We start from the raw sequence: 240,253 nt of genomic DNA on the forward strand, positions 1-240,253 counted from the left end.
TACTGTAACATTATTTTCCGTGAATGCTTACTGAGTAAGTCTTGAGTGAATGGACTGCTGCTATGTTTTGCAGCCATTTTCCATACACCCAGTCACATGAACATTGCCCAAAGCCATAAGAGCTATCAGCACATGAGCCACCACTAAGGTGACTATTCACAACCCCCCCCTCTCCATCTTCAACTCTTACTCTCTCTATCTTGTCCTCTTTCACCCTCTCTTCTTGTGCCTCAGGCTTTCATTCCATGAATGTCACACAGTGTCTCCGCCTGGATAAAATTTGGCTTTTGGGATCCATGGCTGATGTCAGCCTTGCAGATTTCAGAACGCTCAAAGCTAAAGATATGATCTGACCAACCTCTTGTCCAGTAGAGTGGTCACATCTGCTAACAGCCAGGTTGGCAGGACCACAATAAACTGTTTGTGATGTTCTGAGATATCAACCACTGAAGTCGTGTCCCCTAAAGTCACCTTAAACTTCAATATTTTAAATTCTGCCGAATGAAGCGTCATCCAGCATCTGCCATTTTTGCATAAATTCAGTCATGGTCAACTTTCTCTATGGCACTACTTATCGCATGTTGCCCAATCAACCTTCAAGACGCCGTTTCTGGTCACATGGGAATCAAGAAGTAATTGTGTTTTCATAAACAATGGTGAGTGCGATTCAGAGGTTGCATTATGTCTGTAAAATAAATGTTTTACTTCACCGAACTTTAGGTTTAGAGTATACTGTATGAAATATGTATTGCAGTTGACTGTATTACATAATAAACTCACCTTTGCCGCCACTCTATGGATTTCATCTGAAACTGGAGCTCAAACATTCACATATGTTCAACAATGCTTCTAGCTTTGGCTACTGGGGCAGTGGTTTGAATTTCGGTGGGCACAGACAAATTTCAACAGCAGAATTTCAACCTACTATTTGCCATTTACACACTTACGCGTTTCTCACTTCCAGGGGTGGCCGTCGCAGAGTAAACTCACTTCCATTAACAACAATAACACCTACCAGTCAAACAATAGCAAGTTCTGCTGGTTTAAAAATCGTCATACAAATTAAATAGTGCTGAAATGTGTGAACTTACTTTATGCTAAGTTAATTAAATATCTAATTAAGCACATCCATTATGGATAATGTGAGTGAATCCAGCATATTTACTGAGATATGCAAGCTACCAGAGCTTTTGGCCAAATCTAACTACACCGGTAACAATAATTCATGAATTCTTTGTTATTTCATTCTCCGTGTCTGTTTGGGTCGGCTCTGCATTATCTCAAGAAGGGCCGTAGCTAATGGGGTGAAAGGTGGTAACAATTCTAAGGGCCCACAGGTCTAGGGGGGCCCACAAGGAATTTTAAACTGTATATATATTTTTTTTATATATGAAAGGGGCCCAGATCAATATAAAGTCTGGGGGGCCAGAATTACTTGATACAGCACTGATCGCAAATGAAAACAGCATGTTGTATGACATGTGGAGAAAATCAACAGCAGCCAGCTCCCCTCTCTCACACACTTGTATAGCTCCTCACACCCTGGACGCTTTCATAAACATGGACACTTCTGCCATCTCTCTCTCCAAAATTTCATCTCATCATAAAATTGAGTGCGATAAAGTTCATGTTTGACATTCGGGGAAAATACCAACCTTACATAGCGTAGCACTTTCATTTCAAAATAAGATATTTTTTCATAGAAATTTTACTATCCCTATAAATACAAGATGGAACCATGGCTGTGAATAATATCCCTTTTGTGAGACTATTTTTAAGTTTTGAGAGATGTATGTATCTAATGTTCTTACTCTTCCTGCAATGGCTCTAATGGCTGCTCATCATCATCATCATCTTAAAATATGTAAATCTGCTCTGTAATATCCTATGTAATGCTTGGGCCACTTTGTACACATTAATACTGGTATAGTTAGTTTTAAATGCATTTTTATTGCATAGTTCCTTACTGCTCTGTGCTGCTCAGTTACTGGGAATGCGGGTTAATGTACATTGTGTATATCATTTAAATTTGTCCAATGAGTCCATGTAAACTCAAAAGATTTCGTGGCCTGAAAAGATTATAAATAATTTCTCTATATATTATATTGTGAATTGTTTGAAAACAGACCATACAGAAGAGGTAAGAAGGGTGTTCTTCAAGACATAATGACAAAAATACGACATTTGTACATATTACAAATGTATACTAAAGTAATAGCGGCAAACCAACCTGATCTCACGAGAATTTGTCACAATAGTAGGAGCTATTCGTATCAATTCATACTTTTAACTTGAGTTAACTTGTACGAAATGGTATGATTTATATACCCACCAATGAGAGATGCCTCCCTCATATCCTTGTAGTTCCGATGTGGTGTTTTTTCCATGTTAAACAGCTTTTCTTAATTTTAACCCCTAACCAAAACCCCATACCTAAACCTAATCATATAGTGTAACACCTTACCAACCCAGAACTTAAACATAATTAATGTTAAAAGGCCTTAAGTGTAAAATGAAAAAAGTGACAATTTTGGGCTCCGAACGAGTGTTTGTGAAGTGTGTGTGATTGAGGTATAGGTCATACGTTTTCGTCCAAATGAAGTTTTACGACTTGGTTTGAAATCGCCACCTCTTAGTCTCATGACAATTCATCAGAATACTATGTTGGCTCAAACCCAGGGCTGGACTGGTAATGTTCCCATGTGGGCCGATGCTCTTTGGGGTCAATCAGGGGCAGACTGGCCATTGGGAGAACCGAGCGTGCCAGCGGATCGGCCGCGAAATGGGCTGAATATATTTATATATTTATATTTATGCATTTGGCATACACTTTTATCCAAAGCGACTTACAGAGCCCTTATTACAGGGACAATCCCCCTGGAGCAACCTGGAGTTAAGTGCCTTGCTCAAGGACACAATGGTGGTAGCTATGGGGTTTGAACCAGTGTCCTTCTGATTACCAGATTACATGTTATGTGCTTAGACCACTACACCACCACCACCAATGGGCCACCACCAATGGGCCGCGATAAGCTAAAATGTGCCACCGCATTATGCAGAATGGACCACAAAACAGCGCTGCGATATGTAGAAAAGGACAGCGAACACCGCCATTTGCCATGTAAAATCCCAGGCCGATTTCTCTTCCCAGTCCAGCCCTGTGCAAACCCATAGCAGAAGCAGCTATCCCTGAGGTGATGTAATTTCGCATTCTTGTGAAAAAGTCCTATTGCTGAATTCATAATGCGATCAGTCTGAATAAAACACTTATGTCAAATATATAATCTTTGTGTTTGATTTCCTTCATGTGGCATTTGATAAAAACAAACAAACATGGAATACTTTCCACAGATATTCCTTGTGTAAAAGACCATCTGAAGATTTTAAAATACTACTTGCTTAATCTTGCGTAATGCAATAGCATCTGAAACTGAAAACTATTGATTTTAAATGATGTTGCATCCAAGCTGCTAGGTGTCAGTGTAAGTCAATTATGACACAAAGACAAAAGCTACTGCGTACACCTTTAAATATGCTATTTGGAACTCATTCTAACACTCTGTAATATACTCTCTCTCTCTGTCACTCTCTGGTATCGGTGACCTCTTCAGCAGCTTTGGGGCTAATTAGCACATGCTAGCAATTATCAAACACAAACGAAACATATGTGCTAATATGGACTATTGCCACTGGAAAGGGACCAGTCTGAGAGAATCCCCCTCTCATCTTCTGTAATAAATGACTGTTTTGAGAATGCCAAGTGTTTCATCACTGCTGTCATGGCTAAAGAGCCTGTCAGATTGGTGTTCATTTGGGAGTGATTAGTTTGTTTGTAAAAATGGAGATGGGTTGTGTGCTTGGGCTTTATATATATGTTTTTTTCTAGATAAAAGGTTATGTTGAGCTACCATGGCACAGTTATTGTATACAGTATGAAAGAGTAGATACAAACCAGAGTACAGTAGATTCATGTGTCATTTGGTCTACTTTTTTTTGTCTTCTTTTTCTCCCCAATTTGGAATGCCCAATTCCCAATGCATTCTAAGTCCTCGTGGTGACGTAGGGACTCGCCCCAATCCGGGTGACGAACCTCTGTTGCCTCTGCTTCTGAGACCGTCAACCCGTGCATCTTATCACGTGTCTTGTTGAGTGTGTTACCACGGAGACATAACACGTGTGGAAGCTTCACGCCATCCACTGCGGCATCCACGCACAACTCACCATGCGTCCCACCGAGAGCGAACCACATTATTGCGACCATGAGGAGGTTACCCCAGGTGACTCTACCCTCCCTAGCAACCGGGATAATTTGGTTGCTTAGGAGACCTGGCTGGAGTCACTCAGCACACCCTGGGATTCTAACTCGCAAGCTCCAGGTGTTGTAGTCAGCCTCTTTACTCGCTGAGCTACACAGGCCCCCCATTTGGTCTACTCTTTGAAACATTCTATCGTCTTCTCTCTTGTCCAGTTTACTCTCACCAACAGTGTTTACAATAGTCTCTAAACTCTTTAGAGCAGCTATCCATGTAAGGTCTGAAAGGCCATCACTGACAGACTGTGTATCTGGACTATTCATCTCCCTGTCCACTGCTTCTTTCCTTACAAAGCGTGATGGGAGCCTGCAGTTTGTTATGACTCTGGCTTATTCCTGTGAGACCGTCTGGCCCCCTGCAAGGGTCATCCCTCTTGATGCCATGCGTGTCATCGCTTCTCAGTGAAACAGGCGAAAATGATGGACCTGATACATATGAAATAGAGCTTCATACATATGCATGCGATTTAGGCTGGGGCGGGGGTTGGACCATACAGAGTGGGAAATTTCTTGCAGGCCAGACGCAGGGATGAAGCTATTTTATTATGCATGAGGGCCTGGTGTCATGGCATTAGGCCACTCCTCAAAATGCATGATTATCTGCATGGTATCTTTAATAACAGAATGGCTTGTGTCATTTTTCATGTGTGATAGACTGTGTTCTTTGACTCGGCATTGGGAAAAACACAAAACGGCGCACAAAATGTAAGTGGATTGCTTTGGTAATATTTTTGAGCATATCTATATTGAAACTGATGTTTCCAACCATCCATATTTTTTATAGCACAACATTCCCATAAAAAAGAAAAATTACAAAAAAGATCACTTTTATATCTTCACTTTAAAAAAATTGTTTCTCTTTTACAATCTCTCTGTCCAAGTATGCATGACACAATGCGTAATGTAATATTTGAAGGAATGACGCCAGCTGAGGAAGTGTTAAATGCACAATGCCAAGGCCAATGTGGTCCGATTAACCTGTTGGATGAAGCTGTGCTACAATCGCATTATCTAGGTCTGTGAGTCCAACGTTGGAAAAATTGGACTGGTACAATTTCAGTTTTCGTGACATTTAAAAATTGATTCTGTATTTTGTCTGACTGAAGTCAAACTTTTTAAGTGTAAACAATTCACTGAATGTTTCAAACTGTGATTGGCCCATATACTAAAGTTTGCAATTATAGGTTGGAGATTTCATTATGAACTCATCTCAGTTAAAATTTCTCAACAAATTTTCCAAATTTCCAGAAAAAGACCAGATTTTTGGAGCTATGCTATCCACATTAATTTAACATTAAATACAAACATCAAAATGTTATTTTAAACTTCCAAGGACGTGCTCTACTACACAAACACCTCATCATCTCAAACTGGTTGTCCGCTTTTCAAGCATGATGGGGGAAGAGCAGAATAACATGATGGTGTGTCTGTTGTCTGTATTAGCTTTGCTGCAGTCCCAGGGGGAGCTCTGCAGCTTCAATCAGTGTTAGGGCTTCTGGGTTCAAGTTCAAGTCGAGAGCTAGCGAAACATGGCTCACCACCCACGGGTAGTACACAGCTCTGCACTGGAAGGCCATGAACTCTGCTCAAAGCAATCAGCCCAGTATTCCATTCTCAGGTTTTACATTTAGGTGTTGGGGGGGAAGGTTGGGGCTGCTGCATTTTGAATACCTCTACATAGATTTCCAGGCTGTAATCATGGTAATGATGTGTGTGTGATTCCAACTCTCAGCTCTTTTCAATACACCTATCTGATTTCTTCTACCCCAGTAATAGTTTCAAATCCCATTCAAACTTGATAGTTCATGCAATTCTTTGTGCTGAGAGAATAGATTAAAGAGAAGACCAAAATGAAGACCTGGCCATCCTGAAACGAGAGTGGACTTTGCACATTGCACAATGAATATTAAACCCATTGTAATGGGAGAAAAAGAGAATTGTGTCACACATATATATTTGTGAAGAAAGCATGAATGTAAATGAAAAGACAGACAGCATAACTCATTACATTTAACATTTACCGATAAATTGACTTTAAAGGAATAATTCACCCCAAAAAATAAAAGGTTGTCATCATTTACTCACCCCACTGAATCATAATCAGTCATGTGAGTAAATGTGATAATGTATAAATTTCAATTTCTTAGCAAATTTCCATTAAATAAGATTTCCAAGTAAGTGAGCGGAGTAATTTTAAACAAAATTAAATTAGTAAAACTTATGTATTGCAATTTATTAGTTAATTAGATATAAATTACATTTTGTTAATGATTACAACTTTTTTTTAATGTAAATTTGTTTTGCATAATTCTCAAAAACATGCTTAAAGGGATAGTTCACCCAATAATACTAATTCTCTCATCATTAACTCACCCTCATGCCATTATCGATGTGTATGACCTTCTTCTGATAAACACAAACAAAGAGTTTTAAAAGAAAATCTCAGCTCTGTAGGTCCATACAATGCAAGTGAATGTAATCAGACCTTCATAGCTCCAAAAATCACATAAAGTGAAAAGAATAAGTGTAGATTTAGAGTAAATAAAAGGACATAAACTTTGATCTGTTTCTCACCTACACCTATTGATATTGCCTATTGATTGTTATGGGGCTGATATTGCTTCTGAAGATATAGATTTTTAAAGCTACAAATGTCTGATCACCTTTCACTTGCATTGTATGGACCTACAGAGCTAAAATATTCTTCTAAACTCTTTGTTTGTGTTCTGCTGAAGAACAAAGTCAAGCACATCTGGGATGGCATAAGGGTGAGTAAATAATGAGAATTTTCATTTTTGGGTGAAAAACATATCTTTACATATCTTTTGTGAGAATGGTTGTTACCGCTAATGACTTTAAACCTGGCATGAAAGTCCTGAGGCACCATTGACTGAACATTGAATTGAACACTACTGATTTTTTGTTTGTGAACTAATCTGTGCATTTGTAATTAATCTTTCAGATGAGAAAACAAATTGTTCTTCTTTAATTACATACACTGACTCCCTTTCGAAGCAAATTATTTGATCTGCATGCAGATTTGAATAAAGAAAAATTCGACTTATTTTAGTCGTGAACTACTCTGTGCATTTGGCTCAGTGACTCGCTCAAAACACATAAAGGACGCACAATAGGTGCCACTTACTGGCACAAAGGCAGACTTGGCATAAATAGTCTGAACGAATCAGTGAATGAATTTTCATCCCAGCTCAAATCTTCAGTTTTTGGCAAAAATATTTGTGCATGATGTTGCCTCTCAATTGTGTAACCGTCTTACAATTAATAACCTAAATTTCACAGTACTAAAACGGCTTTGGTCAAAGTTACCAATGACTTGTTGATGGCTTCTGATTCTGGAGCAACTTCCATTCTCATCCTTCTTTATCTTCGATACTCTTGATCATGTCTGTTACTTAACAATCTTGAAAGAGTTTTTGGTGTGTCGGGGACAGTTTTAAACTGGTTTAAATCCTATTTTACTGACTGTTCCCAGTTTATTTATATGGGTGGTTGCAGGTCTTACATAAGTTCTGTACTCAATGGTGTTCCTCAGGGCTCAGTTTTAGGCCCTTTACTTTTCAATATTAATTTATTTCCACTTGGGCATCTGCTGCGGCCTCCATTATCACTTTTATGCTGACGATACCCAAATCTATCTACACTCAAAATCTGGTGAAGATTTTGATGTTTGTTTTCTTTCTGACTGTAAATAAAAACATTGACGGATAATCATTTTCTTTGCCTGAATTCGTAAAACCGAAGTTATGCTTATAGGTTCCCATCATCAAATTCTCAAATCTGGTTCATTGTCTCTTTTTGTTTATGGCTCTGTTTTGGAGACGCAAAATAAAATGAGGAAATTTGGAGTCATTTTTGATACAAGTCTTACATTTGATTATTTTGTACAGAGTACTGTTAAAGCATTGTTTTTCACCTCAGAAATATAGCAAGGTTGCACCCTATTCTAAATTTCTCTGTAGCTGAAAAGCTGATAAATTAATTTGTTGTCTCTCGGAAAGATTATTGTAACGCCCTTTTAGCCGGAGTTTCTAAATCCTCACTCAATAAGCTCCAATATGTACAAAACTCTGCCGCCAGGATCCTGACTGGGACCAGGACATGCAATCATATTACTCCTGTGTTGGAGTCCTTGCACTGGCTCCTGGTCAGTTTCCATGTCGATTTAAAATTTATGATGCTGACATACAAAGCATTACATAGCTTGACTCCTCATTATTTATCTGCATTGTTAATCCCTTGCACCCCAATTTGCAGACAGCGCTCCTCACAGTCTAATTTGTTGACTGTTCCACAAGCCTCCTTAAAATGTATAGGTGATAATGCTTTTTGTGTCTATGCTCCTACCCTTTGGAACTCTCTTCCTCTAGAACTTAGGGAAGCTCAGACTTATGATATTTTTAAAGCTCAATTTAAGACATAATTTTTTAACCAATTTTTTCTTGCTGGTGTCTACTTTTATTTTATTGAGCTATGTACTGCTTATTTTGTGTACAGCGCTTTGAGAAGCTGCTTTTAAAAGCGCTCTATAAAATAAAGTTTATTATTATTATTCTTTGATGGTGATTTGTTTTGTCCTTTTTGGAGCTTGGAAATGTTAATCACCATCACTTTTCTTTTATAGAAAAGAGCAGCACTGGAATTCTGCCTAACATCTCGTTTGTGAGTAAATAACTAGAACTAGAACTTTCATTTTTGGGTGAACTGTTTTTTATTCCTGGAAATGTCAGACATCTTGGGCCTCCTTTATGTATTATTTAGTTCTTTCTGATGACTAAAACTGCTGTTTTGCTTGACGCTCTTCACCAGATTAGTCTTCCTCACTGATATGTCCTGTGGGAGCCATTTTCCCTCCATTTGATGGAAAACAAAAAGACATGTGTCAGGCCGCAAACATCTCAATGACATTCTGCAGAACAGCACCTTTTACCTAAGAGAACCTCTCATCTGAGGGAACGTGGCAAGGATTTGTGCACTGGGGAAAAATTGCATGACTTGCCATTAGCTGCTGCCTTTGCTGATCTGAGACCAGCTTCTGGTGGATCACAGGCACCGGCCAACCTCATGACCTAACGTGTTTGCATGCTTTAAAGAAATGTGCCAGAAAGATTTTGAGATGAGACAGGACAGGTTTGGAGGCATTCTCGTGATGGAGATACTGAGAGAAAGCGATTGGACGTCGGTACATTGCAGACGTGAATTCGGCAAAGACCACAAATGGCCTCATATCCCTTTATGATAATATAAATATAGAATAAAAGATACAGAATAAGCAATAACAAAAGGTGAGCAGCTTTGAACTTATAGAGTGCTCCGACCACAGACTTTTCCAGTGCCATTGGTTTCCAGAACTACTTTTTCCACTCATTTTCTCCATAGAGACTTAAAAAATATTGTTTTTTAATAAAGTGTTTAAAGCCATGAACGAAATCAATGAAATCAGAGATTAAAAACAGCATTAATAACTTTGATTTGAAGCAAAAAAATCATATGGAAATCAGAACAAGACTGTGTATTGTCCAATCATCATGCATTGCAAATGATGTAATTGAATCAAAAACAATGTCTCAATATAAAACTATGGACTATTATTAAACTATTATAAATATTAAGTTATTGATTATAAATAAAAAAACAACATATCACTTTTATCGCACTATATACAAATGTATTTAGCACTTTTAGTTTGAGAAAAGCGCATAACAAATAAAATGTATTATTATTATTAGAAAAATATTAGTGTTTGGATTTTTGCTAGAAATTGTTCTTCCTGGCCAATAGGAGGCATATGCATGAAGAATGCGAATCACCAAAAACACAAGAAGAATGTGCAGGTTAAAGTGGAGATTGACTGAGCAAGGAGGAGAATTTATAGTAAAAATGGACTTAAATATTGATCTTTTTCTCACCCACATCTATAATATCACTTCTGAGGATGTTGATTTAACCATCTTATGGTTTACTTTTATGCTGACTTATTTCATTTGTGGAGCTTCAATATTTTGGAACGCATTCACTTGCATTATATGGACCAAAAGAGATATTCTTTTAAAAATCTTCATTTGTGTTCTGCTGAAGAGAGAAAGTCATACACATCCGGGATGGCATAAAGGTGAGTAAATGATAAGAGAATTTTCATTTTTGGGTGAATTATTCCTTTAAACACAATAGAGTACAACTGTTCCACCCCATTTTTTTAGCAGTCTTGGTTCCGAAAGTATTTTTCCCATTTGTTTTTTCCATTGAGAAATATTAACTGAGCTGAGTTCATAATGAAATCTCCAACCTTTAATCGCAAACTTTAGTATATGGGCCAATCTGGGCACAGTTTGAGACATTCAGTGCGTTGTTTACACTTGTTTTCTCTTTCCCTGCTTGTTTCTGTTCCATCTCATGTCATGGCTCCGCCCCCTCGTTTCTCTGATCTTCCGTTAATTTGCTTCACCTGCCCCTCTCGTTTGCCTGCCTGATTTGTCCCTCTTTATATTTCCCTTGTGCGCTCTCCTGTGCTGGATTCTTCCTCTTGTTTAAGTCTGTTTTATTTCTCGTGTTTGGTCCTTGTTGGTTTTGTATTTCAGTTTATTAGATCTCTGTTCTAAAATGTATTTCCTGACCCATGACTTATACAAATTGTAATTATTTTTAAACTATATTTATTTATCTTCTTTATATAATGTATGTACATCAGTGTTGGTTTTAAATGTTTTTTTTAATGTTTTTTTATTTACTTTATTTTAATTATATATTTTTTTTCCTTCAACTGTCACCTGTCCCCAGAATGAAAAATGTGCAACTTATATCAATGTTAAATTAACGATCTGGTACAATTTCGCCGTGATGCCATCTGACCAGCTATATGGGAGAAATTGCATCCCGTATTGATTCGATATAGATGCAATGTGTTTTGATGTTATGGGGCTTGTTCGTTCTCTTCCGATTGAGTTTGCTGAATTTTAGGGGCTTCATGATGTGAGCCAATCTTAACAGTGGGCATTTACATTGAAGTTTTAAAGAGGCGTTTAGGCATAAATCTGTTACTTGCGTAGGAACACTTTACATCAGTTGTGATTCGGCACTGCTCTACTAGTAGATGAATCCCATGGTTTGAGGATTCTGAGATTACCTGCAGAGCAGAGTCATGATGTGCTATTTTAATGTTACTATTATGTTATTCCTTTAAAAATGTATAACTGATATATTACTTTGAGGAAGATAAACAACACTCTTAATTATATTTTAATATGATAAAGCATTTTATCCACTACACAATACATGATGTTTGTACTGTAATGCACATATCAATTTAAGTGGTGAAATTCGTGAAATGGCTGATATGAGTCCAAGTGAAGACACTTAATTTTATAGTTGGGGGGTTGCTGGCTGATGCCTTGACCAGCTAGGTTTAGGGTTAAATATGGGACAAATCGCGTTCGATACATGGGTTTTTTATGTACTCATTCAGTAATGAACTTTTGTTAATTGTAAAAAAAACTCTTACATAGTGCAGCTTTAAAGTTCAAGTCCATCCTGAGATTTGGGTCTGTTACTGGAGGTATATCTTTTATATTCATTCCTTTGACAAGGCAATCTCATGTAGCTCTGGAATGAAATAAAGGAGAGCGAATGAAAACATTTAAAACTCCATTTTCATTTTTGGGTGAATGAACTCTTTTACCATTTGACACCTAATTCTTTATAACTCAATAAAAGGACAAAATAGATGTCGGACTGAAAGATTTAGATATGTGCAATTTACCAGTAAACCTTAGGCTTACCGCACAGAGTAATTACATTGTAAGTATCAGCCTTATCCTCAAAGCAATTGTGCCTACACTCACTCTGTATTACCCTTAAAATTGATGATAAAAGGGGTGAAGTTCACACTACATCTCCTTATGGGTCTGAAGGACTGAAAATAGTTATTGTAGCCCTGAATATTTAACACTCAAATGCTTTTATGATATCTTACGAAATATGCCATCTTTTTACTTGACCTCACCTTGTTATGTTCATCTGCCACCTCTCCATTTCATTCTCACCTTCTCTCGCGCTTCAGATCACAGCGTTAAGCACTGCAGATTTCATCCCCATCAATTGATTTGTGAATACTCATGTGCAGGGATCGATGCTTTATCAGATGGAGTGATAGGGTTGTGCTCCCTCTCTGCCTAACCTGTTAAAGAAAAGCGGGCAGCAATCTCTGTTTTTAAACTCTTCGCTTGGTAAGACTGGAATAAGAGAGTGTTGAAGAGGAGGAGGTCATTGTGGTTGTGGGCTTCTTGGTCTTTGGAGTGATGATTTGCTGCTCCAATGGTTTTAGTCCCATCTGCATTCAATTACAGCCGGACTAAAGGTTCCGTCCTTCACCCGTTGACACCTCCATTCCCGCAGTAATATAACCAACCTTGCAAATGCATTACTCACCTCTGCTTTTGCATAAGAAATAGGCCCACAAGTGTTGCTTTATAAATGTTCTACTGAATTTACAACCTTGCTAGCACTCAAATGAACGTTTCTCATGGGTTGTGGACTGTGATGGGGAATAATTACATACAGGGCCATATTAAGGTGCTCCGAGGCCCCAGGGCTTAACGTTTTGCTGGGCCTCTGTCAGCCATCATGTAATGTGCTAGAGAACTCAATTAGTTTGTCCAAGGTAATAATCAAACCAGTTCTTTAAAGCTGTCCTGTCTTTCTCTTATGGAGCATTCCAAAGTCACAAATTGCTTTTATTAAATGTTGACTCAGTAAATTGGTGTTTTTAAGCTTTAAACATATATTAGTTGTATTTAGTATAAAATATACTGGAGATGATTGATCATGATGTTCGTTTTCATTAATAAGCATTTCAGTGTAAATCATCGTCTGTAGCTAAAAAAAAAGGACCTAAAAGTATCATAAAAGTAGTCCTTGTGACTCATGTGTCACACTCAGTTATGTTAATTAGGGTGTTTTCTACTTTTATTAGTTGTATTCGGTATAAAACATTCTGAAATCCACTGATTTTCATGACGTTTATATTTGTTAAAGGGATAGTTCACCCAAAAATGAATATTCTCTCATATTCTAACCCTCATGCCATCCCAGATGTGTGACTTTCTTTCTTCTACTGAACACAAAGATTTAAAAAAACGATCCCAGCTCTGTAGGTCCATACAATGCAAGTGAATGGTGGGGAGAACTTTGAAGGAACAAAAAGTATATAAAGTCAGCATAAAAGTAATCCATATGACTCAAGTGGTTAAATCCATGCCTTCAGAAGCTATATGATAGGTGTGGGAGAGAAACAGATCAATATTTAAGTCATTTTTTACATTAAATCTCAACTTTAACTTTCACTTCCACATTCTTTTATTTTGGTGATTCGCATTATTTGTGCATATTGCATCCTACTGGGCAGGGAGAAGAAATAATAGTAAAAAAGGAGTTAAATATGGATCTGTTTCTCACCCACACCCACAACTATTATGCGCGCACAGTCAAATGGAGTATACATTGATAGGCTCGCATTCGACTGTATGTAGACGATAAGCGTTTGCGGAAAAACCTAAATATATTGTGGGCTTCATGTATATTGTATTCACAATATACACTCACCTAAAGGATTATTAGGAACACCTGTTCAATTTCTCATTAATGCAATTATCTAATCAACCAATCACATGGCAGTTGCTTCAATGCATTTAGGGGTGTGGTCCTGGTCAAGACAATCTCCTGAACTCCAAACTGAATGTCAGAATGGGAAAGAAAGGTGATTTAAGCAATTTTGAGCGTGGCATGGTTGTTGGTGCCAGACGGGCCGGTCTGAGTATTTCACAATCTTCTCAGTTACTGGGATATTCACGCACAACCATTTCTAGGGTTTACAAAGAATGGTGTGAAAATGGAAAAACATCCAGTATGTGGCAGTCCTGTGGGCAAAAATGCCTTGTTGATGCTAGAGGTCAGAGGAGAATGGGCCGACCGATTCAAGCTGATAGAAGAGCAACTTTGCCTGAAATAACCACTCGTTACAACCGAGGTATGCAGCTAAGCATTTGTGAAGCCACAACATGCACAACCTTGAGGCGGATGAGCTACAACAGCAGAAGACCCCACCGGGTACCACTCATCTCCACTACAAATAGGAAAAAGAGGCTACAATTTGCAAGAGCTCACCAAAATTGGACAGTTGAAGACTATAAAAATGTTGCCTGGTCATATGAGTCTCGATTTCTGTTGAGACATTCAGATGGTAGAGTCAGAATTTGGCGTAAACAGAATGAGAACATGGATCCATCATGCCTTGTTACCACTGTGCAGGCTGGTGGTGGTGGTGTAATGGTCTGGGGGATGTTTTCTTGGCACACTTTAGGCCCCTTAGTGCCAATTGGGCATCATTTAAATGCCACGGCCTACCTGAGCATTGTTTCTGACCATGTCCATCCCTTTATGGCCACCATGTACCCATCCTCTGATGGCTACTTCCAGCAGGATAATGCACCATGTCACAAAGATCGAATCATTTCAAATTGGTTTCTTGAACATGACAATGAGTTCACTGTACTAAAATTTTTATTGGTATACAAATACTGAAACTGATTGATTTTCATCATGTTCATTTTTGTTAATAGTAATATTTTAGTGTAACTCTTGACGTCTGTTGCTAAAAAACTCCCCAAAAGTATCATAAATGTTGTCCATGTGACTCATGCGTCATATTCCAAGTCTTCTTAAGAACGTACGTTGTTTAGTGCTAAAACATATTAAGAACGAATGTCAAGATTTTCACCGAAAAATAATTTCAATTTCGGGTTGTTTCTCACAAAACATATTGTATGTCAGAAAACGTGGAATATGATGCACGCATCGCATGGACTACTTTTCTGATAAATCTGGGCACCTTTTTAGGCTTTAAAGTGAGTCACTGTCCACTGCCATTGTATTGAAAAGATGGACCGGAATATTCATTATATTCATATCTCTTTCGCAGAGAGATATCATACAGATTTGGACCCACATTAAGGTGTGTTAATTATGACAGAATTGGGTAAACCAAGAATCAATGAAATTCCTTACTATACCCATCCCTGTTCCTCAATGCACTCAGTGTACCATTTATGATATTCTCATTATCATTGTGGCCAAGTGATCTCCAGATTATCTTTATCCCTTTGAAAAGAATTAGGAATGAATAAAGTCTTTGAGCCTTTCTGCATCACAATAGGATTTTTCTGAGGGGCTGGTTAGCTCAGCAAGTAAAGACGCTGACTACCACACCTGGAGTGGCAAGTTCGAATCCAGGGCGTGCTGAGTGACTCCAGTCAGGCTTCCTAAGCAACCAATTGGCCTGGTTGATAGGGTGGGTAGAGTCACACTTGGGTTAACCTCCTCGTGGTCACTATAATGTGGTTCTAGCTTTCGGTGGAACGCATGGTGAGTTGTGCTTGGATGCCGTGGAGAATAGCATGAAGCCTTCACATGAGCTCATGCATCAACAAACCATGTGATAAGATGTGCAGATTGACTGTCTTCAGCAACTGAGCTGAAGTTGGCAACTGAGAATTGTCCTCCGCCACCCGGATTGAGGCGAGCCACTGCACCACCATGATCTAGAGCGCATTGGGAAATGGGCACCCCCCCCCTCAAAGAACAATACACCAAAGAGGAGCAGTGGGTCAATTGAAGCGTCATAATGATCTATTGTAGGTGGACTTATTGTCATCTCTGCCTATGCTTATGTTAAAGTCTCATGCATATACTTGGAAGGGCACAGCACGTGTAAGACATCAGTCCAGGTCATTCGGTGAGCTGGGACTCCTCTGTGACCTTGGTCAGGAGTGACATCTATTTTCCGGCTGATCGCACACATCTTTGCAAACTGTGTTCAGCTGAGGCTAATTTGTTTTTATGCAAGTTTTTCAGCAAGACCATAAAAAGCGGGTATACGGCTACTTTCCGGGCAGGACACCTCCCCCTGTTTGACAGCTACAGATATAGCCGATGAAAGATGCGTCTTTGCTGGAGTTCAAGTATTGGAGGAACCTCTGGATTAAGTGGATAGGATATGCTTGGAGCATATGTTAAAAATAAGTGTAGAGTGTTTATTACACATGTGATTTGAAAACTATTTACTGTTTTGAATCGGTTTATGTTGCATTAAAGGATTTAGACTGTGGAATTAACTCAGTGAAACCCATATCACATAAGAAGAGACTACTGGTTCCTCGTTGCAGACACACATACACACACCTACACTGAGATAACACAGCCCTGTCACTCACCCGCGATGCAGATATGGAGATATCATCAGTCAGCGGTGGAGATGGGAAAGGCCAGAGGCGTGACCAGCAGCCAGATTGTTTGATGAAATGATGAAAGCGATTCAAAGTGAGGCAGATTTCATAGTAACAATCTTATATATAAAAAAAAAATGAAAAAGTGGATGGTGATTTATACAGTCAACCTTCAAAAATTACTAAAAAGGACCATAAAATTCCAAACACCCATCTGTGCTATTTTTTGACACTTTTACAGTGATGGTTGACCTTTTTGGAACTTGCAGTGTAAATCACCATCCACATCTGTTGTATGGAAAACAGAATCTCGGACATTCTACCAAACATCACCTTTTTGGTTTCACAGCAAAACGTTGGAATAATCGTATTTATGCGTTAAGCGCACAAGAACGACAGCACAAAGTCATAATTACGAGAGGGAAACAGGATTATCTTGGGGGCTTGTCAATTTAAGAATCATGGCGGAAGCAATTTGTTCTTGGTAACTAATGGATTTTGACTGTGCAGTTTAATTTGTTGGTTCTTTTGGACTAAACTCACTTCGCAACGCACAATCACATCATATTTACGAATTCTGACCTTGTAAGTAGGAAGTTCCCAGGAGAACACACCATACTGTTTTTGCATTTTCTCTACGTTTTAGTCTCCCATTAACACGTAAGCAGCATTTTAGGTCACTAAAACCTTTTGAAAACGCCTACAAAAGTTTTAACTTTTCAGAACAATGTTTTCCATGTTTCTCTGGTTCTCAATGATTGGCATGTGGTCGAATTTGACAAGCAGGAATTTTTACAGTGTAGTTGTTTGATGTCAGGAAAAAAGGAAGTTCAATATGCAGGCATGTTGTTGTTGTGTTTTTTTTTGTGTTTTTGTTTTTTACAAAAAAGCTTTAAGGTACAATGTCTCCAAATCCTGGCCTGCCTTGGCTATGAAAGCGTTTTTGTGTTGTCATATGGATAAAGAGATATTCTAAACTCGATTGGTTTGGACAGGACTTTATTTTTTTTTAAATTACGGAATTTATTTTTCAGAAATATCCATATACGTGTGGACAAACCCTGCTGAAAATACCAGCATTGCTGGTCACCAACTTATGTTGTGTGTTATGAACGCAGGAGAAGGCAGACGAGGAGTGGGGATCTAGATGCAGCTTTATTGAAAATGATCAAGACAAACGACTGGAACAAACAAAACATCCACGATGGGAGAACAAAACATAAACACAAAAAACATTCAGAACACAGGCTGGGGAAACATCCACGGAGGGCAAAGGTAACAATAACAAACACATTCAAGAATCTACATTCAAACATCCACATTCAGAAGATCTACATTCAACGATCGACAATGACTGGAGAACAAACAGGGTTTAAATACACAAACACAATAATGACTAAATGACATGCAGGTGAGAACGATGAAGTGCATGGGCAGTGATGAGGGCAGGGAATTATGGGAATTGTAGTTTGTGACTATTGACTAGTGAAACACGGGGCAGACAACAAGGGATCGTGACATAACCCCCCCTCTAAGGAGCGGATTCCAGACGCTCCTAAAAAAAAAAGAGAAAAAATACCCCAAAAAAAAAAAAAAAAACGAAATCATCCAAGGAGTGAGGAGGGGGGCACAAGGAGTGAGAAGAAGGGGCAAACAGACAGTCCAAGGGGGCACAAAGGGCAAGCAGGCAGTCCACGGGGGCACAAGGGGCAGACAGGCAGTCCAAGGGGGCACAGAGGGCAAGGAATTATGGGAATTGTAGTTTGTGACAATTGACATTGTGTTTGTGTGCTGGTGTCAACACCATTAACCAGCTTCCACTGAGAGAACATGCTGGTCAGCCAACTTCACAAGCTAGGATTTGCTTGTGAAATGCATGGCTATGCTGGTCCACCAGCTAGACCAGCACCAAACTAGCACTAACCAGCATTAACCAGCCTAGACCAGTATTAAAATTGCATGCTGGTTAAGCTCGTCTTTTTAACTGGAATGCCTGAGAGTAGTCTGCAACTTCTGAAATGTTTAGAAAACTCCAAACATCACCTTTCGTTCCATATCAAAGGGAGGCTATATTGCTAAAGCTTACATTCTGCTAAATTTTTGAACATGCTAGTATGACATAGACCTCATATTAAAGAAATAAAATAATTCTTCTTCTGTATATAGATTTTCAGATGTTTTGGCCCATTCACACCGAATGCACTTTTGTGTTCGACTGCACTTTTTTCACATAGTTTTTCTATGTAAACATGCGCTTCACATGCGATGTTTTTTCATCATTTCGAGCAGGAACGCCAAATTTTTATATGGCATGTCTTGTAAAAAAAGGGTGCCAAAGACACCGGCTTTCTGTTATACTGTATGCGTTGTGCTGCATCTTGATTTTTTTGTGTGTGCGTAAGAACATGTTTGGTCTAAACGGTGCCTTTGAGGACTGTTTGACATTGTAAACTGTTTCAAGATGTCTTACAACTATAAATTGTAATTTTACCCTGAAATATCATTGGTTTGAAATGCATTATTGAGACAAATAATATGGCCTCATACAGTGGAAAATTGCTTTTAAAGGGCTACTGAGGTATTTGTCAAATTGCTAGCTGACATTTTACATTGGTAGGAGGACATATCCTAAAGGTAGGACACACAGTGATAATTCTGTCCCCTCCCACAGGGACCATTTTCACGCATGTGATCATCTGATGCATCGGCCCATGTGGGGCAGCTGAGAGTCCAGACGGAACACGGCTGTGTGTGTGTGTGTGTGTGTGTGTGTGTGTGTGATTCTCATTCTAGTGGACTGAGACTGGACGTCTAGACGACATTTGTGTCCTGTATTGCCAGGGGTGATGGCTTTATGCAAATGCACCAGTGTCAGCGTCATCCAGGGCTCTGGTCATGTGACTCAGGGCTGTCACAATTGGAAAATGAATGATGCCTTTCAGGGTTTTTCATGTCAGTTTGCCTGGGATGTTCTGTAACCATGGGAGGAACATATGTCATCAGTTTTATATATATTATGCATGATAGATAGTATCAGGATGTCAGGTTATGTGACAGGGTGTTGTATAACCTGAAAGGGGTTTATTTTGTGATGAGGATCAGCTGACTGAGCGTTATCCACAATGTATAGCCATCGTACATGGCTATCTACAAAATAAATGAATGACTTCACTTGAAATAATGATTTGAGTTGAAATAATTTTATTATGTGAATAGAAATGAGAAGATAGAGACAATTCATCATAAATAAATATTACATGGCTCTCTGGAATAATTGATTCCGATTGGTCCATCATACATATTTGAATGCAGATTGCTGAGATAAACCTATTAGAATCAATTATTAGTTGTTGTGTATGAACCACAATAGATGCTGGTGTATTTAATATATGAGTATTTACTATATATATATATATATATATATATATATATATATATATATATATATATATATATATATATAAAAATCACAGGATTGCTTTTGCCTCTCCTCTGCATTTCTTTAGTCTTTCTGTTTCTCATTTTCTGTCTCTCTCTCTTTCTTACTAGGCAAGACTGATGACCGTTTGTCCCCTGAGGTGCCCTAGAATGGGGCTTTTTGTATAAAAAAAAAATACAGGGAGAGAGAGGGAAAACTCTGGCTGGATAAATGGAGTTCAAAGTAGATGACCTAGTGGCTTGTCTTATGATTGTGGGGGCTTCTTTCTAAAAATCCCTCTACCCCAGCCCTCTATCTGTTACATTGGCTGAGTTTGGAATGGCATACTACCCATACTACTCTTACTACTTCTACCATATGGCAGAAATAGTATGAGTAATATGGTAGTATGCAGTTCTGAACTCAGTCATTGAGTCACATGATACACTCGTGGCAGGATGTCCAGAGGTCCACATATGACCTTTGACCTCTGGTATGTGATAAAGCTGCTCTGGCTGGTGCCTGAAGGTAGAGAGGAAAAATAACAGAGCAGGTTCAATGGGTTTATTTTTAAAACAAACAAGGCATGGCAACCAAACGGTCAAGGTTTGACCAGTTAGACTTCAGTAGTAAGTCCTTCTGGTACATAGATGCAGTAACTACACATTTCTGCTCTCAAAAAGTCTGCTTCACAATTAATGGATCAGATCTGAAAGAGAAAACTCACAACAGAAGTGGAAAGTTTAGACTAATGTCTGCTATAGTGGTACTGAGTGCAACGCATACTTGTATTGTATTATACATTTCTCTCAGACACATTTCGGAAAGCAACAATGCACAAAATCGAGCTTGCATAGCTAGAAGCATCTAAGTTCATGTGCTTGTGTAGAAATTGTATAGGCACCATAAGTCTGCCCTGTTGGAGGGGTGAGGACTCTATGTGGCTCTAACACGGCCACTCCTGGATGACATGGAAGAATAACAGCACTGGCCAGCATGTGACCTCTCTGTGAGCACTGTGTGTTTATGTGTGAGTTACTGGTTGTGTATGTGTGAGTGTGTGTTGACAGATTGTGTAGATAAGGAACAGTGTTCTCCTGTCAGAGAGAGAGAGAGAGAGAGAGAGAGAGAGAGAGAGAGAGAGAGAGAGAGAGAGAAACCAGAGGTCCTGTCATGTTTTGGGGATGTGCATTTAGAGAGGAGAAATAAGGATGAATCTGTGGGTTTCACATGTTCCAGAGTCAACCCTGCTGAAAAGATCAGCTTAGGCCAGTGTGAATATCCATGCTGGTCCAAGCTGGTTTATATTGTTTACACTGCAAAAGTAATTTACTTGTATGCTTTCTAGTAAAAATATCCAAACATCCCTAAAACATGATACATTATTAGTTCACCATTAGTTCATTATTTACTCACCCTCATGCCATATGGAAAAAGTTATCCATATGATTCCAGTGGTTAAATCTATGTCTTCAGAATTGATATTATAGGTGTGGGTGAGAAACAGATCAATATTTAAATTTTTAATATAATTTTTATTTTGTTTACTATATATTCTCCTCCCTGCCCAGTAGATGGCGATATGCACAAATAATGTGAATCACCAAAAACAAAAGAAGAAGAAATCTTAGGAGAGAAGAGTGCTTGAAATTGGAGATTTATAGTTAAAAAAATATCTTAAATAGTGATAAATTTCTCACCCACATCTTTCATGTTTTTAACCACTGGGATCATATGGATTACTTTAATGTTGTGATATTCTTCTAAAAATCATCCTTTGTGTTCAGCAGAAGACAGAAAGTCAAACACATCTGGGATGGCATGAGGGTGAGTAAATGATGAGATCATTTCATTTTGGATGAACTATCCCTTCAACTTGAGTGGCAAAATGACACAAGCCTTGTTTTCATAGAATTATAAAAAAAAAAAAAAAAAAAATGGGTAATAAGAAGTCCTAAACAGCTGATCGTCTGGATACTGTTTGGGAATATTCAGACACCTGACACACCTCTGTGGGAGGCGTTTAGTGGGGCATTTGAATTTGAGGATGCTACATGTAAAACCCTAACTAATGTGACATTAAAATGTGTTATTAATGACTCTATACCTCATTCTATGAGTAGAATTCACATGAGGTCAGTAAAAGAAGGTGTTTTAACCACTTGATGATGATTTCAAGTAATATATATGCAGTAGAAAATGTTTAATTTGTCTTGTTTAGATTCGGAATTCATGACGCTAATGCGCTAACATGCTACACAACATAATATGCGCCAGTTACAATGTGTTATTGTAATTTATTACGTCACTGATACTACTGCAAAGATAGGTTCATAAAAGAGCGTTAATATTCAGAAAACAGACAGAAAAAAAATCGCCCAGATGAGCTGTTGCAAACCACTGAATCGAATGCAAAAACCCCATCATTTTGGCCAGATTTTGTTCTAAATTACATCATAACCATTCTATTTTTGATTTTGTGTGAAGTATATCTGGACTTTAACATTATTGCGCTTTGTGGAAAGAACATGCTTTTGGTTGCTATTTGCACTTAGGGCAAAAAGCGTTTGCCTAAAGAAAAACATTGGTTTCGAAAAACACGATGAAAGAATTTTCATTTTTGTGTGAAATTCAAAGAAATATGGTACATCCACAAGTGATGATTTCCTACCCAATGAGGAAAGTAACTTTCTCTCTTCTACAGAGCATCAAACTAAATTACTATTCCAGCTCGGCTCTGTCACTTCTGTCGTCTGAGCCTTCCTGTGTCTTTTATGTTGATAGAATCCCATTAAGTTTTCTGAGGTAAAAGATTTTATATCAACTCACATTTTCAACATCCTTGAACATGACACATCTGAGTGTGAGACCTTTCAACCCTGTCAAGTACTGTGTTCTCTAACTGTGTTTATGCCCAGAGTTTCAAACAAAGGGAAAACCTTGCTCAGAACATGCTCCCCTCTCTTCTAAGGATTAGACCTTCCGGCCCATCAGTTCTGCGTCTGCATTTGAGTTTCTGCTCGCATTCAGCTTCATTGTAAACATGCAGGGACGGCTAGGAGTGAGTGGCATTATAATTGTTAGCCCTTTTCTATAGCCCCTGTTTATATACAACATGTTTTATACGCAGAAACAGAATTGGTCATGACCCCCCAGGTGTCCTATCTTGAAATGCGTTTCTCCCAGGTCCTTCTGTCCCACTTCAGGCTCTCTGGTGGTGACCGCTCGTGACCCCTCGCCCGCCTGCTGTATGGGTGAAAGTGGTCGTACCAATAAAGACCTTGGGCACTAATAGACTAACCTCTACTTTCTCTGTGGCACACCTACAAAACAGACCATGGCCTCGCATACAAACCCCCACCTATTCAAATTTAATAGAGGCTTTTCAGAGTATTCTTCTGTTCCCCCTTTCTCTTCACTCTTCCCTCCTGCTCTCTCCTTCGCCTTGTAACCTAAAGAGCTCCTCTAATACTGTCCAGCTGCTATAATGTGTCTGAATTCAGATATCTTGCCAGGATTATTGGCTGGATCCATTTGCCTTGCTGTGAGTGCCACTCGAAAGCTGTGCACGCACACCCGGGACCCACACATCCATTTCGCCATTGTCCTTCCATATGAATGCTCTTTGGTGGCCGATAATTATTCCTGTGCCTTTGACACAGCGATCCACAGGCAGTCCGTATTCACTGGGTAATTTGCCTGTCCTCCTCATTCATAGGGAAGGTACAAATTATCCCTTTTCCATAAGCGGCATTCCATTCTCACCCTCTGGCACACTGCCACCAGGGAGGCAGAGGATGAGAAAGAGATGTGAAAGAGCAAAATGGATTGGGATGGATTTTTCCACTTATATTTCTCCCATTTCTCTCTCTCTGTCTTGCCTTTTCTGCTATGAAGACCAGAATCACTGGTGACCAGTATATACAATGTGTTTTTGGATGATGGTATCCTCTACTATCTTAATAATCAGCATGACTACCTTTGTCAAACAGCTTAACCACCTAGGTTTTGCTAGTCAATAGTAGATACATTTATTATACAGTGTTAATCTCGTCAGCTAAATGACTCAATGAAAATGTTAATTGCCGATGGGTATTTTGATTTTGTCAATGATTATGTAGACGAGACAAAAAAGAAAGTGTATGACAAAAAATACTTGCTTTCGTGGTGTTTTATCAAGTTGATAAAAATACACCACACTTCCTTCTGTGCTGACAGTGTTTCCCAACCCTGTCATGGCCAGCCCAATCTCTAGACCTGAACCCCATTGAAAACTTCTGGAATGTGATCAAGAGGAAGATGGAAGTCATCCAAACAAGCTGAACTGCTTGAATTTTTGCGCCAGGAGTTGCATAAAGTCACCCAACAGCAATGTGAATGCCAAAACGCATGAAAGCTGTGATTGAAAATCAGGGTTATTCCACCAAATCTTGATTTCTGAACTCTTGCTAGGTTAAAACATTAGTATTGTGTTGTTTAAAAATGAATATGAACTTGTTTTCTTAACACGCCATCTGTTGAGGTGTATTCCAGAAAGCAGGTTAAGCAACTTTCCCGGATAAGTTTACTCAAAGTGCATAACCTCAACTTTCGGTTCCAAAAACTGAAGTCCTCCACACTCTTCATTGTAAAGAAAGGGCTTTATGTATTTTATTTTGAGCCTGTCTAATAAATAATTTTAGTTAATAATGTTAATTTAATGAACATATCTATATATACAACTATAATAGTACCAACATTCAGTCAATGAATATTCATATTATTTAAAACATTCCATAGTATCAATATGCAGGTAATGTCTGCCAATTAAAAGCAATTTATCACTCATTCTTTTTCTTCACTAACTAGATAATATGTGATAATTTCACAGACCACAAATATAGCATAGAGGTTAGAGATTTGATTCCTTATCACTTTAATTCATGTACTGTACATATAAATGCACACATTTCCAGACTTGTTCATTGTATTCCCTTTATTATCTGAAAATGTAAATGAGACATCCTGTAATTTAGAGTAACCTACAGTGCCATCCTTTAGCTGGTGGTCAAGTGATTCAATGAAAAGATGTACAGCATCTTTTGTATGCTCAGCCTCCTCTACTCCATTAGAAGCTATATATGGTCCTTCTCTAAATTACTTGTTTAATCTGCCTTTCAATATGGACTTTTACAGTTTCCTTTACAACTAGGAAGCGATTCGTTACTTTTCTCTAATATTGAGATCATGAACATCTATAATGTGTAATCAGACACATGATCTTCAGTTAAAACAGCATAATTATATTCAGTACCATGTTGAAGGTAGATGGACCCTCTACATGAGACTGCACAGTCATTTCCTTTTAGTGGACAAGACAACAAACAAGTTTTATTGCCATACTAAATAAGAAAATGACATAATGGTCACATAACTCTGTCATGCATGTCCTACTGATAAACATTACATTCAATATATGAAAAACGATGACAATTATGGGAGATCCTACAACTGAAAATTGTCTATTAATGCAATGATACCATCAGTAACTGTAGGAAATTAAATGTGATATGATTCTGAGTTTTTAGAAACCCCAATGTTAAACTGGGTACTTCAAATGGTTTAAAAAAATAAAGGAAATACATTCAGTTCACATGACACAAAGTAAATATTATTAGCATGGACAGAACATGGTAAATACCAGTACAATTTATCTTAAAATAAAATGTATAGTAAACCAATAGACTGTTATTATAATATTAATAGAATATGAATGTTTTTTTGTTTTGTTTTTTCTCCAATTTTCTCCCCAATTTGGAATGCCCAATTCCCAATGCGCTCTAAGTCCTCGTTGTGGCGTAGTGACTCACCTCAATCAGGGTGGCGGAGGATGAATCTCAGTTGCCTCCGCGTCTGAGACTGTCAATCTGTGCATTTTATCATGTGGCTTGTTGAGCGCGTTAATGCGGATACATGGCACGTGTGGAAGCTTCACACTATTCTCTGTGGCATCCACGCACATTTCACCATGCTTTCCACTGAGAGCCGAGAACCACATTATAGCAATCACAAGGCGGTTACCCCATGTGACTACTCTCCCTAGCAACCGGGCCAATTTGGTTGTTTAGGAGACCTGGCTGGATCCACTCAGCATGTCCTGGATTGGAACTCGCAACTCCAGTGGTGGTAGTCAGCGTCTTTACTTGCTAAGCTACCCAGGCCCCCCATAGAATATGAATGTTAATCTCCCCACGCTTCCTGTAGCATTTGCCATAGATGTGGCTGTATTGTCATGCACTTCTCACGCGCCTTACAGTCTAGCTGATCCAACAAAAGCTCAATGGGGTTAAGATCCGTAACACTCTTTTCCAATCATCTGTTTTCCAATGTCTGTGTTTCTTTGTCCACTCTAAAATTTTCTTTTTGTTTTTCTGTTTCAAAAGTGGCTTTTTCTTTGCAATTCTTCCCATAAGGCCTGCACCCCTGAGTCTTCTCTTTACTGTTGTACATGAAACTGGTGTTGACCGGGTAGAATTCAATGAAGCTGTCAGCTGAGGACATGTGAGGCGTCTATTTCTCAAACTAGAGACTGATGTACTTATCCTCTTGTTTAGTTGTACATCTGGCCTTCCACATCTCTTTCTGTCCCTGTTAGAGCCAGTTGTCCTTTGTCTTTTCAGACTGTAGTGTAAACCTTTGTATGAAATTTTCAGTTTTTTTTTTTTTGGGCAATTTCAAGCATTGTATAGCCTTCATTCCTCAACACAATGATTCACTGAAGAGTTTCTAGAAAAAGCTGTTTCTTTTTTGCCATTTTTTACCTTAAGACAGGCCAGTCTATTGCATACTGTGGCAACTCAAAAACAAACACAAAGACAATGTTTAGCTTCATTTAACAAACCAAATAGCTTTCAACTATGTTTGATATAATGGCGTGATTTTCTAGTACCCAATTAGCAATTTAGCATGATTACTCGAGGATAAGGTGCTGGAGTGATGGCTGCTGGAAATGGGGCCTGTCAAGATTTTGAAGAATTCTGTATTGAAATATTACATTATTGTGGTAGACGAATTAAGCATTGATTAGACAATACAAAAAGTGGCTTTAGAAGTTAATTTATTCTAATTAATTATCCCTCTGTGCTAATTATAATTTGTTGGTTTATGTTCATATGCATCAGACGGATGCTTTTGGAGCATCTTATTTGTATTCAGCAAACATAAACTCTGTGTTTCCAGGATGCTGTGACAAGTTAAAAGTAGTTGAAACAAAAAAAGTGGCGTTTCCTGTTTTAATAATTGCTCTAAATTAATGTGTTAAATCGACTGCCCTTATAATATTAATAAAATATTATCAACAGGTCTCCTGCTACTCACCCCTTGTGAAAATCATGGCTATGTTGGTCCTAGACCAGCATGGACATTTTTACTGGTTTAAGCTTATCTTTCAGTAGGGTTGCCAACTGCAGTCCATTCGTTCCACAAACCCCAGCTCATAGGTTTATTATGGATTGGGCCAATGGGGCCAGTGCCCAGGGGCTCCACAGCTGTCAGCTTATACAAGGCCCCCTCAATAGGGCCCTGTGACTATGAGGGCCCTCAGCCCGCTTATTGGACCCTTTTACCTTCCTGATTCTAATTATACAATTTTTTTAATTTTCTGACTATTATTTCATACTTTAGGCTTTATAGGGTTAAGCTTAATGCTTTGTATGAAAAGTGCTGTTGAACAAAAACATTTATTATACTATTCATTGCTATAACTGCATTTCTCCCCAATATTACAAAAAATAACGACTTAGATGCTAGGAAAAAGAACATATTAATATTAAATTTGTTGTGGTACAAAAATACTGACCTAGAAATGTCTGAAAGTTTAAAGTAGTTTTAAATGTTTGAAGTTTGAACTTTGTACAGGTCTTACAGTAAGAGAAAGAAAGAAAAAAAGAGAGCATCTTAAAGCAGATTAAAGGGCTTTTGTGTAAGTTTTGACCATAGAAGTTTGAAAATCATGAACATTCAAAAACACTCTTAGATCATTTAAAAATGCTGTTAATATAATCTACTCTAAGGGATTTTGGCTTACATGATGCCTTAACAGGGCTTTTCAATGGGAGAATAATAATGGTACCCAAGATGTAGGGTTATTGCAAACAGAATTTACAATATAATGACCAAATGACCACTATTTTTGAGCCCCACACCTTTTAGCCCTTTAAAACAATCACAATGGAAGGTACATTTTTGGTAGGAAATAGGGTATAGGTATGATCACATAAATGGAACACACCCCATCATTCAGAGTTACAAAAGATATAGCAGTGTGAGCCAGAACTGTCTGAACTCTTTGCCAAGTTTCACCAAACCCATATATACATGTTGTAGGAGTCTATTTGTTAAATACTTTATATTTAAAGTGTTTGATGAAGTCAAAACATGTCATAATGTATTATTGCCCCTTTAAATATATGCATGTTTACACATTTATTACACATTGTATGCCTAATTTGTAGTATTTATAAGTCTTTACCTTGAGATTACATATAACAAACATTAAAATGGTATTGTCTCTTTAAGAACAGTGGCTGTTCAGCAAACCTGTTTTGGTTGAGTTGTTTCTTTACCATGACCGTGCTGTATGTTTGAGTTAGTCTTACTGTAAATAACAGAATGGCTATTAAAAGAGACTTAAATCAATGAAAATTGATTGCGTGGATATCAACATTGAAAGATAATTGGACCGGGGGACCCTAAAAAAAATTGGCCCTGGGGCCCTTGCTTGTCATAATCGCCCCTGCACAGACTTCTACATCCTATTACTCTCTGTATGCAAATGTGATACTTTTATGTTAAAATTTACATTTTATTGCATGGCTTTCCCCTATTCCGTTCGTTGAGTCCAGTGGAGGAGGGTCAGGTTGTTGCAGAATATGTATGCATATGTGCCGACCTCTAATATATTGAGATATATGCTCCATGCATGGCATTAGCAAGATAAGGGCACTCCTCCACCTTCAGACAGGCCCATCCATCAGAGTGTCCTGCTCCACTGCTTTGCATGCGGCACCAGGATTTATGGGATACCCTTCCAAGATTACGACTAAATTGCAGGAATGTTGGGAGACATGATATTATTCAAAACTACTGATTATAACAGTAGCCATTACATATGGACACCTGATCACACTGTCACCTTGTGATTTCCTGTTCCAAATGATGGAAAGGCAGAATCTGTGAACCACCTCACTGTGTCGCTTTTGATTTGTATTCAGCTTCGTCTCAAAATAATATTCTGTTATATATAAGAGCATACTACATACAGTATATATGCATATACTGCAATCATTCTTATCCTGTAGCTGTTTAAGATATTGCTGTAATCTGCCATCTGTGTTATTAGAAACACTGGCTCTTTCCAAAACCTTGTAAAATATCTATGTAGGCAGCATTTCAAGACATTATAAGTCGCACTTGCAACACAACATTTTAAGAATAAATTATTCTAAGACACCATCTTTTGGCCAAAGGCAGCATCAGAAAGCAATCCTGTAATGCACTGCGCCAAGCTCAGTGGAAAACAAATCAATCAAGATGGCAGATGAAATGAGAGAAATGTTGATTGTAAATGTAATTAATTACGAAACATAATTAAAATAATGCAACATATCAATAAAAATAGTTCAGCCTAATTAAACTAATAGCCTAATTGACTATTTTCCCAACATGTGTACTATGCATTTTTATGTTTTTTATGGAGTTTTATGGTGTTGTCTTAGCAACATGCTAACAGCTTACTCTATTGAAATCAATTGTGAGTTGTTTCCCATGTGCACTTCACAGGAGGAGCACTTTAGATTTAGCACTTTATCAAACAGCCGTGGCCAAATGTATTGGCAGTGACATAGATTTTGTGTTTTGCAAAGTTTGCTGCTTCATTATTTGTAGATTATTTTTCACATGTTTCTATGGTATACTGGAAAACAATAAGCATTTCATATGTTTTAAAGGCTTTTACTGGCAAAAACATTCAATATATGCAGAGTCAATATTTACAGTGTTGCCCTTGTTCTTCATAACCTCTGCAATTCGCTCTGGCATGCTGGATCTCAGCTTCTGGGCCAAATCCTGACTGATGGCGATCCATTCTTGCCTTATTAGTGCACGGAATTGATCACAATTTGTGGGCTTCTGCTTGTTGAACCTCTTTCCTTGAAGTCCATGATGATCCAGTAAATTATTCTTTCAGGTGCAATATTCTTTGTAGCAATTTCCTTGGATGTGAGGCCACTTTGATGCAAAGCGATGATGGCTGCAAGTCTTTCTTTAGAGGCCATTGCTAAAAAGAACACAATGATTGGAAGCACGTCTTCCCTCTTTTATAGCAATCAGTCTGCTCTTATAATCCAATCAGAATGATGGAGTGACTTCACCTGACTAGTACTCGTTCACACTTTCCCAGGTGCTGCTGATATGATTAGTGAAATTATGTTAACTGGTAATTTTGTGCCAGGGCAAAAAAACAGTGAAATTTTGGATTTTGTGATAAAAGTAAATTTTTTTGGCCAATGAAGCTTTTTGCAATTATTTAAAATGCATCTGATCACTCTGTGCAATAATCTAGAAACAATGTGAATAAACACCACAACAACTGAAGCAGAAAACTTTGCGAAACACAAAATTTATGTCACAGCCAATACTTTTAGCCATGGCTGAGCATGTTGCGGTGGTGGAGATGGGGTCTTGTTAATCCTGTTAGCTTAAAGGGATGGTTCACCCAAAAATGAAAATTCTCCCATCATTTACTCACCCTCATGGCACCCCAGATATGCATGACATTCTTTCTTCTGCTGAACACAAACAAAGATTTTTAGGTCCATACAATGCAAGTGAATGGTGGCTAGAACTTTAAAGGTTCAAAAAGCACATGAAGGCAGCTTGGACTCCAGTGGTTAAATCCATATCTCCAGAAGCGATATGATAGGTGTTTGTGAGAAACAGAACAAAATTTAAGCCCATTTTACTATAAATCTCCCCTTTAACTTTCACAATCTTATTTTGTTTTTCTTGATTAGAATGCTTTGTGCATATCGCCACTTCCTGGGCAGGGAGGAGAATTTATAGTAAAAAAGTATTTAAATATTGATCTGTTTTAATTTTATGCTGCCTTTATGTGCTTTTTGGACTTTCAAAGTTCTGGCCAGCATTCACCTGCATTGTATGGAGCTGCAGAGTTGGAATATTCTTCTAAAAAAAATCTAAGTTTGTTTTCTGAAGAAGAAAAAAAGCCATTCACATTTGGGATGGCATGATGGTGAGTAAATGATAAGAGGATTTTCATTTTTTGTATGAACGGTCGCTTTAAAATCATCGCTAGATCATGTTTGGCCTTATATCTGCCACAGAGGTTACACTTTGGAATACTGTTAGAAATAACTGTTTGTGATCTGAGTTTGTGTGGTTCCTTCATGAAAAGTTCAAAACTAACAACAGCAGCTCCGGGGCAATTGGGTCTTATTAGAGCAGATATGATGATCGTGATCCTTAAAATATCATGAGTTACAGTACATCAAATACTGTGTTTGCACTGATCCTAAAGAAAACAAAAAGAAGCCCAAATAAGCAATAATGTTTTGGTTTCGACACCACAAATAGCACTTTTGGGGCATTTTCAGCTCAATTTGAATGAAGCACCCATTTCTTGGATGCCAAACCCTGAAGCTCCACTGTCAGGTGTGTTTGTAAACAGTAGCTTAATCTATTTGCATGATTCACAGAAATGCTTTCTATATAGAGTGTACCAAATCAGTCTCTTATGAGGTTCCAGTACAGTTAGGATGTAACTCTAGAAGGCAGCTCCCTGTGTTGGTAGTAGACAGCAAGGGAGCTCAAGTTTTTGGGACAAAGCCACTACTTCATGGCAGTTACCACCTTAGAAAATGAGGGGGGCACATTCCACCAATATTCAGTTTATTGGTTAAACAATACAGGCCTTTCAATGGTTGATCCTTAAATTGTTATGTTTTTCAACCCCCAGCCTTGAACATTTGGTTACATGCAATGCAAGATGAGAGAGCTAACTTTCCACGCAACATGTCAAGATCAACGGCGTCTTTGAGATCATCCAGGCCCATACAGAATGAATCTTAGGTCAGGCAAACTTCAAACAGGCATGAACAATGATGAAGTTCATTACAAGTAGCCCCCAGAAACGACCTGATTTCAATCCGCCCCGGCAAGTTCAATTGGCCTACATGAGTGCACCACACAATGGTGGCAGTTGATTATACTACTATGCTTAGTTTATTTAATGCCCAAAACAGGAGATAATTTAAAAAATCTAGGTCAACTAATCAAGCCCTTTTTTTCCATATCCAACCCCTCCCCACCTCACTCTGGTTATATATTCATTTCCTTTCTTAAATATCTCTTATTTTACCCAGCGATTGCCGGAAAGTGGTGCGTTTGACACACTTAGCACCAGTGAGTCAAAGAGGCATTTGCAGCCTGTGATTAGCATAGCCGCGAGCGCTAAGTCCCTTTAGAAACCGACATTACGATGGAGGCCACAGCTGCACCATCTTATACATACTGAAAAACAGCCCTGGGAGGCTCAATGTAAGTGCCCCAAAATTACTGTGCTCTCATCAGTAAGTGAGGAAGTTAGATTGGGTTATATAGTCTATATGTTAGACTGGGTTTGTACATAGATCTGGTTCATGATCATCTTGTCCGCAATGTAGCTGGTAAGTTAGAAATGGTAATAAAAAATATGTTCAATGAGTATTTGTTTTGTTTTTTAGAAAAACTATGGAAAACAATAAATTTACTTGAAAAACAAAATGGTCTATTTTATCAGTTTATTTATTTATTAATGCAGTGAGTGACTACCACATTGTACAATGTAATTCACTTCCAAAAATTCTGGAAGTGACAGCATTTACAGTAAAAATACTCTTACGTAAATTGTCAGCAAAACTGTGAAACAGCGAAATTCAAGACACTTATCCCAATTCCAAGCATCTTTGTGAACGAACAAATAGTGTTTTTCAGTATTTTATTAAACTGTTTGTCCAAGCTGTCCATTTGTGGGTGGTACATGCTTGTCTGAATCAATGCCTTGATCAGTGAGGATTTCTTTCAGAATCCCCACTTGGGAGATGATTCTGAAGAGTGCCTCCGGAACACTACGTGCTAAACTATGTGTTGTGTAGAAGCACTGCTTTTGGATTTCACGTTGGATAGTCCACCAGAACAAACACAAAGCGATGTCCACATACCGTCCACTCTAATGGCCCGAGGTCCATGCCAATTTTCTCGAAGGGTGCCTCGATCAAAGGAAGCCGATGGAAGGGTGCTCTTGTGGTGGTTGGCGGATTCACCTGTTGACATTCATGACAAGCCACACACCACATGTGGACATCTGTGAATGCCCGGCCAATAAAAACGGGCCATTCGACGGTTTAGTGTTTTTCTCACCCTAAGTAACCCACCATCGGATTATAATGAGCCTTCTGGAATAACATTTCCCGACAGCCCTTCGATATCAACAATTGGGTTGTATACAACCGATACAACCAATCATTTATAATAGAAAAAGCCGGAAGTGCGAGTGCAATGTCTGGTTGGAGACGTTGACCATCAATCACATTCACTTGGTCGAAGGCGTGCCTAAGGGTTTTGTCTCGCGTCTGCTCCAGAGGGATATCCCCTGCAGGGAATCCTCTAAGGGCTGCGGAAGCCGAGACTCCCTCCTCCCTTAAGTCATCTTGCCGTGGAGCTAATGTAGATGGCCCTGGCTCCGCTTCCCCAGCCCCAAATCGCAAACTACACACCAAAGGGCTTTGCTACAAGACCCATCCACACAAATTTCCCTCAATAAAGTGGTAAAAGGCAGCCAATTCATACCCAAGATTAGCAGAAGTGCCGCCTCGATACCATGCTTTGGTCCCCGAAATTGAACCATCTGGGTCACGACAAGATGGAGGTTTGGTTGCAAACCGAATCCACCAAGGCCTGCTATGTACCCCACTTAATACTCACAGGTATGTGTTACATTTCTGCTTGATCGGAGGCGGCCTGTGCAGCATCGAGAACCTGAACCAATGTTCCTACTTCCATCACCGTGATTTGGTCCTGGAAATGCCTGGTCTCTCCCCAGCTCCAACAAACCAGCCAAGACTTCCTGCCCAATTTGCAGTGACATATTCACCTACCTTGGAGTCAGAGCGGAGAGGGACAGGGGAAACCGGCAGGTTGTGTAATCTCAGAAGTGATCCCGGTGTAATCCCGGTGATGCAGTTTGGGGGGTGGACTCCCTGTTTCCGGGGAGGAAGAATAGGAGAAGAGGAAGGGGTGGAGAGAGAGTGAGGGAAAACTGGAGAGAGAGAAGAAAAAAAGGATCTAGGGGCTCACTGGCTCCCGAATATGCTGCTTAATGGTCCTCTGCCAGCTGGATGTCCATTTGGAGCAACACCGGGTAGTGGACCTGGACCCACTCTGCCATTCCTCTCGGAAGCCGAGCAATAAAGAGTTCCAGGAAAGCATCTGGAACATATGCCAGGCGGTCGTGGGATCCCGGGTCGCAGCGGCAGCTCCCTCCTGGGGTAGCAAGCTCCAGAGCACCCTCCTGTCCTCCGCTTGGGCCTGGAGGAGCACCATAAACTGCAGCTCCTGTTCCTTGCACAGCTAATGGAGGGCCTAAAGCTGCAACTGGTGGATGCTGACGAGGGTCTTAAACATTTCCTTCAGAGGTGAGGCCTTCATGGCGCCGTTCTTCCTCCTTCAATTCCCGGGTTTCGACACCAGTGTAACAATGTTCATTATGGGATGCAAGGAAGGTGAAATTCAACTCAAAAGGTAATTTATTTTACAACACAAAACTGGCTTTCAGTGGATTGTCAATACACGCTCTTACTGCAATGACAAACAGCTGTAAGAGACAATCATTGCCAGGTTATGATCCTTTCCTATCCTTCTCATCTCCTGATCTCGCTCTTCATTCACATGTCGGCACTCAACCACGCCCTCACCAATACAACGTCTCTTGAAGTGCATTTATTACATTCAGATGTATTGTTCTGAGAATTTGTAGATATTTTTTTTACTAGAAAACAAGTAGAAAAGTCACATTAATACTTCTTAAGAACACACTTCGTTTTTTTTAAGTGTGCGACTACCACATTCTACAAACAAATTCACATTCAAAAATTCAGGAAGTGACAGCATTTACAGTAAAATTACTCAAATGGTCGTATTGAATTTAATGGGACAATTTGCTTAAAGGTTTTATGAACAATTACACAGACTTTTGTTTTTCTCGTGTTGCATTAACAAGGTCCAATGTCTACTGACCTGAACTGAGCGACAAGTTATTGACATTATTAAAAGCCTTTTTTACTGGGTATTTTTGTTTTGTTTTCTAGTAAAAATATCAAAACATTCTTAAAATAAGATACAGTTAATTGTTAATATATAATACATTTAAAAGATATTTAGAAAACTAACAAAATTTTGGCCTATCGAGTAAGAAAAAAAAAAATCTTGATTCAAAGAGAAACCAGTTTATTTGGCAGATCAAATGTTGTTAGACTCCTCTGAAAACAAGACTTAATATCTCATGCCATTGTACTTCTCAAGTCATCTTTTTGTTTTAAGGACATTTTGATATTTTTACTGGAAAATAAGACAAATATACACCATAAGAAAATGATTTGCAGTGTGGGAACCGACCACCTCACATCCATTAAATGTTATTTGCTAGTGAATTTCAAATTTGCCTTAGGTCATATAGTCAGGACCACTACGTGTCCTCTCACGAGGCTGAACAAAACCTAAGAGAGCATTTTAAAGTTCAATGGCAGCAGTGCCTTCAACCGCATCCCCCCTCATAGGACTTAGCCCTTTGTTCTCCCAAACCTTCTCCAATCAATAACATAGAACAGACCCAGACATCTTTATTCCAAGGAAGCTTAGAGAGCAGAGGCCCCCTTTCTTCCTCTCAGCATGTTGCAGAGCGGAGCAATGTTTTCGCTTTCTTCTGCTAATCTCGTCTTATTCACACGGAAGCTTTATGTGAAGAGTCTGTCAGGCCCCTAAACCCCTGACTCCTATAACACACCTTTCTGTTTGAACTTAAGATTATGACACCAAATGTATCTTTCGATGTACGAGTGTTCTTGTGATTCTTAAATGACAAACGTGTCAATAAAATCTTGCCTGATTATGAAATATCTAAACCTTTTTTGATGTAGGTATAATTAACCTTACTGTTACGAATGAGGCAGCGAAGGCAGACGAAGGTTGAGGATCCAAATGCAGTTATCTTTATTGACTAGAATACAGGCAAAACACAAAGGAAAGCCCACAATGGGGAAACAAAACTAAAACTAAAACTAAAACTAAAACTAAAACTAAAACTAAAACTAAAACTAAAACTAAAACTAAAACTAAAACTAAAACTAAAACTAAAACTAAAACTAAAACTAAAACAATAGGGCAGGAGGACACATACCAGGCTACAACATACAACGATCGACAAGGAGTGAACAAGAAACAGGGCTTAAATACTCAAGGACAGGATAATACAAATGATAAACAGGTGTGAACAATGACACAAAATGGCAGTGATGACAGCAGGTGGATTGTGGGAAATGTAGTTCAGACAAAGACAAGTAAAACCAGGGCAGACAACAAGGGAATCGTGACACTTACAATAAAGTAATATTGTCTACTAATATTTAATTATGACTATTTTCCACATTAAAAATAAATAAATGGTGAAGTCATCAAAACTATGCAATGGAATTATGGGAATCATGTAGTGTCCAGATTTGTTCATGGTTACAGCTCTATTGAAAGGAGTTTCTGTGTATGCTGGACACTTTTTTGACTGCTTTTTCCTTACTTTCTGGTCTAAGTCATCCATTTATTCTGTTATCCATTAAAAAAAGTTTTGTAAAGGAATTCATACATAGGCTCAAATGATATACATCAACACAAATATCTTCAAGCATTTAAGCATGAGATCAAATGGTTTTTTAGGTCATGAAAAACAAAAATGATGTTCAGTGTGTATAACATTTTGACTAGTAGTGTACCATGCTACTGTTTGATCATAATGTGTTATCTAATGTTAACACAACATTTAACATTAAAAGTATATTAGTAAATTAAGAGATTACTTTTAACCAATATTAAAACTGCTGTGAAAGTATTTTTAATATTAAGAAAGTTAAATAATATTTTTGACGTTCATTTGTTGATGTCACCACTTGAAGCTCATTTATAGGTTAACACTTTTTTTCAGTCCACTGCGTTAAATCATTTTCACATATACAAACATATTTTAAGACCACGATGGTAGTTTCCAAAAAGCATGTTATTACCATGTTTTTTTTCATGCTAGATTTTTATGCATATGTCATGGTCCTTTTTGGTAAGGGCATTAAAGATCATTGTCTGCCATCATGATGCACTTTTTAATAGAAACCAGTACGAAAGTGTAGGATTTGCAGCAGAGATGCTCCCATTGTGGATTCCTCCGGATGGGCTCTCACAGACGGGCTCCTCCATGTCTTTGTGTCTGGTTTGGTGCATGAATAGGGGCTTAGACATGGCCCGAAGCCCTGCACCTTTTCTCCGCATTGATGGGGAATACATTATTCATCTGCTTTAAGACTCATCAGACGGGTGTAAGCCCTGACCACGTCGCGCTCTCTGGGCCACGGACACAATAGTCCCTCCATCCACCCCTGTGCTCATTCATTAACCCCCTCACTCATTCACTCACTGCCTTTCTCTGTTCACCCCATCACACAGCAGAGATGAAAGTGGTCTTTCCCATTATTGATTATTTGACCAAGCTCTGCTGGCATGGAATTATTGGCGGGTGAGCATGTGCTTAATGAGATTTTAGTGATGGATTGGCAAGGTTTAGTTGTTTTGAATCTCAGTTTTGAAAGCTTTGCTTCACTTATGATTACAAGAGAATAATGATTAATTAATGTTTTTTGTCAATTTGCAGATGAGCTGATGACTGCATAAATGCATAAATCATTTAAAGGTGATGTGTGTCATTTTTTCAAAGCATTTTGTCTTATCCAAGTTTAATGTACAGAGACTAACTTAAAGTATGTAGTTATTCAACAACACTGATTTCCCCAAAAGCGTTAACATTGTGGTTCTATGGCTCTTTATACATTGCTCTGTTGTATGAGTTGCCTGACATCGCAACATTGACTCAACCAATGCCGTAAGCTTGGGTCGGTACAGCCTGTTGTTTCCACCATTGGCAGACAGTGGAGTGTTTGGGAAACCTGTTTCAAAATGCCATGGAAATGGCCAACTTAATGTTTTAAAGACAACATAGACCGAATTCACTTTCTTAATAAATGCTACAGGTCTTATTGTTCATGATTCATCAGTGGACATTATTCTACAAATATTTTCCTTAAAGATGTAATAACTTTTTCGACCCCTGAAAAGACTTTTCTGTTGGCATAATCAAGGCTGCATGGGTAGTGAGAAATAATATTAACCAACCATTCACAATCCAGTCAAATCCTTATGGATAAATGAAGTCCCATTCTTTCTTAGTAAATCAGAAATGCCACGTTGCATTGTGCAAATGCCTTTTCATGTTGCCTTTTTAGAGCAAGAAATTGAAATGAGAATTTTGTGTACTCCTAAATGTTGATAAAATCCCATTTTAGCAGAGATACAAATGTAAAATTTTGATCCTTTCTCTACCAGGAAAATGGATAAAAATTGTATTACTGATGCTATACTTCACAGATTTTTGTCAAATTAAATGCTTTCTAGAATGAGAATTTCCTTCCTCTGCAACTGACCAGCATGTAGAATCATGGTTGTGAAAAATAAAAATCTATGGGCATTCTAAAAAACAAGGGATAAGCCTTTCAATATTGTAATGATTCAGAGTCATCAGCTGACTGAGAATCCATGTGTTGATGTACAGGTATATTGGAAAGTGAAGATGTAATTGTAATCCTTCAATCCTTAAATCGTCATCTTAGTCCCGGCAATGTCCATACAATTCGTGAAAGCTTTCAAGCAGGCAGGCAAATCCAAACCAAAAGACCAAAAGCATAAGTCGAGGGTAAACAGGGAAAGCAATCAAAACCATAACAGACAAATTGTGGAAATAACACTTAGTAAGGCAGCAAGGGAACTAGCAACACTTTGGAACACTTTGCACAAATTCGGGATTATGAGTGGAAAGCCTTGACTTTCCGAATAAAAGAATCATGGCTGAAGCTAATTGTTATTGGTAATAATTCAGTTTTACTTGAAGATTTTGACTGTGCAGTTTAGTTTATATGCATTGTTTGTATCGTTAATGAAGAATTATAAATATATATATATATATATATATATATATATATATATATATATATATATATATATATATATATATATATAATATACTATGTGGCCTCACAAGAATGATACAATAGTCTATCTATTGTATAAAGCAATAATTAGACCCCTAATGCGTGGCTTTGCTGCTCATTCTATTGCATTGGTGCTAAAAAAACGAAATAAAGAAATATGAAATTACAAAACAGGTCCATTCTCTCTGAGTATCAGTTGAACACAAGTGATCTTCCCTATGCCCTACTCACTACGAAGGACAGAGCTCTTAATGTGGGTACTCTGAATTGAGCATGGCATCCCCTTCAGAAAGTGCCTTTCAAGGAGCAAAAATGCTGTTTGGAAAACACCCTGTTTATCCATGTAATGCAGGAAGTGGTCACAGTTCAATAGACAGAGATGTGACCGATACTGAAACTGAAAACAGCAAGGAAGTGATCATGTGGGGATTACTTTGGCTGATGATGTGTTAAAGCACAGATAAGGATTGAAACATCCTCCACTGAGGTGCTTCAATTGTCATTGGGTCATGTAGCAGCAGTGGGTAAAGGGACAAGGAGATACTGTAAATGTGGTAGAGTGCACAAATATGGGAAAATGTTAAACTGAAGTGCATGTCGGACTGGCAGACATTTCCATAAAATGCAAAGTAATGTACACTGGGGGCCAAAAGTTTGCAATTATGTACAGATTTTGCTCTTATGGAAAGAAAGTGTTTTTTATTCATCAAAGTGGCATTCAAGTGATCACAATGTATAGTCAGGTCATTAATAACGTGAAAAATTACTATTACAATATCAAAAACATTTTCAGATCTTCTTAAACTACTTCAAAGTGTTCTCATCAAAAAATCCTCCATGAGCAGCAATGACAGCATTGCAGATCCTTGACATTCCAGCTGTCAGTATGTCCAGGTACTCGGGTGACATTTCACGCCACACTTCCTGTCTTGTCGAGCACTTCTCATGCACCTTACAGTCTAGCTGATCCCACAAAAGCTCAATGAGGTTAAGATCCATAACACTCTTTTCCAGTTATCTGTTGTCCAATGTCTGTGTTTCTTTGGCCACTCTAACCTTTTCTTTTTGTTTTTCTGTTTCAAAAGTGGCTTTTTCTTGCAATTCTTCCCATAAGGCATGCACCCCTGAGTATCTCTTTACTGTTTTACATGAAACGTTTGGTTACGTATGTAACCTCCGTTCCCCGAGGGAGGGAACGACATGTTGTGTCGGAGAAGCGACACTAGGGGTCTCTCTTGAGCGCCGATATTCACCTCTGACCTATTGAAAAGGGCCAATGAGAGTTGGCAGTCAGTATTTGCATACCCGCCCGCATCACGGGTATTTAAGCGGGGCAAATCACGGGAGTTCATTCAGGATTTTTCTGAGGAGCCGGAAATGGTCCGGCCACAACAGTGGCTCGGTTCAGCGACATGGCGGAGGAAAGACACAACGTGTCGTTCCCTCCCTCGGGGAACGGAGGTTACATACGTAACCAAACGTTCCCCTTCTGTCGCTCTCTCTACGTTGTGTCGGAGAAGCGACACTAGGGGACCCATTCCAATCTTGCCATGTGCTGAACCGTGTACGTGAACTGCCGATACAGATGCGGGCAGGGATTCATCCAGTGCCGCGCATCATCTGTACCTGGCTGCACGTACCCTTCCCCAATGCCCCATACGAACATCGGGATCCTTCTAGTTACCCTGAGAGGGGAACAAGGCGATGTTTGCCAACATGGGAACATCTTTTCTCTCTATGTTTCTTGCATAGAGCAATCACGGCCGGGGCCCTTACACGCATATAGGGAAGGGGGTCTTACCCAGACCCTGCGGAGACCACACCTGCCCTTTTTCTTGGGGAGGAAAAGTGGTAGACACGTCACATGGCTGTCTTAGGGCTCGTGTGGAAAGTATGGTGCGGTGGTAGATCCAGCCTCGAAAGGGGGGAGTTGCTACAGCACGGCGACCATGGAAATACACACAGGGGGAGTCCGAGCAGGAGGCCTTACATATGGCGCACCTATACCAGTACAGGGTAGCCATCAGGGTACCCGCAGTGGCTTGGGTCGGCAAGTTCCTCCGCTGAACCGCGGACCCGGAGGGCTGGGGAGGAATCGACCAGGGTCCCGACTCGGAGTGAGGCGCCCTGGGAAAAAAGGCGCACTACTTAACCTTGACGTCAGGAAAAGGGCGCTGGGCGCAAGCGATCCACCCGGCCGGTCAGTCTACATGTTACCGAGTTCTTACGGGCTCGGACCTGACAAAACACGAGGCGCTAACCGACTCAACGCGGAGGTTGTAAAACCTTGCGAAGGTGTTGGGTGTTGCCCAACCCGCGGCTCTACAGATGTCTGCTAGGGAGGTGCCCTTGGCCAGTGCCCACGAGGACGCAACACCCCTTGTTGAGTGAGATCGGACCCGCAAGGGTAGGGGCACGGCCTGGGTGTGATAAGCCAGTGTGATGGTGTCAACAACCCAGTGGGCGAGCCTCTGTTTGGAGACGGCATTCCCTTTCTGCTGTCCCCCAAAGCAGACAAAGAGCTGCTCAGAGCATCTGGTGCTCTGTGTGCAGTCCAGGTAAATGTGCAGGGCACGCACTGGACATAGCAACGAAAGGGCTGGGTCTGCCTCCTCCCGGGGCAGCACTTGCAGGTTCATTACCTGATCTCGGACTGGTGTGGTAGGAACCTTGGGCACATAGCCCGGTCACGGTCTTAGGATCACAGACGTATCTGCCGGACCGAACTCCAGGCAAGTGTCGCTGACAGAGAACGCTTGCAGGTCCCCGACCCTCTTGATAGAGGCGAGCGCAATCAGCAGGGCCGTCTTAAGAGAGAGGGCCCTGAGTCCAATTGATTCAAGCGGCTCGAAGGGGGTCTCTGGAGTCCTGCCAAGACTACCAAGAGATCCCAGGAGGGAACTAGGCCTGGCCGGGAGGGATTCAACCTCCGGGCGCCTCTCAGGAACCTGAGGATCAGGTCGTGCTTACCCAAAGACTTGCCGTCTACAGGATCGTGGTGGGCGGCAATGGCGGCAACATACACCTTGAGGGTGGATGGGGACAGCCTCCTGTCCAGCCTCTCCTGTAGGAACAGGAGCACTGACTTGATCGCGCATCTCTGCGGGTCTTCAGTTCGGGAAGAACACCAATCTGCGAACAAACGCCACTTTAGGGCGTAAAGGTGCCTGGTAGAGGGGGCTCTGGTATGGTTGATTGTATTCACAACGGTCGCCGGTAAGCCGGCTAGCTCTTCCGCATCCCGTCCAGGGACCAGACGTGGAGGTTCCAGAAGTCTGGGCGCGGGTGCCAGAGCATGCCCCGTCCCTGAGAGAGGAGGTCCTTTCTCAGGGGAATTCGCCAGGGAGGAGCTGTCGCGAGAAGCCTGAGTTCCGAGAACCAAGTCCGAGTGGGCCAGTAGGGGGCCACTAGCGTGACTTGCTCCTCGTCCTCCCTGACCTTGCACAGCACCGGTGCAAGAAGGCTCACTGGGGGAAATGCGTACTTGCGCAGCCCCGAGGGCCAGCTGTGTGCCAGCGAACTGTCCCGAGGGGAGCCTCTGTTAGGGCGTACCAGAGCGGGCAGTGGGAGGTTTCCTGGGAGGCGAACAGGTCTACCTGGGCCTTGCCAAACCAGTCCCAAATCAGCTGGACCGACTGGGGGTGAAGCCTCCACTCCCCGCCGGGCAGGTGTTGTCGTGGTAGCGCGTCCGCTACGATGTTGAGCTTGCCGGGGATGTGAGTGGCACGCAGCGACTTGAGTCGCTGCTGGCTCCATAGGAGGAGACGGCGGGCGAGTTGTGACATGTGGCGGGAGCGTACGCCGCCTTGGCGATTTATGTACGCCACCACCATGGTGCTGTCCGATCTCACAAGGTCGTGTTTGTCCCGAACTAACGGGAGGAACTTCCTGAGAGAAAGAAGGACGGTCAGCAACTCCAGGCAGTTGATGTGCCAATGCAGCGGGGCCCCTTTCCAATGGCCCGCTGCTGCGTGCCCGCTGCACACGGCACCCCACCCGGACCGGGAGGCGTCGGTTGTGACCAGAACGCGTCGGGACACCTGCTGCAGGGGCACTCCTGCCCGTAAAAAGCAGAGGTCTGTCCAGGGTCGGAGTGTTTTGAGGCAGGCGGGGGTGATCCTTACCCGATGCGTGCCGTGGTGCCATGCTTGTCTCGGGACTCGAGTATGGAGCCAGTGCTGGAGTGGTCTCATATGCATCAACCCCAGTGGCGCGACCGCCGCGGAGGACGCCATATGCCCCAGGAGCCTCTGGAAAAGTTTTAGAGGGACCACTGTGCCTGGCTTGAAGGAAGCCAGGCAGTCCAGCACCGACTGAGCACGCTCGCTCGTGAGACAGAACTGTTGGGCGAAGTCCTCGACGGTGTCGCCGAAAAGGCCAGTCTGAGAGACAGGTGCGTCCAGGAGGCGGTTCTTGTCGGCCTCACGCATCTCGACCAGACTGAGCCAAAGATGGCGTTCCTGGACCACTAGGGTGGCCATCGCCTGTCCGAGTGCCTGCGCTGTGGCCTTCGTCGCTCTCAGGGCGAGGTCGGTCGCTGAGCGCAGTTCCTGCAGCACATCAGGATTAGGTCCACCCCTGTGCATGTTTCTGAGTGCTTTGGCCTGGTGGACTTGCAGGAGGGCCATCGCATGCAGGGCGGGGGCAGCACGTCCAGCCGCACTGTAGGCCTTCGCGTTGAGCGAGGATGTTGTCCTACATGGCTTGGATGGGAGTACGGGGCGGCCACGCCAGGAGGTAGGACTACCGGGGCATAGATGGTACGCAACTGCCCTATCGACCTGGGGAATCACCCCGTATCCATGGCGCTCTCCGCCGTCGATGGTGGTGCGAGTGGAGCGGGTGGCACCTAGACGGGCGGAGAGCGGGGCTCTCCACGTAGACGTCAGCTCGTCATGCACCTCCGGGAAAAACGGGACCGAGGGGATGCGAGGTCACGAACGGCGCGCTGCCCCCAGGAACCAGTCATCCAACCGTAAAGGCTGTGGGAAGGATGGAGGGTTCCAATCCAACCCCACACTTACGGCGGCCCGGGAAAGCATATCAGACATCTGAACGTCGGCCTCAGCCTGGGCCTGCTGGCCCGAAGGCGGCAGTCCAGGGGAGTCCTCGGCATCAAACATCACACTCTCCAATGCAGCGGCGAGCTCATCTGCTTCGGGCTCGGGAGGATAGACAGCCGGGCCGTGAGGTGAGCCGCTATCGCCGCGAGCGTCGACGGGGACCAGCAAGCGTGTCAGGGAACTGGAGGTTCGCGGGGGGCTACCCGGCGAAACCGCACCCGCTGCCGCCCCCAAATCGCCCCCAGCGCCAACCGCATCGTCCTCAATCCCGTGGGAAGAAGGAGCAATGCGGGTGCATCTGTTGAAAGCAAAGCCGCGACCGCAACGTGGTCATGGTCATGTTCTCGCAGTGAGAACATGAACCATCCACAAACGCCGTCTCGGTGTGATCGCGGCCCAAACACACGAGACAGCGCCTGTGGCCGTCTGAAGCGGAGAGCACTCTACCGCATCCAGGAACAACACAGGGGCGGAAGGGCGTCTTGAAAAAGACGCGTTCTGAAAAGAAAGTTCAACGCCGATGTGTTTTGCTCTTTTAGAGAAATTACTCTTTTAATAGGAATTTACTCTTTTAATACACAGTGTGTGTGTGTGTGTGTCTGCGCTGTCGAAGCCCTCAGGGGCAACAATGCACGCCGTGCAATGTAAAGGAGAAAGCCGCTGTTGTGCGCCGTCAAGATCCAACAGCATGCAGATCGTCAGAGGAAACAGGAACGTTTTAATGTGGTGTGTAACTCGCAGCAAACTGCAGACAGACCATCGGCTCCGAAGAAATTTTCTGACTAAACTTCCGTATTTGCCCCGCTTAAATACCCGTATGCGGGGGCGGGGTATGCAAATACTGACTGCCAACTCTCATTGGCCCTTTTCAATAAGTCAGAGGTGAATATCGTCGCTCAAGTGAGACCCCTAGTGTCGCTTCTCTGACACAACGTGGAGAGAGCGACAGAAGGGGAACTGGTGTTGAGTAGGTAGAATTCAATGAAGCTGTCAGCTGAGGACATGTGAGAGGTGTCTATTTCTCAAACTAGAGACTCTGATGTACTTATCCTCTTGTTTAGTTGTACATCTGGCCTTCCACATCTCTTTCTGTCCTTGTTAGAGCCAGTTGTCCTTTGTCTTTTCAGACTGTAGTGTACACCTTTGTATAAAATCTTTAGGTTTTTTGGGGGGCAATTTCAAGCATTGTATAGCATTCATTCCTCATTACAATGATTGACTGACAAGTTTCTAGAGAAAGCTGTTTCTTTTTTTGCCATTTTTGACCTTATAATGACCTTAAGACATGCCAGTTTATTGCCTACTATGGCAACTGAATACAAACACAAAGACAATGTTAAGCTTCATTTAATGACCCAAATAGCTTTCAGCAGTGTTTGATATAATGGCAAGTGATTCTCTAGTACCAAATTTGCAATTTAACATGATTAATCAAGGATAAGGTGTTGGAGTGATGTCTGCTGGAAATGGGGCCTGTCAAGATTTGATAAAAAATTACTTTATTCAAATAGTGATGGTGCTGTTTTTTACATCAGTAATGTCCTGACTATACTTTGTGATCAGTTGAATGCCACTTAGTTGAATTAAAGTACCAATTTCCTTCCAAAATAGCAAAATCTGTACATTATTCTAAACGTTTGGCCGCCAGTGTATATACTGCTTCCGAAATTCATGTACCCTGAAATCGCCCCATAATGCCATCTCCCATCAGACATCTTTGCATCAATTCAAACATGTCTGTGTGGTGCTACTAAAAGAGTGCTGCACATCTATGTGACATGATTTATGGCCCCTTTGAAACCAGGAAGTAATCATGTTCGCATAAAAGAATGGTGAGTGTGATTCAAAGGTTGAATTTTTGCTCCATAATTACACTTTTACTAAACTTATGGTTAAATTTACAGTTAGGGTGTGGGTTAGGAACAGTGTTAAGGAAATATGCATTCCTGTTCTATTACGTCATTTATAACTAAAAATACAATACAACTTGCTTTTGGTGCCACCATGTGCACATCTCACCTCAACATTTCCATCTTCAGCCATTTCCATAAGCACAGACCGATTTCAGCAGCAGAACTTTTGACACCCTGTTGCCAAATTAAGTGACCAGTCTGGTCTTATTCATTAACCACCCACCATCCACTTTAAAGCTGAAGTATGTAACTTTTTTGGTATTAAAATACTTTCTTTCAGATTAATATAACTTTAGAAAATTCCCATATTTATTGACCTGTCTTGAGAGAAACAATAACTTTGTTTTTACTAATGGAGTAAGTTGGGGGCAGGACTCTCTGTTTGTTTGATTAATGATAGACGAGGAGGTATTTTCAAAAAGTTGTTTTGGAAACAATGTTAATTCCGTTAGGTGGGGCTAGTGGTGCAGAAATGACATACGTCAGCTTTTACCAGGCACAATCTGCACTGGTTTAGCACTTCACCATGAGTATTTAATAGTAAAGTGTTCCAGATTGTGTTAGTCTTCTGCATCCCCTATGACCTAGCACTCAGAATTGGTTTGCAAGATGAGAAATTGTGGCATGTTAATTTAGTTCAGCACTGTTTCTCTGTATTTGTGCCATTACTTGATTTGGATTATTCCTTTTAGTGAATAGGTTGCTTAAAACTTAAAAAAATAAAAAAATAAATGCAAGTAAATTACACTATCAACAGAATGCAAATCCTTCTTAGTAGATTCCCTCCAAAATTATGTGGCTTACATGTGAAAAAATGTGAATGAGATTTTGTGAGAATATATAAAGCATCTTGCTTCAATATAAGCAAGTTTTTATTTTTTACAATTTTCCCCCCTGTATCAAAGAAGATATCAACATAAGATCAGAAGCTCTTCGTCTAAATGTGATTTGAATTCTGATTGAAAAATTGATTCTTGCCCTCACGCTATTTTCTCCCTTTATTAGCACTCTGGATAAAAGGCTCTCATTAGTGTTATTCCCTTCCAGCATTGTTAGTCTCCCAGGGTAGCAACAAAGGTCTTTTTCCAGGCCCAGGTTGAGCAGAAGAAAGAGGCGGTTATTTCTGAGCTGTGTTCTCTTCAAACATTCTTGGGCTCGGGTGGAAAAAGATGAAAGAAATTGACGCAACCTTGAAGATCAGCACAATTTGTTGAGCTGCAAGTTACTCCACATCCAAGGCAGTTTGAACCATCTCTACAGAACAAAATTAACAACTATACACAGTTCCAGACAGACAGATAGATTATTCAGACCCCCTAATTTTTGTCACATTTTATTATGTTGCAGCCTTATGCTAAAAAACTTTCAATTATTTATTATTTTCACAACAATCTACACTCCATACCCTATAGTGACAAAGGAAAAAAATCAGATTTTTAATAATTTTGCAAATGTATTAAAACAAAAACTGTAAATTCACATTGACGAAAGTATTCTGACCCTTATCCCAGTACTTAGTTGAAGCACCTTTGTCAGCAATTACAGCCTCAAGTCTTTTTGGGTATGATACGACAAGCTTTGCACACATGGATTTGGGGATTTTGTGCCATTCATTTACATTTATGCATTTGGCAGATGCTTTTATCCAAAGCAACTTACAGAGCCCTTATTACAGGGACAATCCCCCTGGAGCAACCTGGAGTTAAGTGCCTTGCTCAAGGACACAATGGTGGTGGCTGTGGGGATCGAACCAGCGACCTTCTGATTACCAGTTATGTAGTTTAGACCACTACACCACCACTCCAGAGATGTTTGATTGGGTTAAAGTCAGGGCTCTGGCTGAGCCACTCAAGGACATTCACAGAGTTGTTCCAAAGCCACACTTGCATTGTCTTGGCTGTATGCTTATGGTCATTGTCCTGTTGAAAGGTGAACCTTCGGTCCAGTCTAAGGTCCTGAGTGCTCTGGACCAGGTTTGCATTAAGGATGTCTCTGTATTTTGCTTCATTCAGCTTTCCTTCAACCCTGACCAGTCCCCAATCCCTGCCGCTGAAAAATACCCCCACAGCATTGTGCTACCACCACTATGCTTCAAAGTTGGGATGGTATTGCGCTGGTGATGAGTGGTGCCTGGTTTCTTCCAGACATGTCGCTTGGAATTGAGGCCAAACAGTTCAATTTTCACTTCATCAGACCAGCGAATCTTGTTTCTCACAGTCTGAGAGTCCTTTAGGTGCTTTTTGATGTGTCTTGCACTGAGAAGAGGTTTCCATCTGGCCACTCTGCGATAAAGCCCAGATCGGTGGAGTGATGTAGTGATGGTTGTCCTTCTGCAAGTTTCTCCCATCTCCACACATGATCTCTGAAGCTCAACCAGTGACCATAGGGTTCTTGATCACCTCTCTTACCAATGCCCTTCTCCACTGATTTCTCAGTTTGGCCGGCAGCCAGCTGTCTGAAAAGTCCTGGTTGTTCCAAACTTTTTCCATTTACGACTTATGGAGGCCACTGTGCTCTTGGGAACTTTCAGTGCAGCTGAAATAGCTTTGTAAACCTTCCCAGACTGATGAATTTCAATCACCTTTTTCCTTATTATTTCTGGAATTTCTTTTGACCTTGTGGGGTGAGACCTTTTAGCCAACTTCATACTGCTGGGAAAATTATATTTAGGTGGTGATTTGATTGAACAGGCCTAGCAGTAATCAGGCCTGTGTGTGTCTAGGCCAACCTAACCCCATTATGAATGCAGTTTCATAGATTTTGGGATTTAGTAACTAAGGGGGTAAATACTTTTTCAAACATGCCTAGTTGGTATTGGATAACACTTTTGCTTCAATAAATAACATTATCAGTCAAAAACTATATTTTGTGTTTACTCAGATTGCATTTGCTTTATCTTAGATTTCGTTTGAATTTTTGGAGCAATTTAGTATGAGATATACACAAAAATATAAGAAATCAGGAGGGGGGCAAATACATTTTCACAGCACTGTAGCTAGATAGATAGATAAAATTTGTTATTTTCCTCTCTCTCTATATATTTTATAAAGTGCAGGATTTGATTTATTGCTTTATTATGCTGTTTTAAATTGTCATCCATCTAATTTCCCTTTGCAAAACCAGATACACAGAGAAATAAACGCACCACCAATTAAACTTACCTTCATCTACAATTCAGACACTTTATTCTCCTTATGAATTATTGAGAGACATAAGCTGCAATAGATTTTCATACCGCAGACATCAGTGTTAATAATGTTTTTGTCAGTGGTGCCTGCGAGCGTGCTCGGATTAATACCACCTCAACCTGCTATTGAATCCATTTGGAGGTTGAGCAGCTAATTTGATTTGATATAGTTTTAATAAAGATTTTTGGTGATTTGATATATTGTTTCAGGCAATCTATGTAATTTTACAGTTATTACAGCCACTTATAGGAGAGCTTTGATAGTGGTGGTTGGCCCTCCAGTGCTCTGAATACATTAGCTGACTGAAAGAGAATCACAGCAGAAGGCACTCGACAGATGCTCCATTTCGCAAATTATACGTGCTAATATTGGCAATTTAAGGAAGTGTTAGCTTTCATTTCATTCTCTGTAGATTCATCAATTGACAGCGATACAATGAGCATGTTTACATGCATGTCCTTCCATCGATTATGCTTTAAAAAACAGACAGCATATAAGGTCTTGTTAACGCATTAATTGATTTTTCTTTAGTGGGGTAAGTTCATAAACGGTATAAGCATAAACTGATCAACACAGGAATATTTTTGCACATTACCCTGATTTTACGTTGCATGTAAACACAATGTGTGCAAGTGTTGTGTGCATGCCTGTTTACTATTTGATGTCAAAAGCGGAGAATAATCAAATGATTTAAAATCTTATGTAAAGGTTGATTTTCCAAAAAGTATGAACACTGTGGCTTTTTTCTTCATTCCAACTTGACAGACACAGCAACACTGACACAACCAATGGCATTCGGGGTGTGACTCTGTTTACCAACCAATGGCAAATGGGTGAATGTGTGAATGTTCTGGAACATTTTTGAAAACTTTCATTATTTTTACTAATCTGTTTGGCGATGGATTTAGTGCAGAACACATATCACCTTTAAAGTATCTCTGCAATGGCTAAAAAAAATATTATTTTGCCAGCTTACTACACAAAACGAGAACCAACATATCCAGTTTTATGTACAGTATACAATAAATGTGACTGTGTTGTTTAGCAAGCTAGTAATTAGGCACAGCAGTAATTAACAAGACATTAGGAGCTGTAGCTGTTAGTCTGTGTTTTTTTTCTCATTTTTTTGTGAGTCAGAGGTGGACACAACAGGGTTACAGAGTCCAACAAACTCCAAATCCCTGCTGACACACTAATGGCATTAACTTCCTCTCCAAACTATGTTGAGCAGCCCAGGTTTCCTAGTAATAGTCAACATAGTGATTTAACCAAAATCATAATAATAACACCTTTATTGCATTTTGGAGCACACCAGGGTAAAACTCTTACATATATACATATATATATATATATGTATATATATATATATATATATATATATATATATATATATATATATATATTGACAGCCAAAAGTTTGGAATAATGTACAAATGTAGCTGTTTTGGAAGGAAATTGGTACTTTAATTCACCAAAGTGGCATTCAAATGATCACAATGTATATTTAGGACATTACTGATGTAAAAAACAGCACCATCACTATTTGAAAAGTCTTTTTTGATCAAATCTAGACAGGCTTCATTTCCAGCAATCATTACCCCAACACCTTATCCTTGAGTAATCATGCTAAATTGCTAATTTGGTACTAGAGACATCACTTGCCATTATATCAAACACTGCTGAAAGCTGATTGGTTTGTTAAATGAAGCTTAACATTGTCTTTGTGTTTGTTTCTGAGGTGCCAGTGTATGCAATAGACTGGCATGTCTTAAGGTCAATATTAGCTCAAAAATTTAAAAAAAGAAAAAGCTTTCCCTAGAAACTTGTCAATAAATCATTGTTTTGAGGAAAGAATGCTATATAATGCTTGAAATTGCCAAAAAAAAAAAAAAAAAAAACACAAAGGTGTACACTACAGTCTGAAAAGACAAAGGACAACTGGCTCTAACAAGGACAGAAAGAGATGTGGAAGACCAGATGTAAATCTAAACAAGAGTAAAGTACACCAGAGTCTCTAGTTTGAGAAATAGACACCTCGCATGTCCTCAGCTGACAGCTTCATTGAATTCTACCTGCTCAACACCAGTTTCATGTACAACAGTAAAGAAGACTCAGAATTGAAGAACTGAATAAAGAATTGCACAGAAAAAGCCACTTTTGAAACAGAAAAACAAAAGGTAAAGGTTAGAGTGGGCAAAGAATCACAGACATTGGACAACAGATAATTGGAAAAGAGTGTTATGGATCTTAACCCCATTGAGCTTTTGTGGGATCAGCTAGACTGTAAGGTGCATGAGAAGTGCCCGACAAGACAGCCACATCTATGGCAAGTGCTACAGGAAGTGTGGGGTGAAATGTCACCTGAGTATCTGGACAATCTGACAGCTAGAATACCAAGGATCTGCAAAGCTGTCAATGCTGCATGTGGAGGATTTTTTGATGAGAAACCTTTGAAGTAATTTAAGAAGTTCTGAAAATTTTTTTGTTCTTCAAATTGAAATAGTAATTTTTACGTTATTAATGTCCTGACTATACATTGTGATCAGTTGGATGCCACTTTGGTGTATAAAAGTACCAATTTCAATCCATAAGAGCAAAATATGTACATTATTCCAAAGTTTTGGATGCCAGTTTGTATATATATACAGTATATATATCATGCATGATAAAGGTTCACTCAATATTTATTAATTTATTTGCTAATTGCTAAATCTTTAAACAGAAAGTAATAGTAGAATATTATTCTTAAACATATTTTGGGATCCCACGACCAGCCAAATGTTATCTCAATAATCCCCTTTAATTGGACACTTTCTTTTGCAAAATAAATGAATCATGGCTGAATCATTGCATAGACAATGTTTATAATTGTAACTTCTGTTCTTGCATATGTCAGCGCAACATAAAAACAAATTTTACTGCGTGCACCTTTAATGCATTTTAACACACATTGTGGTCAAATTATATATTTTATAGTTATCGTAACCACAGATGTAATATATTCTAATAATATAATACAATAAAATCCATATTTATGTCTTTAATGACAATTAAAAGATATCTATGCAAATTTGGTTTTCAAATGTATTTATTTATTACGAGTTTTGACAAAAACAATGTAATGCACTGGCCATCGGTCCACATTCTTCCAATTACAAGAAAATATACCTTTGTATTCTGTCATCAAAATGTGTTTCTGTGTTTCATTAATTTTCCGCCTCTGAAATGACTTTCTTTTTTGGTTGACATCACGAAGCCCTTTTACTTTTCAGCCCCACCCCTAGCTTCATTCAGGTATGTAAATCCCACTTTTTATGATACAATCAATTCCCAATGGATAAAACCCTGTCCAGTACCACATTTCTATTTGTACATATCCTGTTTTACTTGAAAATACATCACATTATGGAAGTCAAATCTGAGTTTAATGTTGACTTTAATAGAAAAATGTATTGCATGTATTACATCTCATCCATATTCCTTTTTCATTACATTAGCCTAAGACATATTTCTGCATATTACACGCTTGTTTACATTTCTTAGCAATTTTATGCATTAATGGAATACAAATGAAGCTATTTTCTTACCCATGTATGCTCTCATTTTTTTTTTATTGCAAGTTTGAGGTCAAGAGTCACAATGTAGAACAATTATTGAGGTCACGGTTCATCAGTTTACAAGAGTGAATACAGAGGTCTTTGAACTCATACATGGCAGGGAATAATTATACATGCTGGTGTTTCAGTAAAAGCCGATACTCAGTAAATGTTTTCTCAATTTTTGAATTTTGAAGAAGAAATCAAATGAGAAAGCACATATAGTTAATTTCTGTTCTATCGATTAATTATGGAAATGGTGCATGCATTGCTAATTTCTTCAAGATGTTGAGCAGAACCCTGATGTGTCAAGGAGTCAAATGTTTGCTGGGAGCATCGCTTGAGTCAAGGAGATCCACTGAGATGTCCCACCAAGTTCAAATGTCCTGCAGGCATGAATCAATGACCAGATGAGCATTCACTTTGATTATTAATAGTTCCATGGGTGCACTTTGCAGTTAAATATGCAGGAAATATTCTTATGAAGAGACTGGCGAAGAAGTAGACATTTTGCAGAACATTTTGAAAGTGATATAGCCTTGAAAGTCCATGGAAGACCTGCAACATATTGTGCACCATAAAAATGAGAGGAGTCTGGGGCTACATTTTACTCTAGTAAATATTTCTAAGTGTGGGTTTATTTTTGAAAATCAGTTTCTGTATAGCCACATATCTTGAAGTCTTTTCTACAAAAAAATCTATGAACATTCCCACAGTTATTGCCCATATAAAAGAGATACAGTTCAACATGAGTACATGTTGGCCAATAGAGGGGCATGTTGTCACACTATATGGGCTATATCTTCTCCCAACTTGACATTTATGTGTAGTAATATTCTCCTACATTATATAGTTGACCCTTGCCTGAATGTGTATATGCCAGTGTGATTTTATTGGGGTTTTATTTACTTGTTTATCCAACAGCTACAGCCAAAATAGGATGGCAGTGTAAACCTTGTAGTTAAAACTGTGTGACCCCCAACATAAGTTGTTCAATCCTGCTACATTCGTCCCTTGTGTGTCAAATACTAATTTGTGACAACATGTTAACGCTAGTTAAATGAACTGCAATTATGTACGCCCCAAGGAATCACAAAATGAACCAGATTACCATATTCCATTCCATTAACTGTACCTCTATCCTTAAAGATTTCCCTCATTACAGCTTCCACAGTCCAAAAATTAAAACAACTGTAAAATGTTTACCGCAATTGGGTACAAGTCCTACAAAATGTTGAGATATGGTTGAAAAAAGAAAACTTAAGACTTTTAATTTTTTACCCTATTCGTCAACCTGTTACCATCACATATTATTTTCTATTTTTAAAGTATTAAATTAATCCACGAAAAATTATGTTTGTCATAATAACATCATCAACTTTTTAAGAAGTAAAAAGTCTCCTATTTTGTACTACATTGTCATATGTAGTTTTATGTTTGCTGGTGACAACCATAAAATGTCAACCCTGTTACCATGAATAGTATAGTCAATCATTAAAAATGATTCATTAAAAAGTTAACATTTTTACAGTACCAGCATAATATGCATCTTTCTAAGATTGTAGTTTAACAACTCTGATCACAAGGCTTGTATTGTCAAATGAAATTGTTCAACTGTCAACCCTGTTACCTTTCTGAAGGCATAATTACAGTCGCCTATGTCGCAACATATTTTAAAATGTATGAATTTAGATTGAGATGGTACAATGTAATTTTTAACTCTAACACATTATTTGTCTGATAGAATGTCAATGTCAGATTACTTCAAAAATAAGCTTATCAAACTGTAAAAGGCAAAAAAAAAAAAAATAAAATAAAAATAAATAAAAGAAGAAGAAAAATGAGGCTTGTTTCACATTGTAGAATAACCCCAAAATTATGAATGAACATATGTTAGTGTTGAAAAGTTGGAAATACAAATTGTTTAGAAAATGTTTAGGATATGTTGTATTCGTCAAATAGAATATGTTGTACACAACAATTGGAGCAGGGTTTACTTAAAAAAAATAATAAAAAACTTGTAAACAATTTCCATGCAGAAATTGCTAGTAAATATTATTATCAGACCATATTTTAAAGTAAAGACTACACACAATTCTTTGCGGCTTTAATTATAAATTCTCAAGTGTAAGTGTTTTTTTTTTTTCATCTCACTCCTGTCTCTCTCTCTCTCTCACTGCCACTCCGTGTTGGCCTTTTCCCTCTCGTTTAAATTTTACAGTTTTTTGGGGGGGGTACTACACTGTTACAGGAAGTTCCACCCCTTGTCCCCTCCCTCATCCAGGTAGAGGTCGCCAGGCCGGTTCTTGCTTCGTCCTTTCCATTGAACTGCTTTACAGTAACAATCAACAGATAATATTTATTATATTATTGGGTAATTTTGAGTTGAAAATTTACTTCAGACACAAAATCAACAATAAAAATCAAACTTACAAATAGTGAAACAAACAAGATCGTTTTACTAAAGAGTGGTGGTGGTGTAGTGGTCTAAAGCACATAACTGGTAATCTGGTAATCAGAAGGATGCTGGTTCGAGCCCCACAGCCACCACCATTGTGTCCTTGAGCAAGGCACTTAACTCCAGGTTGCTCCAGGGGGATTGTCCCTGTAATAAGTGCACTGTAAGTCGCTTTGGATAAAAGCATCTGCCAAATGCATAAATGTAAATGTAAATTTACCTTTGAAATGTACTGAAAATAGCAATTAAATACGACAAGGTTTTCTACTTTAGGATTGGTACATGATTACACATTGTAAAGATAACAAACAATCATAAATAATATTTACTTATAAGAAAGAGCATTATTTTTACTAGTATAAACGGAGCATTTACTCAAGTTCATGCATAAACTAACATTTTCAATGTAGAAAGTACATAATTTTTTTCTGCTATGTTAACTTCACCACAAAAAAAACTAACATTATCTAACATGGATTTAGTGGAATTCAGTGGAAACGGGAGAACACTTAGGCTGCCGTCTTAGAGTCTATTGCTGTCTTTTCTTTTGCAGCTACGGGATAGAACTTTGCCAAGAGGGAGCACAATGCTGATGAGGTATTAGGGTCATGTCAGTCCTGGATTATAGGGGGATTTTACCTTTACAAACATTCTCTAGCTCTAATTTAACTATACCTTGTGGGACTTTAGAAATACAGAGAAATGTGAGAAACAGATATGTTTGGAAGAGGAAAATGAAGGACAACGCCACCCAAAACATTTCCTTGTGAATGGTGGCCAAATCTTTGACAGTCCAAAAATGAAATAAAGGCAGCATAAAAGTAATCTATTTGACAGTGGTTTATTCCGTGTCTCCATAGGCTATCTAATCAATTTTGGGTGAGAACAGACCAAAATAAAACTCTTTTCTTTTTCAGTTCCTGGGTTTCCATAAAAATGTTTCGCATTTAAAAACAAATTGAATTCCTGAAAAATTGGACTAAAGAAAATGCAAAACATTGCACGTTTCCATGAACTGTAAATGTGCATTATCTTGAGGGAGCCGCCTTTATGTCATGGAGCAGCTGAACGACCTCTTTGCTTCGAGGAAAGTTGTACTTGCTATAATGAAGAAATTGTACATTGTGTTATTAAATGCTGACAGAAGGCTTCACAGAATAAGTGCAATAGCTCACATAATGAGGGCTCAAATGGCTATTCCCATTCACGACAGCCTCCATATACATGGGAGCGCCATGCTCAAAACAGTGGATTGTGAGGACCCAATGTAACGACAATATATGTGTGAAGCAATTTCAACTAACAAGGGCTACGTCTGAAGAATTTTGTGCCATGTCTGGGCCTTTCATTAAGCCAGTCATGTCAAGCTCTCTCGCACACCTATACCGTCCGACGAGCACGTTGCCATCGTGCTTTACAAATGGTCATGACATGTCATCGTTCATGAGAGTGAGCCGTTTCCATCACTTTAATGTGCATGTTAACAAATGTGAAACTCTAGAAAATCCAACTCCTCCTAGCACATTACAATTTATGCAAATTTTGTTTGGAGTTTATTCATATATATCAAGCGTTTCCATTCAGGATATCTTATGCACATTGAAAAAAAATAGTTGGATGGAAACACAACTACTGCACATCTTGTGACGGGAATCTCTAGGCACAATCATGATTTTAAGCTCGATTACACTTCCTAGTGCTTGACACATGTGCAGAGTGCTAGATGGTGCTATAGGAAGTGTAATCGAGCTTGAAATCATGATAGCCAAGGAGACTGCTGATGTCAAGGTTTATTGGAGTTCATTTTGGCCTGTTCTTAACCATAATCGATCAGATCTCTTCAGATGACATGGATTAAAACACTGGAGTCATATGGATTACCTCTATGCTGTCTTTATCTGCTTTTTGGAGCTTAATTGTATTTTACAGTATTTCAAGTAAAAGTCTTGTAATATTTGATCAAAATGTAATAACTTGCCTCTAAAATGACTTTCCTTTTCAGGTGACATCACAAATCCCTCTTACTTTTTCAACCCTTACCTTGATCCACCTCGATTCTGGTATATAACGCTCACTTTTAATGATCCAGTCAATTCATTTTTCTGCATTCAATGTTTTTTCTCGGTGAATATCTTGTTTTACAAAATGGTTGCAAATGGCTTTTCATGTAGCATATCATGTTTAAATATATCTTTATATAGTTGAGTTATGATTTATCAGCTGCATAGACTTAAAGTTTAGTTCACATTTGAGTGGTGTACTGTTAATATTCTCAGCAGTTTGGCAGGGTTTAAGTGTGTCTATAATGAGAGTGATGCTGGCCTAGAGGCTTTCTCTCCAATAAAAGACAAGGGAAACGGAGAGCATAGCGACTGACAGCTTTGGAAAGGAACTTAGGGCTAACTCCTTTGAGCTCTCAGCCAGAACTGGGTCAGAGTTCAAAGGATCTGCTCTCTGCTGGATCATTAACATCTAAAAAAAAAAACAGCCCAGGCTTCTTCAACTGCTTTTCCTCACCCTGAACTCTGGAACAAAAAGTTGAAGAAAAGGAGAAGAAATTAATAAGGTCTGATGCAGGAAGAGTCGTACAGTGTCAGCTTTTACCTGTCTGTACTTGCTGTGTTTATTTTTTATACTCCCTAACAAGTGCAATGAATGTTTCTTTAGTGTCATTCAAAGTTTTCTGAGACACTTTGTAATCACAGTTTTTTTAAAGAAGGGCTCAATAATGTTCGGAGAGCAACATACTCCAGTACAATTGGTAAAAGAATAAAGAGGCATCCAGTGGTTGATTTGTCATCAAAACATTTACTTGTCAATGACATCCAATAAAGGTGATTAGAAATCTGGCCCGTCCAGTCACGGTGAGGCAATAAGGAAGAAGTAGGATAGATACAATTAATTTCTAAACGCCAGAAGAGTAAAATGTGGGCAAAATCTGCCCAACTTTGTGCTGTTTTTGGCTGTGAATATACAGTACCTACAGCCCTGCATATTATTCTGAAGAATCCATTAGAAATGTTTTCAGTTTCAGTCTGATACTATAAGATTGAGTGGCACATTTCAGCACTGATTGTTTATGTTTGTGTCACAATGCAATGATGGGATTGAATTTGACAGCAAAGCACTGCATCTCATATCAGATGCACAGTAGCTAAAAAATTGCCTGTTTCATTCTTTAATTCTAGAAAGTGGAAATTGTTTTGGGTACAATAAACTAACATTATAAGAGGACTTCTGGTCAAAAAAAAAAAAAAAAAGACCCAATGTATGATATGAAGTAACTTTTTATCCTGACCTCCAAGAAGTAGTCAAAATGAAGGTCATGTCCACACTAATCTATTATTGTTTGAAAACGCCTTGATTTTGCTATGTATATGCCTCTCATCCACTCTAAAATGGCACTTTCCTCTACCGAAAATGGAGACTTTTTCTAAATGCATACTTTGGAAAACGAGGTTTCAAACCTAAGCTAATTAGTGTAGATATGGCCTAAAACTACATGGTTGTGGTTGATAATATGCTTTCAAATAATAACACATTCTGTTTCATTCTGTCTGAAATATACACTTATTTATTTTGTGTGTGTGTGTGTGCTGAAGTAGCTATAACATAAAGGATTATGTACTTTCTACATAGAATAAGTTAAAGCATGAACTTGAAAATATTGAGTAAATTCTACATTTTTACTCAATTCAAGCATGTAAAAATAAATGCTCTAGCTTATAAGTAAATATTATTTATTGTTTTTTATCTTTACAATGCATCATAATGTTTCAAACCTAAAGTAGAAAAACATGTCATGTTTTTTTCCAATTTGAGTCATTTTCACAGGTAAACAAAGTACATTTTACTTAAAGGGGTCATGTCATGAGGAATCAAATTTTCCTTGATACTTTGTCATAAAAGAGGTCTTTCTACTATAAAAACATACTGAAAAATTTCAGAACTGAAAAACTTCTACTTCCTTGACTACCCTACGTCACTAGGGGTACATTAATTCATGGCCACCTCTACAGCTCAAAAGCACGCCTACTTCTACATCAAAAATAATGGCCCCTCCCACTGATGCTTCAGTTTGTAAACTAAGAGAGGAGGACAAACAATACCTACTGTGGCCTAACTATTCCTGAACACCAAAGGGGACCCATCTGGACTATTTCAAATTATTTTTGTATTTAAACATGCACAGACAGACATATCTCGATACATATCTCAGGCTGCTTTTAAAAGGTGCAGTGTCAAGTTACAACTCTGAAGAGGAGAATCCATTCTCTGTCATTCAGCTGTTGCCTCTTGCTGTTGTGAGCACAAACACATCATGGACACTCTCTTTTGCCCACCTGTGCTATTTTTAATTGTTGGTGTATTAAAACATGTGCTTTGACCATTTAGATGCGTTTCCAGCGATGTGCATTTCACTGCAGGATGATACTGGAAACTGGTTGGGTGTGCATCTAGATTACACCATGCTTTGGACTGTTTTTGTGTGCATGGTGATGTGTCTTTAGTGTATTTCAGCATAGATTGCATGTTTTTTTGGTGATCAGTATGGATTACTTGTGAACCAGTCATTAAACGATTAAAGCTTTGCAAAGGAACTGTTATTGAAGGATGGGGCAGATAAAAACACTCGGACCCAATGCAAAACAGTAAGTAAACAGTTCCATTCATGAATATTTCAAATGTCATGACTGTTTGGTAGTTTATGGTGCTGACACAAACATTCTAAATCGTTTATTAGTTTTTTTGTCAGTAGTAGTTGCAGTGCAAAATGGAATGGGATATCTATTTACTATCGGCGCAACTCGCCGCAATGTATGCTTCCATGGTAGACAGCATAATTGATTATAATGGGTTCTATTGCATTTGAGGTTCCAGAGCAGACAGGGTGTGCGTGTTAACAGTTGTGCTTGAGATGAACAGTTTAATATATTCAGATGCAATGTGTTGGATGTATGTGTGGTGATGTGGGCATGGCCAAATGACATCAGTGGAGAGCAAGGCCGGGAGAGGAATAGTGGCACCTGTGGGAAATCACCTCTAACAGCTGTTCTGTGTTGCAATGAGAGCTGGAGGTGGTTAAAAGGGAAGTCCAGACCGCCGGAGGAGGAAGAGGGATATGCACGCCCGCTTCCTCCTTCATCGAGAGAGAGAGAGTTACACACACAAGTGGACTGTGTGTGTGTGATAATTTGTACTGAAAAGCCAGTAGTGTGTGTGTGTTACACTAAAAAGTGAAAATTATCATTTATTACAAAATTATAACTGTTTTAATGACATTTTTTTACTAACATTATTGGTGGACCTCAGGAAGATAATAAATATATAGAAAAGAGCATTTCATGTCCCCTTTAACTTTTCGAAGCTGGTGATCCCTGCATGCACCGGGCTTGAATATTTACTGAGCTTGCATGGTTGCACTGTTTACAAATGTATTTACAAAATTTTTGTAGTTGATTTTTTTATGTTTGGTAAGTTCTTGTTTTGTGAAGTCTGAAGTTACTACTTTTCATAAAACCAAAAATGTATCTGTTGATTGTTACCGTCATTATGTTTTGTGAACCAAGTATTGAGATCAGTGTGTGTGTGTGTGTGTGTAATCAGTCCTACCGAGCAGAATTGGAACCGGGGTCACCAGCATGGGAAGCAGACATGGTAACAAGGAGGCTAAAGGCTACAGTCTCTAGTGTCAGTCACTAGTGCGCCTCATGAGGCCAGGGGAGTGAGGTGTACACACTAAACAGCTACCCATCAGCTGGCTACCGTTACACTCACCCCCCCAAACCTCACTCCCATCCGGGTCACGGCACCACTGTAACCGGTCCAGCTCGAACCTCTTTGAGCGGGATTCGAACCAACATCTCCGGCACGGGAAGCAGGCATGCTAATAAGGAGGCTAAAGGCTACAGCCTCTAGCGTCAGTCGCTATTGTGCCTCTAGAGGCCAGGGGAGTGAGGTTTACACACTACACAGCTACCTACCAGCTGGCTACACTTACACTCACCCCCCTAAACCTCACTCCCATTCTGGTTATGTATGTGTTTATTAGTAAAGTTCAAAATGTGTTAAAATAAAAAATTGTAAGTTTAAATGTATGTACATCAGATTTATTAGTAAAAGATACTGTATTAACTGAAATGTTGAAGTTACATTTTCACAATATTATGTCATGAAGTTTATTTTTATACACATACACATTTTATTCTTAATTTTATACCATTAAAATGTATTTAGAAAAACTGCATGTTAAACTTGAGAAAAAAACTTTTTTTTTCCATGTAGAGAGATAAAGAGAGAGTCTGGTTTTTCAAAATGTATCATACATCACATCAACATTGGGAGGAAATTGTGGGCTTGTTTTTTTAAAAACAAAGACAAAGACAATCCAGATCATTATTACTCAAAGATGCAGTTGAGATCAGATCTGGTCATGCCAATATCTATTTCCGCCATCAATTCTGAGATTTTCTGAGCCAAACATTACGTTGGTATCGCTATCTATCATTATTTGATATTTAATGTCTTTCATATGTCTAAAAACTGAAAGCTGCCATTAGAAAGGAGCCTCGGTTTGGTTGAGTTTGATTGAAGATGGTATTTACTGTGCCAGAGCATGTGTTTTCTGTCCAGGTTTCTCCCCCCAAACATTCAAATGCAGCACACTTTGAAATCTGGTGGCTATTATTAAACATTTTGCAGAATTTTTCCACTTTCATTGCATTTACGGAATCAAGTAAATTACACCTTCCCAGGCTGTGTAGCAAATTTGTGAGTAGGTGATTTGAAATGGTCATCTATATTACATCGTCTAGAAAGTCAAGAATGGCACTTTACAGATGTGCATTTTGGTCAGCTAGTTTAAACCTGGTGTTTCCAGCAAACAACAAATTCTTTGAAGTGGTTATATTACCTGATTTATTTTATTTCCATGAAGTCAACTAGTAATCTTATCATAATTTACAATATTCTAGTTGTAATTTAGTTTTAATGACCATTTTCTACCCCGTCTCTGACTCATAGAATTATACAGTATGGGCCATTTTATGCTACTGTACATTCAGGACTTTACAAAGCTTCCATAATTACTGCTGAAATACTGTCACACTATCTGTTGAGGTCCTTGTTTAATGATAAATTAAAAATCCACTCTTTTCCAACACTAGGAGCCACAAATGGCACATTTGGTGGACTTTTCCCAAGAATTAGATAAGAATATCTTATTCTTATCGTTAGTTAAATATTAACCAGAATAAAAGCATCTTCTTCTTCTGGTGTTTAGGAATAATAGGCTGTGTCTTGTTTGGAAGACCGCATGCTAGTTAGGATGTGTCCTTTGAAGGCTGCAGTATACAGAGCGTCCTCCTTTAAACAAGTCTCGTTTAAACAACATGGTTTCTATGACAGCACATCACTCTTTAACAAGCGCGAGCACTTTATTTTATTTATACATGAATGTAATTGTACATCTTATATATTCTGCACCCATCTACTGAGGTACTTCAACTTGGGAATTAACATTGTGCTCATTGTGTTTGAACATCATATATAAGGGCAAATTGGCGTAATTTTTTTTAGACTTTTCCGTTGAAGCAAAGCATTGTGGGTTGTGAGTGCCCACGAAGGATACACCTCATGCATCCTCCGAATTTCCATGAAAGAAGGTCGCATTTGAAGAGCCCTACTCGCTTTCCTGAAAGGAGACAGCCTCGATGATGTATGCGGCTGACAAATACGACCTCCGCAGGACGTAGCCTTCCAAACGAGACACAGCCATAGTATCTGTACTACTTCCTTCTTATTATCTCACTGTGACTGGGTGGGCAAAGTTGTAAAATACATGCATCTGTGGGATCAGGGGCACATGCAGGATTTCATCTGAGGGTACGCATAGAAATCTGCCAAATAAACCTTATTTTTTTGGCAAAAAACAACACCAAATCGTTCAATTCTGGTGACTTTGAGATAAGCATTTGCTTTATTATCTTGAGTATGAGTAGGATTCATGTAACTATTTGCTAATGCATTTCTTCCTGTTACCGTTCAGACAGACACATTTTCACACAAAAACACTAAACGCTTTGTCTCAAGATTTTGAGATCTTTGAGCATTTTTAATCAGTTGAAAGCTTTCTTTTAACTTAACACAGCAACTAAAAATGCAGTGCTCCTGTGAGAGATGCTAAAAACTGTGAAATGTGATGCAGTTGTCAAAAGATATCAATCTAGCGAATGTTTACATGGAAAATGATTGAAAAACAGCGCCTTGTTCACATGACACAGCACAAGCTGAAGTTACCTCTCAAAAAGACAGACTTTTGTCACTTTTTGTTGATTGTAGTCAAGTTTTCACTGTATTTAGCGCTGTTTGTTCTCCGTGTTCGTAAATATCCTTATACTGTTTTACTGTGTGAGAAACTGCTCCATATGATTCAGTAAGACAGCACTCCGAATTGTACTGAATCACGAATCGATTCAGACCATTTTGCATGAGTGTTTGGCCAATTCAATGAAAAGAACAGACTCAAAAGAATTACTCGTTCGCAAAATGGGCATTGCTAGTTCTTTTAAACAGCCAACAGAAACATGGGACATATGATTGATGAAATATTCTGAAAGTAAATATTTCTCATGTCAGTCGGAGCACTCATGGTATGCACAGTGCATATGGCCGTACAGCTGCAGGCGCTACTGTGTGAGATGACACAAAATCACAGATTTCGGTAGGAGCCATTTTTGCAGCTTAGTTTCAATAAATTGTCTTTAACTAGATTTATTGACTTTAAGTACCATGTACTTAAGCATTTGATACAATGCACATACGTTTTGTTGCATTATATTTACCTTTAATGTACCTGCATTTAATGACATCTAATTACACTGTTAACCTTGCCCCAATCCTAAACCTAACCCTAATCTAAACCCTAAATTTACCTGTACCTTAACGTCAGTAGCATCTAATGTGAATCTTGTGAAAATTTTGCAGAACAACATGTAGTTACACAATAAATACATTGTATATGATGTATTTTTATGCAAGTACACAGTACAGCTGTGGCCAAAAGTATTGGCAATGACATAAATGTTGTGTTTCGCAAAGTTTTCTGCTTCATTTGTTGTGGTGTTGATTCACATTGTTTCTAGATTAGTGCAATGATCAGATGCATTTTAAATAATTATATAAAAGCTTAATTGGCCAAAAAAATTAACTTTATCACTAAAACCCAAATTTAATTGTTTTTTGGCCCTGGCAAAAAAATTACCAGCTAACATAATTTTACTAATCATATCAGCAGCACCTTGGAAAGTGTGAACGAATACTAGTCAGGTGAAATCACTCTATCATTCTGATTGCTATAAAAGAGGGAAAAAGTGCTTCCAATCATTGTGTTCTTGTTAGCAATGGTTACCTCTAAAGAAAGACTTGCAGCCATCATTGCTTTGCATCAAAATGGCCTCACATGCAAGGAAATTGCTGCAAAGAATATTGTACCTGAAAGAAGCATTTACTGGATCATCAAGGACTTCAAGGAGAGAGGTTCAACTGCAGTGAAGAAGGCTTCAGGACATCTCAGAGTGTCCAGCAGGCACCAGAACATCTCCTGAGGAATCAGCTACAGAATCGTGTCACCAACAGTGCAGAGCTTGCTCAATATTGGCAGCAGGTTGGTGTGAGTGCATTTGCATGCACAGTGAGGTGAAGACTTTTGGACAATGGCCTGGTGTCAAGAAGGGCAGCAAAGAAGCCCCTTCTCTCCAAGAAAAACATCATGGACAGACTGAAATTCTGTAGGAAGTACAAGGATTTGACAGCAGTAGACTGGTGCAAAGTTATTTTATCTGATGAAGCCCCCTTCGTCCGGAGACGAAAAGGTGAACACTACCATGAGTCCTGTGTCGTGCCAACAGTGAAGCATCCTGAGACCATCCATGTGTGGGGTTACTTTTCATCTAAGGGAGTGGGCTCTCTCACAATTCTGCCCAAAAACACTGCCATGAATTAAGAATGGTATCAAAACATCCTGCAAGAGCAACTTCTCCCAACGATCCAGGAGCAATTTGGTGATGATCCGTGCATTTTCCATCATGATGGAGCACCATGTCACAAGGCAAGATTAATAATGATGTGGTTAGGAGATCATTACATTGAAATTTTGGATCCGTGGTAGAGAACCTGTGGTCAATCCTAAAAAGGTGAGTGGACAAGCAGAAGCCCACAAATTGTGATAAACTCAGAGCACTAATAAGGCAAGTATGGATCGCCATCAGTCAGGATTTGGCCCAGAAGCTGATATCTAGCATGCCAGAACGAATTGCAGAGGTTATGAAGAACAAGGGCAACACTGTAAATATTGACTCTGCATATATTGAATGTTTTTGCCAATAAAAGCCTTTAAAACGTATGAAACGCTTATCATTGTTTTCCAGTGTACCATAGAAACAAGTGAAAAAATGATCTACAAATACTGAAGTACTTTTGCAAACTTTGCAAAACACAAAATGTATTTCACTGCCAATACTTTTGGCCATGGCTGTAGACTTCTAAAATTAAGTGGGACCCTAAATTTGTTTGTTTTCATAGTACATTCTAAAACATGATTTGTCAGGTAACCTAAAAATGAACAACTAAATTAACTGATTTGTTTAAGTCAAAAATGTGAATTAATCTGACTAAATCAAACTGACAAATTTGGTTACACCAGCGAACATAATTTTTTATTGGTTAGATCCAGCAGAAAAATTATTTGACCTCTTTTGAGGGACTGTGAGACTACCAGATGTCCATTGTAGCTCTTGGTCTGCAATTCCTTATAATTTTATTCCTAATCTCTACTGTAAGATCACATCCTAAAACAAGCAGTCTGTATCCATAGTTTGAATGTGAAAGTCTCCCTGATGTGTTTGTTTAGCTTGATGGCCTCTTCCTCTGGAGAGAAGTGGATCACTTCACAGTCTACACCAACATCAATGATCCATTTAATCCCAGCTCACAGCTAAACCAACAGTGTTCAGCTTTTCACTTCAGCAACCAGCACTGAACAGAACCTAGTCTCGCCATGCAAGACTTTTGACTATCAGCTTAATGTTTGTCTACTTTGCAGCTTATTCTGGTAAACAAAATTACAAAATTAAATCTGACAGATATGCAAACTTAGTTTCATGTAAATCTCTAATAGACAAAGTGTAACAAAGTAATAGCTTATTCAAATTATGCCACAAGAGCCACCGAAAGGTTGTACAGACAACCTCAAAGAATTTAGCGTTTAATTTTAGGTATTTCTTTATTAAAACATGTATTGTGCCTAGCCAACCCTGTTATTTTCAAAATGCTTCGAGGTTGAACGTTGTGGGGTTGAAGTTCAGTGCAAAAATGGCCTTAACTTGCAGATATTATCGCTGTCACAAACGCCCACGAATGCGCCTCCTCGATCGGCCACCGGAGATCCTATTCACCTGAGTTCTAATTACCCACATACCGGGCTTAATTAATCCACAGCTGATCCCCATTCATCTCCCTCTATTTAAGCTACACGCAGTCACACACTCACTTGCGAAGTCTTGTTTGTTCCGGCTACACTACTGAGCGTTCTACTACCATTCCTGTTTGATTATCTGCCTACTGACCTTGCTTTCCCTGTTGACTACGATTGATTACTGCCTGCCTACCTGAACCTTGCCTGTCTCTTCGTGATTGCCCTTTGCTGCCTGCCCTGACATCCTGCTTCCCTCACAACGCTCCTACTCTGCCTACATTTGCCCTGATTCCCCATTGCCTGACCATTGCCTGCATATATTCTGTGAGTTTCAATAAAACACTGCTTATGGATCCCAGCCTACCTGAGTCTTTGTTACAGAAGACTTCGCCAAACATCGATCCAGCGGTGATATCACGTATGGCTGAAGAGCTCACCACCCAAGCGAATGAGCTATCTGCACAACACCATCAACTCGGCCGTCTGACAACCGCCGTGGATGAAATTATGCGGGCTGTACAAGCTCTCAGTCAGCCAGCACCGGCGCTCACCGCGCCTCCAGCCAGCCCAGCGGCCGATGCCGTTCCTCACTACCAACCGATCACCGGCTCTCGCCTCGCACATCCCGAGAAGTTTGATGGTATGCCCTCGAAGTGCAAAGGCTTCTTCATGCAGTGCACGGTCTTCCTCTCTCAACAACCGGCGCTTTACCCCACCGACGAGAGCAAGATTCTCTTCGTGTGTTCAGTGCTCACGGGCAGAGCTCTTGACTGGGCTAACGTGATCTGGTCCAACCAGGGTTTCGCCCAAACGACCCTCGAATCCTTCATGGACAGCCTGAAAACCGTCTTTGACCACCCCGAGAGCGGTAAGAGCCCAGGCGAACAGCTGCTAGCCCTGCGTCAGGGAAATCGCACAGCAGCGGATTACGCACTTTCCTTCCGCACCCTCGCCACACAGACCGGCTGGCCAGAAAGCCTCCTCAAACTCCACTTCCGACAGGGTCTGAATACCGATTTGCAGTCCGAACTGGCCTGTCGTGATGAAGGAATCTCCCTCGATCAATTCGTCACGCTGGCGATCCACATCAACAATCTCATCCGCTCCAGATGCCCAAGCCGGTGGGCAGCACCGGCACCTCCGACTCGTCCGATCCACGAGGAATCCGAACCCATGCAGGTCGGACGGACACATCTGACGCAGGAGGAGAAGGAACGCCGTCTCTCACAACCTCCGCCTCTACTGCGGTCTAACGGGGCATCAACGCGCTAGCTGCCCGAGACGCCCATCACAATCCAGGGTGAGTCATCCATCTGCCTCAGCTCTCACTGTTTCTTGTCTTGAAGTACCCGTTAAACTCACTCACATCACTATTAATCTCACCACTCATGCTATGATTGACTCGGGAGCGGCGGGCAACTTCATTGATGAGTCACTGTGCAGACGTACTAACATCCCACTGATCTCGTGTACTCCTCCCTTGGCAGTGGCGGCGTTAGACGGGCGCCCCCTGGGGACCAGTCGCGTGTGCTACACCACCACCGACGTGATTCTGCAGGTGGGGGCGCTGCACACCGAGACCACATGGTTCTTTGTCATTCATTCACCCCACAACCCAGTTATTCTCGGCCATCCCTGGTTACGAAAACATAACCCACAAATCTCCTGGCAGGATCATCAAATCACACAATGGGGCACCGACTGCATGACAAAATGCCTGAAATCCATCACGCCTACCACTGTAGGTTCAACCAGAATTTCGACAGCGCCTCACGCCTCATCCCCGATACCCACAGAATACGCTGACCTAAGCGTAGCCTTCAGCAAAACCAAGGCAGCCCAGCTCCCGCATCATCGCGCGCACGATTGCGCCATCGAGCTCATCCCTGGCTCATCACCGCCCAAGGGCTGCATCTTCCCCCTATCGGAACCTGAATCCCACGCCATGAAGACATACATAGAGGAGGAGCTCGCCAAGGGGTTCATTCGGCCGTCCACTTCTCCAGCCGCGGCCGGTTTCTTCTTCGTGGGTAAGAAAGATGGATCCCTTCGACCCTGTATTGATTACCGCGGTCTCAACGATGTTACCGTGAAATTCCGCTACCCGCTTCCCTTGATTCCGGCAGCCCTCGAGCAACTGCGGTCCGCCAAGATCTATACCAAGCTGGACTTGCGCTGCGCCTACAACCTGATCCGTATCCGAGAGGGGGACGAGTGGAAAACTGCCTTCTCCACCACTAACGGCCACTACGAATATCTGGTGATGCCGTTCGGCCTGTCCAATAGCCCCTCCGTCTTTCAGTCTTATATCAACGACATCTTCCGAGACATGCTTAACCAGTGCGTCATCATCTACATCGACGACATACTGATATACTCCAACTCCCTTGCAGAGCACATCATGCAGGTCAGAGCTGTACTAAGATGGCTAGCAGAACACCAACTCTATGCCAAGGCAGAAAAATGTGAGTTCCACTTGACCACTGTGGCTTTTCTGGGGTACATCATCAGCCCACAGGGGGTAGCCATGGATGAGAACAAGGTGCGGGCTGTCCAAAACTGGCCACAACCCAACACAGTGAAGGAACTCCAAAGATTCTTAGGATTCTCTAACTTCTACAGCCGCTTTGTCAGGAATTTCAGCACTGTCGCCTCGCCTCTCACTGCTATGGTGAAGGGGGGACAAACCAAGCTTCACTGGTCCACCAATGCACTCCGGGCATTCGACCAGCTCAAAGAACGCTTCACTTCAGCCCCCAACCTACATCATCCCAACCCAGCCCTCCCGTTCGTGGTGGAGGTAGACGCATCCAGCTCCGGTATTGGTGCCATTCTCTCCCAATGCCAGGGCAACCCTCTCAAATTGTTCCCCTGCGCATTCTACTCCCGCAAACTCTCGCCCGCGGAGCAGAACTATGATGTAGGCAACCGCGAACTCCTGGCGATGAAAGCCGCACTGGAGGAGTGGCGACATTGGCTAGAAGGAGCTCGACACCCCTTCCAAGTCTTCACTGACCACCGCAACTTGGAGTACTTGCGCTCTGCCAAGAGGCTCAATCCTCGACAGGCCCGCTGGGCGCTGTTCTTCACATGCTTTCACTTTTCCATCTCTTATCTCCCGGGGTCAAAGAATATCAAGGCAGATTCACTTTCCCACCAACACGATGCCACGCCCCTGAGCTCCAGTACTGAACCCATCATCCTGTCCACTTTGATTCTGGCCCCAATCTAATGGGATATCATGGCGGACATCGCCCAGGCCCAGGCGATCAATCCATCTCCACCCGAGTGTCCGCTCAACCGGACATTTGTTCCACCCAACCTCCGTGAAAGGGTAATTCTCTGGGTCCACGATGCCACGAGTTCCGGGCACCCCGGCATTTTTACTACCATACGCCTTCTACAAAACCGTTTCTGGTGGGACACCTTACAAGAGGACGCCACTGACTTCGTGAACGGGTGTGCCGCCTGCAACACGGTCAAAACCCCGAAGCAACCACCCGCTGGTCTCCTTCAACCTCTTCCCATACCTCACCGTCCCTGGTCACATATTGCCGTGGACTTCATCATCGACCTACCGGTCTCCCGAGGCCACACCACCATCTTAACCATCGTTGACCGCTTCTCTAAGGCATGTCGCCTTATTCCATTGCCCAAGCTCCCCACGGCCCTCGAAACCGCTGAACTTCTTCTCCACTGGGTGTTCCGCTGCTATGGCCTACCTGAGGATATTGTCTCGGACCGCGGACCCCAGTTCACCTCCAGGGTATGGCGAGCTTTCTTCCATCTACTTGACGTCAACGTCAGTCTCACCTTGGGGTACCACCCTCAGTCAAACGGGCAGACGGAACGGCTCAACCAAGAAATCACCAAGTTTCTCCGCACCTACTGCCACCACAACCAGTCTGATTGGAGCCGCTTCCTCCCTTGGGCCGAGTACGCTCAGAACTCCCTCTTGAAACCTTCGACCAACCTAACCCCGTTCCAGTGCATCCTGGGGTATGCACTCCTCTGTTCCCCTGGTCTGGCGAGCCATCGGAGGTCCCGGCGGTCAACGACTGGCTCCATCGCAGCGAAGCGGTATGGGACCAAGCACACGTCCATCTCCAGCGGGCTGTGGATCGAACCAAGAGACAGGCGGATCGTCGCCGCCGTCCAGGCCCTGCCTACTCTCCGGGTCAGTGGGTTTGGCTCTCCACCAAGGACCTACGCCTATGTCTCCCCTGCAAAAAGCTCAGTCCCAGGTATGTGGGTCCCTTCAAAATCATTAAACAGATCAACGCTGTGTCTTACCGCCTTCAACTGCCCACTAACTACCGCATCTCTCCCACCTTCCATGTCTCACTACTCAAACCCGCCGGTGGCCCGAGGTCAGAGGAGGAGGTAGCGAACCCCGGCCCCCCCCCTCACCGTGGGCGGCGAAGAGGCATTCCTGGTACGAGCACTGCTGGACTCCAGACGTCAACGGGGTCAGATCCAGTACCTAGTGGATTGGGAGGGGTACGGTCCTGAGGAGAGGTCCTGGGTCGGAACCGAGGACATCCTCGACCCCAACCTCATCTCAGAATTTCACAGAGCCTACCCAGAGAAACCGGCCCTCCGCCCTCGGGGTCGACCACGGCGTTGATCAGGTCCTCGCTTCAGGAGCCGCTCACAGGGGGGGGGCTCTGTCACAAACGCCCACGAAGACGCCTCCTCGATCGGCCACCGGAGATCCGATTCACCTGAGTTCTAATTACTCACATACCGGGCTTAATTAATCCACAGCTGATCCCCATTCATCTCCCTCTATTTAAGCTACACGCATTCACACACTCACTGCGAAGTCTTGTTTGTTCCGGCTACACTACTGAGCGTTCTACTACCATTCCTGTTTGATTATCTGCCTACTGACCTTGCTTTCCCTGTTGACTACGATTGATTACTGCCTGCCTACCTGAACCTTGCCTGTCTCTTCGTGATTGCCCATTGCTGCCTGCCCTGACATCCTGCTTCCCTCACAACGCTCCTACTCTGCCTACGTTTGCCCTGATTCCCCATTGCCTGACCATTGCCTGCATATATTCTGTGAGTTTCAATAAAACACTGCTTATGGATCCCAGCCTACCTGAGTCTTTGTTACAATCGCACCACACAGTCCACATTTTTGGACTTTGTACAATGATTAAAAACATTAATAAAAAAATATATAAAAAATTATATAGAAATACTGATAGTCAGTGCTAGTCAGAATTACCAAACCATTATTTTTAAAAGGGAAAATGTCACAGCATAACAGGTTTAAACTAGAGATGTCCCGATACCTTTTTTATTTTATTTTTATTTTTATAGAACATAGGAGTACTGGTACTTTATTTTAGGTACTCGCCGATACCAAGTCCAATACCTGTTTATTTTATTTTATTTTATTTTATTTTTTAATGAATTCCATATCAACAGTTTATTAAAATTTTATCATTAAAATGGTGTTTAAATGAATGAATTAATTAAAACTTTAATCAAATGAAAGTATAATTAATTTTCGAAATAGTATTGTATTATTTTTGTGCTGCATAACAGACCATAACAGATGTGAGATATTGCTTAAATATAATACATTTACTATTGATTTATTATTAGTAGTAGTATTAGTATTACAGTGAATATTACAGAACTATTCAGTAGTGACCTGTTCCTGATGGTGTTTCCCGTGTTTGAGTCAAGGAGCTTTAAAAATTATGAGTATTTTGTGTCTTTATGTTTGCATAACACCGGCTCCACACATTCACAAGCACTCACATCTGAAGCACTGCATATGCAAACTGTATATCTCATTAAATCGCAGCTGTTACTGTTAAATTATCTCACTAGGACATAACGTGAGTTTAATTAGTACTCTGACTTTTTTTGGAATCTGAGCATTTTTACTATCACAAGTACAAGTACATGATACGAGGTATCAGAAACAAGTCCAATACCAGTATCGGTATCAGGACATCCCTAGGTTAAACAGAAAATGCACTACAAATTTTGCATTTAAAGAAGAAAAAAAACAACAATTATTATAATTTATTTTTTTAAGGCATGATATTATAATTTAAATTAAAGCAGGATAAGGTTAGGTAACTAACACTACTATTACTATTACTATTGCAACTGTTGCACTGTGAATATGATACACATAGTGAAAGATAAATAAAAAATAGAGCAGAAACAAAAGCTGAACTGTTTCAAAAAATGAAAGAAGCAAAAATTACACATATTTCCATGAACATACAAGAACCACACACACACATACACACACACGCACATAATATAAAAAGTCTACACACTATTTATCTAAGCAGATCCAGACCACTTCAGAAGTTTAGCCACTCACCAGCCAGAAAGTGGCTTTTGTGTCTGAACACTTTCCAGAAGAGCTTGATTCCTGGTGATGTTGGCAGACATCCAGGATGCTTTGCTCTAGGGGGCATCTGGATTACAGAGGAACAGCATAGCATGATCTTACAGACATCATGCATCTGTGTTTCTTTGTTCATATATCTGTGCATGTGTGTTTTGGGTGTATGTATTATGCATATTGCGCACCGTTAACAATAATGGTGAAAAGTCAAATTTCAGAGTAAAGTTCTGAAATGAGGAGGCATGGTTCCCTCTCTGGATTTAGGTTCTTTAGTCCACTATACAGTATACATTTATTAAAACAAAGTAAAATCGAAGTCTCATCATATTTTTGCATGCATTTTTAACGTTGCTTCAAAAATAATCAACCTGGTTTCATAGAATCACGTTACTATGCATTGTGGCATTTACCGGGTGGAATAAAGACTTGAGGCCCTACAACAACAGTGTGCTACGAGATTCCAAAAACTTCTGACGCCCCAACCCCCCAGACAGATGCGGAAACACAAATCAATTGGGAGCAATGGGAGCAATCTGATGACAAGAAGGTAACCCCCCACCACCCCCAAAAGATTGCATCCTAGAACTGCCCCTGCCCCTGGTGTAAACAGCATGCAGCTGTAACTAGTGACAAATAGTACTTTTAGATACGCTTGTGGAGAAACTAAATCAGAACTGTCTGTCGATTAGAATGAAACAGCTGTGTGCATAACATATATATTATATGTGTAACGTGTTTTATGTTTTTATAATATAACCCATATGGATATGACAAAGCCAGGTTCTAATAAAGACAGGTGTGTGTATGCGCTTTGGCAAGAGTATACCCAGGATCTGACCCCAAAGTCTAGATAGAGCAGCTTTACATGCAGACAAATGATATACTGAACTCCCAAAGGCTGGCTGTGTGTGCATGTGCGTGTGTGTGTGCTTGTGTGTGCGTGTGTTGGCCAAAGGAGAGTTTCTGAAGAATGAGCTAACTTCTGAATATATACTGTAAAACATATAATGTTTCTCATTTCCCAGAAGACCTTGATGTTGTAAAATAGTCATAAAAGGGAGATTGAATGCTTCACTGCACATACACATTCACTTGGATATAAGCAGTTGCTGATTACGGTTTTCATTGGACAAAGGTGTCAACAGCACTATAAATCATTTGCAGGAGTTCTCAGTTGGTCTTTCTGACCGCTCAGTCATTCTGATCTCTTGTTATCTTTTTATTACTTGACAATTATATTTTATCTGTGGTGGTAAACCCCATCTACCTCCTTCTTATCATTTGCTCTGAGCTGACCATAACGTCTTCTGAGGACAAAAGGGGACGTCTGAAAGGAGGGTCAATCAACCTAACAAGTGAGATCTTCTAAAAGACAGTTGTCCTATTTTTATTCATTATTTTTTGTACATTTACATTACATTCATGCATATTTACATTTTAGTTTTATCAGCACGTGTTTTCTTAGAATCAAAGCCATGAGTTTGGTGTTGTTGGTGCCATGCTTTACAAGTTTGGCAACAGTTGAGCAACCCCCATATATTTCTGAAATCCTTTTCTTCTTCTATGGAATCAAGCATATTTTGAAGAAATTTAGAATATTTAGATCTTTGAGCTACTCTTTTCCATACAATGAAAGCATAGAGTGTCCAGGGATTACCAAACCCAAAAAGTGACACAGAAGAACCAATTAAGTCAGACTTAGACCAATCTCATTGTGAATTTGGCAGCAGTTAGTTGAAAGTTCTGCTTCTGAAATCTGTCTGTTTCAGGCACGTGACTTGGGCTTTGAGACTGGGCAAGCATCAAAGATTTCTAATACACATTATTAAATGCTATGCCCAAAGGTCATTATATGGGTGAGTGTAAAGTTGTGGAAAAGTTATTGACAGAAATTGTTGCTGTAGAATCCACCAGTCAATGGAAGCAATTATGTAACAGTGGTGAACTTCATGACCAAATTCAGGACAGTAATATTGCTCAAACCACACATAAAGATTGTCATATATTGAGCCAAGCATGTTTTTGTCCATTAATCATACAGTGAAGCCACTGTATGATTAATGGAGTTAAATAATCTTATTGCCAGAAGAGCTTGTTTTGACATACAGCAAAAAGAAAAAGAAAAGATTGCCAGTTACTAGTTTCAACATCATAAGCCTCACACGTCACTCTTCCCACAGTTCAGGACCACAGGAATGGACAGCGGCAATTAACTAACCAAAGACAACAATCTTAACCCAAATGTACAAGGCACATGTAACTTTAACACAGCAGTCTATGTCACGTTTATATATATATATATTATAAAAAAAAATTAAACAGACACTGCGCCCTAACGTTAGAACTATAAAACAAACATATCAAGAAGGACATGGTTGCCAGATCACCACTTCATAGCCTCAGACTAACAAGAAACAATGACCTAGTAGCTATGACCTAGTATCAATAACACAGGTTTGTTATCAATATATTAACTTACCTTTACTTGAATACAAAATCCATGCATCTCTTCTTGCGGTTGCGAATGACCATCTCCATCATTTTGTTGTAAAAGTCGCCTTATTTAGGTTTCGACTCTTTCTCGATTCCATTGAAAACAAGTTGGCGAAATCCCCAATAGGTCGCAGATGCTTACACTATATCCATTTTAGTGCTTAATAGTTACGTGAACTCGAAGGAACACAAATCTGATTAATCAGACTAAATGAATGAGCTTCTGATTGGCTTACTCATTTTGGTAAGCATGCTTACCTTGGCCATTTTTAGTAGCAGGCGTGATTCAATTTGAATGAATGTAGTGTTGAATGAAAGGGCGGTAAACAATGCTTTGAATCAGAGAAAGCACAGCATAAAGTGCTTATACCTGAGAGTGGTGTAAAAAGTGAATAAATAAATAACTGTCTGCTGCTCAACTGAGATGAAAGATGACGAATTTGAACAAAATTGTATACATTAACAATTATATTAAAATATTTCATAGTGTTAATTTTCTTTTCACCCTTCTGTTAGGTAAGCACTGCTTCCTTGCTTATATGGATGGCACGTCCCTGGTCTGTGCTTACCGAAATTCAAACCACTGCCCCCAGTGGCTGAATCTGGATGTGTTGTTAAACATTTGTGCAAGTGTGTGCTCCAGTTTTTGCATAAAATGTCCACAGAGTGGCGCCAAAAGCAAGGTATAAAGATATTAGTTGTAAATTATGTAATTCAGTCAACAAAAAATGCATATTTGATTAAACCTAACCATCACTGGAGTAATCTTAAAGGGAAAATTCAATCTTCGAATTGCGCTCACCAGTGATTATGTGAATGTGATTACTTCCTGGTTTCTTTGGAACCAGAACCTGCATTTCTAAGGGTGCTTGCACAACCACTATCAGTAGCTCATCAGTAGAATCAATGTCAGAGTACATTGTGTAGCAACATGTCGAGTTCCTGGGTGATTATGTTGTAAAAGTCCATATGACTTGTGTGCTATATTCCATGTATTCTAATGTCAATAGCATTGTGTGGTGAAAAGGCAGAAATCTGATATACACTGAATATCTTGCCCTGCTGTGGTGCTCAAATGTAATTTGCGCCTTTGTATATTTGAAGTAGGCATGAGAAGCACTAATGTTCATTAGCACCTTTTGGGCAGAATCATTTTTTAATGAGTGGGTTAGGTAAAATTGTGTTTTTCAGGAAAACTTTTTGATTGTATTCCCATCCAAGTCGAACAAGACAGTGTTCTTTTTGCATATCCTCGGTAAAAAAAATGACGGAGCAAATTACTTTCTGCAAACTCAGGAATACACAGAAAAACAATTATACTTGTGTTTACTGTATATTATTTCATTTTACAACACCACTTTAGTTGCAGTGTCAGGTATGGCCATCACCTTTATTATAGTAATTCCTTATGTCATTTTTCAACATGATCACACGGGAACTCGACATGTTGTTTTTTAATGTTCACGTATCATGACATCGACCCCATTCTGCCGAGTTACTGACATCCCCCGTCACACATATTTGCATCAATGTAAAAGTGTAAAAGCGTAGCATAATCAATGATGAGTGCGATCAGCAAGTTGCATTTTCCCTCTAAGATTACATTTTTACTGCCCTTACGGTTAGGTTTAGGGTTGTAGTTTGGTTTAGGGCATATGATCAATAAAATATGGATTTCTGTTTACTAAATTACATAATTTACATATAAAAATACCTTTCGCTTAATTTTGGTGCTACATTTCACTCGGAAACTGGAGACAACACTTCCAGCTTTGGCCACTGGGGGCAGTGATTCAAATTTTGATGAGCACAGACCAATTTCAGCTGAAGAACTTTCGACCTACTGTCACCTAATTCAGTGTCTTGGGTTTTTTACAGGATTATTAATCCATTATTATGCTTTCACAGCTTTCCTAAAGAAAACAAAATAGAGAGTGGTTGATTACAGAAGTTAGAAGAGATGAAGAGGCAATATTTTCTGTCACTTCCACTGCAGCTGTTGTATCTGTTTTTACAGCACTTATTCCAGGAAAATATAATACAAATGATAATGTTATAAATTTACACTAAATAATGAAAACATTGCAAATATAAAAAGATTTTGCTAAATTTGAGCTGCTATATAAAGAACAAACGCATCATAACAGTCTGTGAAAATGGTCCATTGTAACTCAAATGTATTTTAGAAAACAAATCCTGTCCAAACATTGCTATTTACCTGGAGTAATGCATCTTGATGCAACAAGCAAGGATTAATGAGATGGTATTATAAATTGATGAGTATTATTAAACCATTTGTTTTGGTAAATTAAATGTAAGAATTACATTCTTTCCAGGGTTCATCCAAACTGTTAGCTGATTCATGGCAATGTAATTAGTGTTGATAGATGCACACTTAACACATACAACACACACCAAACCAATGACAGCCACAATTATCGAATTTGACCACTGCAGCTATAAGAACCCCCCTCGTCGCAGTTGGTCCTTATGGGTCAGAGAAGCGACGACGAATTTAAGCAGGGATTGGGGGGGTGGGGGGGTGGGGAGAAAGACCTTGGCCTTGTGGCGTGACCCAGCATTGGGGCCCCCCGTCTGGGTCCTTGGCTCTGTCTGACAACCCCCCAGATTGTCTGTGAAAGCTGGATCCCTCATTATAATCCCGGTGTCTATGGAAGTTGAGGGTGAGGGGCGCGGAGGACCTACCAAGACATGGCCCAAGTACAACAGCTATTGATCAATGGGCTGACACACATGCAGAAATCTTAAATGGCTAAGTAAATAAGTGTGCGTGTGTGTGTGTGTGTGTGTGGCTTAAATATTGCTTAAAAAACATACCAAATTATGTTTTTTTTTTTTTTTTATGTAAAAATGCAGAAATCTTTTTGTGAAGGTTACGTCTAGGGTTAGGGGATAGAATCTATAGTTCGTACAGTATAAAAATCATTATGGAGAGTCCTCATAAGGATAGCCGCACCAACATGTGTGTGTGTGTGTGTGTGTGTGTGTGTGTGTGTGTGTGTGTGTGTGTGTGTGTGTGTGTTTGTATGTGTTGGAGGATGGGGAAACTTTGATGTGCTCAGACAGTCCAATTGAAAAGGAATTCCAGATCGATTAGGGTTGGTTTCTTTCCTGCTGGGCTGTGCACCTCTCAATGCTGTGTTGCTTTTAAAAGGGCTTGGGTGAGGGGAATTCTTTTTTTTTTTTTTTTTTAATACTTAGGCTTTCAGAATATTCTTACCAAGGTACTGTTAAGATCAGTTGCTGGAATTATTTATGTATATATATATAAAAGATAGGATAGTAAAACCTGATGATCACCTACAATGTGGGAACCAGCCAACGGTCATCGCAAAGAAAATGGGTTAATAAATATAGTAAATAATGTCTTAAAGGTATATTCCAAGTTCAATACAAGTTAAGCTCAATCAACAGCATTTGTAGCATAATATTTATTACTACAAAACTTACAAAACTTTATATATATATATATATATATATATATATATATATATATATATATATATATATATATATATATATATATATATAAGAAGAAATCTGGGTTCCAGTGAGGCACTTACAATGGAAGAGAATGGGGCCAATCCTTAACATTAAAATACACATCACTGCATCAAAACTATAGCCTCAAGACATAAAAAATATGCGTTCACATGATTTTAGTGTAATACATTTTCTGTGAGGTTATAGCCAATTTTTCTACTTCATTGTAATGACAATGTAATTTCAACAAGACGATCTAAACAACATTACAGCTAAAATAATACATGAGCTTTTACAGAATAATTAATTGAAGTGCTTTTAAAAAATTCTAAGTTTCACATTTACTGCCTTTAACCCCTAAAAAATTGGCCCCATTCACTTCCATTGTAAGTGCCTCACTATACCCTCAATCTTTTTTTTTTTTTTGTGGTAATCATATCAATATTGAACCCAGTATATTCCTTTAATGAAAATTAAAAAAAAATAGAAAAGAGATTTGTGTGAGGGTTAGGTTTAGGGGTTATCATTATTGAAAAATATTACATGGTTCCTCACAAATCGCTGCAGTTCCAAAGAGAAATGTCCACTGTGTGGCACTAAAAGCGAGTAAAATAGGTAGTTTCAAAACCTAATGCGCTACTAAACCTAAACCAAACTGACAGTACCATAATAAGCAACCCTTGCTTGTTTACTCTTCAGGACTCGAACCCTGGTCCATTGCATTGCAAGTGCAACAGTGTATATATATCATTTGAGCTATGGCAAATTTTGATTTAAAATGTACAAGCTTCTCACTGTTGTTGGTCATGTAAAGCAAACGTTTAAATGTATCGCCTAACAAGTGGTACACTATAGCCAAAGTATATATTTTATAGCTTAGTGTGAGGAATTGGGTGAAAAGTTAGTGTTTATACTTGTGATTTATGTCAAATGGTTGTTGTTTATTTCACCAAGAAATTGATGCAAGCCACGTTAAAATAATTTTGTGAAAATGTAAGTGTATAGTAACAGGAATTTATGAGATTCCGTGGAATGTAATTCCAGGTTTTCTTTCTACATTTTTGAAGAAAAAACTGTAAAACGTTTTTGTCCGATTAAAAATAACTTTTAATCCAACAAAATGTCAGACAAAATTTAAATTCTCAAAGGAAAAAAATATTAATTAAGAAAATAATTTTTAGGGCTAGGATTAGGTTTTGGTTTGGAATATATGTAAAATATAGCACACAACTCTGAAATAATTATAATAATCTTTATATAAAACAATAAATGTCCATGGTATATCCTGTACTCTTAGATAGCTAGGCAAACTCTCTTTCTATCTCTCTCTATCTCTCTCTCTCTCTCTTGCGCACTTTTTCTTCCTTATTTGCACTACTGTACAGAAGTGTGGGGCAATACCTATAAAACCACCCTTAAGACGATATGCACAATGCAGAAAAAGGCAATTAGAATAGTCTGCAATGTTGGTTATTATGTACATACAAATGATTTATTTTTAACATTGCAAACATTAAAATTTAAAGACATATTGGATTTAAAGACCACACAAATTATGTACAAAGCTAAAAACAAAGTACTTCCTAGTAATATTCAAAGATGGTTTAAGGAAAGAGATAGCAGACACAATTTAAGAAGGAGAGGAAATCTCTCTCAAGCAATGGCACGCACTACACTCAAAAGCATGTGCATATCCGTCAATGGGGTGAGGTTGTGGAATAATTTACCTGTAATAATTAAGGAAAGCAATCATATTGTGCAATTTAAAAGAAGGTTTAAAATGTCTATATTAGAAAAGTATATGAATTAAGGTGGACTTGGGACAAATGTCTCATTTCCTCTTCAAGAGGTTGATTTGAATTACCATACAGTCTGTTTTTTGCCATTTCATTAATATTTATATTATTGTTAGTATTACATTTTGGGTTTTTCTTTTTTTTCTTTCTCATTTTATAATTGTATTGTGTGATGTTGTGTTTTTTTTTCTCTCTCAATAAGGATAAATTATGATATTTTTTACTAATGAACATGTTCTGAAGAGGAAAGGGAAAAGAAAGGAAATGAGAAAGAAGAAGACAAAAAAAGAGAAAAAGAAAAGGAGAAAGACATAAAAAAAAAGAATAAATAAATAAATTGTAAATAATATATTAAGATAGGATTAAGATGATATAATTATGAAGCCAATTTAATGATTATTAACTAGAGGTGGAGAAGGGGTAGGATTAAATAAGCTTATGCTTCTTCCTACTCCTTTTCGGACATGTATATGTTAATATTGTTTTGTTTCTTGTTTATTGTATTATTATAATTTTTGTATTATTATTTGTATTATTGTATTATTTTTACATGTTCGAAATAAAGTTTTTCATTCATTCATTCATTCTCTCTCACACACACACACACACACACACACACACACTCACCCTTCGCCCTCTGGCCTCGTCTGGTCAAAAAGGTCAGTTCATGTCTGGGAAAAGCGGGATTTTAATAAATTATTTTTAAAGGTCATTCTAATGCACCCACTTCTAAACGCAAAAGTTCATCAGATGACCAGATCTGCACATGCAAACACAACAGAAAATACACTATGTGCAGATAAAATGTATCATTATACTGTATAAGATGTCAAACAACAAAACCCACAAAAGCACATACACCTTCACTTGTGTATTTAAACTGCTGGAAACAGGTGAAATATTTATCAAGATGTGTTAAATATTTTAATGTCTTCATGAAACTGTAGACCTTCTAAATATGATCTAATGTTTTTCCCCAAAAAGTGTTTTTTTCTTAACAAGATCTCGCTGTTAGACAGACAGGGTTGCTGTATATGCTTTAAACCTATTGACCCACTGACTTCAGACAGAAGGGGAGGGGGTGTCTTAGGGGGCGCCCAGCTGGTTGTCTTGAGGGGTAACCACTAACTGAATTCCCAAGTAGGTTGCCATCCATTCATTTTCAGTTTAACATAATTATATTGATAAAAATAAAGTTATCTTTTATCCTAAACAAGCAGTCACACTACACTCCGTGCTCCAATCACTCCCGTTCACACGCATTTGAACGTGGGAGACCGGCAACTCAAGCTCATGCAAAGAAATTAGTACTCTGCTGCTTGCAAGAGTTTAAGCATACTATAACCTGCGAATCCATACGATGAGAGGACGCGTGATTAATAAAAGATCAAAATGACAAACTGCTTGTTTTATTGTTGCAGGAAAGTGACTAGATAATATATTTTAATATTTTAAAATTAGAGCTGTCAGAATTAACGCAGCTTCACGATTGCAGTAGGAAAGTGGATAGCCACAGTCTACCGGCTGATTAATATTGTGGAGGATGAGAGTTTAAGGGATTTATTGCCCATTGCAATCAATATGCAACCTATGTGGGGACTAGTTCTTTCAATGAATCAAACTCCCACTTAGACTTTGGGAAATGTTTAATGTTACTTGAATTGATGATATTTTAGGTAATTTCTATCCTTTTATTTTTGAAGGCTTTGCATAGAAAATGTTAATAAAGCATTATATTGCTACATATTGTTTTGTTTTCTTTTGTAAGATGGAAATAAATGCATTTTGACAGAAAAATAAGTATATATGGTGATTAATCGCAATTAAATACAAAAAAGATTATGAGATTAATTGCAATTAAAAAATTTAATAGACTGACAGCACTATTTTAAATATAATATTATTTGTGATGTACAAAATACCTACACCAGAAGCCCTCCCGTGTGATATCATATCCTGGTCCGTTGCGTTGTCCTGAGAAAGTCAAGTGTGACCACCCCAAACATGTTTTTGAGTTAAAACAGCTAGATGCTGCGCAGTGATGGAACAAAGTGCAGGTCTCCAGATACGTTTTTAAAAGCTCTTGTAGGCCACATCCACACTAATATGCTTTTGCATTAGATTTCACTAAGTTTATGCCTTTCATCCTCCCTGGAACAGCGTTTCTCCACTGAAAACGGAGCATTCCGAAAACGCTCTTCATTACCATATGCTTTGGAAAATGATGGCATTAGGAAACTGAAAATGTACTTTTCAAATGGAAACAGAATTGTTCTGGATGTGGCCTTACATTGACACAATGGGCTCTATTTTCATACGTGCAGTGCTGTGCGTTACAGCCATGCACTACGTCTTATTCAAATTTTTTTTTGCACAACTGTGCATGCGTAAGGAGTTTTTTGGGCGCTATCTATGGCCGCATATATCTACATATCTATCTATCTATCTATCTATCTATCTATCTATCTATCTATCTATCTATCTATATATATATATATATATATATATATATATATATATATATATATAGATATAGATATATATGTAAATTAAGTCCATTTAAATGAAGTCATTGCACTTAAGACATCTGAGAACCATGTCTATTCTCAGTGCATGTTCAGACTCTAGAATTAGAATGGCACATAAATGTATGTCCCTGAAATTACTGTTAGGCATGATGGTGTACGTCAGTAGATCAATATGATAAATTATATTTCCATTCTGTATAATGTAGGAGCCTACATCCAAATAGTCCTGTTAAACACTGCCTTTTCCACACAAATATAAAGAACGTGTGATAGAGGATTACCTTAGATTCAAGAAGGACGCATAAATTAATGTAAGACACAAATGATCTATATTTCTAATGTTCATTAGATACCAATGTCTTATGAATGGATTGTATTCATTTATATCGCTTGCACTTTTATATCACTTCCACAACCAACTAACACTTATAACATATCTCTTAGCACTGTGCTTAAGACATAGGCAGTCTTAAAAACAGGCCCAGTGTCTTTAAAACATGGCACTTATGCGCAAGAGTCTTAAAGTATGTGGTGCAACACCCAAATATATCTGTCAAGCACTTTTTTACATACTGTAGAATTGTTTTTAAAACAGCTCAGATGAAAGCAAAAACAGGTCTGGTGTGAACAGCCCCTGAGACTAACACTTCATTAATGTAATATTTATGATGCTTGTGCAAAAAAAAAACCAAAGGCAGACTATAAGATCACGGTTAACTATTATTTTTACAAGAAATTGTTAGTGGTGCCCGTGCAAAACTCGCCGATATGTGGTTGCTAAGGTGTTCTAAATGTGTTTATAGCACGTTGCTAGGGTGTTCTGAGTGGTTGCTAGGGCATTGCTATGCGGTTGCTAGGGTGCTATGTGTGGTTACTAGGTTGATATTTAATGCCCCATCAAAAGACTCTGGTATTCTGGTCACTAGATTTCTATGGCTCAGGTCTCTCCTTCAATGTAAGTCTGTGGGCTTTGTTTGCCAAAAGTCTTATGTCTGATCGCATAGAAATGTAACAGCGCACCTCTCCTCAACAAGCTGCACAATTTGAGGAATCATTCATGTGCTATATGTATATAGCACAACCAGTGTGGGATGAGATACCAGTAAGTTTAATTCCCTATACTTATGTAATTGTGAAAAGTGTATTTGAGTAAACACCGGACTGGTGTTTGTCCAGTTCACCTTGAAATTTGCAGTTGCAATTTTGCTGATTATTTACTGTGGTTGTTCTCTTTTGCTTTGTCCTCTGTCTATGTCCACTGCTAATAAAACTGTACAAACATCAGAGACCGAGCTGAAAGCCGCAGACCAATTAATCACCTTAAGTGTTCGCGCGCTTTTGTTTATGTGTGTGCATGGATCTGCATGAGTGCATGCATGTAAAGGATGTCTGAGAGGGTGCAGTTTTGCGTAAATGTGTGTCTACAATATGATTTTAGGTGTTGGGGGACGTATTTGTAGGGTCATTGCTGATAACCATGTGTTTGGAAAAGTAAACCTTTGGTTCACCCCAGCACCCCCAAACGCCTCTGTTATCTTTTTAAATTGACTAAGACAGTTTCATGCTCTCTGCCAGTGCTTTCCCCTCCCCTCCCGGGATTGTTCCAGATTAGATTAGATGCAATATGAATAACCGTAAACCAAAGACCCTCAGACTGTGAAAGCTATCCATGGCATATTTACACTGTTTAATCCCCCCCCTCCCCCCCAGATTTCCCCCCATAAATCCCATTTTTGTCTGCCCAATCAAACTGCGCCCATCCCTCCTGGTGCAGTCTGGGATTATTGGTGTTCTGATGAATTATGCATGAATGCCAGAATCTACTCTCACTCATTCACAACAAAACTGTACGTATGTGTGTATGTGCGAGTGCGGGCTTGTGTTTTGGGGTGAGGGGTCACTGCGTAAAAGGGTCAACCTAAACAACGCCTGGTCTCGCAAACACAGGGTGTCTGGTCTCAGGTGGAGTTTGAAAAGAGAAATAGAAAGGAAAAAGAGGAATGAACTTTGGCTCTGTTATTGATAATGTTGTAAAGCTGGCGCCCTACTGTCTCAACAGAACTGTACACAGACACCCGGGCCAGAAGTTAGTGATAAAGTGACCCTCTTTTTTTCACTAAGAAAGATATCGGGACTTGCTGCTACTAGATTTGCAGGATAGGCATTTTTATCTGGCAAGGCGTGCTGTGTGATATATCAGCAATGGTGGAACTCTTTATTGTGCTCAAGTGTTTGCCTAGTTTGTGTTTTAAAGGTGAAGTGTGTAATTGCGCCACTAGTATCACCAAACACTCCTCCTGTCTTCCATTGGTTTGACATTCATATAGTCTCACCCAAACTCATGCTATTGGTTGAGCCAATGTTGCTGTGTCAGGCTGGTCGGGATGCTCAGACAAATAGAGCAATGTTTTGATATCGCCATAGTGTTCCACTTTTTGGGGTGAAGACCTGCGAATGGTTTACTTAAAGTTGTTTCTGCATATTATGCTGGGATATGAAAAAGTATTTTAACATCGAAAAAACATTTTCATTACAATTCATATTAAACGTTTAGATCATTTCATATTTTAACAGAATAACTGCAGAATTTTATAGTAATTACTCAGAATTATTGGTTCATTCCAAGTCGGACAAGACGAAATTAATAACGTTTTTGATTCCCTACAAAGAACGGGCTGAAAAAAGTCATTTTAGATTCAGTGTAGATTCAGAAATACTGAGTCATAAGAGTCATTTGTTCATGAATTGGACTACACCGGTTGGGCTGTTCTTTTTGTGCTGTACAGTAGTTTCAAAAGAATCATCTCATAAGAGTCATTCATTTGGTAATCAGGCTACACTGGTCGCACTGCATGCTTTGCGGTGTAGATTCGAAAGAACCAGCTCATGGGGTTATTTGTTCAGGAATCAGACTACACTGGTTGTGCTATATGTTTCTTGCTGTGGATTTAAAAGAACCAACTCTTTCGAGCCATTCATTCGGGACTCAGACCAAACTGGTTGCTCTGTATGTTTTGCGGTGTAAATTCAAAAGAACCAACTCATAAGAGTTATTCATTTGGGAATCAGGTTCCACTAGTCATGCTGTATGTTTCACGCTGTAGAATCAAAAGAACCAGCTCATAAGAGTCATTTGATCAGGAATCTTACTACACTGTTTGGACTGTATGTTTCGCACTACTGATATAGTAACGGCGTTGCAGTGCTGGTGAGTGGCAGTAGGAAACACTATCAGAGTATTTTAGCTAGATGTCCCGTCTGCATTGCCACAAGAATGCACATTTGAGAACTGTTAAATAAACTGAAAGTTTAAAAAAATCACTGCATTCCTGTATTTATAATTTTTTTGGAACAGAACTGGTTCTTGGCTCCAAACCAGTCCACCTGTACGTGTTGAGGCAACTGTTGAATGTCCTTTGGCTCATTTGGTACATTAGAAATATTTAAACCCGGCAGGTGTGACTGTAGTGTGGTGTACTGTAACAATGTTAAAGGTTTAATTCACCCAATAATAAAGTTCTGTCATCATTTACTCACCAGAATTTTCATTTTTGGGTGAACGATCTCTATATGGATTAAGGTTTATCTGACCACTGCCATCTAGAAGAGAAGAGAAGAGAAGAGAAGAGAAGAGAAGAGAAGAGAAGAGAAGAGAAGAGAAGAGAAGAGAAGAGAAGAGAAGAAAAGAGAAGAGGCCAAAGGGGGGAAGGGTGCTTCTGGGGCCATTCTCAGACAGTCATGAAGGGCCTGCTGGATGTTTCCTTTCTGCTGGACAGCCTCAACAAAGGTGCTCAGTCATGTGAAACTTAATCTTGAGCCCTTCAAAAAAATCACCTTTGACCTTTCTCTGCCTTCACCCAAGGAGAAGGGGCCAGGATCGGAGGCATTGGTGAGAGGTCACGTCCCCCAAGACTCTCCCCGAGCACACGTGTGTGGACATGTGTGTGTGTGCGTGCTGTGCGTTCTTGTTGGTGAAAAAGGAGCACCCCTTTTACTGAATTCTTTTTCCATCTTAGACAAAACACAGACCCCAGTCTAATCCAGTGGCCCTCAACTCCTGTCTGGGCAAATCTAGAATCACCTCTGCCGAGCGATACTTGTGTGTGTTTGTGTTTGGGATGTTAAGGGGACCAGATTCCTGAAATCAAAAGCCTCTTCTTTTAGCAGCTGCAACCAAAGTCCCGTAGGTCCAACTTTTATGACTAAAAGAATGAGACATACTGTACACACACACACACACACACACACACACACACACACACACACACACAGGAACACATGATTAGCCTCACAGAACCCTGAAATGAGGGCTGTCATTGGTGCAAGACCCTATATAAGTGTACAGTGAAACAAGACAGAACAGAGAACTGGGCTTTAAAAAGAGAAACACACTCTAGCTCTCTTCTAAAATCTAGTGAGCTGCCTTGCTGTCTACTGCCTACATAGGCAGATGCCTGCTAATATAGCATCCTAACGTAAATATAACCTCATTTCCAATTTGGTGACCGATTTGGAAGTGACCAATTTGGAACACTCTGCATATTAGGCAGCAGCCCATACGTCAGACAAATAACATTTTAAGTGAAATAGAGAATTAGCATGCTGCTAAGTGAACAATGCTATACTCTGATTAGTATACAAAAACATAGCTGACACAAATATTGTGTAAAATAATGTACTTTTAATTAGATAAAACATTTTTCATGGAATCTTTTAAGTATGCAAGTTCGCCCCCTTTTTTTGGAAAGCTGTCATACTGTCTACTGGCTACACAGGCATCTGCTTTCTAAACCAATCTTACAAGTGACCATTTTTAGGTCTCATTATAGGCAGCAACTCTGTGTGTCATACAAGTAGCGCTCTTTACATGAAGCGCATGGGAGACACGACTCGATTTCAACAGAATTTAGCACTAGAATATAGATAATAGAGCATTAGCATGTTGCTAAGCTAATGATGCCATTCTCTAACAAACATAGTAATTCATAGCACAAATATTGCGTAATTAATAAAATGTTTTAATTAGAATTATTTTTACTAAGCACGTAGACTCAAAATGACTTTTGAGTCATGCTGTCTACTGCTTAACTTAAATGTAGCCTCACAAGTGACCGATCTAAAACAATATAATTGATTTCAATAGAGTTTACCATAATCAGTGTTGAGTAAGTTATTCAAAATAAACAATCCTCTACAAATGACTAATTACTTCTCTAAATATAATAATATAAAGTAATAATATTACTTTACTCATTACTAAATCTAAAAAGTAACCACATTATTAGTTATTTTACGTTTAAGTTACTTTCTAAATCACTTCTAGAAAGGTTTTTGGTTTTCCGTTTAAATTCAAAATATCTGTATTTCCTCATTCATTGTTGCACACCCTTCAGCTGTCACAGAAATGCTAACAGACTTACATATTAATTCAGATTTTAAATGTATTATACATATTACTTTAGTGCAAGTAATATATTTAAAAGTAATTACTTTAATTGAAAGTCAGTAACTGTAATCTGATTCCAAGAATTTTAAATGTAATGCGTTACACTCAATTTTGATTGAAAAGTAACTAGAACTAATTACTTTTTAATCAGATATACCAAATACTGTCCATAATAGAGCATTAGCATGTTGCTCAGCTAATGATGCCATACTCTAATGAGCATAAAAACATAGTAAATACAAGTAGAGTGTCAAATAATCATGGTTGCAGTAAGCCACTTACAATGGAAGTAAATGGGGCCAATCCATAAACATAAAAACACACTCTTTCAAAAGTATAGCCACAAGACGTAAAAATTATACATGTTTTTGTGTGACAAAAGCAGGGATCTCCCGGCGTTACTGCATTTACCAGATTATATTTACCAGCGTAACATCATCATGCCAACAAAGTTGTAATATTAGATATAACTATATACAGATAAGGTTAGTACATAAGGTTATCACACTAAAATCATGTTAACATGTATAATATTTACGACTTGTAATTCATCTTTTGAAACAGTGTGTATTTTATCGTTAATGGACTGTGGCCCCTTTCACTTCCATTGTAAGGGCCTTCCTGTAACTGTGAATTTTGCTTTCTTTTTAAATAAATGAGGAATGAGTAGAAATAATATTTTGTGGTAATCAACATTATGTCCCAAATGCTGTCAATTGAGCTTGACTTGTATTGAAGGAACACAATTTAAAAATGCTGCCTCACTTGGTTCACTACCTTCACTAGGCAGCTCATTACTGTATGTTTTGAAACAAACATTTTGTACAGCTCCTATCTTGGGGGTGAAGATCAGCATTGCTTCTCCAGAAATGGATACGCATTTGAAAAACAGGTGGTAGCCTGACATGAATGAAGTATATGAAATATGTAACATCTGTTATTTGATAGAATAAAAATAAATATAATGCCCACTAAAAAACTTTGTTTTCAAGGTTTCTCACTCGTCAGGTTGGTTGAAGGTGTCTCAAATGACAAAAGGCATTCTTTTGTGAGGGAAATTGACTGATCCTGTCTGAGAGCCTGAAAATATATTCTTTAGGGATGGAGAGAGCCAGAGACCAAAGGTCACGACCTGCTATGGGAAAAGAATGCACACTATGCATGGTCTGTTTGGGCTCAGGATCCCTGTGACCCACTATTGTTCACCCTTTGACATTGAACTTGAAAGAGGGGACCAGAAAGCAAGCAGAGCGCCTAAGCTCAGTAAAACACGCACACACACATATACAAACTAGCCACAACCCATCCAGTGCCCATCCCCAAGTCTTAAGGGCTTTTATCTCAACTGTCAACAGTTTAAAAAGCAGGATCCTTTTCTAAAGCTGGACTTTAATCTCCTCCAGGTCAGTAAACATAGAGTGCTGAAGCAAGGGCAGAGAGAAAGAGGGAGAGATAGAAAGAGAGAGAGAGAGATTACTTTGTCCTGTCGGTGCCAGTTCACAAAGGAAAAGCAAAGAGTGCAAAAATGAGAAGAAAAAAGAGGCTGTTAATGTTATAACACAGACACCCAAATGACCAGACAAAGACTGAGACAACAGATAAAGCTGCCAACTTCCGTCTTTTTCGTCTGGGTACTGCAGAGCAAATACACCTGGTGTTAATACTCATTTGTGTACACACACAAACACACCACACATACACACACCAAAAGTCTTAGACCACTACTCAAAATGCTTTCATTTTGCATTCTTTTTTTAATTAAATTGTTTTTGTAACAAATTATACAATATAATCAGCATAACAATTTGAGTGTAAATTGGAATAGAAAAATGTACACGAATTTTTGAATTTTTTGCATGCACTTGAACTTTCATGCACTTCACAGGTTTGTGCAAAACCGTATATACAAAGGTGTTATTCATGGTCAATGTCACAAAATTGCTTTGATTTGATTTGTGGCCTAGAAGCTTAAAGCTTTCAGTGGTGCTTTACATTAAGGTTCCATTTGTTAGCATTATTAATTGCATTAAGTATCATTAACATTAACAAAGAATAATAAATGCTGCAAAAATATATAGTTCATCGTCAGTTAATGTATGAAAATACAATTGTTCATTGTTAGTTCATAATGCATTGACTTATGTATAAATATATGATGAAATTAACATACGTAACAATGCGTACTTTAAAAGTATTGTTCATTGTTAGTTGATAATGATAACTAATGTTACCAAATGCAACCTTTGCTACCTTTATAAGATTTCTTAATTCTTCAGAAAAACCTAAACTTTTCTTTGTTTAAAAATGAACTTTGAACTTAGCTTAAAACCCTGAAACTATCAGTTTGTTTCTGTTTAAATGAAAAAAGAAAGAAAGATATACAATACACTCAGCCATGTAGTGTATACATTTTCAAAGTGTCGTTTTTTACTACACGGAAGCATTCGCCTTTTAGCAGCTGATGGAAATGACGCTTCAAGTGCACGTGATGTGTTGCCGCTAGCTTTAGCATGTTAGCCAACCTCAGTTCAACACTTGCGTCTTACACAAAGTACATATTCACACAGTTTGGGGTGATGGTAAAGCATTCATCTCACATTTGAAGGGTGCTGTATCCACTGAAGTTTCCCTAGTTGCTTCACTCTTCTTTAATTACAACTGTTTTGTCACACCAGCAGTGCATCCAGGTGACTCCGCCCCTTTCATATGTAAAGCCATGTGTGCTGAGTGCATGAAGTGTCCCAACATTCCACACTTGGTTTTGACGGTTGAAAAAGTGCATCATCCAGGTATCTTTTTGCTGCATTTTCAGTATAAATACACTGCCTGACCAAAAAAAAAAGTTGCATACGCTAATATTTCATTGGACCGCTTTTAGCTTTGATTACTGCAAACATTTATCATGGCATCGTTTTGACAACCTTATGCAACGTCACAACATTTATTTCTGTCCAGAGTATTTTTGGCCGAGATCTTGTATTGATGACAGGAGAACCACTCCGTAAAGACTTCTCCAGAACATCCCAAAGACTTTTAATGGGGTTAAGGTAAGGAATCTGTGGTGGCAAATTAATGCGTGAAAATTATCGCTCATGCTCCCTGAACCACTCTTTCACAATTTGAGCCCGATGAATCTTGGCATTGTCGTCCTGGAATATGCCTGTTCTGTCAGGGAAGAAAAATCCATTGATGGGATAACCTGGTCATTCAGTACATTCAGGCAGTCAGCTGACTTCATTTTATTACTGCATAACCTTGCTAAGCCTAGACCTGACCAATTGAAGCAACCCCAGATCACAACTCTGCGTCCAGAGGCTTGTACATTGGGCAATAAGCATGATGGGTGCATCACTTCATGGGCCTCCCTTTTTACCCTGACACGCCCATTGCTTTGGAATAGGTTAAATCTGGACTCATCAGACCACATTACCTTTTTCCGTTGCTCAACAGTCCAATCTTTATGCTCCCTAGCAAACTGAAGTAGTTTTTTTCTGATTAGCCTCACTAACATGTTGCTTTTCTTGCCACACAGCTGTTTAGTCCCAATCCTGTAAGTTCTCGTCGCATTGTGCATGTGGAAATGCTCTTACTTTCACTATTAAACATAGCCGTGAGTTCTACTCTTGAGTTTTCTCGATGTGACTTCAATTGTTTTAGTGATCTCCGATCATGTTCATTCAAGATTTTTTTCCGACCATGTTTTTATTAAATCCTTCCAGGATTTAATAATGCATTGGGCAGTTCTTAACTCAATTCCAGTGATTTTCCACGACCACGTGATACGTGTTCCCACATGGTTGTTTAAGAAAATGAGAAGGTTAAAAGAATTGTTGCCAGATGAAACATATTAATCACTGCAATATTGATCCAATCATAGGCTCTTAAGTATCTACTTATTTAAATCCAAACGGCACCTTTTTTTTGTTGGCCAAGCAGTGTATACTACTCGCACTACTTACACTACAAAATGGCATAGACCAGTGCAGAATTGTCCGGTTTGGGACGGACTTCCTGTTTTGATAAGGACATTCTTATAGATGATTGCACTAAAATCATTGTTAAACAGAAAATGCAGACTAACCCAGATAAAAGTAACAATCAATGCTCTGTTTGTTCGATGGGTCATAAACTGGCCCAGATGAAACCTGTGGATCTCTTTTTGCCGAAGGCAATCATCAGGATTCCGTGGAATGGTTTTAAACATGATTAAATTTTTAAATGGAAATGAGTGAGATTGCATTATTTAGGCCTCGTACAGTAAGCATTGATTTTGCTTCGTTCACACCTCTAATCCACGTTGGAACTGCATTTCCCTCCACTGAAAATGGGGACTTCAAAAACACTCTCTTGTACCACATACTTTGGCAAACGATGATGTTAGAAAATATATTAGTGTGGACTTACAAAACAATCATGCTAAGGTAAAATGTCTGCATATAACCCATACAAATTATGGGAATTCCACTTCTGCTGGTGCAGATTCTAGGTGGGTCTAGTCATTAAAAAACAAACAAGAGAAACGGGTGTATTTTAAATGTATTTATTGACTCTTGATTCATTGCATATGACATCCATTCTTTCAAAGATGACTGGAATGTTTCAGGTTGTGGGGGAAAACAGGGACAGTTCAAAATAAAGAGGGAAACCCACTAACTACCAAATTGTACTGCATATCCAAAGGCCAGAGATCATAAGCACCTGTTCCTCGTCATCGTGACTGGTCAGAGAGGATTGTGTACAACAGACCATTATATAGCCTTTTATCCATGTAACCCCCACATAGCTATTTCTTAGAAACTGAAGATCCATACTTTATAACAATTCACACTATATTATCCTGCCAAATTGTGGAGAAAATAATGGTGGCAGCATGTTGAATTCGACTACAGGTATTTTTGTACCTTTAAAGTGAACAAGGAACAGTCTGGAATTCTAGCCCTACTATAAATACTATCTTGACTACTCTCGATGAACATTTAAATCAAGATCTTCTCTACACACTGACGTGGCAAACAATAGATACTGACAGACTGTAATTCAGCCCTATAAAATGTCAAAAGTACTCCTACAATCTCATCCTGAAGAACTGTATATGGCAAAGAAATAAACAGAACCAAAAGAAAGAAATTCTCAATAACATTTAGTATTTACATAGTACATTGTAATTCATCAAGAAATGGTGGGTGAAAAAAAAAAAATGAACACTTTAAATTAATATCCTGTTAAAAACACCAAAGTATTCCAAAAAGAAATCTCAAAACATTTCATTACTAATGTGTTTTGAAAAGCACAACAACAAAAAAGAAAGAAAAAAAAAGTCATGGCTGTTTGAGCAGCGAGGTTGGAGTTTATTAACTGAGAAGTAAACATACACTATCCCAATTGGAAATATAGCTCCTAAATCAAGTCTTCTTTATCTTTCTTTCTTTTTTCTATTTATTTTATTTCCTTTTTTTTGCGGACAGAGAATTCTAATCTAAGTCTATTTCACAAAATGTGTTGACACCTCATCAAGTTGTTCATATGTGAGGAAGTTTCTCTCGAGTGTAAACAGGAAAAAAAAAACAGTGCAGGTTTTTGTGCTATTGGAGAGCGGTTTTGTTTTATACTCAACCACCTGCCCGTAGATTAGCAGGACAGATACTGAGTTTTAGGTTGAGTGGCAAGTGCTATTCATAAAATTCACTATGGGATAATGTAGAGAATAAAAAGTCTGAATGTCAACTCGGCGGGCACAAAAAATGTGTAACATGGCTAAGTGCTTTACTAATAGACAGGTGTATATACAGTCATAGCTTTAGAAACTGCTGAGTGTTTTTTAAAAAGAAAACCGTAACAGTTTACAATATGGTTCTAGTTATTAACATTTCTTAATGCATTAGAAATCATGAATTCATAATAAATGATGATTTAACAGAATTTATTAATCTTGGTTGATGTTAATTTATCAAAGTCATGTTAGTCCCGTTGCATTAAATTCTGTTAAATAATCATTTATTTTTAATTCATGATATCTAATGCATTCATAAATGTTAATGACTATAACAATATTGTAAAGTGTTATCAAGAAAACATTATGTAAATAACCTTTATCAAGCAAGTTAGTGGTAAAGTGTTCAGACTTTCATCCAAGAATGTGTAAATGTCCTGAAATACATTCCTGCATTGCTCAATCAAAACTGGCCTTGCTAAACTATTTCTATATCTAGCCAATCTGAGCTCAATTTGAAATTCAAAGGATTTTCAATCCTGACAACTCTTTAGAAGCTTATTCAAGGACTATTATGATATTTGTTAAACTTTCGTGAATGACCCTGTCAAGAAATGGATTCTATAAAAAATTGACATATTTACATAAATAATCTGCATTTTGTTCCATGCACCAAATAGAAATGTATCAGTATAGTCCAATAAATTGGCTTTATCTACCGAGTAAAACACATTTTCAGGGCTACTTTCTAAAAACCTTAATAGAAAACCCAAAGAAACATCGATACCCTAAGTTAAAAGAAAACTTACAAATGTACCAGTCAGTTTGATACCAAAATACAAGATATAATCTCTCCGAGCTGAAGGGCATGAACATGCCAACAAAAGAACTGTACTTAAATGATCACAATAGGTTATAATAGTAAATTATATACACAAGAACTTATACTGGATTCCTGCATTTAGTGAATTCACAATAGGTACTTGATGCAAGAACCTAATTTTGCATTGAACAATATTCCCCAGGCTTATGGCAAATGGCAGAAACCACAGATGCTTTAAAGACACCCAAGGCACTCTTTTTCACAAGCAATAATAACAATTCAAACAAGTTAAGTATTTTAGTAAAATGTTACTGTTCAAACTTTCGCTGGTAACCCTATAGATCGTCTATATCCCTATGAACAGTGTAAACCCCAGTGTGAATGTAGGTAGTCAAAAGATTACAAGCTTAAATGACAAAACACTAGGTATGATATGTAAAAAAATTATTGTTTGAAGCATGAAATGTCCCGTACAATAAAAGACAGCACCACCAGCAACACAACTAATGCTTATCAATCGAGCTAACTCACTAAAACATGGCAACCAGTAAGAAAAGTACAAAACATTAAGTTATTGCACATTAGAGAGGCTCAGAGTCTTGCGACAATTTTTGCCCAGCATATTTCTCTAAAGCCATGCCTTAAATATTATTCTGGGACTGCAAAAGACATTGTACATCTACTCCGTTTTAATTTCGATGCTCAGCAGCTGATCGTTGTGCCATTTTTTCATGTGCTTCTCCAGAGTGCTGTAGACACTGAAAGGCATATGGCATATCTCACATTTGTAAACGTCCTTGCCCGTCTGTCCATGCGTCTTCATGTGTCGCGTTAGCTTGCTACTTTGAGCGCAGGCATAGCTACAGAGCTCGCACTTGTACGGTCTCTCTCCAGTGTGGCTGCGACGATGCACTGTCAAGTTGCTGCAGTTCTTGAAGACCTTGCCGCAAAACTCGCAAGTATCACTACGGCGGCCGTCCTTGGAGCTGGGTCGACCAGTGGGTAGGTGGGGCGTACTGGCCCTACTTCCCGTGCCACTGCGCCCTGAGGCCGTGCCTCCATTCATCTCACCAGGGGGAGTGGAGAACCTGAGACTGCCATTCTCTGAGGAGTGCTCTGAAGAGGTGGCGAAAGGCGATTGTCTTGAGTTCCCAAAGTTGACAATAGGATCCTTGAGCTGGCGGGATGCGGCATATCCAGCCAGCCACTGAGAGTACACATTCTCCGTGTTGGGGGTTGTAGGAGTAGTTGGATCAAAGTCTTTTTCGACCTTTATGCGTTTCAAGATGGGGCTGTCGGATCCTGGACTTCCAGCCGGAAATTTTCGAGAGAGGTCGTCATTTGGGTACGAGGCCGTTCCGTTTACCGTGGGTCCATATCCTTCACTGACTTGGTCGGAATCTTTTGGGGAGTCTTCACCACCTTTCTCGCTAGTTGATCTGTGGTCAGCTCGTGTGTACAGGTTTAGGGCGTCTCTATAAACCTGAATTGACTCAGCACTTTTGTTGTGACGGTGTCTATTGTTCTCATGGTGACGTGCACCTTCTAGGCTCAAGCTAAAGATGATGTCATTCCTCTCTCCTGCCTCACTCTCATTCTCCTCCTCCTCTTCTTCTTCCTCCTCTTCCTCATCTTCCTCCTCCTCCTCTTCATCTTCGTCATATTCCTCCTCTTGCCCATTTTCAGGGATCATGCCATTGTTCTCACTTTTCAACTTTGCCACCACAGATTTGAGAGCATTGGTGGCACTGCTTAGCAAATCACTTGTTCCTGGTTCTGGAGAACTGGCAGTTGAAAGGCCATCGTCAGATTTCGAGGTAATGGAGGAGGATTTGTGCCGATGTGTCTTCATGTGGCGCTTCAACTTGCTGGCTTGAGTGCAAGCATGGTTGCACAGGTGGCACTTGTACGGTTTCTCTCCAGTATGACTGCGTCTATGGACAATCAAGTTGCTCTGGAACTTGAAGGACTTCCCACAGAACTCGCAAGACTTTGCCTTCACAGCTGGCATGGTTGGAGTTGAATGAGATCCAGGAGAATGAGAAGCCCCAGGTTGGAATGGCTGAAGAAGCCGTTGCATAGGGCTAGGACGATTGGGTGACATGGGTGGAGAGGACCCAGCAGAGTTCCCAGCCAGTTCCCGTAGTCGTCTTGAGAAGTCCATAGATGGGGAGTCCAAAGGTACTGAATTAAGACGCAGTACCCTATCAAAGGCGCTTGGGTGGTGGGGGGCCAAAGCAAGATCGTCTGTGCTCATATGATGCCGTGGTGGGGGACTAAAAAGTGGAGGCGTCCTGGGATATCGACCTTCTCTAGGAACTTGCAACCCTTCTCTGTTGGCTATCCTCATCAGGCTATAGGGGCTACTATCTGCTAGGTGGGCTGTGTGTAGTGGTTGCTGCGAGGCACAGTCACCACCCATGCCTGGAGCACAAGCCACCCGAGGAGTTAACGGACTTCCAGGTTCACTCTCTAGGTATATTCGGAAACCATGAGTGTTCTGGGCATGCTGTAGCAGGAACCAGGCGGTGCTGAATGACTGTTTACAAGTTGTGCAAGTATAGCTGCTGGGCTCATCATTTTCTGCAAGACAAAAGCAAAGAGGGAAGGTAAGCAGTCCATCCAGGAACAACAAATTAACTTTACATTATGTTAAAATAATAAGCAGTATTGAAGGCCAATCTTGTTACATAACTAAATTTCAGTAAGAATTTGAGCGTGTTTACATGCATGGCTTTGCACTGATTATGCTTAATAACCTGACAATGTGTAAAGCTTTTTTAACACCTTAAACTTTGTTCTTTTATCTGGAAAAGGCCATAAATGTTATAAGCAAAAACCGATCAGCACAAGTTGATTTGTGATCTAGATTTAGATCTACATGTAAATACATTTACTGCCGTCCTTACTGGTTTCTCCAATGTTTTGATGTCAAAAGCAGAGAACCCAATGATTTCAAATGTAATGTAAACAAGGTTTTCTTCCATTGTCTGGCTTTTTAGAAAAGTAGATTTTTGATAAACACACTCACTAAGCAAGTACTTCCAGCTAATGACTTGTTCCTTGCAGGCCTTGTAATGTCAACATTTCACTTTCTAGCCCTGAGTTTAAGCCACAACACCACACCACAAAAAGCATACAGTGAAGTTCCTAATGTATTCAGTTGTGTATTCTGATATGTAGTAAACATCTTTACTTTTACAATTGTGGTCTTGCCTAAGCATTTTGACACAATAAGTCACAACTATACTGCCAAAACCTGACCTGGTGAAACTGTAAGTGAGGTTGTTTAGGTTCTGCATTCTAGGTCTAAATTCCAGAGTCATATCTCAACAGTTTTCCCTCTCTCTGAGGTATCTGACACAAAGAGCAGAAAAAACTAAAAACCTGTACCCAATCAAAACACTTTTTTTTACTGCATAAAAGATTTGAGGGGGCGGCTGGTAAATTATGGATCATTACAATCTGCAAAAATTACAGTTAATTGCTGCCACCTGTGTGGATTTTGACCTCCTCAGGAGATTTTATCCGTCATAAAAAGGCCACTCTCTTTGCATGCCTATTCTCAAGATTTCTAAAATGATACCCTTTAGCATTATCATATGAATTAAAGGATTTAAGCATAAAAAGCATTAAGCATTTTCTTGGTGAATTTACATTAGTTCAATAACTGGGGTCTCTGATATTCGTAAACGATAAGGTAATATTTAATTAAAAGAAATTATGAGACATTCAATGTCTCTTCTCAAATTTGGACACTATTTAAATATTTATTGTTGCTTAGTACTCTCAAAGACATTGTTGGTGAAGCAAAAACGTGTGTGAAAAACACTTTGGTGTAAAGTGGCGTCACTTCACAGACCTCAATGTCAAACTTTCTCAAAGTCATGTGAAAGACCCTTAATGCGTATAATCTGCTTAAAACATCAGCAGAATATCCTTCACTATGATAAATCTAAGGGAATTTCTTTTTTTTATTAAATTTGTATAATTCCATTCATACTAAACAAAAAGCATAAAGACATCCTATTCTTTTCCTTCATTTTCTTGCTGCTCGCTTTCCCTGTAAGTCTCTCAGTCTCTCGCTCATTGACCGGGTCAGATTACATTTACATTTACGCATTTTGGCAGACGCTATTATCCAAAGCGACTTACAGTGCACTTATTACGGGGACAATCCCCCACTACGCCACCACCACTTCCCTGACTTCATTGCGTTTCACCAAGCGAATGACCACAGACAAAACGCTATTTGACCAAACAAATACTTCAGTGACAGAGTGATGTGCAGGACATATTTATGACCCTAATCACATGTGTTTTTGGCATGTGGTTGATTGCAAATAATTTGTTTGAAATGGTATAAAATAGTATTATTTTCACCAAAGATGATCTGTGTTTAAACTGATAAGAGCAACTTACCACAGTGAACATCCAATACATTTACAAACTCTTAAGATTTGTCATGTGTGAATGAATGAACTTACCAGTTACTAAAAATAAACAAAATGGTGTAATTGGCATGATCCACAAACATTTCTTTTTTTAAAGCATTACAGGCACAAATGTCATGTTCTTTGTAGCGAGGACTATTAGATGTTTGATAAACTATTTCAATTAATCTATCATGAAAGGTAGGTAGCCTAGACATGTCCCAAATTTTGGTAACCAACAATCTAAACATATCAACTAAAATGTGTCAAATAAAATGGCTCTATAGATTTAATATTTCAATATTATATTTATATTTTTTTATATTTACTATCTCCTGAGGTTGACGATCAGCACTGTCTGAAGGTTAAGGAGCCTGCTTTTACTGACCCTTTGCAGAAAAACTTTTTTAAAAGAGCTTTAGGCCCTATTTTGCACCGTAATTAGGGAAAGTGCCAATTGCAACCTCTGCTCTTCAGGTTACATTTATGCCAGAATCCAAGAGCACTACTTGCAAGTCACACGGTATGAAAATGCACTAAGTGTGGTTTAAAGTACAGTCCTTTTCCTAAAACACACAGATAAGAATCAAAGTGAAACCAAAGACTTGAACTTTGAGCTTTAAGGGCCCTGAGCAGAGCATTTGACACCGTCAGAACACATTCAACTATTGCTATTTGAGAAGCATATAGGCGAAGAGGCTACAATTACAATTTACAATTTAACTTTACTCAAGCATCTGTGCCCTCACACCTGACCCCATTTAAATTACACTTACAATTATTGTCATATTTAAATCACCATGATAAAAGGCTCCAAACGACATAAACTAATACTCTTGGACAAGGAATATGGAAAACCAGATTTGGCTGCAAAATGTTTAAATGGTAACTTGGCAGCTGAAAATAAAAATTAGTATTCAGTCATTTCAGTCCCTGTGTGTTTGTTTTGAGGACATCTATATGCTAGTGTACTCGATATACTTATTTACAAATTGCAATCTTTCTCATCTGGGAACCGGTCCAAAAATATTGACGACTCATCGTGCTCTAAACAGATTTTGTCGAATCAAACAATTTCTAGAATGATAATGCCCCTACCCAACTAACAAGTGGCAAATCATGGATCATAACTGACGTAAATGACTGAAGTTCAGTCATGTAACTCTATGTGGCACAAGCTGGTAGGTTCTTTGAACTTGCTACCTTTTAGACAATTGGTTCATTTACATGTGACATGTTAATCCAATCGGCTCAAATGGTGTAAGCTGATAGGTCCTTTGACATGTAATGGGGTAGCCAATTAACTTGTGTCTCTCTACATTATCTTGCAGATAAGCTGGTTTCACTGCAGAATACTGCAAGAGTTTTTCTCTGAAACCCACAACCACATGTCTAGATCTGCTACATTGGGATTGTATGTATGTCTATTTGTGCCGCAGCATATCCTACAAGCTTAACTCGGTATGTCTGTGTATGTTCTAGCAGTAGAAAGTATGCAAGCAGCAACATAGCAGATCTAGTCCACTGAGACCAATATCCAATTGATATGTCATACCCACATTAACATGCTAAATCTTTCCGAGAGTTTACATAACTTAACAAAAACCTATCTTACAAAAATGTAAGAGCCCTTTGATATGTCACGCCCAAATTTCAACATAGGAAGGAAAACTGCACTTGTCAAATTATTTAATAGAATCTTTCATTTCCAGTGTACTCAATCCAAGAGCTGGACATTTGCTGGGACACATGCACATAACACACACCCTACCCCCCACAGCAAACTGAAAGGGTCTGAGTGGGGTGAGAATGGGAAGCCATCTTGTGGCCTCTCATCGACTGTCAAGCAATGGGGCAGCAGTCACCTTAGCAACACACATTAAAGAAGGCAGACAGACAAAAAGAAGTGGCCCAGGCAGAGAGGTGAAGGGAATGGTTTAAAGAGATGGATAGGGGGAGGTGATAGCCTGCTAAAAAGAAAGAGGAGGACTTTGAGAAAGATGAACTATACTTGTCTGCTCAGGGTAGAGGTGGGAGTTATACAATAAGTATATATATATATATATATAACTAGTTTGAGGGCGAAGAGAAACCGACTTGTTTGTGTAATTTACAGTGTGTCATGGAAGTGAGTGGTCGCTTCATGGCTTTTTTCACTGATTTTCTTTACCACAGTTCTCTTTTTGGTTGATCTTTCTCTGCTGCACCATGGATAGTGTAGTTGTTCACTGGGTATTCTGCTATCAAACACGATTTTAAACAATGAAGTTGAAATAATGAAGGCGAATGGTTTCAATAGAAGCATATACCTCCGATGAACAACCTCGGAGCTCATGGTTGGTCTGTCTTTAAAGGTGTGTAAGTTATCGGTAAAAATCAGAAGTCATAGATTTCAAAATGAACTCAAACATTTCTCATCAAATTCTTCCAAGACCAATTTATCTGAACTGTTTACAATTTTAAGAGTAATTATTAGAGTAAATATACTCTTAAGTCTCATGAGCCTTACAGTAATAGTTCTTGGTTTATTTACAGTCAGACATGACTAAATTAATGACATGCAGTTCAGTAAGGTTTGATTCACTAAAAAGAACCAGCTGCAACAAGTCATCAGTTTGGTTCATTTGATTCTCAGTTCCCAACCCTACTAATAAAGCACTGAAAGTGCAGACTCTGAGCAATAATATTGAGTGGGCGACATCTCGCTTAATTTAGCTCCTGATAAGTCCAAAAACACAACTGGCCTTCTGCATCGACATATAGTATACAATTAGGGGTCCATTATAGTACTAAACTTTATGACTCAGCCAACATTTTCACACTGCTCAACAAAGATTATTTCAAGTCATCCTGTCTCTTCTCTATTCCTTTCTTTTTATTCTCCTGCTCCAAGAGAGGACTACAGGCTTAAACGAGCATGTGATAGTCAGGCTGGTGAGAGGATCCATTCAGGACACCCCTCAGGCAGAGCTCTGGTACTGGAACCAGTACAAAAAGACCAGTGTTCCCAATTCAAATAACAGCCACAGGGTCAATATTTAAGGCTTCCCATCTGGTGCGTCCTGACCACGAGTGATGTTATAAATCTAGCCAGAATTGAATGAAATGTATTTTCAAATGAAAAGTGCTTTAAAACTGTTATCCAGTGGAATCTTGCTGACTAAAATCTGGCGAAATTAAACAATTGTCCTTTCTGTTTAGTTTAATATACAGAGACAACTGTTAATAAGTGATTTGTAGGTTGATTTTCTTGACAAGCGCACACATTGTGGCTCTATGTGTGAAATGCACACAGCAGTTTAAATAAGAACTTAAATAGGAATTGTGAAAATGTAATAAATTGGATCATTTTTTTATATAGCTAACATTCACATATAATAGCACTAGCACACAAGGAAACAACTGGTAGAAATTATGAAAGGACCCTAAACATAACATATACCATCAATTAGCTTCTATAAGATGGATGCAATGATTACTTGGCTGAGACAAGCCACCCTCACCCCAATTCTTCATTTGGGTGACACTGAGCTGGATTCCAGCACACTGCATCTCTATATAATTGGACACATATGTTGTAAACTGCATCGCGGCACGGTAGCAGATTGGAGAGTTCTGCAAACCGCAACTGCTTTATCATCAATGAGGAGACTGTTAAAAATAGCCAGTGAAAACTGAAATGAATACCTGTCTACACCTTGTCCAAACCAGACAAAAGTTTCCTGCAACAAGTAATTTTTCTGTCCTCACTGACAGCAAAAATACTGCGTACCGCAACATAATCCCAGCCAAACAGAACATATTTGATGTTTAATGTGTTTAAACTCAATACATGTCAAAATAAGAAGTTAAAAATATATGCTTCTTGTAAATTAAAGCCTATGGGACCCTTCACACAGGACACGTTCAAAAACAGAATGCAGGGGTCTTGAAAAGCATTTTTTAAAACGTGAAACTCATAAGGGTGATTTGCACAAAACCTGTTAAGAGATTTCCTGCTCCTATTTTACACCAAAATCAAATGAAACAAATAAGATTTTTTTATTTTGCATATTGAAAATTAAGCCTATAAGATTTGTTACTTTGGGAAATTATTTTCATGACAGTTACCCATCAATTCCCAATACCGCAATGTGAAAAAAGACGGTCATTATAATAATCTCATTACTGCAAAGTGAGAAAATTATATATTATTTAAATTGTAAAATATTTACAATTTTTAGCAGTCCTTCCATGGTAATCACTTTAATTTTTGTTGTTTTTTATTTAAATCTGACTAAACAAAAGCTTCTTTTTATGAGAATAATCATTTGAAACCATGGTAATAATAAAAGTAAAATTCCTGGGCATGTTACAGTAATGAGTATGAGAATATACTGTAAGCTTCAGAACTCAAAACTTCCTCCTCACTGCAAAAAGAGCTTTTGTTGAAACCACGCCGCCAAAACTTCCTCCACATTGTGATGTCACACTGTGGTAGGCATTTGCATCTGACCATTTCTAACAGAGGGTCATTTAAAAAATCTATGATTTTTTTTTGTACAAATATTTTTATATTAGAAGTGAACCCTTAAGGAACATATAAAATAATAAAAAAGGCATGTCTTGACCCCTTTAATGGTCCTAAATGTTTGCTTTATGGAAAATATAATCCTATCTGTAATTGCTATCATATTTCAGTTGCAACGGCACAATAAATTAACCTGGAGTTTCTTCGTTGGACTCAACAGATAAATCTGACTTTTATAAACGCACAGCCCAGGAATGTCAAACGGAGCTGGAATGTTACCTGTGCACTCTTGCCAAAAATCTGTCTGGAGCCCTGTAGATCACAATGCTTATACAGTACATACTTTTAGGAGACTGTAGGGTCAGAGGTCACAGAGAGCAAGATATTTTCTGTGTTGAAAAGACGAGCATAACACAGAGTTGTGCATGCCTGGACTAACTTGGAAATTTGTGCTGGTCTTAGCTGTGGTCATTTCAGCTGGGTTCACCAGGTCATCTACTGTAGCTGGTGTAAACAACATTTTATTTAATCTTTTATTTAATCATGGAGAATAGGGTGAGCCATTTGTTTGCTTGTATGCCAGTTTTAGAGTGAGCGTTTATGTGGAGGTCATCACGTAGCTTCCTTTTATGAACTCTGAAGACATTAAAACAAAAGCACAAAAGCTTCCTTATTTGCTATAGAGAGGGAAGCAGAGTTTTTCTTCTTTATTTTTTCTCTCAGAGAAGCAACAAGCATAATAGGGGGTACTGAAGGTGAGCTCTGGCCCTCTGGTGACAGCACGATTTATACGCAGGCAGCTGCAGGACAGCGCAGTCTTGTGAGCCATCTTTAGCTCTGCACTAGAAGGGCCCTTATTTTCAGACATTCCAGGGAGGCGCTTGCAAGACCATACACATACATGGCCCTGCTGAGGTCAAGGGGCACAACTCTGTGAGCGGTGGAGCCAAGTGGAAGAGTATTTGACAGAGTGGTGCAGGAGACGTGCATTGGCTTGTTGGGTTCTGCTCTAGTTCACGGGCACTTTGAACGTTTTTAAAGCACAATCACATACAGCCTCAGTTTCTACTGTACTGCACTTATTTGAACTGAATTATATAGAAACATTTCATTCAATGTTATACTTTATCGTCATAGAGTAGAGAATAGAGCAGAACATAGGTCTTGAGATGCGTTTTTAACGGTTAAATTTTTTTAACTTGACATGGCATGTAAAATGTGCCGCTCGTGTTTAAGGCACTGAAAAAAAAGCAAAACGTGCCGCAATGATCAAAGATGTCTGTCTAGCGCATGAAAACGTAGGAAAACAATTACATGTTCTACATTAATTATGTAAGTAGAGCAGAGCGCATGTGTCTCCAGATGCATTTTTTACAGTTGACATTCTATTTAACTTGTGCGAGTCACTGAAAAAACAGCGAGAGGCAGCACAAAGGTCAAAGACGTCTAGATATTAGGTCCCGCCTTCAAAGTAAATCTAAAGACCAAAGTATACTTTAGTCAGACGCGAACGCTAGGTGTCTGTGCAAAAAAAAAAACAGGACGCGCAAAGCAAATTTCATCCTCAGCAGAGTGCCCGAGCACTCTGAATGTAGAGTTGGGGTAATGGGTCCAATTATAATGGACTTGGACTTGTCACAGACTCTGATGCATTTTTACTCAGACTTGACTCGGACTCGAGCCTTTGGGACTCTGGATTTTTTTCAGTGTCCAGCTGAATCCATGATATTTGTGACGCAATGAAAAAAGAAATAACAAAATTAATGAATACATTTGTCTGCATGCAGCTGTACTAACACCTGAAGTCGTAGATGTAGCCAGAATGGTGTACGCTTGTAGATGTATGCTTGAATGTTACTACAGAGACTACTGTATAACATTAATTACTGAGGTGGCTGGCACAACGGAAACATCAAGAAGGGAATGAATCAAAAGTAATAGAAACTACACAAGGCAGTTTCACACGACACGGGACAACTGACAATCTGACAAATGGTAAAATTGTGTACGCCATTTGTGCAGCCAAGGCACGTGCTCGCGTTGCGATTTCATCGTGGTTTAAAACTTAAAATCAAGAATTTCATTGCGTCAAGTCACCCACATCATGTCTCTCACAGTTTACTAAAAACAGCATATCGAAATAAAAATACATAAAAATGTTATTAATATTGGATATTATGTCTTTTTAGGGGTAACGTGGTCTCTTGTGGTCCACGCAATGTTGTCAGCTTGAACTGGTCCATAATAGCTTGATGAATTAACTGTGTAAATGTTTAAGTAGTCGGGGAAAAAGCATTATTGCTAAAGCAGACAGCAACTCTAAACAGATAAACAGCACCTATTTATTTTTGATTGACTATTTTCAATGCATTGACGAGCTGCTTAAAATACATTCTTTTACAGCATTTGTCCAACATTCACAACATTCAACCATGCACAATGAAATATTAGGATATTATGGGCTGTGAAAAGTTTTTTTTAGAATTTACTTATAGACTATAAAATAAAGGTATCATTCGATGACAGAGATTGTGTATGAAGCTAAATTTCATGTTACGAGATGAATTTAATTGGTTATGATGTTTTGATTTTAAATGTTTACCTTATTTTATTTTTATTGTAAACCACCGGGTAACTTATACACGTCCTTTTTTAGCCCATATCTTCTGACACTTTTGAAGGGCAATTCTGTTACATTTATGACTCAAAATTATTATTCTCCATTTTTTTGTGGTTAAAGAAGAGCTCAATTAAATTTCCTTTGGTTTGTATTTAAAGAATGCGGCTGCACTCAAGCAAATATCAATGATTGTAATTTTTTTATCTTCTGCAGCAACTGCTACGAGACGCACATGGACACATCAGGTATTTAGGTACACGAGCAGCACGCAAAACTGCCCTGCATTGTGTGGTTTCCTGCAAATTATTTAGAAACTCATGTCCGTAACGACATGGCCCTAATATTATCAGTGGGCTTTTCCGGTATTTTTGGATGTAGCATTTGCAGTCAAATCGTGAGACGTTACTTCTCAGCTGATTACTACTGTGTTGACTCATTTGTATGTATTTGTATCAGTCAGCAGATAGAGAAACAAGATTCAGAAATAAATCTCAGTAAAGACTATTGTTTCTTTAGATAGGGATCATTTTTGAATAAACTAAATTTAAATTGAATTGACAAATTGAAAATGAAGTACAAATACAATTTTTAAATAATAATAACTCTGGTTGTAATGATTAACACAGCTTTCACTTTCTTTGGTGTATGTTTGAGTGGAGGGAAAAAAGTAATTTATATGTCAACAGAACGCAATAAGAATTGTCTTGAAGGACAGTTTTGTCTTCATACACCTAAAGCATATGCTTTCATTCTGAAACCACTTTGAAGTTTGTTCAGCAGGATACTAATCCTAAAATATATATATGTATGAAAAGCAGCAGAGGTGTTTTTGTTACATTTATATTAGGGCTGCACGATTTGGGGAAAATGTCATATTGCGATTATTGCAGGATTTAACATTTAAGCAGGATGTAACATGTACTTTGTAGAAAACCTTTTGAAAAGGAAACTGGATATAAACGTGTGGTTCACTCAATCAAACCACTAAAACTGTTGTTGTTGTGTATATATTCAATTCAATTCAAAGGGGCTTTATTGGCATGAATGTAAACAATACAATATTGCCTACAATATTGCCTACAAATATTGCCTAATACTACATCTTAATCTATAATTAAATTTAGTTTAATATATATATATATATATATATATATATATATATATATATATATATATATATATATATATATATATATATTACACACACAGACACATTTTATTGTTGTTGTAATTTTAATGTTATTTTTAACATAAGATTGACAGCGGGGGTGAGAGACGAGCATCTCCGTGTTAGAGTGCACATCAGCCGGCGGAACTTTAAATCTCGACTCCCGCTCAGATTGTGTCTCTTCCACGACTGGTTGAAGCAGCTCTGACTGCACAGAGAATGACAGTTTTGGAGTTTGTGCTTATTTACATGTCACGCTCCCGTATTATATTAACTTTAATTATTGATGAAATAAAGACATTATCGCCAAGCCGTGATCTGTGTTTCTGTGTTATTTTTTCTGGACACCAGTTCAGTGTCGGTCTGCTCGGCATACATCTTCACCTGATTCCCACGCTGATATGATATGAAACTCACATGATATGACCACACGTGCCACTCCCTAAACTGAGACTGACTGGTCATTCTTTATTAGCGATGTAGAAAATGGGCAAACAGCTCTCAGAGAGAATGGGCTGTCACGTTCACACACGCACTTATTTATTTAATAAAATCGCAGCATTTGCCGTCATATAATTGCACAGGCTGACATCGCGATTGCGATATGATTAATTGAGCAGCACTAATTTATATTGACAAACAGTTTTTCTTAGTTGTGAAGTTTATAATCAGCTTAAAATATTGATGTTGAGTTTATGGTTACAATTTTAATTCAGATTCATGGACAGGTTAATTTGGACTCGGCCTGTTATTGACTCGATCTTGAGTCCGACATGGACCCTTTTGGACTCGGACTCAACTCAGACTCGATTGTGTAAAGACTCGGACTTGACTCGGGCTTGAATAAGGTGGACTCGAACCCACGCTATCTGAATGAGCAGTATGCACATGCACGCAAATTTTTTTGCACTAATTAGTCAGTCCACAAGGTGGCAACACTCACAGTTGAGCTGTTGCTGTCACGAAGAAGTGCTAGAAGAAGATGTGCTGTAATCGCAGGAGACAAATGTGGAAAACACAAAAGTGGATGTGCATGTCAAGAGTGCATGTGTGAGGAGGTCAGGAGATACCTCCACTGTAGAACTCCAGTCTGAAGGAATATAAAGACATACTTGTGGCTCTTAACTCCTGAAGAGAAATAGTCCAGTCTTTCATAGCAGTCACATTTGGTCCCCACTGACTTTCTTTTCCACATGTGTACTCCCATGAAGACTTCTGCCTCTTTTCACATGACAGAAAAGTCTTGGGGATGCTCTAATCCACAACGAGGGTATTTGTCATCTCAGTGTGCTGGGCCTCTAAGTTTATGTGTCTTTGTGTATGTGACAGTGTCTCTGTGTGTGTCTGTCTACGATAGTTCACTGTGACAGGCGAGGAGGGCAGGGGTTCACAGAGCAGGGCAGAAGATGACCCATTCTCATCCAGCCGATCATGACAAGACAAGAGCAAAGAGGAGAGATTGGAGGGATATCAGTTTTTGGAAAGATTTTGGTTACTAAATTCACAAATCCTTGCCCTTTCTTATCACTGCTCTTACTGCTTGTGTACATATGTAGCTTAGACCACAGTCTACTGGATATGACCGGCTAATGGATATTGCACACAAAAATGGCAATAGATGGCTGAAATCTCCAGTTGCAATCTGATTGGTAGGTTTCTACACAGCTTTCAGGAGTCAGAGGTTTGCCAGTTTGGTGACCTTTCCTGTCTTAATGGGTGGTTCTTGGCCACAATAGAGAGCAAAAGTTGGGTTCCAGAAGTAAAAATCCCAATAATATTTTCCATATGGGAATAGATTTTTAATTATAATTTAAATCTTTAAAGACAGATCTACCATAAGGTTTGAGGTTGTTAATTGATGGTATTGCCATTAGTCTGCATGATTTCATCTTCGTAATTTTTTATTTTTTAAATAAAACGTGCTTAATAGTTGAATTTCTGTTGAAGAACTTCACTACCCATGATTCTGAAGGGCAACGATCCACCAATCAGAGAATCGAGGTGAACAAAGTGTGCCAAACAAGCCATGGCCTAGTCCCATGACGCATTGCAAATTACGCAATTGAGTCGGCTTTCTTACACTCTCAAACTACTAGTGTATTGTATTTTGCAGTACAATTAAAATATATTGTTTCTATACTTATAATCAACAACTTTACCTGTTCCCATTATTTTTATTTGATCGCTTCATTCGCAATGCTTCCTGGGATTGCAGTTTATTCCCACGCAAAACATGTTAAGTGCAAAGTCTTGTACTTTTTTGCTTCAAATCAAAGTTTGTAATGGTGCAATTCCCTTTGGAGCTGCTTGGTTTGGTTCATGGCTTAGAACTTTTATAAAATCCCTATGAAATAAATAAATGGGAAAAATACTTCTGGAACCAAGACGGCTGAAAGTGTGGGCAGGCACTGTTGGGCTCTATATGATGCAAAGTGGACCCGATATCATGCCAATTGTTGAAAGTCTGACTATACGAGACTATTTGTAGCTTGGCACACCAACATCACATGCCAGCTAATGCTCATCTGTCTATGTATGTCAAGAACACCATAAGCACTATTTATAAGATTTTTCCCTTGATGAACGCACCTAACCTATGTCTGTCTTGTTTTCATGCTTGCATTGAAACCTTCCCATCAAACCCTCTTTCTTGCTGTAAACGTTGGTAGACACGCTTTCACATGCAAACTCAACACGCCACTTAAACTGTCATGGTCCTTTATGTCCGGTCAGTAAGACGCTGAATGGAAGCTTTGTGACGGTTTCATGCCTGCATTCTACAAGTGCTCAATTTGTTACAGCTGTAATGTCACTACAGTGTTGCTCAAATGCAAGACGAGGCAAACAAACTAGAGAAAGAGGGATGAGAAGACAGAGGAAAGAAAGAGATAGTGAGGCTGGGGGTCTAAGATGGGATTAAATGAAAGAGTGAAAGAGAGAGCAAACAGACAAAAGAATGAGAGGACAGCGAGACTGGTGGGAGAAGAGAGAGAGACTTCAATGGACTGATAAGTGCTATAGCAAATTAACCTCTTTAATTGGCAATGTGCTCTCGCCAAACTCAAGGATTGTTTCATATTGATGACAGCTGATGAGGTGAGATGCTACAGGCATATTCACGCATATGCGAGCGCTTGGCTCACGGGGACCCGGGTTTGATTTCGGCTTGGGTCATTTCCCGATCTCTTTCCCTTGCTTTCATGTCACTCTACACAGCCCATTTAGAAAAACAATACAAACTGCAAAAAAACTAAAAAGTGAATTTAAAGCGATTCTGGAGTGCAATAAAGATAACATGTAAAGATGCATGTAAGCAAACGTAAACGAATTTGAAGAACATCTGTTACTCTGAGCACGAGATGGAGTTGTGGAGCACAGAACCGATTTATTTGTTTGATTCACTAAAAAGACCATCTCTACATGTAATTTGTTCCAGAATCTAACTACACTGGATGCGCTGTTTGTTTTGAAATGTAGATTTAAAAGAAATGGCCAAAAATCATGAGTAATTTGTTTGGGTTTCTGATTACACTGGTAGCGCTGTATGTTTTTGATTTATTAAAAAGAAAAGGCTCATAATAGTCATTCGTTCGGGAATCGAACTACACTGGACGTGTTGTATGTTTCGTGATGATGACAAAAGAACTGGCTAATAAGAGTAATTTGTTTGAGAATTGGACTATGTGTGAGGAACAGACCAAAATTTGAATCGCTATTCACTAAAAACATTCCCTCCGCCAAGTATGAATTAATGATACCAAACGCCATTGGGTAAATGATGACAGAAATTTTATTTTGGGTGAACTATTCAGGTCAGTTTATTTTGCAACCTGCAAGACTTGCCTTCAAAACTCAAGAACTCAAGTATGTAGTTAGATTTGTGTCTCTATAATTTCAGAAAAATACTTCTAATGCTAAAGTATATTTACAGTATGTCAGCGAGAACAGTAACTGATGAAGGTATATTTCCCCATGTTGACCATTTCCTGAGTTGTTTTGAGTGAAGGAAGAAGAAAGTCAATAGACATGGAGAGCACATCCAACCAACCTCTATCTTGACAGTGATTGCCTCAGCTAATTTGTACCTAACTTTCACAAAATAAATCACATCTCATATAGGCTAAATAGAGATATGGATGAACTAAACCTATTCACAAACAAGTGCAACAGGAGAACTTTATATCCTAGGCCCATCCACATTCAGAGGTGATATTGATAGGGCATCTAAAGCTCAAGTATTCACTTACCAAACAAAGCTACACAGCACCATCTGGAAGAGGTGGCCCACTTTGTGGGGTCAGAGATGCAGTATAAAACAGACACATTGAAACTGAGAACGTGAAAAAGAGATAAACAGAACTAGATCAGCAAAACTGATAGATCGAGAAAACACTCTCTATTGCACTTACACACACACATACCCAACAGAATCAAACACACAAAGACACACAAATGCATGCTGCGAAACTGTCACACACTGAGACCCCTGCTGTGCGTGAGAGCCCCATCAAAAAAATCTGCATAAATACATATGCAAATGTAGGGTCAACTGATAGACAAGTGAAGAGCATGCTAAGGAACATATTTATCCATCTCTATGTGAAACAGACATTTTAATGAATGCAAACATAATAAATATTTGTTTTGCCCACTGCCAGCTCATTCTTGTTTTTCATACAAAACTGGATGTAATTTTTTCATTATATCTATCATATTCAAATCACAATGTATAATATCATCCAAAAATCTAATGAAAAATCCTATCTCCTGGCCTTTGATTTGTGATTATATTGCCTTGCGCTCTCAAAATAGATTTTTCTTGTGTTTGTGTGCGTATATAGGCCTGAGTGGTGTGAATTATCTTTAAAACAAGCATGCAAGTGAGGACAAGGCCAGCAAACCGGTATGAACAAGTCCAGGAGTCAGCGCCTCTTTGCCTTCGGCAAAAAAACAAGAAAAACTAAACCTAGTTGCATTTGATATATAGGCAGCAGGTATGAGGGCTGTGTACGTGTATGAATGTGTATATGTTGTCTTATCAGATTTAAAAAACCTGGAACTTGGCCAAGTTGATCTAGAAATGGACAGCGAACGTCTGGGTGAGCGGACAGCCCTTCCCCCCTTCAGCAGTTCTCGGCCTGACCCTGCGTTAACCTAAAGAACACATCCCCAGCAAGCGCGCCTCTCCCTCAATCACTTTCTCTTCCTTTACTTCAGAACTTCTACTTAAATGTAGTTCTTTTTAAATTTCTCAGACTTTTCCCAACTTTTGGGGTGAACTATCCCTTTAAGACTTTCCTCAACCTGCTCTTAAATCTCTCTTTTCATCTGTCTGGTTTCCTTACTTGTTCTGGTTGAATTTATGTAGATGTTTCTTTCTCATTCTCTCGGTTCCTCTCTCGTTCCCTCTAAAGCTCTTCAGAGAGGGAGACATAGATCATTCCGGCTTCTTCCCCCTGCTCTATTCAGGATAAACAAAGTGCCTCAAGTTCAGGCCCCACCCCAGGACCCTTAAACAAAGCCATCTATCATGCTGTCTGGCCCGACCTGTTTGGCCACAGCCAGGGCTGTCTCAGACTCCGAGCCCCCCGCCCTGAGCACAATTCCCTCATTGTGTCCCCGTAGGCCTCCCTGCTGGTCTCTTCTCACACCCCATGACATAAACACAGGGTTAAGTCAGGCTCCAGAGGCGAGCCAGCACCTGTGATGGGGAAGATAAAGGTAGTGCCAGCAGCAGCTCATCTTACATTAGGAAACACAGGCACTGATTTGCTAAACATACCTTTAGTGGCGAAAAACCAGTTACGCTGCATGACCGTGGCCCACTCATCACCTTTAGGGAAAATATCCAGATTTCTGTTGCAGTAGGTGTTTGTAGACCCACCTTTCTCACCAAACTGGCTCAAAGAATGGGTCCACTCAGACCTACTGGAAGATATGGACATGTTCCGCAAGGGCCAGTGGTGGCTCAGTGGTTAAGGCTCTGGGTTACTGACCGAAATGTTGGGGGATCAAGCCCCAGCACTGCCAAGATGCCACTGTTGGGCCCTTGAGCAAGGCCCTTGACCCTATCTGCTCCAGGTGCGCTGTTTCATGGCTGACCCTGCGCTCTGTCCCCAACTTAGTTGGGATATGTAAAAACAACTGCATTTCATTGAATCTGCACAATAAAGTTGAATTATAATCTTAAATTCACTTTTGGTGCAATATGGAATTTTATTTACAGTGCACCAATAAAAAGAAGGAGAATCCAAATGCAAATTAATATACAGGTGAAACTCGAAAAATTTGAATATCGTGCAAAAGTTCATTAATTTCAGTAATTCAACTTAAAAGGTGAAACTAATATATTATATAGACTCATTACAAGCAAAGTAAGATATTTCAAGCCTTTATTTGATATAATTTTGATGATTATGGCTTACAGCTTATGAAAACCCCAAATTCAGAATCTCAGAAAATTAGAATATTGTGAAAAGGTTCAGTATTGTAGGCTCAAAGTGTCACACTCTAATCAGCTAAACACCTGCAAAGGGTTCCTGAGCCTTTAAATGGTCTCTCAGTCTGGTTCAGTTGAATTCACAATCATGGGGAAGACTGCTGACCTGACAGTTGTGCAGAAAACCATCATTGACACCCTCCACAAGGAGGGAAAGCCTCAAAAGGTAATTGCAAAAGAAGTTGGATGTTCTCAAAGTGCTGTATCAAAGCACATTAATAGAAAGTTAAGTGGAAGGGAAACGTGTGGAAGAAAAAGGTGCACAAGCAGCAGGGATGACCGTAGCCTGGAGAGGATTGTCAGGAAAAGGCCATTCAAATGTGTGGGGGAGCTTCACAAGGAGTGGACTGAGGCTGGAGTTACTGCATCAAGAGCCACCACACACAGACGGGTCCTGGATATTGGGCTTCAAATGTCAAACGTCTTACCTGGGCTAAAGAAAAAAAGAACTGGTCTGTTGCTCAGTGGTCCAAAATCCTCTTTTCTGATGAGAGCAAATTTTGCATCTCATTTGGAAACCAAGGTCCCAGAGTCTGGAGGAAGAATGGAGAGGCACACAATCCAAGATGCTTGAAGTCCAGTGTGAAGTTTCCACAGTCTGTGTTGGTTTGGGGAGCCATGTCATCTGCTGGTGTTGGTCCACTGTGCTTTATTAAGTCCAGAGTCAACGCAGCCGTCTACCGGGACATTTTAGAGCACTTCATGCTTCCGTCAGCAGACAAGCTTTATGGAGATGCTGACTTCATTTTCCAGCAGGACTTGGCACCTGCCCACACTGCCAAAAGTACCAAAACCTGGTGTCTGGAATATGGTATTACTGTGCTTGATTGGCCAGCAAACTCGCCTGACCTGAACCCCATAGAGAATCTATGGGGCATTGCCAAGAGAAAGATGAGAGACATGAGACCAAACAATGCAGAAGAGCTGAAGGACGCTATTGAAGCATCTTGGTCTTCCATAACACCTCAGCAGTGCCACAGGCTGATAGCATCCATGCCACCCGCATTGAGGCAGTAATTAATGCAAAAGGGGCCCAAACCAAGTACTGAGTACATATGCATGATTATACTTTTCAGAGGGCTGACATTTCTGTGTTTAAAATCCTTTTTTTTTATTGATTTCATGTAATATTCTAATTTTCTGAGATTCTGAATTTGGGGTTTTCATAAGCTGTAAGCCATAATCATCAAAATTATATCAAATAAAGGCTTGAAATATCTTACTTTGCTTGTAATGAGTCTATATAATATATTAGGTTCACCTTTTAAGTTGAATTACTGAAATTAATGAACTTTTGCACGATATTCTAATTTTTCGAGTTTCACCTGTATGTGATGAGAAGGAGGCAGTGGCCGGGCCATGATGGAGCAAGACCGGCACTGAATCAGCTTATCAGAGGGAGAGCGAGATAAAGGGTAGCCGGAGTGAGACACATACGGCCGCGTTGCATGCGTGTCCTTATGTTTATGTATGTTTTATGTTGAGTTTCTAATTAAACTTTACGTCAACTGTTCAGCTGGTTCCCCCCTGTCATTATCCTGTTACTGTGGAGCTGAAACATGGTAGGGACAAGGGATGCGCTGTTGCAGAGTCCTCGTCGTGGCCGTCTGCCTGGTGATGAAGGGGTCATTGCTGGTAGCCGAGAGCCGGAGGAACCACGGTCGTCTGCCGAGAAGGGGAGGAGTGGTTCCATCTACCAGGGGAGGAGTGAGCTGGCGTCCGCCAGAAGGCAGAGGAGCGGTTGAGGACTGCAAGTTCTTCTCTCGCTCTCTCTCTGTGTGTCACTGCTCACCCTTTTCCTCTCCCCATACCTCCCCTCGTCTCTCCCCCAGGTTCGCAGGAGGTAGGGTGGACCTCCGGCTGACAGAACAGCCAGAAGGGCTGTGGGGAGGGGGGCGCTAGAGATGCCAGTTCAGGAGAGAGACAGATGCATGCAGCCGCGTTGCATATGTGTCTGTTTGTTTACGTTTGTTTAAAGTGGAGTTTCTCATTAAAGTTCATGTCAACATTCTGCCGGTTCTCGCCTCCTTTTTGCCCATCCTTGAACTGTTACAATCTAATATGGAAGAGTCATTAACATTGTCTCTGGGGATATAACAGTAGCCTGTCTGCTTGGCCTTCTGCGCTGGACACACCGAAGCCTTGTGCCCCGGCTGCTGACAAAAAAAAATCTTTGTGCACATGCAATATATTCTGGGTGTCCCAGATCAGTCCCACCCCCAAAGTTAGTCTGAGGGAAGCGTGTTTTACTTTGTGGTAGTTGATAGTGAGGAACTGCCCGATGAGTTTTCATGTACTGCTGTGCCAACTTTGCTGCCACCAGTCCTGTCATCAACTCGTGTTCCCTCATTCACGTACGGCTGTCATAGGGGAGCACACGAAGTAACTGCTCCATAATGATGAGCTCACCGATCTCCTCCTTGGAATGCAGGTCTCACCCAGTGTCAGTAGAGGTTCCTGTAGGCATCTCTCCCTCTGGAACTGAAGCCACCCGGAACCGCTGATGTTAGGTCTCCGTTGAGATGTTAAACTTTTCCAGAACTGCCTCATTCAGGTCATCGTAGACGTCTGCTAGCTCCTTGACCTTCGCCAGGTAAGCCTCCAGCACTTGCCCAGTCAACAGAGGAACCTGTCAACAGCTCCACTCCTTCTTGGATCACCGCTAGGTCCTTGCCAGACACTCGAGTCATCGCAGATAACATTTGATGCTGTCCTCCTGCTGTAGAACTTGCATCGTTGTCTCAGATTGGGCCGTCGGTTGACTTCTCTGACCTGGAGCCACAGATGAGTCATCAGATGGTGGGACATCGAGGGCACTCTGCGTGGGGGTGTTGTTGTTGGGAGTTCCATCCATGGGCTCTCGATGTTACTCAGGGTCACTGCAGTTTATACAGTCTGTAGGATGGAGTCTCGTAGACCCCAGAGCTCCAGCAGATATCTCTCTTCCCTCTGCTGCTGCGCACTCTGGAAATTGTGCATTAGACCAAACATACCCTCACCAGCTGAAGTGACTGGCCTGGTCTGGGGTAAACTGGATTTCATCTGAGTTTCCTTGGAATTTATGTGGTTGTAATGTTCGTGTGCTACCAGAATCCCCTGTGCTCCCGCTCCTCCGATAGCGGAAATTGCAGAAGGGGGAAATGGAGCAAGGTTGAGGTGAGTGTGTGTGTGTGTGTGTGTGAAGCCAGTGCTGCCATTCCCAATGGTGATGATCACTTCATCACAATAACATAATGCAAGTACATGTTTCTCAATTTTGCCACAAGGGCCGCTATAGCAGACATGTGTCCTTCTATGGTGAGTTTTATCTTTTAAGCCAACTACTGGGTGTTTCTCAATGCTAAGAATGCTGAGAATGGACTTGCATTCTTATGAAGACCAGTCTTGCTAAGCAACCTTGGAAGGAGAGTAGGATGTAGAATGCATCATTTGCAAGCTTTGAGATGTGCTGCGACCTGTATATGTAAAAATCTTAGTCTTTCTTTATTTTACTACACAAATTTGTAATATATCAAATCTATTTAACTCTTTCCCCGCCAGCGTTTTTAAAAAAAGTTGCCAGCCACCGGCAGGGTTTTTGACGATTTTCGCTAAACTTTAATGGCCCGCAGAATATTTTCTTCCATGAATATATGAAGATGCTATATATCAAAATAAAGATCTGAGCCTCTGCTTTTAGCCAAAAAAACAATTTTATTTTATCTTCATTTGTTCTTTTTTTATTGCCACTTGAACAGAGGTAGGTTTTGTCAAAAACAACATTTCGGACAAAAAGCTGAGAAAAAGGCATTTTTATCAAACAAGTGCTTTAGTATTAGTATGGTGTTCCACTTCACGTTTGAGACGATCGCAGTCTGTTTCTTTGATCAAAGAGTTGCGTACTCTTTCAAAACATGCGTGCGGGTCTTCCTTACCGTATACCACCTAAAACACGGATACCCGGAAAATTCCGTGTTTGGCGGGGAAGCGTTTTTTCATAAAACCCGGAAAAGTCCGTGTTTGGCGGGGAAAGAGTTAATATATGCACTCCCATATATATATACATAATTTATTCATTTGTTATGTGAGATCCAGCTTTTTATACATAGGACCACTGAGGGACTCATACACAACTATAACACAAGGTGCAAACATTCACTGATGCTTAAGAAGGCAACACACTACTACATGCATATTAAACTTTCTGTAAATACCTGTTACGTAGATTCTGAAAGGCAGAACTGAATAAAAAAACATATATTTTATCTCCTAAATTCTGAAAGGGGTGTAAAAACATGATACAAAAGGGGAATGCATATGTAAGCACACAACTATACAGTATATACTGTATATTAAACACCCGATTAATGAGTTATCTTGTTTCTGAACAACAATCTAAATCGAGCAATTCTGTGATGTGGCAACTAAAACAGCCATTTGGCTCCTAAATGTTTCCGTTTAGGAGCCTATGGCTCCGTAGTAATCTTTTTAGTCTGGAGCCCTGATCAATGAAAAATGAATTACACCAAACACAGAACACACTAACAAACGACCCCAATCCCCTTTCAGTTGCTAATGTTTTAAAATACTAAATAATCCATGATGTGGCATCATGTAGCACTATTCCAACAACATTCTGTTTGGAGTGATCAATCATTTATGTCCTTGGCTCTTGTCTGGTTTGTTTACCATTTCATGAAATGTTTATTGTTATATAAAATCATTATGTAGTAGCTTAAACAGTCAAGCATTAAGAAAATACTCTAAAATATGTTTTAAGGGTGCACAGCTCTATTCTGCACTATTTATTTCTCTAGTGACTCAGTCTTTCTTCGCCTGGCATATATCAACAGAATGAACTCATAATGGGCTAATCAAATATGCAAAATAATTGGCAATTACCCAGAGGGACTAATGGTCATTAGAATTTACAACAAGGTAATGAACTAAAGTCTGCATGTACCATGCATATTCATAAAGTAATCAAGGCTTTGAAGATTAAAGAAGTGCTTCAAATTCAAATGAGCCACAGAATATTATCAGCGAGTTTCAGAAAGAGAGAGAGAGAGAGAGAGAGAGAGAGAGAGAGAGAGAGAGAGAGAGAGTATGTCTCCCAAGAGAAAAGCAGTGATGGGCAGTAGCTTCTCATATACAAATAGCGAAGCTATTAGCTAAACTACAATTCTAAGCAGTGAGGTGGTAGCTTCGATCAAGTATCTTTTCAGTAGCAAAGCTATATTTTTAACTAGGTAGCGGCGTAGCGTTGAGAAAAGCTACACCGCAACATCATGCCTTGTACCCGGTGTTTACTATTGCCAGTTTTGAACAAAAACTATATCTAATACTAATATCCGATCACAAATGAATTGCTCATCTGAGTCAGTTCTTTAAAATAAATTGGTCACACATGATAGGAAAGCGGTCTGAATCGGTTCACAATTCAATTGGAATGCCTCAGAAAGCCTGTGCGCGCACACGCTGCTGAATCATTTGTGCGTGCTCTCACTTGCCAATAAGCTCACGGAATATTTTTTAACACTGAAAATAAAGATACCGCTGATTGCAGTCGATCTACAATCAATGGAAATGAAACCTGCAAACGCATTCTATCGTTTGCCAGCGTTGAAGGTCTTTATAAAGTTCAACATGTTCCAGGGCCAGGGTAGCTCAACAAGTATTGATGCTGACTACTGCACCTGAAGTTTGAATCCAGGGCATGCTGAGTGACTCCAGTCAGGCTTCCTAAGCAACCAATTGGCCCAGTTGCTAGGGTGGGTAGAGTCACGTTGGGGTAACCTCATCGTGGTCACTATAATGTGGTTCTCGCTCTCGGTGGGGCGCGTGGTGTGTTGTGCGTCCTCCGCCACCCAGATTGAGGTGAGTCACTACACCACCATGAGGACTTAAAGCACATTGGGAATTAGGCATTCCAAATTGGGGAGACAAAGAAAAAAAAGTTCAACACAAGTTTTTTGGACATGTACCAATACCTGGACACTATGAATTTGCATGTGTGTTTTTTAGTTTTTTATGGGCACATACCGGTACGTATTGCACCATTCTGTATACTTGTATACTGTATTGTACAAAACTGTAATACACTGTACCAAGGCTTTGATTAACATCATGTGAATACATCTGTTAGATGCTTTGTTTAAGATGGTATGCTTCCTGCATCTGTGGTTGAAAAAATATAATATGCAGCTTAAATGTAGCAAGCTGCTTTTGGCATGTAACTTGTAATGTAACTTGCTTCTTTCCCTGAAGTGTAGCTATTAGCTTAGTTTAACTTATTTTTCTGTTGAGTAATTTGTAGCACAGCTTGCTAAATGTTTTGAGTAGCTTGCCCAACATTGTATAAAAGTCTAAACATTTTGTTATATTCTACTACAGAGTTTGCGTGTAAAATACTCTATTGCAGTAAAAGAGCTAAATTAAATACTCAAGTTCAAAGAATTGAATTAATTAATCAGCCTCTTTACAGAAATGCTTGTATTGTGCTTTACACATTTCCATATTATTAAATGCATATTTGCCCACCTATTCATTGTCAATAGCCATTTTCAAAGTCCAACAAATACAGTCAAAGCTGAAAGAAAAGCAGAGAGTCTTAAGTATCTTTACAGATGCTTATTATCGTTGACTTCCTTCCCCACATCAAAATTCAAATGTTTCATTGCACAGTGTAGCAATTCAACAGATGCAGTTCAACCCCAGTCCAACTGACTGACCCAAAAGGCTTATGTTTCCAAAAGAAATTGAGTTTGCATGCAAAATGTGGATAAAAAGTTAAAAATAAAGTGTAGGAGAGAAGAAGACAGACAGAAAAAGAGAGATTTTAGAGGAACCAAGACCCATAACGTAGACTGTGAGGGGCCTCATGGGTCTTTATCTCATTCTATAGAACACAGATAAGACAGACCAGCTGCAGACCACACACACACACACACACACACACACACACACACACACACACACACACACACACACACACACACACACACACACACACACACACACACACACACACACACACACACACACACATATATATATATCCAGTCCACCATGTTGCAATACCTTGTCCTGGAAATACCCCCAAAATAGTCTATAACAACACAGGTAACCCAAAAATTTTTGTTTTGCTTCAAAAATTTGCTTCACAACAAAAATTAAGCTACCACTAGGGTAAAATCAGGGGAGAAGAATGATTTAGAGATACAGTAGAACATATTAAAATTTTTCCTCTCAGGCCAGTTAAATTGATACCTAATTAGGAATATGTTATCTGCAGAAATCTGCACTTTTTTCAAATCTTTTTCAAAAAGTTCTGCATGGGCAGGATGTGCATGGGCTTGCAATCATATTTAATACACTGTAAATATTCCATAGTCCATTTCAGCTCTTTAATGCTTTTTTACTGAAAAATAAAGCAAAATCAAAGTCAGCAATAAACTGTACAGTATAAAGGCCAAAGTGTACTTTGGTTTTCCACGTACTGCTATTTCTCGCGCACAGTGCTCATGATGCAAATTTTGTCGCGTGCAGCCAATTTTAAAACATTTTACCATTCTTAAAATACACTCTGCAAAACTTTGTTGATTTTCCAACAAAATCAGCACAGAAAGTGCCAAAAACGTCAGATTCTGTCTAGGCCAAGACTAATCACTCTGATTCATCATTGTGCATTAATGTTATGAAGCTCAATGTTGCAAAAAAACAAATACAAAAAAGTAATTACAAATGTCGACATGACCGGAGTATAGCTAAGAGGAATTTTGTAATAGACACTTTTCACGATAAGTTAACTGCAGCAGTCGTAATCTCTATTTGTTTTCCCCGATTTCGATTAATTCTACAGCTCTACCTATAGATACACACATACATACACTCACTAATCCCTTTATAAGATACACTTTGGTCCTAATAAAGTGCACGACTTGGTCTCCTGCTGTTGTAGCCCATCCGCCTCAAGGTTTGACGTGTTTTGCATTCTGAGATGGTATTCTGCTCACTGCAATTGTACAGAGTGGTTATCTGAGTACGTAGCCTTTCTGTCAGCTCAAACCTATCTGGCCATTCTCCGTTGACCTCTCTCATCAAGATGTTTCCATCTGCAGAACTGCCGCTCACTGGATGTTTTTTGTTTTTGGCACCATTCTGAGTAAATTCTACAGACTGTTATGTGTGAAAATCCCAGGAGATCAGCAGTTACAGAAATACTCAAACCAGCCCATCTGGCACCAACAATCATTCCACGGTCGAAATCACTAAGTTCACATTTTTTTCCCATTCTGATGATTGATGCAAACATTAACTGAAGCTCCTGACCTGTATCTGCTTGATTTTATGCATTGCACTGCTGCCACACGATTGGCTGATTAGATAATCACATTAATAAGTGTACAGGTGTTCCTAATAAAGTGGGAAAGTAATCTTGCAAGATAATTATACAAGAATTAGAATAGTTTAAAATAGTTTTAGATGAACTATAGGATGCCACACTGCAGGAATTGCCTGTTATGATTGAAATGTCATGTCAACTGGATGTAAAGATGTAAACTTGACCACAACAAAATACGCAAGGGGTGTAACGGTTCTCAGTTAAAAAAAAAATTTTTTTTACTGTATGCCAACCACGGTACGGTTCATCTCTAGTTTAATAACGCATCTGGATCATACCTCCGCAAATGCACCTTTATGGCTCTGTAGATGTCAACTTTCTACAGACAGAAGCTGTCCTGTTAACTTTTAGTATGTTAAATCAGTTGAAGACATTACAGTTCTGCACATGTTAGTTGGCAAAATGGCAAGCGGAGAAAACAAGCCATAAAATAGAATCCCCTGCGTCATTCAAGTCTCCTGTCTGGGATTTTTTTCTTTATGTAGTCAATTACAACAGCGATGGTAAAAAAAAAAAAAAACGTTTACAAAACAGGCACTGTTTGCAGACATTGCTTGATGCAAGTGCCATAAACTGGTAATATATTGATATTTGATTAGCTATTTATGCTGACATCACCTGAGTATATATAGCATGAGGTGCACACAGAGCCACAGGTGAACCCGAAACTGCACACAGACAAACTCCCTTCCGTCTTAAAGCAGGCACATGGTGCTAGATCGGACAGACATGAACCAAGAACTAAAGCATTTGGGGTGTTCATAGCCAAATTAAGTTATGTTGCCCTTACTCCATTGATGAAGTTGTGGGATTTCAGCATATGATTAAATACTCGTTACGACATCCATTCTCGTATTAATTTTAATAGCACGTTTATTTATTCTATAGTGATGTACAGATTCTTAATGTTGAATATATGTTGAGTTGACTTTGAAATGCACTTTATGTTGATGCATGTAACATAATAAAATGTTAAAATGTTGAGTTAGTAATTAGAGAAAGTGTTTTTTTAATGGACCCTAATGAAAATGAACCATGGTTTTACTATAGTAATATTGTAGTAATATGACTGTAATAACACGGATTGTTGTCACCATGGTTTCCTTAGCAGAAATCATGGCTTTGATTGTTTTAACCATGGTTTTATGTAGTAATACTGTAGCAGCCATATAGTAACCATGGTTTTACTACAGTAACATTGTAGTAGTCATGACTGAAGTAACAATGACTGCTGTCACCATTGTTTTCTTGGTAGTTTTGATACGAATAACCATTGTTTTACAACAGTAATACTGTAATTTCCATACAGTAACCTTGATTTTGCTATAGTATTGTAACCATGACAGTAACCAAGTTAATTTTGTGGTTACTATGATTTTACAACAAATACAATGTTTAAACTATGGTTATTGTAGTAAAACCATGGTGATTTGTATTGAGGGCAAATCTCTTGAATTGTCTGTTACAATATAGAATATATTTTTTTCCCCTGAACATAACAAATATTGAACCGTACCGAAACCATAGACTTGAAACCGTGTTACAAACAGAACCGTGAGAAATTTGAACCATTACACCCCTAACATACGCACAAACACGCCGCCTACTCTGTGCCAATATACTGCCATATGCCAACTGAAAGGGAACCCTTTGGCAGCGTCTGCCAAGTCAAACATGCAGTCATGTTCTGTTGAGACAGACTGGGCAAACCACAGACACATAAAAACTCAAATCAACAAATTAGCCACTTAATGTTTCTATGCCATAAACTTTCATTCAATCACTGTCTAAACCAGCTCTCCAGTGTACTGTACAGCTTAAAATTATCCAAAGAAAAATAGCTACTCTTCAAACATTTTATTTTGGATTCAATCTGACTAAATTTACCTGACAATTTAGTTTACATCAACAACTTTTTGGGTTACATCAAGTAAAAATAGACCACTTCTTTCAGTGCCATTTCCCACTATTTTTTTTATACACATAAGCTTGTAAAGTTCCACAGTGATGGTGCACTATTGGGGGATCCCAAAATTCCTGTCTCTTACTGTTCCATTTGCTCTCTAGCAGCTAATGATCCATAACCCTCCATGGCAGGAGAAGAGTGGATCATTGCCAAAGATGTCAAAGCCAAGGCCAAGAACACCAGCCTCCATTGGAGAACATAACAGACAGAGTCCCATTTCATCCTAGTTAATCATGCCAAGTAGTTACATGTAGCTAATGTGTAATGTAAATATGATCTGTACAATAAAATATCACATTTTGTTTGATATCTTCAAAGCTCTTCAAAGTGTTTACATAATGAAGAACTGCTTTTTAAGTCAGGGGGACTAGGCGAAAGTTTATAAAATACTAATAAAAGAGGGATCACCTATTTAAGCTTCAAAGAAAATGGCTTCATATGGACATACTTAAGAAACTACCTGCTGAAAGAGAAAGATATAGCAGATAAGGGGGATGGGGGAGGAAAGTCTGTGCATAAAGGGGTTATTGCCCCGGCCGATCGTCTGGTCTGCTTGGGGGCATTCAGACTTGAATAAAATGGGGGTGTGATGGGGTGTTGTTAAAGGAGGGGGATATTAAAAGCTGTGTCCACATGCATATCTTAAATTGTTTATCATGCAAATTTCTCTGAGTGTGAACCTTTAACGGATTCACCATTGCAGCCGATACAGAATTCCATCTGTTGTGATGGACATCTGCTTGTGCGACGCGACCGCAGACTACAGATCACGCATGTGCTTTACATGTAACAGTGAAGGCGTGTGACCTGTCTGGACCATGGCGGGCAAGCACTCAGCGTCCTGAGAAACACAAAGATAGCCTGTATGACATTACCAGCCATGGCTCTATGGGGAAATAAAACATGGACTGTACTCTATATAAGAACGTTCTAATGCCATTACACTACAAATAGTTTAAGTCACCTAAAAAAATTGCCTTTTGGGGTAACAAATAAAAAACTGATCAAATCCAAATCTCATGAAAATGATGTGGCTGTGGCAACATTTTTGCCAAATTAAATAACCTGGTGCCTTACACGTATCGCAGCAATTCCAAGGAGAAATTTCCACTCTGTGGCGCTAAAAGCGAGATAGATTTTTATGGTTAATGCTCTGTCGAGTTTGAAATCAATAAAACCGACCTCCCTACGCTAAACCTTAAATCTAACAACCGATAGTGCATTCAAAAGCAAATGTGAGTTGAAAAATGCAATTGCTGAAGCAGGCACGTCAATTTCAGGTGCATCTAAGTCACTTTTGGCTCATGTGTTGAATTAAGTGCTTAATGGGACTCGAACCCCGGGTCCTTTGAATTTCAAGTGCATTGCTCGATCAGATAAGCTACCACACAATTAGCACAGAAAAGTGCTTAGATGTCATAAGATAGCATTGTCTGAGAAACGGGGCAAAAAAGTTAATTATTTTGTACTGATAATCTGCTGTTTTACTCAGTGATTTGTAAGAAAGGGAATCAAAGTCATTGTTGTTTAACCCTCTATTGTTTAAGAAACAGTTGTGATACGTACAACGAGCCATGTAAAAAACATTTTGCAAAAATTTACATATTGTTAAGTGATTCTAAGAGACCAGGTTAAAAAAAAAACATATTCTTTAATATGACTTACCGTAATTAACCAGACATCTTTGGGTTACATTAAGAAGAGTATGTTAAAATGTTCAGACCAGGCAGAAATAGGTCTTTCTACGTTTCCCTGGAAATCAAACCCACAAGCTTTGGCATTGCTAGCACCATGCTCTATCAATTGAGATTCAAGAACATTTGCTTTAATCTTTCTGGGTACATTGTGGCCAACGCAAAGGAAAACCTCTAATTATTATGAAAATGACTAGAATCAGTACCGATCTATGGGAATGGGACAGGTCAAAGACAGGTTTTTTCTTTGACAGCTGAAAATAATTTTCTTTTCTTTTTTCCAGCATGAATGTAACACTTGCAGCCATACATTTACTGGCGTAAGATACAACCTTGTGAAAACCACACTGAATGCAGCAACATCTGCAAAATCCACATGAGAGAGACAAATGGATAGATAGAGATACCATTCATATTGACATAGAGGAATTTTGACTCTATATTCTTTCAGGTCCTATTTCCCTAAAGTCCAGAAGATAAATGTACAAATCACAGTCTCAGAAGTTAGAAGGATTTGAATCTTTAGTGCTATTAGCTCCTGGCTAGTGTTCAAACTCTGACCTCTTGGAGTTTAGTTTCATATGACTATTGAAAAACTGAATTAAGGAAAATAAAATTGCGTTATGTCAGGGCAATAATTAGACGCACTTTTTAGCCTTTCTTTGTTTAAAAGTAATGAAACGTAACAGGACCTTCCCAGTTAACATTTTTGGTTCTTATGCATGGTCCCCAGACCCCCTCAATTCATCAGGGCCCCTCCAATCCCAAGCGTCTATTTCAAAAAATCTCCTTGCAAACATCTCTCACAGATGTGCTCCAACACAAACACCGGTTACTCTACCTGTTATATTTTCCTGCTTGGGTTGTAATCCATGCGGTGTGGAAGCTAAATGCTCCTCTCCACGGGGCGAAACCTGAACAGCCACTTCCACAGGGGCGCAGGCCCGTCGAAGACCTGTGTGTGGAGGCGACGGTGGCATGTCTGAACCTTTGTCTATACATAGGCCTCCTTGACACTGCCTGCGTTTGTGCTCAATGAAGTCTAGGATGTCAGCCAAAGGAAACCTGGAGTGACACTGGCCACAGGTGAGAAGGTCCTGGTCCCCTTTAGGGGTGGATGGTTCTGATACGGGGTGGCTTTCCCCGTCTTCAGGGATATCTGCCGTCACTGGCTCGACTGCAGCAGAAACACAGAAAGGAAGGTGTGAAACAACAGGATAACTTGTAATATTCATACTGAAACCTGATAATGACTAGTGATAATTATAGGTCTGTATGTAGCATAAGAGTTAATTAAATCCTATTCTGTTAAAATGGAAGTGTCACATTTGTGGTAGTGTTAGAGGTGTTAAATCTCATATTAAGTCAGGTGTCATCACTCAAAAAAATACCTCTTTGGCTGAACTCGATTCAACCATCAAAGTGCTTCCACGTGTTTGATAAGAGTTTTCTTAACTTAAAAATACTATGTAATCTCAACACAAACACTTTGAAAGAAACTAGTTGAAGTCGGTAAACCCAACAAAATTAGATGTGTCAATGTAACTCAAATAAATCTCTCTTATTTATTTATGTACTAAATAGTGAAAGTGAATGTTAGCACGTTAAATATATGCTGGTTGGAAGCATTACATAGTGTAGTTTAGTAACTATGTTATAGTTAGCATAGCAATTGCTCAACAACATCTACCTGTCCTAATCGTAGCTCAAGCTCCACCTTTCACCATTATGTTAAACTCCAAAACTCTCTAAATCTCAACATAACAAAAAATTAAACACTAACAGGTGTCCCACTTTATAGTCATCTTGCACAAAAACACATAAAATAACACTTCATTTGAACCCTAACCCTTCCTATCATGTCCCATGCAAAGCATACTGAGAAATGGAAATCCCCTACCCAGTTTCATCAATGCTACATTAACAACACAAGAAGTATTCATGTAGTCCCAACTCAAATGGGTTAAGTAAACTTCCATTTTACAAATTGAAATGGATAGAACGAAATTAAATCAAGTTGTGACAAAATGTTATAGGATTGTATTGCTTTAGTTCATTTGAATTAAGTGAAATGAACAAGCAGCAAAACTCCTTTTTTTTTAGTGTATGGACGTAATAAGTAGAATTTACACAAATATTTCTAGTTTCAGTTCTTAACGTGGTACACTGTAAAAATGGGCTTTTCTTAATTAACTAGTTTATTCGAGTCAAAAATATTATTTAACATGACAAAATCACCCTGGCTACATTAGGTTACACCAACAAAAGTAATGTATATGGGTTAGATCAGGAAGAAATATTTCTCTAAGTGTACCAAAAGTTGCAGGTTACCACTTTTCACAGCATAGAATTAATAAACACAGATTTGGGCCAAATTGTACTGGTATTGCAAGGATATTTTAAACATTTTCCAAACATTAAATATTACAAGATATTGAATTTTTAAGAACTGTCATTAAAAATGTATCAACTAAAAATCTGAAAATTGAGGAGACACACCCCTCTCCTATTAATGTCTATGGTGTGTATGGTCCTGTTCTAAGCTACAATGCAAAAGACAGCATTAGCACAGTATTTTGTGCTGTTAATATCCATTACTGATATGGTGACACTTCTATCAGAGGAAGACTGACAAGATGTAAGATGTAGAGAAGACGCGAAACAAAAGGCAAAGAAAAAACATTGGTCGCCCAGTAATGGTAAAGAGGAGGGGTTTGTTCACTTTAGTTGCATGACCCTGTTCATTATCCTGCCAATCTCACGTCTTAATGAACCCAACACCCCTGAGAATCAAAAAATAGATTCTAATTTGACTTCAAGATGATTGGAACCCATTTAGTGAAAAGTGCTGGAATCCTCTGAACTGAGGTTAGCTATTGAGTGGAGTATGTGGGGTAGTTCCCAGAAGGACAGCCGGAACATATGAAAGAGCAATCAAAACCACGTCATGCGTCTGAACTGGGCTGAGGGAGATTGTTGCCGTCGGTGGTAGGTTAACCCTAATTCTGTGTCAGGTCATGTGGGACAAAAGGTGGGGGTGACAATATGAGATATTCTGAAGAAGAGTAAAAAACATATTGCTCAAGACAGTGTTCTGTGTCAACTTTAATAAACTGGAACGAAGCCTCAGATCAGATCAAGTGTTTGACAAACAAGTGTAAATCAAACCTCTTGAGAAAAAGTACAATAATTGCAAAACTTCAGGCCAGTTTTAAAATATAACAGTTCATTTAAAAAAGCATAAAGCCACAGTCACTGCCACTGTTAATCCACTCTCTAACCCTTGAGACTAATTACATCAAGGTGATGACACACTCTTCAAACAATCTTTTTTTTACAACATGTTAAATCAACTATACATTCACTGGTTTTTAGGTTCCATATGCTGAACTAATGACCAAAATGCCATATCTATACCACAGCAATGATTACATGATAAAATTAAAAATATATATTAAGGACAAGAGATGTAACCATCTTTTTAGTGAGTCTCAGCTCTTGTCATTAGCTGTGAAACATTGTCTTAGTACCTTGTGAATAAATGTCTGCACTGCGCTTGTTGCCCTTTAAATCGCTGCCCTTTATATATAATCCTTTTGTGGTCCGTTCTGCATAATGCGTAATTTTAGCTTATCGTGGCCCCTTCGGCAAGTTTCTCGGCCGACCCACTGGCACGCTTGGTTCTCCCGAAGGCCAGTCCGCCCCTGATCGGGCCCCAAAGTGAGTCGGCCCACCGGAAAAATACCCGGTATGCCAGATTTCCAGTCCAGCCCAGATGTAAACGTAAGCAAAGGTTAGGCTGAACAAGACCAAGTTTAACTTCCAACCCAGTCACATGAAAATTCGTACATATTTTATTAGTTAATTTGTATAAATTAGTACGATTTCATCACGTGCAAATGCCCGGATATCTAATGAGGAAGTAAGTGCGAGATTCGTGCATAAGGCATTAAGGACATGCTTATTAATATTATGCCCTTACCCAATCCCCTCATCTAAACATAAATGATCAGTACAGTGTGTTAACTTAACAGGAAGCTGTTGTGTGTGACAGAAGCAAGTAATTGTCGCGTATTAGATGGAAACGTTGTCCAGCGGCGTCATTGGCTGAAGTGAAAGTTCGTAAGAATCCATACGAATGCAGTGGTAATATATGAGAAATTGGCTACATTTAGAAAAGTCTTATGAATCCAGACGATTTCGCCGTGTGAGTCTTTAGTCAAGTTCACATACTCTCATCTAGAATGGTTCTTCATTTGTTGATTTTCTACCTCCTAACGGCTACATTGCGTAACTCAAATTACACGATGCTTTACACATACAGACTCGATATAACAGACGTTTTTAAAACCAAACACAAGAGACATTAAGTTTAAACTACACTTTAATATATGGAACAGGTGTATTTTTAGAACTAATAATGGGCTTTATGTTTGTCCGGTTTTGACAGTGAGAGACGAATAGGCTACAGCTGAGGTGATTTAAAAAAAAAAAAAAAAACATCGCGCGGGGGGTTGTAAACAGATCAGACACGTTAAATGCGTAAAATACGCCGTTGTAGCCAACATCGGTGATAAAGCTACGAAACAAATGTCACTGCATTACAGCAATAGGCCTACTAATGGAACCGTTTTCTTACCAACGCAAAACCTAAAATCACCGTGTGAAGCCCAACACCAACTTCTAGTTTCGCTTTTGTATGACTTTGTCAGAGCTAAACGTGCCTTTTGAACCCATTTAAAATTATTAAAATCCTCACTTACTACAGTTACTCAACGTATATGCATTCATACGCACACCTGTACTATATAGGCTATATTACACTCACACAAACGCATACACTTTTTACGCAAAAAGAATAATTGCGCAGTTAACATCTACGCGTTCATTCTAGCTTCTCAATCCGTTCACATAGATTTAGCGTCCGTCTGCGCTCATTTTCCCTTGTTTTTCTATGAAAACAAGCGATAGAAAGGACGTCTTTAACCGTTGCCCCCTGTCTCACGCAGGAGTCTACGTTTTTGTCAGGTAAAAAAACAAAAACAAAACAGAACGTCAACTTTTAGAAGTGCGTCTCGTGACACCTGCGTTCTGTTGGATGCGTTGCGCCGCGTTCGGTCTGAGACGAACCAACCTAAACTCCCAATAAAACTGACTGTTATCATGCACTTGAGTTATCAAGTCAGAAAAAGAAGACAATTTCCCTTAAACTTACGCGAAAACTCCCGTTTGCTTAAGTGCTGGGGTTTGCCCTGCTTGCGGCGAGACATGTTGGACGCGGTCTCAGCTGGGCTCACATTGGGAAGAGCCAGAGTCTTAAGAGAGTCCACAGGAAAAATCTTCTTCAGCGATGCATCGGGTATCCCAAATGAATTATAGATGATCGTACAGAAGAGACGCGTGTAGTGGCAGGACGCATGTGATGGGCTTCATGGTTTCTTGGAGAAGAACAGAAGAGCGGAATGGAAAGTAAGCGAAGCCCCCTGAGCTGCAGCAAGTTCAAGTGCGGTCGTGACGTGCCTGCGAACTTGACCGTCCAGAGGAAGATGATGGACATGGACTTACTCAACGCAGGCAGAGGGAGGAAGCATCGGAGTGGGAGGGGGTGAGAGTGATAAAAACCAATGATGGGCTGCATGTGAACCATAGACCCAAGCAGCCAATAGAGAGAGAGAGAGAGAGAGAGAGAGAGAGAGAGAGAGTTGGAAGGTTGGAAAGTTGAGGGACGGTCAGTGCCCATTGTCAATCCAATAGTGTATAAGCACATCTACATGTTTCTTTTTTTTTCTCTCTTTTTCTTTTTTTTTTTTTTTTTAGAACTTTCCCAATATAGTTTCATTAATAAAGTTTATTTTAACAATTTTAATAGTAGGTCAACTATTATTATAATATATTATAATCAACACATTTTAAGTAAATGTTTTTAGATGTAATAAAATCAGAGAGCACATTTCAGCTTTTATTTATATTTGTTTTGTTTACCAAACAACTAACTGGAGAGGCAGAAAAAATAATTCCCAACAATTCGGCGCTGGGAGAACCTCGTCGACTCTAGTGTGCAGTTGCGCCCTCTGGTGTTTGATTACTTTATAAACGTCATTAATGGATGTTTGCATTATTTACTTTTTATTGTGTTGGTGTATTATTCATTTCATTTAAATAGCCTACTTTAAAATAAGGGAGGGGAAATTAGTTAGCGTAACTGTTGCTTCTTAACTTTGGTTAAAAACAATTATTTGAATGCAAAATAAATATGTTGAAACAATAATTGGAGGACCCTCAGTTTTAGACCTCTGGTCCGCTTCTTCCATATACACTGAAAAGAGACAGGAATAAGTAAGATTGATCTATTATTAGAGCCTAAACCCAATTTCACCCAAGCATTGATATCGATAAAGTTCTCTTTTTTTTCCTCCTTAAAAGTTTTTTTAGGAGGCCACTGTTTAAATACACTCAAAAGTTTTGAAACACTTACTTACTCTCCACATTTTAGAATAACTGTAAAGTCATCAAAACTATGGAATAACATAAATGGAACTATGGGAATTATGTTGTGACTAAACAAAATCCAAAATAAATCATATAATAATAAATAAATTCATATGGTGGCACAATTATATTTTTGTCTACAAAACTATATATATATATATATATATATATATATATATATATATATATATATATATATATATATATATATATATATATATATATAATTAGTATTTAGTTTTTATAAAAACTATTTTGTTCCACCCACCAAAATTATTGATGGGATACAGTTCATAATAAATTATAAACAAAGCAGATAATGAACTCTCCGGTGATGCACATCAATAATTACTAAAAACGGAGGCCGATTTCCAGTGAGTCAACATTAGGAACCTACATGCTGAGTTTCCCACATGTTGTCAGTTCATAGTGTCAGCTATTGTTATGTGTAGTTTTAACCATTTAATTTAAAAAAACATTAATTGCTTTAAACCAATGTTGCAATTCTGCTACACTGGGTTTCTGAGGGTAAAAAAATTAAAAGTACATATTTAATACCAATACTAAGATAAAGTCCAATACTAAGATAAAGTCCATTTTTAAGATTGACATATTTTAATTGCATATCCATTTTTTTTTAAATGTAAAAGGTTACTCAATTCAGTTTTATAGAAATTGGTTATTCAATTGAAATGCATAATTCTTAAAAAAAAAAATATATATATATATATATTATAGTTGACATATCCTAATATATTTCTAATTATTTTAAATAAATAATATTTAATAAATAACAAATATGTCAATACTTATACTATTTAATAAACAACAATTATTTATAAATATGATTTGTATATATCTATATAATATAGACCATTAATAAATACAATTTAATATATTATAAATTAAATCTTATGCTATTCTGTATTTGTTAAAATTACGTTCATAATTCAAACTTAATTTTACCTTTCTGGAAAGACAAAGAGAAATCTCAACAGGCGCAGATATATATTCACGCAAAAATGACCAAGAACAAGAATTCCACTACAATCGTCATCCGCAGTCCTTCTGTCTTGACACTGCAGCGCCATCATGCGTCAAGAAACGCAACTGCACCTCAGACTGGGTTGGGCAGAGAAGCGCTGCCGTGTACAAGAACAGACGGATGTAATTTACTGCACAAATACACTGGGATTTACCGGGTAAGTGATGCGCTCTGTTTGAATGGTTTTTTTTTATTTTAACTATTGATCACGCTCTTGATGACCATTAAAGTTGTTCAATTTAACAAAATATTTCGCTTGATGGAAAATGAGAAATTGGCTATCAGGAGTCCCATACAAGCGAACGATCTGGCCTATTAAGGGCTTGATGTCTCTAACGTCGTCTGATGATGTGTTTAACTTATGTTAAAAATATTTAAACGTGCGTCGATTTGTGCTTCTCCTTATGAGCATCATATTTGAGTAAATAAATGCACGCCCGATTGGTATCGATCACTGTATACTGGATACAGAAGAACAATGTATTAAATATGCCATGGGTGTACATTGACCGACTGTCTCTTAGAATAAACATCAGATGTGTCATTACCGGTGCATAAGGCATAACAAGGCCGATGCTTGAAGACAGGCGGAGACTGACGATGAAACGGCAGCACTCCGCTTATACATTTAAATGATGCTCTGTTTTTCTAGCTGATGATGATGATGCGTAAATGCACACGAGGATCTGATTTAAGACACTATAGTCTACTGTAACTGCTTGTAGGGTGTATGTATATATATATATATATATATATATATATATATATATATATATATATATATATATATATATATATATAATCCGGAGTCTTATTTACTCTCAAATCAGAAGAAATACAAAAATAAAGATGTAAATTTTTTGGTGCCATGAAGACGTTTGCACTGTGACATTATTTTCATGAAAAAATAAAGACTTGACCTCCCTTAGTAGGCTTCTGTACAACACACTATGTTTTTAGTTTTTTTTTTTTTAAATCAGCATAAACAAACTACTCCAAACTACCATCATGAATGATTACATCTTTACATATAAAAATAGGAATCTTAAAAATTTAAAGAATCTTCTATTTCTTCACGATGGTACTGAGAATGAGTTGTTTTGCATTATGAGAAATAGTGACTGTCATTAAAAATAACGTCAATGCAAAAATAGTACAAAATAGGCTTAATGTTCTTCATGCTAAATATAATAATGTATTTTTCTCTATTTATTCCATATATTTTATATTTTTCTCTGCAGGACATTTGAAACAGAATAGGAGTCTTTGAAAGTCTAACCTGTTTAATTTTGTAACTCTTTGATGTTGGTATAGAAATGTCCTGAATTAGATCTGTCTCTATCAGCCTCTATTAAAGGGACAGTTCACCCTAATGTGAAAAGTCTCTCATCATTTACTCACCCTCATGCCATCCCAGATGTGCATGACTTTCTTTCTTCTGCTAAACACAAATTAAGATTTTTAGAAGAATATCTCATCTCTGTAGGTCCTCACAATGTAAGTGAATGGTGAACAAAACCTTCAATCTTAAAATGGACATAAAGGCAGCAAAATGTAATCCATAATATTCAGTGGTTAAATCCATATCTTCAGAAGTGATATGATAAATGTGGGTGAGAAACAGATCAATATTTAAGTCCGTTTTTACCATAAAATATCCTCCCTGCCCAGTAGGTGGTGATATGCATGAACAATGCAAATCGCCAAAATCAAAAGAATGTGAAAGTGAAAGTGGAGATTGATAGTAAAAAATGACTTAAATATTGATCTGTTTCTCACCCACACCTATTATATCGCTTCTGAAGATATTGATTTAACCACTAAAGTCTTATAGATTAATTTCATGCTGCTTTTATGTGCTTAAGGAGCGTAAACATTTTTGGTACCCTTTCATTGTTAGGATTTACAGAGCAGAAATATTCTTCTAAAAAATCTCAATTTCTGTTCAGCAGAAAAGAGAAAGTCACACACATCTGGGATGGCATGAGGGTGAGTAAATGATGACATCATTTTCAGTTTTGGGTGAACTATCCCTTTAAGTTCAGCATCACTTATTTTAGTCTCATTTGGAAGCCCTTGCTTGGATGTTGAACAAGCACATTGAAAATTCACTCTTTAGCAGTTTAAATCCATGAGGAAGTTACACATTTCATCCTATTTTAAAAGTGTCTAAAGTTTATTTTTAGTGGAGCATTGATGTTTTTCTCTTGGTCCATTGTTTAAGTGGATAGAGCAATCAGCTGCTTGCTTGGCATGGAGCAGGAAATTATCCAATTTCTTCAGGAATGGAGAAAATCATATTCCAAAGGGTATATTTAGCCTTAGGGACTTCTGTAACACATCCATATACTATAAAAAGCATTGCTGATGCCTAGATGTTTTGACTCTGTTGTCTTGAAGGTTGCCTTTTATTGTTTGAAGTCAAAATTTGCATTGTTATTCAGTATAGAGAGGCTACAGTACATAACATTCCTTTATATTCATTTAATACAAGTTGAGTTAAGATAAGGTTACATTGGGGCTAAATGCCCACAGGGTAAACGGCTCCTTTGACTTCATTTTCTCCCAAAACACTAAATAGCCACAAAAACTTCCACAGCACTCTTAAACACCTGTTTGTCTCTATGCACTGCAAAACAAATGTCCTGTTCCATGAGATCTTTGCGTGTAGTGTCTAAATGTTGATTTTAAGGCAATTTGATCTCAATTTGGGGTAAAAACAAAACAAAACAAACTGTTGCAGGGGCTAAAGGCCCCTATTAAACTCATTGTTTAGATTTCCTTTTTTTAAGTCGGGAGGTGGGGAATAGATTTGGCCTCAAAAACTTTCAAAGTGCGCTCACATTGACTGATCCAATCATAATAGAGATTCATTTGTTTAGAAAATATTTCAGATGATATAAAATGCCAAATGTGTTTGAAATTAACAGGAAATTGTGCCCCCTTTTCTGAAGTTATCTTAATTTGTTACTCAAGAAAAGCACCTTGTTGTCTCAAAATTATTTGCATTAACTGACAATTTTTGCCCAATAACCATTGCCCCTAAATCTATACAATATCACTAACCTCCCCTAGGGGCCTTTTACCCTCACAACCTTGCATTATTATTTCTTTTCACACTAATTTTGTTGCCCCATCAATAATCCATAAAAAGAAACAAATGTTTTTGGTCTTGATACATTTTGTGACCAAAAAAAGAGCTAATTTTATTTAAGGTATGCCCTTTAGCCCTATTGTACCCTACCGATTCCATTTTCCTGTCACTGACCTCTCAACAGAATGACCTAGAGAGATCCAGAGCAAGTCAACATGAGTTTGACATCCTGGTTCCTCGTCAGTGGTGGGGGAACAAAGCACCGCCTTCCCCGGGAAATGATTTTTGTGGGAAGGGACGACTGTGAGCTTATGCTACAGGTGACTCAATCACAGCTCCTCATGCACAGACAGGGGAATATCACTACATCAAATGCACAGTCAGTTCTCTTTAGACACATCTTATCTTTATTTAATAAGTTATTGGTCCCCCTGACATGTAAACAGTCAGATATAGCTCTTTATATTTACATCTGGACATAAATAGGATTTTGGCATTTATTGAAAACTGTGGGTGGGTAGTACATATATTTAACATATAGTAATTTATCCATTTCCAGCAGCCGTATATATATAAAACTATAAATAGATGAAGAATTTAAAAACTATTTAATGGACAGCTCTTTCTTGGCTTTATGAAACATCCTCATGTGTACAAATGTGGGCTTTCAAACTCTAATTATGTTATACAATATTGCTGACAAAAAGGATGTTATGCAAGTGACATTAAATTAGATTCCTCCAGTAGATTTTGTTCAGAAGTGAAGAAAGATTTTATGCATTTATTCTGGCATTGCCCTTTTGTTGTATCCTTCTGGTAAAATATAGAGAACTGGCTGGTTTAAGTCTATCAACATATAAAAATGTATCTTTATGAATTATTTACAGTATATAATGTATTCTGTGGTTTTGGTGTTTATTTGTATTTACGTATGTTACTGTTTTTTGTAGTTTTATATATATTTATACTGGCTAGCCATTGAAATGTCAATTGATAATTTACTTAATTTACAACACAGAACGTAACTTCTCTGCTGTGGTTATTGAGGAATTTGTCAGACTTTCAAATTCAAATCTGGTACAAATTCTAAAATACTGTCAACTGAGGATCATCCTCCAGCTATTCATCAGTCTGTCATGTAGCTTATTATTGTCCCCATAAATACAGCTATAAACGTATCTTTTTATTAACAGTCTCGCAGTGTGGACAAACAGCACGCTGTCATCAATTATGAGGTAGCTTCAGATGAGCATAAAGTTAAAGATCTGGGCAGTCTCAATGGGGTGAGAAATGTTCTGTCTCTGTTCACTATAGAAATTCTTTCTGTTACTATAAATATGCTAAATGTAGTCTCTGCTGGTATGATGAAAAGCATATGGTGACAGCTGACCTTTTTTCCCCGTAGACATTTGTGAATGATGTTCGTATACTGGAACAGCAGTATATTACCTTGAAAATGGGTGACAAGCTAAGGTTTGGTTATGATATCCTTTCAGACACAAAATAAATCACTTATTGATTGTTTTGTTTGCTTTGTTCTACATTAGTTAGTCTACAACACATATTTGTAGATACATTTACAGCAATGAGATCACTGTTTAACATACTGTATCTAATATGTAATTAAGGGCAGGTCTAAACTAATACATGAAAACACATTCATTTTGTTATGTTAATGCCTCTCATCCACACTAGAATTGCAGTTTCCTCCACCAAAAATTAAGCATTTCGAAAACGCTTTCTATCATGCATACTTTGGAAAATGATGATGTTAGGAAACTGAAAATGCATTAGTGTGGGTGTGGCCTAAGGTTGGACCAACTATATGCTGTTACTAAGAATATATCTTTTATTAGATGTACTGTATATTGTTTCCTCCTTAACCCAGCTTACATACCAACTTATTTACAGTCGTACGTGGAGAGTTACATGTTCCAGAAGAGGCCCTGAAGGTAATGCCAGCACAGTCATAACTTATATATTTAAAGTTAAAAGGTTCACTGTAAACTCTTATGTTGTCATTAATGAAAGAATCAAGTTGTCTTAATTAAAAATGACTTGAAATTTCAAGTTTTGGGCTCATAACTCAAAGATCTAAGTTCCTTCAACTTATTTTTCTTAAAGAAATACGTAGACTTAGAATTTGAAGTATAAATAACTCAAACTATTGTGTACAAAATTGAGAATTGTGCTTTAAATATTTAATAATTTTTCCTTAGTGGGCAATTAAATAGTTACAATTGTTTGAGAAGCCTTAGCTATTTAATAGTATTATTTATGCTGTTTTATTGCAAATAGTTGTTTCGTGTGATGTCACCATTAGGGTGATTTGTGTCCGCTTTGGTCAAGTTGGACCCTGTTAAATCTTAGTTCTCCTTGTGCATGTGCAACTGAAATACAGGTGACTATGCATTTGTGTGGAGAATAAAGTTTATGTAATAATTGACCTAAAATAAGTTTGAATCATCATTATTTAAGCTGTGTTATTGCATGAAGTAAATTTGAGTCCATTCAACTTAAATTATTAAATTGAAACATCAACATTTAAAAGCAAATCTGAGTTAAGTCTACTTGCTTCTAGTTACCGTAACTTAAACAATTAAGTTTATTCTATATAAACACCAAGTTAACTGAACTTAATTGCACAAGTTTTGGGTCAATTGAGTAGACTTCAGTGTTGGACAAATACTCATTCTTTATTATTAACTATTATCCACTATTTAGTGTAATAGTAAAATCAACAAACTATGAAATTAAACAAATGGAAGAACGGAAATTACAAAACTACAAAACTAATTTCAAGAATTTCAGCATAATTGTTTAGATATTTTTTAATTTCATCATGAGAAACATAAATTCAGTCATATGTGTCCAATCTTTTGACTGGTACTGTACGTTAAGGCCTTTGCATCTGTGCATCACTATTTGCCCAATAACAGTCAGAGCTATCGGACTACAGTATCTTGTCTTCTGTCTTGACCTTCTTACATTTACATTCACGGACAGCATGAAAAGTTCACCAGTCAGCTTCAGCTAACCAAGAAGCCTTCCCCATCAGTGGAAACCACCAAAAGTCCAGAGGTCAAAGCAAAAGAGGGAGGAAAAGATGCTGAAGCCACGCCATCAGAACCACCACCAATGACAGAAGAGAAGGTGTCAAGTAGGTAGACAGTGTGTTTTGAGTTTACAAAGTCTATGTGGCTTCCAAAGACTCAAAGTATCTTTTTTATACAGGTGACATAGCTTTGCTCCACAGAGGAACCCCTCTGTATGGGCAGCCATCTTGGTGGGGTGAAGGGGATGCAGATGATGAAAATTCTGTGAAGCACAACACAAAGGCTTCTGACCAAAAACAAGTCAGGTGTGAAGCAGGTACGGTATATGTTGTCATTTTCTGACAGCATTTGCTTTCATGTATGTCACAGTTTGGCTCCTGGTTCCCAAGTATTTAGACACTTAAGACATTTAACCATTTAATTCATGGGCGTTTTCACAAATATTATTACCTATTACAAATGAACCTATAAAATGCCCAGATACTGTGAAATAAAAAATAAATAATAAATTCAACCCAATTAGAAAATAATAGATTGGAATATATTCTGATATATTTAGATGTTTTATTTTTCACAAATCAAAAAGATGATGCAACAAATCTAGAACAATCTAGATTCATTACTTCCACACTAACATTTTATGAAACACAACTGGCTGTCAAGCACCTATTGAGCTACACATAGCACATAAGATACAAATATTTATTTTCTCAGGTACTTTTAAGTCTAAATATTTAAGTTGCACACAACTTGCAAAATTTCAGTAGTACACCAAAATGACAATAGCCAAATCACAATGTTCATGTGCTACACTTGCTATAGTTTACTTCCAAGTTGCTTCTTCGTCAAATATCAATTTAAAATGTAAATTGTAAAAAGAATGTATAATATGTATGTTCACGCAAAATGGATGCTGATAATTCACCATTGTCTCACAGAAAATTGACATGATAGAAATTTTACGTTTTCTTGGAAGATACAAATAAATATTTATCCTGTGAGAGTAAACTTATAGAGATATAAACTTATATAGTCAAAAAATAGGATTTTGATTGATATGAAAAAAAGTGACACTATTACGTATCTCGGGTCTATACACTTTTAGTAATTAGTGGTTACAAAAATATATTTTGTTTTTCAGTTTTGTCTTTTTTATTGTATTTATTTTTTATGTATTTTTTGTTACACAATTCAGAAGAGAAAGGTTGAGAATTATTAAAGAGGTGTGGGCATAACTCCAAAAAATAGATGAGGCAAATGGGGTGGAAAGAGGTCCCGGGTCACTAAAGACCCAAGATATGCCATAAATGGTTAAATGGCATGAATGTCATTGTATTAGATAATAAAATATCAAACCAAGCAGTGTTTATTATAAAGAAAGATTGCACAAGCAAAATATCTAACTTAAAGGAGATTTGAAATGATAAAACAATACATAAACTGTTCAAAATGAAGCCAAAATATTTGGATACTTTCTGGTTGTCAAACTTTAGTGGAACATGTAGTTCATAGATAAATTGATGAACTAGACGTCCGGTTGCCATGCTAGGACACATGTAACTGAATTCTTACATCCATTAAAAATGACCTTGCAGTCAGTTGGTCCCCAAAAGTAAAAAAAAAAAAAAAAAAGAAAACATTATGAGCAGTGTTATAGGCACATTTTGGTAAATGCCATTTGGTGTGATTTTTGTTATCTTATGCAAAATAAAGTCAAAAGTGCATTTAACCTTGTTTTACCACGTACAAGACACTTAAGTGTAAAAGACACTTTTGATTTTATTTTCTCCAAAAACACTAAATAGCAACAAAAACTACCACAGCACTTTATTAAATGCCTGTTTGTCACTATGTACTGCAAAATTTTCCATGATGTCATCACTTGGCTGAATGTCTGAAGGTTAATTTTGAGGTAATTTTATAACATTTACTGTACAGTAAAAACTGTTAAAATGTTGCAAATATTTGTAGTTAAAAGGAATTCCCGAACCTGTTGCAATTATTTTGAGATACAAAACGTCCTGGTTACTTTCGTAACCTCCATTCCCTGATGGAGGGAACGAGACGTTGTGTCGATGTAGTGACACTAGGGGTCACAAACACCTCTGATCTTTGAGAAAAGGAATTGGCGAGTGGAATTTGCAGCCACTTCCACGGACATACAGGTATAAAAGGAGCTGGCTCACAACCACTCATTCAGGTTTTGTGCTGAGGAGCCGAGACAGGGTCCCGGCCATTTCAGCGGGTAGTTCAGTGTTTTGGCAGGAGGGACACAATGTCTCGTTCCCTCCATCAGGAAACGGAAGTTCAGAAAATAACCAGGACATTCCCTATATGTCACCCTCTCGACATTGTTTCAATGTAGTGACACTAAGGGTCCCTATACGAAACACCACAACTAGCTGAACTTTGTTACGTGGACTGGTGCTACGAGACGGGCAAACCATTGCGTGCCTCGTAGCCAGCGCACCTGGTAGTCACGTAACCTCCCCCAACACTACTACGTAGCGTAGAATGGTCCCCCACAAAATAATTATGGAAATCATTCAGTGTCGGGTGGGTGTCCATTCCCAAGGGGAAGACACAGCAGAGACCACATCCTGCCCAAAAAGTAGGTTATTGTGTGGAAATATGTCACATGGTCTTACCGAGTTTTGTTGGCAGTGTCGCATGTGGAGAAGTCCCTGTGGTAGGTCCTACCCAGAGGGGACGGAGCTCTACAAACATAGTGACCGGTGGCAGAGGGGACTCTGCCCAAGGAAGATGGTCTTCTTACCAGCTCAAGGCCTGCAGCGGGTCTCCATGTCGCCAGTCTCAGGGGCGCCTAGAAGCCTTCCTTGGGTTCTTGCCGGCGGGCCACGAGACACACAGGGCACAGGTGCACCGAAACCACCTTATCCTCCTGGAGAATCACTGAGTACCCCCTGGCAGCCACACTATTGAGGGTAGTGAGAGCAGTGGAACTCAGAGATCGGGTCCGGGCAGGAAAGGTGCCTGCCACTACCTTGTGAGCTCCTCATGCACCTATGGGAAGAAAGGGACCGTGGCGTGGCACGCCGTGAGTGGTGCTCCAACCCCAGAAACCAATCATGAAGCTGCGAGGGTTCAGGGTGGGGTGGAGGGTTCCACTGCAGCCCGACGCTCACAGCCACCTGGGCAAGAATGGCAGCCAGCTCCACGTCGCCCTTTGACTGGGCGACTTCATCCAACGGTTGGGAACCCAGTGGAGTCCTTGACATCAGTCTGGATCAGCCCGCTCTCCGTTGCTGCGATCAAGAGCTCATCCAATTCACGAGCCCCAAATGAGATCGCAAACTCGCCCTGAGACGAGCTGGCAGTCTCATCGCAGAACTCGACAGGGCAAACAAGCTTCCTGGAGAATGGGAGGTCTTGGGGGTTACCCGGTGGAGTGGCTCCCATTGGGGTCCTCAAATCACCCCAGTGCTAACTGACATGGCCTCATAACCATAGGTAGAAGGACCGAGGCGGGGAGCCACTGGGGTGACGAAGGAAAGCTGCAACCACAACGTTGCCATGGTAATGTTCTCGCAGTGAGAACAAGACCTGTCCATGAACTCTGTCTCTGTGTGGGCAGCGCCCAAGCCTTTGAGGCAGCGATCGTGGCTGTCGGAAGTGGAGAGGTAACGACCACAACCAGGAATTATACACAGACGGTAAGGCATCTTTAAAAAGATGCTCTCTGACAGTGCCACTCTTTTAGAATGGAAATATACTCTTTTAGAGGAAGAATGTACTCTTTTAGGCTGCTGAAGCACCCAGGGGCATTCTCTGCACATAACTGGTGCACGAGGGGGAGAAACTGCTGTAATGCACCATAAATACAACAGCTTTACTTCTCAGAGATGAATGGAATGGCAGAGGGATTCAGCTCGCTGAACACAACCGCTCGGCTCTGAAGAAAAAATCCTGAATGAGTGGTTGCGAGCAAGCTCCTTTTATTCCCGTATGTCCGGGTGAGTGGCATGCAAATTTCACTTGCCAATTCCCATTGGCCTTTTCTCAAAGATCAGAGGTGTTTGGGGCTCCTAAGGGCGACCCCTAGTGTCACTACATCGACACAACTTCGAATGAGTGACAGATAGGGAACACAATTGTCATTTTCAGTTTTGTTCAAAGTGATTCTGTTATTACATTTTGTCACACAAATTATGTTGCTCCATCAATATTCAATCAAAATAAATGTATTTTTTCAGTCTTGATACACTTGTGATTAAAGAAAAGCATGTTGTCCTTAAGGGGGGCATTTTGCCCCATTGTACCCAATACATACAACTTTTAAGTGTTGTTTAAGTTTTCAAATAATTTTCAGGACTGCTGTTTGTTTATGAAACGACAGGTCATAAAGACACTGCACCAAAGCAGCAAGGGGAACCAGGAACCACACCACAACATGTGGGGACCCAGGAGCCAAGCTACTTCGAGATCCCCTGTAAGGAGACTCATCTAGTAGGGGAATACACAGGAGAAACCCTCCCGACTGGCTCAGAGGCAGTCACGTCAGCTTCCACAATCCCTGCGTCAGAGATCGGCGCACATGGACATGCCTCCTTCACTATTGAGTTTGACATAATGGCAGGAAAGAGCAAAGAGCGGGCCTCAAAGGGCACCCAAGACCAACGCCAGCGGCCTAAGAGAGGGGCAGGGGAGCAGCTAAGTGCATTGCAGGCTGCGATGGTGGCAGCAGAGGTTAAAGTGGCGGACTGGCTGGCACAGAATGAGCTTCCACTGACCCGCTCTGAATCTGTAGCTGAGGATGATGGAGACAGCGTGAAAAGTGATGTACCAGTTCAGCTGAAGAGCCTTAGAGGTAAATTGAATGAATTGAGGAGGCAAGGCCCTTTCACACGGGACATAACAAGAGAAAAAGGGCCCTATTTTAAGAGCGCAAGCGTTACTTGCAAGACAATGCCTTAAGTCATAAGCGCAAAACCAATTGGCATGGCCATGAAGTTTTGGTATTTTCGTACAAGCATTGTACAAACTATTTAAGGGGCTTTCTAAGCAAATATTTATATATGCGATTAATTTGATTAATTCATTGGCATACCATGTATTTGATTACAAATTTTAATCGATTAACAGCCGTAGTTCAGATACAGTGCAAACATACAAAAAAAAAAAACAACAAAAACACAAAAAGTGGGTTAAAATAAAATAAATAAATAAATAAAAGAGGGAATTAAAAAGAAAAAGACAATTAATCTGTTAAGTTAGATAAATCAAACATTTTAACAAATATTTTTACTTTATTATTTTTACAAAGCTTTACCATCTTATAATAGAATTGCTGTTCTATCAGAAAATTAGGCTTATTTTCTGACCATTTCATCTTATGGATAACGAATCTTCCATAAATAGATTTTAAGATTTTAATTGTTTTGAATAGTTTGTGTGAATTTTTTTTAAAAGTGTAGCATATCAATATGCATGTATACATTTATAGGAGTAAGTTCAATAAATATTATATTAGCATTTTTAAAGTATGATACAAATATGTGTCCGGTAATATTGAATAAAAACAAAACCAGATTGAAGTTTGATGCTTTTATTACAAAGAGTCTTGTAAACGTTTTAGGTAGTAGTGTCTGACTGACAAATTACTTCTCACTAATACTTTCTGCTGATTCAGATGATATTTTCTCTGGGCTGCCCCCTGTCATTTCACAGAATATTACAACGGAGAGTGCATCAAGTATAAAAGCTTCTAGAATTTAAGGAGGTGTGCACGCAGTCTGCGGTCTGGCACGATGCGGTGCGGTGCCAGGCGAAAGTATAAACAAGGCTTTAGGAAAATAGCAAATTGGATTTTATGCCACTTCATTTACATACAATACGCCCTCAGTTTGTGCATCTTCACCCACGGTAGCACAAACACTCCCAGCCTTGGCCAAAAATCTGGGTTACAGTGAGGCACTTACAATGGAAGTGAATGGGACCAATTTCTGAAGGGTTTTTATAATCTTATAATTTTATAAAATCACTTCTATTAAAACATGTGTATTATTTGAGCTGTAAAAATCTTAAAACCATTGTTTACCGAGATTACCTGGATTACAGGGTTTACGGCATTACATCATTATGGTAACAAAGTTGTAGAAATTGAACACAGAAAAGGTTATTAAGCAATTTTATCACACTAAAATGTTACACGCATATTGTTTATGCCTTGTGGCTATACTTACAGTATGTATCATGGAGTATTTTAATGTTTAAGCTTGGCCCCATTTATTTCCATTGTAAGTGCCTCCCTGTAACCCAGGTGTTTGCTTTTTTTAAAGAAAAGGAGGGCATAATACATTTTTACAAATACTGTCGATTGAGATTAATTTGTATTGAACCTGGAATATTCTTTAATCATATATAAAATTATATTGTTTATACATAGGCCTACTGTGTATACAGTATATTAAATATACATAATTTTACTTAATTTATTTATTGTAATGATCATACAAGAAATATAAGACATACAAGAAACATTATGACAAAATCTTCATACAGTGTGCTAATACTTATATTTTATATATATGTATATATATATATATACACAACAGTTAGTTCCGGTCCTCAAATCTGATTGGACAAGAGACTTTCCATGAGCACTGATGGTCTGACACCATGTGTCATGGTGTGTGAATCACACCGCTTGTGTTCATGCTGTTCTAAACTAAAGTGTAAGAGCAGTGCATATGTGTTAAGAGTTACTGTATAAGTGTCTCTTACATGTATTTTTTATTAAATGTTTTTGACATTACTTATGTTAGCCAGCAGGTGGTGAGAAAAAATAATTTCTGTGTGTAATATGAGCCAGTTGGTGACATGAAGTAAATCCGTCAGTCATTGTTTACATACAACAGCACTCCATGATCTCTTGTGTTATTACTACACAACTACAGCTAGAAAATAGCTTTAAACAGCTTTAAAAGAACAACTTCAGCATTACGGCTCATCACAGCTGAGAGACATGCTTGGGTGGCTATTTTTGAGACTGATAAACTGAGAAAGCTGATTTCCAGAAAGCTGACAGCATCTCTGCTTGGTTGTGGCAACAGGTGATCACACACGTTCCATCTCTCTCTCTCCCTCTCTATCACACACTCTCTCTTTCTCACTCACACACACACACACACACACATTCACATCCATCCTTGTTTATCCAGTAACTTGTTAGAAATAGCACAAGCTGTGATACTATTTCTGAAATGACATTTTTTAATTACAAACGGAGGCTTGGATGCATCATTTGGTTTGAACCAGCAATGGCAGATTCTGACCCGCCGCGTAATAAAGTAGTTCCATGCCCAAATGTGTTTTTATGACCGCACTCAGTTTTACAAATTTTGTCAAATTTACTTGTTCATTGAACTGTTGTAGATAAGCAATATCACACTCGCAATCATGCTATATGGCCGAATAACAGCAGTGCTGATGTAGGGCCATATCGCACTCTTGCTCGTGTGATATTGCTTATATATTTTTTATTTTATTTTTTTTTTTTAAATATATATATATATTTTTGAATACTGTTGTTAATTGTTTGTGTATATTGGTTCATAATGTTAACGTATATATATATATATATATATATATATATATATATATATATATATATATATATATATATATATATATACGTTAACATTATGAACCAATATACACAAACAATTAACAACAGTATTTTGGTAACAATAATCAAGATTAATATATGCTGTAAAAAAAAAAAATGTCATTGTTAGTTCATGATACCTAATGCTTTAAATAATGTTTACGAATATAACTTTATTTTAAAGTGTTACAGATTCCTTATGATGATTGGTCAAAACTGATATGGCTGCCGCTGCCACTCAAGAAACTATTAAATAAGGCTTGGTCACATTTACCTTTGCACAGCAAAATTCCACGGGCACTACACAGTCATCTAAATGGGAATTCACGCTTTTGGATTTGGATTTTCAGTGGTGAAGAATTTTCCTACCCGAATTTTGCATGGGATTTAAGTTTGGTGGATTTTGACATGCAAATTTACAACTTTGTCCAATAGGAAGTTGCTTAGGTTGACATGCCAGCGATTTGCTGCTTTCTGTGTGCTTTTCATAAAAAAAAAAGATTTTTTTTTTACTTCCATGACCAGTGTGAAATGGCCTTTACTGTTGGGTTTATTTGTGTAATATTGCTTAAGCAGACATGCATTCATGATATAATGCCTTCTGGACTCCTGTTGCTCACAAGTCATATGCTTTACATCATCCATCTCTATGTTTCTCTCCCTTTTTTTCTTTCAGGCAGTAAGCATGAGGACGGCACACAGAGTGACTCAGAGAATGCACTGGGAGAGCGGCTCAGTAGTCGAAGGATTTTCCTGCAGGAGCGTTACAGAGGAAGACAGGGTGTGGTGAGGACAGAAGGGCCTTTCTATGGGAGGGATGATCCCTTCCAGCACAAACCATCATCTGTTGCTAAAAAGATGGCACCTGTAGGGGGTGATGTTGGCAGGGAAGTGAACTGTTCTTCCCCACAGAAAGCCAAATTGCCCAGAGAGCAAAGCACTGGGTCCCAAGAGACTCCTAGTAGGGGGCATATAGATGACCAAAGTGACAGAGGGACTTATACAATTGAATTGGAAAATGGAAATGCGGAGGAAGAAGAGGCCAGGCGTATGATTGATAAGGTAGTGCTGCAGTAGCATAAATGATTACATGCTTTTATGTTTGGTGATGTTGGAACCACTTTTAAAATTGCAATATGTCAGTTGCTGTTACGTAGTGATGGTGTTGAATGTGTTATGTTTTAGGTGTTTGGGGTGGAGGAGAATCAAGCCCTGACAAAACTACGTTTCCCACAACACCAGAGAGACAGAGGAACAATCTGCCCAAGATCTGGAGACATGGAAACCAGACAAACTGGCTATGTTGGCGCAGAGGTATAACAACAATATCTACAATGAACATCTCACTGTTGTGAAGAGCACTGTTATCAAAAAGACACTCGAAACTTCTTGGAACAACAAAGATTTCTTGCCATGTTTTCCTGAATAGTCCTTTCCAATGTTGCAGAAGCTACACTGAAATTGGCTACTCATAAATTAAAGTAGTAAGGATATCAACCTCCCAAATATCTTCAATGTAGTTAAATACTTTTTGTTAGTAATTTATTGCCAACTTTTAAAAAAAGATTGCTTAAAGGGATAATTTACCCCAAAATGAAAATTCTAATCATTTGACAAAGTGTATGACTTCCTTTCTTCTATGGAACACAAAAGGAGATGCTTGGCTGAATGTTAGCCTCAGTCACCATTGACTTTCATTGAATCGAAAAAAGATGCAATGAAAATGAATGGTGACCAAGGCTTACATTCTGCCTTCTATCTCCTATATTTCTGTAGGTGTTGCCAGATGACTTAGTTGTAGTAGGTGGTCCAAGGTGGGTCTCACAGTGGGCTAGTCTAGCTGCAAGTCACATACGGACTGATCCTGAGGGATCTGGGGCTGAACCAACCATACTTTCTACAAATGAAAAAGGTTCTAATTTTTTATGAGCTATCAAACAGATAAAACCACTTTGGTTTTGTTTTATGGTTTGATTTTGAAAGATTTTGTTGTGTTTCCACAGCTGATATCAATATACCTGGGCACTCAGAACGAAAGAGAAGGGCTCTCCCACAACCCCCTTCTGAAGATTCTGCTATGGATCCAGTGGCCCCTGAGGGCTCAAGGTGCCAAGTAAGGCGAACACCACATTCCTCTGAGAAGCAAGACCTAGAACTCCAGGAGAAAGTAGATCAGCTCAATAGAATCTCCAAAACTGGATCAAGATCAGCCGGAATGACCTCAGCTAGCACAAACTTCGATCAGTCCAAAGCAAGCAAGCAAACTTTGACCAAAACTCACAAGGTGGGGCAAAAAGTTGAAGCTCAAACTAGACCTATTGGCGGTGGTGAGAAGAAACAAGGGGATGGGAGCCGAAAGAAAGTTGAGGAGGACAAAGAAAGGATAGGGAAGCCTCTATTGAGGCAAGAAAGTTTTACAGTAGAAAGACCAAGTGCTAATGCTCACCTAGAGCTCAGACCTTGCATCGATGGTCCTGGTACCTCAACTCAGCCCAGGGAAATAGGTGTCATCAATGAGGGCATTGATGCTGCCACTATGCTGAAAGACTCAGAGGCTGTTGCTGCTTTTTTAGAAACCACTCTCTCAGACCTTGCAGATCCACCCAGCTACTCTCTGGAGGGCTCTGTTTCACCTGAATCTGACATTGATACGACAAGCACTGTCAGCCAGGCTGGAGGAGAAGGAGGACGTAAGACAGCCCAAAGGAAACGTTTGGCTGGAGGTCCAGGCCGTGAAACAACCAATAAGAACACCAGCACAACAGAAAAGAAAGGCAAATCTCAGCCCTCGGGTTCAGCTGGCTCCAGAGCTTGGACCTCTCTTGACCTGACAGACGATGACTTGAGCTCCTCACTTCTCACAGAGACTACTTCTACAACACAACCTCAATGCCGGGGTCAACATATCACCTCTAGAGCAGAGACAACAAGTGGAAAAACAAGAGAAGCAAAGACGAATGTAGCTCCTGCACCGGTCACCTCTAAACCATCCACCCTTCCCCGACCAAGACCTACACGGGCTTCCATTCTGCGCCGAGCACGACTGGGAGAAACTTCTGACACTGACCTTGCTGATGTTGATCGTATGTCCGTGGCATCAGAGGCTTCTACTGCAAGTTCTGCATCGAGACCTTCAGCTGGGCGCAGGACCCTCTCTCGGATTGAAGCGCTTGCCCAACCACGAAGGCCAAGAGTGTGCTCTCCTTCAGCTCGGAGTGACTCAGAGGCTACATCAGGCAAAATCAGGGGCTTCGTCCCACGCCCTGCACCAGAGAGCACACTGAGGCTGAGTCTCCGCTCTACTGTAGCCTCTTCTTCTGTGGTCCCCAGAGCCAGAGCTAACAGTGCTTCCAAACTGCCTGATAAGTGTCCTGGTACTCCCCATCTTCAAAGTACGCCAGCAGGTGAGAACTTTGGGAATAGGTGCTTTGGGATTTTAAAGGAATAGTGCACCCAGCAATGACAATTCTCTCATTATTTACCCACCGTAGTCCAATTCCAATCCCATCTGCTGTAATGACTTCCTTGTAATAGAAATGGAGACATTTTGAACACACCAAAAACAGACCTGAATAGTTATTCCCTGAAAATGTTACATATAGTATGCAAGAACCTGCATTGGCATTTGGCACCAATGATGTAAAACCTGGAGCAATGTAAAGGCTCCAGTCTGAATTGACCACGAGCATACAAAAAATTGACCATACTCATACAAAGGTATCATATGGCTACCGAAGACTTGGAATATAGTGCTTAAGTCGAATTCACTTCTTAAAAGGTTTTTTACTTTTTGGATCAAAGTGAAGCTTAAACGAAGGCATTTGTGGCTTAGTGTTGATTACCACAAAAACATTATTTAAACTCCCTCGTAAAGTCCCTCGTTAGGCGATTACAATGGAAGTGGAAGCCAGTCCATAGACTTTAAAATATAACTACAAGACTTAACCATCATTCATGTTAACATGATTTTAGTATGGTAAAATCACTTACTAACCATATCTTATCTTATATCCAATATTACAAACTTTGTTGCCATGATGACTCAAAGCTGATTAACCTAGTTATTTATTTTAAAACACTAAAATCATGTAGAACAGAGATTTTATCACACTAAAACCATGTTAACAAGTATAATGTTCATATCTTGTGGCTATACCTTTGAAACTTTGTGTATTTATTTTAATGTTTATGGGCTGGCACCATTCATTTCTATTGAAAGTGCCTTACTATAACTGCGATTTCAGCTTTTTTTTGTAAATAATCGAGGGACTAGTTGAAATAATTTTCTGTGGTAATCAACATAATGCTACAAATACCTTCAATTGAGCTTAACTTAAATACTAAACATGGAACATTTGGCGGAAAATGTTTATTATTTAACTATATAATTATATAACTTGTACGTTGTATGTCTTCCTTATAGCTGGTGGAAGGTGGCGGCGTGTACCTATTGAGTATGCTTCTACCTCAGAGGATGAGTATGGCTCCAACCGGCACCCCACTCAACACACTCGGCCAACGGCTCCGCGGATAACCCAGCTTGGGGGTTCAGCCCCCGCAACACCCAGCCCTGGAGGTTTCTCTATGCTGCGTCACCAGTCTAGCAGAGAACAAGATGATTACATGAGAGACTGGACCACCCACAGTGAGGAGATTGCCAGGTAAAACCATAGTCCTAAAACATTCCCATATTCAAGCATAATAAACTTTTCTTAGCATTTGGATGTTTAAGAAATGTTCCAGGTTCGATAGATTAAGCTCAATCGACAGCATTTGTGGCATAATATTAATTAATGCAAATCAAAATTTCGACTTGTCCCTTTGTTCATTTAAATAAGTAAAAATTGCAGTTACAGTAAAGCACTTACAATGGAAGTGTAGCCATGAGACATAATCATTATACATGCTAACATTCGTTTAGTTTGATAAAATCAATTACTTACCTTATCTGTGTAAATTTATATATTACAACTTCGTTGTCATAACAACGTAATTCCCTAAACCATGTAACCTGCTATAATGGCAACTAATCCCTGATTTTCTCATACTAAATTCATGTTAACATATATGTGTAGATCTTATGGTATAATGTTTGTATTCTTTTGAAAGAGTGTGTATTTTAAAGTTTATGGACTGGCCCCATTCACTTCCATTGTACGTGCCTTAGGCCACATCCACACATGTGTTTGATTGAAAATGCATCTTTTCCTCTATACTTTGGCCTTCCATCCACACCTAGACAGCATTTTTGACAGCCAAAACTGAGCTTTTCGAAAACGCACTCCCAAATGGATACATTTGAAAACGCCGTCTTTTTATTGTAGTGTGCAATGGGAAAACCGAGATATCTGAAAACAATGAAATATATGTTCTCATGTGTCATAGCCATGTGATCCATTCAACCCAAAACATTCAAGATGGCGGCCCATGTTGTAGTGCCATTGTTGTGCCTGCTATCCACTTTGATAGCATTTTTAAAATAAATGTTACTTTGTACAACCTTCACATTGCATTCCTTCAAAGGCGAAGGAAGGTTTACTTGAAATTGCTGTCCGGCGACGGAACACAAGGAATATTTCATTTCAGACCATACATGGAATGGTGATTTTTTCGCATCTGCAGTAAGGGTATTAAGAGTTTACATACGTTTTAGTGTACAGGAGCAACTTTTAGAAATCTCTTGAAAACAACAGAGTGGATGGAGAACGTTATCAACATAATGACACAAATGCTGTCAACTGAGCTTAACTTGTATTGAACCAGAAACATTACTTTTAATAAAATTGTAAATGGATAAATGACTATAATCACATTCTCACACTGATGATATGGACAATCACAAGTTTCTGGTTCGGCTCATCAGATTATACTCTGTTTAACTTTGACTGCTCTAGAATCAGCCAAGACCTAGCTAAGGATCTGGCCATGCTGGCGCGTGAGATCCATGATGTTGCAGGCGAGATTGACTCTGTTAGTCCTTCCTCCGCTCCACCAGCTTCAGTGAGAAGACATTTACAGATTTACATAATTACCAGATCCATGGGCATGATCTATATTTATATGGAGCAATTAATTATTTGGTGCCAGTAGAGATTTAAATCTAGGCTTATCGACATGTCTGTAGAGGATTTGTTTTGTGTAATCGAAAAGTTAATTAAATGTTTGCTGACATGAGAGTTTAAGAGTTGTGATTTAATGCTTTTGTTTTGAGGATATAGGATAAGAGAGTGACGCTACTAACTTTACATTTTTCATAATCGTGTAGTTTTTCCAGTAATAAACTACATTTTCCAACATGCAGTGTGACGAAACGTCACTTTGTATTGCACACACACTTTTACAGTCAAGCGAACTGATACAATACTCATACGTGCTCTTCTAAACTGTCCTCTCTGCCATATGTAGTGTTGGGAAGCCAGATTTATTGTACTGTAGTAAATTCATTCGTTTGGACAGTTCATGTATATTAACAGAAAACGATGTCCATGTTTTATAAATTGGAGTGTATTCTTTTTTTTAGTTTAATGCTCTCACTCTAATTGAGATTGTTAATTCATTCAGAAAAATGTGTCTCTTATTAAATTTGAAATTATACACGTGGATGGTATGAGTAGCTTTTACTTTTGCAATCTAGTATTAAAGTAGCTTCCCTTTAACAAACACTAATGCAGGACCAAAATATATAGTATGAACACAGTCACATGTTGATAACGTATGGACATGGTTTCTGTTTTAACCCTGCATCCCAGATAAACAATGGAAGCTGTAAATATACACAATCAGTGACGTCACCTCTATACATGTCTCAGGTTGACAACCATGTGTTTGAGGATGTTCTGGGCAGTGCACCAGAGATCTGTGGCAGAGGTGTAGAACTAAGACCTCGCGGCGGTATCAGCAGTCAGGATCCTCGTGCCGTACGCCGTCGGACATGGAGCAGAGATGAGGTGAGTCCTGTTTAGTATGGGGTTCCTTACTGACACCTAGCAACATGGATGCAGTATCATGCACAATTTTATGTTACCAATGCCCAGTGGAAGCGGCAGAACTTTAGAAGTGGGGTGGCCACGATGGGTCCAGAATTAGTATTTTCAGGCTGGAACACAGTTTTTGATGGTGTTTGAAATATGTACATTTTAATATCATATTGTTAGGCTAAATCAATGCTAAATTATATTAATCATGCTAAGTTACACCTAGCTGAACAACTAACTTTTAAAAACTCAACCAAAGAATTCACATGATACAGCACTAGCAGGGCCATTGTTAGGGCGGTGCATCCATAGCGGCCACACCAGGTCCCGCCCCTTAGGGGGCCCCATGGCTACCCTCCCCGAACAGCGATCAAAACCGAGTGCCCCCTTAAACTATATCTGCTTTTAACTTTTTAACTTGTCTTGTGAACTTTCTTGGCTGAATAATCCAAAGTTAGTTCTTAGATGTCCAGAGCAAAATATGCCATCCAGCAGGAAAAGCTGGATCAGAAATCATCAGAAAAATATGTTTTCGACCATTGATAATAAAATGTTATCTATCATCACAAAGGGGAGGATCTCAGCTTTCTAATGCACTTAGATTGAGCTTCTAGTCCACTCAGAGGCCGAGATATTTGATGTATGAACTGAAAATTAGACTGAATATCTATTGACAAGCACTTTTTAAGGGCTAAAATAGTTAAAGCACCACATACATTTCAGATCTGTAAATTGTGAGGGAATGTGAAGGAGAAAAAAACTTTTTTAGTGCATGGTGCCATCTAGTGGAATGAAATAAGACTTTTCAAATTGAGGTAGAGTGAACAGAACACGAATTACATGTTTATAATTTGTAAAAAAAAAAAAAAAAAGATTTCAACTTTTTATAGCATAAGATTAAAAATACATACTGTACAGTATTATTTATGAATAATTCAATAATTGTTTTAGGGGGGGGGGGTGGGGGGGCGGTTAAAATAAAACAGCTTTTATTAGTGTAAAGGTATCGATGATTCATCTCATGTGAGTGGATATGTTAAACATTTTTCAAACTAGTCATTTCTTTATGTTAAAAACTTTTTAATGTAGGAAAATTTACTGAGTGCACCTTCACAAGCTCAGTTTACTTTTGCACCGATATTCCATTAGAGGGCGTTTAATTTACTTTTGTCGTAATAGTCAACAGTATTTAGCCAGAAAGGATTTCATCTTTCTCTGAATGCATCATTTTTCTGACACTGACAGCATAACAAAAAGTGCAACTCTACTTGTTCTGCATGTGCAGGGTGTGCTGGACAGTTTACTGCTGGCATCAGTATCACAGATGTCAGCAAAAATCAGACAGGCTGTGGAAAAGACAGCCAACAAAATCAGGTGCCCTGTCCTCTATTATCGATGAAGTTTTTTGTTTTGTTTTTTGTGCATAGCTTTAGGTTTAATAGAACTCTTTGCATTCCATGTTGATATTTATATTAAAAACTTCCTTCAGGAAAGATATGTAACAATAATTATCCTTGTGTATCTCTGACTTTGGCCTTATATGGTATTTTTCATGTAAAAAATTCTAGTTATTTAGATGTTCTTTGTCACGTATTGAATTAGCTGAGTGTGGCTTACCTTTTCTGCAGGATTTTATTCAAAGATAAGGACCGAAAGTGGGAGGAGATTGAGACAAAACTACAGGCAGAGAATGAGGTGCCACTCCTCAAGACCTCTAATCAGGTGAGAAGGGAGTGTTATGTTGTGAACAGCTTTTATGTTCTCTTAAAATAAAATTTTATTTAAAAATTTAAAAAAATTCATATATTTACTCATTTGTTGTATTAACATATACCCGGAAAAAAATGTAATCACATGAATAAAATGGGGTGAAAAGTATCATAAAATACCTGCAAAGAAACGTACAATAAGTCAGTACATTACAGCATAGATTTGCACCTTGCAGGGAAACAAGTGAGTGAAAAGGAGCACCATAATACATAAGACTTGATCAAAATAAAAGGTAGAAATAAAAAAAAAAAACAGGTCCATTTGAGATATGCAAACAGTTAGGTAAAACAGCATTATAATAATTATAATAGTTATTATACAATATTGAATATCTTTGTGTCATATAATGTTTTTTTTGTATATGCTAAAGTTTTACATTCTTCACTGTATTCCATTAAATTATTAAGATGCTCAAAGGACAGGACCTCTTTGCAATAGACAAATAGTTCCTCATTGTTTATACATGTTTGTTTAGTTCACTTTTATGTCACAGTGACATCTGTACAGCAAAGAAAAGAATGAACTCATTAAAGATGAAACAGAAGACCACTAAAAATGATCAACTTTACCTCCTAGTATTCAATAGAGCATAATGTACCACACTGTAAAAAACTATTTCCATGATTTGTTAACCTGTTAAGCCAGATCAATTTAGATTGACTAAGTTCTTCAGATAACATAAGAGTCTGTTTTTATTGATTAAAATAATGGCACAATGGCAATGCACTGACATAATATAAAATAATTCCACTAATTATTAGTTTTCTGGGCCTTTTTATTCAAATTATTATTTAGTTATTTTATTTTATGATCTAATTTTATTTTAAATTAATTCAAAATTTTAAGGCAACCAGGTTACTTCATTTTTTTAAGTTTAACCAAAATCATTTCTTACAGTGCATAGTTCAGCTCATTACCACATTCACCATGGTCAAAATACATAAAATCCGATTTGTCCCCTTTTTGATAAGTAACATGAAATTCCAATGACCTATTGAACACGGAACTAGAAATGTCCCCATTTTTCATTTCAGAAATGTGGTCACCTTATTTTAAGGTGATTTGAAATATATCTCACAACCTAACTTGACAAATAGAGAATACCACAAATTGCATCTTCATCCAAAAATGAACATTCTGCCTTAATTTGCTCACTCTCATGTTTTTATTTCTTTAAGTTTTTTTTTCCTCAAAAAACAAATAAATTATTTCTTATGTGGAACTCAAAAAGGCCGAATGTTCGCCTCAGTCACCATTCAATTTCATTGCATAATGTTGTTCAATACAATGATTGTGAATGGTGACTCAGGCTAACTACATCTCGTTTTGTGTTCCACGGAGGACAGAAAATAATATGGGTTTGGAAAAACGTGAGGGTGAGTAAATGATGACGGAATTGACATTTATTGGTAAAGTATCCCATTGATTTAAAAACATTCTCATGTTTTTGCAGCTGTTTGCAGCTGTCATTTAAAGGAATGGTTCACCCTAAAATGGAAATTCTCCCATTATCATTTACTGTGTATAACATTCTTTCTTTTGCTGAACACTAACAAAGATTTTTAGATGAATGTCTCAGTTCTGTAGGTCCATACAATGCAAGTCAACAGGGTCCACAACTTTGAAGCTAAAAAATACACACAAAGGCATCAGAAAATAAATTAATTAACTCCAGTGGTTAAATCCATGTCTTCAGGAGTGATATGATAAGTGGGTGAGAAACAACTCAATTTTAAAATATTTTTTTTTACTATAAATTCTCCTCCCTGCCCAGTAGGTGGTGATATGCATGAATAAATGCAATGTGAATCGGCAAAAATAAAATAAGAATAACTCTTAGGAGAGAAAAGTACTAAGAAGGGCTGTTTGAAAGTGAAGATTTATAGTTAAAAAAGGCCTTGGGGGCCTGGGTAGCTCAGTGGTAAAGACGCTGGCTTCCACCCCTGGAGTTCTCTTGTTCAAATCCCCGGTTGCTAGGGAGGGTAGAGTCACATGGGGTAACCTCCTTGCGGTCACAATAATGTGGTTCGTTCTCGGTGGGGCGCGTGGTGAGTTGAGCATGGATGCCGTGGTGGATGGCGTGAAGCCTTCACACTCGCTATGTCTCCATGGAAATACGCTCAACAATCCACGTGATAAGATGAAAAAAGGCCTTAAATATTGCCAGATCTCTTTCTGACACCTATTATATTATATCGCTTCTGGAGACATTGATTTAACAACTGGGGTCGTATGGATAACTTTAATGCTGCCTTAACATGCTTTTTGAGCTTTAAAGTTTTGGACCCTATTGACTAGTATTGTATGGATCTACAGAGCTGAGATATTCTTCTAAAAATCTTTGTTTGTGTTCAGCAGAATAAATAAAGTCATGCACAACAAGGATGGCATGAGGGTGAGTAAATGATGAGAGAATTTTCCTTTTTGGGTGAACATTTTCTTTAAGAGTAAAGTTCACATAATTAAAAATGTTAAGGTTGCTGACAGCTGTCACAGATATTTTGGAGTGCTAAGAATCAGAATGAGCTTTATTGCCAAGTATGCTTACACATAAACCCAGCAAAAAAGAAACATCCCTTTCTCAGAATCCAGAAAGGATCGAGTGATGTCCTTCAAGTGGGCCAACACCAGTCTCTCAAATGACTTTGTGACCACAGACGTGAGAGTGACTGGTCTGTAGTCATTAAGTCCTGCGATCTTGGGTTTCTTTGGGACAAGGATGATGGTGGAGCATTTGAAGCAGCTGGGAACTTCACAGTGCTCCAGTGATGTGTTTGAAGATGGGGGCCAGCTGGTTGGCACAGGCTTCAAGAGGGTGAAACACCATCTGGGCCCTGTGCTTTCCTTGTCTTTTGTTTCTGAAATACCCAGCACACATCCTCTTCACAGATCTTAAGTGCAGGTTGAGTAGCAGAAGGGGGAGAAGGGTGGTTGCAAAAGTTGTTGGTGTTTGTGTGAAGTGAAGGAGACTAGGCTTTTCAAATCAACAGTAAAACACTTTCAGGTTGTCAGCCAGTTGTTAATTCCCTAGTGTTGGGGGATGGTGTTTTGTAATGTCTTTCAGGCCTCTCTACACTGATGCAGGGTTGTTAGCTGAAAACTTGTTTTTCAGCTTCACAGAGTAGCTTATTTTAACCAGTCTAATCTCCTTTGTCAGTGTGTTTTTGGCCTGATTATACAAAGTTTTATTCCCACTTCTTTAAGCATCCTCTTTGGCCTGACGAAGCTGCCTGAGTTTTGCTGTAAACCATGGTTTGTCATTGTTGAGTGTTAAATAAGTCCTAGTAGGAATGCACATATCCTCACAGAAACTGATATATGATGTTACAGTATCTGTGAGCTTGTCCATATTGTTGTCTGCAGCTTCAAAAATATACCAATCAGTGCAGTCAAAGCAGTCTTGTAGTTCCAGCTCTGCTTCATTGATCTCTGTTTTTACAGTCTTTACTACAGGTTTAGCTGATTTAAGTTTCTGCCTGTAGGTAAAGTGAAAGATGGGGGTATGAAGCTTGAGAATTGCCTATGCTGTTAAGTTTTTTTATTTTCATTTTAGTTCATACTTCACAGATCTTTCAGTAGAAGACATGTCAGTTTAATTAGACTGAGCCTATGACTCATGGCTTGTCACTGCTCATATTTGGCCTGAGCCGTTCCATCTCTGTTCAGTGACAGGGCCGTAAATCTGGCTCTGTAGTGCAGGCTGGCCTCAGTTGAACTCCTCAACTTCTGGGAAGAAAAACGTATTTAGCAGTGATGGATTACGCACAACTACTCTTGAAGAAAACATATCACACTGCTATAAAATTTACAAATAATAAATAAGCTGCTGCTATTACAAAACGTTCCTTGTTTACACGTAGATTTAATGCAGGGTTCCCTATTTCATGGAAAACCTGAAAAATCAGGGAGATTTTAACTTATGTTTTCCAGGCCTGGAACAGTCATGGAAAATAATGAAATCTTAAAAGTTTTGGAAATGTCTAAAGTGAATAATATATATATATTTGTAGTTATGCCCAGCTCTAAAATATTTAATCGGCTAGATATTGCTCTGGTTTAGAGTAAAACTTGCTCGCTGTCCAATTTGAGAGTGCAAGCAAGATTAAATCGTTCTTTTGAGTCATTTCTTTAGAATGAATCAGACGAACCAATTCACAAACTGTTCTGAATGATTCACAAGTTAAATTATTTCAGTGGTTTTTAAAAACCCTTATCCAGTCATCACAAACAACTGGAAAGGGCATAAAAAAGTCATGGATATTCATTGTTCTAAGTGTGGGAACCCTATTGTAACAAAGTTCAATGGAAAGGAGGAGGTGAGAACCGGCTTGACAATAATATTTTAATCAAAAACTGAACCAACAAGACACACACGGGTGTCGGTCAGCTGCCCATAACTCTCTCTCTCTGTCGCACTGCCATTTCTCGTCGCCTGTATCCCTCTCGGGTTTCATCGGCCTAATTAGGAGCCAGGTGTTGGAATCACGACCCGGCCCGCCGTCCGCCCTGCCACACCTATCTATGTTGAAATTCTCTTTAAACGTTTGATTACATAAACATTTTGACAGATTTATGTAGGCAAAGAAGTTTTCTATAGTCTTTTTCTATTTTCTCACCCTCAGGAGATCTCATCCATACTCCAAAACCTGAAAAGAGTGGAAAGACACTTGCTAGGTAAGCAGTACTGTGGAGTTTTCAGCTGTGTTCAGAATAGAATACTAGCTTATTACCTAGTGTGCTGTAAATACTGTTTAATGCTACTATATAGAAACATTATGTGAAACAGAACAAATTATGCAACACTAAACATTTAAAAAAGTAATATGCTACATTGTTGTCTTACTATCACTATATGACATAATCACGTTGCATGTTTAATTCAACAAGTGGTATCAGTTGCCTATTGAAGGATTAAAGAGATTGTTCACCCAAAATTAGAATTCTCCTATTCTCACCCTCATGCCATCCCAGATGTGTATGACTTTCTTTTTTCTGCAGCACACAAACAAAGATTTTTAGAAGAATATTTCAGCTCTGTAGGTCCATATAATGCAAATGAATGGGTACCAAAAAACACATAAAGGCAGCATCAAAGTAATCCAAAAGACTACAGTGGATTAATACATGTCAATAGCAGCATTATTATAGGTGTGGTGAGAAACAGATCAATATTTATGTCCTTTGTTTACTAAATTCTCCTCCCTGCCCAGTAGGTGGCGATACAAAGAATGTGAATCGCCAAAAAAAAAGAACAACAATGTTAAAGTGAAAGTGGAGATGAAAATAAAAAAGGATTTAAATATGGATTCTCACCACACACATCATATCACTTCTGAAGACATGGATTTAACCACTGAAGTCGTATGGATTACATTCATGCTGCCTTTATGTGCTTTTGGAGCATCAAAGTTTCTTTACCCATTCAGTTGCATTGTATGGACCTACAAAGCTGAAAAATCTTTGTTTGTTGTTCAGCTGAAGAAAGAAACATCTAAAACAGGATGTATGAGAATGAGTAAATAATTACAGAACTTAACATTTTGGGTGAACTGTTCCTTTAAGAATCTGAATCAGAAACTCTATAAATAATAATTTGTTCTTTGTACTTTTAATCTTTAGTGATTGATATCATGGTGGACCCTGATGGTACGTTGGATGCTCTGAGCAGTTTGGGTCTGACCAGTCCTCTCTTGGCTGAGAACAGAATTAGTCCTGGATCACAAGGTCCAGCTGGCAACCAGGCAGCAGAAGGATCAGCCTGTACCACTGCACTGCCCTCTGCCTATTCAGAGGTCGCAGAACGTGATGTTGGTCTGCAGGAAAGGAGTAAAGAGCAGAACACTGCCAATAAAAACTGAATCACTGCAAACAGTTTACACAGAGATCCTATAGCACTTTGAAAGGCCAGGTCAACGTGAACGTTTTGTGAATAGTGTAAGGTATGCTGTAAAACGTCCTATATGGTAATGCATTTAAATGTTTGCTTCGTAAATTCTATATATCCTTGGATGGATTTTCAGTTATTAAAGACAATATTTTGAAATATCAATTAACTGTACTACCATGTCATCAGAATGATTGTATACAAGCATTAATTATTCTGAAGATCCCAGATCTAGAGCTGCTCAGGAAGTAGTTGAACACATGACAGTTGAACAGAAAGCAGCATGTGAAAGAGTTTAACTGTAGTTTATTGAAGATTCATACTGTGTACTGTCAAGTGTTGAGCTTAAGTTTTCATTTGCATTTAGGGCCCAAAATAAACACTGTCAAGCGTCAGATGTAAGAAAAAAATGGTTTTGGAGCATAATGAGTTGTTCACTCATTGGCCGGTAATTATGTTAGGAACTGCAACATGTTAAACGGTTCAGAAAACAACAGTTTTGACTCTAACATTTGCCATTTATCAAAGTAATTGCTCAAGTAATCCTTGTGGCAACACATGTGGCATATTTTTGGAACTAAACGAATATTCTGGGTTCAAAACAAGCTAAGCTCAACCAACAACATTTGTGGTACAATGTTGATTACCACAAATATATATTTATATATAAAATACAAATTTAAATAAATCTGGGTTACAGTGAGGTACTTACAAAGGTAGTGAATGAGGTTAATATGTAAATATTAAAATAATCACTGTTTCAAAAGTATTGCCACAAAATGTAAACATTATGTTTTATAAAATGATTTTAGTGTGATAAAATCGCTTGCTAATCTTTTCTGTGTAAAGTTATAGCCAGTTTTACAATTTAATTGCCAAGATGATGATGCAACACCATAAACACTAAAACCTTAAAACTAGAGTGACCATACGTCCTCTTTTTCCCTGATATATCCTCTTTTTGACCTTAAAAAACCGTCCGGCAGGGATTTCTACATTTGCGAAAATGTCCGGGATGTGCATCTGGTCTAATACTTCATTGTGTGTGCACGCATATTTGCATTGCTTTAACCCCTCTTTGTAAGTCCCGCCTTCTCACACACCAGTTGGTTGATTATAAGAAGCTTGCAGCAACTTTAATCTATCAATCTCTTCGTGAACGCTCGAAGCGCTGTTGTCTTTGGCAACAAACAGTTGCTTGACAGTAGCAACAAATGACAGCTGAGTGGAAACTATGCTCAAACGAAAGTGCAAATTTACAGAAGATTTGCACCAAACATTCCCATGCTTTCATCCAGGTCAAGATCTATGGGAAGCAGAATGTGTGACCTGTAGAGCTGGCACTTATGTGTCAGTTGCTAATAAAGGTGCAAGAGATTTAGAAGCACACATTAGCTCTGCGATGCATAAAGGGTCAGCAAAAGGTGAAAGTTCATCAGGTTAATTAACGGACTACTTTTCACGACAAGGTAAAATTGTTATCACATTGCTTCATTTTCCATGGCCGTTCATAGTAACACTGTTTTGAACCCTATTACCCCCAACCCCCCTTCATTGAACCTGGAATATTCCTTTAAGCCACCAAAACAATCAGTCAACCTGTCATGTTTTTGTGACGTGCCATTTCACCTCGAGACAGAGATCTGCTATTCTCGTATACATGATACTGCCAATGACACAATTAAAAATATGCAATTAAAAAGAACCAAAAATCCACAAAAATACTGTATATTGATTAAATCATGCAAAATACAGTTCCATGGCTAGAGAGAAAGAAAAACAAATAACTGGTAAATAAGAAATATTTATGGCTGTTTTAATTTTCTAATTTGTGGCAAGTGTGTCAAAAAAAGTACATTTTGGACCGTTTACATGTCACTTGAAACAAAATTCAACATTTTAAAGCCCACAGTTCCCTTAAAGCCAATCTCTGCCAAATATTTAACTCATCTACCATTTAACCAAGTCTTTGAACATGTGTTGTCTAACAGGAATAGATTATCTAAAAAGATTGCAATTGTTTTGCAGCAGTGGATGTGTGATTCATGAGAATGCTCATACTGTATGTCAGGACAAGGCTAAACTGTATAACGCTGGCCTATTACATTTAATGTATTACATTTTAAATTTGTTTTTCTTATGGCACTCTGACCTAGATACAGCCCAGTCTGATCTGCAAAGTGTTAAAATCCACCATTGTGATGAATTTCGGCCAGTCCTACAATTTGAACCTTTGCATATATTTAGTAGATTTAATAATAAAACATTCCATTTTTTCAACCATAAAACAACATAACCAAAGGTTATAATGTTGCTGCTTAATTGTAGTTCCAGTATAGTTGCAATGTCTCAAAAATACCCTTCCATGTAATGTTTCTGTATAATGATTATCAATTAGGAATATACTAGTGGTCTGTGCCATGTGATAGCCAGTAAGAGGGCCTTGATTTACCCAGATGATTCATTAATCAAGCTTGTTATGTCACAAAGTGCCCATTATCAAGATCATCATGAGATGATGTAGACATTAAACATCATGTTATTTTGCACATGCAGATGTTTCAACCTGTTCAGAAGAGTGTTTTGAACTGTACATTTTTTAACTGTTTTATGGAAAATGGTTAGGTAGCCACTAGCTAGCATGGAAAATATTCTCTCCTCTTAGACTCTGTCTGCCTCAGTGGTGTTTACATATGAATGTAAAGCAAATACCGATTTAATAAAGAAATTTCATATCCCTGGATGCACAATGTCATAATTGATCATCCCTGATGAGATTCATTACATTAATATAATGAAGGGCCTACATTTTCTCTCACCTCAAATCAGTATGAAAACAAAACATATTTACTTTCTTAATACATATTCCTGGTCTTGTTGCACACTATTCTATTAGTGCACGTTATTCCAAAGTAATGAAAAAAAACGTTGATATAGAGATCACTGATCCAATCAATTCAGATTGAATATTAAAATGAAGTCCCACCTTTTTCACTCTGAAATACATCACATTAAGAAGGTAAAATGTGGTTGTGAACACCATTTCATGTTGACTTAAATTAATATTTTATCTATTTACATGCAGGTTGTCTTATCTACTGTATATGTAAAGTTAATAACTAAATAACTTTTGAGGGAGACGAGTGACAGCACATAAAGCTTCTTGACCTGTTTATAATTTATTTTCCCTTTAAACACACACACACATACACACTTAAAACTTCACATATGCTGAAAGACTGATTTGCAAGTCCTGCTTTATGTGTAGACTATAAACATGAATTAAGTTTAGAATCTCAGGAGGCTTTATGTCAGAAAGCAAGACAAAGAGGCCCAAGAGCAGAGGAACAGTTCAAAGGATTTATTAACAATAAATATTCACTTCGTAGTCGAGTGTGTGCGTTGTTGAAGTCAGGAGCAGATTCGTAGGAATGCTCCGTTAAAGACTCGTGAGCACAGAGAAAAGCGTACAGCAAACTGGAAGGCAACCACACTCCCGACAGGCAGGCAGAGACGGGCAACCAAACAGATACACGAGACAGGACCAACTAGGCAGAGAGAGTAAGGTAAGTACTTCACATCAAACAACAATCTAGCAAGATACTGAGAACATGAAGGGCTTAAGTAGGGAGTGAATTAGTAGAGAACCAGGTGCTGCTAGTACGCTTATTAGTGGCATGATCAGCGTTCCACTGGGAACAATGTTCTAATGGAAACACTGATCATACATGCTAGCAATGCCTGCGAGACATGAGGGAGAGAAAATAACAAAACACACAGAGCAAACTGACAAACTCACCGGAGCCGTGACACTTTAGTTATGGTAATCTATTCCTGATATATGGCACTCTTTAATCCTCTCTTTTGTTCTATATTAGCCCTGCTGGAAGGTACTGGAACAAAATCAGGCTACTTGAAAGGTAAACTGTGTCATTATTGTGGATGTAATACTTTTTTGTATCCCAGCTTGAGACAACTATAGGTTGATTCCCACCCAAAAGTGCAAACAATTTAGCTCTGTGCTGCTATGAATACATTGTTAGGTCCAACTTTATATTAGGTGTCTTTAACTACTACGTATGTACTAACATTAAAATACATACAATACAATGTAGATTCACATATGCTGCTACTGAGGTTGAGGTATGGGTAGGATTAAAGTTGGGGTTAGGGGTAATCACTCTGGAACCCACTCACCCTGCCCACTACCTCTTTGAACTGTTGCCATCTGACCGATGCTACAGAGCTCTGAGCACCAGAACCGTCAGGCACAGGAACAGTTTTTTCCATCATGCTATCCATACCATGAACAGTTAAAACTGCAATAATTATGTGCACAGTTTAGTTTTTTATATATTTATCCAACACATCCTACTTCTTCTGCCATTACATTCCCTTGCACGGTATATAACAGATTTGAGTTTGCACTACGTATAGATATATATATGGATATATATATATATATATATATGGATATATATATATATATATATATATATATATATATATATACACTCACCTAAAGGATTATTAGGAACACCATACTAACCCCCTTTCGCCTTCAGAACTGCCTTAATTCTACGTGGCATTGATTCAACAAGGTGCTGAAAGCATTCTTTAGAAATGTTGGCACATATTGATAGGATAGCATCTTGGAGATGATGGAGATTTGTGGGATGCACATCCAGGGCACGAAGCTCCCGTTCTACCACATCCCAAAGATGCTCAATTGGGTTGAGATCTGGTGACTGTGGGGGCCATTTTAGTACAGTGAACTCATTGTCATGTTCAAGAAACCAATTTGAAATGATTCAAGCTTTGTGACATGGTGCATTATCCTGCTGGAAGTAGCCATCAGAGGATGGGTACATGGTGGCCATAAAGGGATGGACCTGGTCAGAAACAATGCTCAGGTAGGCCGTGGCATTTAAACGATGCCCAATTGGCACTAAGGGGCCTAAAGTGTGCCAAGAAAACATCCCCCACACCATTACACCACCACCACCAGCCTGCACAGTGGTAACAAGGCATGATGGATCCATGTTCTCATTCTGTTTACGCCAAATTCTGACTCTACCATCTGAATGTCTCAACAGAAATCGAGACTCATCAGACCAGGCAACATTTTTCCAGTCTTCCAACTGTCCAATTTTGGTGAGCTCTTACAAATTGTAGCCTCTTTTTCCTATTTGTAGTGGAGATGAGTGGTACCCGGTGGGGTCTTCTGCTGTTGTAGCCCATCAGCCTCAAGGTTGTGCGTGTTGTGGCTTCACAAATGCTTTGCTGCATACCTCGGTTGTAACGAGTGGTTATTTCAGGCAAAGTTGCTCATCTATCACCTTGAATCAGTCGGCCCATTCTCCTCTGACCTCTAGCATCAACAAGGCATTTTCGCCCACAGGACTGCCGCAATAGGGCCAACATTTCTAAATAATGCTTTCAGCACCTTGTTGAATCAATGCCACGTAGAATTAAGGCAGTTCTGAAGGCGAAAGGGGGTCAAACACAGTATTAGTATGGTGTTCCTAATAATCCTTTAGGTGAGTGTATATATATATATATATATATATATATATATATATATATATATATATATATATATATATATATATATATATACATACATATATATATATATATAAATATATATACCGTGTTGGGGAGTAACGGAATACATATACCGGGATTACGTATTTAAAATACAAAATATAAGTAACTGTATTCAACTACAGTTAACATTTAAATATTAGAATACAGTTACATTCAAAAAGTAATTTGATTACTGAAGAGATTACTTTGCATTTTATTGTTATTTGTTACATTTAATATTTAGTCCTTTCAGATGGAAAACATTTATACATATATATATGATGCGATCCAAAGTGGTTACATTCATACGAGCAGACAGAGAAGTAAATTTGAAGTAAGTTTGGAGCAGAAAAAAATATAAATAAATCTTGTGTAATTTGTCATCTTTACTCTAAGCAAAAATGCTATTTTTATAAATTTTACATGCACACGTTACCAGACACATTTTTATCAAGAAAATTCATTTTCATAATTTCTTTTTTTCTAGAACTTTGATATTAGGGCAAAACTCATATTCTTGATAATAATGTATGTATTGTTTTCCTGTAAAAATATCTAAAAATCATTCAAACAAGATCAATTAGATTAATCTTGTTTTAGAAACAACACTGCATATGATATTTAGGTTTTTCAGAAAATGTATTTTTAACATCTGTATTTTGTCTTACTGTACTGGCAGGTTTTATAGTCAAAACAAGTTAAAAAAAAATCTGCCAGTACTGAAGAAGTAATCCATAGTGTTTGGAATACAAAATCAAATCAAATCACTTTATTGTCACACTACCATGTACACAAATGCAACAGTGGGTGAAAGTCTTGTGTGCAGTTCCGAGCAACATAGCAGTCATGACAGTGACGAGACATATACCAATTTACAATAAACAACATATTTACACAACACAATTTACATATCAAATGTACCCATACTTACCCAACACAATAATAATATATAATGTACAGTAAACAATACACACAATATAGAATACACATACAATACAAATTTAAAATAAAGAGTATATAAAATAATATATACAGTAGATGTATTGTGGAGAATATAATCATGACAGTCCAGTGTGAGATATAAGATTAATAAAGTGCAGTGCTGATTATTGATCGTGAAAGATCAAGTGTTCAACAGTCTGATTGCTCGGGGGAAGAAGCTGACATGTAGTCGGCTGGTGCAGGTCCTGATGCTGCGATACCACCTTCTTGATGGTAGCAGTGAGAGCAGCCCATGACTCGGGCAGCGGGAGTCTCTGATGATCCTCCAAGCTTTTTTCACACACTGCCTGTTATATATGTCCTGGAGGGAGGGAAGCTCACCTCCGATGATGTGTCTGGCAGTTCGTACCACCCTTTGCAGGGCTTTGCGGTTGTGGGCAGTGCTATTGCCGTACCAGGCGGTGATGCAGCCAGTCAGGATGCTCTCTACAGTACTGGTGTAGAACTGTGTGAAGATGTGGTGGTTCATTCCAAACTTCCTCAGCCGTCTCAGGAAGAAGAGGTGCTGGTGAGCCTTCTTCACAACGGCCTCAGTGTGGACGGACCATGTGAGTTCCTCAGTGATGTGGACACCAAGGAACTTGAAGCTGCTGACTCTCTCCACCGGTGCTCCATTAATGGTGATGGGGCTGTGTTCTCTGTTTATCTTCCTGAAGTCCACTACAAACTCCTTGGTTTTACTGACGTTGAGGGAGAGGTTGTGCTCCTGACACCAGTGTGTCAGAGTGTGCAACTCCTCTCTGTAGGCTGTTACATCATTGTCAGTGATCAGACCTACCACCGTCATATCGTCAGCAAACTTAATGATGGTATTGGAGCTATGTGTTGCCACACAGTCATGTGTGTACAGGGAATACAGGAGTGGGCTGAGAACACAGCCCTGCGGGGCTCCAGTGTTGAGGGTCAGTGATGAGGAGATGTTGCTGCCCATTCTAACCACCTGACGTCTGCCTGACAGGAAGTCCAGGATCCAGCTGCACAGCGAGCTGTTTGTGCCCAGAGCCCGGAGTTTCTCATCAAGCTTGGAGGGCACTATGGTGTTGAATGCTGAGCTGTAGTCAACAAACAGCATTCTCACATATGTGTTCCTTTTTTCCAGGTGGGAGAGAGCAGTGTGTAGTGTAGATGCAATGGCATCATCAGTGAAGCGGTTGTTGCGGTAGGCAAACTGCAATGGGTCCAAAGAGGTGGGCAGCACAGAGCAGATGTGATCTCTGATTAGCCTCTCAAAGCATTTGCTGATGATGGGGGTCAGAGCAACAGGACACCAGTCATTTAGGCAAGTGATTTTGGCTTGCTTCGGTACAGGCACAATGGTTGACGTTTTGAAGCATGTGGGGACTACAGACAGGGAGAGGGACAGGTTGAAAATGTCTGAAAAAACACCAGCCAGTTGGTTCACGCACGCTCTAATGACGCGGAATGCCTTCTGGACCCGCGGCTTTACGGATGTTCGACCGTCGGAATGATTGGGTTACATCCGCAACAGAGATGGAGAGTGAACCAACCTCTGTAGCGTCGGCCACAAGTGCTCTCTCTGCATGGGTGGAGTTATTATCCTCGAAACGAGCATAAAATATATTAAGCTCATCCGGGAGAGAGGCAGGAGTTACGGAAGGCATAACTGGCTTGTTTATGCTCCTCCGCATTCCCGGAATTAAAAGTGGAGGTCTGCGCATTAAGTGCCACGCGAACATCGCCGTTAACCCATGGTTTCTGGTTGGGGTAGATCTGTATTATTTTGGTTGGCACAACGTCCTCTACGCACTTCCTGATGAAACAATTGTTTTTAATTTTTTTTTTATTTAGAACAATTACAACAAAAAATACATACAGAGGATCACAATGTACTTACTGTTACAATCATAGTAGCATCAAAGAGTATAAACAGAAAAGATAGAGGAAAAACAACAAATAATAACAAACCAAATAAAGCCAGGGAATAACTTAAAATGGATTAACAAGAGAAAAAGTTTTCAAGTATTCTATACATTAGTTTTGCCTTTTTATTTCTTGCATCTTTTAGAGTCTCAATATAATTCTTCAGTTCAGTTTTAAACGGTATGATGTTAGGTTTATTGTTTGCCAATTTTTGTTTGTGTATATGATATTTTCCATATATAATTAACAGATTAATCACCAAATTTTCTTCTAAACTCTTATTCTTATACAATAAAAAAAGTATCTTTACCAGTTAGCTGAATTTTTAATTTTGTGTGTTTAAGTATTAGATATTCAATATCAATCCAAAAAAATTGGGTAAAAACATTCAAAGAATAAATGTTTTATAGATTCTTCCTCTAAATGACAAAAGACACATGTAGTTTCCATGTCTCTAAAACATCTTGATACTACTTGTCTCACTGGGTAAATTAAATGAATAACTTTATATGTGATTTCTTTAACTTTATTGGTGAGACAGTATTTACTAGGTAACTTCCAAACCGCTTTCCATTCAATCTGATTATACAGTTAATTCCAATATGGTTTGCATTTAGGTAACAATGTATTTCTGCATATTGTTTTTATAAAGAAGTTGTTAAATTTTTTATCTAAAACCTCCACACCATTAATACTTATGTGAGTATTATATACAGAGATACACCCAGAGGATATATCACCTGATAAGAGTTGAATAAGGCCACCAGGAATGGCATCAAAAACTATTGCAAACTCTTTAGCAGTTACTAGAATCTTATAGTAATTAAGGAATTCACAATAATTAAAAAGTTGTCCATTACTATTAAATAACTGTCTCACCAGTACAATACAGTTACCGTACCAGTTTCTAAAAAAATAAAGATTTGTTTTTAAACACAAAATTCTTGTTATTCCAAATTACAGACTTGTGTGGAGAGAAGTTATGTTTATAAATGAGCACCCATAATAAAAAGACCTGTCTATGAAAACAAGATAGCTTTATCAGAACCTTGTTTACATCAAAATTACATCTCAAAACAAATTCCAAACCTCCCAACTTTTCAAATATCAGGTCAGGGATGATATTCCATATTTTGTCTTTAAAGCACAAATAATTCTTTATCCATTTATTCTTAAATACGCAAATAGAAGTATTAAAATCAAGTACATTCAGACCACCTTCTTCAATTGGATTGCATAGAATCGTCTTTTTTAAATAGTGCGGTCTGTTCTTCCAGATGAAATTAATCAAAATAGAATCTACTTCTCTTATGACTGATTGTGGAACATCTAGAGCAAGAGCTGTATACACTAAGCGTGATAACCCTTCAGTTTTGGATAATAATATTCTACCCTTCAATGATAGATCTCTCATTAACCATGAATTAAATTTTTGTTTAATTTTCCCAATAATTGGTGTAAAAATCTAATTATTTATTTCCTTTTGATCTTTACAGATCTTGATACCTAAATAATCTACCACCTCCTTCACTGGTATACCATGTATGTTATTAAGGTAACAAGTTCTCAAATGAAACAAAACACATTTTGTAATGTTTAAAAACAAACCAGATACAGATGAGGAAGTATTAAGACAATCAATAGCTTTTTTTAATTCACTTTCATTTTTCAAAAAAAGGGTAGTATCGTCTGCTAATTGGGAGCATACTATTTCTTTCTCCAAAAGTTTAATGCCAGAAAAATTATCTCATTTAATATGTATGGCCATAGTTTGTGTTACAAGTAAAAAAAGAAAGTGTGAGATTGGGCAGCCCTGTCGTATGCCTCTACTGATTTTAAACCTTGATGTTGTTCCATATGGCAACTTAATTGAGCTGTTACAGTCGTTATATAATGTTCGAATAGCTTGTTTAAAGAATTCTTCAAAACCCAAAAAATGTAAGTTCTCAAACATGAAATGTCTCTCATAAATCTCTCTGCCTCTCATAAATCCCGATTGACATTCATCAATAATGGGATCAAGACATCCCCTTAGTCTTTCAGCAAATATAAGTGCGAAAATCTTTGCATCGTTATTAATCAATGTAATCGTGCGCCAATTTTCTAAAAGTAATACATTTTTATTTGGCTTTGGTAATAAAGTTATTAAACCTTGTCTCAGTGAACTTGGTACACAACCATATTGTATAGCTTCTCTAAATACAGCTAACAAAAAAGGTGACAATTCGTTTTGAAAATATTTATAAAATTCACTAATCAAACCATCGTTCCTGGGTGACTGATTGTCTTTAAGTTTGTTAATACAATGAAGTACTTCATTTAAAGATATCTCTTGATCACACATTTTCATAGAAGACTCACTTATCTTTTTAGCATCCTCTTTTATAGAATCTAAGAATGACTGTGCATTACTCAATTTGTTGTCATACGAATACAATTCCTCATAAAATTTGGCCACATATCTTGATATTTCCATAATATTTTCTGTTAACTGTCCATTAATACTCAGTTTGACCATAGATGTGAGTTCTACATTTCTTTTTTTCATGTTAAAATAATATTTTGTACTTTTTTCTCCTTCCTCCAACCATCTAATAAAGGCACCCTTTGCTTTATATTCATATATTTGATCTAAATCTAATTGTAATTGTAATTATTTTCCCTTCTTGATCTAAACTGCAATTTCCAGAGAGTTTTATAATTTCACATATAATTTTTTCTTAATTTTCTTTTCTATGTTTTGCTAATTCTTTTCCTCTCTGATTTTATATTTCATCAATTCCCAATTTAAACTGAAAACATTGGGTGAATTTGACTCATTCCAACAATCTATAATTATATTTTTTAACATCATCTCTGAACTGCTCATCTGTCAATATGTTCTGGTTCATTTTCCAGTATGTAAAGGTTTTTACATTATTGGATTTTGTTGCCTCTCCGGGAACCAGCACCTTATCGTGGTGGAGAGGTTTGTGGGCCCTTTTGATCCTGAGGGCTGTGTTGTCTGGAGCCATGTGCTCCTGGTAGGGTCTCCCAAGGCAAAGTGGTCTCAGGTGAGGGGCCAGACTAAGAATGGTTCACAATGACTCATGGACAAAACAGAAAGAGGAGGAGTTACCCTGCCCGGAGGACGCCCGGGGCCCCCATCTGGAGCCAGGCCCAGATGGAGGGCTCGTCGGTGAGCGCCTGGTGGCCGGGCTTGTCACGGAGCCCGGCCGGGCACAGCCCGAAGAAGCGATGTGAAACCCCCCTCTACATCCCTTGGGCCCACCACCCAGTGGAGAAACCTCAGGAGTCGGGTGCGCTGCCATATGGGCGGCAGTGAAGGCCGTGGGCCTCGACGGACCAGACCCGGGCAGCAAAGGCTTGCTCTGGGGACGTGTAATGTCACCTCACTGGGGGGGAAGGAGCCGGAACTGGTGAGGGAGGTGGAGCATTACCAGTTGGATCTGGTGGGGCTTACATCGACGCACAGTTTTGGCTCTGGATCCATACTCCTGGATAGGGGATGGACTCTATTCTTCTCTGGAGTTTCCCAGGGTGTGAGGCGACGGGCGGGTGTGGGGATACTCACGAGTCCCTGGCTGAGCGCCACTACGTTGGAGTTTACCCCGGTGGATGAGAGGGTCGCCTCCCTACGCCTACGGGTTGTGGGGGGGGGGAACTCTGACTGTTGTCTGTGCATATGCACCGAACAGCAGTTCAGAGTATTCGGCCTTCTTGGAGACCCTGAATGGAGTCCTGAATAGGGCCCCAGTAGGGGACTCCATAGTGATGCTGGGTGACTTCAACGCACACGTGGGAAATGACAGGGACACCTGGAAAGGCGTGATTGGGAGGAACGGCCTCCCTGATCTGAACTCAAGTGGATGTTTGTTATTAGACTTCTGTGCTAGTCATGGATTATCTATAACAAACACCACGTTCGAACATAAGGATGCTCATAAGTGTACGTGGTACCAGAGCACCCTAGGCCGAAGGTCGATGATCGATTTTGTAATCGTGTTGTCGGATCTGAGGCCATATGTTTTGGACACTCAGGTGAAGAGAGGGGCAGAGCTGTCAACCGATCACCATCTGGTGGTGAGTTGGGTCAGGGGTGGGGAAAGACTCTGGACAGACCTGGGAAGCCCAAGCGAGTAGTGAGGGTGAACTGGGAACGTTTGGAAGAGGTCAATGTCCACGAGATCTTCAACTCACACCTCCGGCAGAGCTTTTCAGGCATCCCTGCGGAGGTTGGGGACATTGAACCGGAGTGGGCAATGTTCAAAGCTTCCATTGCCGAAGCCGCGGTGGAGAGCTGCAGCCTCAAGGTTTTAGGTGCCGCAAGGGGTGGTAACCCTCGAACACCGTGGTGGACACTGGTGGTCAGGGAAGCCATCCGACTGAAGAAAGAGGCCTTCCGGGATTTGTTGTCCCGGAGGTCTCCGGAGGCAGTTGCAAGGTACCGACAGGCCCGCGGTCCGCACCAAAGTGCTTCTGGAAAACCGGTCTGCACCAAAGTGCTTCTGGTCCGCACCAAACTTTTGGTCTGCACCAAAGTGCTTTCGGTCCGCACCAAAGTGCTTCTGGAAAACCGTCCGCCACCTTAGGAGGGGGAAACGGGGAACCATCCAAGCTGTATACAGCAAAGATGGGACGCTGTTGACCTCAACCGAAGAGGTTATTGGGCGGTGGAAGGAACACTTTGAAGAACTCCTAAATCCCAACACGCCCTCTATGGTAGAGGCAGAGCCAGAGGCTGATGGGGGATCAGATTCTATTTCCCTGGGGGAGGTCACTGAGGTAGTCAAACAACTCCGCAGTGGCAAAGCCCCGGGATTGATGAGATCCGACCAGAAATGCTGAAAGCTTTGGATGTGGAGGGGGTGTTATGGATGACACGCCTCTTCAACATTGCGTGGAAATCTGGGACAGTGCCTAAGGAGTGGCAGAACGGGTGGTGGTTCCCCTTTTCAAAAAGGGGATCAGAGAGTGTGTGCCAACTACAGGGGTATCACACTTCTCAGCCTCCCTGGTAAAGTTTACTCCAAGGTGCTGGAGAGGAGGGTTCGGCCGATTGTCGAACCTCGGATTGAAGAGGAACAATGCGGTTTTCATCCTGGCCGTGGAACGACGGACCAGATCTTTACTCTGCAAGGATCCTGGAGGGGCCTGGGAGTATGCCCATCCATGTGTTTTGTGGATCTGGAGAAGGCGTATGACTGGGTCCCCGGGAGAGACTGTGGGAGGTGCTGCTGGAGTACGGGGTGGGGGGTCCCTTTTAGGGCTGATCCAATCCCTGTACATCCAAAGCGAGAGCTGTGTCCGGGTCCTCGGCACGAAGTCGAGTTCATTCCATGTGGGGGTTGGTCTCCGCCAAGGCTGCGCTTTGTCACCAATCCTGTTTGTGATATTCATGGACAGGATATCGAGGCGTAGTCGGGGTGGGGAAGGTGTGCGGTTCGGTGGGCTGGAGATCTCATTGCTGCTTTTTGCAGATGATGTTGTCTTCATGTCATCATCGGTCCGACAAAGAAGCATGTGTTTCTTGAATATAATAGAAGTCACATTTAAATTTCCTGCAAAATAAAAATACTGCTTTCCTTTTCAGCAAATCCCAGATGTCCCTGACATTTAGAGAACAAATTGATAAAGACACCAATGTGCTGTATTAACAATACCTTATCAAAAGTGAAACAAACCATGTTCCCATCACCTCAATAATGTAACTTCAACCCAGATTGACCTTAATAATACTTAACTCAAGGTCTTTAAAAACTTTGATGTAAAACATATGAACATTTTGGATATATTTCAATAACAGATTCATCGAAAATTTCTGTCCTCAACGTAGACTGTTCCAAGTAATGACTGTACTTGTTAAAGACACATATAGTCCAAAAAATTGCAACCATATGCATTACTTATTCAAGATACTGTATATGCACACAATCATATTCAGTCGTTAGGCATATAACTCCTTTCCATCAACGAATGCTTGTACGTCGACGAAGTAAGCCTTCTTTCCTACCTGCCGAGCAGCCTCCACATTTGGCCACAGTTGTTTACGTACGGCTTTGTCCATAGTTGTTAAATCCTCTCCACATCGTATCTCCTTTGTCTTCAGATAGGTACTTTTTTTTCCATGTGCACCGCTGACCTCATGACTTATCTTCATCTCCTTCTTTACATTTTTCATGTCTTCTTTGACGTCTTTTACTTCATTGAAGAGGAATTCTGTTGTTTTCTTCAAAGCTGCAATGCTCACCGTATTTGCCCTTAAGAGTTACTCTAATCCGTTGACTCTCTCATTTATGCATCGTACAATGTTTTCTTGAATTTCAGACAAGGAAGTTTCATGTTTACCTTTCTTTGGATCAGGAGTGCTGGGGGTCGAATCAGGCAATGGAGAAAGTATATTGTTATACACTGAGTATGAGTGCAATGCTTGAATGTCAGTGCAGCAAATGTGTACTTCATCAGCTTTACTTTCCCTCTCTTTCCTTTTTTCCACCATGGAAGCTCACTAGGCTACACATCGGCAAATTGCAAAGTTGAAGAAGAAAAGTTGCAACACCTAATAACTTGATGATCTGTTATAAGTCCTTACATTCATATGTCCATGATTGGCCAATATATTAAACAAAAAGAACGATTTAAGGTGAAGGAACAAACTTTTATCCTCAGCTTCTCAAAACAACCTCCTCACCGGTCGCCATCTTGTGCCCCCCCCCCCCCCCATGCCTTAGGCATACTGCATGGAGGCATGAGGACAGCATATGTGCCAGGGCAATTAATTTGCAATATCCGTACTGTGAGACGCCTAAGACAGCACTACAGGGAGACGGGAAGAACAGCTGATCATCCTTGCAGTGGCAGAATGTGTAACATCACCTGCACAGGATCGGTACATCCGAATATCACACCTGCGGGACAGGTACAGGATGGCAACAACAACTGCCCGAGTTACACCAGGAATGCACAATCCCTCTATCAGTGCTCAGACTGTCCGAAATAGGCTGTGAGTGGCTGGACTGAGGGCTTGTAGGCCTGTTGTAAAGCAGGTCCTTACCAGACATCACCAGCAACAACTTCGCCTATTACACCGAGGCCTGTGCACTGGAGTGGGATCGATTTGAAGTTGGAGGGTCCGTCATGGTCTGGGGTGGTGTGGTGTGTCACAGCATCATCGGACTGAGCTTGTTGTCATTGCATGCAATCTCAATGCTGTGCGTTACAGGGAAGACATCCTCCTCCCTCATGTGGTACCCTTCCTGCAGGCTCATCCTGACATGACCCTCCAGCATGACAATGCCACCAGGCATACTGTTCGTTCTGTGCGTGATTTCCTGCAAGACAGGAATGTCAGTGTTCTGCCATGGCCAGCGATGAGCCCAGATCTCAATCCCATTGAGCATATCTGGGAACTTTGGATCGGAGGGTGAGGGTTAGGGCCCCCCCAGAAATTTCAGGGAACTTGAAAGTGCCTTGGTGGAAGAGTGGGGTAACATTTCACAGCGAGAACTGGCAAATCTTGTGCAGTCCATGAGGAGGAGATGCACTGCAGTACTTAATGCAGCTGGTGGCCACACCAGATATTGACTGTTACTTTTGATTTTGACCCCCCCTTTGTTCAGGGACACATTCTTCCATTTCTGTTAGTCACATGTCTGTGACATCTGGTGCCAGATGGGCTGGTTTGAGTATTTCTGTAACTGCTGATATCCTGGGATTTTCATGCACAACAGTCTCTAGAATTTACTCCAATTGGTGACAAAAATAAAAAAAGGCAGTTCTGTGGATGGAAATGCCTAATTGATGAGAGAGGTCAACAGAGAATGGCCAGACTGGTTCAAACTAACAAAGTCCATGATAACTAAGATAACTGCACTGTACAACTGTGAATGCTATTCTGAGATGTGGGTTGGCACTGGTTTGGCAGCATGAATTAGACCTACACAATATTAGGCAGGTGGTTTTAATGTTGTGGCTGATCGGTGTATGTGAATAGAGATGCAGGTCTTGTTTCTCTGTTAACAAGGCCTGACCTGTGATTTAGTTAATTGTGTTTTCTGCCTTTTTTTCCAATGACACACAATTGTGAGCTTTACCGGTCACATACAGAGGTTGTACTACAAATATCTGACGGAATGAGTGGTAAAATTACCATATGTTTTTATCCATCATATTATTTTAAGTTTCCCTTATATGTGGTATATTTGATGTTGTCACAATATAGTCCAAATTTTCAGTTACAAATGACAATGCATTGCAATCATTATTCTGATGAAATTGGTGTTCTATTTAATAATTTCAATAATTGGGGAACGCACTTTTAAAAGTGCAGTTACAGTACATTATTGATATTTCTGGATGACAGCAGCAGAGCACATCTGGTGATCTCTTTAGTGCACACACACAAAGGGCGAGAGATAGAGCGAATATGTAAAAAAGCCAGAATAATCACATAAGGACACATATACTGATGCACAGTATAAAATACACAGATTGTATGATCATCAACACAAATATGAAAACTAAGCCAAATCGAGGACATTTTTAGCCAATTTTGCAAAACCTGGCCTGATGCTTTTTTCAGGTCTGAAAAAGAGGACATATCCAGGAAAAAGAGGACTTATGGCCATCCTTGGTTATTAGCTAGTCCAAGCTTGACAAAGGCTTGTTCAAACTGTTCATAAGCTGGTTCAAACTGGTTATTAGCTAGTCCAAGCTGGTCATAGGCTTGTTTAAACTGGTCACACAGTGGGCTGATTCAATATGGTCATTAGCTGGTTTAAGCTAGTCATGGGCTGGGCTGGCCATAGTCTGGTGCAAGCTGGTCATTGGCTGATCCAAGCTGGTAATTTGCTGCTTATAGTTGGTTATATGTGGGTCTATGCTGATTATTAACTGATCCAAGTTGGTCTATAGCTTTTTCTAACTGGTTATTGTTTGGTGCTGGTTATTAGCAAGGCTGGTTCAAGCTGGTGATGGTCTGGTCCAAGCTGGTTATTAGTTGGTTTAAGTAGGTCCTTTGCTTGTTCAAACTGATCATAGGCTGGTCCAAGCTGGCAATTAGCTGGTTAAAACTGGTTATTGGCTGGTCCAAGCTGGTCATATGATGATTATTAGCTGGTCCTGCTTGTCTATAACTGGTTTTAACTGGTTATTGGTTGGTCTAAGATGGTCATAGGCTGGTTTGAGCTGGTCATTGGCTGTTACAAACTGGTCATTAGCTGGTCCAAGCTTATCATAGACTGGCCAAGTTGATTATTATCTGGTTCAAGGTGGTTATAGACTGGTCCAATCTGGTCATTAGTTGGTTTAAATAGGTCCTTTGTTTGTTTAAACTGATCATAGCCTGGTCCAAGCTGGCAATTAATTGTTTAAAACTGGGTATTGGTTGGTCTAAGATGGTCATAGACTGGTTTAAACTGATCATAAGCTGGTCCTTGGCTGTTAAGTTGGTCCTTCGCTGGTGCAAGCTGGTCTTTGGATGATTCAAACAGTTGGTCTGACAACAATGATATCTTAAATTTAGGTTTTTTATCTCAGATCATGATAAAAAAACGAATGGTCTAGCTAATGCATTTTCTAGAGTTGACCGACATCCGGGGCCCCAAGCAATTGCATGGTTTGCATGGAGGTTAAAACCGCTACTGACAACAGGACAGCGCATTTACATATTCTGTACATTTGTATGGGCAATTATTGCTGAGGGTTTTATTGCATATCAGGAGAATAGCGAAAAGTAGAAAAGTGCTGAGTCACTGGTGTAATTACGCTAACGGACAGAGTGAGGAGGAATTAGTATTCATGGTACGGAGCATTTTGGAAAGACCACAGTCCGAATAAATTTGTTACAATTCAAGAAGCTTTCTATGAAGCTGACTGAGAATAAAGACTCCAACATAATCTCTGCTCAAGTCAAAATAGACTCAATTCATTTTTGCAATACAAATTCATGGTCTCATAATTTACTCAACCTTTTATATATGTATGAAGTGACTTTCAAGCTCCAAAAAATGACATAAAGCTAATTCATACAACTAAAGTGGTTAAATCCATGTCCTCTGAATCGATATGATTGGTTTTGGGTGGGAAACAGACCAACATTTTTCACTATAAATCTTGACATGTGACAGAGCACATGTACATGCATAAAGTGCTATTCTCATCTATTAAAAAAGGCCAATGAGAAGTTGGCAGCTAGTATTTGCATACCCCGCCCCCGGACATACGGGTACAAAGGCGAGGCAAATACTAGAGTTCATTCAGGATTTTTCTGAGGAGCCGGAAATGGTCCGGCCCCTACAGTGGCTCGGCTCAGCGACGTGGCCGGGAAGGACACAATGTCTTGTTCCCTCCATCGGGGAACGGAGGTTACATTCGTTACCTTTGCGAGGCATTTCAGCACCGACTGTTGGTGAGCCGTGCAGACATTGAGACTGAGTCTAACTCCATGCTGAGAAAGGAGATGCTCTGAACCGGAGTGAGCTTGCTCTTTTCTCGGTTGACCTGAAGCCTCAAGCTGCAGAGGTGTATGATCACCTGGTCTCTGTGAGTGCATAGTAACTCTCGGGAGTGGGCCAGTATGAGCCAGTCGTCGAGGTAGTTGAGTATGTGGATGCCGGCTTCTCGGAGCGGGGAAAGGTCTGCCTCTGCGACTTTCGTGAAGACGCAAGGGGACAGAGACATGCCGAAGGGGAGGACTTTGTACTGAAATGCCTGGCCATCGAACACGAACCGTAGGAAGGGTCGGTGTCGCAGCATAATTGAGACGTGGAAGTCCTTCAGGTCTACCACTGCGAACCAATCTAGGTGCCGGATGCATGTTAAGATACACTTTTGCGTGAGCATTTTGAACGGGAGTTTGAGCAGTGCTCGGTTGAAAACTCGCCAGTCCAAGATTGGTCGTAAGCCGCCGCCTTTCTTGGGTACAACGAAGTAAGGGCTGTAGAGACCCTTCTACATTTTGGTTGGGGGGACAGGCCCTATCGCGTCTTTGAGCAGGGATTTGGCATGTTCACCGTCTACTGCAGAAACGGACGCCCGCGAAGGGTGGGGCGGGGGCCTGGCAAACTGAATTGCATAACCGAGTCGAATGATCCGGTACAGACAGCGTGACGGGTTGGGCAGTGAAAGCCATGCCTCCAAACTCCGTGCTGTATTGTATTTTGGACATACCCGGCGGGGGCTTCACAGCAGGGCGAAACAGGTAGTGTGGCGTCGGGAGGCAAGGGTGCGTCTCGAGGCTTTGGTGCTGAGAACAAACTCAAAGCACTTACCTTGCTCCGCGCCCGGCAGGGGGCGGTTCGTGACTTAGGAGGAGGTCCGGTGCAGGCATCCTCTAGACTCGTCAGAACCAGCCAGCCGGGGGACAGTCGTGGGGCTGAAGGCAGACTGTGGCCGCGTCCAGTATGCCGGGACTGTTGAGGCCTGGTGGCAGAGTGCCATGAGAACTGCATTTGAGTGCCATGAGAATGGGCCAGGTGACCCAGAGACAAAAAAGGAATTAGCTCTATTATTGAGAATGTGAGTACCGCAGCCCCCGTTAGGGGGTGCGGCCAATGAAATTAATTCAACAAAAGATTCTCCTCCAAGCCCCCCACTGGGGGACGGATTGGTCTTACCAGCTCTGGAGCTAACGTCTCGGTCTCTGGTTCGGTCATCTCAGGAGCGCCTGGGAGCCTTCCGGGTCCTCGAGGGGGTCCGTGAGATGAGGGGGTGTCCATCTTCTGCGGGGAGCTCGACGCCGGGGCTGAGAGCTGGGCCCATGTTTGTTGAGGCGGAGCACCGCTTTTCTTTCTTTCTCGGCGAGCAGACAGGGCATGGCCCCTGGCGGCAGGTTTGCGGCAGGGCAGGATGTGTGAAATAGCCTCCGTCTGTTTCTTCACCACTGAGGACTGCTGGGTGGTCAGGTGTTGTTGCCGAATGGACGGAGCTGGGAGCGTTTGAGAAAGCGTGCTTTGTCTACCTCCTGTACTGCGACCAGGTCCAGTCCATGTGTTGCGTTTCCAGACCACGAGGGTGGCCATCGCCTGTTCGAGTGCAGTTCCTGCGGCACGTCAAGAACAGGACTACCCAAGTGCAAATTTTGGAGTGCTTTGGCCCGGTGTACTTGCAAGAGGGGGCCATGGCATGACTGCCAAGGGTAGTGAGAGCAGAGGAGCGAGGAAGCTTGGCTTGCTCAGCTCGTCATGCACGTCCGGGAAGAAAGGAACCAGGGGGGGGGGGCGCGGCTGTGAGCGGCGTACATGCCCGTGGAACCAATGAAGTAGCCGCAAGGGGGAGGGGGACGGGATTTTCCGGTCCAACCTCACGTTCGTGGTACCCGGGAAGCATAGCGGACCTCTGTGCATCAGGCCCAGACTGGGCACGCAGACCTGAAAGTAGTGGCGCATACGATCCATCAACATCAGACACCGCTGTAACGCTCTCACGCAGCGGTGATTATCGGCATCCTATTCCGGGAGCTCAAGGGACCGGAAGGCCAGCCGCGAAGCGGGCCGCACTCATCCCGAGCTCAGATGGGAGCAAGCAAGCGTGCCAGGGAGGCGGGTGGTTCGCAGGGATTTACCCAGCGAACACAGCCCGTCATTTTCCCCAAATCGCCTCCATCGCCCACGGCGCCTGCCTCAATCCCGTAGGAAAGAGGCGAGGCGCGGGGGGGCGCTGAAGTGGCTTTCGCTCATGACAAAAGAAGCCACGACGGCAATGCTGCCTCGGCTATGTTCTCGCACTGAGAACATAACCCATTGGAGAAAAATCGTTCATCCCGAGCTCGGACGGAAGCCAGCAAGCGTGCCAGGGAGGCTGGTGGTTCACGGGGATTTACCCGGCGAACACAGCCCGTCATTGTCCCCATATCACCTTCATCGCCCGCGCCGCCTGCCCCAATCCCGTGGGAAAGAGGCCTGTGTGTAATCGCAGCCCAGATACGCCAGGCAGCTTTTATGACTGTCAGAGGAGGGGAGAAATCAACCGCATCCAGAAACTACACAGAGGCGGAAACACATCTTTAAAAAGATGCGTCCTGAGAAGGACGTTCAACGCCGCTGTGTATTGCTCTTTTAGAGAAAATCAGTCTTTTAAACAACTCTGTTAGAGTTTGGGTTTTTGCACTGTCAAAGCGCCCAGGGGCAATTGCACTGCCGTGCAAGAAGGAGAAATCGCCGCTGTAATGCGGCATCAATCCAACAGCATGCAGAGCGTCAGAGGAATACTGGAACTGGTGTGATCTCATGCACAACCATCGGCTCCGAAGAAAATATCTGAATGAACTCTAGTATTTGCCTCGCCTTTGTACCCGTATGTCCGGGGGCGGGGTATGCAAATACTAGCTGCCAACTTCTCATTGGCCTTTTTTCATAGATCAGATGTATATTCGGTGCTCAAGAGAGACCCCTAGTGACACGACGTGGAGAGAGCGACAGAAGGGGAACAAAACAGAATCAATCCTCCAATTGCAAGTTCAAATCTTTCTCCCATAATCTCTTGAGAGTGGTCGAGGCTCCGTCTGCCAGACTCTGAATTAAGATGGAGTAATACACTTATGCCTCATGACCTTTTCCAAAAGCAGTAATCACCACTATCATAGTATCTGCTGCTTTAGGGGATGTATGCTTCTCCCAAATATAGTACAGAGCAAGTGGCACAGCTGTAGATACCTAAAAGACTGAGATCTGGGGATCCCAAAATGTTGAATAAAATTTTCAAAGGATCTCAATACACTACTCTCATAGGTCACCGATTGTAGTAACCCTCCTCACAATCCACTCTGACCAGCAGAAAGGGGACTTATTAATGCATACTTTTGGGTTCAGCCATAAGCTTGATGCACAATTTAGGTAAATATCCAAATTAAACACTCTGGACTGGCTGGAAGGCCGTTACTGGATAGTACGCTGTCAGAGCCAAAGCTTTGGATTTAGACCAACTGACTTTGTATCCTAAAAACTTGGAGAAGAAATGAATATTTCTGTGGAGGCAAGGCATAGATCTAGTAGGGTCAGAGGTGAATAATAAAATATAATCTGTGTAAAGTTGAAATTTATTCGCCACACCTCCCACCATCACCCATGGAAAATCATCCTCCATTCTTATCGTGGCTGCTAATGGTTCCAGGGCACGATAGAACAATAATGGAGAAAGAGGGCAACCCTGCCGGGTGCCCCTATCCAGAGTAAAATAATCTGAAATGAATCCATTTGTTTGTTCCACTGCTAGAGTGTCTATAAAGTAGCTTAATCCATCCAATAAACGTACTCCCGAACCCATACATTTCCAAAATCTTAAAAAGATGATCCCATTCTACCATATCAAACGACTTTTCGGCCTCAAGTGAGATGGCAGCGACCGGAGTCTGATAATTCGCCACTGACCACATGATATTGATGAAACGCTTAATGTTATCAGAAGAGCTGCGGCCCTGAAGAAACCCCACCTGATCTATATGTATAAGAGATATCATAACTTTACTTAATCGATTAGCCAATTTGTGACAACATTTTTACATCTAGCTGGATCAGGGAAATTGGACAGTAACTCTTACACTAGCTTGGATCTTTGTCCTTTTTAAGAATCAGACTGATCCAGGCTTGTGTCCTGGTTGGCTTTCCATTCTTTAATAATTCCATATACATTTCTAACAAATGTGGAACCAGTTATGTAGCATAAAGATCTAAAAAATTCAGTGGCAAAACCATCTGACCCAGGAGCCTTACCTGTAGGTAGGGCCTTAATTATCTCTTCAAGCACCTCCAAGGTTTTCTCCAAGGTCGTCAATTTAGGAAGTTATAATGGTTCCACAAATTTGTAATATATTTATCAGTAGATGAAAAAGTAGAAATATAAAGATCAATATAGAAATCTTTAAAATCATTATTAATATAAATGGCCCAGGAAAAAATTCACCACCAGCAGATTTCAATAAGGGAATGGTAGAAAAAGACTCTCTGTTAATATATCTAGCCAAAAGCTTCCCTGCTTTGTCCACTGACTCAAAGTATGACTGTCTTGCCCTGAATAACCAAAACTCCACTTTCTGCAACAAAATAGTATTATATCTATATTTCAATCAGGTCAATTCTCTGTCAGATGACATTCGGCGCTTAAGCGCTACCTCAGCACTTATAATATTCCCTTCCAATTCCATGAGTTTTCGTGCTTTGGATTTTTTGATGAATGAGGCATACTGTATGATCTGACCCCTAAGAACTGCCTTAAGTGCCTCCCAAGCCACACCCACAGAGCATACTGAGGACCAGTTGGTCTCAGTACCAGTTGGTGGTCATATAGACAATGAAATCAGTATTTGCCAAAAGGATACATTAAAGTGCCAACTATCTGATTTATTTTTCTACATTTTATGGCAACACCTCTAAACTTACCAGGGCATGATCTGAGACTAAGATGCTTCCAATTGAGCAGTCAACAACAGATGAAATGAGGGACTTAGATATATATATATAAAAAGTCTATATTAGAATAAATCATATGGACTGATGAAAAAAATGTATAGTCCCTACCAGATGGGTTCAAAAGTCTCCAAATATCTGCAAGACCAAGATTTTTACACATCCTAAGAAGTGCCAGTGTTGCTCTAGGGGGCTTACACACTTTTGCTCAGGGTTGGGAGGGTTAATTTTGAAATGTATTCCACTACAGATTACATGCTGTATAATTTGTACCGTATTCCTTTAGATTACTCAAGGTCAGTAAGGTATACAAAATACTTTGGATTAGTTCTTTAACACTGTTAAATTGTTTTCACTTGTTTTGACTATAAAAACTCAGTATAGTAGTATAGTAGGACAAAATACATGTTAAAAAACATACTCTGAAAAAACTAAATATCATATGCATTGTTGTTTCTAAAACAAGATAAATCAAATTAATCTTTTTTTTATTGAATTTTTTATATTTTACAGGGGAAACAATGCAAACATTATTATCAATAATATGATTTTTGCCCTAATATCAAAGGTCTTAATATCTTTTTTCTATTATGATCTAACATGAATTTTCTTGATAAGAAATATGATCGTGCCTGGTAGCATGTGCATGTAAAATGGATAGAAATAGCATTTTAGCTTATTGTAAAGCTGACAATTTACACAAGGTTTATTTCTATTTCTTCTGCTCCAAACTTACTTATCTGTCTGCTCGTATGAATGTAACACATCATAAGAAAGTGTTTCACAGCTGTTCAAATGCACTTTGGATCGCATCATTTATGTGTATAAATGTAGGACTAAATATTAAATGAAACAAATTACAATAAAAGGCAAAATAATCACTATATTCTACTTACCAATGATTTATTTTTTTTGTCTTTTAAATACGTTATCCCGTTACATATATTCCGTTACTCTCCAACCCTGCTTTTGCTTCACTATTATCAAGGACTGAGTCCATCAATAGATTAAAGTCTCCTCCCAATATTATATCATGAAGGGTGCCAGCAGCTTGCAACATCCCTTCAAGATCTATAAAAAAGCCCTGATCGTCAGCATTAGGTGTGTAAATATTCATATTTAACTTTATAAATTTACCTAATAAATCAACCTTTTCCACTGAATTTCACCTTAAACAACAACTCTTCCTAATTTATCTTTAATCTGTTTAAGACATTTGAATTGAAAATGTTTATTTATCAATATACTGACTCCCCTGCCCTTACTTGAGCCAGCACTAAAGTCCACCCCATATCTTCCGAAATATTTCTGCTGCCTGCATTTCTTGTAGAAACACTATATCATATTTCTTACGTTTAAGAAAATAAATAACCTTCCTTCTTATTATGCGGTGCTCCAACCCATTCACATGGAGAGAGACAGTCCACTCATATTAACATTTGACATTTTGACAAATTAGAGAAATTAGATTGTGTCAAAAATAAAATTATAAAGACCACATTCCACATTAGTGCAACAAACAAGCCCCAAACTTTCCCCAGAATAGAAAAAACAGAAAAAAGAAAAACGTGTGCATTAATCCTGTGCACGACAGCGCCAACCGGTGTCCTTCCCTCTAAACTCAAAAAGTCCATGTACACCTACGGGAGTCCCCACGATAACTTTGCCATCGGATTGCTCTAGTCTGGTCTTTCTATACAAAATATTTTCAGTTTGGCGGGGAACATCAATGCAAAAGCGATCTTCTGTTGATGTAAGAGATTCTTGCATTAGGCCTACTTGAATCATTCACATTTCTCTCTTGTCAAATTCGCAAAGTCTGGGAACAAGAAAATGCTGTGATTCTTCCAAGAAAGCCTTACTTTACTCATCACCTTGTGTAACACAAGATCATTATAAGATGATGTCAGAAATTTGGCCAGAATGGCCTATCTCCCTCAGCGGATCTCTGAGCCGACTCTGTGAGCTCACATTTCTTGTGGCCTGTTTTGTGGAGCAGACTCGGGAACAGCTTGTCTAGGAATTTTATCATAACTCTGCCTTCTTCATGCTCAGGAATTCCATCAATTCAGACATTATTTCTCCTACTGTGGTTCTCCAAATCCTTACATTTTTCCAAAACTTGTGCCAAATCTATCTTGGTTGCCAGCGGATTAGCAGCTAAGGATTTTGACTTCATTACCATGTTGACTTCAAAGAACAGATATGTAGCAGGATGTGTTGAATCTCACTGGTTTATGACATTAAAATAATTAAAAACTAGCAAAGTGTGCAGAGGTTGCCATTTACATGTCCGCTCTTCGCATGGCATCACGTGACTCCGGTGATTCCCATTCTTAGCACATATTGCCACTTACTGGGCTGGGAGGATTTATTTATTTTTGTTAAAAAGGACTTAAATATTTATCTGTTTCTCACCCACACTTATCATATCACATCTGAAGATTTGGATTTAACCATTGGATTGTAAATTATTACTTTTATGCTGCCTTTATATGCTTTTTGGACCTTCAAAGTTCTGAGCACTATTCAATTGCATTGTTTGGACCTTAAATGAGCTGAGATATTTTTCTAAATTGCAAATAGTGATATATTTGTAAAATGCATTTTACCATTGGGATACATCAAGATGCTCTTGAGGGTGAACTTAACTTTCAGTCTCCAATTACCTAAATAATCAATAAGTTATTGCATCAAGGTCTGGCTCCATTTTGGTATATATCATCCACATTTCACAATCTAATTTATTCCACCCTACAATATTGTTCTTGTTGAAAATCCAGTTTCAATTGGAAATATGTCACATACATCAAATATATAATGGTTTGCAAATGCCATGTCATGTTATCTTAAAGGTTGAATTGTGTTAGTGTTCTTCATTGCAGATCTTTAAGCATCATTACAAGCATCATTACAAAACATTTTTGTGTCCTGTCAAGGAGTATGGGTTCTTTATGGGGTATAAAAAATATCATAGCTTAGATTCAGTGATAAGGCATTCTGAAGATATAACCATTAAAGTAACAGTTGGCATCTGAGGACTGCGCTTCTATCATCAATCTACATACGCTTGATAGATTGGTAAAATGTTAAATCTGTTTATATTGACTGATTGATGATTTAGTATAACATGATTTTTGCTCATATTATGAGTACCATCAATATTGCGTCGGCATATTGCTAATCTCAAAGATCATAAGAGACTGACATACTTCATTAATCACCGGGGAGAAATGTAGTCTGAAGCAAAAGAGGAAATATGTAGTAATAAAACGAGCTTTCTCCAGTGTGAAGTTTTATTACAAAATCATTTATTCTCGCCCTCCAATAACACAGATGGGTATTTGTTTTTTGAATGAGTATGCAGTGTGCAGGCAGATGGCTGTGAACTTCTGGCCAGTGTCAAATGAATTCTTTATTGAGTTTCCCCGCAGCACTTCAGAGCGAATATGCACTGATGCCTTAATTTGTGTGGGAGTGTCAGTCTTGCATCAGGGAGCCACACATACAAACACACACACTTGCAGGATTAGGGGTCTTTGCATCAACTCGAAATTTGCCAGCCCCTCCCAGCAGGGCCGGTAGACCCCTTTGAGCCAGTGTGTGGGAGAAATCCAAAGAAATCATGCACCCTACAAGACACATTTCAGTCATCAAGCTCAGACTCCTGCAGTGCTTGCATCCCTTCTCGTGGGGTGTACCCTTCTGCAGGGACTCAATTGACAAGCTACTTGTGGAAACAACTGGAACATCTTATATAAAATAGGAGAAGTATTCGGATACTGATTTGGCTTGCTGGAAAAATGCAGAATAGGAGGTTTATATCAGAGGGTCCAGGACTGAAGCCTCAGTCCGAGATGGGTTTATTCTCCTCGAACAGCATCTTCAGTGCCGTCAAGCAACAGGACTACTCTGCTATGATTTGGGTGAAAAGAAAATATAACATGGAACGGGTAAGGCTGACCTTTTACAACCTAATGCTGGTTCTGACAATAACTGCCGACTGTTGCCATTTCCACTTAGCATAGGATACCTGTAATGCACAATTGCATTACTCTGTCTGTCTGTCTGTCTGTCTGTGTGTGTGTGTGTGTGTGTGTGTGTGTGTGTGTGTGTGTTTGCGTGTGTGTGTGTGTGTGTGTGGCATTAGATGACATAGAACATTAAAACTGCATGTCAGTCAAATGTTTTTGTAGCGAAATAATTTTCTCGCATTAGTGGAGGCAATACATTTGACTATTTATAATGAAGTCCAGTTGCTGACCAGATGCTCTTTATAAGGTTATATCAAGAACATGACCAGGTCATATTTCACCACTGAATCAAAATAAAAAATATATATAATTGCATTCTGCTTAATGCTTACGATCATTACGATTTTTCATATTGTGACATTACTTTCAGGACATTTATAGGAATATTCCAGGTTCAATACAAGTTATGCTTAATTGACTGCATTTGCTGCATAATGTTGATTACCACAAAAAATAATTATTATTTTCTTTAAAAAAAACTCTCACTACTTGTAGCACTATATTCATTACTGAAAGATGATATGGACCTGCCCTAATTTAAATGCAGAAATGTGAAGTTACTAAGCACTTTATAATGAAGCGACTCATATACATTTGTCAATGTTAAAATACCCACTGTTTCAAAGTATAGTATCTTGTAGTTTAACAATATGTGTTAAATCATAGATTTTAGTGCTAGACATTTGCTAGGATTTTAGGTGTAAGTTGTTGACAATTTCATCAAATTCATGGCTATGAATTTGATGAAATTGGCTATAAACCTTACACCCACAAATGTCTAGTAAAGCTATGATTTAACACACTAAAATCTTGTTAACACATATATTGTTTACGTACAAGATGCTATACTTTTGAAACAGTGGGTATTTTAACATTTACGAATTGGCCACATTCACTTCCATTGTAAGTGCCTTACTGTAACCTAGATTTCTGCTTTAAAAAAGGAGGGGCAGGTCCAAATAATCTTTTTAGGTAATGAATATTATGCTACAAATGCTGTTGATTGAGCTTAAATTGTCTTGTACCCGGAATATTCTTTAAGCACACTTTACTCCTCAATTCTCAGTACCATAATGCAAAAATATCTCATTCTCATAACTGTAATGTGAAAAAATTACAACTAATTAATATTGTTATAAAAATGTACACATAATTGAAGGATATGTTGAAATACCTTTAATTTACGCTGAATTAAATAAAAATAATTGTATTATAGTTGTATTTATATACAAAATAGAGTAATACAATTTTTTATCATTAATTCAATCTAAAAACTTAAGTTTATTTCACACATCACTGAGCATAAACATTTTTCACAATTTATCCCTTTGTTTTAAGAAAAAGAAAGAGAGTCATATAGGGTTATAACAACACAGGGGTGAGTAAACAATGACGGAATTTTAATTTTTTGAACTAATTCTTTGTCGAAAGTTCTGCAGCTGAAAACGGTCTCTGCTCACCAAAATTTAAAAACACTGCTTTCAGTGGCAGAAGCTTGAAGTGTGTTTGATTTTAAATGGCCGCCAAAATAGAGTTGTATTTTTACCTGTAAATGACGTAATACCGTTGTAAATAGGGTTGACACCCGTCCCATAAAATATGGGATCGCCCTGTATTTAAAGATAAATACTGAATCAATATGGGACGTGATTTGTCCCGTTTTTAAGCTGTCAGATGGCATCATGGTGAAATCATTGCAGATCACCAATTTAACATTGATATAAGTTGGAAAATTTGCCTACGGTGGGTAAGGGACTGTCTGAAGTCCACACATTGTGCTAAAACATGCTAATTCTGTGGAGGGAGTAGTAAAAGTAGTAAAATCTGAAAGTCCACAAATTTTGGTAAAACTGTAGAGTTTTTTCAATATAAATGTGCAATAAATGGTTTGCACTTTGTATAGCGCCTTTTTTAACCTTAGTGGTTACCATTCACCCATTCACAAACACACTCATACACCAATGAAGGCAGAGCTGCCACGCAAGGCGCTAGCCTCCATTGGGAGCAACTCGGGGTTCAGTGTCTTGCCCAAGGACACTTCGGCATGTGGAGTCATGTGGGCCAGGAATCGAACCGCCAACCTTGCAATTAGTGGCCGACCCGCTCTACCACCTGAGCCACAGCGGTCCTTTTTTACTGGACCCGCATGTCTCAGAGATTGAGTGCACACAACACACTATCAGTAGTGCGAGAGGCCGCGGTCAACACATTGGAATTCATGCAAAAATGTCTGATGGGCGATGGCTCCTGTCTGTAATTTGGCAGTATGGGGTCGATTTCAGGAAGCATCATGTCGATTTCCCATATGATTGTCTTGATACACTTTAAAAATAAGAATTTAGGGGATGAAATGTGTTAAAAAATACTGTTGCAATGTTGCAGTGACCTATGTCATGTTGTCATGAGATTTGCAATATCTGGATGACTACATGGCTTCACAGATGTAGTAGAAAGGAAAACGTGTCTACAATTCTGCAAGCAAGCAATAAACCAGCATTTCTTCATCCTCTCTGCAGTGTGTTGTTCTGTGCCCTGTGTACTGTAGCATCTAGTCTCATTTGGCTTGCTGGTTTCTGTCTGTCTCTTTCTGTCTTACTCTCTCTAAGTGAAATGAGCCACTTGGGAGCTGCATGGAGGGAAGTGTGCTCTGCTCTGCATTTCCCGATAAGAACCGATAACCTTTTCCTCCATCACTCTCCCTGTATATAATTTTGATAAATAAATAAATCATTCTCTCTTGACTTCTCTTCCAACTTTAAAACCCAATTACACAATCAGGCCACTACCTAAGAATTTAGCATAATTTCCTGTTGTTTAGTTAAAGTGAGAGTAGACTACTTGTACGAAGCAGAGGTTTCATGGCTCTGTGAATCTTTCTGTTTAAATTAGCTCTGCTTGACCTCAGGGATTAGATTAAAATCTCTGAGGCGAACCTTTCATTGCAGCAGATATTGGTGGGTGTTTAAATTATTCTCCTCAGAGCTCAGGAAAAAGAGAGCTTGTCCTTAAATAGCCTGACCACACACACTTCCTGTTAGAAAAGCTATGTACAAATGTGTACAGAGCTTAATATTTCAAGAAAGCATGCATTAAAAACCACTATCAACATTGAATCAGTGATTCAAGTATGCCTAATGTCTTCCTTTCTATGGTGCCCACAGACTAATTTCATGATCCAGTAAGAATGATTGTATTATATGCTCCAAGGCGGATAGATGATAGCAACATGATCACACACAACATTGACATGTTACTTCTGAAAGTTGATGTACTCTGTAATCAACCCCATTCAACCAAATTACTGACAAGCACTATCCTCCATCAGACATGTTTGCATCAATTTAACCATGATCTCATTTCCCTCTAGCGCTACTGATAGCGTGTTGAGTGAGCAACATCCAAAACGTCACATGGAAACTGGGAAATAATCGTGTTCACATAAACATTGGTGAATGCAATTCTGAGGTTGCATTTTTACCCTTAAATAAAATGTTTGCTCTAAAATGACATTTTTACACCACTGACGGTAAGATTTAGGGTTGGTGTTAGGGTGTAGGGTGATACAATATGCATTCCTGATAACTGTATTACATAATTCACCAAAAGAAACAATGCAACTCACTTTTGGCACCACAATGTGGACATTACACCTCAAGACTGGAGCTCACACATGCCTATACGTTCAACAACACTTCCAGCTTTGGCCACTGGGGGCAGTGATTCAAATTTTGGTAAGCACAGACTGATTTCAACAGCAAACTTTTGGCCTAATGTATAAAGGTAAAATAGTGCCTAAATGATTCGTACATGCAGAGTAAGATTTGTAAATGTTAAGCACATTTCGCCCCAAACTCTCATTACAGTAATGTGTCTGGATATTTTACTTTGAATTGTTTTGGTAATTCCTGTTGTTCTCAATGGTGATTCTCATTCCTGTGATGAAGTACATTTTATTGTATTACTGTAAAATTACTGTAATGTACTTTTTTTTTATTCAAGCATAAATTACATACAGAATAAAAAATACTACCATTATGTATATATATTTTACTGTAAAATTTACAGTATCGTAGTGTTTAGTATTACAGCACAATGGTCTGGTTCTGGAAGTAAATCTCATATTCATTAATTCCATTCAGTTTCTCCATAGGCTAATGGATTTTTAACAATAACTTAGAGACCTTTATAAACACATGTACTGTGAGCTCCAAGGTTGGTAATCCATAGTATATGCTTTGTTGAAATCACCAGAAATGTAGCTATAAAAGCAATATTCCAGGTTCAAAGTTAAGCTCAATCAACAGTATTTGTAGCATTATGTTGATTACAACAAAAAACCTTTCAAATTCCTCCTACATTTATTTCAAACAAATGTGGGTTACAGTAAGGCACTTACAATAGAAATGAATGGGGCCAATCCGTAAACTTTAAAATACTCACTGTTTCAAAAGTATAGCAACAAAGTGGGAAAACTCTCCACAGAGGGACGAGTCGAAATGTATTTTTGTGGTAATCAACATTATGCCACAAATGCTGTCGATTGAACTTAACTTGTACTGAACATAGAATATTCCTTTAAACATGATTTTTATAAAAAATAAGTTGGAATAATGCAAACTGGTGAAGAACTACTCTACCCATGATCCTGCAGAGAAAGACAGACAAATCAGAGAAAAGCGGCAAACAAACCACTCCAAAAGATCTCTGCAGCAATCGCCAACTTCCAGTTTACTTATACACTCTCAAACTACTTAGATATTTATACTGTATATATCTGAATATTTTGCAATAGAAACACTAGAAACATGTATTGTTTCTATACTTATAATCAACAACTTTATATCAATAGTTTTATAATTTCAATAATAATTCAATACATAATTTTCAATTCAATTGCGTTATTTGCAGTGCTTCATGGGATTGTAGTTCATTCCCTCATGAAAGACGGTAAGTACATGTTCAAATACGTTTTTGCTTCAAATCAACATTTGTAATGTTGTGATTCAGCTGCTTGGTATCAAAATCAGCCTGACTGCATGCTCTTTCCTGGGGTTTAAAGTGCAATATCCTGTGGATGGAAGCACAGTATACACACTAAATGCTGACGTGACCCTCAGTATTTTGGACGCCGACACGCATTCGCTGACCTTAAAACACACACACACGCACAGCAGGTGTGAATGAGTCAGGTATATGAAACGGAATGAAATGGACCAGTTGTCACAAATGAAAGCCAATCTACATATTAATTAATAATGCATTAAAGCATGTGTTGTTGTTATTGTCAGATCGGGTTTCTGTACATTGTGCAGTGCCGTGGGAGCTATGATGTCACAGTGTACAGGAGGTCAGACAGTGAAGTATGTATAGCGGTCATAATTGGTCCCAAGGGAGAAATAAGATCTCAACTCAGTCCCTTAATGATGTTCTTCTGTTAGAGGTGTTGCTGTGGAATCAAATCAAATGCTTTGTCTATGAGTTTCTGTAATGGATAATTTCAATACAGGTGTAAATAGCAGTTCTAAATCCTAACAATGGTCTCTGTTTATCATATTCAGATGGTGGTGTGGCATTGTTGTTAAAGGAGTGTTGCTTACCTTAGCCAATAATTATATATATACTGTATATAAAAAGTTGTTTTGTTTGCAATATTTCAGCACTTACAGAGCCAAGACCCAAAATAAGTTTCCTCCAGGCTGTAATGGTCTTCTGTCAGAGAGAGAGGCACAGTCAAGTTTGCTTTGTAGCTTTTCTATTATATATTACAACCAGTCTGCTGCTGTCCCTGAAGACACGACTCACCTTGTAGTGTCTGGACCATCAGACCTCTCTATCTCTTTATCTCTCTCTCTCTCTCACACACACACACACACACACACACAAACAGTGTGGTATGAGTTACACACGATATTTAACACTTAGGGTTCAAGGAACAGTTAATCCAAAAATGTTAATTATCTCATTGTTAACTCACTCTCATGCCATTCCTAATGTGTATGACTTTCCTTTTTCTGCTGAACACAAACAAAGATTTTAGAAGAATATATCAGCTCTGTAGGTCCATACAATATGAAGGTTCAAAAATCACATAAAGGCAGCATAAAAGTAGTCCATTCGACTCCAGTAATTAAATCCATATCTTCAGAAACAAATCAATACTAAAGTCCATTCTCCTCCCTGCCCAGTAGGTGGCGATATGCCACCTATAAGGTAAAATGTATAGTATAAAAGGACTTAAATATTGATCTGTTTCTCACCTACACCTGTTGTATCACTTCTAAAGATATGGATTTAACCACTGGAGTCGTATAGATTACTTTTACGCTGCCTTTATATGCCTTTTGGACATTCATTGTTCTGACCACCATTCACTTGCATTGTAAGGACCTACAGAGCTGAGGTATTCTTCTACTAATTGTGTTCAGCAGAAAAAAGAAAGTCACATCTGCAATGGAATGAGGATGAGAAAATGATGAGAAATGTTTCATTTTTGAGTGAACTATCCATTTGTTCAAATCCTAATCTTCAGTATGATCCAATAGATTTAATAGCAAGCACCTTGGATTAAATCTAAAATCTTCCTCTCTTGCTTTCTTTCTTTCCCTCCCTCATCCTCTCTTCTTTTCCAATTTCTGCCCTATGAGACAGCAATACTCCATCAACGCTGATACAAAACGCTTTACACACTCCCTTTTTTTCCTAAATAATTAATCTTCACCCTCAAAACTTCTGACATCCATATTGCATAATGCAAGCATTCTTTAAAATGTACTTTTTGAAACACAACAAACACAAAGTCAGGGCGGTGTTGCAAAGTGCCTTACTGTTATCTATAAATGCAGCTGCGAACAGTGATGAAGTGGTTTGCTTTCTGAGGTGAGGGTGAGGTGTAACTAATGGACGTCATGCTGGCAGTGACCTTTATTCCAATTTACCACTATTGGGGCAGGGTCAAACCCACTTCGTTCTGCTCTCTTGTTCCGCCACTGAAACGTTATGCAACGGATGTCCTAAAACACAAGTGAATATATCTCATGTCTAACTTCCTGACAACTCTGCTCAGTGTATCACTGATGTCAAGGCAATCTTTGAGTCTGTCAGTGTCTAGTTTTAATCAAACAGTTTCCACTGACTTAGTGGCTACGGCACTGTAATGTTTTGAGAGTGACAGCCGCATTTAAAGACCCCATGAAATTAAAATTGGACTTTTGTGGCTTTTGGTGAATCACTTTGAACCTTCTATGTTAATGCACTGATATAATTCCATAGAAGTTCTTCGTTCTTCATTGTGGGGTTAAAAACAAATTGGAAACAGCCAAGCAACGGTATACTGTTTGTAAACATTCAGGCCTTGTCCACACTAATATGTTTTCATTGGAAAACGCATCTTTTTTCTCCGTTTTAGCTTTCCGTCCACACTGAGACTGCGTTTTTCTCCACGAAAACTGAGCTTTTTGAAAACGCACTCCAAAGTGGATACATTTTAAAATGCCGTTTTCGCGTTTTAGTGTTGACTGAAAATGGATCTATCTGAAAATGATGATGTATTTGTTGTCATGTGACGCAGTCATGTGATCTATCCAAACAAAACAATCAAGATGGCGGCCCGTTTTATTGTGGCGATATGGTACTTAATACTCACTTTGATAGCATTGTTAAAAAATAAATGTTACTTTGTACAACCAACACATTGTGTTCCTTCAAATGCAAAGGGAAGTTTACTCGGAGTTGGTGTCCAGCGACGAAACACGAGGACAATTGCGTTTCAGACCGTAAATGCAACGGGGATTTTCCACATGCGCGGTAACATGATTTAAGCGTTTTCATAAATTTCAGTGTGGAAGAGCAATGTGGACGGAGAGCATTTTCAAATGTATCCAGATTAATGTAGACGTAGCCTCAGACACCAGCACACAACTGTGGGAGACGTTTAGCATTTAAATTTAAAGACGCTACATGTAAAACATTAACTAATGTGACATTAAAATTTGTTATTAATGACTTTATGCCTCATTCAATGAAGACTTCACATTAGGGTCAGTAAAATAAGCTGTTTTAACCACTTGATGATGATTTAAAGTTATAGAAACAGTATATGTAGTAGATAAAGTTTAATTTGTCTTGTTTACATTCTGAACTCATGGAGCTATAGAACTAATACACTATACGCAGCCATACTATTAGCCGATTCGAATCGATGTTATTGTAATTTATGATGACACTGATATTACTGCAAAGTTAGATGTATAAAAGAGTGGTAATGGGCAAAATACAGACAAAAGAATGATGATAAGTGAGTCATATCTTACTTTGGGCAGATGACACATGAGTGAATAGGCACTTGAGAGTATTTTTTATTCCTTTTGTAGACTAATAAAACAAAAACAAAATCACACGACATGGTCTTTGAACATGTCTCTATGCGTGATTGTTCAGATGTAGGTAAATATGCACCAACTCGCAAATATCTCTGCACGCCGGTGTTTTCATATTGACTGATCTTGACTGACTAAACAAAGTAACAAAATTAGCTGTTGGCCTCAAAGTAGGTGGAGCTCCAGGTCACACCTACTGATGAAATGGACCAATGTCAGTAAGAAGGTGTTTAGCAGTCAGTAAGAAGTTTTTCTAACAGTTTACCATGGCGAGCTGTTACGAATCACCAAAATTAACTAAAAAACAACGTCTTTTTGGACAGATTTAGTTTGAAATGACGTCACACCCGTTTGTTCTTCGATTTCATATGAAGTATATCAAGTAAATTAAGACCTTTAGTGTACTCCTAAAAGTTGACCAATTGAAATATTTGCAGATATACAATTTGCAGTCTTTATTTTCTGGGAAGTATTTCTCGCACTATACAGATTTGAATCCAATCATAAATCAAATCAAATATAATATAATCAAAATACCCACTTATTTTGCAGTGTTTAAGTAAGAGATTGCTCTTCGATATGTCCTGCGCAAACTTCCACTTCAGTAGAAAATGTCAACAAAGGAAAGAAAACTACACTTGTCAAGCAATTTCATAGGGGTTTTTAATACAGAGGTGCTGGTGAGTATGATTCAGAGGTTGTATTTTTGTAAAAAAAAAAAAAAAATAAATATATATATATATATATATATATATATATATATATATATATATATATATATATATATATATATATACACTCGACTGACAGTTAGGTTTAGGGTTTGGGTTAGAGGTAGAATTAATAAAACATGCATTCCTGCTGATTGTGTTACATCATAAACAACCAAATATGTAACTCGCTTTTGGTGCCACTCTGTGGACGTTTCACCTTGAAAAACAAGTGTATCTGTGAGTTCGTAATTGCACACTACCCATACTACTCGTATTACTTCTGCCATATCTGTGTACAAGACTACAAGGAACACCCACTTCACCACACGCCCACTAAATGTAACGCACCCCTTAGATCATAAAGCGATTTAATTGGCTACAAGAACTTTAAAAATCCTATGCAATCGCTTTATGATTAATTTTCTCTTAACTCTTTAAATATAACAAAGAATAACTTTTAAATGATCTGTCACATATCATATTATTAAAACAAGTTTAATTTGAAATTCTATTGAAGTGCCATTTACTGTATTCCTGTGTTTGTACAATTTCTGCTTGTACAATTAGCTCACAGGCTAACAGGTTAGCCTATTACCTTAGCATACTGCAAGCTTCTTCTCCTCTTCATTTTCATCACATTTCTCCTCACTTTCGCCTCCTAGTTACATGGTGGCATGATTGTATTTAAAAAAGACTTTTAATATGTGGTATATTTTATGAATTTACAACTTTTCTTCTAATCTTTGTGGTTATGGGTAGGTTTCGAGTTATGGATAGATGAAGGTGTAGGGTTGCTGCAGGACTCCATCTAACATCTAACATCTAACTGTTTCTAGACTTCGGGATTTCGCTGGTTATTTGGTATCAAACAGATGCAGATGTTTATCAAAATGTACAAATTAGTCAATACACATACCTCTGTCTCAATGATATGTTAGTTCAGTTCTGCACACTACACAGTTTTCATGAAATTTTGGTTGTCACTTCCAACATTTTCAGGAGAGAATTACATTGCAGCATACAGTTGACAGTCACATTAATAACCAAACTCAGAACTGTACAGAACATGGTTAAAAATTGCATTTATTCTCCCATGTGTATGAGGCCTGAAAGTGGACAAAAAGGGAATTACTTACCCTTAAATAAGCTTACTCTACAATTTGTGCTCTATTATCACAGGAAACAGAGAACAGGAATTCACACTGACCTAAGAGGGCAATATATCTTTAAGCAACTATTTAAATCCCAGGAAAGAAGGTAGTTTGTGTCTCATGAGTACAGACATTAATTAACAAAAGTGAGGTGAGATACAGCAGAAGTCTCCTGCCGTAGGCACTAGGCAGAATATGCTTCATTTACTGTACCCCACAGTACCAAGAATGTCTTCAGAATAAAACCCAGAGGAAAATGTAATTACTCAAAGGTTTCTCTTTTAAAAGACATTAAGATATTAATCCTTAATCATATACAAATCAACTTTGACTCAGATGTTTCTTCTAAAATGTCTTGAAAAGTCCAGCATTGATAAATCCACCATTGTGTTTTTATCTTAACAAGACAGACTACCTTGGTCAGGCAACTTTGCCAGAAAGACAATACTGGTCAATAAGCTCCACCAGCTAAATTTTGCTGGGTAACAGCATGTCAATACTAGTCCACCATCTAGACCAGCACTATACAAGAAGTTAATGGTCTAAGATGAAAATTTGATGAGAAATGTTTGTGTTCATATTGAAATCTCTTACTTTTGATTGCAGACTTTGGTACCTTGACAAACCTGAGCTCAGTTTAAGACAATGTTGAGATGTCTGAAACTCTAGAGAATGTCTTCTCTAGAGTATTTTTCTTAGAAGATCAGTCTGACAAGCAGCAGACTTAAACATTGATTCATCTCCATTGATTCTCATTTCCTGCCTAGGAGACACAACTGAGATGTTAAAGAGATTTCCTTTGTGATTATTCTTTCACACGGGATGACATAGGAAGTAGCGTACCGGTCACTCTTATACTTGAAAGATTGGTTCACAAGCTTAACAGGCAGTTGTAACGATGCTGAATTATTTATAGTGTGGACGTGTCAAGCTCATTTGTGCTTGCGCTGAACTTTCCTTCTACCCTGCCTGAGGGAAACTAAACAATACCTCAGAGATGCTTATAGCCAGAGGTTTGTGTTTTATAACACGTCTGTTTCTCATTCCTGACTTCTGCTGAAGCCAAATCAATTTTCTCTCTGCCGGGAGAGTTTTGCTTCACAGGGCAGGTGAAGAAGATTGCAGAAGGGAGGGGGGGAAGTTCTGTGTTAGCCCAGCATTGGATGTTTCGAGAGAGGGAGTGGACCGTATCTCTATTTCTCCTCCTCTCTCTCTCTGTCTCCATCATTATCGAGTTGAGCAGAGAGAACTACATACACATGCACACAGCCGGCGGAAGCAAGCATGAGCTCAGGGTGCTGAAACAAAAGGTATGCTATCTATCACCCACTACATCATTCCAGAGCCCTGCACACTCATTAGAGGTATGAGCGTACAAGAGAGGCTGAGCGGGACAGGTTACCAAGGAGACTGAAATGGTGAAATGCACTAGCGTCTCGAATTCCTGAAGTCTTAAGGAACTTAAAAGCAGTTATGCCAGGCTCAAATCAGGAGAACATAATGAAGGTGAGACTTAATTTTGTCTTCAAGCTCTCATCATCAACATCAGAATTTGCCTGCTTTAAAGTGTATCTGTATTTAAAGTTTAATTAAATGCTTATTTGCACCCTTATAAAATTAAAATAATAATAATAATATATATATGTGTGCGCTTGTGTGCGTTTGTGTGCGTGCGTGCGTGTGTGTGTGTTCATTACAAAAATGCCATAGATTGTTTGATAGAAAGCATGTTACATTTAACCATGGTAGGGATGTTCCATGCTTGCTTTTTCGTGGTCTTGTTAACCACAGTTAAAACTATTTCAAAAATATGGTGATTTTTCTTAAGGGCAAATGCAAAATAGAATCAAGGGATTTAAAGCCTGGAACTGTGTGAATTATGGACAATGCAGTTTTCCTTCTGTTCTCTTCTAATGCTCTGTAATTGAAGATAAAATATGTTACATGCTATAATTTTGTTTGTCTTAAAATTTCCCAGAGATAACTGAATTTGAATAAACAATAACCTGATGAAAGGAGTCCCAATTAAGTCGCACTGTCAGAATAATTTAGTCCTATAAACATTAGGGATTCACTTTTTACTTTTTATAGATGTTATAGATAACCTTCCAGTTGTTGATACCAGTAAATTTAAATCTGCATACCAACTGAAAATCAGTGCCTTTCTGTCTAATAAGCATCTCAGTGGAGCACAATATTGAATATTATTGGTAATACTAAAAATAATATCAGAATATAATAATATTAAAATATCTAAATGTTTCATTTATAATTTTGATTTTGTCCTTTCTCTTTTTTGATATGGAATGTTTTAAGTCTGAGAGGTGAAATATTTTTGGAATACAGTAATTTATTATCATCTCACAGCAAGGTTTACAGTACACGTCTAACTGTGTGAGGAGTTTTTGATTATGTCAGAATGCTTGACTCGGCAAGACTGAACTCTTAAAAGGTGCAGATAATGTTGGAAGTTACAGTAGGTCGGTATGTTATTTCAAAGGTGTCAACGCAGACAGTTCGGTGCAAATGCAGCATTAAGTTGACAGTATTTACCTTTGGGCAGAAAAGCTGAAGTTTTCCTTTGTTTACATACAACTCTAATCCTCTAGTTGCCACTGGCAGAGATCTCTGTTTTATTAGCTTCTTACAGTGGAAGAAATTTGAGTTATAATTTGTATTTAAAACAGATGCAAGGATTGTGTTGTACTATAGAAATATATTCTCTGATTACTACACTTACCATTTACTTCTCTTTTCTGACTGGTTGGATTTAAAAATATATCGTTTAAAAATAAACAATCCCAACACTAACTGATTACTGAATGATTTGATTTCAAAAAGTGTTTAGTCCCAGAGACTATTTAGCAGAGATGGGCCACTTCTATTAAAATTAATAATAGAAATTGGAACGCCTAATGGCCAGTGGATGTACAATGGAAAAGAGCCAATCACCTTTTAGATACAGACACCGCCTGTAAATCAACTTGAGAACGCACGTGCGCATTAGCTATACACGATTCCTGTGTTGTCAGATTTTACTGCTGATTTGAAATATTTTCTTTGATCGTAATCTTGACCAACCATTTTTGAGATTTCGTTCCCCCATTTTCCAGATAGGAGCTGCACTTTCATGACTGGAAATAGCTTTCAGCATTCCAGAGATGGCTGCTGATGGACTGACTTGCTAGAAAGGATTAGTTTATTCTCAAGTTTTTTAAGAAGTCTGAGAGTCCCCGTGATCCTTTAAATGGCTCAAAAACATACTTAAATCTAAAGTGTATATTTTTTGGATTTTGTCATTTACTTTCTCCTGTGTGGGGACAGCTATAAGTAAGCCATTCGTCTAAAACCAGTGGTGTGAATTTGGGATGGGACTTTCAGTTTTACCAACTAGTGGGGGGAATATTTGGGAAACCTGTTTGAAAACAATAACTTATTTTGCAAATATGTTTAGTGTCGAGAGAAGTTCTTAAATTACACCTTTAATATCGAAATACATTTTTAATACTTCATGACTTTCCTAATGTTTCGTGAATTGATTATAAACCAAATTTCAACTTGATATGATGCTTCAAACCTCCTCCGTGTAAGATGGAGAGAACCCATATATAAAACATGAGTCATTGCAACTAGATTTCTCTTGCTCTGATTGCTGTACACATTGTAGATGTGCCACTTTGTTAACTTTGATTTGTTTCATTGTATTTTTCCACAAAGTGTTTTTGTTGCGGTCTAATCGACCCGAAAATGAAACAGTGTTTTTATTCTGGTTAACAATAAGCTTTTTGAAAGTGCATGCCTTCTTTGTGATTCAACCACAGGTTAAAGCTTCAGTAATATCCATCTTATGGGTTTTCATTCTGTCAGAGGAACATATTAAAGGAAAGACTCACCCAAAAAGGAAAACAAAAAGACTTGCTTTTTGAGGAATATCCTGGTCATTCTTCTCCACAAAATTTAATTATTTAAACAAATCTGTTGTTGTAAAGCTCCAAAATGACAAATACACACCATAAAAGTATCCTAAAATTGCTCCACGTGACTTTTGCCCTACAAACCATGTTTTCTAAAGCCATACAATAGTTTTGGGTGATGAACACACTTTATTTGTTACTATTCACTGAAAACCTTCCCATTGACATTTAAATCAAATATGGCTCCATTAGACGTGCTGCATAAGGCTTGACGTCAATGATGTTTGGTCACAAGCCATGCAGAAAAAATGGCTGACACAACATTTTGTTGTCCATACGACTCATTTAGTTGATTTCAGAATTTCAATAGACTGTAGCGCTGAAGTAATTTGGACCATGTATATGATACTTTAATGGTGCTGGTTTTGTTATTTTGGAGCTTGACAGCCCCAGTTCCTATTCACTTTTATTACATGGAAAAGAGCAGCCAGGAAATTCCACAGAAGAAAAGAAAAGAAAATAGGTTGATTTTGAAATGACTGGAGAGTTGTTTTCACATACAGCATTGGGATCTGTAGGATCCAACACAAGAAAGTGAAGTCAATCTTAACTGAACATGAGTGTTTAGTGGAAAGAACAGTAATTGACCAAATCCACTTACACAGCAAGAAGGTTAATACCTTGCTTTAATGTGCACACTTTGAGGCATTGTTCTCCCCAGCTCTTTAATTAAACTTCACTTTGCATGTCTCCTTCAAAGGAAAATGATGTACAGTATATGCCACTCAGAAGACAGCTGTATACCCCTGTACACTGACAGAGGCCAACAGATGGGATGGGAGATGATCATTCTCTGGGGAGACACATTTAGAGAAGTTGCAGCGCTAAGCAAAAATGGAGCTGCTAGTTTGCACTTTTTTTGGAGGGAAAATGAAAACTCCAGATTTCCAACAGCACTCTGCGTTGTGAGCAATGGCCACACTAATGTTTATAAACATTTTCATCAATTTGGTTGATGCTTGAATACAGCATTAATTGGAGAGAATGGGGCCACTATGATGCATAGTGTAGATACTGTGAACGATCGTTTTATCTATCTTAATAGCTTAGAAATAGCAGCCGAGAATGCAGGGAAAGAGTTCAGTTGGGAATTTGAAACTGATGCTCTATCATTCTCTATCAACATAAGTTATCAACATTAGTTAACAACATTAGATAACATGAACAAACAAGTATTTGTTCATAATTATACCTTATGCTTTAACGAATGTTAACAAATGGAACCTTATTGTAAAGTGTTACCATAAAAGCACATATTTATTCTCGTGAACATTCAATACATTTTGCCTTTGAAATCTTATGCCTTCAGAAAATTTGGAATATGGTCTACAAATAGTATTGGCTAATTGTATAATACTTTTAAGTCCTTTTAAAGCTTTTAAGTGACCATATAATTAAAACTCAGGAGATTAGGTCAGGAAATGTTCATTCAGAAACCTGCTATTTAAGGGGAAATCTGATTTTAAAACCTCTCTTTGTATATCTAATGCAGTCGCAGCAGAAGTGTATTGCTGTGTTTGCACTCGTTTGCTGCTTTGCTGTCCTGGTGGCTTTGATTTTCTCTTCTGTGGACGTTTGGGGAGAGGATGAGGATGGTGTCACTGAAGAAAACTGCAGTAACAATTGTCGGTAAGAAGCAATCTTCACAGATTGTACACTGGTGTTATGTGCTCCATGTACAGTAGTAAGAAAAGTATGTGAACCGTTTGGAATTACCTGCATTTATGAATAAATATGTCTTAAAATCTGGTTATACCTTCATCTAAGTTACAACACAATCTGTTTTAACTAGTAACAAAAATTATTTGTACATATTTAATACATAATTTAAACATTAATAGTATTGGTTGGAAAAAGTATGTGAACCTGTATGCTAATGACATCAACAAAAGCTAATTAGATTTAGGAGTTGGCAGACCTGGCATCCAATGGAGATGATTTAGTACTGTTGCTAGAAGTGGCCATCAAGCCAAGATGACTCAAAGGGCACAGTGCAGAATGCTTAGTGGGGTCAAAAAGAACCCTAGAGTGACATCTAAAGACTTGAAAGAATCATTGGAACTGGTTAACATCTCTGTTCATGAGTCTACTATACAGAAAACATTAAACAGGCATGGTGTTCATAGCAGGACACCACGAAGGAAGCCGCTGCTTTCCAACAAAAACATTGCTGCATGCCTGAATTTTGTCAAAAATCACCTCGACACTCCACAATGCTACTGGGAAAATGTTTTGTGGACTAATTAATCTAAGGTTGAGTTGTTTGGGAAGAACACGCAGCACTACATATGGCATAAAAAGAGCACTGCATACCAACATGAAAACATCATCCCAACGGTGAAGTACGGTGGAGGGAGCATCATGATTTGGGGCTGCTTTGCTGCTTCGGGGCCTGGAACACTTGCCATCATCAAGGGAAAAATGTATTCCCAAGTTTATCAAGATATCCCACAGCATAATTTCAGGGTGGCTGTCCACCAGCTGAAGCTCAGTAGAAGTTGGGTAATGCACCAGGACAATTATCCTAAACATCAAAGTAAATCCACAACAGAATGACTTAAAAAAAGAAAATCCCCCTTTTGTATTGGCTCAGTCAGAGCCCAGACCTTAACCCAATAGAGATGCTGAAAATTACCTCAAGAGAACCATTCATGCCAGACATCCTAAGAATAGACCTGAGCTGAAGCAGTTCTATAAGGAATAATGTTCCAGAATTCCTTTTGAACGTTCTTTGGGTCTAATCCGCAGCTACCGGAAATGCTTGGTTGAAGCTATTGCTGCCAAAGGAGGATCGACCAGTTATAAAATCCAAGGGTTCACTTATTTTCCCATAGCACTGTAAATGTTTAATGGGATGTGTTCAATAAATACATAAAAGATTATAATTGTTTGTGTATTGTTAGCTTTAGCACACTGTGTCTGTCTATACTTTGTGGCTTTGATGAAGATGAGATCAAATTTTATGACCAGTTAATTCAGAAAACCAGCTAAATCCAAAGGGTTCACCAACTTTTTGTTGCCACGGTATAAAAATACACAGAAGAGCACTACCTTCATACAGCTCTGTTTTGTACCTTTAGCCAACATAAGCTAATTAGTTTCATCTTTGAAATGTATCATCTTCTTTGGGATAGTACTGTAAATAGGCTCCATTTTTATTTCATGTTGACTTGAAAGAATTTACTAATGGACAAATGTTTTTATGCATGAATCCATTGAGAAGTTGGCAAACTTCTGATGTACCTTTGATGCATATGCTCTTAGTGTTGTGCTTGTGGAGAACATTCCAGGAGAGCTGTCCTTTAACCACAATAGTTCAACCAATATGCCTCTCATTGTGGGTCTCAACCACCTTCTGGACCAAGCCAAACTATCAGTTGAGATTGTATCCCCATACTGGGCTCTGACCTCCACAGACCAGGGGTCACAGCTTCATTCTGCCTATCAGGTTAGATTTTAGGACTTTACTCTTCCAGTTACACCATTACAGTTGATTATTTCAGCTTTTTGACATATATGCACTCTTCAAACTGTTCTTATTTTTGTATTCATGTCAACATTATAAATTACTCTCATTGGTAGAATCTACTCTAATGTACTCAAGTTGATTCAGTTGTGTTAAATAAAATGTTTGACTTTAAGGGAGTGTTCTGTGTTCAATACAAGCTAAGCTCAATCGACAGCAATGTTGATATCCACAAAAATGTATTTAAATTCTTGCCTCCTTTTCTTTTAAAAAAGTAGAAGAAGAAGAAGAAGAAGAAGCAAAAATTTAGGTCACAGTAAAGCACTTACGATGAAAGTGAATAGGGCCAATTTTTTAAAGGCAGAAATGTAATGCTTATCATTTTATAAAAGCACTTACATGAATTCTTAGGTTAAAACTTGTGTATTTTTTGAGCTGTAAAGTTATTTAAATCGTCGTTTTTGGGGGGGGTTTCTGCATTTTACAATGTAAAATTTACACAGAAAAATCATGTTAACACTCATATTATGTCTTGTGGCTATACTATTAAAACAGTGAGTATTTTAACGTTTACTGATTTGCCCCATTCAGTTCCATTGTACAGTAAGTGCCTCACTGTAACCCAGATTTTATTTATTTTTTTATGAAAAAGAGGAATAAGTTGAAATTATTTTTGTGGTAATCAACATTAAGCAACAAATGCCATTGATTGTGTTTAACTTGTATTGTATTGCGGTTGTGAATTAGTTTAACCTCATTCTACATTTACTGTAAAATATTCACTTGTTATTTGTTGGCATATATTGCTTAGCAACTACAATATAATGTATTTTTCCATTCTGTAGAGTCAGTTTTTGTTTCAAAGATTGCTAAGTCTGAAGTCTCGAGGTGTCAAATTAAAGATCGCCAGTGACCAGCCCAACTCCACTGAGCTGAAGAGCATGTCTGACCGCTGTGAGTATATGTTGTTTGATGCATTGAATTCCGTCTGCATTGGGATGTTGAATACAGTGCTGAAGCAGTTCTATCAGATTAAAAGTTAGTTGATCACACACACACACACACATTCATCCATCTATCAGACTTGACAATATTCTTTGGGCTTTCTTGCTCCAGCCCCACTATGCTACTGTCAAGGTTAAACATCACCAATGTGCGATATTTGACTGCCGATCATTTATGCCAGAGTTGAATGACCGACAGATTTTTCTTCAAGGTTGAGGGCTTCATAGATCCCTGCTATAGCCCACAAGCCCATATGTCTGTCTGTCTCTCTCATAGATGCAGAGGTGCGCTACGTCAATATGTCTGCCCTCAGCAGAGGTAGACTGCTTTCCTCCTTCTGGGTGGTGGACAGGAAGCACATTTACATTGGCAGCGCTGGCATGAGCTGGATGGAGTTGTCCAAGGTACTGAATTCAACCATTTACCACCACTGAGAGCTCCTGTGGAATTAACACACAGACTTAGCTCTTTATTAGGAATACTATGGTTCTAGTAAAGTGCCTGAGGTGGTCTTCTGCTGTTGTAGCCTATCCACCTTAAGTTTCGATGTGTTGTGCCTTCTGAGATGCTATTCTGCTCACTACAATTGTACAGAGGGTTAATCTGAGTTACCAGAGCCTTTCTGTTAGCTCGAACCAGTCTGGCCATTCACTGTTGAACTCTCTCTCATCAACAAGGCATTTCCGTCCACTGAACTGCCGCTCACTGGATGTTTTTTATTTTTGGCACCATTCTGAGTAAACTCTAGACTGTTGTGTGTGAAAATCCCAGGAGATCACTAGTTACAGAAATACTCAAACCAGCCCATCTGGCACCAACAATCATGCCACAGTCCAAATCACTGAGATCATATTTTTCCCCATTTTGATGGTTGATGTGAACATTAACTGAAGCTCCTGACCCGTATCTGCCTGATTTTATGAATTTCACTACTGCCACACGATTGGCTGATTAGATAATTGCATGAATATGTAGGTTCACAGGTGTTCCTAATAAAGGGCTCAGTGAATGTATTTTCTTACAAAAAAGTATGAATGTATTGCCTCAATGCAACTAATAACATTAAGAATCCATGAACCCTGACATTCAAAGAAGTTATCAAAGACCCTTTTCTGTTTGTTGCTGTAACACAGCAGTTTTACAAAGTATGAGGTGCAGCTACTAGGGTTGCAAGGGCAAATCAGGGGAGGTTTATTAGTAAATTATTAGTAAAATTATTATTAGTAGCAAAAATAATTTAGATATAATCACAGTTTAAGGGTACAAAATCGGAGTCTGTACCCATCGTACACTATGCAGTTTTCTCAGACTCAGATCTGACACAAACTCAGGACTGAAAATCGCTGCTAAATTAGGTGTTAAAGTCTTGTAGTGTAATATAGTGTGTAAGCCTTAACGCTTTTAATATAATCTTAAATATTGTCGTTGTACTTTATTTTATGATGGAGTATTGCCTGTTTCAATGTCACAAACTCAAAGACTTCCTCAACTCATTACCAGATGTCTCTCTCACCCGAGTTCTGAGAGCTTCAGGAACTACACTTCCCAGCATGCCTACCTGTACTGATTACTCCCACACCTGTTCCTAGTTCCAAGGACTATTTCAGCGCTGCACTCACTTTACTCTTTGCGAAGTCTTGTTTTATCTAGCTAACATTTCTGAGCGTTTATACTGTTGTTACTGCCTGCCTGCGTTTGACTCCTGCCTGTTTACCCACCGTTTGATTGTTCGCTGCCTGCCCTGAACCTCACCTGTTTCTGACCATGTCTCTCATCTGTCTACGCTGTTTCATTGCTGGAGAGTTACCCTGCCTGTTTGTTTATGATTTGCACCTTTACTAATAAACAACACATGGATCTAAACTTCAGTTCTTCAGAGTTTGTGTTGCATTCCCAAACCAGCATGTAGATCATTCATTATTAAGGAGAATTTAAGCCTAATTTACAATGTTTTTGCTACTTAGAAAACAATGCTTTTGGAGATGAAGTACTACTTACTTGCAATTAATATTCTACTTAATGCTTCGGGAAACCCAGTCTAGTAGATTAGGGAGTGGATTTGTTCCTTTATTTTTAATTTTTTATATTTTTATCGGTGGGTGCTTGCAGTGCTAGAATGCTTAAAGTATTCTTTGCTTTAGCTGTTTGCACAGAAAAACCCTCTTGTAAAAGTTTTTGTGACTTTAAATTCAATCATACACATTTAACGCTGACTACCAAGCCTGGAGTCGCAAGTTCGAATCTAGGGCGTGCTGAGTGACTCCAGCCAGGTCTAATAAGCAACCAAATTGGCCCGGTTTCTAGGGAGGGTAAAGTCACATGGGGTAACCTCTTGGTCACTATCAGGTGGTTCGCTTTCGGTGGGGCACGTGGTGATTAGTGCGCGGATGCAGCGGAGAATAGCAGTAACACACTCACACTCGTCTCCGCAGTAACACACTCAACAAGCCAAATGATGAGATGTTTGGATTGATGGTCTCAGACGTGGAGGCAACTGAGATTCGTCCTCCGCCACTCGGATTGAGTCACTACGTCACCACGTGGACTTTGGAAAATGGGCATTCCAAATTGGGGAGAAAAGGGGAAAAATCATAAAAATGTAGACGGACATCTTTGATGTGCTGTGTTGTGTCTTCGTGTGCTGTTTTATGAGTAAAAAAAGAGTACACATTTATGGTGCATTCACACTGTGTTGGAATTACCGTAATTGTGAATTTCTGAATGCGCAAAACCATGCACATCTTTGTCAAACTCGTAAATGTACAAGTTGGAAACTCTGAATTTAATGAAAGCTCTGACATGGCAACTGAAGGAGAAAAAAAGGCAAATAGAATATTGCAGTGGACACAAGCAATTTGGTGATAAAGTTATGAGAATCACTTATCATAACATGTGTACAGTTTGCCTACAGCAGATTGTATTTTTCAGATATTATTACAGGCAAAGTAAATAGCAAGTATGTTTTTTTCCCACTCACAATCTGTCAGAGTAGTCGGACTGAATTGATTACCATTGGACAATACATGATACTTGATAAAAGATCATCAGAGTGTGTGTTTTTGTCATTTACTTTATCATATTTTTTATGTACTTGTAATAAAATCTGCAAAGTACAATGTCTGCAATCAGGGTTGGAATGGTTACTTTTAAATGTATTCCTCTACAGATTAAGAATACATGCTGTAAAATGTAATTTGTAACATATTCCATTAGATTACTCAAGGTCAGTAACGTAATCTAGATACTTTGGATTACTACTTCAGCACTGGCAGATTTTTTCACTTATTTTGACTATAAACAAATCTCCTAGTACAGTAAGACAAAACTAATTTATCATCTAATGTGGATTTTCTTTATAAAATATAAATAGTGTCTGATAACAGGTACATGTAAAAGGGCTAGAAATAGCATTTTAGCTTAGCATAAAGCTAAATGTTCACATGCCATTTACACAAGGTTAACTGTTTCTGCTGCTCCAAACTTCAAAACCCCACAGAGTATACACAAGGAGATCATCTTTTGATCGTTTAACATCATACATAGCTATGTGACATAGCCTCTTTCTGTTTGTATGAATGTAAGTAACGCATCATAAAAAAGTGTTTCACTGTTCAAACACTCCTCAGATCACATCATTTATATGGATACATGTTTTCCAACTAAATAGACTAAATAAAATAAAAAAGACTATAAAGAAGTTATCTTTTCAGTAATCAAAATACTTTATGAATGTAAATTTATTCTAATTCCAACTATTTAAATTCGACTGTAGTGGAACTCCAAGGTGCTGGAGAGGAGGGTTCGGCCGATTGTCGAACCTCGGATTGAAGAGGAACAATGCGGTTTTCGTCCTGGCCGTGGAACGACGGACAAGATCTTTACTCTTGCAAGGATCCTGGAGGGGGCCTGGGAGTATGCCCATCCGGTCTACATGTGTTTTGTGGATCTGGAGAAGGCGTATGACCGGGTCCCCCGGGAGAGACTGTGGGAGGTGCTGCGGGAGTACGGGGTGGGGGGGTCCCTTCTTAGGGCGATCCAATCCCTGTACGTCCAAAGCGAGAGCTGTGTCCGGGTCCTCGGCACGAAGTCGAGTTCATTCCATGTGGGGGTTGGTCTCTGCCAAGGCTGCGCTTTGTCACCAATCCTGTTTGTGATATTCATGGACAGGATATCGAGGTGTAGTCAGGGTGGGGAAGGCGTGCGGTTCGGTGGGCTGGGGATCTCATCGCTGCTTTTTGCAGATGATGTTGTCTTCATGTCATCATCGGTCCGTGACCTTCAGCTCTCACTGGATCACTTGGCAGTCGAGTGTGAAGCAGCTGGGATGAGGATTAGCACCTCTAAATCTGAGGCCATGGTTCTCAGCAGGAAACAGAAGGAGTGCGTACTCCAGGTAGGGAATGAAGTTTTGCCCCAAGTGAAGGAGTTCAAGTACCTCGGGGTCTTGTTCTCGAGTGAGGGGACAATGGAGCGGGAGGTTGGCCGGAGAATCGGGGCAGCGGGGCGGTATTGCACTCGCTCTATCGCACCGTTAGTCACGTAAAGAGAGCTGAGCCGAAAGGCAAAGCTCTCGATCTACCGGTCAATTTTTGTTCCTACCCTCACCTATGGTCATGAAGGTTGGGTCATGACCGAAAGAACTAGGTCGCGAGTACAAGCGGCCGAAATGGGCTTCCTCAGAAGGGTGGCGGGCTTCTCCCTTAGAGATAGGGTGAGGAGCTCAGTCATCCGTGAGGAGCTCAGAGTAGAGCCGCTGCTCCTTTGCGTTGAAAGGAGTCAGTTGAGGTGGTTTGGGCATCTGGTAAGGATGCCCCCTGGCCGCCTCCCTAGGGAGGTGTTTCAGGCACCTCCAGCTGGGAGGAGGCCTCGGGGAAGACCAAGGACTAGGTGGAGAGTTTACATCTCCACACTGGCCTGGGAACGCCTCGGGGTCCCCCAGTCAGAGTTGGTTAATGTGGCTCGGGATAGGGAAGTTTGGGGCCCCCTGCTGGAGCAGCTGCCCCCGCGACCCGACTTCGGATAAGCGGTTGAAGATGGATGGATGGATGGATGTAGTGGAATACAGTTACTAATATTTTGTATGTTAAGTATGTAATCCCATTACATGTATTCTGTTGATCCCCAACCCTGTCTGCAATGATACTGTTATTCTGTCATCAGCTTGAATCTTCTGGTTTTTCAAAGTCTATCTGACCCAACTTTTTCCTGTTTCCTCTTTCAGCTGAAGGAACTTGGTGTGATAGTTTTTGACTGTAGTTGTCTGGCTCTAGACCTGCACAGGATCTTCTCTTTTTACTGGCAGCTGCAGTACAGAGACTACATCCCCTCTATATGGTCCAAGAGAGTCACAGCTGTGTTCAGCAGAGATAAACCAGTCCAGCTTAGACTCAACAATACTGATGCCTCTGCTTATGTGTCGGTGAGATCAATATACTGTATGTCTCTTCTTTTTCCCTTTCTTTGCAGATGTAGCCTACTTTTACTGTAAAATAAATAGGAGAGACCGGGACTACTGTAAAATCCAATTTAATTGACATTACTTAGTTTTTTTTAAGGCAATCAGTTTGCATTATTGCAGATTACTCTAATATAATAGACTACTCTCTATATAAAATGTGTAATATTTGTAATTTTGCATATACAATATAAATGTTTCAACACTGTGTAGAAAAACGATTAATTGATAGCAGTAAGCCTCTTATCATTACATTAAATTTGACATATTACTGCACAAACATGTCAATACCAGTTCCACAATTCAATGCACTTTAAAGTATGTTTTACAATCTATGTCCATTTTAATTACAAATATTTTGACGTAAACCGCCCTTTCATTGGCTTCACTGGATCTTATTTGATTAGATAAAAGATCACTCACTCTGCAGGTAATTTATCCCAGTGAGCCTTTTCCACACCAAGCTGTGCCACATGTGAGGATATTAGGCAGCACACTCTAATTTGAGCATAATGAATCTTGGCTCCCTTCCAGCGACAAGATGTTTACCAGATGCATCTAAGACATCCATCATCCCATTCAAATGAATAGTGCTGTTATGATAAAGCTATAGGGAGACATTTCCAGCTCACTTATAAATTTCTTCCTTTGACAATGATGTATGCACACAGAAGTCTGTCTCATTACTTTGCACTGGTTTGCTGGCCTTAGAAACTGAAGATTTGACAGCTAAGAAACTTTAAAACTGCTTTTTTATTATTCATCCCCCTTTCTTCATAGACATCACCAGAGCTCTTTTGCTCCAAGGGTCGAAGTAGAGATATAGATGCTATTCGGCATGTTATCAGAGAAGCGAAGCAGTACATCTACATCTCTGTAACAGATTACCTGCCCTTAGTCAACCGCAGCTATCGAGGATCAGCAATTATAAGGTAATGCTTTTATATATACAGGAACAGAATATTTTATACATTTCTGATCTGCATAAAATGGCTGTTAGAAAATAAGTAATATAGTAATAAATATCAATGAGGTTTATTCTTAAAATAAATCTTCTAATAGAAAAAGACAATGGCAGACAGGGAAGAGTACAGGACCTGATTGAAATCAGTCATAATTTTTGCAATTCCATTTGGTACCAAAATTACACACTTCAGCTATGTAGGAATAGTCCACTCAAGTATGAAAATTATGTCATAATTTAGTCACCCTCATGTCATTCCAAACCTGTATGACTTTCTTCTTTGGAACAAAAACATGTTTTAATAAATATCTGTCTATTCAATACAGTTACAGTGGATAGTGCTTCACTTTAAAGCTTAAAAAAGTGTCTTGACTCATAAAAGAAGTCAATAGCCGCTTTTCCACTACTGGGCCAGTGCAAGCCAGGACTATCAACTGGCCAGCTGGGGCTAATAGCTTTGGACCTTGAGCCACAAGACCAAAAACTTTCTGCGTTTCCACAATCTTGCCAACAGCCCCACAGTGTTTCCCTAAAACCCGCCCTGAATACGCTGCCCTGGTACCAACATCATACCACCTGCCCTTTTCACAAGCAAAAGGGAAGCTCAAGCTGAGGTATTATGCTATCTAGTTAGAACATCGAGTTTATATTGAATATAAACATTAGCTAGCTGGCAAGATAAATTAGCGATAACAACTCACCGACTGTAACTGCCATGATGTCCCGAGTGGTCTCTCCACTGTCCACAGCACACTGTCTATGAAAGTTGGTCATCAAACCATGGTCATGGTCACCAAACCATGGAAAGTAATTTCTTTGGGCACTGCTTTGTCCATTGTGCATTTTGTATTTGTACTGCGCCCGCATTTGTACTGAACCTGCCTGAACCTGTACCATTGTGCGCTGGATACATATCCTGACAAGTTCAGTTTAACTCCGCCTTTGAATTGAACCCGCCTCAATCCCCGTTTGGCCTTGTTTGCCCCAAGGGTAAACACCGGGCCAAATGACAAAAGCCCCAAGGAGGATGAAGCCCCGGAACTGACAGAGGGAATGCAACTGGCACTGGCATGCACTAGCACTATGCAGTTTGGCCCGATAGTGGAAACGTGGCTAATGTAGCTTGTGCAACATATACCAAGTCTCCCAGGTGTACAAGAGGTTTTGATGAGAAACTATCTGAAACTGAAGTAATTTTTTAATGAATATCTTGACGTCCGTTGCACGTTCATGAGTTCACAAGTGAACACAGGAGTCCCTGTAAATTAGTTTTTCTCTGGATTAAAATTTTTATATCTAAGTATTTCTAAAAATATTATGGTAAACTTATGAACATAGAACATATGTATATTATCAGTGTATGGAAGGCTTTTTTTTTAATTACATTGAATGATTGAATAAAGTTTTAAACTGAGATATCAAAACTGTCACAATTATGAATCTGAATAAGATACTCAAGATACTTTCTCTGAAAACATCTTATGCCTTCTACATATGTGTATTTTTGTACTGTATCTTAAGAGAATTTAAAGACCTCTAGTTAGTTTAACTGGAAAACAAGATACAGATTCTGATTGATTACTGAAATCTGTATAAAAAAAAAACAACATTGAAAAGTTGTAGACAAAATTTGATGTTGGTTTGACAAAACCTTGTTTGAAAGTTCAAAATATTGTCACAAGTTTGAACATAGATGGATAGATAGACAGACAGACTGGCAGGCAGTTAGGCTTACCGTAATTTCCGGACTATTGAGCGCACCTGAATATAAGCCGCACCCACTGATTTTTAAATAAAATATTATTTTAAACATAAATAAGCCGCACCTGTCTATAAGCGGCAGGTGCCTACCGGTACATTGAAACTTTACTCAGGCTTTAACGAAACACGGCTTGTAACAAAAATAAATAGGCTTTAACGAAACACAGTGTGGCAGCGGGGGCGTGGTCAAGCGCCCGTCCGGGAGAAAAGCGGTAAGGCGCTTACACCTGAGCTAAATTATGTCTAACACCGGTGTCTAATTTGTCACCGTGTGACAGTTTTCCCAAGAAGGACACGTGAAGCAGGGCACTTGAAATTAGACACCGGTGTTAGACATAATTTAGCGCAGGTGTAAGCGCCCTTACAGCTTTTCTCGCTTGACCACGCCCCCGCTGCCACACACGGCTTGTAATAAAACATTTGCAGTAAACAGTAGCCTACCAAGAAAGTCATTGGTCACTATCTTCCTCGTCCTGTGCACTGAAACCACTGAAGTCATCTCTTTCGGTGTCGGAGTTGAATAGCCTCAGATTAGTTGTCTTTTCCTCACGCTGCTGTTTCCAATGTCTTATCATCGACTCATTACACCAAGCTCCCGTGCAGCAGCTCTATTTGCTTTTCCAACAGCCAGATCAATCCGATCAATGCATTTCTCCGTGTCTTGAGGGTGACAAAATGACTACCGTAATCAGAATGATGGGAAGTTTGAGCGCGCTCGATTTAATCTAAACAGTAAACAAAAAAAGTTGTTTTGACCTTAACCCGTTCAGCAATTTCATTGGTCTAATGAAAGCTTCACGCTGCCAAAAAACTGAGCACGTCACCGAATGTTTTTTTTTTTTTTAATAAAATTTGAAAGCGGGAAAAATCCATATATTAACCGCGTCATTGTATAAGCCGCGAGGTTCAAAGCGTGGGGAAAAAGTTGCGGCTTATAGTCCGGAAATTACGGTACTAGGTGATGCTATCATGTTCTAGCATGTTGCTAGGTATTGCTAGCATGTAAATAGATGTTGTTAGCATGTTGCTAGGTGTTGGTAGCATTGCTATTGCTAGCGTATTTTAGCATGTAGCTAGGTGATGCTAGGATGTATCTAGGTGTTGCTAGGATGATTTAGCATATATATTGGTGTTTGGTGTGTACTTTTTGGAAAAAATCTAGAGATCTGGCAAACTAGCTGCAATGCCACAAATTTAACACTCATTATTTCTACATCTAAATGAGATTGTGATTCACTGCAAATATTTGCCAGAAGTTTGCAGCTTTTCACAGGTAGTGGTGCACCTGCAGCAAACCTTTGGCAACAATGGACAATTTGCTGCAAAGCTCATTTGCATGTAAAAATAATCAGTGGAGAATTTGCAGCAAATTTGCCATGAACTCTCGATTTTTGTAAGGATGCATGTGCTAATAAAGACTTTTTAAAAAAGAGTGGCATTGTTATTTTGCTTTTTTGGACTGATTTTGGGCCCTTGACCATAGAGCACCTTGCCTTTTATACCCTACATTTGGAGTACTTTTACTTTTGGACATTTTTAAGGTCCACAATGTTTTATTTGTTATATTGTTGCTTCAGGTACTGGTCACCAATAGACGAGATGCTCCGGGAGGCTGCAGTTATGAGAGAGGTTAAAGTTCGACTTTTAATCAGTCTGTGGACACATACACATCCACTGACTTTTAATTTCATGACATCAATGCAGGCGCTGTGCACAGGACTGCCTAGCTGCTCGATAGAGGTGGTGAGGAATGAATCTATTTCGATTGATCTATTTATATAATCTATTGATTAAATGTATGTGCGCACACCCAAAAATAATATATACAATATTTTTAAATATTCTGTATATTTCTGCATGTATGCATTTGTTTTGAATCAGAAATTTTACAGAGGCAAGGAACAGATGGGAGGATTTCAGCACAGAATAAATGAGAATAAATACATAGTGACAGATAACGCAGTATATATTGGTAAGATTCTGTTTTTCTCTCTCTTTCTCAATATCGATTTCAATTTAGTGAGCTTTACTGGCATGAAAATAAACCCTACATAACATTTTTATTGCCAAAGCTGAAGTATGTAACTTTTTCCGCTTTACAATATTTTCTTCTTTCCTAGCTTAATATGTAGACAACTAGCATGGCATTTATATGTCTTTTTTTAAAATAATTGCTCTTTTTTTAAGCAACCGCTTCGACCCGTTTAGGAACTAAATATTTGGTTGTTTCGATTTGTTTGTTTTTCTTTTTCTTTTGGTGGGGGGGGGTTAGAAAGCTGTTTTGAAAACAAATATTATTTTCACAATTCCATTTGGTGGTGCTAATTGGGCAGAAATTACATACTTCAGCTTTAACGTTAATTAAGCAATAGCTTAGCTATTAAAAGGCTAGATTAAAAGGTAAAGATCACATTTTCAGGATAGATTTTTTAAAGTCAATTTCTCTATAGAATTAACTTAAAACCTTGAATTGATGTAAAGCCTTGAATATTCCTGAAAATTCAACTTTTTGGTTAAAATTATTATTAATAATTTATTATATACTGAACAATGGCAGAATATGTCTTGGGCTTTTATTATGTTCATTTCTTTCCTCATGAGCTAAAAATATGATAATATTGAAATATCAGTTGTGGAAAATAGAATTCACATATATATATATATATATATATATATATATATATATATATATATATATATATAAATGTAAGAGGGTTTTGGTCTCTTCTATGCCAATAATTGAAATAATTCACTTATATACAGTATATAATAGAGAAAATGGGCAAGACACGTCTCTCTCTCTCTCCTTTCCTAATGTCTGATGCAATATCATTTTTATCAAGTCATTTTATTTGCATAACGCTTTTCACAACACACATAATTTCAAAACAGCTTTACAGAAAATTATACTTCAACAGAAAAAACTGTAATATACTAATGATTTTGAGTTATAATAGTGCGGTTTAAAAAAAAGAAAGAAAATAATACATCATTTTAAATTGTTATTTGGCTGATGAAGGCTGCAATTAATGTATTATCTACATATTCCATTTTATGACTGAATTCCATATTTTGACCAAGGTGATGCAGGTAGAGGTCAGTAAGGTACACTGCAGTTCGACTGTAAGCTTGTGTCAGTTTAATTTCTGGTGAAGTGTCTAGTGTCCATTGAAGTATCCCATGTCTGACAGTTGGTGCTAGCATCAGTTCATCCTCTGTGAAGTCCATCGTAGTAGACGGAAGTGATATGAGGCAGGACCATATTTGGATGTCATGCAGGACCAGGGCTGGATCTGGCAGGCTCTGGTAACCTCAGGATATGTATCCCGAGGTTAAGACAGGGAAACAAATAGAAAAATAATTAGCGTAGATGCCATTCACTTAAAAATGGGATTATAGAATATGAGATGTGTTTCCAGTTCCAGCATAGATAACTATTGCAGCATAACTATGAGTTGATAGATAAATTAGGTGAATGCCTGGGGGAAAAGATGAGTCTTAAGTCTTAACTTAAACTGAGAGAGTGTGTCTGAGTCCCAAACCATCTTCGGAAGACTATTTCATAGTTAATGAGACAAACAGGAAAATGATCTACCTCCTTTTATTGATTTTGATATTCTAGGTATTATCAACAGGCCATGAACATGATGGAATATAGCATGATAGAAGGTCACATAAGTACTGTGGAGCTAGACCATTCAAGGCTTTGTAAGTAGTAAGAAGTATTTTAAAATTAATATGAAATTGAACAATTAGCCAATGTAGCGATGCTAAAATTGGGCTGACATGATCATATTTCGTGGTTCTAGTCAGCACTCTAGCTGATGCATTTTGAACTAACTGAAGTTTATTTATGGAACCTGCAGGACATCCTCCCAGTAATGCATTACAATAATCTTGACTTGAGGTCATAAACACATTAATTAGTTTTTCGGCATTAGAAACAGAGAGCATTTGTCATATCTTAGCAATTTTTCTGAGATGGAAGAATGCTGTTATACAAACATTGGAAATGTGGTTTTCAAAGGACAGATTACTATCAAGTATAACACCTATGTTCTTAGCTGCAGAAGACGACATGACAGTACATCCACTGAGAGTCAAATAATATTTTTGCGTCTTATTTTTAGAGGTTTCTGGTCCAATAATTAGTACCTCTGTTTTGTCAGAATTGAAAAGAAGGACATTTTAGCCATCCAATCTTTGATATCATTGATACACTCTGCTAACTGGGAGAATTGTGAAATTACGCTGGGTTTCTAATTCCAAGGTTCCTGATCATGTCTCCCAGGGGAAGCATATATAATGAGAAAACGAGAAGCTCTAAAACTGATCCATGTGGCACTCTATACTTAACTTTAGTTTGATCTGAAAATTCCTCATTTACACAGACTTGTGGTAGCTGTTCGATAAATAGGACCTAAACCAAGCTAATGCCTATCCACAAAAGTCAACATAATTCTCAAGTCTATCCAAGAGAATTTTGTGATCTATGGTGTCGAAGGCAGCACTAAGATCTAAAAGCACTAGAAGAGAAATGCAGGCGCAATCAGAAGATAAGAGCCAGTCAATTGTAACTCTGATAAGTGCAGTCTCTGTACTATGATGGTGCATAAATCCTGACTGAAATTCTTCATATATACCATATTTTTATTTTATTTTTTTAAATTAACATAGTTGGGAGGACACTACATTTTCTAGTATTTTCAACATAAATGTGAGATACGAGATCAGTCTATAATTAGCCACATCTGCAGGATCAAGCTGTGGTTTCTTGATAAGTGGTTTAATAACTGCAATTTAAAATTTTCTTGGAACATGCCCTAAGGATAATGAGGAGTTAATAATATTAAGAAGCGGTTCTGAGATTACAGGAAACACTTCTTTTAATTGCTTGGTCAGAATTGAATCTAACATGCATGTTGTTGATTTTGATGTTTTGATAAGTTTGTTTAGCTCTTCCTGTCCTTTGACAGCAAAGGATTTAAGTTGCTCTTGGGGAATAATATGAGACACTGTCTTCAAATGTGCTATTGCAGATGGTTGCATAATTCCAATTTGTTTCTGATGATTTCAATTTTATCAGTAATTTATTAAAAAGTTATCAGTCATTACTACTGTGCTGCGATGGAATATCTGGTTCAGTCTAAGCTTTATTCCTTACTAATTTATCCACAGTACTGAATAAATACCAAAGATTATTGTGATCATTTTCTATGAGTTTGCTAAAATATGCAGACCTGGCTGCTTTTAGAGCCTTTATATAGCTTCGAGCTGCTCTCTTGAGAACATGAGCGTGATCATTGTACCATGGCGCGAGGCTTTTCTCTTTAATTTTCATTAATCGAAGGGGGGCAACACTATCAAGAGTGCTAAAGAAGGGGACCTGGGTAGCTCAGCAAGTACTGACGCTGACTACCACAACTGGAGTAGCGAGTTCAAATCCAGGGTGTGCTGAGTGAATCCAGTCAGTCTCCTAAGCAACTAAATTGGCCCGGTTGCTAGGAAGGGTAGAGTCACATGAGGTAACCTCCTAGTGGTTGCGATTAGTGGTTCTCGTTCTCAATGGGGCATGTGGTAAGTTGTGCGTTGATCGTTGAGAATAGAACGAGCATCCACAAAAGCAGAGGCAACTTGTCCTCCACCACCCGGATTGAGGTGAGTAACCATGCCACCATGAGGACCTACCAAGTAGTGGGAATTGGGCATTCCAAATTGGGAGAAAAGGGGATAAAAAGGAGTGCTAGAGAAGACTGTACCTATAATTTCTGTGATTTCAAAAAGTTCTTCTAAAGTTTTGGGTTAACTGTGTATTTGAGACAAATCTGGAAGGTAATTAGTGAAGTTATCTTTAGTGGTCAAAAAATAGTTCTACCCGATCGATAACATTATTATTCCTTTCTTTTTATTCTGAGCTTGCAAGATGGCCTATGTAGCACACCACATAGCGCACTGTGTGTGCAAAATTTGATGAAACTTTAAGCATGCCAAGTGCCTCAAAAACACCCAAATTGAGGAAGAAAGGAATTATAACAATACATTACCATGGAAACAGTATTTAAGATATCAAATATGCATTTACAATTTTACATCAGCAGTGTCTTGACATTATTCTAAAGAATTTTGAAGCATTAATGTAAACAGAGGGCTATTTTTAAGTCTGTGAAAAGCGCTATACTTCCTACTGCCTGTTGGTGGAACTATGACAGTCATCCATAATAGCTGCATCAAAGTGATTAGCCCTCATTACCAAACATACTGCTGAATTTTCATCAAAATCACACAATGCACACAGAAGATATAAGGCATTTCCTGTTTTGAATTTTTTGCCATATATGTATGCTTCGTCATGGCGACACTGTTCAAAACATCAAAAATATGTTCGCAATTTAGCATTTACAGTGTCTTGGCATGATTGGCAAATTTGGGGCCAGTCACATGAATACCATAGGAGGCATATTTAAAAGTTCAGAACCTGTGATTTTCACAAAATCAAAAATGGCGGTGAGTATGAAAGTTGTTTGGCTTTATGAGAACTATATATGTACTAAGTTTTGTGACTCTAGGTGAAAATGGGTGTGCTACAGATCCCCCCTTACATGCCCCCCCTGCAACTTTGCCCTGCCCTAATGGCCGACGACTCTGATGTGTGTGCAAAATTTCAAGAGTTTTCACGCATGTTAAGTACAACAAAAGTAAATAAAAATAATATTATTAATAAATGTAGCTGCAAGTAGCGATGATGGGCTTAAGCACCATGGGTCCAGCTCCACCTGGTGGCTTTCAGAAAACAATGTAAGTTGGACACATGCATTTGGCATTTAACATTATTCTAAACAATTTTGATGCAATTTGGGTAAAGACAAGAGGACTATTTTAAAGTCTGTTGTAAGAGCCACGATTCCTGCTGCCAGGGGGTGGCACTATGACTGTCTCAAAATAGTCACATCCACGTGATTAGCCCCCAAGACTAAATATACATCTCAATTTTTATCTAAATCATACATTGCACACAGAAGATTTTACACACTTCATGTTTCCCATTTTTGCCATTGATTTATTGCCTTGCCATGGCAACATTGTCCGATATATAACAAATCTTTTCACAATTTAGCATCTTCAATGTCTTGGCATAATGTTGTCTAAATGTGGTAATAGTCTCATGAATCCCCTAGGAGGTGTAATTAAAAGTTCAGAGACTGCAATATTAAAGAAAAAAAAATGGCTGACTTCCTTTTGGGCGGAGCTAAAGACTAAAATTATGAAAGTTGTCCGGCTTGGTGAAAAATATATTTACCAAGTTTGGTGACTGCAGGTGAAAATGGGGGTGCTACATAGGCCATCTTACATGCCCATTTTAAAGGGTGCACTACAGAGCCCCACCTACATGCCTATATGTGAACTTTTGCCCAGTACTAATGGCCGACGACTGATTTGTGTGCAAAATTTCATAAAATTTCAAGCATGCCAAGTGCCTCAAAAACACCTAAATATAGGAAAAGAGGAATAATAACAATGAATACTTTGCCATGGCAACAGTATTTAAGCTATACAATATTCCTTTACAATTTCATCAGTGTCTTGACATTATTGTAGCAATTTGGAAACAATTCAGGTAAACACAAGAGGGCTATTTCAAAGTCTATTATAAGTGCCACACTTCCTGCATGTTTTTTTACCCCAAAATACCGAAAGCCTTGAAAAGAATAATATAATTATTATAATAATCATATGGTCTCCATACTTTCAGTGCTTGGGCCCTAATTAGTGATTTGGATGAAAGTGATCTAATGTTTAGTAGCCTACCTTTTTATGATGTTTATCTTAATTTTTTATTTTTATTTGTTCAAGTTTGAAATCAATAAAAACATTTCCAAATGACTTTGTGAGAGTTTGTGTTTGGTAGTTTGGGGAACAGACACAGTCTTTATTTTATATCTAGGTGATACAGTTGCTATGTATATTGTAGTTTATGTGACCTGTGTGATGTCTCAAGACAGCTAGCAGACATTCAGATTAGTCAGTTTGTATGCTTCCTGACCTGGGCCACAGTTATTAAAACACTATCACCATTAAGACTATGAGCCAAATTACTAGAGAGGAGAGCGGTACCTTTCCTGGCAGGATGGAGTCCGTCTCTCTTAAGCATGTCAGGTCTACCCCAAAAACTTGTCCAGTTGTCTATAAATCCCATGCTATTCTGCGGACACCACTCAGACATCAGCCATTCAGCAACACTCATCTACTATAGACCTCATCACCACGACGAGCAGGGAGGGGACCAGAGCATATTATGGTGTCTGACATAATTTTTGCAAGTACACACCTCTTTAACATTATCTTTAGTGATATCCGACTGGTGAAGCCGGACATCGTTTGTGCCGATATGAATAACAATCTTAGAAAATCTACGTTTTGAGAGCACTTGTAAATTTGACTTGATGTCAGATGCTCTTGTACCTGAAACGCATTGTACTATGGTGGCTGGAGTCTCTATTTCCACATTTCTTACAATTGAATCACCTATAACTAGGGTGTTTCCAACAGGTTTCTCAGTGTGTGCATTACTGAGTGGGTAGAATCTATTGGAAATCCTAGCAGAAATGGGAGAGTACTATCGCTTTGCCCTACGAGTATGCTGCCAAGACGTCAACCAAACACCCTGCTGCAGGGGCTCTATAGCCGGAACCAAAGTGTGTGTGTTGCTCACTGTAATACCTGCATCCGAAACAATATTAACAGGCTTCTCTTTCTCACTGGCCTCCACTAGCGTTCGAATGCGGGTCTCTAACTCATTAATCTTCTCCATCAGCCTGACCAATTCCTTTTATTTATCACATGTAAATCCCTAAGGGGTGACGGATGAAGCTATCATAAACATGTGGCATGCAGTGCAAGTAGCAATAATATGTGCTGATGCCATGACTTACAGAAATCTATCAATTTTCCAAAAGTAATTCATTTATTATTGTATGTTTAAGTGTTTTACTCATACTTACCATTCACATGCATTAATATCAAAACTCTCTGTCAATAAGGGAACCTTGACTGGGTTGGCAGTGACTTTGCCTTCAATGCAGGAGTTGGACTGGTGATTCAGGAAACGCAGAGTGAGCGGGAAGGCCAGGACTCTCTTTTAGAGCACATAACTGATGCTTTTCAAAGAGATTGGTTTTCACCTTTCACATTAAGCCTGCTCACTGGCAGCAAGGTGCTACAAGAGAGCCAACATGGGAGACAAAATCTGCAGGCTTTGAAAACAAAACCAGAGAGTGTAAATGAGCGGAGGGAAGTTCTCTGAAGTGGGACCATTAAGCCAGGGACTTATCTGTGCCTTGGAACATTTGTGCCATGACTCAACTCATTCCAATTTTCAGATGCTGTCAATAGAATTGAATAATTATCTCTGAAGGACTTCTATACAGGAAAACATTTTTTGTACGTGCTTTTATTTTTCCATTACAGCACAGCAGGCTCAATAAAAACGTAATTATTCTCACACTGAACAGTTATGTAATGCATAGGTATTTAGATAAACAGTCAGTACACTGCAAAGCAAGATTTTTGTCATGTTTTCCAGGTAATATATAAACATCCTTTAAACAAGATACAGTCATACTTGAGAAGCAAAATAAGTATAAATCTGACCGAATCTACTAATATTTATGCTTAAAAAAATTATTTGCTAATGGGATGAGAAAAAATAAATGAAATTTGAGATATATTCTCTGAAAATAATTTTGCTTCTCAAGTAAATATTTGTTTTGAGGAGATATTTTAACTGGAAATCAACACAAATTTTTTTATTAAGATTTATATATAATATATATATATATATATATATATATATATATATATATATATATATATATATATATATATATATATATATATAACTAAAATAAAGAAATGTCTCTGAATATTGGAGTAAATGTTATATATATATATATATATATATATATATACATTATATATATATATATATATATATATATAAATAACATTTACTCCAATATTCAGAGACATTTTTTTATTTTAGTTTTTATTTATTCAAAAACATAAAACTGCTCATAAATATTTTTCAAGAAAGCACATTGCCAAAATTGTATAATCATTGTGTAAATATTTTTTCTTGAGAAGTAAAACAGGTTCAGTGGGATCATTAGCATACATGCTTTTTTAAATCAATTACATTTTTAGAAGACAAAAAACATTCAGTAGACTGCAAAGCAGTATTTCTGGTTAACAATATTAATTTTCTGCTAGAATCAAAATAAGCATAAATCTAACTAAATGTATTGATATTCATGCTTAAAATGCGAGAAAAAATATTTGCCAATGGGATTAGAAACATTTATATATTCTCTAAAAATTATTTTGAAATTTTGCATCTCAAGTAAATGTATTTATTTATTTATTTGTTTGTTTTGGAAATAATTTACTGTAATATTCAAAGACATTTATTCATTTTTAACCAATATATTCAAAAACTTAAAACTGCTTTTTTTTTTACTTTAGAAAGTACATTGCCAAAACAATGCCAAATTTTGTAAATTCTTATTTCCTTGAGATGTAAAACAAGTTTACTGGGATCATAAAATATGCTTTTTAGTTAAATACAAAAAAAGAAATATATTTTTTTATCTTTTTAATTGTGTTATCCCAACACAAACATGCCGATTAGACTTTTCATACAATGCCTTGTACTGTAGCTGTCCTTGCTTTATGGTTGACTATATATTATGGCACATCTGACACTGTTTACATGATACAGCATGCACAGTTCTTCAAAGCTTGAAATATTTTATAATCGTATGCAAAAGAAGAGACTGATTTTCTAATGGAATGCAAACTTAGCCTACACCCTTTAAATGTAGCTTTTTATATAGGCTACAGCTTTATATATAATTCTATAATGGACTGTTTTACATTAATGCTATATTCAAAGATTATTATGCTGATTATGCGTACAGTACATAGGCCACATATGTTTCATTCATTTCTCACTAGTTTGTGGCCTGATGCTACAACATGCCTTATATATCCTGCTATTCTTATAGCTTTCATTGATTTCTGAATGACTATCTCTATGATACAATGCATCTTATGATATACTGTATACATATGTATTAAAACTGTTTGCTGCTGCATGAGTTATATTCCCATGTGCATACTTATTGCCGTACACGGAATGCATAACTTATTATTCACCTTTAATGTATAGCAACTCTAACTGACTGTTATAATTAGATATTAAAGAGCTCATCAAACATTGACTGCCAACAGTTGTCTAATTGGTTTATCACTGTGTTGATGTGTGGAAGGTTGTGAGCAAATGTCTATCTAACTCAAATCAATGTAAAGCCTCTATTGGGGGAGCAATTTTTATTAATTTTTTTGGCATGTGAAAAGCAGTAAGACATTGCCCGAATTCCTCCATATTACTCTGTCCAAAATATTTTCAAACACAAATTAAAATTTTGAATGAAACTGTTTTTCACTTTACTAGTTAAAAAAAAATCTATAGGGGCCTGAAAAACTGCATACAAATTTAAGCGTAGTGAAGTTAGTTCTGAAACATTGTTGTAGCATAATTTGTTTACAGAGGCTACTTAGTCTTAAATGTTGTTGTCTAATGCATTTTATAACCTTTAAAAGGAATAATTCACTTAAAAACGAAAATCCTCTCATCATTTACTCACCCTCATGCCATCTGTGTATGACTTTCTTTCTTCTGCTGAACACAAATGAAGATTTTTAGAAAGATTACTCTGCTCTGTTGAATGTAAACCATGTCAAGTAAATGGTGGCATCTTTTTTTTTTTGCCAATTTGCATTCTTCGTGCATATCGCCACCTACTGGACAGGAAGGATCATTTTTGGTGAAAAATAACTTAAAGGAATAGTTCACCCAAAAATAAAACATTCTCTAACAATTTACTCGCCCTCATGCATCCCAGATGTGTATGACATCCTTTCTTCAGCATAACACATTTGATGACAAATACAAAAATATCTCAGCTCAGTACGGCCATATAATGGATGTGGATGGTAACACGATTTTTGATGTTCCAAAAAGCACAGACAATCAGCATTAACGTCATCCATACAACTCCAGTGGTTAAATGAATGTCTTATAAAGCGCTACGGTTGCTTTTGGTGTGAAAAAGATCAATAAACTATAAATATTCGCTTCTATTAAGCAGCATTATGCACATTCAAAAGAGGGCTAGGGTCACACGGTCTCTCATATGATGCATTGGCGTAGGCATGTTCACACGAGAAGTGACGCATGCGCAACACACCCGGAAGACCAGGTTGTATGTTGTGGGGTACCGGTTGGTTGTGTTTAAGTTTACTAGTTCCGAGGAAGGTCCAAACATTTATATTCCTTAGACAGTATGGATATATAATACATTTATTATATATTTTATTATATATGATGTCAACAGATGTCTCTTGTAAAGAGAAAGACGACAGCGGATTGGGTAATATTAGACTCATAAACTGGAATATTAGGGGACTAAATAATCCTGTGAAGCAGGGGAATGTTTTTTACACCTGAAATCTATAAAAACAGATATAGGTTTTATCCAATAATTGCATATTAAGAGAGGAGAAGAAACCGGTTAAGAGCTAACTGGATTGCTCAAGTATATCAGTCTACATTTACTACTAAGGCCAGGGGGCTGGCTATTCTGATACGAAAACATTTACCTTTTATACATAAGAAGGCTATCTCTAATCAGAATTGTAGATTCATTATTGCAGTGGGTTCTATAAATTCAAAACAAGTTACTTTATTTAATTTGAACGGTTTTAATTTTGATAACCCAACAGAAAAGAAAAGTCTTTAAATCATTCCCTGATATATCAGAAACAAGTATAATTTTTTGAAAGGACATTAATTGTGTCTTGGATAATACTTTAGACAGACAGCCAAGTCAATTAGCCAGTGCTGCAGCCAAGTTGAGCACTATGATAAGACATTATATGCAGCCTTTAAACATTATAGACATATAGAGATTTCCTAACTCCTCTGAGAAATATATAAAAAAAAAAAGGCCAATGAGAAGTTGGCAGACAGTATTTGCATACCCCACCCCCGGACATACGGGTATAAAGGCGGGGAAATACGTCTGGTTCATTCAGAAATTTTCTTCGGAGCTGATGGTCGTGTATGCAGCGAGCTGCGAGTCACACACTGTTCCTCCTACCTCTGAGTGCAATTGCTGTTGGCTCTATGGCACATATCAGCGGCTTTCTCCTTCTCTGCACGGCAGCGCAGTTTGCCCCTGGGTGCTTTGACAGCGCAGTTAAAAGAGTTATTTTCTCTAAAAGAGTTAGTTTCTCTAAAAGAGCAAATACACAGCTGCCGTTGAACGTCCTTTTCAGGACGCGTCTTTTTAAAGACGTCTTTCTGCCTCTGTGTAGTTTCTGGATGCGGTTGATTTCTCCCCACCTCTGACGGTCATAAAAGCTGCCTCGAGTGCCTGGGCTGCGATCACACGCAGGCAGCATATTATGAATGGTTCATGTTCTCAGTGCGAGAACATAGCCATGGCAGCATTGCGGTCGCGGCTTTCTTTTGTCATGAGAGAGCCACTTCAGCCACCCCCCGCACCTCGCCTCCTTCGCGGTAGACCTGAAGGATGCGTACTTCCATGTCTCAATTCTTTCTTGACACTGACCCTTCCTACGGTTCGTGTTTGATGGCCAGGCATATCAGTACAAAGTCCTCCCCTTCGGCATGTCTCTGTTCCCTCGCGTCTTCTCGAAAGTCGCAGAGGCAGCCGTTGTCCCGCCCCGAGAAGCCGGCATTTGCATACTGAATTATCTCGACGACTGGCTCATTCTGTTCCACTCCCGAGAGTTACTATGCGCTCACAGAGACCAGGTGCTCAGGCACCTCAGCCGTTTAGGGCTTCAGGTCAACTGGGAAAAGAGCAAGCTTGCCCCGGTTCAGAGCATCTCTTTTCTCGGCATGGAGTTAGACTCAGTCTCAATGTCAGCGCGCCTCACCAACGAGCATGCCCAGTCAGTGCTAAAATTCCTTGCCACCTTCAGGCCGGGCACGGCGGTCCCTTTCCAGAAGCTCCTGGGGCATATGATATCCTCTGCGGCAGTCACGCTGCTGCGGTTGATGCATATGAGACCGCTTCAGCACTGGCCCCAGACTCGAGTCACAAGACGAGCATGGCGCCGCGGCACGCACGGTGTGATCATCACCCCCGCCTGCTGCCAAATGTCAAAACCCTGGACAGACCTCTGCTTTCTGCGGACAAGAGTCCCCTTGCAGCAGGTGTCCCGACGCGTCCTGGTCACAACCAACGCCTCCAAATTGGGTCTGGGCTCCGTGTGCAACGGGCACGCAGCCGCGGGCCGTTGGAAAGGGGCCCTGCTGCACTGGCACTTCAATTGCCTAGAGTTATTGACTGTTATCTTTGCCCTGCAGATGTTTCTCCCGTTAGTTTGAGACAAACATGTCCTAATCAGGTCAGACAGCACAACCGCGGTAGCGTACATAAATCGCCATGGTGGCGTATGCTCCTGCCACATGTCACGACTCACCCGTCGTCTCCTCCTTTGAAGCCAGCAGCAACTCAAGTCGCTGTGTGCCACTCACATCCCCGGCAACCTCAATGTGGTAGCGGACACGCTGTCACGACAACGGTTGCCCGGTGGAGAGTGGAGGCTTCAACCCCAGTCAGTCCAGCTGATTTGGGAATGATTTGGCAAGGCCCAGGTAGTCCTGTTTGCCTCCAGAGAGACCTCACAGTTCCCACTCTGGTATGCCTGAACAGAGGCTCCCCTTGGGGCAGTGCTTGTTCGCAAATTGGCGCTCTTCCCAGACTGAAGACCCTCAGAGGTGCGCAGTTAGGTCAGTGCTCTTATTTCTGCAGGAGAGGCTGGAGGGGAGGCTGTCCCCTTCCACCTTGAAGGTGTATGTTGCTGCTATCGCAGCACACCACGACGCAGTTGACGGCAAGTCTTTGGGTATGCACGACTTAATCATCAGGTTCCTAAGAGGTGCCCGGAGGTTAAATCCTTCCCGGCCAAGCCTGTTCCCCTCCTGGGGTCTCTCAGTGGTCCTCTCGGGCCTTCAGAGACCCCCCCCCCCTTCGAGCCGCTAGAATCAGTCGAACAAGGCCCTCTCAATGAAGACGGCCCCCCCGATAGCACTCACCTCCATCAAGAGGGTCGGGGAACTGCAAACATCCTCTGTCAGCGACACCTGCCTGGAGTTCGGTTCGGCAGACATTCATGTGATCCTAAGACCGCGACCGGGCTACATGCCCAAGGTTCCTACGACTCCCCTCAGGGTCCAGGTAGTGAACTTGCAGCGAAGCTGCCCCAGGAGGAGGCAGGCCCAGCCCTTCGTTGCTGTGTCCGATACATGCTTTGCGTACCTACTTGGAACGCACGCTTGGACCGTTCTGAGCAGCTCTTTGTCTGCCTTGGTGGACAATGGAAATGGAATGCTGTCTCCAAACAGAGGCCTTCCCACTGGGTAGTTGACACCATTACATTGGCTTATCACTACCAGGCGTACCCCTCCCCTTGCGGGTCCGAGCACACTCGACAAAGAGTGTTGCATCCTCATGGGCACTGGCCAGAGGCATCTTCTCTGTTCTCTTTTAAAGATGCTTGGGTAGCGTTTGTGGATTGCTCTCATTGCGAGAATTTGACCATGGCATCGTTATGGTCATGGCTTTCCTTTCTAAAAGGAAACGCCACTCCAGCCAGACGATGTTGTCCTACAGCCTACAAAGCCTCCGGACAGGCCGCCTCCACCTTGCATGCTATGGCCCTCCTGCAAGTCCACCAGGCCAAAGCACTGAAAGATCTGCACTTGGGTAGTCCTGATGCTTATGTGCTGCAGGAACTACGCTCAGCAACTGACCTCGCCCTCCGGGCCACGAAGGTCACAATGCGGGCACTCGGACAGGCAATGGCACCCCCTGCCAGGCGGACCCGCGTCTCCCTTGGGCATTTCCCGCTGCCCCTGGTTGCCGTGCTTGTAGAGCTCCTCCCCCATTAGACAGGACCTACCACTGCGTCACTTCCATGTGTGACTTGTAAGCCAATGTGACGTATTTGCCACATGTTTGACCTCCCCAGCCTCGACAGGTCATGGTCTCCATGGGGTCATTTCCCCCTGAAAGAATAGGATTGGAAAAGAACGCCTTTCCCGATGCATATTATAGCTTAAGTGGCCCCAGCCACACCTAACACACTATGAGAGAGAACATAGAGAGAGCAAAGGCTGCGGCTGGCGCGGCCTGCTACAATGCTTGTCACATCACTTGTTCCCCCCCCTTAGGGATGCCGGAACCTAAAATGTTATGATGTCTCATGGGGCATTGGGGAAGGTTACGTGCAGTCTGATGCACCTGCTCCTTTGGCTCGCAACAGCTTGCTTTGCACTTGCATCAGCAGTTAATGTAACACGGTTCAGTGTTGTGGCATTATTGAATGGGACCCCTAGTGTCACTTCAATCGACACAACGTTGAGTGATTGACAGGCTGGGAATGTCTAGGTTACTATTGTAACCCCCGTTCCCTGATGGAGGGAACGAGACGTTGTGTCCCCTTTGCCACGACACTGTACCAAACCGCTGTGACGGCGGAAACATATTCTCGGCTCCTCAGAATAAAACCTAACTAACAGATGCACGATTTCCTCCTTTTATACCCGTATGTACGGGGGAGGGACATGTAAATTCTGTTCATCAATTTTTCATTGGCCTTTTCACAAAATTAGAGGGAACCGTGGCTCCCGAAAGAAGCCCCTGTGTCACTTCAATCGACACAACTTCTCGTTCCCTCCATCAGGGAACGGGGGTTACAATAGGTACCTAGACATTCTTATACCTAAACCAGGATGTGATCGGCTGACCAATATCCTTGTTGCCCACTGAAACAAAAATAATTGGGCAAATTCTTGCAAATAGGCTGAGGAAGCACATTTGTGACATTATCCACCCAGATCAAACAGGCTTTGTTGCCTGGCAGGTAAATGTTTTTTAACCTGCGTTGCCTGTGCAATGTTTTATATTCAGAACACAAATCAGAAGCGGTGGTTATCTCTTTAGGTGCTCGGCGTGCATTCGACCAAGTCATGATGTCAGCATTAAAGACATTTGGGTGTGACAGAAGAAGGTTGATCAACTAAAAAGTGATACAGAATACTGGAGGATACTGACATTGTCATTAGTAGGTAAAATTAATGCGATCAATGTGGTAATCTTACCACAGTTCCTCCATTTATTTCAAGCCACCCCTTCATGTATACCACAGCTGCTATTTAAACAGCTAGATAGGATAATAACAACATTGTTCTATAAAACAGTGAGAATTAATAAATTAAAAAAAGACACATATTTAATCCTAAGGAAGAAGGGGGATTTGGTTTACCTTTTTTTGAAGCATACTACAGGGCTGCCCATTTAAACGGTTTTTTTCCTGGTGGAAAGTATATGAGGGAGAGGGAGAGGGAGTATATGAGAAACCTGACTGGCTTAAAATAGAACAAGCCCTCTGCTGCAATATGTCGCTGCAGGCACGCCTCAATAGTCCAGGAAAGGTAAATAAGAATCTATACAACAATAATTTTGTGATCGATCAAGCATTAAACATCTGGAAGCAAATAAGAGTGCAAATTAAAGACCCAAATGTATATGTCGATAGTCCAATATGCAAAAATCCTTTATCCCTGCATTCAATGACCAAGCTTTCTCCCTATGGAAACAAAAGAGAATATTCGACATCAGCTCTCTTTATATGAATGGACAGTTTCTGTTTTTTAGGAGTTCCAAAAAAGATTTGAGATACCCAGAACCCACTTCTATAGGTACCTGCAAATAAGAGATTACATAAGAAAACCCTTTACCAATTTTGAAATGTTAAAGAAACACGAGATACTAGAGGGAATCAATAGATTTAATGCTGGAGATTCCAAAGCAGTGTCTTATTTTTACCAAATGTTGATTAATCAGATAGACAATGATGATACTAATCAGAAAAAGCATGGGAAGGAGACTTAGGTTTAGTTATTTGGGAGGAACAATGGAAAGAAACTTTACAGAACGTAAACACATGTATCGGAATACTTAGGAATGTAATTGCTTTGCACATTTTCACATACTGTATTCTTAATGCTTGTATTCAGCAATACATGCTGTGACATCATGCTTTGATTTCTTTTAACTGCCCTTTCTTTGATTTATAATGTATTTATTTATTTGCTTATTTGTTTCTATCTTTTTTAAGAAATATTTGACTCTATTTTGGTATCTGATTCTTCTTCTTCAGTCTAATTCATTTACATTTATTTACATTTATTCATTTGGCAGACGCTTTTATCCAAAGCGACTTACAAAAGAGGAAGAACATCAGCGAATCATCTTAGGGAGACAGTGGTACAAAAAGTGCCATCTTACAAAGTTTCACTATCATCATAATAGTATACAAAACAGATTTAAGTGCAACAAGAAATGTAAATATATATATATATATATATATATATATATATATATTATTTTTTTTTTTTTTTTATTATTGACCGGTTAAGTGCTTTTGGAAAAGATGTGTTTTTAGCCGTTTTTTGAAGATAGAGAGTGAGTTAGCTTCCCAGATTGAGTTGGGAAGGTCATTCCACCACCGTGGTATGATGAAACTGAAAGTCCGGGAAAGTGTTTTGGTGCCTCTTTGTTTTGGTACGACAAGGCGACGTTCCTTAGCCGACCGCAGGCTTCTGGTGGGAGCGTAGCTCTGCATAAATGTTTTTAGGTATGCTGGAGCAGACCCAGTGACTGTTTTATATGCCAGCATCAGGGCCTTGAATTTAATACGTGCATGAACCGGCAGCCAGTGGAGAGAGACAAAGAGTGGTGTAAAATGTGCTCTCTTAGGTTCATTAAAGACCAGACGTGCTGCTGCATTCTGGATCATTTGGAGAGGTCTAATAGCACATGCAGGAAGGCCTGCAATGAGAGCATTACAGTAGTCCAGTCTAGTTATGACAAGGGACTGAACGAGCAGTTGTGTGGCATGTACAGAGAGGAAGGGTCTTATCTTCCTGATATTGTAGAGTGTAAATCTACAAGATCTTGCAGTTTTTGAAATGTGGTCTGTGAAATTTAGCTCATCATCAATGGTTACCCCTAGATTTCTGACCGTTTTGGAAGGCAAAACTGTAGTTGGACCCAGCTGCACGGTGATGTTGTGTTCAACAGCAGGGTTGGCTGGAAAGACAAGGAGTTCTGTCTTGGCAGGGTTGAGTTGAAGGTGGTGTTCCTTCATCCAGGCCGAGATGTCTGCCAGACAGGCAGCGATTCGAGCGGTCACTGTGGTGTCGATTGGGCTGGAAAGACAAGTAGAGTTGCGTGTCATCAGCGTAGCAGTGGTAAGAGAAACCATGTGACTGGATGATGGGTCCCAGTGATGTTGTGTATATGGAGAAGAGAAGTGGCCCAAGCACTGATCCCTGAGGTACCCCAGTAAGTAACTGGTGTGGCTTGGATACTTCCCTCTCCATGCTACCTCAAAGGACCTTTCTGAGAGATAAGAGTTGAACCAGTCAAGCACAGTTCCAGTGATACCCAGTTTAGAGAGGGTGGAGAGTAGGATCTGATGGTTGACTGTGTCAAAGGCAGCAGAAAGGTCCAGCAAAATCAGAACGGATGATCTCGATTCAGCTCTCGCCAGTCTCAGCGACTTCGATGACAGACAGCAGGGCAGTCTCAGTGGAGTGTCCACTTTTGAAGCCCGACTGATTGTCATCCAGCAGCTTGTTCTGTGAGAGATAGGCAGAGATCTGATTGAAAACTGCCCTTTCAAGTGTTTTTGCCATGAATGGGATGAGAGAGACTGGTCTGTAGTGTTCTATCTGTGTGGGGTTAAGTGCAGGTTTTTTCAGCAGTGGGGTTACTCGAGCCTGCTTAAATGTAGTGGGAAAAGTGCCTGCAAGAAGGGATGTGTTAATTATGTGTGTAAGTGCCGGTAGGATGGACGGAGAGATGGCCTGGAGAAGGTGTGATGGAATGGGGTCAAGGGAACAGGTTGTGGGGTGGTTGGAGAGGAGGAGTTTAGAGACCTCAGTGTCAGTTAAAGGAGAGAACATAGTGAAAGAAGGGTTGCATACAGGAGCCAGGTGTTTGACAGGGTGTGGTGCTGTGAATGTATTGCTGATGGCTGTAACCTTATCAGTAAAAAATGTGGCGAATATATCTGCTGTCAGTGATGTGTCAGGTGGTGGAGGGGAGGGCAGAGAAGTGTGTTAAATGTTCTAAACAAGCTACGAGTGTCTGTGGTGCTGTTGATTTTGGTCTGGTAATATGAAGTTTTTGCAGTTTTAACGTTATTTGAAAAAGTTGCGAGCAGAAGCTGATATTTACCTAGATCAGCTGGATCTTTAGATTTCCGCCATCTCCTCTCAGCTGCCCTGAGAACAGTCCGATGTTCACGAAGGATGTCAGACAGCCAGGGGCTGGGTGGTGTAGTCCGTGCTGGTCTAGAGGAGAGAGGACAGATGTTGTCTAGACAGGTTGTTAAAGTAGAGCTAAGTGTGTCTGTGGCAGTGTTCACATCAAGCATGGAAAATACATTTATTGTGGGAAGAGAGGCAGAGACATCAGTGGAAAGGCGAGAGGGTGAGAGGGAACGGAGGTTACGGCGAAAGGAAACCAAAGGTGGGGTCAGTTTTACAATGGATGGGAGAATCATGTTGAATTGAACAAAGTAGTGATCAGAAACATGTAAAGGTTTCTGTAAAGGTTTTCATGTAAAGGTTTCAACTGTACTGTTATCTTCCTTTTTGGACCTTATAAGTGTTGAACTGGATGCCTCAACTGAAAATTAAAAATAAAGGCTTAAAAATAAGTACATAATATTGGTCTTTTTTGCAACAAAAGTGATCGTATCGCTTTATAAGACATTAATTTAACCATTGGAGTCCTATGGATGACATTTATGCTGATAATCTGTGCTTTTTGGAGCATCAAAAGTTGTGTTACCATCCACATCCATTATAAGGACCTACTGAGCTGAGATATTTTTCTATTTTCTATTTTTCTTCAAATGTATTCTGTAGAAGAAAGGAAGTCAAACACATCTGGGATGGAGAGTAAATGATGAGAGAATTTTTGGGTGAACTATCCTGTAACGGACAAGGTCTCTATTTAAGAGAAAGGAGAAGGTGGGAACCAGCTGAACAGCAATACAAACTTTAATGACAGAACATAAGTCAAACATAAAATAAAAGTGCTTTGTGGAAAACAAAACAAAGACACACACACACAACACATGCATCTCTCTCTCTCTCTCCTTATCTCTCTCCCACTAGGCGTGCATCATCATGGCCTGGCCACGCCATCCTCCACCTCGAGATTCAGGCCAGGGAAACCTCTGGCCTGACCTATTCCCCCCTACCTTCCTGAAGGGGAGGTGTTGCCCTTTCGGCCGTCCTTCCTCCGGCCGGCCTTCCCTGGGGAAACCAAGAGAGAGATGATGGGAGGGAGAGGGAAGAAAGAAAGAGCGAGCAGGAGAGACAAAAAGAGAGAGAGAGAGGAGAGTGAGAGAAAAAATGTCTTGACGGCCTTATCTCTCTCCTGCTGATTAGACAACTCAGCACTAGGTGGTATACTGTAAATTCACTTAAAACAAACATAAACAGACACACATGCAATGCGGCCATGTGCATCTCTCTCTCTCAAACAAGTGTCTCCGGCCGCCCCTTATCTCGCTCTCCCGCTGATCAGCTGATTAAGCTTCAGCTGTGCTCCATCACGGCCCGAACACACCCTCCTCCTCATCACATATCCCTTTAAATATTTATATTTTTCTCAGCCACACATATCCTATCACTTCTGAACACACAGATTTAACCATTGGATTTGTATGGATTACTTTAAAGCTGCCTTTAAAAAATATGTGGAGCTTCAAAGGCCACCATTCACTTGCATTGTATGGACCTACAGTGCTGAATATTCTTCTAGAAATATTTATTTGTGTTCAGCAGAAGAAAGAAAGTCATACACCTCTTTGAATGCATGAGAGTGGTAAATGATGATACAATTTTCATTTTTGGGTGAACTATTTCTTTAACATTGTCGAGTCAAATCTCTGCAGCCCAGTGAAATTGTCAATTTTACCGCAAGGTGGCGCCAAAACACCGTTGTATACATAGCACAATTAAACCCAAACCAACTAGTCCTGAATTGTTGTTGTTGTTGTTGTTGTTGTTTTCACTTATAGTTTACTGTTAATGAATCTAAACAACATATATTAACTCAATTATCTCATAAACAAACAAATACTATCCAAGTGAGATAGTTTGTCCTTTAAAGCTATTTGAGACACCCTTCACAAAAACCTGAATTTACCTTCACTTACTGTATTAGGTAGCCTAACAACTGAAGTTATTATGTACCATCTTAATTTCTATTACGTGTTAAAGCATAGCCCATTGGAGATTATA

At 39.2% G+C, this 240,253-nt stretch overlaps 3 protein-coding genes and 1 long non-coding RNA gene across 7 annotated transcripts; 2 read left to right on the plus strand and 2 right to left on the minus strand.

Annotated features, from left to right (window-relative positions):
• Positions 1-93,781: 93,781 nt before the first annotated feature.
• Positions 93,782-216,852, minus strand: LOC127646626 (B-cell lymphoma/leukemia 11A-like). 4 transcript variants are annotated; one of them, XM_052130389.1, is made up of 4 exons: positions 216,714-216,820; positions 152,841-152,974; positions 127,905-128,240; positions 93,782-98,373 (listed from the first exon to the last, which is right to left on the minus strand). In XM_052130389.1, exons 3-4 carry the CDS (start codon positions 128,041-128,043, stop codon positions 96,470-96,472), a joined length of 2,043 nt encoding a protein of 680 aa, XP_051986349.1. In that variant the 5' UTR covers positions 128,044-128,240; positions 152,841-152,974; positions 216,714-216,820; the 3' UTR covers positions 93,782-96,469. The 4 variants fall into 4 exon arrangements, with proteins under 4 accessions (XP_051986349.1, XP_051986345.1, XP_051986348.1 ...); XM_052130385.1 differs by lacking the exon at positions 152,841-152,974 and having other exon boundaries at positions 216,714-216,852; XM_052130388.1 differs by lacking the exons at positions 152,841-152,974; positions 216,714-216,820 and adding an exon at positions 151,442-151,616.
• cep170ab (centrosomal protein 170Ab) lies at positions 134,687-165,738 on the plus strand. The gene is made up of 19 exons (XM_052130384.1): positions 134,687-134,754; positions 137,876-138,011; positions 138,885-138,974; positions 139,097-139,181; positions 139,591-139,643; positions 140,698-140,851; positions 140,926-141,063; positions 145,105-145,575; positions 149,051-149,436; positions 149,560-149,688; positions 150,151-150,286; positions 150,378-151,778; positions 152,798-153,035; positions 154,269-154,374; positions 155,184-155,321; positions 156,634-156,722; positions 156,977-157,070; positions 161,741-161,792; positions 162,738-165,738. Exons 2-19 carry the CDS (start codon positions 137,907-137,909, stop codon positions 162,974-162,976), a joined length of 4,104 nt encoding a protein of 1,367 aa, XP_051986344.1. The 5' UTR covers positions 134,687-134,754; positions 137,876-137,906; the 3' UTR covers positions 162,977-165,738.
• LOC127646628 (uncharacterized) lies at positions 160,813-162,823 on the minus strand. Its single transcript, XR_007970946.1, has 3 exons — positions 162,725-162,823; positions 161,735-161,764; positions 160,813-160,841 (listed from the first exon to the last, which is right to left on the minus strand). It is a non-coding gene; the product is annotated as an uncharacterized LOC127646628 (long non-coding RNA).
• pld5 (phospholipase D family, member 5) lies at positions 202,622-227,560 on the plus strand. Its single transcript, XM_052130390.1, has 10 exons — positions 202,622-202,654; positions 206,615-206,751; positions 208,387-208,570; positions 209,434-209,542; positions 209,870-209,997; positions 214,815-215,012; positions 215,829-215,980; positions 219,351-219,516; positions 219,655-219,745; positions 226,812-227,560. The coding sequence occupies exons 1-10, from the start codon at positions 202,622-202,624 to the stop codon at positions 227,072-227,074; spliced, it is 1,461 nt and encodes a 486-aa protein (XP_051986350.1). The 3' UTR covers positions 227,075-227,560.
• The last annotated feature ends 12,693 nt before the right edge of the window (positions 227,561-240,253 follow it).

The sequence above is a fragment of the Xyrauchen texanus genome, chromosome 7, assembly GCF_025860055.1.
Source record: "Xyrauchen texanus isolate HMW12.3.18 chromosome 7, RBS_HiC_50CHRs, whole genome shotgun sequence".
Taxonomy (NCBI): Eukaryota; Metazoa; Chordata; class Actinopteri; order Cypriniformes; family Catostomidae; genus Xyrauchen; species Xyrauchen texanus.

Excerpts from the sequence above, each read along its gene's own strand:
- LOC127646626 (XM_052130385.1), bottom strand. The coding sequence starts at position 216,786 with ATGACCAACTTTCATAGACAGTGTGCTGTGGACAGTGGAGAGACCACT. Across the intron at positions 128,241-216,713 it reads CATCATGGCAGTTACAGTCG|TCGAGCCAGTGACGGCAGAT; the intron begins GTGAGTTGTTAT and ends TTTCTGCTGCAG. Across the intron at positions 98,374-127,904 it reads CAAGCAGGAAAATATAACAG|AAAATGATGAGCCCAGCAGC; the intron begins GTAGAGTAACCG and ends TTTGTCTTGCAG.
- cep170ab (XM_052130384.1), top strand. The coding sequence starts at position 137,907 with ATGAGTTTGACATCCTGGTTCCTCGTCAGTGGTGGGGGAACAAAGCAC. Across the intron at positions 139,182-139,590 it reads AAGGTTTGGTTATGATATCC|ACTTATTTACAGTCGTACGT; the intron begins TTTCAGACACAA and ends GCTTACATACCA. Across the intron at positions 150,287-150,377 it reads ACTTTCTACAAATGAAAAAG|CTGATATCAATATACCTGGG; the intron begins GTTCTAATTTTT and ends GTGTTTCCACAG.
- pld5 (XM_052130390.1), top strand. The coding sequence starts at position 202,622 with ATGCCAGGCTCAAATCAGGAGAACATAATGAAG. Across the intron at positions 209,543-209,869 it reads GAAGAGCATGTCTGACCGCT|ATGCAGAGGTGCGCTACGTC; the intron begins GTGAGTATATGT and ends TCTCTCTCATAG. Across the intron at positions 215,981-219,350 it reads CGAGGATCAGCAATTATAAG|GTACTGGTCACCAATAGACG; the intron begins GTAATGCTTTTA and ends TTGTTGCTTCAG.